This window comes from Enoplosus armatus, chromosome 16 (genome assembly GCF_043641665.1).
Source record: "Enoplosus armatus isolate fEnoArm2 chromosome 16, fEnoArm2.hap1, whole genome shotgun sequence".
NCBI classification, from domain to species: Eukaryota; Metazoa; Chordata; class Actinopteri; order Centrarchiformes; family Enoplosidae; genus Enoplosus; species Enoplosus armatus.
In genome coordinates, this window is record NC_092195.1 from 1,244,356 (window position 1) to 1,532,713 (window position 288,358).

General features: G+C 45.9%; 6 protein-coding genes and 3 non-coding genes across 9 annotated transcripts; 5 read left to right on the plus strand and 4 right to left on the minus strand.

The window, feature by feature from the left end:
* Positions 1-507: 507 nt before the first annotated feature.
* gatad2b (GATA zinc finger domain containing 2B) lies at positions 508-35,001 on the minus strand. Its single transcript, XM_070922090.1, has 11 exons — positions 34,920-35,001; positions 10,369-10,749; positions 7,878-8,007; positions 6,430-6,561; positions 5,482-5,610; positions 3,467-3,637; positions 2,288-2,651; positions 1,847-2,049; positions 1,352-1,462; positions 842-959; positions 508-644 (listed from the first exon to the last, which is right to left on the minus strand). The coding sequence occupies exons 2-11, from the start codon at positions 10,746-10,748 to the stop codon at positions 508-510; spliced, it is 1,875 nt and encodes a 624-aa protein (XP_070778191.1). The 5' UTR covers position 10,749; positions 34,920-35,001.
* A 13,344-nt stretch (positions 35,002-48,345) lies between these two features.
* trnap-agg (transfer RNA proline (anticodon AGG)) lies at positions 48,346-48,417 on the plus strand. The gene has a single exon. It is a non-coding gene; the product is annotated as a tRNA-Pro (tRNA).
* A 584-nt stretch (positions 48,418-49,001) lies between these two features.
* trnap-agg (transfer RNA proline (anticodon AGG)) lies at positions 49,002-49,073 on the plus strand. The gene has a single exon. It is a non-coding gene; the product is annotated as a tRNA-Pro (tRNA).
* Positions 49,074-49,900: 827 nt separating this feature from the next.
* On the plus strand, positions 49,901-49,972 carry trnap-agg (transfer RNA proline (anticodon AGG)). The gene has a single exon. It is a non-coding gene; the product is annotated as a tRNA-Pro (tRNA).
* A 13,036-nt stretch (positions 49,973-63,008) lies between these two features.
* Positions 63,009-67,541, minus strand: arl4ab (ADP-ribosylation factor-like 4ab). Its single transcript, XM_070921586.1, has 2 exons — positions 67,458-67,541; positions 63,009-66,180 (listed from the first exon to the last, which is right to left on the minus strand). Exon 2 carries the CDS (start codon positions 66,101-66,103, stop codon positions 65,498-65,500), a length of 606 nt encoding a protein of 201 aa, XP_070777687.1. The 5' UTR covers positions 66,104-66,180; positions 67,458-67,541; the 3' UTR covers positions 63,009-65,497.
* A 1,678-nt stretch (positions 67,542-69,219) lies between these two features.
* Positions 69,220-82,642, minus strand: scin (scinderin). The gene is made up of 16 exons (XM_070922109.1): positions 82,326-82,642; positions 76,587-76,741; positions 75,959-76,120; positions 75,678-75,827; positions 75,053-75,145; positions 74,730-74,862; positions 74,484-74,572; positions 74,120-74,335; positions 73,820-73,944; positions 72,943-73,033; positions 71,870-72,040; positions 71,580-71,757; positions 70,918-71,039; positions 70,447-70,524; positions 70,305-70,365; positions 69,220-69,383 (listed from the first exon to the last, which is right to left on the minus strand). The coding sequence occupies exons 1-16, from the start codon at positions 82,516-82,518 to the stop codon at positions 69,220-69,222; spliced, it is 2,181 nt and encodes a 726-aa protein (XP_070778210.1). The 5' UTR covers positions 82,519-82,642.
* A 4,678-nt stretch (positions 82,643-87,320) lies between these two features.
* tmem106bb (transmembrane protein 106Bb) lies at positions 87,321-94,386 on the minus strand. The gene is made up of 8 exons (XM_070921925.1): positions 94,348-94,386; positions 91,913-92,116; positions 91,734-91,797; positions 90,769-90,928; positions 89,898-90,038; positions 89,749-89,798; positions 88,441-88,494; positions 87,321-88,306 (listed from the first exon to the last, which is right to left on the minus strand). Exons 2-8 carry the CDS (start codon positions 92,106-92,108, stop codon positions 88,168-88,170), a joined length of 804 nt encoding a protein of 267 aa, XP_070778026.1. The 5' UTR covers positions 92,109-92,116; positions 94,348-94,386; the 3' UTR covers positions 87,321-88,167.
* Positions 94,387-123,297: 28,911 nt separating this feature from the next.
* thsd7aa (thrombospondin, type I, domain containing 7Aa) lies at positions 123,298-233,278 on the plus strand. Its single transcript, XM_070921638.1, has 29 exons — positions 123,298-123,451; positions 169,047-169,681; positions 170,042-170,265; positions 172,948-173,196; positions 175,612-175,793; positions 180,987-181,142; positions 183,753-183,956; positions 192,499-192,693; positions 196,599-196,839; positions 199,193-199,308; positions 200,986-201,118; positions 201,490-201,593; positions 203,997-204,191; positions 204,501-204,767; positions 206,704-206,882; positions 207,110-207,115; positions 207,391-207,524; positions 208,691-208,844; positions 210,117-210,258; positions 210,410-210,525; positions 210,610-210,727; positions 216,167-216,312; positions 217,614-217,788; positions 220,084-220,257; positions 220,378-220,473; positions 223,993-224,075; positions 227,096-227,309; positions 228,485-228,572; positions 233,191-233,278. The coding sequence occupies exons 1-29, from the start codon at positions 123,298-123,300 to the stop codon at positions 233,276-233,278; spliced, it is 4,968 nt and encodes a 1,655-aa protein (XP_070777739.1).
* Positions 233,279-252,190: 18,912 nt separating this feature from the next.
* Positions 252,191-287,429, plus strand: nxph1 (neurexophilin 1). The gene is made up of 2 exons (XM_070921982.1): positions 252,191-252,244; positions 286,674-287,429. Exons 1-2 carry the CDS (start codon positions 252,191-252,193, stop codon positions 287,427-287,429), a joined length of 810 nt encoding a protein of 269 aa, XP_070778083.1.
* Positions 287,430-288,358: the final 929 nt, after the last annotated feature.

Consider the following 288,358-nt stretch of genomic DNA (forward strand, 5'->3'; position numbering starts at 1 on the left):
TCGAGTGGAGAAAAGATAAAAAATAAAAAACAAAATCCTTATATGATTGTGGCCTAAAGTTGCCCTACAATGATTCACTGTCACTCCCCCAAAGTAAAAGGAGAGACAGCAGAGAAACGAAGGAAAAAAATGAAACACTTTTAAAAGAAAGAAAAGCATAATGAGTAATAGTAACTGAAGCAAAAATAGTAGTTGCAGGTATAATAATAGTGCTACCAACAGCGATAATAATGGGAATTATAATTGTTAAACAACGCTGACGAAGAAGATTTTTTCACTATAATAAGAACATTTGAGATGCACTGACAGTTTAGTGTCTTTGTCCGACTTGGTGGGTTTTCATGGGTTGGTTTAAGGTAGGCACACGGACAGGCACTGCATGCGATGGGGGTGGGGGTGGGGGTGGGGCGGGGATGTTGGTTGATCTGGGAGTGCTTCAGTATGGGGTTGGAGGGCAGGGTCGGCGGGGTTGGCTTCAGAGGGGCAGGAGGGGCTTGGGGGCGGTGCTCATTTCTGTCCGGTGATGGACTGCGATATGGATCGAGGCGGGATCATGTCCAACAGGTACTCTCTCTGCCGGTCCGCTAAGCTGGAGCTCTTGTGGGCTCCAACCGCCGCTGGGTTCAGATAGGCAATATTTAACCCTGCGGGGACAAGACAAGACACATGAAGAGCGTGCGGCTGACGGCTTTCTGCGTTTTTGGATCAGACCCAGGGTCAGCAGACACCCAACAAACACGCTAGGTACCTGGGATGTTGTAGATCTGGCGACGGCTGTCGTGCTGCAGTCTGTTGCTGCTACTGCTGCCGCCGCCTCCGCTGCTGCCACAGTGCTTGGCACTGGTCATTCCCATGAGGCTGCTGGCCACCGACAGCTGGGAGGCCTGGGCGAAGTTGGACAGGACACCTCGCGCCGAGTTGGACAGACCTCGCTGCAGGGAGGCCTGAGGCTGGGGAGCCTGAAGACAGTACAGACATCCCATTAACTTCACCACCTACTGCCACGCAGCGCACTTAGCGCTCAGTTAGGGTGCATTTCTTTGTTCCATTGTCATTATGAATTTGGTTTTTTTTTCGACGTTTAGTACAGAACTGAATAGTCAATAAAAAAAAGAAAGAAAGAATCAATATTCTCCAGTAAAAAGTGAATATAATTGTTAATGGCAGCCCTACTTTATACAGAACAGAGTTCACACGAGCGCTGCTCATCAAGAATTCATCATGAGCAGTTTTTTTCAAAGCCTGGTTTTGACCATCATTCCAAACCTACGGGCAGACAAACGTACTAATATTATAAACACCAATGGAGGCACGTGTGAGGCGCGCTGGCAGGTGGCATGCTGCGGCGTACCTGGCGGAGGGCATGATGTCGGATCATGGAGTCAGTCTTGGAGGCATTGGGGCCGGTGGGGGCTGAGCTGGGAGAGAGGGCCGCCTGCTGCTGCAGCCTCTGTTCGATCTCCTGACATGGAGGAACACGCACATTTAGGAACACAGTCACCATTCATACATTCACCCGCTCCTTGGGGCCGACGGCAGTTCGACCGCTGTACTGTACTGAAAAAAAAACACTAAAAACACTAGGGTGGCCACGTTCACCTGGCATCCCCAGGTCTAGATCAGCCCCTGTTTAGATGGCGACCGTAAAGGCCGGCAGTCCTCGTGGTCCTGACTGATGTTAGCCACTTGAAATGACTCATAACTCGCAATTCTTTGCCCTCATATCCTTAGATAATACAATAATAAAAACATCTTACTTCACGGGGTTGTGAAATGATGATGATATTGACGTGAGTGTGTTGAAGTTTACGTTGAATGTCAAGAGCAGAAAGGACGCGGCGCTGACCTGCTCCTGCTGCAGGGCCTTCACGAAGGCGTTCTTCAGCCTGTTGGTGTGCTCCGCCTTCAGAGCCTTCTTCTGATTGGACGTCATGCACTGCTCGCAGAGGATCCGCCCGCTCTTCTCTTGCTTCCAGTGGGGGGTGAAGTCGGTTCTGCACTGGGCGCAGAAGAAGGGCTCCATGCGGGCCAGCGTCCCTCTGAGTTTACCTGCAGAGGAGACAACGGTCAGTGTCATCTGAATGTGGAGAGCTTTCCACATTCTTCTCAGGCAGAGAGGGTAGAAGCACTGGAACGCCCCTTCAGGTTGTGCTTACACAATCAGTGAGGTTTAGTTTTACAATTTGGTTCATTGTCAAGAACAAGTAGCTTTTTATACTTTCATTTAGGTGCTAAGAGTATCCATAAGTTTTGATATATACAAGAGAACGATCTGAAAAGTGATTACCCTGACTGTCGAGCACGCTCTGCACCACCTCCTCCAGGCCCACCATGTAGATGAACTCGCTGTTGGCGGCAGAGGGCAGGAAGTGAAGGAGCGGGGCGGGGGGTTTGGGCGGAGGGATCTCCAGCAGGGTCTTCTCCAGCTGCTTCCTCAGGGCCAGCTTGGCCGCCGCCTGGCTGCTGGCCTGGTCGGCCATGGAGCTCACCCCGCCGCTGGCCGAGCTGGACATGGTGGACGGGCTGACGGCCGAGGTTCCGCCCAGGCCGCCCGCCACCCCGCCGGCGCCCGCCGCCGCCTGCATGTGGGCCAGGTTCATGTACATGGCACTGGAGCTTGAGCGCTGGGAAACTGCCACCTGCTGGCTGGCCTGGAGGGAGACACACATCCTCTATTGCTTAGCAAAGTATTAAAAAGACACTTTTTTTAAGGTTCGAGCACTGCCGTCACAAGCTGCCACTGAATTAAAAAAAACAAAACATTTGGGTGCCTGGTCCTGAGCTCCTGTAAGAGTCAGTTTAAGTGCTGCCTGTCCACTCTGGGAGCTTGCCATTTGACTGGCCTCAGTGTGTAGGGCTGGGGACATTTAACTTGTCATGGTCTTGTCCAAAACCTTGTTTTGCTGGAACATTTGCACGTGGGGAGGTGCATCAAAATGGTTAAGCGCCACATAAAATAATAAACGACGCATGTAGACAATGTGACGCAACTTTTACTGTTAAAAAAAGACAAACATGACTTGACCATCGGTGAGGTGAAGCCTACCTATACTTTAGTTCCGGACCCCGTTAAATCCGCGGACTTTGAAAACAGTAACTCGCTGTTAGCGGGAGGGGAGGAGAATGGAGACTTATTCCAGCAGCCTACATCCGGCGAGTCAGACCACGTCAGGCCAGAAGGATGTGTGCTGTGAAGCAAGTTCAACATAGCCGGACTTTCCTTGCGTTAGCCGGCTCGACAAAACCTGAAACCTCCCGCTTTACATATCCGACGCCTCCCCTCAGCTGAGAAAAGAATTAGCAGGGGGGGGGAGGGGCGGCGCTTTCTGTGGCCGATTGAAATCCCAAACTCTGAACATAACCTCCTCCAGAGCAGGTTAGGTGTTAAAGAAAGCCACCTTCGTCGACATCGAAAACTCTGGCTTTAGGCTCGGAGCAGTTAGCCGGGCTCGGCGTGAATCCGTACCTGCTGGTAGCTGACGGGATTCCCCATGCTGCCGGAGCCGGAGCGAGACATCCCAGGCTTGGAGGAGAGCCGCTGGCCCTGCAGCTGGGCAGGGTTGGGGGCTATCACTCGCTGGGACATCAGCATGGGCGGCAGGTTGGCGTTGGCTGCCGACCTGATGACCGTATGACCCTGTGGAGAGGAAACACAGAGTTTCAGAGTTTCACGGCCTTTCAGAAGAGACGGTTGATAACATCGAACGCGCACTCCGGAGGTGCTCCTCCATGATACAAACGAAGCCAAGTTCAACTTAATCTAAAGCATGTGTTCATGTTGACGGGCCCAGATACACCCCGTGTTCGTTTTAGCTGGGTGGACCTGATGAACTGGATACTGTCTAATCCAACCAGTCCTGCGTTGAGCGTTACCTTCATGCACGTGATAATGTCTTAGAGAGGTATTGCGTTACACTTGCGAGAGGTCTTTCTAATAATGCACTTTATTCAAACCTTAACGGAGGTCGGATTTACTGCAGGGTCACCGTATTAGCCGTTTTGCTAGGTGGGGCTAATAAACTGGCAACTGAGTGTTCGAGGCACTGACGTAGGCATGTTTTACCATGGGTTTAGTGAGCGTCCATATTGGAGCGGGAGTTTCTCCCTTCGTGGCCACAGACTCGAGCGTGTGGTGTTCAGACAGATGTTATATACAGTGTGGGCAGCAGAGGGCGGCAGCTGCATGGTGAGTAAACTGACGACCAACCAGGCTGAACCACCACCAGCCATACAAAACAAGCTGATAAGACAATCCAGCACGCGCACACACACACACACACACACACACACACACACAGAGAGAGCCATCCATAACCACAGAGATCTGCTGAATATTTAACACCATCTCAACATGTAATGGAGGAGCAGGGCTACGTCATGCAAGAACAAAGGCTTCCAGCAGGAGGCCGTCTAATAATCAGAGCGGGACCTTCTACTAACCCATTCCTTCCCTACACTAAAACCCAATTCTGATGTCAACGTCTTAATCCTCATTTCTACTCCTGGCCGCACACTAGCAGACTCCCCCACACGCACGAGACCCTTTTTTTTGTTTGTTTTTTTGTGCGAAAACGTCGCGAGAGTTGCTGTAGGAAGACGACGGTGGAAACGCGAGCTGGGATTCCTCTTACTCTTCAACAGAAAGGCCTCTATCTCTGTAGGGATCCCTTCCATAATGTAGTCACACACACACACACACACACACACACTTAGAATAACAAATCCGAGCCCGTCACTGGCAAAGACGAGCACTTCCACTGGACGTGCCTTTTCGAGGATTACGTTGCCGAGGCGATCTACTGGACCAATTCCAAAACTATTTGTCATTTAGACCCCAAAATATGTAAAGAGAAAAATACCGGAATTTCCCTTTAAGTCAAGTCCAAGACAAAGCCAAGCAAAGTCAAATTTAAATGAAATAGTCAGGACGCTGACAAAAACACTGTCCTCTCCCAAAACCAAGCTCGAACAGGGACGCTTTGTCCTTCGGTGATTTAGTGGTCTACATCTGTGCAGCAGAGGCTGAGATGTTCTGACCTTTAGTCCCTGGGTCAAGCTCCGAAGGCACTCTATCCTACAATTCCCACAATGCAACGGGATAGCATCTTTTCCTTAGAGCTTCTCTGCCTGGTAAACACCCATGTCTTTCAAACTCCACACCTCGAGAGGCTTTCTGTTCTAAATTTGTAGGTACTTTCTCGGACTTGACAAAGCCCCTCCAGAGACGCCGAGGCCTTTATATTATACAATTGTTTCTCAACTTAACTGAGTAGTACCAACCATGACCAGTGAGTGACCTAGTCTGAGTACAACTGGTGGAGTTTCACTTTGGAGCGAGCTAGATTTTCCCCACCAGATCAAGATCAAGCGGAAAAAACAAATACGTGAATTTTGAAGCTTTTACGTGTCTTTAAAAAAAAGTCTCTCCTTTATACACACACACACACACACACACACGTTGCCATCTCAAAACACACAGACCTGTGCAGTGCGGAGGTTCTGGGGCTCAGGGTTGTGCAGGCCCGGCCTCACGGGCAGCTTCCCCAGGCCAGGAGAGCTGTGGATGGGAGGAGGCTGCGCAGAGGAGGCGGCGTTCTGGACCACCGGGACCTGCACGCAGCCATCAACACAGCGTTAACAGCACAATATGACAAAATGGGCTTCACTTAACATGCAGATTCGTAACCCTGCAGCTTTTACAGATGAGGTTTTACTTTCACGTGACGCAGATCATATTACAGTACCCGTTTACAGCTTCGTCGTAATAATGGCGTTCTAAATTTTGTAATTTGCGCACACTTGCTTCGGTTACGCCAGGTCTACAGTCTACATGATATTTTTGTTTATAGAGTTGGTCACTGTGTCAGAGTAGGTAATCATAGAGTCATAAATTGTTGCCATGACTTTAATAAAAAAAATAAAATAAAAAAAGAACCCGACCAATCAGAGCTTGCCTTCTTTCTCGACATCACTCGCACAGCCGGACCTGTCTCTAAGCTTTGGAGAATGGTCTATGTATATATCGAAATGTAAATATCGCTGATATGTCACAAGAATCTAAGCTTGTTTATGTAAAAAAAAAAGAAAAAAAAAAAGTTTAAAAATCCAGAATCAGCCGGGCTATTCTTTATTTACTGCTGGGTAGCTTAACCTATGATAACACATCATAATCTAATAGTTGAATAATAATCTGTAATCTGCAAAGCGACCACTACCTGCACCTGTAGCAAGTCTAAAGTAGCAGAAAGTAGAAAGTGAAGTTGAAGCACTTTGTACCTATGTACAGTACTGAAGTAAAGTGATGAGTTAAAATTCCACCGCTGAATAGTCCGGGACCAGACAGGGACAGACCCGTTGCGGGCCTGTGTTGGTGAAGCAAAGTGCGGTATCATCATCATCATCATCAGCAGCAGCAGCAGCAGCACTGACCTTCTGCACCACGTTCTCCTTCTGCATCTGACTCTGTCGGAGCTTCTTGAGCAGCACCAGGCGAGCCTCCTCCAGACGCAGCTCCTCTCGCAGAGCTTTGATCATCTGCTGCCTCTCCTCACCCGTCTTCCCCTGGAACACACACACACACACACACACACAATCACACACACAATCACGGTGACACATGCTATCCAGATGGCACATTTAAAGGTAACTTATTACACACCTTTGAGCTCAATCGCCTGCCTAAATACACCTTCAAATAAAAAGGAGCTCTGCGTGAAATGTTTGGATTTGGATCGTGATGAGGTGCTGCTCGTTTTCCTCTACACGCCTGGCGCACTGTGCTCCTGTCAGTGTGTCCCAACAAGTAAATATATTACCATTATGTTTTTGTCATCATTTTATGATGACAAATGTGATGCCTCATAGATCAGTGCTTCCCAACCTGGGGGTCTGGACCCCCCCCCCCCCCCCCCCGCAAAGGGTCGCAAGATAAATCTGAGGGGGTTCACGAGATGATCAAGAATAGAAAGATAAATGTTTGCTTTATGAATTACTAGATCGTTTTACTTCTAATAATTATTCAGTAAAACCTGTCACTCTTTGGTTCAACGAGTGACAACCAGGACACAAATGCAACCTGTGAAGAGATATTGCATCGTTTGAAGGGTTCACAAGCTAAAAAGGTTGGGAACCACTGCCACAGATAGCCCTACGTAGGGAAGCATGCTCTAAAACTCTCATGTCTGAGTAAAGCACTGATTGGGCTGATTAATCCAGGACTGTAGACCCCTTTTCTGTTAACATTAAATATCAAGACGTTTCTTTGTGGGCGGAGCTCAGGTGGAAGCGGAATAAATTCCCTGAACACGTTAGGTAACGCTAGCTAGCGGGTTTTGTTGGCTTGTTTTTTAAGTTTCTCTGAATATGTACGGTCATGGGCTGACATTTAGCGCTACACCTACCTGATAGAGAAACCAAGCGCGTGCAGTAAAAAGAAACTGAGGGCGTGTAAATCTTAACATGCCTATAACTACGTCCTGAATGGTCATGTACAAGACTTGAAATGCAAAAGATTTAACAGATGACTTTTGTCTCTGGCCGCGCGCTGAAAGAGTTAGCGTAACGAGAGAAATCACCTATTCCTCTGATGAGGTGGGCGCGACAGACCTTTAGACACATAACGGTATCCAGACAAGACTTTATTTAACCTCACATGATGTGAAGTGTGAGCTCCACAGCAAAGAGGATGTTTTCGGGAGGTTACGTAGCCGACTACTCTGAGGTGATTCCTGTTTCGCCTCCAGCTAACGCCGTGACGGAGTCATGACGTCTGCACTAAAAGGGTCTATAGAGACGCTAATTTTTGACAGCCCTGACTCGTTACAATACATTCAGCGCCTTTCTCTCAGAGGCGGAGTGACTGCTGTCGACGGTTTTACCTTGAACATGTCCAAGTTGGCCTGGTGCAGGCGCTCCTCGGGGCGAGGCGTTGTTCTGGGACTGGACGCCTCGTTGTCTGACAGGATGATGACATCCGGAGATGGAGTTCGTCTGTCGTGGTCTGCATCACTTCGTGGGAAAACCAGGAAAAGCAGATTGTCATCTGAAGTGTATGTTCATCATCAAACATTCGATTTATTAATGAACTATTACTGAACTACTGAGTCAGGCGCAGGGTGTGTCACGTGGCAGCTTCCGGAAAGTCTGGCTCCCTGAACAACTGGGGCGCTGAACAATGCGGTTGAGGTGATTCCATTTCACCTCAACAGCATTTACGGTTATTTTCATCTGACATCTCTTCACCACCTGCACGCATATGTCGACTATATAAACGGCAGAAACACCTGCGTGCTTTATCCACGTGCCTAACAAATAGCAGGCGGTGAGCTCCGGTGTCCCCCGTGCCCCCGCCAGTCCGCCCATTAACAACTGCGGCAGCAGTCGGCCTCTCAGGCTTTGTTTTGTTTGGAACACCGCTGCCGCCCTCCACAAGAACTGCATGTATATAACTGCGTGCCACCTAACTTCCTGTCCCGCAATTCAGATTGAACTGAGATACTGGTCATTGGCTCATCGTAGACACGGTTTTTGATCAGGTAACGGTAGCTCTCGACAACTGTGTGATCCCTCAAAGTTTGACAGCCAAGAATGTTGGTGTTGCGCCCGGTCCTAGCCTCCCTTTTGATCAGCGCATTACAGAAATCATAGCTCTTTTGAATCGAGAGTCTGAGGGCAGAGGGTGTTGTGTGCTGCACAGATTGTAAAGCCCCTTGGGGCAAATTTGTGATAGTGGGATATATAAATCAAGTTGACTTGACCTCTTCAAGTCTAGGCCTATCTACCACAGAGGCCTGACTTGACTGCTGAGAGGTTTGTCCTACCAGCAGGTTCACCCATCTCCGGACGACTTGTGAGGCTCCCGTTACAGTGACCATTGGCTTATCGGTCACCTCCCTGACCGAGGCCCTTCTTGCCAGATCTGTGCCAGATCGTGATGGTGGAGCCCACTGTACTTCACACGTGGTTTTTCGACCCTCTCCCCGATCTATGCCTCCACACGAGTTTGATCGTGGAGGTCAACAGAGAGTCGCTTGGGCCTTCATGTTTGCCTTTTTGGTGTCACAAGCACTGTGAACTGTGGGGGCCTTTCTAGACCACCCAATCCAATACATTTTTCCAATCCATTCAAATCAAGTTCTCAAGCTGTAGAGACATCTCGGAGATAATCGAAGCTCACAGGATGCACCCTGAGCTCAATGTGAAACCAAGGGCTCGAAATGCTTCACCTATACATTTATAGGTTTCCGTTTTTGACGTTTAAGAACTTCAACCTTTATTTTGAAGTATTTAAAACCTAGATTGCGGGTCAGCCCCGTTACTTCAAATGCCATTATTATATTTATCGTTCAGGGAAGATCGCTGCCGACCCCTCCTACCCCGGACACCATCTGTTCGACCCCCTCCCCTCTGGCAGGAGGCTGCGGTCCATCAGGACCAAAACCTCCCGCCACAAAAACAGTTTCTTCCCCTCTGCAGTCAACCTGACAAACTCACACTGACCCCCCCCCCCCCCCCCCCCCCCCCCCCCCCCCCCCCCCCCCCCCAGAACACAAACACAAGTTATATGTTATATTAACGTACACCGCCCCTGTCCCCACTGCGTTACATTAACGCACCCACCCCCTACTGGACACTTTATCTGGACACTTTACTTTATTCTGGTCACTGCACTGTTTGTTATTTATCCATTTTTATTTTTATTCTTATTTTACCTTTTATATTCTACTTATTTGTTATCGAAACAATAGCACCATCAGACCACGGCAAATTCCTTGCAATGTATGTTACTTGGCAATAAACAGTTTCTGATTCTGATTCTGATTCATCAAACGAGCCAGCAGTTGAGCTGGTGGCATTTCAGCGGTGAATAGACCACGAGGCCATATGAGACTCTGGCCTGGGTTGATATTTGAAAATCTCAATATTTTAGATCTGTTCCCCAAATCGCTCAACAGCGGGCCAGAGTAACGTAGCGGCGGCACGGTGTTGATTGAAGGCGACGCAATCAAGACACTTCAAACGTTTATTTGCTCTCTTGGTATCCTAACATTAGTCTAGCATGTTATTTTATTCTACCGTAACAATGACATGGTTTGGTATATGGTTCAGAAATATACCAAACAGTGGTATCTTTAGTGTCTGTGATCTAAGCTTTCTAAAGATACACATCTGTACATTGTCCCAAAGACGAAATCTTAACCCCTATTGACTGCCATCCCAGATATAATCCATGGATTAGCAGCAGAAATGCTCTTTCCTCTTTGTACAGACCAGTGTTTCACATAGTAGTAGTTATTTCATTCCCTTGTTAGCCTTCTCTTAGACCCCCCAGTCCACTGTGCTTCTTATGTGTAAATACTTTATTCTCACCATCTTCTCCCAGCGCTCATATCCACCGGCTCATCCAGCATGTTCTCCTTCCCATTCTTACTGGGTCCAACATGGCCGCCGTGGCCTCCCAGCCTCAGACTCCCATTCAGCTTCTCCTCGTAAGCAGCGCCCATTAGGCTCTGGTGGTGAAGGGTGCTGGCTCCGGGGCCCTTCCCGTCTCCCAGGGGCCCTGTGACCTCCAGGGCTGCTAGGTCAGCTAGGTCCTTGCGCTTCAGTAGTGCCAGCATCTTGAGGCGCTCCATGGCCTCGTGGCCCTCCATCTTGAGGCGCTTGGCCAGCGCCTCCTCTCGCTCGCTGGGTGACTCCAGGCCTCGCTTCAGCAGGTTGAGCCTCAGCGCCTCCTCAGACATCCGCTCCATCCTGGTGGAGACAGGAGTGGGCAGAATGGTTAGCAGAGCCACATCAAACATCAACTACCAGGATCTCAAAGATCTGTTAGGAACAGCTATAAAACACATTTGATCAGCAGTGTCTTAAAAAAAGGTGGCTGCTAACAAGTGGCTAAATGAGACTACAGAGGTTGTCGGGGACGTTAAACGTCTTCATGCCGAAACACGGAAAGTCATCTACTCACTAGTTTATACTCTACATCTATCTGTCTATATATCTGTATCTATCTATAGTCTCTTAAAAGTGAAGCTTAGTGGTGGTGACACTGAGGACCGTGGTGTAGTTCCTTTACAGCCTTTTTACTTCTGGAGATTCCAAAATCATAAAAGTGGTGTTACGTTTAAGTATCATAAACTTTTGTTTTGCCATAGAGCTTATTTTCTGCAATGATCCAAAATCCCACGGAAAATAATCCCATAGGCCTTTAGACGAGGGAACCAGGGCGTTCGCCAACAAAAATACTTCATCCCTGCAAAACTTTATAACCCGGCCCTTAATGTTCCTCATCATTATCATTATTAAAAATGTTACAACTTCTTGCATCTGCTTCTTGCGCCTTCTTGAACATAATGATGGACGAAAAAATAAATACTAGTCATCGAACTGTATTTGTTTCCACCCGGTATTAACATCTGAGTCAACGCATCGGCCTCAAGTGTCGACTCTGAGTCCAACCGGAACATCCTGACACAGGTGCAGCCCTACCTGAGATGGTGCTAGACGGTCAGGGTGGTCACCACAACCCTTAGGACTCATCCTCTACCGACCATCTGCTAGCACAGCAAAAAGAAACCCAACGGTGTCGCAAAATGAGGCCGATACAGGGAGCGTTCCGTATCAAGCGCCGCCCGAGTCAAATTAAGGTTCTTAACAGACCGATACAACCCCCCGGTGACCTGAGAATCAGTGCAGCGAAATACCAGAATGCAACAGGGATAAATAAATAATCAGACAATATGAGCAACTGATGGTAAGCTCATTCAGATGGAAGTGGGTTAAACACAGCGGGCTAAGAATAGCCTGGATCTCTGTACTTGACAGTGACAAATACATTTGAGAAATATTTGATGCCTGCGTGTGTGTGTGTGTGTGTTACCGTGTGATTCATACCAGCAAGGAAGACTTTTGTTAAGACGACAACAAGCCAAGTCTTATGAGCACATTAGCTCAGTCATGTGACTTTGGCTTCAGTGCGCGGGGGAAGGGGGGGGGGGGGGCACTGACAGAGCAGTGAACCGACCGCGATGCTGCAGCAGAGCACCGAAGCTGGACCAGGAAATGACAAAGCAGAAAAGACGTACATTTTCCTGCAGGCCCCTCCCGCCCCCGTTTGAAATCCATTACCTTTTTTAAGGTAATGAAACAGGGGCCTTTCACTGCTCCCGGTTGGTTGGGCTCTGCGGTTATTGCTTCATGACTATATTTTTCAGCTAACAGCACCGTTTTGTGCAACATTACATCTCATCTAATTGTTTTCCCAAACTTGATGTACGCTACAAGGGCGGACATAATAACAGGAAACGCTGTACAATGCAGTGCAATCCAATAAAAACAACCCTGCAATAAATACTACCTTTAGCAATGTTACAGTTTAGAATCTTTCAGGAGCTGCGACCACAGGAATCTTTCCCACTGCTAGCGTGTGAACGTGCAGCACGTTGCTCTGGCATGAGTAAGACACATGAAGCCACAACAGCTTTGGCTCTAATGTAATCAACCCCCAACAAGTGACAATGTGAAGAAAACAGCAGCTAGCATTCCTGAGACAATAAATGACGAAGCACAATGACTTCTGCCACCTTAACGTCTGCAGCTGAGCTAACTGTAATTCGAACCTAATGTTAGCCACGACTGCTACATGCCACAGGACACACACACACACACACATTCAGCAGATTAAAAAGCAGACCAGAGTGAGCGCCACCTGAAAAAGGTCCACTAATCTATATGTCTCACTGGAAATGCTCGGCGCTTCACTTCCCCTTGGTATTTCCCAAAAAAATAAAAATAAAACACTTGATATCTATGGTAAGCAAAGAGGCCCGCATCAATAAATCAGGCGGCTGAAACCTTCGAAGTTCACACTTTATGCAATAGTTCAGGCAAGACGGAGGCTGCGCTGGCCTGGCGGTTGGATCGAACGCTCCAAAACGATGACTACAGCAGCGCAGCAGGCCCCCGGCGCACTCAATCAGCGGTGCGCTCGGCTGGCAGACGCACTTCCAAGACAAGCCATTGGAAAACTCCTCCGACCAGTGAAGTTGCAGTTTACATCCACGTCTGTCCAGACTCATATACCACATGTAGAAGGCTTGGAGGGAATTGAATAAAAAGGTAAAGCTTATAGGTATAAAGTGTATTTTTTGTGTATTATATTGAGGATTCCAGTGAAGATACATTGTTGAACTGATTACTGAAGGATTATCCTAGATCATAGGTCACCAACAGGTGGGCCGCGGTCCGAGTCCGGACCCAGACGCCCGTCCTATACGGACCCGGACCTATAAACAATAAATTATGAAGGGATTTTAAATTTTGACGGGGTGCTTCTGTTTTTCAACCGGCGCAGCTTTTTCTAGTCTTTGCGGCGCTGGTTCAGCGGCTCAGGAAACTCACAGACCAATTGCATACGAGTTAAGCCAAGCCCACGCGATGCTGCTCGGGCCAATCAAATCTGTGCACTCCAGGCGATAAACATTGCGACTCTGAATACAGACGAGAGAGGCGAGTGAACGATACAGGGAGAGAGACTGTGAAGTCAAGATGGGAAACGGTTAACAAAGAAAAAGGGAAACTCAAGCTGCAGCTACACTTTATTTTGTTTTTGTAAAATTAAACACTTGTGTGTGTGTGAAATCTGGAATTAAATGATGTCTTAAGACCTATTTTGAGGTCACCTATTCAGTGTCCTGCCCACTGTGAAATATGGTCACAACCTGCCCTTCTGTTCCTGAGTTATGGTGTTGAATAATGGACATTATGATGTGACCGTGAAGTTGACCTTTGACCTTTTGGGTTTAAAAAAAAACTAAACAAACATCATTTGGTCTATGTCTCTCATTAAACATGTGAGAAATGTTTTGTCAGAATTACCGTATCAATTCTAGAGTTATGGCCAAAAAAAAACAAAAACCTTCTGTGAGGTCACAGTGACCTTGACCTTTGACCTTTGACCACCAAATTCTAATCAGTTTCATCCTCGAGTCCAAGTGGACGTTTGGGCCAAGTTTGAAGACATTCCATGGAGATATCTCGTTCACGAGAACGGGACGGACTGACGGGACAACCTGAAAAACGTCACGCGCCTCCGGCCCAGGGGGGGGGTGGCCACGACGGTTTGGCAGCGCACCAGTTGTTGTCCATCAGCTGTAGCATGCCGGTCGGCGTAGCCCGGGTTATCCAGGTTATTCCAGATCAAGCATCGCTGCCTCCAAATGGCGCAAACACAGACGCCAGAGGCCAGATCTGGAGGGTCCCTCCCTGACATTTAGACCCCTGCGGCGTTCAGATTCAGACCAAAGTAATGCCACAGGAGCGCTCATCGCTGCAGATACGCGGACGTACTCGGCCGCAGAGAACCCGCTACGTCGTTATTTATTTGTTCTGATTGACAACACGCCGCTATTCGAGTGCTTTAACTACCATAGTAAGAATCACGGCCAATGAGTCACTGTTGAATGTCTCATTGAATGAAATGAGAAAAAATGTTATTTTCAACACGAGTACAGCAGAAAGTCGAGGGAGGTACGCGCTGGACTCCCTCAGCCTTTTTTGATTCAATTTTATTTATATAGCACAGGAGTCTTCACATGCAGGGCAGGTCTAGACCGTACTTACAGGATCATTTACCGTTACCGGACAGAGAGAGAGAGCACAAGTTTTCTGTCCGCCATGTTTGACTGTTTGGTACAAACGACCGGAACTAAGCGAGCTGTTTCTTCTGGTTGTGACCAAGTTAAGTCTGCAGGCTTCTCCCCCACGTCCTCTGTGTGTGTGTGTGTGTGTGTGTGTGTGTGTGTGTGTGTGTGTGTGTGTGTGTGTGTGTGTGGCCCCCCCGGGACCAACATGCAAATGGAGTGCTTTTTGGTTTTCCAGCACTTGCGCCACGTTTGCGCATTAACAGCACCTGGCGCCGCCGCAAACAAAAAAACACAGTCATGTACGCCGGAGCGTCAGAGATTTAATTGGCCCCCATTATCACTTAATCAGCGTCCTATTAGCAGATTATTCCTGCTGGTGTCGTTCTATCGTTTCCCCTCATCTATTGTGTCGTGGTGTACCCGTGGCCACCGCCGCCGCCGCCGCCGCTCTAATCTGTTCCTTCTCTCCCTCCTCTAACGCCTCGGTTATCCTCCTCACATCTACAGCAGCCTCTTTCATACGGGGAGGATCGCACAACGCGGGCCTCCCTGCCGCTTCTTCTTCTTCCTCTCCTCTAATTAATTTGTGACGCAGCTACAGAGCCCCGTCATCGCCTCCATTTGCTAAGAGAGGGGGGGAAAAAAAAAAACACACACACACACACAAGCAAGCAGCTCCTGCAACCTCTCGGCCCGAGCCTCCACCTTTAATGAGCCAGAGAGCGCCGCTGAGAATGGCGCTGATGAGCCAATCAGGGTCGGCCCTGTGCTCGCACGTCAGTAACTGGCACTGCGCGCCCCCCTCCCCCTCCCCCCTCCCCCTCCCTCTTCTCCTCCTCCTCCTTCTCCCCGGCCACTGCCGCCGCCGCCGCCGACTGCCTTTACATAATATAATGACTGTTTCAGTCAGCTGCTACACAAGCCACACACTCGTTCTCCCTCTTTCTCCTCAACCTAACCCCCCTCCCTCCCCCTCCCCTCTCACAATCCCTCCCACCACCCACCCCACCCCACCCCTCTAGCTTTGGGCACTCTGCCAGGCCAATGCAATAAAGGAAAAAGAAAAGAAAGAGACATGGCGAGAGAGAGAGAGAGAGAGGTAGAAAGAGACAGGGTGGAGGTGGATAACGGGTGAATGAGGCTCCACCTAGAGCAAAAAAGAAAATCACACTTTTCTTAACACGGGCACAGGCTTAAGTCAAAGTTGGACAGGTAGACCTCTTCTATTCAGGAATCGGGACCCTCGCACTGTGCTACCAAAGTCAGTCCCCCCCCCCCCCCCCCCCCCGTCATAAAACGGCAGATAGAGACGGCGCCCAGACATCCACGTACAGCACAGCATTCCAACAGAAGGCAGGATTTTTGTAACCCCCCGCTCCTGCTCTAGCTGTACAGTACCACAAAGAAACCCCTCCCTTGCTCCTCTACCCTCCCCCAATTCCTCAAACCCTCCGTCTCTAGCCCCCCCCCCCCCCCCCCTCCTCCTCCTCCTCCTCCTCCTCCTCTCTTTCACTGTAAAAATAAACACATGCTTACTTTCAGGGGGCCCCCTTAAATGTAGCCAGGGCTGAGGGCTTCATTTGTCTGTGTAGGCATGTGTGTGCACGAGAGCGTGCGTGTGTGTGTGTGTGTGTGTGTGTGTGTGTGTGGGGGGGGGTAATAAAGGAGTGACACAGCCAAGATACACTGAGAGAGAGCAGAGGGATTTTTTTTTTGTCTTCATCTTGCGCTATCCTCGCACAAGTCTTTGTGTGTAGGCCGTGTGTGTGTGTGTGTGTGTGTGTGTGTGTGTGTGTGTGTGTGTGTGTGTGTGTACAGGGCTAGAAAGGAGGCAGAGATGGCAGCTCTCTCCTGACATAATGCCAACTCTTAATTCCCTCCTCCTATCACCCCCCCCCCAACACACACACACACACCATGTTCTTTATGCACAGGGCTGTCGATCAGATGGCTGCTGCTAAAATGTCCTCCTTAGAATTAAAAACCAGCGGCCTGTCATCACACTCACACTACTCGCGGAAGTCCAGTCCTGTCCTGTCCTGTCCTGTCCCGGTCTGTCCCGGTCTGTCCCGTGCGGCTCGACACCAGCTTAACACCCGTTTGCCAAAACGGGGGCCCATTGTCAGCTAGCTGAGTCTAATGGTAATAAGGCCATTTGCAACTGCACGGTGGAATCTGCTGTTCATTTCACGCATGATCTGCATCATGACAATTCATTTGGCTGATGCAACTCCACTCCTCCCAGTCCGCCTTCTGTCTCTCCACCACCACCTCCACCTTCTCCTTTTCCTTTTCCTTTCCTCCACGCGGACCAGGGAGGCGTTGTGCGTTTTGATTCATCAGTGGATGTCAGGCTTATCGTTGAGGCGCAGGAGCCAGATGTGTCAGCCCCGACTTCCATTCTCTCTACCCAAAGACAAAAAAAAAAAAAAAAGAAAAAGAAAGTGCAGCTACTGATCCAGTGCTGCGAATCACCAACCGCCTCCATTTGTGCCATTAATCCTACCGTCAAAATGGTGGTGGTGGTGGTTGCGGTGGTGGCGATGGGTGCAAAATGGCGGCTGTGGCACAAAACTGAAACTGGCAGGACCCTGAACCCAAATCAATATCATGTCGGACTACACAGGCTCCCTGTGACTTGATTACTCTGATAAGGGCTTTTTGGCTTTAAATCATACTTCTTTTTTTTTTTCTCCTTCCAATTTTACACCAGATTTTTTTTTCTTTTTTTCTTTTCCTTGGAAAGCATTTCGTAACTATGTTAAGAAAAGTACGGTTGTCACAGCACAGGTGATACTGGTAAAAATGATTTTAGGTCTGCGGGTTCAATTACTGCTAAGCCTTATGGCTGTACCAGCTACAAAAGCAGCTGTGTTGATGGAGGTGGCGGGGGATAAGGGGGGGGGGGGGGGGGGGGGCGCCGGGGCATGTTGTTTAAGGTGCCAGTAAGACGAATGAAATACGATCCAGGAAGTCGAGTTGGAGTAACAGATTAATGAGTTTAAAGGCTTGTCAGACGCCAAAACGCTCTCCAGGCCAGTGACCAGCGTCATTCATCCATCATTCATCTTGAAAACCAGAAACATTCCAAGGCTGCGAAAAGAGGGTCTCATCTCATGGACTGGTAGTCTAGTCCTAATACGAGACACTTTGCTGAGGTACATCTGCACGGAGCAGAAGAAGTAGAGGTTTGCGAACCGGAAACAAAACACGCCGCCTTGGCCATCTGACCCATCTACGGGAGACAAAAAGTGGAGAGGAGGGGGGTCCTCAGGAATGCGTTTCTATCGAGTTAAGTGTTCAGCTAGCGTCGGCCAGGTTTCACGCTGTTCCGGGGGACGAAGGCTAATTAGCGCAGCTTCGTTAAAGTTAAAATATTCGCTGCGTCGGAGCTTATTCGGCAAAGGCGTTTCCACGTCCCGTTTATTGCATCAACTGTTTTTTTTGTTGTTGTTGATTATTGATTTACTACAAACCAACTGCTACACAGAGAACCTGGGGCTTTTGGAGGCCCCCTGGGAAAGTTACCCCCACTTTGCCTGGTCGGTGACGCTGCCGAAATTCTGTTCTGATCATCTTGGCACTCACGTCATCTTCAGACAATACCCAGTCTTACTGCCGTGGTGCATTTCATTATTAGTCCATGTGCTGTATACATTCCATCTACAAATTAACGGTTAAAAGAAAAAGAAAGACGAAAATATATACCTGGGGGGGGAAAAAAAAAAAAAAACTTGGGAAAACATAATTAGGAGGCTGTACCTTCCCCCGTCGAAACACGCTGCTCTGCCTCGCCTCAGTTCCATTTCACTGGTGCGATCACACGGCGCTACCATGCAACAGACAAGGGGGAGATTTAAAGTTTGAGTGTTCGATGGGAACAAAATGGCTGCCGTGGACAATCCCAGCAAGATCCCATAAGGTGCGCGGACGCCTGCGGTTCCACTAGAACCGGCAGCGTCGCACGGAGTGGCACGAGGGCGGGCCGTCCGCACTTCTAACTGCTGGTATATAGGTCATGTTAATTGCGGCGGTGCTGAGCTTTAGGCTGTGTGCGCGCGCGCGGGGTTGGGCTTTGGGCTGGGGGGGGGGGGGGGGGGTCGCGCAGGGTGAAGAGCAGGAAGCGCTGCACTCATGCCTCGCCTCGCCCAACGCACACACGGCGGCCGGCTGCACTCAGACGGCTCAGCTGGTAATGCTGTTCTTCTTCAGCCACATTTATCGTTTGGGCCAGTTCTAGTTGGGGAATAATCTTGACTTTAGTTCAGCGTGTCTGTTTTAGTAAAATGCTGCCTTCATCCTTGTCGTCTGCCGGACCAGCTGTTCTGTCTGGGTCACCTTCTCACCTTTTGCCCTCGCTGAGGAGGTGGGGTTTTTGTCCGTGAACGTTTTGTCAGAAACAAACAAAAAATGTGTCATTAAAAATGTATTTTAGCTCAGCTGCCAATAAATTCAGGCGTTTATATACAATCACAAGTGAATTTCACGCTAAAAGACAGAGTAGACGGTGGAGTGGATTGTCTACGGAAGCCGCGACATTGATATTGACGTTTGGGGCGGAGATGTCAGCCAAATCCTCGGTTACAAAAATGTGGCTACGTTGGACCGTTAACGGTCAGAATGGATTTGGACTGGGCCCCGCTGCCTAAGCTGTCTGGGCTGGACCCACGGCGGGACTACGTTGGTTTCCACTTACGCACGTTATGATTTCTTTTCTAATTTGCTACTGTATGAAGTTATGAATCTATCTATCGTTTTACCACCATATTATTATAGTCTATTCCATCCATCTCTCTCTCACTCAACCCAACCGGTCAAGGCAGGTGACCGCCCACCTAGAGTCCGGTTCTGCTTGAGGTTTCTGCCTCTTTAAAAAGGAAGTGCTTGCTGCTCTACTTCTGTTGTGATTGGGCGCTTTATAAATGAAACTGAATTGAATGAATTGGGTGTTGTCACTTGTGGAAAACTCACCGTCTCTAGAAGAACAATTCATGAGAAACTGATACCAGTGTTGTTAAGGACGGTCAAGGGAACTTTTTTTGGGACCCTGGAGTCGCCTGCGTCATTAACAACTGATCTCTGGTCCAATCGCAGGCTACACTCCTTCCTCGGAGTGACTGCCCATGCATGCTACAAATCAAAAGGATTCCTATTCAATTCAATTCAATTTTATTTATATAGCGCCAAATCACAACAAAGTCATCTCATGACACTTTACAAAACAGAGCAGGTCTAGACCGACTCTTTATAATGTTATTACAGAGACCCAACAGTTCCCACCATGCGCTCGAATCCTACCTCTGTGGACTGTAGGCGTTTTACAGGCAGACGTACTGGGGAGCGGATTGCTTCTACCTTTGAGGAGATCACAGAGGAATACGGTATCCGTCAGAAGATAAGTTATATCATCCCAGACAATGCTGCCAATATGAAATGCGCTTTTCACATGCCACAACAGCAGTGTGATGACAGTGAGGAGGAGAATCTAGATGATGAGCACCTGTGGGAGGACATGAATTCAGTGGAAGACACAGAATTACCGTGGTCATCCGGTGAACGTCTTTCCTGCTTTGCCCACTCTCTGCAGTCAGTTGTGAATGACGGCACGAAGGAGGTCCCGCACCATTGCCAAAACATCAGGGTTCACAACTCTGTTACATAGCAGCTCACAATCCAGAGACACTTTGAGGCTATGTTTGACACTAATAAGACTGTTCCAGCAGCAACGCCACTCGCTGGAACAGCACTTTTCAAACAAGTACAGGCCCTCACAGCTCTGGACCACAAAGCCCTGAACGAAATGTGCAGCAAGGACTAAGAGTTGGAGTTGATGCTCACGAATGGAACCAGCTGAAGAAATTGATTACCATTAGCATGGTGGTTCCGACACCTCCTTAAGATGTAGGAGACCCAAATGCAGCGCTGGCCATTAGTCAAGGCCCTCCGGCAGTCTCCGGTGAAAAGATTCCCCGGAAGATGTACGAAAACGTACATGGCCAAAAAACCACAATGTGTACTTTTCTGGCTACCATGCTGGATCCACGGTTTGGCCTAAGCTGGATCTGTAGGCTACCAATGGGGGAAAGCCTTAAAAGGCCTTAAATAGTCTTAAGGTTGAATTCATGGGGTCACCGTCTGTTTCTTTTTGGTCTACTGAACCAAACTCACTTTACACTTGCCTGTCATACTCACCTGTAGAGAGAAATCCAAGAAAATTCTTGGACTTGCCTGTCCCAAGTCCTTTAAAAAATCGCGGTCATTGGTCGTTCTTGGATATAATTCAATGTATTTCTCTGGGTTATCAGTTGAGGAGCATGAACTACACTGCAGACTGAAGAGTCTTTGCTAATGCTGACAATCAGAGAATAACCTGTGGCAGCTGCCCAAGGCACTGTAGGTAGAACCAGGTTGCGTAGACCCCCATCACACACACGCGTCTCCTACCCGAGAAGAGGTACAAAAGAGGCCTCCCGTGACCAGAACGTTGGCCCGGGACCATCAAGTGCGTATTAGATCTTTGAGTCACTTTATAAAAATAAAAAAAACACAGCGTACCTTGAGAGCCGTCAGCTTGGACAGGAAACGGTCTTTATCGAACGAGTTCCACAACGGTTGCCCGCTGCATAACGTCACCCCTGGATGATGTTATACAGCGGGCAACTTTGACATGGTACACAGAACTATGTCAAACTGTCCATCGGCATCTACATCAAAAGGCACAGTGATGGACGTCCGCTTTTATCACTAGAAGGAGAGCGCACGTCACGCCAGTTCTTAAATCGCTGCTCTGGCTACCTGCTAGTTTTATAATTGATTTTACGATTCTTTTATTGGTCTACTCACTAGATCCCTCAGGTCCTCTGATGGTTGTCTCTAGGTTGTTCCTAGGGCCGGTCTTAGAACAGCCAGCCGGAGGACCTGGGGGGGGGAGTGGGGGGGGGGGGGGGCAGAGTGTGTGGATATCTTTCAAAAGAAAGAAAACTTACCCCACCTTTTTAGCCCGGCTTTTATCTAGACTGTGTTTGTTTTGACTTGCACTTTTACGGTAACTTCTTATTTCTGATTTTATTATTGGTTGTATTACATAATCTTAAATACATGGGCCACATTTTGTACTCTATTCTGTGTGCTAGCTCATGAGAAGTGATGAAAAGGATGCATCCACATGTTGTAATGTTAGGACACTCTCGGTTCAGTATCTGAATCCAGATTCCCACCACAACTTTCACTTTCCAAGAACAAAAACCTCACTGGTGGAGCACCAACGCAGGTGAGGCGGTGACCCAGACAGAACAGCTGGTCCGGCAGACAACAGACGGAGGATGAAGACAGCATTTTACACTGAACTAAAGTCAAGATTATTCCCAACTAGTACTGGTCCAAAGACTACATGGAAACTAATGGTTGCTTTAATCGCCTGTCCGGTTATTCACTCAGGCCCGTGTGGTTATCAAAAATAATGCACTCCACTGAAGCGAAGCCTCAGCATCATGTATTATTTGTTGACATCCAGGCAGCTCGTCATGTAACCCCTTAAAGGATGACAAAAAAAAACGAGAGACGGCAGACTGACGGCATCAGCAACACATGACTCACTGAAGGAGCACGGACAGTTCCACCTGTGTTTCGGTTTCATTGATGCTGCTTACTGCACCTTTGTGACTCAAGAACAGCAGGAAATAAAAGTCCCGTCCGGCTCATGTCTTGTCACACAGCAGTGTTCTGCCCTGTCAGGTAGAGGCCGCTGGGTGTGTGTGTGTGTGTGTGTGGTGGAAACTCCTTGTTGCTAATCATACCAAACACTCCTCCAGGGAACCTACCAAAGGCAGCTACCATCTGGATTCTTTAGCCAGAGCTAGAAAAGACGGAGAGATGTCCGAGAACAACAAACCCCTCCCTGTGCCAGGAGGCAGTGGCTCAGCTCTCTGGTCCAGCTGACACACTGGAACAGCATCTCAACAACCCACACACACACACACACACACGCACACACAAAACAGACAGTGGCTGCCTGGCTGTAACGGATGTTGATGACAGGGCTGCTGGGAATATGACCAAGATTTGCATATGGCCAGTTTTTGACACTAATGAGGCCAATCAGAATGGAGCCCATAGCAACAGAGTTGTAATTGGTTGTGTGGGGCGGCTCGGGAGTTGATGGTTGTGGGATGCAGATTAGAGCCAATGAGAATTGAGAGAAGGATGCTGGTGGTGTTTTTGTCGTTGGCCGCATTGATCGGCGCTTACTACGCACAGAAGTCGCATCGCGCAGGGCCGCAGTGTGATAATCACACACACACACACACACACACACACACACAAACACAAACACACACACCTCCACCTGCTGACTGTGGATACGCGGCACGTAAGACACACACACCTAGCGCTCAGACACAACGCTGCTCTTTATTAAACTAGACAACAGCTCATTGTGGGCGTTGCTATGACAACCAGTTGTCTATTTTTAAGCCGTGCCACTAATCAATTCCTGTTCTGCTGTCGCCTGAGGGGTGGGGGTGTGCATGTGCGTGTGAGGGTGGAGGGTACTGATGGGGGGGGGGGGGGGGTGGTAGGGGGCAAAGGGGAGGAGGAGGAGGAGGAGGGGGTGAGAGTGCAGTTGGAGACAAAGAGCATAGCTAAAGAAGTGAAGAAAGAAGCAGTGTCGAGGACTCATCTCATACCAACACACTCCACACAGCAGAGTTCTCCATCCACATTACTGTGTGAACGCTTCCACGCCAACCCGAACTGCTGCTGAAGTCATCACTGGTGATACAGATCCAAAAAAACGTAAAATAATAATAATAATAATAAAAAAAAAATACTGGAATTACCCTTTAACACTTCCAGCTGATGTCTAATATAACTATTAGGGGCGTTTATTTAAACTCTCACATGCATGTGTTTCTAGGTGGTGGAGGAGGAGGAGGAGGAGGAGAGGGCTCCGTCTCATCTCTTCAGAAACTAGCGTTGTATTATTTTGCGCTCCGGACACTTCCTGTCCAGGTGAACTCGCACACCTGTGAGTGAAGGATAGAAACAACGATTTGGGAGATCCACCCAGACACAAAGATAGTGGGTAGAGTCCACATGCACCGCACTGTTTTCTTCGCCTTTGTGACGTGGGCCTCGATTCCCCCCGTCCACCTAACCCATAAGCGTGAATGTGCTCAGTAAACCTGGCGGCAATCTGCCCCCGTCAGCTGTTGATCCTTTGGAACAACAACCACAAACAACAACAACAAAAGGAAAAGGTCACGTAACTTATCTCATTTAAGACAATGTGGACCGTTGATACAGGCCTGGCATTTCATTTACAATTGAAATGGCAATTAGGCATTGGCCTTAAATCGTTCGGGCTAAGCTAGCCGTCGCGTTGGACCGCACTCGTTGCATGTGCGCAATTACATGTACAATGATGACTGATGTATAGTTTGACAACATGTGGAATCAATGGATGTTTGTGGTTTAATAAAAATAAAAAAAACAACAACACATGGTCTGTTGATCGTACAGCAGTCAGGTGGACCGCTGTGATCCTTTTGTGTTGAAGTGAGTCAGTAACAGAAAAACCTACCTTCTAAAAACGGCAATGGCGTTATTTTGCTCCCCCAGGTAAAACCAGAGAAACTGTTTAGGGAAGAATGTCACTAACTGTGCCTTATTGTCAGACAAGAGGGTGTGCGTTCCTGTGTTGCCATGGCGCTCCTGCTGCAAATTAGCCTCATGTTCCTTTAAAAAAAAAAAAAAAAAGGCACATACGTAATTTTCTCGTTTTTTTTATTTTTTTTATGTTTTTATTTATTTAATTTTTTTTTGCCCAGGGAACAGAGCACAGTCAAAAAAAACAAAAACAAAAAAACAAAACAAAATGCATTGAGCCAGTCTGAGCCGGTTTGTAACCTCAGGGTATGGAATTATCTCTTAATATGTAGCCGTTAGTGGTCAAGACGTCACACAGTAAGACAGAGGTGGGAGGGGAGGTGGTGAGGAGGAGGAGGAGGAGGAGCAGCCCCGGTGTTTTCAGAGCAGAAAAAGGGAGGAAAAAATCTCTTCCTTTAAGAGCTGGCACTTTGACAAGAAAAGGCTGAGTGCAGAACTTCAGACCACAGGGTGGGGCAGACACTGTTTTCACTAGCCAAACGAGAGAGAGAGACAGAGAGAGAGGGAGAAAAAAAAAGAAAAGAGAGGAAAGGAAAGAAGAAGGAAAAAAGGAAAAAAAAAGCAGCGGAAACATGAGACATTAAGTCAGAGCGAGGCACACACAGCGAGAGGTAGCGCAAGACATCTTAAAATGGGGCTCAATGTGGCAGCCAGGAGTATCGATACACAGCAGAGGCAGACAATCAAGTACAATTAGAGGATCTCACACACACACACACACACACAAATACACACACACACACACACACACACACACACACACACACACACACACACACACACACACACACACACACACACATCAGCGGAGTGATATTAGCTACACTAATCCCTGACAGTCAACGCCAATGAATTACACAAAGCCGAGAGCAGGGCTCAAATTCACCGTCAAATCACGCTGCATTCTGGGTATTTCAGTGTGTGTGTGTGTGTGTGTGTGTGTGTGTGTGTGTGTGTGTAGGGGAGGGAGGAGGGGGCGCTAAATGCATCATTGTTAGATGGTGCCGTTTGTTTACAAATGGAGCAAAATGTTACAGGTGCTACTTTTTTTTTCTTTCTTTTTTTTGGGGGGGTGAAAAGTTGAACAATGAAATGGAACTCTGTTACATGCATTTAACTCACTTTATTCAGGAAACTGTACTTTGTAGTTTTGCAGCACTTTTTACTCTTGAGTTGATTTTTAAAATCACTTTTACAACTTATTCACCCCCCCCCATTATGACTCTGTTCATTGGAGAATGATGGCTGAGGAGGCTGCAGCAGAAGATGCAGAAGAGACGGGTTTTTTCAAATAACGCTGGCGGCTAATATTAACAGAGCGGCAAGCTCCCAGCTGTGAACGCTGGTCTGAGGTCAGCTGCTAATATATATATATACACACACACACACACACACACACACACACAGTATATCATACTTCAAAACTACCACGGCTGCTTTCTGTCGTAAGGTAAATACTGGAGCTAATGATGTGTGACTTTACACTGTAAATTGACCATTTAACTAGTCGTGCTCATTCACGTGCCTGATGAAGAGGGACACGGCCGGTGGTCTTCTTCAGGTCCCAGTGAAGAAGTGAACCACACCTGCATTTAATGGGCATTTCGCGATGAGACGTCACATCGTTACCTCCTAATCTGTACGAGTCATTTCCTTACACCGTCGTTTGATATACCCCCCTAAGACGTTGGATTTGGATGAAGGAGTACATGTGCTCCTGAAAAATAAATAAATAAATAAAGAATACCAATGCCGCACTTAACAATAAGTTTCAGCAAAAGAGAACGAGGGGGAACGCGTTGCTCTTAGGAGGCTGGCTAGAAGGAGCACATATTGGCATCGTGGCTCTGGCTAAATCTACATCCGTTCCCCTGCAGACCCACTATCCACAACCTGGGTGAGTAACCAGTGTATTACTACACTATGACATTAAATGAAAGGTATAATGTTAATATAATAGTATAATGTTAGTGTATTCATTATAATTTCATTTAAAAGTCTTTGCCTATAGCCTGTCACTAGTTTAATATTAATTCCATATTAATAGTTAGTCTCCAGTTTGTTAATGCTAAGTGCTAACTGCTAACTTTCGCCATTCGCGCATAGCAATTCAACATTTGGAAAGTTTGCTGCAGCACGTCAACCCCCCCTTTTTAAAAAATGCCCCCCCCCCCCCCCCCATCCAGGCTGCGATTGGAGGACGGAGATGCCTCCTAACAATTTTGAAGATCAGTTTTTGGCTGCTCTTACCCACCTGTGAACAAACTGAAGGGTGTACGGGGGGGGTGGGGGGGGGGTGAAGTAGGAAGCAGTGGACAGCAGACAGGTGGGACGAAACACTAGAGATGGTTTACCCACATACAAAAAAAGGGAACGTTAGCCCACCTGAGCCATATCACCTCGAACTGTCAACTCGTTTCTCTCCGTTTCCAGATTGTTTTGACGACTGTTTCCAAGGTCAAGAGTGAACTTGTCAGCTAGAGCGAACTCGCCGCTTGAAGCCATTTATCAAGCGAAGCGGGTTTGCGGCTGCAGTTTCTGTGTCACCGTGAGGATTTGCTGCTCGTCTCCGTTTGATGTCGCACTGTTGTTTTGGACTCCTGGACGAACGAAACAAGACACCTGTGGACGCCACTTTGAGCGTTTAGGAGGACATTTTTCACTACTTTCTGACATACTAGTGAGAAAGTTGGTTCGCTAGTTGCAGCCCTGAAATCATCTATTAAGTTGTGGATTTATATCAGGAACTATCACGCTCGATGCCGACTTTCGGCACTTGGTGCTACAGACACATTGCGGTCGGGTATGAATAAAGTACTGATGTTCAACACCCGACCCTGGCCGTGACACACGCTGCTAAACAAGCACAATGTAGAACTTCCAACAATCCTACAAACAGGGTCGGCAGGTCACTGGACATTTCTGCCAGCCACTGCAGGTTGTTTTTTTTCGTCCGCCGCTGCTGAAATCTATGTAGAACGCTTTAGTCGTTGGTACCGGACTGTAGAAAAATGGAAAATATCATGCCACCTAAACCCCTGACTAGTCTTCATTAAAGAACTGCTTTTTAAAAATAAAAAAACATATTTATTAATAACTCTGTCATGGTAGGCAACATTTGAAGTATGACAGACCATTACAGCAAAATGTCACATGTACTGTGAAAGGCATGAGGTAGTTTTTACTGGTCAAAAAGGCAAGCATACATATATATGTATATATATACGTATATATATATATATTTATACATACATACACATATATATACGTACATATATATATATATACGTATATATATATATACATACACATATACACATACATACATACACACACACACACGTATATATGTACATATACACATACAGTATATGTGTATATGTATACATGTATATATGTATATATACACACATATACTGTATATATACACACACACACACGTGTATATATGTATATGTACACATACAGTATGTATATATATGTATATATGTATATATACACATATAAACATATACACACATATATATACACATACATAATGTAATTTACAGAGAAATAAACCTGAACAGACATGTGATCATATTCATTGCAGTATTTTTTCTGTGACTTGACTGACAAGATGGAAGCGCCTCAAACTGCATTTAGATTGTTTTTCATTTTTAAAATGATTAAAATTACATTCACTTTACTTTTCCTCAGCGTTTAGCATTCACACACTGCACTTTTGTGACAGCACAGCATAGCATAGCATCGTGACGTTTGTAAGGACATACAAGCATTTGCTGTAATCGTTTTAAAAGCATTTGAAGAAGAAATGTGATAACAGTGCGAACACTCCTCTCAATATGATCCATCTCAGTATCATGGTACTAATCGCAAACCCGCAGATCACAAGAGATCACCCAGGTGTTTGTAAAGATTCCAATGCAGAAACGCACTGTATTTCATTAAACCCCCGATCCCGGCTGTGCCCTTCAGTGTACAGTGAGCATTAGGTCGATTGCATTCAGACAAGTTGACTCGGGTGACCTTGTGCAGCACCTGGCTAAATGCAGCACAGCAATGCAGCAATGATCTGCACACTGCTTATTCACCGGCTGGATTAGTCACGGCTGCACTACCACCGACTGCTGGGCCATTTCTGTAACCGACTTTTGAGACAAATGAAGCGGCAATTTCCCCCACTCCCCTTTCATTTCCCTACAGTTGCCGCGCGCCACCCCCCTGCTTTTATTGCATTTTACACGCCTTCCATTAGAATGACACAAATCAATTAGCGCCACGTTACGGGTGTTGCCCGCGACCACTCCAAAATGAAGGGTTGATCGTGCGGATTTCTCTTCTCAAAACACAAAGCCATGCATGCAGGCTCTCCTGACCCTCTTTGCTGTAGAGAGTCCAACTCTACTGTGACACAGCAGGTCAGTTTCAGTTGCACATCAGAACACGGCCGATTTGATTTCTCTGCCTAAACTCACTGCCCACATTCAGGCTACAGGCCAGTTTAGACCAAAGGTTCGCGGCGAGATGGAAGTGCTGGGGGGGTAAAAGTTGCAGCGGCGTGAACTGGCCCGGGCCTCAGCTCGACTCAAGCTCGGCTGAAGCTTCGCTTGCGACTCTTAATGTTTTCACTGTTTCATCAATATGAGAAAACTCACAATCACTATCCTCTTTTCTTATTCTAACTTCTGGTGGAGACGCGAGCGGGAACAGTTCCCGAGTTTAGTTCCTGCGGCTCCTCAGCACCTGGAACTATTTGGTTGAAATGGGGGCAATACAAAAGACACAAAGACAACAACAATTACACCTACTGAGAAGAAGTTTCCAATTTATATACAAATATATCAAGCTACAAAAAAAAAAAAAAAGAAAGAAAGAAAAAAGCCTGAAAAGCCAGCAGTTAAGAATGGACACAGATAATTGTCGCTACGGAAACGATACACTCACGTTGCAGACCGGCGCGTTAGAAATCTTTGGTTGCCTGCTAATAACTGAACAGTTGTCAATTCATGATACGTCATCGTCTCTTAATTTTAATACTTGATGCGCAACGTTAAACTGCAACAATAGTTCAAATTAAATAAATAATGCTACACAATAAATTTAAGGCTTGAAATAGGGCCCCCGTGATCTGTGCCGGCCCAAAAATCCTGATCAGAGCACCCTTAGTAAGTGACACCCTTTTAAAAAGGTGCAACCAGCCTGATTGCGTGATTAAAGTCTGAAGCAAAGGTTTCAACGTCAAACACCTCCCATCTCTCTCACACACACACACACACACACACACACATATACATTGATGCTAAGGGTAGACAGTGAAACAAAGATTTCAGTCCCAAATGGTCCTTCTCCGCCTTCCTCTCCATAGATTAGATCAGTGGTCTCTCTCAGAGCTGGTTCATGTTAACATCACTAATGTTAAAGTAACTTTGCAGTTATAGTAGCTTCATATCAGTAGCGTTTCACTGACACTGCAGTGGTACAGTGCTGCTTCAAAACTGGTTTGTCCAGTCGCCCGCGGCAGTCCTGCCATTAGGGGATTAAAACACAGGTTCGATCCCCCCACCCCCGTTTGTTACAGCTCCCCCGTTCACATAAGTGCAAAAATCTTTCTTGTCAGGCATCTTTTTTTTTTGGGGGGGGGCCGACGCTTGACATCAAAGGGCAGAGAGCGGTGAAAGTGAGGAGCGCTCACTCTGCAGCTACTGCTGGGGACCGAAATGATGATGATGATGATGATGCTGATGCTGATTCGAATCCTGGACTTTCAGCCCTAGTTAAGACTACAGATTATTACTGAGGCGCTCCAGTTTTCAACAAAGAAATTACGTTTCGGAAATGATGGGAGTCGATAAGAGATGTAGGTTCCGCCCCAATATCCACTCAACGTGAATGAGTTGGAACGTGTCGCGGAGTTCACGACATGTTGAACTCAGCCTGAATACAAGCCACACTGCTCCACAAGTGAAGTGAAGTTGCTAGTGTTGGCAATCATACACAAAACCAGCCAACGAGATCTCGGCTCTATGACCCATCTTTTCTTAAGGTTCTGCTTTTGGGACACCTCAACGTTATTCTTTTGGGCCACAGCCCCGCCTCAACAACGTCTAATTTCATGGTCAACACTGGAGGCATTTTTAGAGCTTCTTTTGGAACGCTCGAATCGAACTAGGTCACATGTCTAAAAAAAACAAAAAAAAAAAAGTTTTCCGAATGTCCACACTGGAAAACGGGAGGGGGGGGGGGGGGGGTGCATCCCACAGCCTCCCTAATCTCTCAACTTTGTGTGCGTCTTTGTGGCCTCGACACCACTCTCTTGCCGTTTAAGTTTGTTTTTCCTTGGTTGCTAGGAATAACAAAACCGTACATGTTATATATCAGGAGAAAAAGATTCAGTTTTACAAACGTACCTCAAAGCGCTGCTGCAATACATAAAACGGACGCATGTTTGCTCCCGCCATTATTCATTCACACAAAAATCCGATGCGACAACATGCTTCGTGCCTGGGTTCGTGTGCCTCTGTACAGGATATGCGACTGGGTCCACGAGACTGATTCTCCGTCACGGGCGGGACGTCCTGGAAAGAACACACAAGCTTTATCCTTGGGCTGCTAGCTACACGGATAAACTGTGGAGTCGCGCGCGCCGTCGGTCGTTCAGCGCGTTCTGCAACTTTTCTCTGCGTCTGGTTGGGAGGTGAGCCTCGGGCCAGCTGCGCGACGCCTTAAGACCTAGTTTCACCTGAAGCCCGAGCGGTGACTGAGGGACTTGCAGACGTGGTCCACGGTTTTTAATCCAGCTTTGTGTCGTTGCAATGCGGGTAGTATATGGTATTATAAACGAATAATGTTGAACTTCCCTCCGTGTTGCCTGCACCCAGAGCTCTGCGTTGATTACTTTTGCTGGCTCTAGGGCTGTTGTTCGAACTGCAGATTGTACTTCCGCATTGCCTCCACGGACAGTCAAAACAACACTTGACTAGACTAGCTTAAATTTTGTCTGCATGCGGGGGCTGGGGGGCCAACCTGAGCTGCCTAGAGCAAGCGGCGACTGGTGGTTTGCTCAGCTTGCCCTCTGAATCATTCTGCCGTAGTGAATTTCGAGGGTGGGCAGTATTTGTTGGATGCTGTCGCTGGCGGCAGCGACAACGACGACCCCGAGAGCCCGTGTGCATGCATTACTATGCATGAACGTTTTACTCACTTGGACAGAGGTGTGCTGGAGACCTTCTTCAGGATCCCGGAAATAAACTGGAAAAAAAAAAAAGCCCCCCTGAGTGAGTATTTGTCACCTAACGCTGCGTTTTGGCAAACAAAGTCACCGCTACAGGCTGGCGTGGTACTCCCACAGGCTGGGGCGAGAGATTTGGACTGATGGACCGCCTCATTTGGAGCCAACTAAATACAGAGAGTAACAGGTTGGACGCCGGTAACTGTTTTTCACGTTGAATTTGTGGAACTACTGCAGCGTTAGCTTCGTTGTTGTACAGAAGCCCGTTCCTCGCCAGTATGCGTGTTGCTGCTGTATGCAAGTTTGCTTTATAGACGTGCTTTGAAGGCAACGATACAGTTATCAAGGGTCAAAATGGAGGAATTCTTTCGCTCTGCAACTTTGTGAAATTCTGATTCGCAGCACCCAGCCGCTAGCTTGCTCGGCCGCAATGCATCGTGGTACATGTAGGCACTGCTGGCACGGCTCCGCGAGCAGGAGCACTCCGCTTTCTTTGTCAATACGGCACACACTGAGGAATGTATTGCTTCAATTTAATATTTTACTATTATGTCAACAGACCAGGGTTGGGAATTCACTTTTTTTTGGTCCACCAGCCGCTTTGTTGTTTTAACCTGCAGTGTGTGCATGTGAAAGAATAATAAAACAAGAACTGCAAGATTTAAGCAATTTCATAAGGTAAATAGGGTATCAATAATGATACTTTATACAATATTAATAATCATAATTGGGGTTGAAATAACACATTTTGACGATTGCATGTCACTGACAACATTTAATTGAAGGGTTTCTTTGTATTTAGTTTAAAAAAAAAAAAAAAAACTGGACCCCGTCTGAATCAAACAACCAATCAGTTAGCTAGCACGTAACTAGCCAATCACAGCGACATCGGAGTCAGACGTGACTAGCCGAGCAGAACAGACTTTAGTTTTGACTCCCTTGACGTTCCAGCGAAAATGTGCGCGCGCATGTTTGGGGCGTCATCCGGTCGGAGCTGGGTAAATCCACCCGCTGCATTTTGGCGGGTGGCGCTAATGTCCAACCCCTCCTGTAAACTTCCATTTGAAGAAGCAGCTGTTACAAATGTTGTTTATCCTTGTTGTTTAATATACAGACGTAGAACTTTTGTACGACTCCATAGCTCAGCTGGAAACTGTTCCCCTAAAAATGCAGAGGTTCCGTAACCCGGCCAAACTGGGAAAACAGTGGTTAAATACAGCTTAACTACTGCTGCTTTGACAGGTAGGTAACAAAACAGCAGGATGGTTTGGGGCTCTAAGGGTGGAGTGGGGAAAAGGGGGGGGGCAGCCAGTGCTAAGGTAGATACACCGTATAAATTAAAAAGAGCCAAAACAGCTGGAAATCTCTCCACGAGCAATTCCAATGCCCTTCTACACCTAGTTATGAGTAAACCTGATCGTAAATCTGCATCATTTCAATGAGGACCAGCTACGCGTTGGCGTCCGAAACATCAAATCCTTAATTGCACGTTCGCGAAAAACTAAACCCCAACACTCTACAGATACCGCACAAATCTGTCATAAGAGCATGGTGTAGTCTTCATCTGTATGCCACTGGGGCTGCCGGGGGACTCTGGAGCTGGAAATAGGAAGAGGAAGGACTCCATCATTCAGAATACTACAGTTCATTCACACTCTTCAACAGCAGGGACCATTCATTCATACAAGACCCACTATCACTATGTGAGTGGAGGGGCTGAGTGTATCAAGTCTGCCAACTTCTTTCTTTTTTTTTTTTTTATTATCTCAGAACCCCCCCCCCCAAAAAAAAAAGGCTGTAGGGGGGCTACTTCACTTCCACGTTCAGATGAAGATTTGTGAGGTGAGCGGCGGCGGCGGTGGCGGTGGTGGTGGACACACAGCTGGGTTGAAAGTGATATACTGTGCTGAGGAAAAAGTGACAGGGGTGCAGGTTTCCACGGCGAGACGTGACAGCCAATGACAACCCGCCGTCTGTCAACTTTTCATGTCAACAGATTTTTTTTTTCTTTTTTTTTTATTGACAAAGCTTTCCTCATCCAAAGCTGGTTTGAATGACAAAAACCACACCATATATATATATATATATATATATATATATATATACACACATCTCAACTGCAGCTTTAAAACGACTAAATTCCTACACATTTTTTTTGAAATGGAAGGAGGGGTTTACATTATCATGCCACTATATACACACCACACACACACACACACCTTCCCTGTTCACCTCATGTAACCACTCTCCATTTTCAGAGGACTGGAACATATATTCGAATGTACTGCTTGACAACAACACAACGGCCCACGGCCACAAAGACAAAGTGATGGCAGCCTCTTACATGTGAATCCATCTGCTTTTGAGCAGCAGAGACCAATACTTGGTCAACAACACACGGAACGAGCCCACCACCACCACCACCACCACCCCCACCCTCCCTCCCTCCTGCCTGTATACTGCAGAATAATAGGCAGCACACATTAAATATTGATTCCCGTTTGGTCTCCAACGTCATCTAGACGTCTACCTCCGTTTAATCCGCCGCTCAGGACGCCGTCAGAGCCGCTCGGCCCTGAATAAAGCCCTTGCCCTTACAGTAAAAACGTTGGCTGTGCTGTCAGGCGCCAGGCAGCCATTTAGGTGCATATGGAGCCAGTTGAGCCTCTACGTAAATGGCTGATGCATTTCGAATTTTTCTTCCTAATTGCTGTGAGCCATCAGCACCCCCCCGGCCTCCCTCCTCCTCCTCCTCCTCCTCTTCCTCCTCCTCCTCCTCCTAACGCGTTTTTAATCCGCCACTTCGCGCAGCTTTGCTTCAATAGGGGGAGAAAAAAAAAGAAGAAAAAAAAATAAAAAGACGTCCCACCATCTCGTTTCATCCCGGTGCTCTTTAAAACGAGCATTAACACGTATTTGGGGGGGGTTGGTGGAGGAGGGGGGGGGGGACCCTGGCTCTTTCTCCGGTCGGAGTTAACCCCTAGAGACTCTGGATCAAACAATGAAACGGATTGGAGGCATTCCGCACAACGTTCCCATCACAATGAAATCACAACACCGCCGGTTAACAGCTCGGTTAATATCAAAACACAGTCCACCGGGGAGGATTTAGACGCCCGCTGATGTTCCTCGCTGCGACTCCAGACCTTTAAATGTAAATTAACAGTTGAAGGCGACGGCTGCTGGTCGCCAACATGTCAGCCCGCATCGATAAATAGCAAAGCAAAGCCGCTCTATTGTCTATCAGCGAATCAGCATATCAGCATATTCACCGGTGGAAAACGACACAACAACTAGCCGTCCGGCCGCGACGTGAATCCCGCCGCTGCCATTTCAAAACATCTCCCGCCGGAGCCAGGCCTCGCGTACATCCTCGGACTCACCTGTGTCTCCTTTCGCCTCGGTGTGTACCGTCTCCGGGTTCACGGTCCGGTCCTGACGCGCTGCAGCGGCTCCTCACCACCAGTCCCCGGCACCGGCAGGCAGCACTGAGCCGCTGATTGGGCCTTGGCAGACGCTCACCCCCTCGGTGCAGCCAGACAGACAGCTCATTGGCCAGGCAGTCACTCCGTGAAGCCCAGACAGACAGCCGAGTGGCTGCTCGTTTCACCCAGCAGACCCAGACAGACAGCTGATTGGTCCTCGGGCTCTTATAGCTGGAAGCACTCAGACCGCCGATTGGTCGGTCATTTCCGCGGTGGAGCCAGAGAGAGGCCTGATTGGCTGATAGTAGTGTTGTTGTCTGTGTCTGGATGGAGAGCCATGTTAACTCCAATGGGGCTAAAGAAACAATGTGTACGTTTACATTCACTAAAGGAACCGGGCCGTTGTAAGCGTTTTATATGAATTCCTTAACGCGGGCGCAAGCTAACTTGGCTGGAGTCTGGGATTAAGAGAAACACGGTTGCCGCGCATTTACTGCAGAAACCTAATTTCTTGTTACACCGGGTTGCTACGCACGCGTGTACACGACAAAGACCCAAGACAGGGCGAACACAGCAGTGACAGCAGTGCGGTTGGACGACAGGAAACGTCATTACTCTCATCGGAACGAATGCGCTCCGGCGCAGCCCTCAGCGGGCCGCTGTCCGCAGTCCGAACGTGTCCGACGGAAGGAAACTCTCCGCGCCTGCAGCGTCCAAAGTGCCACGGCTCACGCACATATTCGGGGCTCGTCGGCGGGGATTCGCTGTAACCCCGGGGCGCAAGTAAACGCGTTATCCTGCCGTTAACCCGGCTCCTTCCTGTCCCAGCACGCTCGTGCGGACAACGTATACAATCTGAAAAGATGTAAACAACTTAGCTTGCGGTGAATCAGGTCGACACTCTCAATATGGGGTCCGTACACCTCTATTGCCAATTAGCTTAGCTTTATTATTATTATTATTATTATTGTTATTATTATTATTATTTGCCCACTAAAAGACACCGAGAGGGATAACTTCGTCCGGACACGTTTAAATGATAATATATAAGATATGCTAACATAGCTGTTGCTACCTCTGAAGGGACAATAGGGCGCCATCACTACTAAGATGCTGGTGCCATATTTGCATATTGAAAAATTCAATTATTTATCATCTACCTAACATAGGATTTTTTTTTTTGGGGGGGGGGGGGTTACTTCCAACTTCCATTTTTTTTTTTGCTTTCCAATTTCACTCCCGGCGGCGCGTAGCAGAGATTGCTGTGTAGCTCAGCCTATTATAATATTTCCATAATATGTCGTGTCTCAGGCTCTGTCTACATGAGGCTCAAATTCATCCACATCTTATCTTTTTTCGGAATTGGAATGTTGAAAGCAGAGTGCACCCCCCCCCCCCCCACACACACACACACACACACTGTCTGGTAACCTGCAGGTCTGGAGGCACAGTCATAGCTCCACTCTATAATACACATTTTATTTAACACCACCTTGGTTACAGGCTGCAGACAATGAATGAAGTTAGATTTTGCTGGAAGCAGCAGCAGCTGTTCTTAGTGACTACCTTGGAGACGGAGCCCCCTAGTGGCTCCACTGGTCTTGACAGTTGGGAGAGCACGTATTTAGTTCGAATGTTCATTTTCTGCCGTGTTTAGCAATCTCTGGAGGGGGGGGTGGGGGGGTGAATCCTCAGTAATATCAATGGAACACATTCAGTTATATTAAACCGGTTTTGCTCCTGTGAGCCACGCTGGCATCGCTTTCTAACAAGGCACTGCATTTCATTTTAATTCGGTTTAATTCAAACTAATGAGACAGTTAATTAACAAGACAATTATAGCATAGGGTGGTCTGCAGTCTTTTTTGAGAAAGTGCGCTGGTGTCCGCGTACACTGGTGTAGTTCTCTATGACTAGTTCATAACGCATTAACTGATGCTGTATGGATCAGGTATGAGGCGTTAAGAAGAACGTCGGGGTTGCCAGGTTGTTGGAAAGGGGTTTATATCCCTCCAGCAGGACCCTTATTTTATCAGGTTAGACCGCTCGAGTGGAGTTGACCTCTGATCTCTGTGAGAAACCTTTTTAACAACCCCTACCCCTACCCCTAACTGTAACTGCACTTTGCCCTTTTGTGTAAACAACAGTGTACACTGTAGTAAAGCTCTTGATAATATTTTGCACATTGCTTTTACAGTTATTTATTATATACTTTTTAGCACTATCTTGGAATGACAAGACTATTTGTTGCGGTCCGTTCACCCATAACAGTGTGTCGCTCCACCTAGCGCAAATGTATGGAGGGCCATTGGGGCAAATAACATCTTATGCATTTTAATGTCGTCGAAACATCAAATCTCTGTTAATACGTAGACTTTGGTCATGTCAACGCACTTTATTTTTACGCGCCAACGCAACAAGAATGCATGGAACGCCATTTGCGCAAATAATGTCTTTATTTATTTATTAGGTTTATTAGATTTCTTGTTTAGACATTAAAAAAGCATGTAAACAAGTGGAGTTTGGTCATGTTGACACACTTTATTTTTAGGTGTTAACGCAACAAAAATGTATGGAAGGCCATTTGCGCAAAAAATGTCTATTTATTTATTAGGTTTATTAGATTCCTTGTTTAGACGACATTAAAACGCGTTAACAAGTGGAGTTTGGTCATGTCAACACACTTTATTTTTACGCGTTAATGCAACAAGAATGCATGGAAGGCTATTTGCGTAAATTACGTCTGTTTATTAGGTTTATTAGATTTCTTGTTTAGACATTAAAAAGCATGTAAACATGTAGAGTTTGGTCATGTTAACACACTTTATTTTTAGGTGTTAACGCAAAGAATCGTCGCTGTCACTCTTGTTGCCTCGTAGGTTGGTCTGCAGTAGACTCACCAATCTGATTGGCTAACTCAGATTGGTGATAAGGGTGCTCGGCTTAGCGTTGCATGCTGTCTGTGGGGCATGTGATTCACAATAGGGGGACCTGGTAACGAGTGGAGCAAAACCTGGGGGTACCCACCAGTGGTGTTTGGACCTCACCTTTAAAAAAAAAACCACCCTCTCCCAAAGCCCATAACTCCTCTGATTTAGCTGCTTGATCCATAGCGAATACAAACACACTGTTCTTGGCCATCCATTTCACTCATTCACCCGGTGGTATCAGTTTAACAACAACACAAACAGCTGGCGTAATTATAGAGTAATAATATAGTATTATTGTATAAATATAGTATTGTATAACGCACATTTTGTTTGTGTAGCCTACTGTCTGAGACACATCCCGAGGCGTTCCCAGGCCAAATGAGATATGTAATCCTGGGTCCACCCCTCTTACCAGTTGGACGTGCCTGAAAGAGCACCAAAGGAAGGCGCCCAGGAGGCATTCCTGATCAGACGCCCGAACCACCTCAACCGGCGTCTTTTTCAACGTCAACATTTCTGCCCTAAGAGCAGAGAGGAGATACATGTATACATTATTCATCATATCTGCAATCCTGAAAGTAAGTGCTGATATTTCTTGCGGGTGTATAATGTTTGGAAGAGATGTAACTTTGAAAATCTAGACTGATACTTGATTTGACTTGACCAAAGTTGAAATGTTACTGTTCATTGATACATTTAATTGAATTGGGAAATCAATTATGAATTGTTGATTAGTTCTATCAATATTCACCGTCCAGCGGGTGCAGCTCTGATCTTTCACCACTAGATGTCAGTCAAAGCTTTAAAGACAAAATGTGCTTGAGCTTGAGGGTGGATTCGTTTGCACATGGAATGCTCTTTATTAGATTACATTCTCAGCAAGGCTTTTGCGATTTATCGCAGCTGCCCGCATTTCACGCGCATTTTCAGCAGGACACGCATTTTCTGGTTGTATGATGTCCGTGTCTTAGAAGAAAAAAAAAAGGGTTTGCTGGTTCTAATCTAGACTCAGCTTGTAAGTCATTTGAAAGCCCTACATAGTCACACCATAAAGATGATACACTTGACTTTGTGTACATACAGTAGGTAGCCAGTAGCCCATGTGAAGGTTGAATACCTCATTTTCTGATGTTTGTCATATGCTTGTATTTTCACATAATGCTCTGGAAGTAAGGTGGATGCCGCTCACACCACATAGAGGCGAGGCTATCCTCAATGAAATATAAAACAAGATTATGATGTAAAAGACACTGCAGTGAATTCAGTGTACAGCAAAAAGTAGTCATTCACTCATTTGACAAATTAGACTCTACTTCTGACTGTTTAACCACCGTCTTGAAGAAATGTCATCATCAGCTACTGGGTTCTGACTTGCTCCGTCATTCCGAAGACGGCCGAGCTGCTCTCGTCAGCGTTGAAGCAGTGCAATATACAGGTTGTATAAGAGAGGCGAGAGGACACAGTCACGAGGGGAAGCTGTAGATGGCGACCAGCTGACCACAGGAAGTCCAAGGTCCAAGACAGTACATTCGAAGTTTCTCAAGCGTAAACATAACTTAGGGTAACTCTGCAAAGAGATGTCCCTCCTCCTGAAAGTACGGTAAAAGCAAAGGCGTCGCATTGAGGCGTCACATTCACACTACCGGGTCTACAGAAGGCCCTACGGTATATTTGCAAAGTCTCATCAGGCAACTCAAACTCAATTACTGTCGAATTTTTCGAACTTTAGAATTACTGTATCCATCTATACATTGTGTTGCTCCTTATACCCGGCCCCCGTGAAAGCTTCTTGTACTTCCTGTGGCCATTATTCACTCCATCTTTCTCTTCCGAACTGTCATAAAAGCTCACTGTTGTGAGAATTATTAGCCAAGCATTCACTCTGCTGGGTCAAACAGGGAGGTTTCAGCTATCAGCCATGAAGAAGCCTCAGCAGGTTTAGTTCACTCTGTCTGCTTCCACCACTTTCTTTCCTGTGTCCAAATGAAAAAGGGGGGGACATTATGTTGGGCTTTTTTTTTTTTTTTTTTTTTTTTCATTACCAGAAAATAAAAGGAACTTCCTAGAACAGAATGGAGGGATCATCCCGGACCTATCCTTGTTCATCCCTGCTGTCTGGTAATTTCACCTCAGGTGAGGACTCCGCAGAGCCAGCTTCAGAGGACAGGAAATGTCTGCAGAGGTCTGAGAGCTACGCACATGGCGACGGGCAAAGCTGCTCCCAGGACGCGACAAGAGCGACTGTTGTCTTTTGTTGCGTGCCTGCCCAAAATCCACTTCGTACACGCAACATACCGTATTCCCATAAGGCTTCAATTCCAAATTACACAAACTTGTGTGTTGGAGAGTATGAAATATAACATCTCAGCCTCCAATAAAAAGGTATCCAATCTGTGTAGATACTTGCTCTTCTTTACATGAGTGGCGACAGAAGATATGATTCCATTAACGCGGTTGCACAGCTGTAATAGACCCTTTTAGCGCAGACGTCATGACTCCGTCACGGCGTTCGCTGGAGGCGAAACACTGGAGGCGAAACAGGAATCACCTCAGAGTAGTCGGCTACGTAACCTCCCGAAAACATCATCTTGCTGTGTTGTTGGGTGCCAGAATGGAAGGAGTCATGGCTCCAAATTGAAATGTGATCACTTACGAGCTGCCGCTGACGGTCAAAAGAATCAAAGGTTAAATAAATTGTGTAAGGTTATATAGGTGTTATATAGTTATATAGGAACAGGTGATTTCTCTGGTTAAGCTAACTCTTTTAGCGCACTAGCTAAGTTTGTACGGCCAGAGACAAAAGTCATCTGTTAAAACTTTTGCGTTTCAAGTCTTGTACATGACCATTCAGGACGTAGTTATAGGCGTGTAAAGATTTACACGCCCTCAGTTTCTTTTTACTATATACGCTTGGTTTCTCTGTCAGGTAGGCGTAGCGCTAAATGTCAGCCCACTCCACCGGAGGTAATCCTGTCAGATCATCCATCCACTGAGTGTACTGGCTGGTTGGTTCATGTTAACTTTAACAGAGTGAAACAGAGAAACTCGTATTTTCTTCAGCCAGTGTTAAAAAACAAGCCGACAAAACTTGCTAGGTAGCGTTAGCTAACGCGTTCAGGGCATTACTCTGCCTCCGCCCACAAAAAAACTGCGTAATGTTTACTAACAGAAAAGGGCTCTATAAGATACATGCTTTATCTCTGCTGTGACCTTAGTACAAAAATGAACATGTACCACCTTCAGAAGTGGTGGCCTTTATATTTATTATTCATTTTCACCCCCCGCCTCTTACACACCGCCGCTGCTACCTTTGAACCTCATGACCTACTGACGGTGAGCTTTGTTTTTCCCCAGCAGACGTCAAAGCCCTCTTCACTGTAGGAGTGATTATCTGTTCTTTTGGTGTGCACCCCCCTCCCTTCCTAGAGTCTTCTTCTCTTAAACCCATTGCTACATGCGTTGGGAACACAAGCCCCAATCCGACTGATGGAGAACGTGTGTGAAATATCACAGCGGCATATAAGGTACAAGGTGGTGGGGGGCATAAGAGCTCAAATATTGGTAGCCTTCAAAGCCAACATAGGTTGATTCCTACTGACTTTGAAGGGAGGTTGTGTTTAGTGATGATTCACCATGAATCACAGGTAAAAAAGAAGTTTGGGCTTGGAGAGGGTTTGATTTGGCCAGGAAATGTCATGCTCTAAACCCCCTCTGCCATCTGAGTGCGAAGTCAGCTGGGGGAACTTTACTTTACTACTGCTTTACTGTACCCTTACCGTTTTCTAAATATGCACTGTGCATAAAATAATAATAGTATTTATTTGATTGATTTATTTGGACCCCCATTGGCCACTCCCAAGGTTGCAGCTACTCTTCCAGGGGTCCACACAAGTAAACATCACATCATAAACAAAAGAAAAATCTAAAACAGAAATCAACAGCCATAAAACTACCAGTGACGATAACAGTGACAGTAAATACCCACACTTCTATCTAAAGTCAGTAAAACATTTAATACAGTGCGATAATGATAGTGGTGAAAAAAACGTTTCTCATTAAGATTAATTTTCATACGGCCAGATGTTATGTAGCAAAACATTGTCCTATAAACCCGGAAGTTAGCGTCGCCCTGGTTCCCTCGACTAAAAGCCAATGGGATTATTTATTTGTTATTGCAGAAAATAAACTCTGTGGCAAAACAAAAGTTTATGACTCTTACACGTTTTGTTCAGCGAGATAATCTTCACTAGTGAACACCACTTTTGTGACTTTTGAAGCGTAAATGGAATCACCAGAAGTAAAAAGCTAACGTTAGGCTATAAAGGAACTACAGCACGGTCGCATTACTTCAACGTCGCCACCGCTGAGCTTCACTTTAAGAGAATATAGATAGATATAGATATCTACCTAAAAGGCGGACTAGTGAGTAGATGACTTTCCGCGTTTTCGGCATGAAGACGTTTAATGTCCGCGACAACCTCTGTAGTCTCATTTAGCCGCTTGTTAGCAACCACCCTTTTTTTAAGACACGTAAAAGCTTCGAAATTCATGAGTGGGGGGGGTATCTACTGACGCAATTTGTGTCGTAGAACAAAACGTTGAAATCTCTTCAGCTTGTGTGTAACCACAGACCTTATTTCAGGCATCCAACCCAAAATCCGGGTTTTAGGACTCATTCCTGCAGCACCCTATTTGATCGATGCATTACTTGTCTTCCAGGAGAGACCGTCTAAAAGTGCGTGCCATTATCTCCACGTGTATGATGGAGTCTACAAAGAAGGCCCAGGATTCTTCAGGGAGACAATGGGGCGCAGCCAGGAGGAGGCTGTGACTGCGTGTTCTGGTGTGATCATTCAGAACACTTTGTACAAACTGGTTTGCATGCTGAGACCTCTAGGGCCCGCCCCGCAATCCCTTGGGCCCCCGAGAGCCTGAGCCCAGCAGGCCCATGTGGCGATTCATCCATGACGGCCGTGTGACACTCAAGAGGGGAAAGAATCTTTCCCTGTGCTCCTCAAGTTTGTCAGGATTGTTATCACCGAGAGTTCAGGCGAAAGAGACCGAGTTTCGTAAGGTTGAAAGAAAAGGCTATGTGACTGGCATTACAAGTGGGTCTAAAAAAAGTTTTTAAAAAGGGAACGTAAGCATCAGGGATTTCCATACATTTATCATGCCCCTATTCTCCTCTGCGCAAACGCCACTTCTGTCTTTGATGCCAGCAATATCGAATTCTGCATGCGTGCCGCGAATCGATTCAGAGCACGTGGCTTATTATCAAAGGGTCGACGCGCTTCAGTCGAGACAGAGGTGCGTCGGGGAAGATGTGAGTTTGAGTGAGAAGGGGGGGGGGGGGGGGGGGGGGAGGCAACTGCTGGAAATGTAGGAGCCTCGGAGGAGGAGCCCGGGGATCCCTGCATGCAGCACGGCAAGCTCTGATCTGGGCTCCCTGATGTGGCGGCAGTAGGACTGAGGCTCCGACAGACAGCGGTTAACCCTTGATGATGTTCACTGGAATCTGCTCCACCCGCTGGGGCAGAGCACAGTAAACAGTAGCCTTATCGAGGGGGTTGGAAGAGGTTTTAGAAAGCATCTCTCCCTTATAAGACGATCCGATACGTATCCAGATTCAGGGACGATTCGTTCTCACACAGAACCATTCGGTGCGATTCGGTGCAATCCGATACCGTTCTTAACATCTGTTTAATGTAGGCGTTCATTTTCCATTCTAAATGAAAATAAGCCAATTCTATAAAAGCAGCATGGCTTACCTTCAAATAGATACTGTATATTTCATGAAAGACCAGGGAACCCCCGAGTGTTTCTGCTGCTCACACAGACTTGACAGCAAATGACGTAACAAGCAGCGTTCACAATGCGACTGAGCGTTAGCCGCCTGCGTGACACGTTTCCTCAAACGAGACTAATCAAAGAGGTGCGTCTTGATGAAAAACTAAACAAAGGCGTCTACAAGGACAGCTACGTGTTACCTTGCTGCTTTCAACAGCCGTCGTAACCACGACAACAACAGATGCATTTCGGCTGAGAGTCGCCAGTTAACGGGGTAAACCGAAACACCCGCGTAGGCGTCATACCTGCCGTGTCACCAGGTGAGTGTTGAGGTAACTAATCACTGTTCTACAGACCTTACAAATGGCCAGACTCTGGTGCAGTTGTCCTTACTCCTTATAAAATACAAATGTCTTCCACACTTTGCATCTGATGGTGCGCTGCAAACCGTGTCGGGCGCGTTTTTTGTTTTGACCTCGCAAGCGTCACTGCGCTAACGTCACTCTCGTGACGCGAGAGAGTCTCACGTTGACCTTTGACCTTTTCAGGAGAGCGGAGACGCCGTGCAGAATTAGCATCAAAGCCTCAGTCGACCGATTTGTAACTTAAGAGTCCGGCAATTAAAGTTCCAGTTCAGTCCATTTCAGTTGAGAGGGGAGCACTAGGATGCGTGTATGTGTGTGTTTTTTTGGTTTAGGGGCTTCTAACGTCCAAGGAGGGTAGAAAATGAGGCTTGCTTGCTTGCTTGCCCTGGACTGATCACGTGACTCTAAACAACCAATGCGAACGCAAACAGCCAAAATAACAGGGATAGGCTGCATTCTACTTAATGGCCTACAGGAGGTGCTAGAGGCACTAAAACAGAACTGATCTAGGCCTGACCCATATTGGTAAAAACCTTTCTCTTGCACTCTCTCTTTCTCTTTGCTCCGTCCAACCTTTTTTTTTTTTTTTTTTTACACTCCTCACTTCCACTGCAACCAGTGTGGGAAGTTACTCAGCGCTCACGTAACAGTTGTATTTTCAGAGGTTCCTTCCTTCTCTGTTACAGCGTTACATAGAGCGCTGTGGCAGGGCTGTTAAAAATAGGCTCGCGGAGATAGATAAAAATTGTGCCAAACACCCTTGAAAGCTAGTGTACAGAGCAGAAGGGAGGGATGAGCGGAGGGAGGAGGCTGTTTTCCCTCCTCCGATCTAATCTGATCTCGGCTTCCCTCTGCACTTTGGCGTTCCTTATCTGCTGCAAACACGCAAACCTCCTGGGTTTTCACGACTGCCACTCTCTTTCTGCCTTTTTGTCTCTTTCTCAGACTGTTGAGCATTTGTGTGACGCCAAGACATGCTGTGCAGAGAGGAAAATAACAACAACACAAAAACAAAAAAAATGCATGCAGTGGGCTTGTATAAATACTGTATATTCACCTATGCGTTTTGTCATACACTGTACAGGGCTTGGGGCAGGCAGTTACCGCTGGGATCCGAAGCCAGTGTTTCCTGTTTACAAGACAGACGAGAGCCGATTCTGATTTCACAAGACAAGCAAACAAGAAAAAAAAAACATGTTTGACTCACCGGTCAGAGAGAGATCGTGGGGTGGGTGAGGGGGGGGGGTGGCTGTCTGTGCCCAGAGGTAGCAGACACAAGGATCCATCGTGATTACTGTTTTTGCTTGTTGGACCACTACCACAAAGTGTGTGTGTGTGTGTGTGTGAGAGAGAGAGCTACAGTAGACAGATGCAAAGCTGACCATCATACACACACACCTCCCACGCTCCTGATGGTCACGTACACCCCTCGGTCAGTTACTTTGACATAGTTTAATTAAACACGGCCGAAGGAATACGCACAGTGTGAGCACGTTATAAACAAATAATTCGCGTCTTCAGTTTAGATTTTCACCCCTGTATGATAATACACACGCGACTAAATAGTAATGCAGAAGTTTAGTTAACAGACGATAACTTGATCTGGGGCTTCAATTCCCGCTATCCTATTCAGCTTGCTCCTAAGCTGGATTTAGGGTCTCTGGCTCGAGGATCTGTGCGCCCAAAAATGAATCAGTCTGCATTTTCCTGCGCCGCATGCCTACGATCTTTTGGTACAGTTTGTTTTCTCGCAGAAGCAAGAGTAGGGAGGGATTTCTTGGCCACAATTTCACATACTTCCAAGGTGCATGAGGAAGGGAAAGAAAAAGTCTGAGGAGGTCAAAACTCCTGCAACACTTGGAGTATATAGAACCACTTTCCAGAAGACCGCTCCGGTCGCCTCTCCATTTGGCTCGATGATAAGGTACAACTACGAATCACTGATGTAGATAGCGAAATGGTCAACTCACCACTTTGCAAACTCTCCTCCTGCACACTCAGGACTTTTACTTTTCAAAAGTAAACATCAAGGGTAAAGCGGAGGGGACGCCAGCTATGATCCTAACCACATGGGCAAGCAAGACCAGCAGCACCGGCTGTGACCCTGCCAGCCAATGAACGTACAGGCGTTGGACAATAAACTGGACGACCTTCCGTGCCACGCATCGGTTTTCCAACGGGATATCAGGACCTGTAATGTCCTTTGCTTCACCGAAACGTGGCTAAATCATGGAGTACAGGACAGCGCCATTCAACCAGGTGACTCTTTTCACCTGGTTTTCAAAAGGAGGAGGCGTGGGCTTTGTGGCGAACAAGGACTGAGAGTAAAGAGCCTAAAACTTGGCTACATTCAAGTTGTTCTCTCAGGCAACCATCTTCGACCGTGCCAGGGATCAAACCACACAGCCAATCAACGGTCGGGGTCAGTGTTCAAAGCGGCCGAGTCTCAAAAGTCAACCCCCGCGCCGGCGCAGAAGTGCCGTGTTCGTGAGGATGCTTTTTCCGTGCGCCATGTGTTCAGCGCAGTCAGGGTGGCCCTGAAAAACATATATGTGGAAGTGCTGCGAGGGAATGTCGAGTGGGTGGGTGGGTGGTGTTGGGCTGTGGCTTTGTGGGGAGGACAGAATGTGTTTATGCTCTCAGTAAGCGGGGGACGTTTTATGGCCCTATGCGATCAAATTGCACTGTGGTTTGACGGATTTAGGTCCGTTTCGTTGTGCACTCTGTGCCGCTGTTCAAAAGTAAGCATGAATGCGTATTGTTTAAGAAGAGATGCTTTTTTTGTGTGTGTGTGTGTGTGTGTGTGTGTGTGGAGACCTCTTGACTCGTGGTTTCTCTCGTCGACCGGCATCACCCGATCGACGCGCAGATCCGGAATCAGGCCGGTTTCCACTCGTCCGTGAAAGAATGCGACATGTCATTGCGATGCCTCGCTGTCTGTCCTCGGCCTCGGTTTCTTGGCTTCAGCCCACACGTATCTCCCTGTAGCTCTGCTCTCAGACATCTGAGCGCTGAACTTTGGCAGCCGAAAAGAGAGCACCACTTACTCTGAAGGAAAGAGGTGTTAGAATATGGTCCCCCAAAATGTCAAAAACTGGTTCCCACTCATTAACTTGAAGGGGCAAAGCACCCCTGAATGTGTGACCTGGGCCAACTGTTATGGGCCAACTTTATATGACACCTTCACCTGCTGGTAGAGATACGGTTTAATCACTTGTATCCATGAGCATTGTAATGAATGGGGACAGGCAAACAGAGAGACTTGCTTTTTATCGCTTTTACAATAAACCTCGCAAGGGACGTCTGGAAACAAAATGTAATTCTGGGGTGAGAAAACAAAAATGAAAGACCCCTGACAGTTTCGTTCGGTCCCTTCCTAAACATCACTCGCGCGGGAGGAAATGGTGCATTTGCGGGGGCTGTTTTCAGCGGCGGATCAATCCACATTTGGTGCCGTAGTGAGTACGGTGTATTAAGTCCAAATACACTACTGATGTGTTTTTAGTCGTTTTCGGACGACAGTGGAGGAATAAGATATAGGATGCGTTCATTGCCGGTTTGCCTCAGCATAAGGGATTTGTTGACTGCGTGAGGAGCTAACGCCTTGCAGGTAAACCCTCCTTGTGACCAAAACGTAAACTGTGGATCAGATTCTTGTTTATTTACTGAATATTTCTCACGTAACAGCAATGCCAAACGTCCTTCCACCAGAGACCCACAGCCGGCCCCTTGACCTGCCCGCAAGTCCCAGCAGGCCGCAGAAGCCAACTGTGATAAATGTCAGTTTTAGGGACGCAAACACAGCTGCCTTTGGCTCACATGGTTCGCGATTTCAACCGTGAATGTGTTTTGAGCGATACAAGATCCACTGATGGCCATTCAGACCATAATCACCCTGAGCTGTGAGTGAGGGGTGGAATTGAGATAACCCGCAAACCAGAGATGCTGCTTTCACTTGGCCTGTGGAGGTTTTAGGAAAACTTTGCGAAGATGTGCATGAAGCGACGTTGTGTCTCCAGGTTTCGTGATATCTGCCAACAACAGTGGAGTTGACCAGATTTCTCACAACCACACAAACAAACAAACAAACAAACAAAAACTACAGACACGGTGTCCCGTTTCTCCGGATAATCCACAGAATGTACTGTCAGGAGTTTTCACAAGGACTATTTTCTTTCACAGAAAGTAGTTCCAAATGGCAGCTGATAACCTTTTATTGCTTTTTACCTGCAAAGCTGTTCCTACTGTATTTCAGCAGTGATGGAATATGAGTCGTTCTTTGACACAGAAGAGGATTCTCGTGGCTCGTTGGTCTAGGGGTATGATTCTCGCTTAGGGTGCAAGAGGTCCCGGGTTCAATTCCCGGACGAGCCCTTAAAACAGCGTAATGTGAAGCAGTCCTTTAATTTAGGTCTCTCAATAAATAAAATCAATAATAGACAGTATCTAACAGAGTCTGGCTATACAAAGATATAAATCTCTCAGAGCACTTTTCTGCAAATGAGTCTCTTGTCGTGTCCACTCCCAGCATGGTTCTTGTGGCTCTTTGGTCGAGTCTAATCCCGGACAAGCCCTTGCCAAAAACAGGTTGCTGGGCATAACGCGACTCTTTAACTTTGGGCAAACTAACACAGTGTTCTTAAGAAAAGAGTTGCCACATTTCTCTGAAACTTGTATGTGGTGGATATGTCCAGGATCTGTTTAGTCTAGTTTAGCACAAAGACTTGAAGCGGGGGAAAACTGCTGGCATGGTTCCAGCAAAGTGCATCACCGTGGTAACTTGTGCTCCACACCTAACCTGCTCCGGAACAGGTTATGTTCGAGATGGTTAGCATTACTTAAGATAGATGCAACCTTCTTTTTACCTATGCCGAGTTTTATATTTGCAAAGCTGTTCCTTCTGTAATTCAAAAGTGATGGAATCTGAATTGTTCTTTGACAAACTAGGAGGTCTTCATGGCTCGTTGGTCTAGGGGTATGATTCTCGCTTAGGGTGCGAGAGGTCCCGGGTTCAAATCCCGGACGAGCCCTTACCCAGGACACCTTGTGGGGTATAATGCATTTCCTTAACTTAAGGTCATTGATGAGATCTTTGTTTGACAGTAACTCACACAATCTGGAGGAGCTACAAATCCTTCAGAGCACTGAAGAACTCTCTCCTTGTCCGCGAACATGTCGGCCTACAGTGAATCCATCTTGTTACCATTGCGGGTTTCCACCCCTCGTCTCTCAAAGAGAAGTGACCAGAGGCCTGTACTTTGAAGCGTGGTAACTTCAGCTGTAACCCTGGGTTTTCAGGGTTACGAAGGAGGTTCACTTCTAACTGGAGTACATCGCCATGGTAACTTGTGCTGCACGCCTAACCTGCTCAGCTACCAGCAGGTTATGTTCGAGACCGTTAAAAAAGACGAACATAACTTGATTATCGGTGTCGTAGTGGTGAAGCCTATCTATTCTTAAGCTCTGGAGGAGCTCACTGGAGCCCACAGATGATCCAAAACTTTATAACAGAGATAACAGATCATCATCACCAATCATAGAAGATCCCGTGGAGCTCAGTGCACGCTCTGCCGCCAGTAGAGGAGTCCATGTTTGCGATTGGTCAGATGCTGCAAAGGTTTGCGATTGGCCACACAACCTAATTTGGAGTAGAAGACCATAAAAGATGCACTACTCTTGTTTTCCAAGTTGGAGAAAGAGTTGCAACATTTCTCGGAACCTTTGTGTGAAAGGTATTGGATATGTCGAGGCGCTGTTTAGCCTAGTTTAGCACAAAGGAAAACTGCTAGCATGGCTCCAACAAAGTGATGGAACGATGGGATATGAATTAGTCTTTGACACGAGAGAGGCTTCTCGTGGCTCGTTGGTCTAGGGGTATGATTCTCGCTTAGGGTGCGAGAGGTCCGGGGTTCAAATCCCGGACGAGCCCTTAAAACAATACAATGTGAAGCAATTTTGTAACTTAGATCTCTCAATAAGACCCTTGTCAGACTATATCTAACAGAGTCTGGCTATACAAAGCTATAAATCCCTCAGAGCACTTTTCTGCAAATGAGTCTCTTGTGGGGTACAATGCACTTCTTTAACTTTAGGTTATTGATGAGATCTTTGTTTGACAGTAACTCACACAATCTGGAGGAGCTACAAATCCTTCAGAGCACTGAAGAACTCTGTCCTCGTCCGCAAACAAGTCGGCCTACAGTGAATCCATCTTGCTATCATTGCAGGTTACCATTGCAGGTTTCCACCCTTCATCTCTCAAAGATAAGTGACCAGAGGCCTGTACTTTGAAGCGTGGTAACTTCAGCTGTAACCCTGGGTTTTCAGGGTTACAAAGGAGGTTCACTTCTAGTGGTGAAGCCACAGAGATAACAGATCAACTCGAATAAAAGCACAGCCTACTGACCAATCAGTTCTCTTGGAAAATGGCATCACCAACCATAAAAGATGCGCTACTCTTGTTTTCCAAATTGGAGAAAGAGTTGCAACATTTCTTGGAACCTTTGTGTGAAAGGTATTGGATATGTCCAGGAGCTGTATAGCCTAGTTTAGCACAAAGGAAAACTGCTAGCATGGCTCCAACAAAGTGATGGAAAAATGAGCACTTCTGATTTTATTTGCAGTGATGCGATGTGAGTCATTCTTAGGCACTGAAATGGCTTCTTGTGGTTCGTAGGTCTAGGGATATGATTCTCGCTTAGGGTGCGAGAGGTCTGGGGTTCAAATTCCGGACGAGCCCTTGCCAGGAACCAGAACAACTTAACACAAGCTTAAGAGATGTCATCGTTTTGTTCTACAACATAAAATGCGTCAGCAGATGCCCCCACTCGTGAATTGTGAAGCTTTTACGTGTCTTAAAAAAGGCGGTTGCTAACAAGCGGCTAAATGAGAATACAGAGGTTGTCGCGGACATTAAACGTCTTCATGCCGAAACACGGAAAGTCGTCTACTCACTAGTCCGCCTTCACAGCCTCGTTGTGTTTATACTCTATATCTATCTGTCTATATATCTATATCTATCTATATTCTCTTCAAAGTGAAGCTTAGCGGTGGTGATGTTGAAGTCATGCGACCGTGGTGGAGTTCCTTTATAGCCTAACGTTAGCTTTTTACTTCTGGTGATTCCATTTACGCTTAAAAAATCATAAAAGTGGTGTTCATTAGTGAAGATTATCTTGCTGAACAAAACGTTTAAGTATCGTAAACTTTTGTTTTGCCACAGAGTTTATTTTCTGCTATCATCCAGAATACCGTGGAAAAATCCCATCAGCTTTTTGTCGAGGGAACCAGGGCGAAGCTGACTTCTGGGGTATGCCTACAAAAATACGTCATCCCTGCAGCACTGTATTGGTACCGTAGATTAACTGCAAAATGAACAAAGGCCACTTAGAAACAGCCCTGTCCAAAAAAACCCAAACAACAACAAATATTTTATTTTCTAATAGTCACATTATCCAGAGAAACGTTAAGAACTGTTCATTTACTGGTATTCTTCCATTGAGTTTCGACCTCACGTGCGTTAGACGCCTTGTGATTGGCTGAGCCTGAGCTCAAAGCACTTTGGGCTACCTAGGCCATGACTACCACGCACGATGCCCCCCCCCCCCACACACACACACGTACATGTCTTTCCTGTTTAACACAGACTATAGGCTGTTTTAGTTTTCGTAAATAAATAGTGAGTGTTTGAATTCTTACCGTTGAAAAGGATTTTTTTTCTCATCATTTTCCTTTTTTGTTTTCATAATAATAATAATAATAAAAAAAAAATCTCGGGGGTTGTGGGTGTGGGGAGACAGGGCTGCATCTGTTCGGCCTGGCTCCAGGCAGGGACAACTGATTTAGCCTGAATAGCACGCTAAACGTCTGGTGGCATCAATTCGATGTCGGCTAAAGGAGGAGCAAAAGTCGACGACGCGATAATGTCATCATTATCTTAAAATGTTGTATGACCAAGATAATGAAGAAAACGTTATCAGCAACTACACCTGCTCTTGGCCTCCATAGGCACCCCAACATACATATATATATATATATATATATATATATATATATATATATATATGTGCAGTAGCTGAAGGTTTACATTTGAGCCCGTTTTTCACACATCACAGAGAGGCCAATCTTGTCTCCCGCTGTGTTCCACTAACCACATGCTCTCCTGCAGGCTGCGGTTGGAGGCTCTGACCTGATTTACACTGTGGTGGTGGTGGTGGTGTCTTCTGCATGACCTTCACCAGGCAGCCAGCTGACACTGGCAGAGCGAGTGCCCCGCCATCATTGCAGACTGGGTGGGAACCTGTAAAAAAAAAGCACACGAGAACTGTTTGTTTTGATTTATTCCGCGTGAGTTCTACAGTGTTTCTCCTCGCCCTAGCCTCACCTTGTGCAATCTCCCGCTCTCATTCCCTCTCCAGCACACACACACACACACACACACACACACACACTCTCCAGTCAGCCCCCCCCCCCCCTCCCCAGGCAGTGGTAAGTTGGCTGTGGCTGTGCTTGAAACTAGATGGTTGTATAACAAAGCTCCCCCCCACCCCCACCCCGGAGGCTGTGTCTAGCTGTGTTGTGTCTAGACCTCATCCAGGCTGAACAGGAAGACGGCCGCTCATGCATAACTGAGACACGCTTGTGCGGTGCGCACATTACGGGGACGCAAAGGTCAGGCAGATTCATCACTTCGCTGCTGATTGAATAAGTGGCTTCGTTTTCTTTGAGTGACATGTCTCAGCGACTGCCGGCCACGTTGGTGTCCTCCTGACCTCTCCCGATGGTGGCACCATCGTGCCGAAAGCCTTGCTTATGTCAAATCAACATTAACATTATATACATACACACACACACACACACATATATATATATATATCCTTAAAGCAAGTAAACAAAAACAGGCGTCTCAGATCGCCGTAGGGCGTTCAACACCACATCACGTTATCCCCACGTCTCCGTGTGAAGAACAGGACTCACGCGTCGCGGTGCGTTTCCCTCTGGACTGATTTGGCTTCCTGTCTTCGCGGCGGCCTCTTTCCTTTCATTCAAAGCGCCTTTATTTTTGGTTGAAGCAGCCAGGCCATTATGTTTTGGAAACGTCCATCCGGTCAGCTCCTCTAAGGCCGCTTTGGAGGCTCGGAAGAAACACACACAAACACACACACACACACACAAACACTTGCCACAGAAGTTCAATTCAGCAGATTAATAACTAGTAAGAAACTGCAGCCGTGAAGAGTTCTTTGGAAAGGCTGTCTTAAACAGTGTATTTTATTTCAAGACATGCCCTTTGACGTTCACAGACGATATTATTGACAAGTGCGCTTGAAGCAGTATGAATATATATATATATATATATATATATATATCAGCTGTGGTATGACTGCAGAATAGCACACGGGTGAGGCACGACTCCTCAAATTAGCCTGCAAGTCTAACTCCCTGAATTAGGCCAAACGGGCAACAGTGGGTCAGAAGAAACTCCGGTAGTGTTATTTCTTGGTTTGAGTCTTTTCGTGGGATTCGTTGGCAATGAGAAAAATCTAGAACGAAACCAAACTTATCCTTTAATTCGCTTTTTTTTTGTTTTGCTTTTTGTTGCCATTACATTACGCGTGTTGGAATGTTTAGACAATACAGTTACAGGCGCCCCCATTCAAGAGTAGAAAGTAGCATACATTTAAATATGACAAGTATGTACAAAATTAAGAAATAAAGAATATACACATTTACAATATTTAAGTGAAAAATAAAAGTATTTATATATATATATATATTGCACTTGTGAATATAAATAGAGAATAAAGAATAAATAATGAGGTAGTAGTATATGAATAGTATATGAATATAATGATACAGTAATTGCGATACTGTATGACAATAGTCGTGAGGCAAACATATGATCCAAGCCCGTGTCTGAATTGAATACAGAGTGAATAAATGCGACTTATAATGTGACTTATAAAAAGGGGACGTCAGCGGTCAACAGGAACGCTGAGCTCACAGGTTTCATTCACCTAGTGTTTCTGTAGCGGTGACAAAACGCTACCAGACTCCCTTTAAGAAATAGAACATGAAAATTGACTTACGTGTCCGTAAAAAAACACATCACTCTAGAAACGCGTGATGAAGGGCGTCACACGTCGTCAGTCTTCTTGTCAATTCGGCATCAACACAATCCATAAAGGTAAATTGTATTTCCGTACGCACTTTATGTTTTGGATATTGTCGCCTCAACTCGCTCCTAGTCTAGGGCTGTTACCAAAGTAGCTAACCGGTTTGCCGCTTCCTGTTCGGTGTGCGGTCCTCTGCATGAACACACTAGAATTAAGAAGAAAAGGGGGAAAATAAATAAAACAGTACAGGCGCGGCAACGGAGGCCAGAACAGAATATAACAGCTGAATGAGCACTCTGCAGTCGCAAGGTGGGTTAACCATGAGCATGTTAGCATTTAGCCAGACCCAGTGTGCAACTATGGGCCATGCGGCGTCGTGGGTGCGTTCGATTCTTGTCACTTAGCGTGCTCCCTGGATGGTGCCTAGGAGCAATAATGCTAACCGTGACCGTACCCCATAATAACGTGAGCCTTGATTTTTTTTTTGGTACTGTTCACCGACTTTTAGTCTTGGCACGGGTGGTAGAGTTAGCATGTTCTACGTCAAATACGTGAACGCGTCATCAAGTATTGTAAACAGCACATGACTGAGATGTAGCACCACTAGCATTGTAGCATTGGCTCAGAAACCACACATTATAAGCCTGCTGTGAGCTTACAACGGAGGCAAATTCAAGTTAACATGCAGCTTCAAATGAATAAAATGACCAAAAACAAACCTTGGCCTTTGACTCCACAGGTTGTGTGTTAAAGAAGTTGTGTCGTAGTTTAACAAGAACTGAAAGCTAGCATCCTTGTGTCCTCCTCCCTCTTTCCAAAGGAAAACACATCCCTTCCGGCCATTGTTCTCCCCCACCACACTGAGGTCGTTAACCTCAGTGTGGTGGGGGTCCTGCAGCACTGGGAAGAAACAATGACACCAGGGGGAAACGGGCTTCCTATGGAGGCTGGGGATTCACAGTTGGCATTATTCAGCCTCTCAGCATTGACTTTAAAATGAGGTACATTGTAACTACCAGTGTGGGGGTTTCAAGGATTTATTGAAAACACAATATATGTGAATTGAAGGTAATATATTTATTTATGTAAATAGTACACTCTTAACAGCATTTAGATCATCATGTCTATTAGCACTAGTAATAATTAACATAATTAGAGTCTCTAATTCTAATTCTAAAAAGAGTCTCTATCCTGCTGCCCCAGATACTCACTAAAGTGGATTCCGTTCTGGCCATGGACCAGTGGACCAAGTCTTTACCTTTTGCAGGGTTACTGGAGGGGTCATGGGAATTTGCCCATCCAGTCTATGTGCGTTCTGTGGACTTGGAGAAGGCCTTCGACCGTGTCCGGGGTCCTGTCAGGGGCACTGCGGGAGTATGGGGTGTGGGGGCAATTGCTACCTCCGTCCTCAAGCGAAGGAGTTCAAGTAGCTTGGGGTCTTGTTCACGAGCTGGGGTAAAATGGAGATCTTACAGGCAGACTGGTGCGGCGTCATCAGTAATGCGGGAACCGAACCGTTGTGGTGAAGATGGAGCTGAGCTGGAAAGCAAAGCTCAATCTACCTTCCAACCCTCACCTATGGTCACGAGCTTTCAGTAGTGACCGAAAGAATGAGATCAGAAGTACAAGTCGGAAGGGGCCCGTTGAGATGGTTCGGGCATCTGGTCATGACGTTTCCTGGGTGCCTTCCTTTGGAGGGTTTCCGGGCACATCCAACGGGTAGGAGACTCCGGGATGGACCCAGAGCTCGCTGGAGGGCTCTCATTTGACCTGGGAATGCCTCGTGATCCCCCCAGGAGGAGCTGGAAAACATTGCTGGGGTGAGGGACGTCTGAACTACCTTGTTTTTATTGGCAACTGGCAACACTGGGTCTGAGAGCCACAGACAGGGTGGGGGAAGTTATGGGATTGGCTGGCAGTAAGAACATTTTAGACCGCTAGCCTGATCCTTTAAGTGGTCTCGACTACAGCCCTAGTTTGAACTCAATTACAGTCTATTGAACATGTGTATTACGTGAAGACGACTTCCTCCTTTACAGCCAAACATAAAGACAGGGAGGGGGGCACGACAGCTCAGTCTCAGGTGATAATGATCATGCGTGCATGTGTGTGTCCACAGCAGATATATAAATGGTTGAAGCGGCTCCAACAGGAGTCAGCTGTGTTGCAGTGAGATAGGCCTGCAGTCTATCCTAGTGTTCTTGGCACTGACGGACCAGATCACACATCCTGGAGAATAAGAACACGGCATCTGGGAAGAATAATATTTTGGCTGGATGAGGGCACCGTGTTGTGAGGAAAGGTGTTTCTGCTGGCAGCGACACAGAACCCTTTAACTTCAAAACAATTACCGCACACATCTGACTCTAATGGACGTGTTTAAAAGATATCAACTGTATGTTATTCCACAGTAAATTGGAGTAAAGTCAAACCACGAGGATTAAGCTTTCCAAGCTGATACTGAGGATAAGACTGAAATAGGGGTGAACCGAGATATTGGACCTGCATGGTGACTCTAGTACTCCAGTAATGAATTTGTATGTTGCACGAAGAAGAAGAGGCATCTTGTACCATATTAGAGGGGGATAGTTACAGCGTGGTTGCTATATTAAATTTTTTTGTTTTACGAGGAACTGCTAAAATGCGTAGTGGGTAGGTAGGTAGGTCACAAGCTCGACGCTTCAAATGCCTTTTCACGCTCTTGATTGATCAGGGGAAATCCTCGCGCCGAAGTGGTTACCATGATTACCAAATGACCCGGCATAAACATATCACTTCACACGGCGTCGCTTCTTCGAGTCGTTATCTTGCGAATTGGGGCTAAAAGTCAAAAAGGTATCCCAAAATCCTGCAGTTGCACCAAAGCGCGGTTAGAACAGAAACGCCTGAAAAGGTGGGTCTCGGTCTGGTTGTTTGGTCCGCGGCAGTTTGATTGACAACTTAGCCTTAACGAACCCCATCAACGGGCAAACACGCCAGAGTCAAAACAGGTCAATAGTGACAACACCCTAGAAATAAGTGTATTTCCCAGAATGTTTAACTATTGCTTTAAATGGGCACTTTTATCTCCCCATTCTGGAGTATGCCTACAGGTTGTTCCATAGACCCGAGCCATGTAAAACTCTGTGTACGATGTACTGCGAAATCAGCATTGTGTAAAGGCAACGGCTTGGCTGTAAAAAAAAAAAAGATGGCACTCCATTCAGTCCTACGAACGTTGCGAAAGCAGTACGCAGCCATTTTATCCTTAATACAGCATATGAATAATTTCCACTCTGCCCCCCGAGCTCCGGCATGACAAGCGGTGAGTGCAGGAGCGTGTCAGCCGCAGAGTGAAATAAAGAGCCCATCTGCCCCGATCGTGCCACGCTTCGCCGCTGCTCTGGTTTGGGGGCAGCGTCTACAATCGGGTGGCACCTGAGATGAACTGTTGGCTGGAGGAGGGGTAAGCGGAAGATTAAACAGCGCTTGAAGCCGAGAGCCTTCCTCCAACCTGCGATTCTCTGCTGAAATATTCAGGTGGAGGAACGGGGGATGGGGGGGGGGGGGGTGCAGCATTAAATAAAGATTATGTAAGGTTTGGTGGAAACGCAGGAGGAGGATCTGTGTGGCGGACAAAGACAGAGATGAGTTCCAGCATCTGTGCACCGGATGGGCCAAGTTATGTAACGGTTTGGAAGGAATACAGATGCATTTACAATTGACAGCTGGAATTTCTTTTTTTTTTGTTTTTTTTGTTTTTTTGGGCTGCTTCTAATTAGCCTCCGCCTCAGTGTGCTTTAGCACTGAGGGTTGGGGTGCAAGTATGTGTATGTACTGCACATACACAGTTACAGCCCATGTCTTTGTTGGAATAAGGGTTCTGTCTTCTATCCGTCTTTGTTTACGTCTTGTGTTGCTCAACAATAAATGTGGAATAAAAAAAATAGACTTTTCAAGTGCGCACGCTGTTTCATACCCACTCCATTTATAGTGTATGTTGGCGCAGTGCAGCCTACAGAGTCAGTGTGTTTTGTCTAAGGGGGGTTTGTTAAACCTTACGGAGCTGCAGGGACGCTCATACTGGTGCCAGTTGGTCGGTTACAAACTGTATCACTGTTACGATAAAGAAATATGTTGGAACTCAAAAACATTCTGCTCGTGACAGCCGCCCAGTTTGACTTCATCTCCACCAACAGGTTTTATGAGACACAGTCACATGCCTAAGTAGCTCATGACAGGTCTGCGGTAGATCAGTCCTGCCAGGGTAAAATCAGGAGCAGAGAAATTGAGAAATAGGTATGAATCGGAATACATTACATTTTATCTGGGTTTCTATATAGTGCCTTTGTGTCGCAGGTTCTGCTGTTGTGGCTAAGCCTGATTTTAAAAATGCCGGCAAGACTCAGTTTAAGTTCAGCAAATCAACGTACCCTAGAAGTACTCGGAGGTACCAGCGCATTCTAAATGACCTAACTTACTTTGTGTGCTCTTCTCTTGCTTTAAATGTCAGGAGGAGTTCAAAACTACATGTCCCCAGGCCAAGCCCCCCCCCCCCCCCCCCCCAGCGTGCCAAGCCCTCCATTCAATCAGATGACTCTCGATTAAGCATGTCAAAGCCCCCCGCAGGACCTTTTGTACTCCATTGCTTCCATTTCCGTGAGACTTGGTTTACCCATAGGCACGATTAAAGCTTATGATTCGGCTTGGTTCTTCCACTCTTTCGCCATCTTACAAATGCAAAGCATCAAAGCCACGCTAGCAGCACACAGGACCAAGGCGTAAGTGCTCCAGGGACCGACACGCTCAGGTGTGGTGACTATACAACCAGAAGTCTGATAGTCTCTTGCCAAGGCACTCAAGACTACGACTAACGGTAATTTTTGTTTTTCTCTACCATTATGATGTACCTCATTGATGGTTTCAAACCCTGGTTCTCCTCAAAGCCGGCACTCATGGGGAAACAGAAGATTCTCACATCAGTAGCGTCAGTCTCCGAATCCATGCAGTTTTTTGTGGGATTTAATGGTAACACATTTACAAACTGTGTGTGAACCTGCTGCATTGATTGCGTCATACGCTATGTTTTTCTCTTGCAGTTTTCTAAGCAAAATCTTGACGTCTGACTGAAGCCAAAACATTCCCTCCAAAGTGACAAAAATCCATTTAGAAGTGATCATTTCCTGTGAGATTGGGCTCAATGCCGATGTGTAAAATGTACAAGATACTGTATTTGTCAAATGAGAACAGATGCCGTACAAACACACGTCATGGCTAGTGATGAGAAGACCGGTTCTGGGGAGTAACCCGATTCTTTTCATTGACCCGACATCGGCGACACCACCCGTGGACGGTGAACTCAACCTGGCTCTTATGCGCAGAAGCAGGATTTTGGATTCACTCCCGCTTGCGGATTGCGGGTCAACTCGTTCCTCTTTAAGGGACGCAAAGATAACATGCGCCGGTGGTGTGGTACCCGGGCCTCCGGACACATTAGCGCATTAGGGGGACGCCTCGCTCTTCCTACTGACATCCTTAGTGGGAAACTGGCTTTGTTCAGACTTCGAGGCTCTCAGCAGCCCAAACCCCCCCCCCCCTCCACTGGGGTCAGAAACAGGTACAATAAACAAGCAGGGCGGTTCGAGGTTTCTGCGAAACTTCAAAGTACCTTTGATTCTTGTTAAATAGAGATGATGGCTGGTTCTGTTTAAACAGAGATAAAAAGGGAGCAACAGTGGAAGGGCTTACAAAGGTCAGGATTATGCAACAAGCCCCAGTACAGGCTGCTCCCTGCTCTCTGGGATGTTTGGATTGAGCAGCGTTACCTAATGACACAGCTGGGCAGCATTTGAAGTTGTAAACATACTTGGAATGAGTCATGTTGAAAGCATAGATATGGTTATCATAGATCATATATATATATATCTCTATAGATATATATATATATTCTTAAAATCATTTTTGTGGTCCTTTTTCTGTTGCTTTTCAGGGATGTAGCTAGCTAGCTAGCTAGCTAGATGTAGTATGACAGTTACACATTTAGCATTTCTGCAGAATTTTCATCCTAGCTACGTGAAGAAGGCTATAAAATGTAACTGTGGTAAAAATAATTTTTAAAAAAAATTCCCAAGAGATCTGGTACAATACGGGAGGAATAATTCGGAGACAGTTATTTTAATCAGCTTTCAAATCTTGCATACTTTCACACCTCCACACACCAGGCTAATCGCTGTGCAAGCCTCTAGCCAACTGCCATAAAACTCGACAGAAGAAGTACAAGATGGGGCGAGGCCTGGACGTACGTGACGGAAGGCGGCTCTTTTTTCAGGAACAAAGGCAGGCGAGGACCTATTTTCGTCCGGCGCCAGCGTTCTTGTAATGTATTTAATATTCAGCAAGTTTGCGAGACAAGTGATGTTTGTTTTTTGTTTTTTTTTGGTGATCTGCTTGAATCAGGAACACAAATTCGATGCATTCAAATATGCCGTCGGCGGAGCCTTGCGATTGGTTCGCTCACTCCACCCCTCCACGTTCTTGTCCCTGCAACGTCACTGCTTTCATTCACAACACGGCCGCACCGGCATTTTCCCTGAAAGGCTACTAGGTCTTGAGGTGGGGAAATTGGTGGTACAGATTCCCCTGAGTATTGATCACTGCCCCTATTCACACATGACCCCCACGCGGTAGGAGTTCCTGAACATTGTGACGTGTGAAAGGGGCTTTTGACTTCAATGACTGAGTCCTAGAACCCGGAAATGAGTTCGCATTTTTACACTTCCGGTTCCCTCGTCTGGAAGAATGAATGGGTTTTTGGTTAGATGCCTGAAATAAGGTCTGTGGTTAACACAAGCTTAAGAGATTTCAAAGTTTTGTTCTACGACATGAAACACCGTAGATACCCCCACTTGTGAATTTTGAAGCTTTTACGTGTCTTAAAAAAGGCAGTTGCTAACAGGTGGCTAAATGAGACTATATCTATCTATATTCTCTTAAAAGTGAAGCTCGGCGGTGGTGACATTGGAGTAATGCGACCGTGGTGTAGTTCCTTCGTAGCCTAACGTTAGCTTTTCACTTCTGGCGATTCCATTTACGCTTCAAAAACCATAAAAGTGGAGTTCACTAGTGAAGATTATCTCGCTGAACAAAAAGTTTAAGTATCATAAACTTTTAGCCACAGAGCTTATTTTCTGCAATGATCCAAAATCCCATAGGTTGATGGCAACTTCCGGGTTGGCCTACAAAAATACGCCGTCCCTGCAACGCTCTATGTCACTAATGTCATGCTCTCTACTCGGCGTTTAAGGGTTGGACTGGGTCGCGGGTTGCGGGTGGGGGTTGCGGTGGCAGACCGCCAGGCTCTTCTCAGGAAACCGAGGCAGGCAGGGAGTGGTTCCTCTTCCCTTATCACCATATCCTGTCCTCCACTCTGACGGCCGCACTGTTTACACCACCTTCACAGCCCCCGCTGAACGGGGATCAGATTAGCAGCTCACACAGTCATCAATCAGCTTGAACAAACCCCACAACACTCACACTCACACCACCCTCCTGCTGAATACACGCTCTTCAGACGGATGGTCGTGCTTTCAAAGTCCATTTCCTCAGTTGTTGAGAAAGCGAAGGATCAAAGACTGGACCACTGGATGTGACTGAAATACACAAAAGCGCATTAGTTGTCCAGCCTCTACGGGTTTCTTAAGGCTGATACCAGCACTGGATCCGCATTGCTTCATTTCTGATTCTATTTTTTTTTGTTCTTTCCTTCAATTTCTCTTTTATCCCCGCCGAATTGTAAACATTTGAATGCGCCACAGGGCCCAATGTCTCCATGGGAATTAATAAAACATCTACTTTGATACTGACTTTTTAAACCTCATTTTTGGCAGCATGTCAGATTTGCATATGTGGTTCTTGTACTCTAGGACTACCGGGCAACAAAAATCCGGGGCCCTGAACACGTGCAGCCTCAGTGGGACACCCTTCAATACATCCCTCGTCACACCTGGACAAATACCTGAATCAACAAGTAAACACACTGAACTGTTTCCAATAGAGGAATCAGCCCTCGTTTTTCAACATACTGTAATCACCGCGTGAAGCTTTCTCTATGAGGTTTTGTGACGTAACAGGACTATCTTTCTATCATGGTTCTTTAGGTCTTCATTGTACCCTGGACATAAGACAAAGGAGGGAAGCCAATTTACTCTGGGCCCTACACTGAGAAAGAACTATTGTAATTACCGATTGCTGCCATTTTAAGGCGTTGGATAGTTCACAAAAAAAACCCAAATGGGATCCTTGAAAGTTCCCGAGAAGCACTTGTGCCTCAGTTTGTACGCTTCTCATGAGCTTCGTCTGCTTAGCTAAAGCTGGGTAAGATGTGAGCTTACACGCTCAATTAACCTTTCGAGCACGGAAGTTCATTTCTTGACTTTTGGGAAACAGTGTGTGTGACAAAAGGGGCTTCCAACCACAACTTCTTATTTAGGTAAAAAAAAAAAATGTATCAGCTATCAATAAATACCAAGGGCACACTGCAGAACATTTGGATTTCAAGCAACGCCGTGTCCCTCTGGATTATCAGCTAATATAAATGCAAACAGGGTGTCTCCCCTCTTTATCTTTTATCATTTGAATATTCATGACGATGCAACAAGCTCAAGTTTAGAGCACCGAGAGGTTAAACTGGTACGCAGTCTAGAGAGAACATGACTGCACACATCGGCTCGGGTACCTGCAAAGGTCGCTGGTGTCTGTTCCACTTAACCAGGAAGGGCCTCTTTTTTACCCCCTCAGAAAGAGGCCTGACTCAGCCTTCTATCACCCTTTTTTCGCTGTGAACGGTTGGATGAAGAGAAACAAAACACCGGCTACGAGACGTTGTTGCTTTATTCCAAGTGAACAAAGTGGACCAAAACACATAAATATGAACACCCTGCCAAACAGAGTGACTTTCGCTTTTACTTTAAAATGTAATACTTCTTCTTTCGGTTTCAGAATGATACAAAATTCTGTCCTTTCCCAAAGTCAGGAAAAGGATCCATTAAAGTGCATTCCAACGCTGGCTTTGCTGAAAACATCCGAACGTGTCGTCAGATACAGGCGAGAGAGTCTCTGAGGACGGGACGCTCGACTGGGCAGCCGAGGAATATTAGTCCTGCGGAGCCAACTGGGCCTGTCGATCAACAGGACACAAGATCTACAGGGAGCTATGTTGGTGATGAAGTCACAGCCACCCCCCCCCCCCCCTTCCCGAGCCATGAAGTCTCAACTTTTACAGCCACACAGAGACAACTGATAGCTCTTGGACTGTTAAAAATCACATTTACTACTTTGGTTGTGTCCACTTTTCCCCTCCATTTGTTCCTATGCGATTATGCTAAGTAGCCAACTATGGAACCTTTTATCACAGTTAATAAAGCATTACATGTCCAAATCACAATATAACCATAATCATCATAATGACCAAAATCTGAGACTACAACTGAAGAAACATTTGACCAACTGAATCTGCGGTTGACAAATAAAATGACAATGGAATTAGCTTGACAAGCACGATAACCAAATCACCATCAGCGAGTTACGCCAATGTTAGCTGGTAAGGTAACTGCCGTTAGCTAAGGAATGTCGGCTTGCTATTAGGGCTAGCGAATCAATGTTAGCTCACTAAGCTAACGTTAGAAGTATAAAGTGTACTGTGGGTGAAATGTTTTAAAAATCAGTCCAAAAAACAGTCCGGCACTAGCATTTTTTTAGCTAGCAAGAATGAGCAACCGAACCTTGACGCTAATTTGGCCCTGAAGTTTTTCTAAAAACTTTGTTCGTTTTAGACATTTTATTTAAGCCTTGCATAGCCGCTTGTGTTTAGACGTTCAACATTTGAGCACTTCAGCATCTTTTTGTTTTTTTAGTGGAAAACCATGTCTCTATTAGTCAAATGAAGGTAGCGTAAAAGGTATCATTGAAACTCAGCTATCGTATCGGCACTAGAACCAAAAAATGTCAAGTGATACTCATCCCGGCTGGTAAGCTAACGTTCCTTAACTAGTGTTAGCTGGCTAGCTACCTCCCCAGGTAACAAGCAACGGAGAGTGGGTGACTTAATTGAATAAAACAGCTTTTACGGCTAGTATATATGGGAAAGAACATAGCAGAGCCGATACTGGAATTTTTGAGGGTGATAATGAGATTGACATTTGTGAGTTTTCAACACAAAAAAATCGATGATAGTCACCCTTTAACATAAACATGTTTTCTCTAAATTACCTGAATCATATCTTTGGCATATATGTACTGACATCACTCATTACTTACTGACACAGATATATCTGTTATTGGCTTATGTGGGACAATGTATATATAATCGGCCGGGACGATTTATTGGTCCAGTTGTAATTAATGATCTTAATTTTTACTGTTACTTTAAATTATTAACTGTTATAGTGGTACACATGTGGTAGAGGTAATGCATTAATTACTGCGACAAAAAAAAGGGTCCCAATCTGACATTGAGGAACAATCAATCATGCCCTGTACTCAAAACACAGTGCATTCTGGTCTTTGGAGGATACTGCCGGTGGGGAAATCGGAAACATCGCCCCCAGTTGTGCTGTTGACTTGCTGTTTGTGTAAAGTGACAGCTATAGAAAGAAGCCTTTCGCCCTCTTTCAAATCAGAGGAACGCCTGCTTTTCTGCCATCAGTGCGGCTGTGGATGCGGCTTGTCACGTGGCCCAACATCTGGCCCACGGGATGGGAAGGTACACCACCCTAACAATTAAAAGCATTCCCCCCCCCCCGTCATTAACAGCCATCGTGAACAGTGTTTACACGTCGCAGGGCCATTGTGCATCCTGTTCTTAGTGAATCATCGGCCTTCGTGTAAACGGCCGGACCACGGATACAAAACACTCATTGTACTGACGTACGCAACTTGGATTGAGTTGCTCTAACGCAGTCCTGTCTGCAATCTTGACACAAAGCTTTGGCACAATAAAAATAGAAAGACTTGATTGTTGTTTGAACAGGTAAGCAGCGCATATTTTTGACAAATGACATAAAACAGACAGGTCAGAGCTCATTGTCCACTTCCAAAGAGTTTGGCGTAAACTTCATAGCTTGCTGCGGTCGCATTAACTCTGGACTTCCTTTAGAATCACTTGTTGTCCACAGGATTGCTGGCGCCCCAAGTCCACGGGGAAAAAATCAATCCCACTGTCCTCTGTGGTCCGCCAAACTCTGGCTGGCCTGAACAAACATTTCCACTGGACCAGCAGATTGTATGCAACTCACAGTAGTTCTATACGCAGCTTTAGATCCAGCTCACATTTTTATAGTTCCTCCTCCCTCCCCGTTTGCACATCATCTCTTCTTCTTCTGTTGACGCAGCATCTTCCTCCTCTTGGCGATCATGGCGTGCAGCTTCTCCACCCCTTCCTGCAGTCCCTCGCCGATGATGGCGCAAGCGGGCTGGAGGTGCCAGGGCGTGGCGGCGCTGAGCTCGCCCAGAGCCAACATGCTTTCCATCTCGGCCAGGCTGAGCGAGTTCCTCAGGTCCTGTTTGTTAGCCACCACCAGGACCGGCACGCCCTGGTTCTCCGCCAGCCGCGTGATCTTGTGCAGCTCCGTCTTGGCCTCCTCGATGCGCTCGGCGTCCACAGAGTCCACCACGAACACGATGCCGTCGGCGCACCGCGTGTAGGAGCGCCACAGGGGCCGCAGTTTCTCCTGGCCGCCCACGTCCCAGAAGTGGAAGGACGCTGTCCGTTGGCCACCCCCGAGTGGCACTTTGATCTTTTCCGTGTTAAAACCCTTAGTTGGGACGGTGTTCACGAACTCATTGAAACGCAGGCGGTACAGCACGGTGGTCTTGCCCGCGCAGTCCAGCCCTAGAATGACAATGTGGAGCGCCTGGAAGGACGGCAGGCAGGGGAAGAGGGAGTGATGATCCGATAATCGGTTCCCCATGTTGGCATACAGAGCAGGAAGGGTTGTCACCAAATATTGACCAGGCTGCTTTTATTCCATGGGGCTGCAGCAGGAGCCTGGGAGGGGAGGGGAGGGATGGAGGGAGGGAGGATGGGGTGGTCAACACAGTATGCATAATGAGTCAAAGCACACAAACAACCAGCACCCCATTGCTTTACAAAAGACCAAACACCCAAGAAGTGAATATAACCCCCCCCCCCCCGCCCCGCCCCCCCTATATCTTTGGACTACACATCCTCACATTATCCTGGCGGTGGGAGATGAATGAGAAACAGAACAGCGGGGTGGATAGCAGCCGATTTGCACATGTAACGCCACGGCAGCCGGCGGGGATTTCATACGCTAATTTCTTTTCAGTGCGTGAATCTGAATTTGGACCGAAATCCCGGACTCAACCAGTCGCCCGGTGTTCGGTGACAGCGACAGATCACGGGAGGGAGGGGGGGGGGGCGGTTATTTTTAACGACAAAATCAGATTGACATCGAGGTATAGCTATTAAAAAAAAAACTTGACTTCTCTCTTACGCTGAAAGGACATGGCGAATTTCAATTGGAGAAGAAAAAAAAAAAAAAGGTAAATTAATAAAAACCTGGCTGCTTAGAAAACACGCACGAACCGCTAAAAAGAAAAACGGTGATTTAACACTTGGAACGCTCTGGTGAATTCGGCATACTTTGTGGGCCATTCCGGGGGCATTTAACGGCAATAAAATCGCGACTTTTTTTTAGAATTGGTTTGACAGCGACCGCTCCCGCCCTGCCCACCGCGTACTGGCGGAGGGAGACTGAGGACACCGTAAACAGGTGAATTGTCACCCAAAAAAAAAAGAAGTGGATCTTTAAATGAAATTCATTGCTACTTGGTGCATTGGATTCGACCCGAATTGAAGAGCGGGCCACTAAGGGCTCGGGGAATATCGATACTCACATAAAACACGACAAGGTAAAGCTAGCTTTACCCCGCGCTAATTTTGGGTTGGTTTTTTTTAATGGAGCCTGGCGTGTAATTCTCTTTCGCCCCTATGCTTACACCAGACCAGGGCTCGACCAGAGAGTCTATGACGCCAACAAGTGTTTTTAAAAAATTTAAATAAAAGTTAAATTGGCTTTTATTGTGGGCCCAGTGTGTCTGACAGCCAGGCCCCGCACGCTTTACACATAACGTTAAACGAAACGCAACAACACAGGAGGAACGGCTAAGTTAACTGTTGAATTGTGTTGGGGGGGAATTACATATCGGCCGCCTGTAACGTTGTGTCATTTCGTCAGCAGTTACCGCGGTTGTGTTGTGCGCCGAGAGGCGCCTTCCACAGCGCCGTCACAGGAAACTTACCTTCACTAAATGTAGTTATTCCATCACAGACTGGCAGTATGTCCGCGGGAGCCTGCGTCCTCGCCTCACGCCCCGGTCGTATCCTCAGACCCATTTGAGACAGCCAGTGGAGCGGACTCCCTCCCTATTCGTTGCTACAACGGCGCCAAGCCGGACAGAGTCAACCACGCGACTTCCGCTAATGTTTTTCCAAAATAAAGCCTCCCCTGCCAAAGCCACTGCGCGCCTCGTTCTCAAAACGTCTAAATCCTTCATTTAAGTTTGAACACAACAGGAAATCGTGCACTTTTACAACAGGTGATACAGTTTGACAGCTTTTTTTTTTTAATTTATTTTTTTTAAAGTCAGGAAATCCCATCACTGAAGAACTACACAGGAAAGTTCGGAAAGTGGATCCTGAGTTGATCTACTGTTTCCAAGGTAAAGAATAAACTTTAGCCCTCTATTCGTTCGGCGTTAAGCAAAATTAACAGACAAAGCACACAGGTAATACCGAAAAGCCATTCTAAACACACCCTTTGAGCGGCTGGATTTTCCCCCCAGGAACAAACCCCAAACCATGTAACACTCATTGGGAGTTTTCCTTAAATTATACCATTTTCCTTTGAGACACGGGACAACAACACATCAAACCACAAGGGTTTCAGGTAAGGGGGGCAGCTATCTTTTCCAATGCACTTAGTGACGACTGAAACTAAAAAAAAAGTGATGTAATGTAACATTTTTTTTCCACAAGGAGATCAAATGGGTGCAGTTCATAAATTTTTTTTTTTTTTTAAAAATCGTTTCCAAGCGCTTTTATTGCGAAGGACGAGGGTTGAGGTTTTCCGGTGTCATTCTGCCTACACATTGGTCGACTTGACGCACGCGCACGCCCGCCTGGTGGTCGGGAACAACGCCTGCGCGTGGATTTTGCACAGGAACGCTCATGCGCGTCACCTGTTTCTGCCACTCAACAACGGCGGCAACCTCCAAAGAAAGTACCGGGTTGAATTCAGGCCACAAGACAGTGGTTGTCTTATTACTCACAGAACAGCCGTCCTCCCATTTTAATTATGAATACTCTTCACTTGGCTCTAGATGCAAATACACACAAATACTACTTTAAAAAGGGTCAAGAACACATTTGAATGGTTTGTACACGGATGTAGATAATAAACGCTATAATAAACACACCATGATCATTTAGTTCCATCAGATATCATTACAGTAACAATCAGAAGAAGCTGTAACGGTTGACGAATAGTAATAATAATATCACATACATACGTCTTGCAGCTACATTACAGTGTTATCAAACACTTATTAAGGGCTTTTAAATGCTAAATAGGGGGGGGGGGGGGTGCAGGCACCTTTCTTTCCAGCAGCCAGGAGAAGATTAACATCAGTCTTTTTTTATTTTATTTGTATAAATTTTTTGTGTGTGGATACAAACAACTGATGAATAAAAGACATTTACAAGAATGATCCAGGAGGTGTTTCCCAAAGCTTTTCACAACATTTCCATAGATATAATATTTCAGGTACAAAACAAATAGAAAAGTGAAGGGGGGGGGGGGGGGGGGTATATTCTATGTTACTGTGAAAGTTGCCTACATGTGGGTTGGGCGCCACTGTGTGGTTAAAAAAAGAAAGAAAGAAGATATTAAGCACAATTTTCAATTAAAAAAAAAAAAAAATGTGTTAAGAACATGAAGTTGATGTCTTTCATCACATTGATTTTTATAAAAGAGAATATTTTATATCCGTATATAACCTGAATCTACAGATGCGTGGAATTTATGCCCCTGGCGTCCGAGTCCCAGTAGGAGGGGTCCCATCCCAGGAACCAGCCCGTGAAGGTGGGGGGTTCGTGGCCTTGTTTCACCACCATCACGGGGGTTTGCTTGTCGCGGCCGCTCGGGTCAGTCTCTATGTACTGCTTGGCTGCAGAGGGGACAAAAAGGTCACCAGTTACGACGCAGCAAGCAGCCCTAGCCCCGTTTTTGACAATCCCCGTCGCACACGTGTCCGCATTCATTCATCTTAAAACTACTACTACAAGCGACTTGAGGGGCGCGGTGGGACCAGAGAGCGCTAGGCTCTCTTAGTGCTATAATACGTGTATTTGCGGGCTGCGGCGAGTTTATACCGTTTATACAACTGTGCGTTGTCTGTCGTAGCAATGTTGTTCATTCTGGAAGAAGAGTTAAGATCAGTGATTCATGTATTTATGCTGGTTGCATTCACAAGCTTTTTATATAATGTCGGCAATTGCGTTCTACCGCCTAAATCTAGTAAGGCTACCGAGGAAGGCATTCGTATATGCAGTACCGCTTGTGGTCAGTCGTATGCATGAGCTGCGACGAGCCCGTTAAGAGGCTAGTGGTGCAAGTTTGCACCTGGGCCCGGTGTGATGTTATTCCACCTTCCACTTTTGGGAAAAAAAAAAAAAAGAAAAAGCCAACAACTTCCCATCAGATTGGCTTCTTCATATTCACTCTGATCTTTAGAAAACGGATATCTGCACATGAACACAGGATCTGTAGACAAGGGATCGGATTTTGGTACCAGAAGCGCCCTGGTTTCAGTCTGTAGTCCGTCTGTAGTCCGTTTGTTGGCCGAGGCAGGACGCGTTGTTCGAAATGCAAGTCAGTAATTGCAAGACAGTAATTGACGGGTTCCGCGATTGCTAATCGGACTGTAAACAATGACCAGACACGGAATATCCGGATATCCACTGGCTGCATCGGAAGCCCCAAAACATCGGCCGTTGCCCCCAGAAGCCGATGGGTTCCGAGATCAGCAACACTAAGAACCCTAAAGCACTTATGGTGCCGAGTCAAACCCCCCCCAAAAAAAGCTCACCAGACTTGACAGATTCAGTCCTCTCCACCTCATTGGCGTCCTTCCCAATCCAGACGAAAACCTGCAACAGAAGACGGTGCGCATTAGCGTGACTATTCAGTTCATCCTGGAGGGTGATCTGACATCTTCTACAGCGGCGTACCTGATCCCACACGTCCAGCAGCATCACATCGTCTTCGGCCAGGTCGTCCTGGGTGAACTCCCCCGGAACCTCCTCAACCTGCGCCGCGTGATAACCCTGATTATAACACTGCTCCACAATTCAGCGCACTGCGGCGTTTCTCATAGATTGGGTTGGGGTTTTGATCACACGAGGAACATAACGGGGTAACTGAAGTGTTGCGGGGAAACGTGTTTCAAAAGCTAATGGTTGCTGCCTGGGATTTAAAGCGGGCAATCAAATGAAAGGGTGCACGGCAGAGTGGAAGCTTTGAGGAAGCATCAGTTAGACGAGGGAGCGATTGATAGAAGGGCTGACTCACGAGTTAAGTTCTTCAATATAGTCAAATCAAATGTCCTGGTTCTACCAGGCCCTAGTAAGCATAAAGTAACGTGGCAGCACAACACAACCCAAATTCGACCAAAAAGAGGTTTTAACAATGCGAATACTTACTATGAACCTGCCAGTCTTGTTGGAACATCCAAACAGACGGGGAGGGTTAGTGATGGTCTGACTCTCCAGGCTCTCTGAGGTCTGGTACTCCTTCTTCCCTCCTAACGCGTCCCAGAAGTCGGCTGCAACACAAAGCGCACGCTGACATTTGGTGGAGAATATACGAGACTCGGGTCACATCAGTGCAGCAGGAAAGCTTGCGTCGGGGCAACTCTGAAGAGAAAGGCCTTATGCTTTAAGACTTAGTTTGAGACTTGAGATCAGTTTTTCTGCGGAGGCCTCCCGTGACCTTCAATCCCTCAGGCGGCACTGCATTGACATTGACTGCGTAAAGGGTATTACCACATGAGCTCGGGAGCACTTCGGAAAACCATTGTCAGTGTCGGCATCTACGGATGCAAGCTAGGACTTGACCATAACAACATCCATATGTGCCGCTAACTTCACTGGGCCCAAACTCATCTGAGGTGGACTAAACGCAAAGTGGAAAAAGGGTACCGTGGTCTGACGAATCCACGTCCCGTTTTTTTGGCCAAGATGGCCGTTGTGTCCTCCGGGCTAAAGAGGAAAAGGTTCACCCAGATTGACCTTGTCCTAGAATTTTGTGTCCCAACTCTTTTAGGGAATCAGGGTTGAACGTAAGTCAAACGTAGCTGATGCACCTGGCTCACTCCCCTCCATGATGCGTTTGCTTCCGCAGTTCAGCTCTTTACTCATGTACTCGGCTCCCTTTTCCTCTTCTTCGCTGGCCCCTTTGCCCATCCACAGGTAGCCCCGCCCGCCAGCCATCTTCAGCAGGAAGGCATCATTGGAGTTCAGGCTGGCTGCACTGGCATCGACCTGAAGCGCACACGACATTTGACATCTTCAGGTAAAAAAAAAAAAGATTCACTCCCCTGTGGTAAATGCACAGTCCATACAGCGGGGGGGGGGGGGGGGGGGTCATCCTCACCTCAGCTATTCTGGTGATGGTGCCCAGGTTCCGTCGCACCTGAAAGAGTTGGGTCTGCGTTGGGCGGGCCTGACCTCTGAGGCGGGACGTACCGCTCTTGTGTACAATGAGGGGGTTAGATTTGAAGAGGTTCAGCAGATGTGGGGGTTCTTTACCCTGGCACACTCTGACCTGTGTGACACACACAGACACACACACACACACACACACACACACACAAAAAATGAATTCAAAGAAAATTCATGATATAAATTTGTAGAATTAAAAAAATATCTTGCTCCATTTTTATCCACCGACCAGAACTTCCAATGCATGCTAATTAACACAATATAGCTTGTTTCTTTAAACGTGTGTGAACACATTTAGCTTCTTGCTAAACTGCTGAACTGAGTTTTTGCCATTCCTTTAAACAGCACATGGCCCACAGCTGTAATCCATCTTAAATGGACGCTCATGTCATCTGTATGTACTTGATTTGTGTGTACGTATGGTACAAAAACCTTGTTTGTTTTTTTCAGAAACCACAACAGTCCCATTGGACTGAAAGCCCATTTGTCCGACAGCCTGTTATCCTGAATTCAAACGCCCATCGTTCTGAAGGCACACTCTCGCCTCAGTTCAACTACTGCCGGCCCTGTCCATGGTGCTGAATTGGCGGGGGGGGGGGGGGGGGGGGTTGCCCCTTTGTAGGCCATCTTTCCGGCCTTACACCAAACAACATTTCAAGCCATTTTACTGCTGCAGACAAATTTCCAAGAGGGTTTTAATTCCTTTTGGTCAAAAGACATTGGACATTTTTCAGACTATTGGGGTTTCAAAATAATACGCCTTCAGAACCTGAGGTCAATTGAATGAACTTCAGGTCATATTCTTGCCATTTTATTTTGGAGGTCAAACATTAGGTCCAAGCTGTGTGATACACCGGAATTAGACTTAAGTCCCTCACCGCAAAGAAATCCACTCGACATAAGAGCGGCTTACTGTGGTCGCGTGGCGAAGCACCGCAAACCTCACCCAGCTTCATTAGGCAGGGGGACAGATTTTATGAGCCATTTCAGGCATCTTGGCTGTACCTGAACTGCAGTCCCCCCGAGTGAACGATCCAGTTCCACAGTCAGGAAGGCCGAGGCCGTTAACTCGTCCACGGAGCAGCTGGCTCCCTGCCTGCAGGCCAGAAAGGAGCCACGCAACAATGATTAGTCTCAAGATGACACTACTGCAAACCTTGAAGCTGAACTGATCAACATTTTTCTATGAACAATGGGTTAAGCGCTGCTGGATCTGCTGACATATTAGCAGGACATCAACTTCATGAGGAGATGATGTGCCACTGTCGTGTTTTGCTGCTTGTTCCACTGCCCCCAAGTGGCCAAACATAGGCAGGGCCTATATAAGCACTTGCTTTTGGCTTGTTGAGGGGTGGACGTCAGCGTGTAGCCATGTGCATGTGATGTTAAGATAAGATAAGATAAGATAATCCTTTATTAATCCCTCAGCGGGGAAATTTGCATTGTTCCAGCAGCATACAGGACAGTGCAATAGAGACAAGTAGAAAATCAAGATATAATAAGCCAACCTCTTCTCTTCACTTTCTACAATATGGGGCCTTTAACACTGCTTTAAGGCTGCGTCAATGTGCCGTTCAACCAAAACAAAGAGCTAAAAAGGGGGAATTGCACAGTTGGCGGGTTTATCACAGAGAGCCACACCTTCCGCATTGTCAGGAAAAAAAACAAGTATTGATTCGTAGAGCTTTAATGACTGATATTGGCATTAAAAAAAACAAACAAACCCCAATATATTAAATGAGTCATTTAAAACACACGACAGATGGCGATTTAAATGATATGAAACTGAACCACAGATATAAATCAGGAAGCTTGGTGAAGCGCGTTAGAGCGTATCGCGGAGGAAGCCGCAGCTCTCTTTGCATGCGAAACCAGCGCCTACCAGGTGTAGATGATCTGTCCCTTCCTGTAAGTGTACAGGATGATGTAGCAGTCCCCGCCGTAGAACTGGCCGTAGCACTTTGGGTCGACGGGAACTCTGCCGCCGCCGCTGTCCACCCTCCAGATCTGAAAGATGTGAGGTGGAGAGGCACTACTTTAAGGGCAGCATGTCAAGGCTGATGCCAAGGAGAGAATAAAGCCACAACGGGGTGTTCACAGAGCTCTGAAACTAAGCCAGAACCCCTTAACGGACAACTGTAAATCCACCATTTACATGTAGATTACTCGTTCAGTCCGTCACCTGTGTGTCTCCGCTCCCATCGTCCACCATGTTGTACTGGGCCGCCATGTGGCGCGACTCATGGAGCTTGGCGGCGTCAAACGCCACCTGCTGGATCTTCGCGATCCTCTCGGTGACGAACACCTTCCCGAAGCCCTCACTCTGGTGTCTGTCCTTCCAGCCCCGGAAGAACTGCTTGAACATGGGAGTCTCTCCTCCCTCTGGCAACACCTGGATCTGCAGGGGCCATCAGTGGGAAGACCATTACTACCGCCGGCGCCGCTTCCACGTTTACATGAGGAAACAACTCACTGACAGAATAAAACATAGAAAGTACATAGAAAAATCCGATTAATACAGTAGAAAAGTGAAAATGAGAGTAAACCTGTGTGTTTGCCGGGTAGCCCATCTGCTTGATGAAGCCCTCGGCTGTTTTCATGGCCTCCTTTCTTTCACTGGGGTTGGCGTTCTGCCCTGTTTGAGATAACAAAAATGAGATCGATGTTGATATGAAAAACAAAACAAAACAAAACAAAAAAACTCCCAGGCAGCCCGCTGCATGGCCACAGACAAGACAATAAACCATTCAAAGCAGACGCCGGAGCTCTCTGGGGCGCCACCGTCTGATCACCTTTCCATACGAATATCATCTTGTTTTTGCCGTGATCCAGGATGAAGCATTCGTCTGAGAGCAGGTCGCTCTGGAGGAACGGGTTTTCCTCCTTCGCGACCGTCACTTTCATGGATCCCGACGCATCGGATACCTGGCAACACACAAATCACAAAAACATTACGACATATTTCAAGAACATTTGGCATCAACATATATATTAAAGTACCAAAAGTACAAGTACTCGTTATGTGGAATGGTCTATCTCAGAATGCTATATTTTATATGACTGGATTGTAAGAGCATAGCACTCAGTTACATTTCACCCCTGGTGATTACTGTACCATGTATAGTTTAGCCATTTTCCTGTTGGACACGTCTGCCTGTGTATCATCATCATCATCTCCCTCTGAGAGCTCTGGCTTGACTCCAAGGACCTGTTAGTGTGAGAAAAAAAACAAAAGAGACGTTACAAGCCATTAATGTGTCCATTGAATTCAGGCTTTACGAGTTAAACCACAGTTATATACATATATACACACACACACACACATATATATGTATACATATATTCATTCAAGGATAGTTCCTTTTGATTTTGGCAACACCTGAATCTCAGCTGAAGGTGCAACCTTCTTCAAGAGCTTTCTTCAAACGCATCTTATGGTCTTCCTCAGTGGACGGAATTTGCAAAAGCTAGTAAGTGGGCCTTCATTCAAGACTAGTTTGTCAGACTGCTCTATATCTGCTGAGGACGACTGTGAGATGCAATTGAAAGGGTGAAAAAAAAGTTGACCGTTTATTTTTGTCAAACTGCTGTTTCGAGGGTCTATTACATCATTCATGGGTTGGGGTTATGGCTGCAATTTATTGATCATTACTTGTTGTTGTTTTTCTGTATTTTCAGTCTGAGTCAGACATATCATGATCTGTGATAAAGAACTGAATATGCAAAAATAACCAACTCACATCAGTCAACTTGGACGGTTCACTTCCCTCTTCCACAACCACCAGTTCGGCACGGGCGTGTCTCTCGTTGTCACGGACGCCTATGGCCACTTGTGCTGCCTTCAGTCGCTCATACTTGTTGCACTTGGATCCACACCACTGATAGATTTTCTAAAAGAGCGGCGAGCACACAGGGAGACAGGAAATTACTGTCAACATATAAACCCGTCTATTAATATATTCAGCTTGACCAACCCTCCCTCTGCAAACGTAGCAAAAAAAAATAAATACAGTGTCCTTACATCTCCAAGGTCGACGATGAAGCAGTCTCCGCTGTTGAAGCTGGCCCAGCTGAGAGGGACCTGGGTGGCCCTGACGACCCGCCGCCCCTTGATGTGGAGGAGTCTCTGTGCTGAAAGGTCATTGGTGACCACATGTTGGAGACCTGAGGCCACACCTCCGGTCTGCGGGGAAGAGAACACTGTCAACCTTCTTCCACCTCTCGGCTTTCTTTAGACTCTAACTTCTTCCTCTGTCCCGTGAGTCACCGTTCCCTTTGGCCAAGTATAATGCTGCAACTGGGTTTATGGAAAAACACAGCTGTGACTAAGTTATGATTCAAACTCCAGTTCTAAAGACCTTTTTCAAAACCCTTTTTTCCCCCCCAATTGAGGTGCAGCTAATATTTAGTGCTTATCAATACGTATACACTTAATTCTTTCCTAAAATAATTGTAATTATCACATCAAAAGATAAACGGTTGTGATTGGCCCGACTCGGGCCAGGTCGACTGGAAATCTGTCTGATCGAGAGGGGGACCCGACACATCTGCCCACAGATTTGTTCGGTTTCCAGGCTGTAACCGGACATGACGTCCAGCACAAGTCAGTTGACTTCGTTTGCTGACTAGTAAATGAATTTGATCCATACTCTGTAAGTGATCCCTCCCTTGAAGTAGCTGGTGAAGGCTGTTGACTCGACCCCCTGCACTTCTCTGTACTGGACCGGCCTTCCACCCAGGTAGTCATCCAGCTGCACAGTAAAGATGGCCGCAGCGGCACTCTCATCCTGGCTGCAGTCCTTTCCTTTAAAGAGCAACCAACAAAGAAAGAAAGAAAGAAAGAAAGAAAGAAAGCGTCCTTGTTAAGGATAGGGATCAATGGAAACAACTAGATCTCTGTCAGAGTGGCCGTCAAGTTTTACTGGGCTATATAAATCTGAACCATCACTGGAACTATGTCTTGACAAACAATTTATCCACCCGCCCAGCACTTCAGTGCAGTGTACGTTGAACAGGTTTCTTGCTTTCAAAGTCGGCTGGAGGCCGGCCTTCAGCGCAGCTCGGGTTTGTGGCTGAGATTCAGGCATCTTCTGGGCCTGCTCTCATAGTTCTGTGGTCAGCCACGAAAGACGGAACCAGGAGCAGATCTCCGGCCAGCAGCCCACGAGGCAGATAAGGGTTTGTCAGTTCAGAATCAGCATGAGTCTTAAGAGTTCAGAGAATGATCTTTTGGGTGTCCTCTTGTTTTGTAGTCTTCTGTAAAAGGTGATGATGTCCGATGTCAATAGCGCGAACCCACCTTAGATCTATTCTGTCTTAATTATTTTCTTTGTTCCAATTGCATTTCCAAAGAATTGACCTAGGTAATGAAATTTAGGGCATATCTAAGGCTTCCATGTTTGAAAGGCAAAGTCAGGTCCTTTATTCTTCAGGGAAGGTTCAGGGAAGGTTCCTTCCTTTCCTTTCTCAATGAAAGAGGTCAACTTGATGTCAGTTCTTTTGTTAAAGATGTCATTTTTTCTTGAATCTGGAGTTCCTTGCAGCTGTATACCTTGTTGAATTAACAAAATGAATTATAATTTGTGCTGTAATCTTGCAATCTGAAAGCAGAAACACCAAATTGAGTGTTGATCTGGTAAATAAATCCAGAACAGTAACGAATAAAGTTAAAGGCTCAGATGCCATGCCATTTAACTGTCAGCAATCAGGAACCAGGAACTTGCCCTCAAGCTACACGCTAATGATGGCAACATTTTCACGAAACACTTGGTTCTGCATAAGGCACTCCCGTGGTCCACCTGCTGCCCCCTCCCTTGGGTCGGTTTAAGGATTGATGGATGGCTGCGTTAGCCTCCAGTCCCAATGGACAGCGTTAGCCTAAAAGGTCTTGAAATCTGGCTGAGTGAAGTCAACTCTACTTAACAACTCTTGTGGATAAAATCATTTGCTTTAAGGAATGACTCATGTGATTCAGTATGTTCCAGGTGGGGTATAGAATCACTGCTGAAAGTATTCCTGCACAAATTTTAATTACATGTAAACAAAATATTTCCACAGCTACTGGAATGATCTGTGAACATCATTTCACAAGCTCAAAATATGGATGACCCTTATTTGATTCCATACCGGGCTAAATGCGAACATTTGTGAACCAATTCTTTCGTTTTAAGATAAAAACACGAATCTATCGTTTCATTTTAGCTTGAAGGACACTTGCCGTTTCACTGAATCAGTGAATCTGTTACTTGTGTGCAATTCATGTCATTTATTTGACGTTTCGTGACCCCAAAATAGTCCCAAACAGCGAGGTGGCAATGCTGGGAAAAAAACAAAAACAAAACACCAGTATTTGATGTCGAAATGCTTGACAGCAGTGTCAGCAGACACCTCAGCTGTTTCTTACTCTGCATTCACACAAACTGCGTGAAAAGTGTGGGTTTTTTTTTTTTTTTTTTTTTTAAAGGGTTATCTTCTTGTGGTCCAGTGTGACAGGAAGGAAGTGTATGAGACGTGTATTTGATGGTTAATGATTAATGCTGATGGGGTTCTCCAAAATAAAGCGCCTTTTCGCCGTATTGACTTTCTAATCTCACAGGAAATGTGAGAGAGTTTCAGTACAGCTAGAAGGAAGTGCACTCAGTTTTGCATTTGACAGCGTTGCGTGCATAATGTGCGCACTCCGTTGTTGAGAGGAGTTGATAATATTGATCTGCTCATGTAGGTGGCTTTGGAGTATTACCATGTATTCATGGTGGTTAGCTTTGCAAGCAGCAGCGAGTGATATGCAGACTGCTTTTGCCCTGGGTCTTACCTCTCGGGCTACGTGGAGGCTACTAACCCTGCGCTCTGATTCGAGGAAGAGAAGAAGAGGAGGAAGACCACAGGCGCTACTCAGGGCAGTAAAAATACTGCAAACTCCTCATCAATTTGCCATTCACTAGAATAATTTCATTTGCAAATATGCAAGCCTATGAAATAGCTTTTTCATTCTTTTTCATCTTCCCAACTCCACATCCCCAGCTCCCTGAGCTCGAACTGTATAAGTCAAGCATTGATTAAACAAAAATATGAACCTTTTTTTGACCTGCCGTTTTCATACACTCTGGGATGGTTCCTTGGCTAACTCTTCGCACCATGCTAATTTGAGATGTTTTACGGGAGCAAGCTGAGAAGAAAGGACGAGCTGGAATATTACCTTCCTGGCCACTGGTGGTTGACTGCATCTAATGGCATGATACTTGTTGTCAGTTAGACTTGGGGAGTAAAGGCCGCTCCTATTGTAACAACTTTTTTAATTAGAGACAGAGAACAGCAGCGACAACACGCAACGTAGAAAACAACAGCATTCCCCGTGTCACCTTACACATTGACGCTCAGGTTCCGGACTACCTAAGAACTGTCCGTAAGGAATGTGCTTTAAGGTCTTCTAAGGAACTAGTAGATCTTGATTCAGCATTTCTGATAGAGCTAGATAAGGAATCAGTGAATCAGGAATCAGGAATCGGTAAATGATCACTAGTGTATTTTTATAGGAGCTCACTGATGCGCATGCCACACCACACCCAGGCCTGTCTTGACTGGAAGGCTATCAAACTGGCTCATTATAATCATAGTAATTGTATTTTTTTTTTTTTTATATAGCATCTTTCAAAACACCATAAAAAGCCATAAAAACTGAACACATTATAAAACACACAGACTAGTTAAATGAACTAGAATGGTGTGTAGGTGGTACAACATAAGTAAAATCACTGAAAGGCAATTTTTAGAAAAGTGCATTTTTAAAAGTGTTTTTAAAAGACGAGACGAGAGTTCGGGCGCCCTGATTTCCACCGGCAGGCCATTCCAAAGTCTGGGAGCCCTGAACGCAAAGCCTCTATCACCTTTGTGAATTCATCTGGACCTTTGAACAACAAGGAGCGGGAAGGGACACAAGGCAATAAAAGATCTGATAAATAACTTGGGGCGAGGCCTCTCAGGGCATTGTAAGTGGTCTGTAATATCTTAAAGGAGAGGGATTTTTTTTTTGCAGTAGTCTAATCAACCGGTTATAAAAGGCGTTCCAGATTGTTGGCAGAGAGAAATGGTCTAATCCTAGAAATGTTTCAGAGGTGATGAAAGCAGGACTGAACCACTGATTTCACATGTTTGTCTCGACTGAGGTTTTTGATCCAAAATGACACCCAAGATTTCTGCAATGTTGAGTCATTGAATGCGACCCTGAACCAAGGCTGTTTGATATTACGGCGTTAGCACTATATCTTGACCTATGATCAGTGTCTCAGTCTTACCAGCCAGCGTTTAGCCGGAGGAAACTTCGCAGAGGCAGTCTAGCAGGTTGACAGTGTTCTGGTAGTTGTTTTTTGGGGGTCACAGCTGAGATAGAGCTGAGTATCGTCTGCGTAAAAATGGAAACTGATATTATGACTGCGTATAAGGTGGCCAAGCGGGAGCACGTAAATAGAGAAGAGGAGTGGACCCAGCACCGAGCCTTGGGGTCCCCCCACAGTGAACATCTGTTGCAGCTGACCTTACATCAGTATTACCAACGCTGGTAGTTGTTTGCGGGGGTCACGGCTCAGATAGATCTGACACAATGGGTAGTGTTACAAATGTGACAAACGTTTCGGGGACTTTTAAAATAGCACACATTCATTTTTAACGTGATTATAACCGTTCATTCTGATACGGATAATTTTTGACCCACTTATGGAAGGGTTTTTTGAGTACTTTTCCACCATTGACAGTAGCACAGTACACACATACAGAGGTCTGGTCAGTCGCTGTGTTCATTTTTTCCCCCCGTGTGCTACCCACTGTAAAAGCAGCAGGCAGGATCACTGTCAGTCTGTTGTTGTGTCACTGACTTGACTTGCATGCCAAGGATCACTCAGCTGAGCTGAGTAGTCAAACTGGAAAAGTCGACACCAGAGCCTCTCGAGTTGACTGGACGCCTCACTTCAAGGTAGAAACGCTGTTGGTATTTAAATCTAAAACACCAGTTGTGAACTTATTAATAATTACTGGAGTTGAGTCTCGTGCACGACAGCGTGAAGTTGATCTCTTAGCTACACTATCTCTATCAATCTTTACTGCTTTCAGGAAGTGTTTCTTCAGAATCTGCCGAGATATATTTCTCACTCATGGGGGACTTTTTCTACACCACTTTCCTCTCATGGCTACCCAATGACTGAATGTTATGATATCATTTATTTTCTTTGTTTTGAGCGAGTGGGGGGGGGGGGGGGGGGGGGGGGGGTTTACTTGCTTACCCAGCCAGTAGTGCAGGTGGTAGCACATCTGTTCGGTCGTGTAGAGAATCACATAAGCATCTCCGCTGTAAAAATTCCCATGTAAGATCTCCGGCACGGGGGCCAGCTCCAGGTTCTCGACCCTCCAGATCTGCAGGCCAGCTGTCTTGCCTGCATTGGTGAACTCTTGGTGGTGGAGCACCATGTCTGCTGCTGCTGCTGCTTGCCGCCGCTGAGGACGAGCGAGGACCCCAGCCAGCCGAGGTGGGACTACGCTGCTGCTCTGTTTTCTGAGCACTGACGGACTGGACTGTGTAGCGGCAGCGTTTCACACTTTCTCTGGCCCTTGGACACACACACACACACACACACAGTGGTGGGTGTGTCCACATGCTACACACTAGTGAACTAGTAGAATTTGAGTCAGCATTTCTGACAAACCAAAACCCTGAAACATGCAGCGCATGTACAGATATTTCTCCGGGAATATGTGGCAGCAACCGGACTTTTAAGTCAAAAGGCTGTTTCACCCAAATAGCAATGTCTCCCGAATACCATGGAAGGGAGCTGAGCTTTGTTTGCAGTGCTCACAGTGTTGAAAAATTCGATACAGAACCAAAGTAGCTCTGATAAAAAAAAAAATATAATTTTAAAATGCGGCCAAATAGAAACCAAAACTAAGCGATCCAAAATCGCCAGACAGAACGTTGCTTTTGGATAACTGTGTAAAGTCCCAGATTACAGATTTAGTGCTAACATTCCTTAAAAAAAAAAAAAAAAAAAAAGAAAAGGTTTCCTTTGCATAATGTCTGCTAATGGCACTGTGGTTTGGTTGAGGTTCGGGAAAGATGACAGATTTTGGAAAATAAATGATTAGGGTTAAGGGTTAAGCGTCTAGAACGTGATTACCTCGACTTTCCAGTGGGTCAAAAAAAAATGACCTGTATGCATTTTGAAGGAAACCTATAGGTGCCGTTCATCCTTCACTATACAGTGTGTTTGCTGCATGTCAACCGTAGACCTAGCATCACTACTCAGCTACGAGTTAACACAGGAAGACAATTTTATATGTATTTATTTATTTATTTTTATTTTTCTAGTGATTGAGGGGAAAACTAAATGGCTTCACTCACTTACCCAGCCAGTAGTGCAGGTGGTAGAAGAAGTTGTCCTTCTGTTTGACCGTGTAGAGAATCACATAAGTATCTCCGCTGTAAAAGTTCCCATGTAAGCTGTCCGGCACGGGGGCCAGCTCCAGGTTCTCGACCCTCCAGATCTGCAGGCCAGCTGTCTTGCCTGCGCTGGTGAACTCTTGGTGGTGGAGCACCATGTCTGCTGCTGCTGCTGCTGCTGTTTGCTGCTGCTGAGGATGAGTGAAAACCCCAGCCAGCCGAGGTGGGATGAGGGAGGGACGGCCGAGAGTAGGACTACACTGCTGCTCTGTTCCTGAGCACTGACTGACTGGCTGGCTGCGTGAGTGTGTCGCGGCAGTGTTTCCACTTCTGCTTTCTCTAGCCCTTGGGCGCACAGTGGGCGTGTCCGCGAGCTACACACACACACACACACACACACACACACACACACACACACACACACACACACACACACACACACACACACACACACACACACACACACACACACACACACCAGCATCCTCAAGTACACATGCATGAATCGAGCTTTTCAGCACAAGTGCACACGCGTTTTATGTTTGTTTTTGTTTTTTTTTGGTGACGGATGAAAAAAAAGCAAACAAAGCACTTTTTCAATAAATATAAACAGAATTTAAAAGAACTATTAAATGAATGAATTAATATATTGTGCCTTATTTTATAATATCTTTCAATAAAAAAAAATCACATTACACACACAAAAAAGTGACATGATATGCATTAGCATTGCATTAGCATTCATTTGGAGCGGTGTTTGTCGCCATGGTGACTCAGAAAATTGGGCAGGAGGAAAACCAACCCAGTGTGACGAACTGGCGGCAAAGCGATTCATAATTTCATACAGCAGCCTATTGGAAAAGAAATTCTACTTTTAAACACATCACAAAGAAATGTGCGTAGTTTTAATTTTTTTTGTATCTTGTAAAGTGATCCCCAAAACGCTTCAAATAATTTAAAAATCACAATAAATGGAACTAGAAAACATTTCGTGTCCTTGTAAATCTCACCTATCACGGCGTCATACCAAATTCTCACTGCAATTCTGTCTGGCACCCCTGGGGGTGCGATCTCCCGGGAAAGTGAAGGCTCCTTTTTTTACGGCGCACTGGTTTGACTAGTTGGGTTGGAGAGGGAGACAGGCAGACAGACAGGCAGACAGACAGGCAGAGATGTATAGAAGCACCAGCAGTAGCCATAGCAACTATAATTATAATAATGGAAATATGACTGATAATAGTAGTTACAGCTATAATAATAACTGAGATATGAGTAATAACAGCAATAACAGCTTTAATAGTAACAAAACTAAGACTAATAATAACTGTAGGAATAAGAGTCAGGCAGGCCCATGCCGGCGGCAGCAGCAGCCAGGCGTACCAGGACCACAATCCACAGGAACCTGCGAGACGAGAAAGCACAAAGAAACTCCGGGGAAGATATAAAGTTAGTAACATGCATTGGAGGGAGATGAATGTGTAAAGACCAGAGTCAGGCCTAACTATAAGCGTCATCAAAAAGTTTTAAGCCTACTCTTAAAAGTAGAGAGTGTGTCAGTAGAAGTAGTAGTAAAGTCTGTAGTAGTAGCTGTAGCAGTAGAAGTTGTAGTAAAGTAGTAGTAGTTGTAGTTGTAGCAGTAGAAGTAGTAGTAAAGTCTGTAGTAGTAGCTGTAGCAGTAGAAGTTGTAGTAAAGTAGTAGTAGTTGTAGTTGTAGCAGTAGAAGTAGTAGTAAAGGCTATAGTAGTAGTAGTAGTAGTAGTAGTAGTAAAGGCTATAGTAGTAGAAGTAGAAGTAGTAGTACAGGCTATAGTAGTAGAAGTAGAAGTAGTAGTACAGGCTGTAGTAGTAGTTGTAGAAGTAGTAGTAAAGTCTATAGTAGTAGTTGTAGCAGTAGAAGTAGTAGTAAAGTAGTAGTAGTAGCTGTAGCAGTAGAAGTAGTAGCAGTAGAAGTAGTAGTACAGGCTATAGTAGTAGAAGTAGTAGTACAGGCTGTAGTAGTAGTTGTAGCAGTAGAAGTAGTAGTAAATGCTATAGTAGTAGTTGTAGCAGTAGAAGTAGTAGTAAAGTAGTAGTAGTTGTAGCAGTAGAAGTAGTAGTAAAGGCTGCAGTAGTAGTAGTTGTAGCAGTAGAAGTAGTAGTAAAGGCTGTAGTAGTCGTAGTTGTAGAAGTAGTAGTAGTTGTAGCAGTAGTAGTAAAGGCTGTAGTAGTAGTAGTTGTAGAAGTAGTAGTAAAGTAGTAGTAGTTGTAGCAGTAGTAGTAAAGGCTGTTAGTAGTAGTTGTAGAAGTAGTAGTAGTTGTAGCAGTAGAAGTAGTAGTAAAGTAGTAGTAGTAGTTGTAGCAGTGGAAGTAGTAGTAGTAGTTGTAGCAGTAGAAATAGTAGTAAAGGCTGCAGTAGTAGTAGCTGTAGCAGTAGAAGTAGTAGTAAAGGCTATAGTAGTAGTAGTAGTTGTAGCAGTAGAAGTAGTAGTAAAGGCTATAGTAGTAGTAGTAGTTGTTGTAGCAGTAGTAGTAAAGGCTGTAGTAGTAGTAGTAGTTGTAGCAGTAGAAGTAGTAGTAAAGTAGTAGTAGTAGTTGTAGCAGTGGAAGTAGTAGTAGTAATAGTAGTAGTAGTAGTTGTAGCAGTGGAAGTAGTAGTAGTAATAGTAGTAGTAGTAGTAAAGGCTGCAGTGTAGTAGTTGTAGCAGTAGAAGTAGTAGTAAAGGCTGCAGTAGTAGTAGTTGTAGCAGTAGAAGTAGTAGTAAAGGCTATAGTAGTAGTAGTAGTAGCAGTAGTAGAAGTAGCAGTAAAGGTTGTAGTAGTAGAAGTTGTAGCAGTACAAGTAGCAGTAAAGGCTGCAGTAGTAGAAGTTGTAGCAGTACAAGTAGTAGTAAAGGCTATAGTAGTAGTAGTAGTAGCAGCAGCAGAAGTAGGAGTAAAGGCTATAGTAGTAGAAGTAGAAGTAGTAGTACAGGCTGTAGTAGTAGTAGTAGTTGTAGCAGTAGAAGTAGTAGTAAAGTCTATAGTAGTAGTTGTAGCAGTAGAAGTAGTAATAAAGTAGTAGTAGTAGTTGTAGCAGTAGAAGTTGTTGTAGTAAAAGCTATAGTAGTAGTAGTAGTAGCAGTAGAAGTAGTAGTAAAGGCTGTAGTAGTAATAGTAGCAGTAGAAGTAGTAGTAAAGGCTGTAGTAGTAATAGTAGCAGTAAAGGCTGTAGTAGTAGTAGCTGTAGCAGTAGAAGTAGCAGTAAAGGCTATAGTAGCAGTAGTAGTAGTAGCTGTAGCAGTAGAAGTAGCAGTAAAGGCTATAGTAGCAGTAGTAGTAGCAAAAGTAGAAGTAGCAGTAAAGGCTGTCGTAGTAGTAGCAGCTGTAGCAGTAGTAGTAGTAGTAGCAGTAGAAGTAGCAGTAAAGGCTGTTGTAGTAGTAGTAGTTGCAGTAGTAGTAGCAGTAAAGGCTGTAGTAGTAGTAGTAGTAGCTGTAGCAGTAGAAGTAGTAGTAAAGGCTGTAGTAGTAATAGTAGCAGTAGAAGTAGCAGTAAAGGCTGTAGTAGTAGTAGTAGTAGCTGTAGCAGTAGAAGTAGCAGTAAAGGCTGTAGTAGTAGTAGTAGCAGCAGCAGTAGAAGTAGCAGTAAAGGCTGTCGTAGTAGTAGCAGCTGTAGCAGTAGTAGTAGTAGTAGCAGTAGAAGTAGCAGTAAAGGCTGTTGTAGTAGTAGTAGTTGCAGTAGTAGTAGCAGTAAAGGCTGTAGTAGTAGTAGTAGTAGTAGTAGTAGCTGTAGCAGTAGAAGTAGTACTGCTACTCACCACCTGGTGGTCTGCCCATCAAGAGGTCAAGGATCCACACGCACAGCGAGCCGTTTGAACGCAGGTCCTTGAGCTTCGTGACAAGTCTGGAGTCCTTTTGCTCTTTTGTCAATACAACAGCATAACCCAATGTATAAAATCACTCCACAGAAGGTCATGTTTTAAAACTTTATTCATGCTCCGAAAATAAACAGTCACTATGAATAAATGATCCACAAAACGTTTGAAATGACATTAGAGGTAGGAGTCTAACAGAGCTTTTTAAATGTTAAATGTATAGGGACTACTGTGGGTGCACGTTAGGGTTAAAACAAAACAAATCAAGCTACGAACAATTTGTGTGCTTTTTCTGTAACTCCCAACCGATCACAGTGTGTCATGAAGACGTTCTACACAAAAGTATTTACACGACGTTGACATAAATCATACAAAATTCTAGCTATACAAAATGTTTTTCCAAATTCAAAAAAACACACGTTTGACTGGGGTGATTTTTTTCGGTCAAAGATAGAAGATGAAGGAATGTCATCAACAAAATAAATTACGTTAAAGTTGGAAGAAATAGTACTCATTATATATTTTCACGAAAGGTCAAAAAATGAGAGAAAAAAAACAACAAAAACAAAACATTTCTAGGAGGAGACCCCCAAAATGTAAGACAAACACTTATCAGCAGGTTAGGTAGGGCAACTACATGATGACAAAAATAGTAATACTACTAATATTCATTTTAAAAAAATAGCCCTTCACGATTTATCGAACCTAAAGGCTTCAGTGGTCTGCATTATTTCTAAATTTGAGTTCGAATTTTGTATAACTTTAAAAAGACTTTATGGTGACTTTACAGTGGTTAATGCAGTGTGTGTGTGTGTGTGTGTGGGGGGGGGGGGGGGGGGGTTCAAGGAATTGTTTAAATTCCTTGGCAAAAATGTAAAGAAATAATCAAAAAAAAAAAAAAACTCGCTGGTGAGGTTTTTCTTCTTTTTTTTTTTTTCCTAAAAAATTTAAATATATCTATATATTTGTCTCTTTTTCTTTCTATCTTTGGGTTTTGGGCAGACTGATTCATCGATAATTAAAGTATACACATATATCATACATTGCCGGGGGGGGGGGGGGGGTCGCGGGTCGCTTTGTTTTTTTAAAAGCTGTTGTGACAGTGAGTGCCGTCAAGTTGAGAGGAAACAACGACGGCAATGACAGTGAGCACCAAACAACCAAATGCTTCAGTAGGTAAGTCAGCAGACTGTACAAATTCAAAGCGGACAGTCAAAAAGACACGCCATGAACAACGGCATACTCCCCCCTTCGTAGAGACTAACACACGGGGGCTTTAGAGGAGTTCGGGACCGCTAATTAAGAGTGGATTTCAAATACTTATAAAGTGCATTGCGGTTTGGTAGGTAGTCAAATACACTGGTTTGTTCCCTCCTGTCGCCGAGGAGCCGCTGTGGTTTATGACACAGAAAGTGGAATCTAGAAATGACAGTGATCACAGGGACTGAAATTATGATGCCACTTCAACACTGTTGGAACTAAATCCAATCCAATATTAAAACTAGAGACCGTCATTTGTCCCTTCCCTACTTCCTCAGATCACACCCATCATCATCATCATCATCTCAACTTCACACCTGTAAAGTTTCGAGCCGCATCAAAATCTATCCTCAGGCAGACGCATGAACACCTGGCAAAGTACTCAAAACCTCTTCTGTGGTAGTTCCTGCTACAGTAGTAGTAGTAGTAGTAGTAGTAGTAGTAGGTGTCTCCAGGACCATAGTTTGCCATGATGACACACACACACACACACACACACACACACAGACAGACAGACACACAAGGTGAAAACATCACCAGCCACACGCTGTCGCGGCCAATCATATAAATAATGCTTTCATCAAAACAGAGAGCAGCGTGGATTTCTTCTAGTATTTATATTGAAGTAAACACCGAAGTATTGTGACAACAGCAGACGGAGGAGAAGGGAAAACACCCCAACCCGAGTCAGATCCGGTGAGGAGGACAGTGGTGGGGTTACTCGGCGGGATGTGGGATGCTGAACGGCTTGGTCGTCCCTCTGACGGAGGTGGTGTTCCCTCCGCAGTCCACATACTGGTACATTTCCTGAGACACCTGCTCCGCGTGGCCGAAGTACGTCGTGGTGACGGTTACTCTGCGGAGGGGGGGGGGGGGGGGCAGAGGAGAGGATGACGGCGTGAGGCCACAAACTCGCAGAACACTGCGCAGACTCGAACGTTTTGTAAATGAAGATTAGAAGAAAAGGCAGAGAGGATCGACGCGACTTACTGCATCATTACAACGATGTTGTGGACCTTGATGGTTTGCAGAGTGCAGTAGTCACTGGAAAAATGAAACAAGTGCTAGTAAATGTTTATTATAGACACATTAAAACATGGAGGCATGAAGAAATCCCTTCTTAACCTGTTAACTCTGCTCATCTGGGCTTGGTGAAAGTAAAGATTGTAAAAGTTAAAAGAGCTCTCAAATACACTGTCGGGGTTGCTCCATATCAGAGTGATGAATCTGACGAACTATACAACAACATGTTGGCGACGCAGACAAAAGCAACGTAGTTGCCAGCTCTGCTGTGGAGGGATTACTTCCAAAATAAGGAAGCGACTTTGGTCGTGGTTCTCCAGAAAAGGTCAGATCTGTAACAAACCGTGGTGATATGTAAGCAGTGTAAGCAGCGTGGAGAGGTAACAGCTGACGTGAAGTCTAACCAACCAAACAGACCAACTGAAATAGTGAAGCCTTCCACAGCCAGATGACCATTCAGTTGTTAAGCTAAGCTAAGCTACGCTAAGCTACGCTAAGCTCTGTGAGGCTGCAGTGCTTTGAGCTCAATGCTAACATGCTCACAATGACAATTTTTATTTGATTTATTTGACATATCAAAAAAAAGTATATATATTATATATAATTAATAAATAAGAATATTTATATATAAATACATATTCATGTGTGAAAATCTCTCTCTTATGTATATATATATATATATATATATACACATATGCAATAATGACATTCCCATTATTTTTTTTCAGTCAAACTAAAGTATGGGACAACATTTGGACCTGATGGTGGCGCTAGATAGTCAGGAGGAGCCTCTTGGAACCATGTCCGTGCCTAATTTTGTGCCAATCCATGTGGTGCATGTTGAGATATTTCACAGGATAAGATGAAACCAACAACACATTTGTCCAGAAGACTCATTTCCAAAAACAGCTTGATACTATAGTTTTTAAAAAGACTTTACTCAAACAGGAGGAAATAGTGCATTAGTTGGGGACTACTTTCAGCGGTGGATTGATCCACATTTGGTGCTGTAGTGAGTATTTATGTGCTTTTAAAAGGTTAAAATGGAGCTGTATGGCACAGAGGAAAGAGACATATCACGTTTTGGATACATAATACTTGGATATATTTATTGTCGGGTCTTTTCGTAGGATTTGTTGACAAAAAGAAAAATACAGAAAATCACCAGCCTTGATCGATAACAGCTAGTTCACTACCTGACCTACATACACCTAGAGGTGCACAGCTGAGATCAAATGTTGTGCTCCACACTACACAAGAATACACAGTACTTACTACATGTAGCTCATCTCCTCTGCAATGACGGTGGGGACCATGTAATCGATCTGAAAACAGAAAGGGAGACAGATGCAATAAAGAGTCAGGCGGGGGCTGGCACGCACGCAGAGGAACATTTAAAATGGGGAGCAGACACCGGGCCGTACCTGTTTCATGTCCAGAGGACTGATGGCGGTGATGTTACTGATGCGAGATTTACCGATCACCGTCTTGGCAAACTGCACCTGAGCCGTGATGTTGGCCACCTCGACCGAATAGTAGTTGTTGTTGGTGATATTGAGAGTGTTCTGGGGGAGACACGGCATTCATTCAGTGTAAGTTGTACACCACGCGGTCCCTTAACTTCTAAATACCAGAGTTTTAACATGTTATTACGGGTGGGTGCTTGAGGTTGAGGTGGGGGGCCCCCCGCTTAAGGCTTAAGCATGGATGTGAACGCTGCTGAGGATGTAAGCACCGACCGGCAGTGATTGTTGTTGTTACTTTGGTTTAGATGTGATTTGTCGTTCGAATTTCAGGTGCATTGTGGGAACTTTCAGTTGATTGCCTGGCCCTATTGAGCCCTTGAAGCCAATCACTGTCCTTTTAATGACCATCAGCGAACCGTCTAGGCTCAAAAGAACACAGTCCATCTGGTGACATGCCAAACTATCAGCACCTATAGACAAGCAACGAAGCACTTTTCTCTCTTCCTGGCTGAGGGTTGCCATTTGTCCACAAGGGGGCAGCAAAGAGCGGTAACATAATTCAGTAATGGACACTAAAGAGGGGGCTTTGGGAGAAAGCTGAAAAGATGGTTTATTTATCTGAAGCAGTAAAAAAAATATTGATGTGGAATACTTTTATACCATCCTGTGTGGTTATTGTATTTGCTGTATTTGCATTTATCTCCACCACACATGAATTACACACGTTTCATGACAAATTCAAGCGACCCTTTTTCCTGAACAATGAGGTGCATCCCCCTTTTCGTGTGTTGGTGCGTCCCTCTTTTGTCCTTGCCCCGGAAAAGCTCACCGTGATGTTGAGATAGACGCTGCGCTTGTCTTGGTCGTAGCTGACGAAAACGGACTTCACCCCGACGTAGGACACGTCAATGGAGCGGGGGAAGAGGAAGAAGACGGCCAGGCTGGACAGCAACAGGCAGACCACCACGGACGCCGATACGTACAGCTTGCTGGGGAGGAACACCAGACAACCACCAATGACTCCCTTGCTAAACACACCACTGCAAAATGTTACACAAAGTGGCACTCGGGTGTGTTTGATTGGCCGACGAGACAAATTCAACTTATTTGCCGGACAGCCCTGCGTATCGACAGGAGCTCCAAAATATGAATAGACAATGACATTTGAATCTTTGACCGGTGGTATACGGTAAGTGGATTCATTTTGAGTCGACAATTGGGGGCACTGTCCCAACATTTTGTGAAACACGCCTGTTCTCAAGAGTGAGATGAGAAGATTTTTTTTTGTGACTTGCGCTGTAGCCAGAGACGCTACACAAAAATACTAGGCAGATGGATAAACAGTTACTGTTCCAGCGCGTGACTGTCTGTAACGCCTACAGTCTATTCATATATTGGGAAAGAACCCACTTATATCAAAATGAAATGCCTTTCGCTGTGTTTTCTTGAATCACTTCCCATCCATCCTTTCTTCCACTCCTAATCCTAATATGTTTGTTAAAATCCATGCATAGTTACAATTGCGTTTTACTTTAGACTAGCAGTACTCCAGAGCTGGGTGGTTATCTAAGAATAATGCACACACACTCCAGCCAATTAGTACAAAGTTTTAAAAAAAATGTCCTAAACATGAACAAATTATTTTTGAGCGCGTTAGCTAAACTTGTGTCTTCAACTTCCCACGTCCACGCAAATACTGAGGGAAGTTAAGACCTTACACAGTCTCGGTGGCTTGTGTTTAACAGTCCTTCAACAGGACACACACACACAAAAAAAACAAAACACATGACTTACGTCCTCCTGGGCCGCAGCCTTTGGTCACTGTATGGAATCAATGCAACAAGTTGATTTTCTTGTCCTGAAACACAGCCAACCATTAATGATGAGTCACTGTCAACTGTCAGTGGTGCAACTAAAGTCCACTTTACATCACTAACCCCCCACTGCCCTGACTGTGCACACAGTGGAGTTACCTCTGGGGATCCTCCCGGTGCCCTGACATGTGGGACACGTCACACTGTCCCGTCCTGTGAACTCCACGTACGGAAACTGGGAGACGTCCCCACCCTTGCCGTCCTCGGCCTCGGTGTCCTCCAGAGGAGAGGTAAGGCTGTCCTGGCCCTCATCGTGGCCTGTCTGCTTCGTGAAATGGGAAAAGGACTTCCCCATAGTCACACCTGGAGGACACAGGGCAAAACAGCCTGTGAGTCACACTGGGTCACCTGGGTATCCGTCCACACCTGAGTTCAAAGGTTGGCTGATGGCCATCAGCTGATACGATCAGCTGATGAGCTGATTGATCCAAGATGGCGCCACGGATGGCTGCCTCGGTCTGTTGGAGCGCATTGTTTTGCCTTGTTTTGTCTACTTATTTGTTATCAAAACAATAGCACCTTCAGACCACAGCAAATTCCTTGTAATGTATGTTACTTGGCAATAAACAGTTTCTGATTCTGATTCTGATTCTGATAGAAAAATCAATCTGCAACAATTCCGATAACCCATTAACCGCGATTTTTAAGAAACAATGCTGATATTCCAGCTTCCAGCTTTTCAAATGTGAATTTTGTAGGTTTAATAATTAATGAAAATAATCATCATTTGCAAGCCCTTAGAGGTATTTTACCCATACACAGGTACACTGCACAGTAAATTGTGCAATAATCTGACTGTTTAAAGACAGATATATATGTATGGTATCATTCTAATTTTCCATCACCCAGGAATTCCCACTCAGCATTGAAAATCTAATGTTTCAACTCGTGTTTCCCTTCCAAGCAAATGCAAACTCACGCAGTTGCAATCGCCGTGTTTGCATAAAACACACCAAATATGACCTTTACTTTACCCCATCTTCACCGGTGGAAAAATCTCAGCTTGGCCTCTTTTTCTTTTCTTTAAACCCCTAACCCTTCCCTATATGGCTGGCTATTTAGGACATGTAGTCCTTCGTATAGGGATTAATTCAATCTAAAACAAGACTGCAATACAAACAGGTGTGGTAGGTGGCACGTCACAGCTCCTGATAAAGGCCGGCGGGACTGAAATATACTCCTCAGCAAGTCACAACAAAAGGTAAACAGTACAGTCAGCTCACACTGCACAACTTTGTGATTCTTGGAACTATCTCAAAAATAATAATAATAATAATAATAATAATAATAATAATAATAATAACGCAGACCCAGCAACGCCACTACTCTTATAGTTGAGCAACTTTCGCCATGTTATTGTTTATCATTGACGACGCTGAAGTTAGCTTCCGTGTAGCTTCCTTTTCCCAGCTTGGGAAGCTGATAGCACGCTGGGAAACGGAAGCTAGCTTCAGCGTCGTCTTCCATTGGTTGTAAAATAAGAATAATAAAAATAATAACGCAGACCCAGCAGTGCCTCTACTCTTATAGTTGAGCAACTTTCGCCATGTTATTGTTTATCATTGATGACGCTGAAGTTAGCTTCCGTTTAGCTTCCGTTTCCCAGCTTGGGAAACTGATAGCACGCTGGGAAACGGAAGCTTGCTTCAGCGTCGTCTTTCATTGGTTGTAAAATAAGAATAATAAAAATAATAACGCAGTGCCTCTACTCTTATAGTTGAGCAACTTTCACCATGTTATTGTTTATCATTGACGACGCTGACGCTAGCTCCCGTTTAGCTTCCGTTTCCCAGCGTGCTACCGGCTTCCCAAGCTGGGAAACGCAAGCTAGCCTCAGCGTCGTCTGTCATTGGCTGTAAAAGAAAAACAACAGTTTTCAGTCAGTCGGTCAGTTTGGATGGAAACATTTGATGTGTGAGTGTTAAGTCAATTATTAAGGACATGAAACGGTACCACAGTCTGGTGTTTTAGTAAATTCGCATCTTACTGTCAAGAGAACAATAATAACAACATAACAGACATAATGCAGGCAGCCGACAACTGTCAGCCCTAACTCCCCGCTGACAGCCTCTGGCCACCGAGTAAAGTTGCATATAATGCGTAGCATTACACGAGAATCCCTCGTGCCTCGCAGCCGGTCCACGAAGTGTAACGCATTTAGCAAGTTAACGCTAACGTTAATACCGCTAACAGCTTAGTCCAGGCCCGAGAAGTTTAAATTCGAGCTAATGGCCTGACAAACCAAGAAGGCAGTCGACGTTAGCAACATGTCGGCAGGGGAGAAGTCGCTGCCGTTGTCGACACAGCTAATAAACCAACGCGAACAGGCAAAACAACGGGCTGTCAAAACGCCTCCGTTAGCCTACCAGCTAAGCTAGCCCAGAGCTAACAAACTGTCCAAAAACAAACATTAGCCGTGGCCAACGTTGCGGTAGCTAACTCACCGGGCCAGTTCAATACCAACACCAGTCAATCAACCAGAAGCTGCTGTGTGAAATGCTGCAACAAGGTGAAACAGGGTCAGAGAGAATTACCTGAATGTGACTCTTAATATTCACCAGATTGCTGCTGCTTGCAGTTTGGTTGATACACTGGAAAAAAAACACAAAACAGACATGCGCGGACATGATGCGTTCACAACCTTCCTTCATCTTCTTCTTCGTCCTTTTCGGAGTTTATCGGCGGTTGGCAAACCGGCTTAAAGGCGCATTACCGCCACCAACTGGACTGGAGTGTGGAGCGAGCGAGTGTGCAGAAAACAAACAAACAAAAGATTCCAGATTCGAGATTCTTTTAACTAGACCGGTTTCATTTAAAATTTAATATTGCCATTGTGAATCTGGCCTGCTGTTTTCCTACATTCACAATCACAGGAAATACCTGTTTTAGACATAAGATTCCCTTCTGTTTCATATGAAAGCCACTGGGAATAGTAGAGAATACTCGGAAATGAATAATAAGTTCGCTTACCTTTTATTGGTGAGATTGTTTTCTAATAATATATAGAGATCTTTGGCACATTTGGATTTCATTGATTTCAGGGACTCAGTATAACGTGAAGATGGGTGGGCAAACGGGTGGCAACAACAAATCGCACAAGATCCAAATAAAAATTGGAATTACACATATCTATATAATAGATAATAGAAACAAGAGTTAAAATGAGGATTCAAAATAAGTATGAATAAAATGAAGGCTAACATTTAAAAAAAAAAAAAAGCCCAAAAATGTATGGATTTCTAAAAACAAAAAACAAAAAACAAACTACAAAAACTTTGATTCCATGTTTGTGAACACACCTGTCATCACAACAGACACTCGTTACTTACTGCATGCTGCATTATCCCTTTAAATAACAAGAGTGTAATCAGTGTACATTGTCTTTTAAAATAGATAAATGCAGTGTCGGGACACATCCACTGGGTGGCAGTGTTTCTCCAAGTGACCCCATCATGCGGGTGGGGGCATCAGTACTGATCCATTTACACATCTGGCAGCGTTGACCTTGTTATCTGTCAAACGTTTAACGTCAAGTCATGTTGTGCCAGGCACCTAATTCAGCATTTTACCTCATCATTTACATGAACGCGCCTCGTGTGCAAACAAAGCCTTACAGAATGCACCCAAAATGCAGCCAATTAGGCAGATTCTTTTTGTTTCATAGAAAGTAAGTCATCAAGAGTAAATGTGATACATAGCATAAATAAATGTGACAAGGAGCATCAGTAACAGACAGCAGGGGGCAGCGATACGCCATTGTTGCGTCTAGTCCAGTGGTTCCCAACTTTTTTTTTTTCCTTAAAGGACACCTTTTCAGTCATTGAGTAAACTGACAACCCCCCCCCCCCCTCGACTAAGAGACATATTTTATAGATATTTCACATTATACTCAATGCAGAACAACTGACAAACTATACAGCTGACCAAAACAGTGAAACGAGCGATTTAGATGAATCCACTTCCTGGTTAATGTTGCGTCACAGATCACGGATGATTGGACAGGTGGTGTGCAGTTTGGGTGGTGGGTGTCTGGTAGGTGGGTGCGCAGTTTGGGTGCGGCATTGGATGAAATGGCTCTCCATACTTGAGTACGTTACACGCCTCTTCATTTTGAGAGGGCAGTGGCCAGTGGGGGAACTCCAACACTCCGACCGACCAATTGTGTAACAATCCATTTTCCTGCTTTGCTGCGGTCCAGCCCAAAGAAAACCCCGGAACAAACAAGTGGTTCAACAACAAGTGCAGATGCTTCCATACAGGTCGTAGGGTTCTCTGAATGGTTTGAGGGAAAAAAGAGTTGTACACGCTTGGCGTAACCTATGACAAGGAGCTCTAAGAGGCAACATCTTACTGATACACTTTGTGTTGGGTTTCCCTTTCACCCCCCCCCCCCCCCCCCCATCTGTACTTCTGCCACATTTTTTTTTAAGTGGTTTCCTACATTTGCCAGAATGCCTCTCAGCAGCAACTCCCACAGAGGGGAATATAATCTTGTTGCGTTCAGTCAAAAGTGACGGTTGCCATTTTGCTGCGAGGTTGGATTTTGATGGATTTTGATGCGCCGCACGGGATATTTTGTGTTGACTTCCACTCACCTCTTAAACTGCGACTGAACCCACACACTCCACACACCCCCACATACCCCCTCAGAGCTCGGCGCCTCCGTGGTCTGCTGAGCCGTTAAAAAAAATCATCAAAAATTCAGCGGACGTTAAAAATGTAAAAACCGAGCCATGTTTTGTTGTTCTTTAGTCGGTCCGTTCCGTTTGAATGACAGATGTGATTATTTTGCATGCAAGACAGTGTTTTTTTTTTTCTTTCTTCTACTCAATTCCATTCTCTACGATGTCAAATTCAATTAAGCGTATTTAATCGAAGTTAATCAAATCTCACCGAAGTTGTGCACAGGATGAAAAAGAGAGCCCGTAGAAAGTGTATATAAACTGATCCACAAGCCATGTTATTGTATATGCCATGTGATGTCTTCATTTGATGGAACGGTGCAGCCACAGCAAACACAGGGACCCCCGCGTTTGAATATTTCCCTCAGGCGAAACGTTAGCTTCATTGAAGAGCTGGAACAAGATGATACACAATGCATGTATGGCAACGTAAGGCGCTGTGACACGAGAGCATTTTAACATCCTTAAAGGGATACGGTTTATCATAATTTGGGGTTTCATTTTTTTGTAGCTCTCTGTAGCCACCCGTCCCGTCTGTCACAATAACACAGTGCTCACCAATAAAAGATGAAGATAATAGGCTAATAATATATATATATATATATATATATATATATATATAAAAAACAGTTTTCTTTAAAGTTGCGTCAGTTGATTTGTTGGCCACTTGAGGGCAGCAGAACGAGCTGTAAACACACCATGTCAACATATCGCTACGTTGACGTGGCTACCGTGTTCTATCCTATTTAAGCAGCAGTATTCACTAGCATTCATTTGGAGTCGTGTGTGTGTCCACCCGACGAATGTAAGTCCATTGACTGAAGACGTCGTAATATACATCGCACATCATATTTGCCATATGTCAACATTTTCACCGCATGTTTTGGTGTCAAGTGTCGGCCGCAGCACTTGTTTAAATACTAGCGTTTGAATACTTTCAACTAACTTTTGGTATTTGGCGCGACTGTAAATACATACTTTAAACACTTTAGTTCATTGATCTTTGGGGTCGGGCTGTCTAACGCAAAGGAATATTTCATTGCCTGCTTTTGACCGAATGCAGCAAAAAAGGTTGACATCCATTTATAAACCAGTCAGAGAGTAGAGAGTTCATAGAGTCAAAAAGAAAGTGTTCATGAAAACCTCCATAAATCAAAAATGCCTAACAGAAAGTGTCACAATTGACCTCGTTGGCAGTTCGAGGCGTCCTATCAACAGTTTTACAGATGACTAAACTGTCTATGAAGAAAATGGGACGTTTTCTCGCTGCAACACCACAAGCGGCCACTGGGCAAAATCGGAAGCAAGGCTGGGCCGCGGCGCCGTGTCCAGGTCTTATTATCCTTATCATGGATTTGGGCAGCAGGACTGGTTACCATGTTCTCGCGTGACGCGAGAGCGGCAGCTGGCGGCGGTTATGCACCTCGACGAAAACATGGAGGAGGAGAGTGAAATTGTAAATACAGAGCATGAAGTACGGTATGGTGATTGCAAACCACTTCTTAATTGAATTCATAGAACAATTACTCCATGGTGATATGTACCGTTACTATGATATAGATTACATACGCCACGGTAGAACCCTGGTTGTTTCTGCCTCACTGTGCTTACTGTTTTCCAGCGTCTGTCTAGTCAAGGCACAAGTTGCTGAAGTTGAGGTATTATGTTCTTTTTATTCTCTGCAGCAGGAGGCTGTCATCTGTCATCCGGGCGCACGTGACAGGACACTCGCCCCTTCATCGAAGCGAGCCGGAGGTTGCGGCCTTTTGTGCACGCACTTGACAGCAGCTGAAGAGTCAGCTGTCGCCCGTCCGAGTCACATGTCGCTGCTTTTGCCGCCGCTTGATCGCTACGCTCTGCGCGACCAAGATTAATTCGCTGTGGTGCCGCTGCTGTCGTGCTGCGCCTCCGGTTCAACAGCAGGACACAAGTCATTTTGTAGCAACGTGTGACCGCAGTCATTTGTTGGTTCTGAAGCGTGCACTGATGATGATTTAGTTTTTTATTTCCTGTAAGTTTTTTGTAAGACCATTGACTGTATTTAAAGATGGATGGCATGACAGCTCCCCAGAAGTGAAGCCCAAACGTCGCCCCCCCCCCCCCCCCCCCGTGGCTGGCTGCAGTGTAGGTCATAAGCCCCGCCCCCTCCTTGTTAGCACATGGGACATGGGCCAAACTGAAAATGGCAAGTTTTGACAAGATCGCCGGTGGTTTGTAACGGGTCCGGTGAGCTCCTCCAGAGCTAAAGAACGCCAGGGCTCGCCTCCCCATGTGCAAATGTTCCACCAAAACAAGTTACCCCCCCCCGAGACACTATTTTGCAAGGGCACCGTCGCTGCATCCTGGGCTCAGCGCCGTTTGTGATTGGTTTACAGAAAAACAAGCAATTCAAGAGCGTGAATGGTATGAAATGGTATACACTTCCTGTCTCCTAAGCGGGGCGCGGCCGACCTTGTTTTGCCGCTCTACGGGACGAAAGAATGGGTCATAATGTGTGCTCACGTTCACTTGAAACAGACGCAGGACCCGCCGCTGGTCTCCTAAAGGGGCCGATACGGGAAATGACTCTTGAGTCGAGCCGACTCCTTTCCTGAAACCGCCTCTGGAACGACCCCTGGGGAAGGCCGCCTGTGAAAATGCCACAGCGGCTGCTGTTAGTGATGTCGGCTGCCTGGCCCCGCCGGGAAGAAAGGACCTCCCGCAAAATCCACCAAAGAAGCCTCGTTCGGAGCTGGGTTACGAGCAGGGCCCCCGGCTGGAATGTCCTGTCCCTAAAGATGCGTTTGTTGCAAGCATGTGCCACACGTCCCGCGCCTCGCCTTGTTTATTCATGTATTTGCTACACATTCCGCAGCCCCCACCCCCCCCATAACGGTCCATAACCCGAAGATGTTCATGTTTACGATGATATATAACAGAAAAAACATGACACAATGACAAAACACGTCGGCTGAGCAAAACCCGCAACACGTGAGAGCGCATACGCGGCATGTATCCACAGAACCACACGTTCTGTTTGACCTCCTCGCCGCGGGCCGAGCGGCTGTTTCTGTATGCCGAGTGCCTCTGATGAGCTCGAATCAGCGGCTGCTGTGATTAGCCTCTGATTGGGCCTAATGTTAAAATTGCGGCCCTCGCCATTTCCTTCGACCACACAAGTGGGCAGTGATTGTGTCAGAGGGAGTGTCCGAGTAAATCAGCGGCTTTTTTTTTTCTTTCTTTTTTTGTCCCTCCACTCCACACTGAGTGGAAGTATAAAGCCGATGACAGCACGTATTTCTTCCACCTTCGCCAACGGGGGCAGGGACGCGGTGCCCTCCTCCTCCACCAGAGCGAAAGAGAATACGACTCTGAGCGGATGTGTGGGTGTGTGCTCACGAGTTTATAATGCACATGTTTGGGTTGGGGGGTAGGTGTTACCCATGTATTTGCATGGATTATGCGAGTCGGGGGGAATTAATACCAACCACCAACCAAAGTGCCAGTAAATTTCTTGCTGACTTTGCCTACTGCACCGCCCGCACCGGCAGGTAATCTGAGGCACAGGCTCCCAGGATGCATTGGGTGAAAATGCACCCCTATCAATTATTCTGCTCACACGGGTACGGCATATGTGAAACATTGAGTCTCCAGTCCACCTCACCTGTGGATACACGTCTTTGGCTGTATTTTGAAACGCACACTTGCCAGTTACATCTCACACAGAACTCATATTGTGTGACCGACCATTTTCCATTGAAATCCATTGTTTCCAAAGATACAGGGCCAGATTAACCTTCTTGGAGCCCCCCCCCCCCCCCACCCTGTAAGTACAGTTTTACCCCATACTGTAAGTAGGCCTACTTTACAGCATGTTCCTGACAATGCTGTCTGTTCTGTCCAATTCTGGGTTGTCTGCCGTAATCCAAAGCTCCCACCCATGCTTGAATATGTCATTCCTGCGTGAGCGCTGTTCGGCTTCAATGACCTGTCGCAACCCCCACAGGTGGTGTGTTTCAGCCCCCCCCCCCCCCCCCCCCCCCAGCCTACCAATCAGTCCCGATGTTGTGATTCAGGAGCTGGGGAGACCAAGAAACTCAACCAATACCAAGAAACTCGACAGGTTTATTAGACATAAAGGATTTGTGATTGTGACTTAATGTTGGAATGCGGCCTCTTGTCTGTTTCCAGAGAAAAACCCGCAGGGCCCCTTTAAACGTGAGCGCGTTTCATTAAAGGACGTGAAATGGGAAATCAAGGCACGCTGATTCAAGAGCCAACCCAGTCACGCTGAAGGGTGAGAGGAGTTCGAGTACGGATGTAGTCGCCGTGACGCTTGAGTACATCCAGTCTAATGTTTGCTTTGATTGGACAGTTTGACATTGACATTGGAAACGAGGAGTGCAGTGTCTCTTACACTTACTGGCTCGATCACGAATGCCCCTTGATTCTCGCGGCCCTTTTTCTGGTCATTCATTTCCATCTCTGATGCCATCCTGTTGTTTGGGATAGCCTAGATAGATAGTGCGGAATGGCCATTTATGGTTATCCCTTCACTTATATCGCTGACATGCAATGTCTTTATGGGTTATTATTACCACGCTGTAAAAAAATATCCACTTTAAAAGCCTATTTTTAACCATCATTTCATCATTAATCGCAGTCCCAAGGAGTAGGAGAGGTAAAGGACGCCATTACAGGCTTGGCAAAACATATGATGCGATGTTAAACACTGCTGTCTGTCCTCCCACGGGGCTGGAATGCCTGAGGAAGGAACCGAGGCACTTTACTGTCTGCTACACGTCACACACTGAAGGTAGAATATATATATGTATATATACAGGAGTGGGAAAACGTGTATGTCAGTATCTTTTCACTTGGACTATTTTGATTCCAAAGTATTAAATCATCACCTTTTTTTTTTTTCCCACAATTTTATTGTTGTCGGGATACTGAAGCACATCTATAAAAAAAGAAATTCCCGTGCCAAGTTCTCGAAAGCAATCTGACTGGAAACATTACACATTGTCATGGGGTGCCCAGGGACAGGAGGGGTCTGCAGCAAGAAAAGACTGAAAGACTGATGGTTCGTACTGTCATGCACAGCGTCTGTGTTCGGGGGGGGGGGGGGGGGGGTCGATGGGCAAACCGCTGGTGTGCGTGCGCTGCCGGCAAAAGCATCCGTGATTGCCTGAATCCGATGAATAGAAACCAAAAGTAGCCGGCATCTGCGCGGTGCGGTCAGTCTCAATCTCTTTGCTCTGAACAAAGGTCAAATAAACGAACCAGCCTGCGTTCTGCATCTGGTCTGTTTTTGTCCTGCCTGCCAAGGGCTGGTGAACTCACTAAGAACTTCTGCCAGGAAATAGTTGGAAGAGAATGAACACACAATAGATTTTCCATCGAAATATATCACCCACTTGTTCTCAGCCCTGTCCTTATTCAGAGTCCGAATGCCGAGAGAAGCACTTTCTTTTTAGAGAGTGAGATGTTCAGAGCTGGAGTCAGGACGTAGTTAGCCTAGCTTAGCATAAAGACAGGAAGCAGGGGGGGGGGGCAGCTACCCTTATACGCACAAACAGAAATGTAAGAAGTTGGGGTTCCTGGTGAACAGTAGCATGTTGCAGTGACGGTGTCTAGCTCATCTCCAGTGTGATGTTCAGAGCCGGAGTCAGGACGTAGTTAGCCTAGCTTAGCATAAGGACAGGAAGCAGGGGGGGGAACAGCTGCCCTTATACGCACAAACAGAAATGTAAGAAGTTGGGGTTCCTGGTGAACAGTAGCATGTTGCAGTGACGGTGTCTAGCTCATCTCCAGTGTGATGTTCAGAGCCGGAGTCAGGACGTAGTTAGCCTAGCTTAGCATAAGGACAGGAAGCAGGGGGGAAACAGCTACCCTATATGCACAAACAGAAATGTAAGAAGTTGGGGTTCCTGGTGAACAGCAGCATATTGCAGTGACTGTGTCCAGCTCATCTCCAGTGAAATGTTCAGAGCTGGGGTCAGGACGTAGTTAGCCTAGCTTAGCATAAGGACAGGAAGCAGGGGGGAAACAGCTACCCTTATACGCACAAACAGAAATGTAAGAAGTTGGGGTTCCTGGTGAACAGCAGCATGTTGCAGTGACTGTGTCCAGCTCATCTCCAGTGAAATGTTCAGAGCCGGAGTCAGGACGTAGTTAGCCTAGCTTAGCATAAGGACAGGAAGCAGGGGGGAAACAGCTACCCCTATATGCACAAAGAGAAATGTAAGAAGTTGGGGTTCCTGGTGAACAGTAGCATGTTGAAGTGACGGTGTCCAGCTCATCTCCAGTGTGATGTTCAGAGCTGGAGTCAGGACGTAGTTAGCCTAGCTTAGCATAAGGACAGGAAGCGGGGGGGGGGGGGGGGCAGCTACCCTATATGCACAAACAGATATGTAAGAAGTTGGGGTTCCTGGTGAACAGTAGCATGTTGCAGTGACAGTGTCCAGCTCATCTCCAGTGTGATGTTCAGAGCTGGAGTCAGGACGTAGTTAGCCTAGCTTAGCATAAGGACAGGAAGCAGGGGGGAAACAGCTACCCTTATACGCACAAACAGAAATGTAAGAAGTTGGCGTTCCTGGTGAACAGCAGCATGTTGCAGTGACTGTGTCCAGCTCATCTCCAGTGAAATGTTCAGAGCTGGGGTCAGGACGTAGTTAGCCTAGCTTAGCATAAGGACAGGAAGCAGGGGGGAAACAGCTACCCTTATACGCACAAACAGAAATGTAAGAAGTTGGCGTTCCTGGTGAACAGCATCATGTTGCAGTGACTGTGTCCAGCTCATCTCCAGTGAAATGTTCAGAGCTGGGGTCAGGACGTAGTTAGCCTAGCTTAGCATAAGGACAGGAAGCAGGGGGGAAACAGCTACCCTTATACGCACAAACAGAAATGTAAGAAGTTGGGGTTCCTGGTGAACAGCAGCATGTTGCAGTGACGGTGTCCAGCTCATCTCCAGTGAAATGTTCAGAGCCGGAGTCAGGACGTAGTTAGCATAACTATCTTAGCATAAAGACAGGAATGACAGCATGTTGCAGTGACTGTGTCCAGCTTCCTGAAGTCTTGGTATTATCGTGTCTGTAGAGGGACTAAAACCAAAACCTGAGCTCGCTGACCAGGGCCGGACTGGGATAATAATTCAGGCCAGAAGACTGCTCACCCAGAGCCTGGTTCTGCTCAAGGTTTCTGCCTGTTTTTTTCCCCTCGCCACTGTCTAAATGTAAATGATATTATAAAGAGTGTGGTCTAGACCTGCTCTAGCCTTGGCCCAGGCCACATAACAGACCATGTACACTGTATGTACATTGTTGAAATACTTTCTCTGTTCACCGTTTATGCCTGTAACATATTTTTTTTGTTTTATTATTAAAAACAAAAACTGCTTCATGATATGTCCAAATGCATTTGCTCTGTTGCACTTCCATAATGAAGAGTGTTTGTCTTGGACTCGTGTTCATCATTAAGAAGCTCTGGTAGCTCTGAGTAACCGGAACACTTCCACATGACAGAGCAGAGTATACAGGTCTTTATTTTCCTGCGTTCCTAATAGAGCATGGTTGAAGCTGCCGTTATTCGTTTTTTGAAACACAGAATCAACTCGGGGAAGGGTAGTTATGATATTATAATGTGCGGAGGGCGGCCCTGCTAGCAATGTTGTCTTTTTTTGCAAGCACTAACCATGTCCCTTGCTTGTGAACACATCTGTCATTTTGCAGCATTTAGCTGCACTTTCCTCCAGGGCTTTTCTTCTTCAAATGCTAAGCTAGGCTAACAACTCCCCCTTTTTCGTTTTTAACCCTACTGTTCATGTAGGAATTAAACGTCAATGAACGTGAAAGTGAACGTGAACATGTTAATAAGTGAGCTTTTGAGTTTCTGGTAGGTGCATTTCTAACTTTGGATAGAGCCGAGGCTAGCCGTTTCCCCCTGCTTCCAGTCTTTATGCTAAGCTAGGCTAACGACTCCCCGATTCCAACTCTGTACTTAACACATAGACTCGAGATTTCTGTCAATCTTCTTATGTCACTCCCGGAAAGAAAACAAAATAAACATTGCTCAAACGTTTTGGGTTTTTTGGTGGCCTTTATATGCCACTTGCAAATATGCAAAAAGTTCACAGTGCAACTTTTCCATATTGTAACACAGACTTACATCAGGCAAAGAACGTTACTGTAATATACAGTGCATCTTCATCTTTATAGGTTCAGAAGTATGAGAATAGAAAAAAATGGCAATGGAGAGCATACACTGTTATAGCATATCTGCGTTTTACTCCGGGAGCTTTGTTTAAAAAAATCAATATTTCTTCCTGCTAAAGCAGCCTTATACGCAAGCATACTTGAATTACTGTTAATGCTGTTCCAGTACGCATACATCAATTCAATTGGGTGTCAGTAGCACAAGGACAGAAATGAGTAAAGATACACAGAGAAACTTAAAAGAAAAAGTGACACACTGGTGTGATCAGAAGCAGCAAAGCCAGCACAGTATAATATATGTAAGAGTAATTTGATACAGTTAGCTACATCATAATGTATGATACAGCAATATAGCTCAGACTAAGATATATAATAAAGTCTAGGATGAGCATTGTATCATATATAATCGATAATAATGGTATTGTTATATAATATTATATAAGTATATTATATATAATAACATAAAATGGATGCTGAATGTATTTGTGTGCAGTATTTGCAAATCAAGTCCAACGGAGACAACGGAGAGGGAGAGTACTGTGTCTCAGGTGCCCCCGACACTTTGTGGGAATTGCAACTCGCGGGGGGGTGGGGGGGGGGGGGTCCGAGTGATGATCCGGTGGCTCGGCACGGAGAGGCTGAGAGGGGTCATCCGGGACGACTTTGAACCTCCATCCCCCGAGGGCTGTCCGGTTCCAGCCCGACCACAGAGCTGGCCTTCCCCTTTTCAACTTGTTGAGTCCGCCGGCCGCTGCCAAAACCTTACAGAAACGTATTCATATCTTTTCTTTTTCATATTATGACAAAATTAAGAGCTTCCTCCTTGATATTCTCAAAATCTCTTGTTCCCCCAACATGATCAGTCTTGCATTGCGTGCAGTTAAGACTGCAGCATCAAGGTTTTTGGCGGTAATCCCGTGATTGCACGCGCTGCTGTGCGGTTGCTGCCTGGGTTTTCCTCCAGTCAGTGGCAGAGTTTTGTAGAGGTGGGAGTGGTCTGCGGGCTCCCCTGCCTCAGTTGTGCGAAGCAAAAACATTGGCTGACCCACATTCTAGGAATATCACCCCTCAGTGCAGAGCCTGAATAATGCATACTTTGTCATAAACACACATGGGACGTTGTGTGCATCCCATGCAGAACTAGATCACGAGCCCTGCACCTGTGGAAGTAGCTTTTCAGAAGCCACTGGCGGCAGTTCAAAGATGAAATTGAAATTCATGTCAACTTGTTTCTTTTCAGCATCTTCCTCGCCGAAATTGAGAGGCGGTACCGGACAAGAGTCGTGCGCATCGCAGGAAATAGCGGATCCCTCTTGTCTTTCGGCGCGCCGTTTTATCGGCTTCACCTAATCGCATCCCTCGTATCCCGGAGACGCAAGCGTGCATTACTTGCCACAAAAGTCCGGCTCACCTATAGGTGGAGGTTTTGGCGTAAGGCTATCCAAGTCAAAGAGAAAAGGCTCGAATTCCAGTGTTGAGGACATCGTCTCTCTACATTCTGAGACATACTTCCCAGAGTCAAACCTATTCGGTCCCGTGTGTAACAAAACAATCTCAAGCCTGAGGGTTCCAGAGCTTTCAGCCGCATCTCACAGGTGTCCCTGATCAAAGAAGGTCTCGGGTGTCGGATGTTAATGTCCTCCCTGATCCACCCTTCCCTTCCCTTCCCTTCCCTTCCCAGTGGATGATTGCTTTGTCACGCATACTGTTCCCAAAGGTCAAACGAGCGAACTTCCGTGCTCAAATATTTGCGTACTTTTAAGACACGGGAGGCAAATCTGATCAAGTTCCCACCAGCCGCAATGCACATTCTTGTATTTGCGGAAAAATGGGACACATACTCGCGCAATACGATATATATGAGGAAAATATTAAAAGGAATCGTTACATCTGACAGAAAAGGCCGTTTTCCGACGGGATTTTAGCTTGTTTCTTGTAATGTAGAAGCTAGCAACTTTGGGTTGCACGTCGCAGCCGCTAATTTGAAAGTCCCTGTCACGTTCGACTTCATTACCGCTGCGGCAGTATTAGTCTCAGAAGTACTCGCGTGATCATTTGTCAGTTTTCATTTCCATTTCAATTCCGGCAGTAATTGTACGCTTTCGAAACTGGATTTCAAAACGATCATCCGGATTTTGTCCAGACCAGCAAGCGACCACTACTGTTGCACATAAATGGTGTTAATCACAGTCGACTGGGGAACTGGATATCTTATCCGTCTCGCCATCTGCTGTCGAAGTATTATCAATTTCAAACATGTCTCGTGTTCTCTTTAAGAAGAAAAAGTAAGGTAATTAAAATGGGAAATATACATGTGTATATACATATATATATATATATGTATATATACTGTATATACACAAAATTACAACCCACATTAGGTAATGTTTCCGTCTTAGTCCTGCATCTGACTACTAAGCAGCAAGTTGGGGGGGGGGGTGTCAATTGTAATTAGTCAGTGTAGCGTTGCATCATATGCTATAACCCCCACACCGCCCATCTTGGGCCACATCTTCCTTTTTCATGACCTGGATTTTTCGTCTTACTGTAAGGTCCAATGGGTATTGAGAACCCACATAAAACCCCACAGAATCGGCTGACCCATTTCTTCATAGACAAAGTCCTTACATTATTGTTCAGGTAGTAATAGGTCATGAAAGAACAGCTATGTTTCCTATACAGATCTCATGTCACTATTGCACGGAAGTGTATTTATAGCGTAAAGCCCCCGGAATTTTTTTTTTTCCTTCTTCTTCCCATCGGCAGATTTGCTTTGGGCTTACACAAACATCATTTGGAGAAATTGGACTGAATGAAGCTATAAATATAACGTAATCTCAGCTCCCCCAGCTGACATATTGTGACACTAATATTGACAGCCTCTCTGCGATGCACAAGAACGCTTTCAACGGCGCGGACTGGAAATGTGAGGCGAGTCAGTGTTGACCACGGGGCCCAGCGTCCTTGGTTTGACTCTGACTTGGAGTCAGTGTCTGAAGATGCAGGATTTGAAATGTCAACGCTGTAGAAGGAGAAATAAACACTGTGTGGTGTTTTCTTTGTGCATGGCTTTCACCAGGCAGGCAGTTGTCATGCCCAGGGGTAAGTAACCATGAAAACCCACATATTGTGCACTTTACCAATTCGGTAACTCTGTGATGCGGAATCATTCAACGGCGAGCATGTGATTGGTGTTAAGCAGCATGACAGGCAGAGGGAAGGACTGCGCCAGGCCTTGAGGTTCTCTGTCTCTGGGAAGGAATGCCGCTGTAGAGCTCTCATTGGTAGAGCCCTAAAGATCCTGGGGGGTCGCGGGGAGTGCAGTGGGGGGTTCGGGTGTTGGGGGATGGGGAAAGGAGGGGTTAGGGAAAGGCATGCCGGAAAGATGAAAAACAAGCCGGCGCGCTTCCTCCAAACCCTCGTTACAGCTAATATCCCGTCAACTGTAATTAACGCTGCCACTTTGTAGCGTTTCTTTAAAGTTCTGTCACTGGGGTCTCCACAGACTCGCTCTCTCATTACCGCGCCGCTGCAAAGTGCGTTAAATCCTCGTCTCAGCTGCAAACACGCATTTTATAAATATTCCCACAGCCAGGAAAAATATTCATGACTGCAGCTTCATTTCTCGATTTCACTGTTGAAAATGCTAATGCATGCCCGCCACTGTGAAGGGCTGGTCTGACGCGGAGTTTTGAGGACTGGAAAGCATACATGCCAAAGGGGCCCCCCGACCGACCCTGAGACAGATCAGTGCGCTCATCACCCAATCAGGGGGTAGCACAAGTGCCGAGCCGGTCACAGGGGTAGCTGTCAGATCTAGGAAATGCCAGCGCCTGTTGTATCTGAATGCATCATAATAGGTTTTGTCAACAGGATACAGAACACAAATCACAAACAGGCAAACAAATTTACTATAGACCTTCCCAAAGAGTGCAGATTTGATGTGGCCTCTCACTAAATACCTGTGCAAAGCAAAGCTTTATTGCGTTCTTGCCTGACTCACTTACTGTACTGTGCGTGTCCCAGAGAGCCGACAGCTGGTGAGTCACAGACATAACCACCCAGCCTCGCCTTTACAATCCTGTGAGCGGGTCGAGACCGCACTCACAACGTTACAACATCAGCATCTCTCGAAATCCCACTGGGGAATCGGAGGTCGGACGCCGGCACTGCGTGTTTGGTTGCAAACCGCCTTGCTAGTGGTATTAACTCGCTTGGAAAGAATTGAATTGCAGTCGAGGGGACGCGCAGCGGGGCCACGACGAAAGGCCTCATCACCCGCGCCGCTGCGACGGGGGGCTGTTTGTGCAATTACAAGTCAATCACTCGACCCCCAGCATGTGGAAGATGAGATAAGAAAAACCGGTTGGCGTACGCTGCCTCGCGTGCTTCCAACGACGCGGGAATGAGCATTGGCTTAGTGTTATTAGAGGTTATTTTGGGGGGGGGGACACATGTGTCATCAGAGAATGAAATGTCGCCGTGAACCTTTTAGGAGTTTAACAGAGAAGCATAGGTGTCAGCGCTCATCCTCCCAACCCGAGGCTATAATCCTAACCCTAATTAAGGTATAGAAAAAGCTTACGAAAACAAGACAGAATCACCCTGTCAAGCCCACATTCTATCCGACATACTCTCCACCCAAGGGAAGCCCCCATTCCGGATCAGGGTGGCGCTTGGTGACAGGTGCCCCTTCCTGGGATCGAGGATAATGTACATGGCCCGGGCATACCTGCTGTACGGAAGTCCCGGATTGGGGATAAGGGGATAGATTCTTCATCTGGTGTATTTAATGATATACCGGTATATGTGGTCCGTGCTAGCCCTACGTGTCGTGAAGGAACTTTGACGTGAACTGACACCTCCTCGTGCTCAGGGTGCTGACGGACCTTTCCCCGTCTGCCAAAGAACAACATGTTATCGTCTGTGCCACCAGGCCCAGGCCACGGCACATCTGTCGGGGGGGAGATGACAGGGACAAGGCTCACCTGAGCGAACTGAAACTGAATCTTCCCTGCTCTGTGTGGGATAAAGAGGCAGGCATTTATTCCGTGTACCCAGTCAGTTGACCTCAGGTTACTGAGTCAGTTCAGACCTCCGCCTCCGGAGTTTGCTATTCACCCACCCTCACTACATCATGTAAACAAGGTCACTTGCAGGAGGAATCGATTGAGCACACAGTCCGACACAAGATGCCAGTTGCTTGAGGGGGCCGCACTGCCACAAACTGTAGCACGGGTGATGTCACCTGTTGGGTTTTTACAATTAGTAGTTTAGTTCTGAGGCTTTGATTTGAGCGAGAGGACAGCAGACGCCTTTGTCAACTACTGGAGAAAAAAAAAAGAAGAAGCAATTGCTGACCTTGTCATTCAAGGTTACAAGGTTTTCGACGAACTCCAGTGAGTTCTCTTGAGGTCATTTCGGACTTTCACCCATTGGCTTCACCACCACAGAGTTAAAGGCATACTCCACCACATCTCAGATGGTCGGTGCCAATACCAATCGTCATCAATACCAATAAAATGATAGAATAAAATAAAGATTTCATCATTTCTCAATGAGAGAGGGCTTCCCAACAACATTTAGACTTGAGCCTGACTTATAATTAGCTTATTGCAGAGATATCTTATTTTTACACTTTAAAATGTCCCTAATACCACATATGCAGAACAACTTTAAATGACCCTTATATAACAATATTTGCTTATGTATTTATGTATAAAATGAATATTGGCAGATACGCAGTGTGGCGTTATCGGACTTCTCAAACTCTCAAATATTGATGTTCTATATCTGCTTCGCGAATCCAGTAACTGCCGAGGAACAAGAGTCTGCAGGGGTGGGGGGGTGGGGGGGTTATGGCCCTTTGTTGATTTATTTGATGTGCGTCTTGAGTGTCAGTTTCAGTAACCCCCTGATTGTTCTTCACCAGTGGCGGGACAGATTTCTCGGGAGGGGGGTAACATTGAGTTTTTGGCATGTAAATAGCAGCTTGCAAATAAACTGAATCACTCCTTTAAAATCCACATCATCGTGTGTCATGAGTCCAGAGGGCTGCACTCAGTGGAGGGGGGGGGGGGGGGGGGGGGGCTGGGTGAGTAATGACAGGAAAACAGGTTTGTTTGCGTGAGTCCCCAGAGGTTGCTCTTATGTTATTGATAGTAACCCTGTTAAATCCTCTTTTTGGGGTGTACTCGCAGACAGGCTGAAGTGGGTCTTTTCCGGGGCTAAAAGCAAAGAACCCCCCCCCCACCACCACACACACACACACACACACACACACACTTCTTTGTTTCCCCTCAATCTGGTTACCGGCTCTGAGCCAATGAAGCAGAAGACAATGGAGCGCCGGGGATGAGGCTAAAAAGGCCGAGTCGCGGGTTGTGACCTCCGCCCGGCTCCGCTCATTTCAGGGATGATTTGGTTTGACTGATATGAGCTGCGTGGATTACTGTTGGGTCCCTTTGTTCCTGATCGGGGGAAGGGGTTAAAACAAGCTCCTGAGAGCTTAGCAGTTCCGCACAACATGCCCCCTGACAGATTTAAATTTGAACGCCGACGCCGTTGCTCGTATCTGTGCCCTGCACGCTAGTTTTCATGGATCCGCTCGACTTCGGAGGGGGAGCAGAGGTAGATCTGCTTTCCTCACTTTCAGTCCAAACAGGAAAAATCCCTTGTTGTAAATGCACATCTCGTCCCAGCAAACGAACCACGCGAGCTGCTTCGCACGAGGCGTGCTGCTTGTGTTTGTGCTTCCCAGGACTGATTCTTTTCTATATTACTTTGTCTTATTTGACACCAATAAATTAACCATTTCATGGCACGTGTGTCAATCTCACCGCCGACCTAATCTCCGCCCCCCCCCCCCCCCCCCCCCCCGGAGGCTCGACGGTGTGCCCCCTTTTCCCACAACTTCCGAACACGGTAATTGATTTCTCGATTGTGCAAGCCAACAATAGTAAACATTTAATTACATTACGGCGTGTTTTGTTCTCTGTTCTCCCTCATTGCCGCCTTGTTTCTCCACCCTGCTCCCTGTAATAACATTTGCATATTTAAATTGGATGTGCTTGGCTTGGCCTTGCAGTAACCCAACCCCCCCCCCCCCACCACCACCCCACCCCCTGCTCTAACGGTAACCCCCTCCACCACTACCGCACACTCCTCACCCCTACCCTCCTTTATAGCCACTGGAAATGTGTTGCCAATTTTTTTCCCCCAATTACATTACATGCATCCTGTTGGTGCAGTGTACAGTGCACCCCTCAATACACAGGTGTCAGATGGAAAAAAAACCCCCCACACATCGCCATTCTCAGAGCCCTGTGGACCAGATACAGTCCAAAATTGGGGATTCTGTTTGCACCACATCGGCTGTCTGCACGCAGTCTGCACATTAGCGTTCGATATCCCGCGTTGACCCGACGGCGGCGCGAGAGGAAAGACCAGGGGTTCACCGAAAACTGTAAAGAATTCATCCTACAGAGGTGGAGGTCCACATAGGTCCAATTTGTCCAAGACCTGACCTATGACCCAACTCAGGCAGGGTCCAAATCGCATTCAGTATGATCTAATTATATAACTACGGGGTGCTGTTGTGTTGAGACCTTAAGGCCTTCAGGTCTTAAGGTCTTAAGGTTGCGAGCAGGTGTCACGTGAGCTTTGAGATTGCAACCGAGCCGTTTACGCTTAACGGGCGATCCGTTGCAGTATTCTCCAAAACACCGGGGGGCGGGGAATCATGCGGCCGTCCCTGTGGTCTCTCGCGGAAGGGGTCGTTAGAGGTGCTTGAAATGACGTATCTGCTCGGCGTGGCGCGATGACGCCATTTTTTGGGCGCACAGACCCTCGCGCCGGAGACGCCACGGCGAACATCTAGTCTGACCTTTACTTTACGGTTACTCAGATCCTTTCAGGTCGGGTCATGTGCATTGGGTTTAGGTTAGATCCCATCATGGCTTTGTTCTGGATCGGATCCAAAATATCACAAATGAAGAGAGCGAGAGAGAAAACTATTAAGATTGTACAGTGAGTAGAAAACCCCATCCTCTTATCATTTGTGCCCTCATGTGACGGCGGCAGCCCTGAGTTATGATGATGCTCCGCTAATGGAGACGGTAATAACTCTTATGTGCGCCGCCGTCAGCCTCTGAGTGCCTGGAGGGGTTCTTATGACACGGCTCACTGTGGTGTGTTCGGCTACGAGCGGCGCGGTGCCGCGCGGCTGGTAGGGCGAGGAGGGTCTGAAACGATGGGATTAATGCGTTGCGCGCTAGATCTGCATTAGCCGTGATGTGGCTGTTTATCAGAAACCATCAGAGAGGAGGCCGTTTGCCGTGTGTGTGTGTGTGTGTGTGTGTGTGTGTGTGAGAGCATGTACTGGTGTCTTCATTATTCTGCCTCTGCTTGGATCTGCTCTACTTATGCAGCCCTATTATTCAAATACACAACACCCCACTCCACCCCCCCCCCCCCCACTCCCCCACCCGCCCCTCCCTCGCTTTTCAACACATATATCTCTGCCCTGAATGGCCTCCACATCTCTCTCTCTCTCTCTCCCTCACCTGATACGTCTCTATGGAGACCTGTGATATGTCTCCTACACACACACACACACACACACACACACACACACATTCTATTCCCTTCCATGCCAACACTCTCATAATGCAATGATGTACTCATGCGCTCCCGCGCCTTCAATACCCACCGTGCTCATTCGGGGGGCCGCCGCGGTGACTCTTGAGAGTCCGGCTCAGAAGCAGGGAATGATGACACGTTTGATGGATCGTTTTCTCACGCATGCGCCTCGGGGACTGTTTTGGAAATCCTCGCTCAGTCAAAACGATATTAGGCTTTTTAAATTCTTTATATGTGAAGTTACTGAATACATCTAAGTGCACATCATGTTTTGCTGGAGCTCACGCCGTGTCAACGATAAACTGCAGCATATTATCGTCTATACCATATTTATGCATACTGTAGTTTGCTACACTGTAGTACGCAGACTTTTCCACCAGGTGGGGCAACTGAATCTCGGAGGGTTATCCGCCGTACTGTAATAAAAAGCTATGCTGAGAGTCTCTACTGCGTTTTTGGTTGGTCATTTATGGGCGCACTGCTTCTGTCCTGTCCTGACACACACACACACACACACACACACACTGTTTGCAACCACAATCTGTCTGTCTGTCAATCGATCTCCTCCTTGCTACTCGGGCAGCGTTGCCAGGTCGGTTCAAAAACGGAATTATTAGCCAGAGAATAATATGAATGTTGAAGAAAAAAAACCAAAAACCCCCCAAAGAAAAACGTCTGCACCAAGACAAACCAGGTCAAAGTTAATGGCCAACCCTCCGAAAGCAAATTTTTGCCGACATAAAACCATCCTGGCCGGGCCACACAGCCCACCGCTACCTTGCTGAGCTGCTGCCAGTCCCGTGCGTGTACATTGACTTATTTTCATTGTCTATTTTTGACGCGGGGCAAGAGGTTTGACCCAGGATGTGCGGCCTGGCCGTAACACAGCAGCCCAAACCTCACTGATTAAAAATGTCTACATCGGTGGAGCTGGAGGTGGAGCAAGCGAACTGTTTAAGGTTTCCTGGGAACCAGCACCACGGAGAACCTGTCATAGACCACCACACACATCTCCACGCCGGTAAAGACTGCATTTCTTGAGGAAACTTGAGGAAGTTCTTAATAAATAGAAGGCATCCTGGCTGAGAACATTGCAAACTGGTATGGGGATGTGCCCGGCCCAGGACAGGAGGGCTCGGCAGCGGGTGATTAAAACCGCCCAGAACATCGTGGGTACCCACATTTGAGGTGCCTGCGCAGGGCCCAAAGGATACTAAAAAAACAGACAACCCCCACCCCCAGCCACAGCCTGTTCACCCTGCTGCCGCCTGCCAAGCGATCCAGAACCATCAGCTGCCGTGCCACCAGGCTACTACAGAGCGGCTTCTTCTCCTCAGGCTCCGAGACTTGTTGCGCTCCGCCTTCCTGATGTTCACGAGCTCATCTCTGGTGAAAGAGCTCCGGGTGCCGCGGCAGAAAACTGAATTAACAGACTGAAACACGCGTGACTCATCTTCGCTTTGGATAAAAGCGCCACGGATGTAATGTTTTCTTTCTTTCTTTATTAGGACTCCCATTAGCACCAGCGGAAGCATCGGCTGGGGTCCCGGGGTCCTACGCGCTATATCCACATGAACACATGACAAAACAGCCCGTCTCATTGACTGAACAGTCAACGAGGAACAAGCTGTCATCCTTTCAACAGATATCAAGCTGAACGCACACATTATAAAGCAATTCACGATCCCTCAAGAATTCATGGAAAACTTCGTCTTCTTACACAGAAATGGCAATTCTTAATAAATAATGATAAATCCTTGTCACGATGACCTTCTTACATTACATGGTTATTCATCCTGTGCTTTCACACATTGGGTGTTAAAATACATACAGTTACATGAATTACATTTGGTTTCTTCCACCATTTTCACTAGTTCAATTATGGTCCCTGTAATACTTGGAGACACTGTTTTAACACCTTTTTGAATTGATCTTTAGTCATATATATATACTGTATATATTTTTTTTTTTGAACTGGCGCTGGCACTGGCAATGACTTCCAAGTGACCATGGCTCTGCACACAGCTGTTTTTCTGTGTCGTTTCGTCGCATGAACCCTCTTCCTGGTAATGTCGTTGTCTTAAGGGCTGGCCGAACCATTAATGCGGCATCTTTTTTTCGGGAATATATCTGGCCTTGACTGCACGAAGTGTGTTTATGCAATACGACACTTTGTGATTGTGATTCACGTGATTCGTTACCCACGTGAGGCCATTCAAACTTTGTGACGGCATCTACCCAGAATGCCATAGGCCCGGTGGACAACCTGCAGCTTTACATATAGAAGATTGAGGGTTAAGATACCTGCCCAGCGTCAATATCAACTTTATTACCTTGGTCTTACCAGGCTTTTATTCTAGATGTGTACTAAATCGGATAATTGAAAGAACCCAACAAAGTCATTTCGAGGTATTTCTCTCTAAATACCAACACTCCTGGCCAGTATTATTACAGCCAATGCTAGTTTTGCTATGGCCTGACACGTGACCAGCAAACTTTGCAATGTCGTGATGTGAACACCCTCCCCCCCAGTTCTCCACTGGTCCTCCTCACGCCAGAACGCTTATTTCTCGCAGGTGGCCGTTATTCCTTCCTGGTCTAGCCTAATTAGACGCCTAGCGGGCTCATGACTATAAGGCACACGAATGTACATTTACAACCTCAGTGTCAAAACTAGCATTGGGATCCATATTTATTCATATTAAACTTGACCCGGCTTGGCTGCCTCTCCTTATCCAATTCGTCTTTTTTTTTCTTAGGTGGATTTAAAACTCCCTTTCCAAAAAAAAAAGAAAAACTCACTGCAACACATCGTTTCACCGGGGGTCACCAACCTGCAAGATGCTCTACAACAATATATATATATATATATATATATATATATATAGCAGTGGAAAACAATTGGAGACAGAAAATGAAGCGGTGTTGGAAGATTTCTATCTCCTTCTCATTACCAGTATCTATCTGCTGCCTTCAACCGTAATCCCGCCCAGCACATTCCCGCTAACCAGGGTCAGATTCAAGCCCCTTAGAGCCACTGATAAGCCCTCCTCCAGCCTCGCTCTCACTCCAAACTCGCTTTCCCCCGCCTCCCGTCTCCTTCCTCCTTGAGATGCCCCAGTGAACCCATTTGACCACTTGTCCACGCCGCGTAGGCCCAACTATCGAATGCGCGCCTGGTCCTGAAAGGCAGGAGGAAATTGTGGCAAGTGGTGCCACACAAGAGTCACGCGGGGACGAGGATTTCAGTTGGGTGGTCTCATTATCTGGGAAATGAGCGTGGGACTCATGTCTTGTCGCTACTGATCAGAAAAGCGATTCATTTCAGCAATTTTCAATTACAGATAAATTCAATTAATCCATTTTTTTTTTAGCTATTATGTTTACTTGTGATTTTAGAACGTGTGTGTGTGTATTTTATTCTGGCTAGCACGGGTGTCTTAACCAAAGCATCACGCCAGCTGGGTAGTCCGGGGGCAGAGGGGGCCCAGCATGGCCGGCGCTGGGCTAATTTGTCGCGGGGGTCCACATCGAGCGACGGGTGAGATGTCCCTTTATCAAGCTAATAGCTGTGAAATGACTGAAGGGGCCTGGGGGGGATTGGGGAGGCTGTGCAGAGCGCCGGGGCGGGTTAGGGGGTTCCAGTAGGGTGACGAGGAGCCACCAACAGTTTGCATGTATATACAGCTGTCACTTTGGGAAGAAAATCCTTTATTTATGTAACTTTAAATTCAGTTTTTATAAAAAAAAATTACAGTGAAATGTGGAAAAATTGGATAAAAGCAGATGAATGCCTTATAAGATCTATATTATGTCTATAGGGGCCTTCGTCAGTTCTTCCTGGTCTTCTGTTTTTTTTCTTTTGGCGGACATTTTCTGCGCTGTTTTCTCAGCGGTAAGCTATCTATGTGTTTACACAGAGACGCGGTTACATCTCACTCCTTACGCCTAAAAACCTAACCAACCAAACCAACGAATGCTAGCCGGTGGGGGGAAAAAAAAAATCTAGTGTTGCGCGAGTGCTAAGCTGCGTGCATAGACTGACCAGGAGGTGGCGATACGCAATAAGAAGTAAGGGTACTCATGTGGGCAAAAATCAGAAGTACTCGGCACCGGTGAGTACCGTACCCATTTCGGGCACTGTTGTGGGCACCTTTCCGACAAAGATAATTGAGTCCGCTGGGATTCACATCTTCAGGTGACGGGAGTACATGAGGACTTTTGCTGAACACCTTTGATATTTTTGCGTTACCAGAATTTTGCGAGGGTAAAGAAACAACAGTAAGTGTCAAATCGGACTGGCCTTTTGGAACACGCATTTACTGATAGATCGGGCAAGAGTCAAAGGGAGGAAAACTGAAAGAAATGGAGATCCTAATGAGTTTTCAGATCAGTCTGAGTTGAGTCTGAAGTCACCGGATGTCGGCTGTTGGTATAACTCTGCCACTGGCCGACTATTTCAGTTGGAATTCTCCTCCCCTTCCGCTATCTGGGTGGTACCGTTTTGCTTTGTGATTGGTTTAAAGAAATACAAACAAGCCATAGCTTGTTCGAACAGAATGGCGAGTCTTGGGCTTGAATATCATGCAAGGTCAAACTGAGCCACGCATTTTTGTATTTTTGGACACGCAAAAGATTAAGCAACTGAGCAATAATTTTAGTTGTTTTATGTAATGTACTCTTTTCTACGGACAAGTACATAACATGGACCAACACCACAGCATTTATAACCAACGCTAGTTTAAAACAGCCATCCCTAGATTGGCCTATATACAGAACAAAACAAAACATTCATTCATTCTTACATGACCGATCCCTCACCATGAGTTTGACACGATCCCACTCATGATCCACCGTGTGTTCTGTGGGTAAGGACTTCCATGCATTGACCGTCTGTCCAAAGGAAGTTTTCCTAAAGGGAACCTTACAAAATGGGGGTTTCGCATTTGGTAGTCGCATTCCGAGTTACTGAGCCGTGTACCTTAAGAGGTTTCACAGCGTCGCTGAGCATGGAAAACTGGTTATGTAGGCATTTATGTACAATCTAATGTTAGCTCATTTAAAGAAGTCATTTACGTAGTTTCTTGAGAACATGGCGTAGTGCGTGACTATAATAACCTAAATTTAAAACAGAACAAAACAAAAACAGCATGGAATTTTTGCAACCTTGATTCTAATTTTTATACACACCCAAATTTTGATTGGAATGTAACATTGTACATCTCAAATCTGGTCGGTGCACTGTCCATCATCTTTGACATTAGATTATTGACTTCTGGCAAGGGCTGACCCTTACATGAAAAGCATAATGCCGCGGTTTTCTTAACGTTAAAGAGCTTTAACTTGGATATTGAATCTCCTGGAAGTGATCATTTGGAAAGTTAAAGCAGGATTTAATTAAGTTTTACAGGACGTAAGGGAAGAAATTCAGAGGGAAAAGTTGGATTCGGTGACTCTGCCTCAGCTCAGTGCACAGCAGTAGGTGGTAGTGAGTCTGAGCTGTTGTAATTTTATCTTATAATATTGCATTTCACCATTTTTCATCATGGTGGTGGTCTCAGATGCGCCAGAGATTCAGTTCAGTCGTGTTTTTTTTTTTTTTAATGTGTGCTAACTTCTGAATTAGTCAGCATAATGATTTCAATAATCCACTAACTCATCTCAATCAACAGGGAATTTTAAAAAAGTGCTTGCGTAATTATATTATTAAAACAGTTTGAACAAAAAAAACAATATAACCTATTGCAGGGCTTTGTAGTAGACTACATTATTTTTAACTTAATAAACTGGGAAGTATTCATTGTATTTGAATAGTCCTTCCTGTCAATTGGTAATGGCACTTTTTCAGCCACAGGGTGGCAGCATTGCCTCAACACTACACAAAACAAGAAAAAAAAAAAACTTTCTATATGTTGCCTCCACTTCAGGGTTTACTCACATTGTACAACTTGTGCACCGCATAATTAGCTTTTCTCTACAGGCTTTTCTCTTCGCAGCCCTGCATTTCAACCATAATAGCGCGTACATTTTTGGTATGTTATTCGGTTCTCTACCCAAGGTTTTGCAAAGGTGGCTGGGAGTCCCGGTTTTTAGGTGGAGATTATTATAAACCAAGACAGTCAGATCAGCTCTACAATTCGTATTCATGTAAAAGAGAGATTACACATTCAGTGAGATATCTTTGGGAGATATCTCAAAACCTGGTTAGAGATTTTGATGAAATCTAGTAAACAACTGGGCCATGGGCCAGGGATCAAGTGAGTAGTTTTTTGTTGTTTTGTTGTTGTTGTTCTCCATTTTCACAATCTACTCATTGTACTCAGATGAAAAAACATCTGGCATATATCTCATGGTCGTCTACTATATGTGTGTATTTCGATGTAAAGCCAGATTAAAACTTTAATAAAATAACTGCTCGAGGATTACATGGCTATGGTTGGAAGTATGCACTCTTTTTAAATGGGTCAATTGGTATTTTTTCTATTGACCATATGCATTTGGTACATCGACATACATAATTTAGGTTCCAATCTTGTGTTTCAAACTATCGTCACTCGCCGGTCACTCACCAAGACACCTGCCCAGTTCTCCACTTGTTCTCACACCACAACTTATTGCCTCTAAACCTTGTCTGTTTATGGTCTCCTGGATGCCTAGCAGGCTCATAATTGTGTTCATAATCGTATTAAACCTGCCCCTGGCTCAGTCTGTCATACCCACACGCTTCCACCATCATTCCCGTGCCCAAGAAAACAAGACCAGCCTACCTGAATGAATGCTAGGTGATGGTACTCACCTCTGTAGTGATGAAATGCTTGAAGGGCTGGTCAAGGATTACACCTGCTTCTCACCACCCCACTAGCACACTGGACTCACTACAGTTTGCCTACCGTCCCAACCGATCAACGCCATAGCACACATCCTCCACACCACCCTATCTCACCTAGGCAAGAAAGGTGGCTATGTGAGATTGCTGTTCATTGACTACAATTCATCGTTTAACACCATTGTTCCCTCCAGACTCATCATAAAGCTCAAGGACCTGGGATTAAACACTCCACTGTGCATGTGGAGTCTTGACTTCTTGATGGGCAGACCCCAGGTAGCGAGGGTGAGCGGATACACCTCTTCCACCCTCATCTGGAGCACCCCAGGGCTGCGTTATTAGCCCCCTGCTGTACTCCCTTGTGCACACACGACTGTGTAGCCGCTCTCAGCTCCGACACCATCATCATGTTTGCTGACGACACAGCTATGGTGGGCCTGATCACAGATAACAATGAAAAGGCCTACCTGAAAGGAAGTAGAGGACCTGACCCGCTGGCGTCAGGACAACAACCTACTCCTGAATGTCAGCAAGACTAACGAGCTGATAGTGGACTTTCGAAAGGTCCACATCACAGAGGGCCTGACCTGGGGTGCTGCATACTGACTCAGTGGCAAGAAATGCAAGATTGAGACTGTTTCACCTCAGACGCTTCAGGAAATTCCGGGTATCTAATGGATATTTACACCAGGCAAGAATCAGGTGCCTAACCCAGCACTGAGAGGCTCAGAAAGAACTTCCACCCTCAGGCCACTAGGATCCTAAATTAAGTCACTGCCTAAGACGCCCCCCCCCCTCAATCACACACATGTATTTATTACACTTTATTATTTTACTTATTCTTTTGAACTCTTTTTAATACACAAATTGAAGAAACTGGCAGGATTACATTTCACCGTGCCTTACATGATTACATGTGACAAATAAACTTGATTGAATGATACTGTGATGTATATAAATATGTATATATCTTTTTTGAAGATCGAGCTAATCATTTTCGTAGACATTGATCATCACTGGGGTCTCCAACCTGGAAGTTGCTCGAGTGCGAGTTTCAAACTGCGCTTCTACAAGTAGTGCAACAACTGGGGCGAAACTTGGGGAAATAGTTCCTTCCAGATACATATAACAATATTTTCTGCATACATGAATATCTGCCCCATGACATGATTCTGGTAAATACTTTATATACAATTTAAACTGAAGAGCAGTGGGCCAAGGACAGAACCCTGCGGAATCCCTATTTTACTTCCCAAGAAAATAGATATTTCTTATTGTTATATACAGTTATTAACAGTTTACCTTTATAAGAATTGAACCACTGTAGAGTTTTGTCACAGAAGTTAAATTATTATATTATCATAATATTCTGGTTCAACATGTAAAATCCCTTTTAAAGATGCAGAAAAACTTACACATTATTATTTTACTTATTCTTTTGAACTCTTTTTAATACACAAATTGAAGAAACTGGCAGGATTACATTTCACCGTGCCTTACATGATTACATGTGAGAAATAAACTTGATTGATTGATACTGTGATGTATATAAATATGTATATATCTTTTTTGATGATCGAGCTAATCATTTTCGTAGACATTGATCATCACTGGGGTCTCCAACCTGGAAGTTGCTCTTTAAGTCTCGAGTGCGAGTTTCAAACTGCGCTTCTACAAGTACTGCAACAACTGGGGCGAAACTTGGGGAAATAGTTCCTTCCAGATACATATAGCAATATTTTCTGCATACATGAAAATCTGCCCCATGACATGATTCTGGTAAATACTTTATATACAATTTAAACTGAAGAGCAGTGGGCCAAGGACAGAACCCTGTGGAATCCCTATTTTACTTCCCAAGAAAATAGATATTTCTTATTGTTAATTACAGTTAAGTTTACCTTTATAAGAATTGAACCACTGTAGAGTTTTGTCACAGAAGTTAAATTATTATATTATCATAATATTCTGGTTCAACATGTAAAATCCCTTTTAAAGATGCAGAAAAACTTACACATTATTATTTTACTTATTCTTTTGAACTCTTTTTAATACACAAATTGAAGAAACTGGCAGGATTACATTTCACCGTGCCTTACATGATTACATGTGACAAATAAACTTGATTGATTGATACTGTGACGTATATAAATATGTATATATCTTTTTTGATGATCGAGCTAATCATTTTCGTAGACATTGATCATCACTGGGGTCTCCAACCTGGAAGTCTCGAGTGCGAGTTTCAAACTGCGCTTCTACAAGTAGTGCAACAACTGGGGCGAAACTTGGGGAAATAGTTCCTTCCAGATACATATAACAATATTTTCTGCATACATGAATATCTGCCCCATGACATGATTCTGGTAAATACTTTATATACAATTTAAACTGACGAGCAGTGGGCCAAGGACAGAACCCTGCGGAATCCCTAATTTACTAATTTAATGCTCTGGTTCAACATGTAAAATGCCTTTTAAAGATGCAGAAAAACTGCCCCCACAACATCATCTTCATCAATTGAGGAAGTTTTTTTTTATTTTTTTTTTTTAAAGTATTTTCTTTTGGTATATTTTATTGTTCATTTTATCAACAAACAGACCTCCACCTTCCCGATCCAGCTGCCTACTTCGATCAGAGTGCAGAACAGCTTCACTGAAGGGGGGGGGGGGGGGGGAGGTGAGACAGTGAGGGAGGGTGGAGGAGGGTGGGCGTGTGTGCATGTGTCTGTGTGTGTGTAAGAGAGAGAGAGAGAGAGAGAGAGAGAGAGGGAGAGAGAGAGCGAGAGCGAGGCACTGCATCAACCCGGCATACAGCAGCAGGCTGGGTTTAGGGATCTATTGTTCCCTGTTTTATTACTGCCAGACCTTGCTCTCTCTCTCATTAAGGATCCAAGAGAGCAAGCGGAACAGAGGAGGACGAGGAGAGCGAGAGGAGGACCTCAGCCCCGTTCGCTCCCGGGATTACTTCTTCTTGGATGCGCTGGTGTGGACAAAGCAGAGGCAGAAAACACACACACACACACATACACACACACTTGAGTCCAGCTCTCTACCTCGTGGCCCGGCTTGCTTGGCCCCCCCCCTCCCCTCCACCTCCTTCCGTCTTTACTGCATTGGGAACTACAGTACTTGCTGTGCCATGGGGCTGCCTGGCAGAGCCGCGGGGATGCTGGGGATCTCGAGAGGGGCACCGCTCCCCTCTCTCTGGAGGATAACGTTGCTCTGTCTCTTCATCTGGGAGCTGGATGCGCAAACCGCAGTGGAATCTAAACCTCTATACATCTGGCAAACAGGTACGGTACACCCTCTCTACTCTTTCCCCACCTCCAACCCTGGGGTTCGGAGGGGTGGGGGGGGTTCCTGAAGATGCTGAGTGGCTGTATGGATGTCCCATCCACTACTACTCTTGCAGCCTTGATGAAATATTAATATGTAAAATGTTTGTGTACATAGACGGATGCAGGAGAGCTGGTGAGCCTGCTCGGTGTTCTTCTTTGTGGTTTGCGATTGATTTATTGAATTTATTGTGTTGCCTGCTTCTTCGCGGTTTCATCAAATCTTCCCCCAAAATGAGGAGAACCTTCATATTTAAAGCAAAAGTTTCTTCCCCGAGCCTCCGTCCTCGCAGGCATGCATGTGGCAGAGGTTGGTGCATATGGAGCCATCTTGCTACTGTATAGTGTGGTAACATATTTACTGCTGTCCCTGAGGTGAATGTGTGTTTTGGCCCCTAGACGGGGGGGGGGGGTTAGAGGAAGGGGCTGTGCTGGCTGTCTTCTGGCTGCGCTTCCCCATTCTGGGTTGGGGCAGCTGGGACTCCTCGGCTGCCCTGCGCCGCTATTGGGCTCGTTCATCACAGTTTGACGTGTGTGCAATTGATGAGAAATTGTGTGTGCACTGTAGCTGCATGTGGCTCTTTTCTGAGCGGGGGGGGGGGGGGGGCTGATACAAACATGCTACAAAGGAGACAACAAAAGCCCTCCGTAGTATTTTAGTGCTGATGCAGGTGTGTGATTTGTGGACAAAGTAACCCAGCGGTGGATGTTGATGAGTTAAAACCGGAGTGTTGTGAGTACAGTAGCTTTACAGTGCAGTACAACACAAGGCTTCCCGCTTGCTGCCGTTTTGGGTGGTGCCTCTACACCACCACCTCGACACTCATTCACTGTGTGAGAGAGAGCAGCACATGGTCAGGAGGACACAATACTGATGCATGGTCCAGCGAGCAGGGAGTGAAGGAGTGGGAGGATGGGTAGAGGAGGAGTGATGGGAGCAAGAGTAGGGGGGTGCCCCCCCCCCCCCCCCATCCACCCATCGGGAGTGCCCTTTGGATGCAGCTGGAAATCAATGTTCTCTTTCACCACTGCCTAATCTCACTCTGTTTCACTGGATCAATGCACTGGTTTCACTGGGATTCTATAACCCCCCCCCACCAGGGCAATGCAGCTGTATGGGATCAATGCTGTCTTTGGGTGGAGTCTAAAATGTAATCTATATCTGTTCATAATCTGTGTTTGTAATATCCAGAATGCAATTACCTTAATGCTTTTCTATATATATATATATATATGTATATATATATATATATACATATATATTTGATATTGAGTGTCAAGGAGCTGCCAATGACTCAGTAGGTGTTGACATAGCAATAACATAGCATGAAAGTAATGTCTAGTACAGATCAGTGCTACGATGAGCAAACTGGGCTGACTCCTAGCTCCTAGCTCCTAGCTCCCACTTTTCCGGCAGAAAGCTTAAATTGCCAAAAGACCGGAACGGACATGCGGACTTGACCTGTTTCAGCCTCCGTAAACCACACCGCAAAGTGTACCACTTTCCAGCGGGGCACCGCGGAAGTTGACCGCTGCCACGGAAAAACACCCACCCAGAGGAGGGCTGAGGCCTCCAATGCCGCGACGATTGTAGCAGAAAGTGAGGAGAATTAGAAGACCCCAAAGCTTAAGAATGAACTTAACTGATTTTACGTTTCTGTGTAATTGTCCAGCGAATGGTTGACTAAATTATTTGTATTATTTTATTTGCTTTGTTTTTTTGAAAAACGGCCAAAAAATATGGGAGGGACAGTTTCGGGAGGGAAACCACGAGCGTTTTTAGCTTTGGAAGTATCGAGTGCCAAAGCATACATCTATAATTCATTTAAAATGTTGGCACAAAACACCCAGGCCCCTAAATCCAAAATCCAAAATCCAAATAGGTCAAACTCTATTTACATTCTCTGTTGTTGTACCTTAAAATAATGGGGGGGGGGGGGGGGGGTTCCTTCTCCTCGCATTTATTATTGTTTACCAGCTTCATTGTTCACACCCTGTGCAAAGGAATGGAAATCCTATGGTATTATGTGCTGTACCTCCCACCGTGTTAAGGCAGGGAGGGAGATTAAGGGTAGAGAAACCAGAGCAGATTGGCCAGACAAAGTTAACCTAGATACGGTATAGACATGTTTGTGTGTGTGTTGTGTGTGTCTCCTTGGGTTAAGCGCGTTGGCCCTTGACTCCCTGATGCTGGTTTGGCCCGCTGTCAGGAACGCGGCACCAATGCCGACACGAATGGCGGCGAACCACTTTTTTTTTTGCCAGTTGGTGCGTTCTTGTCTTTCACATCACGTTTGATATGCCTTTTTTTGTGTGTGTGAGATCCTTGCCTTGCTCTCGGAGCTCCGATCCTTCCCCACATGCTCAACACAACAATGCAGGCAAGAGCACCTCTTGCCTGGGAGGGAAGTATATGGTATCTGCTACATTTGTTGTAGTGACAATTTGCCCTAAATCCATACCTCTGGTGCAGATGGGCGGCTGAAATTAGCCCACAGGAGTAATGTGGGGGGGGGGGTCCTTGAGAGACTGCTGTGTTCCCAGCAATATGTGCGGAAGTGCCGAGGGAAAGAGTACGATTTCACTAAATGCACTATGGAAATATTAGTATTTAATCCATTTAATCATCCCCGGTGGACTACTACCAAGGCTGATGCGTAACCAGGCCAAAACATGACTCCCTTACACCCACCTGCATATGTATAGAATGTTGTCGCAATGTGTAATCTGGCACTGTGTGTAATGCCTTCTTGGCAGACGACTCGCTTGTATTGTCTCAGCGTTTGGAGCGCAGAAGCCACAGACAGAAGGTTGGGGATTAGGATCCCGTTCCCCTCCGAGTGGAGTTTTGCATGCGGTTCTCTGGGGTTTCTTCTCAAAGTCAGCTGGACTGGCAACTCCAGTTGAATTGAGCATCTATGTTTATTCAATTTCGCGGTTCATGGATAAATACGGTTTATTAGGTCTCAGGTCTTGTGTAGGCTTGACCACAAAAGTTTCGTTTGATTCTTGCTTGACCAAAGGGATCTCCGAGTTAATTTCAGGAGCCTTCGTGGGAGTGAACATGCTTACCTGCTGGCCTCAAGAAGCCCGACAGGTTAGCGTCTATCTTGGCCAATCAAGGGTGAGGCTTTGGTGTAACCTATTTGCGCTGGATGTACTTTCGGCACCTTTTTGACGAGTGGGTTAGGGTTAAATACATGAAATAAGTTAAAACTCATTTAATTCTACTTCAAAAGTAAGGCTCCTCTTTTTAGCGACATCGCCAAAGAGGAGTCCTGACTAGGTCTAGAAACACAATCAGTTAGGCGATCTGGTTTCAAACAAACCCCCCAAATACGTTGATCCCACCAACGTATTTGAAAGAGAAAATGAAGGTGAACGAAGGTGACCAACGCCATGCCTCAACTTTGACCTACTGTACTTACCGTAATTGTAAGGGCATAGAGATTTCCTGTACAAGCTGATCCCCTGACTGCTCAGGGGGCTTTCTTGCCCCGTTGGACTTCATGGCAGCAATATCACTGTGTTTCCTGATTTCCACAGTTACTTTGCCGAATACAGTGTTATCATAACCAAAAGGGACAATGGCCAAACCAACAAAAATAAAGCCCCAAGATGTAATAAACTGGAATTACCCTTTAAAAATCTACTTTTAAACCGTTCAGGGACTGAATCACCCAAGACAGCTTCAGCTCCTTTGAGCCTTGCTGATTTAGCTGTGCAGTTGCGTGCCTGAGGTAGAAGTCGTTGAGTAAAGAATCAGTTGAACCGGCTTTGAGAGAACGCAGCTAGGGTAGAGTTGTAGATGTGAACCACAAAGTGTCTTGTCTTTCACACTGATGTCTTGTAAAAATAGACACAGGTAGGCGTCATGTTAGTTCCTCGTCATGGACCGGTCTCCTCTTGCCGCGCTGTTGATAGCCAAGATTTCTAAGGTTTTGGATGAATGACATTCAGACTATATACACACAAATAAAAACCTGATGAATCACGGTGGCTGTTCAGGCTTTCCGGCTGTCCTGAAAAACAAGTCTTTGGTGCTGTATACTTCCAGGGTGCACTTGTTGGCCTTTTCAACGCAATCCCCTACCCATCACCGCCACCACCAGCGCACACCATGGGGCTGGACACTTCCTGGTACACTGCGGGGAAAACAAAGGTCTCTGCAGAGCCGAACAAACCGGAGCAATGACTGATGGTAATTAGTGGGGCAGTTCCCCTGTCCAGACTCAGTCAGTTTCAGTGGGACCCAATGAATGGGGGCTATTTAGGCCTGTATATACGGCACACACACACACACACACACACAGAAAACAACACAGTGTCTTTGTATTGTCCTCATGCAGCTCCGTTCAGGCCCTCTGCCGCAGATGCTCGCGTCCATATGGTGCACAAAAGAAAAAAAAGAGGCTTCACCTCCAGTCACATGGCCCGCTCTTTGTTCTTCCTCTGATTGTCCCGATAGAATTATAACCCCCCCCCCCCCCCCCCCCGCCCAACACACACGCCACCACCACCCTCTCAAGGTGACCTTTAACCTCAGAGCTGAGAGAGGGGTCTCGTGAGGGTACCAACAGAGTGACAAAGGGGGGGGGGGGTGGATGGGGGAAATACAGCGGCTTCTCCAGATGAAGTGTCAAGTGCTTAATTCAGCCTTTTACACCAGAAAATGTAATAAGCTCCGGGTTGACTTGGAGGCCGATACTCATATCTTTTGATTAAAGACGGCAGTAATTCGCACATTTTCGAGCCGCCCGGATCGATATTGACTGTGTAATGTGAAAGGGGCCGCTCGTAGTGGCAAAAGCCGAAAGAGAATCATCGCCAGCTCTATGGAGGCCCTTTAGCCTCCAATGGCTAATTGTTTTGGGTTTTCTGGACCGCAACCTCCCTCGTCAACCTTGCTTTCCGGCAAATATCTTTGCCGCGGAGACGGCGGAGAGCGAAACAGAGCTAAAAAAACCGCTGGACTGGTACAGAAGTATGACCTCAGACGTATGCTAACGTCGCTCTGTGTTGGAAATTGCTTGCTAATGTTGGCAACTTTGCCAGGCTATAACGTGTCAAACGTTTTTTTTTGGGGTTTCTGACGTTGTTGTGGAGTTGAAGTTGCAGATGAAAACAAATAACACCCAGGACCTTTGTAGCGTAGCTTAGCACGTGACTCCCTCTCAGGTGAAAGAAGTACATTTCCTGGAGCTGCTGCACTTCGTTACGGTGTTTCCATTTTTGGGAGACTTCCTCGTTTCCATCCACTACATTCTAGATGGAAAATATTGACCAATATCACCCAACTCCTTTTGCAGTTTACGGATTTCACAGTGAACGGTGGGATAAATGTACTGCAGCGGCTGTCGAGGTAAAAATTGAAGGGCGAGACCTTCATCACCAGAAAACAGCATTTGATGTGCCCCCTTTAAGCTTTTCTTTGTTGTTGTTTTTTTTTTTTTCAAAAGCTTAAACGGTCTCCCAATTGTATGGCAGTGCAACGCTTAATTGCTGGAGAACCTCTTTAAAATGTCCAATGTGTACATTTTCTTGACAACGAGTACCTCTTGTTGTCGCGGTGTGCGCTTGTTATTGCGCCACGAAACCTCCCACAAAAAACAATAAAAAAATAAAAAATGGCGGCGGTTGAGTTGGATGCTTTGCCACCAGAGTACACATCCCATCTCCTACAAACAGTCCCGCATGCGGCGGCGACTTTGGCTTCAGTTTACAATTCAATTTTTCTTTATTTTTTGCCAGTGCAGTACGACTTCTCTATTCCAGCACAGCTTGCGGCATCTCAAAATAGAACGCGGATCAAAACCCGTGACTCTTGGATGTATCAGTGACTAGCTCGTGAGAAAGACGGCGTCTTCGGACACTTTTTGACTCTCTGTCCCATCGGACCCCTCCCCTTACATGGCCCGTTCCCTAAAATCCAAAATGTCCGACTGTATTGAAGGAACTCTCTTCTGTTTTCTCCTTTTGTTTTCCTTTTTTTTTTTTTTCTTTTTGAGAGTTGCTGATGTCGAGCACCCCTTTCAACGAAAACATACGGACGCTCACGAGTGATTAAAAGGCATTTTGTTGTTCCGAACAGACACTTGAGCGTCAGATTGGTACCGCGCAGACGGAGCCGGAGGAGTGCTATCAAGGCATAATGGAGGCAGATGAAATTATTTCTGTTTTCCCTGGGATTCATCAAGTGCCAAATTGCAGCCATTATTCTGCGCGGGGTTTTGAAGAAGCTGCATCCAGCTGTTCAATTCTGCCTGGCAGGACGCCCCAGGTGGAGGAGGGATGTGTGTGTGTATAAACACTCACACCACCGAGAACTCAGTAGGCCTACTGTGTCTTTGTCTCTCTTAGCCGTCTACTGTCTCTAATTGTCCCCGTAATCCCCATTAACATTAATACGCTTGTGTCCCCCCCCCCCCCCCCCCCCTCCTTTCTTGACAAATGGAGAAAAAAAAAAAGAAGAGAATTTATAATCAGGTAGTTCAGAATCTCAACACCCTCACAAAAGCGAGAGTGACAGTGCAATTTGTCTCGCACCCACCCTCCTTGCTATTTTATGCTATTTCTTTTATTTCACAAACAGTTACAGCAACACCCATTCACTTACACACACACACACACACACACACACACACAGGGCTGGGCTTTGTGCTGATTGTACGCATGTGTGTGTGTGTGTGTGTGTGTGTGGCGTGGCTCATTACTCCCCCGGCGAGAGGGGTTGACAGTGGGGGGAGGAGTGTTACTGTCAGTATCCCACCTACGGGCAGTGGACACGGGGAGGCTGAGCGAATTGCATGCGACTCCACTGCATGGCCGCCACCTTGTCCCCAAAGCTGACACGAGGCCAGCGCGGACCGAAACACATCGGCTTACGGATGGACAGGGCAGACATCGGACAACTACTGACGAGAGTGCATATCTAAAGATGGCGGACTGCTCGACCCCGACAGACCGCATGAACGGTTCTTTAACTTCGCCTTTTTGTTTTGGATGAGCTTGAAGTTTAAACCTGTGCCAAAAAGGTGACGAGGGAAACCCCCCCAGTGGGACACACCGACTGATGAGCTGCTTCTGCGAGCAGGAACAACCGTCTCCACTGCAGGAACTCATTCCTGTAACTGGGTCAAGTCAAGCAACTGACCACTGGCTGCGGCAAGTGGTCCGCGGCGATACCAGTCCAACTAACCACATTACAGTGATTAGCGATGTCATCCTGCTCTGAGATAAACCCTTGCCCCCCCCCCCCCCCCCCCCCCCCCCCCCAGTTTACTCAGTGCTCCCCATGTGGCTTGATTAGCCCTGGGAAACGTGCCGGAGGATTGGCCTAAGCAGCATAAAGAGCTTTTCATCAACCGGCTTCCTCCTTCTCCATGCCACCCTCTATTAGCACTCACCTCCAGCTAACCCTCACCTAACGAGTGAGCTAAAAAGCCGGCTGCTGGGCTCAATGTCGGGTGTCTTCAGGTAGTAAACAGACTGGCACGGCTATCTACAAAAGCAGCTTATTCTGTTGTACATTCACGTTTGGTCACGTCGGTTCACAAAAAACCCCCCAAAAACCTAATCCCAGCTACAACACTGGCCTAAAAAACCAGTACCATATCTACCATTGAGGAGGTCACGTCCTCAAACTCCCATTTTACTCTTATATATGGCTGCGTTGGAGGGACGTGGACTCCTGACCTCAGTATTTCTAAAATCCCGGCTACGGTTCTGGTTCAGGCCGAATGCGGAATTTAGAGGCCAGCCGACTGGATGCAAAGTCAAGTGATCGGTGGTGACCAGCGCATGTGTTGCTAGAATTCCACGCAGTTGGTACACTGAATGTTTGCAGGGAATGAGCAGTATTGACAGTATCTGCGCGGCTTTCACGGCCCGTAGAAGAAGAAGAAGAACATCTTACACATGCTGGTTCCTCCTTGTATAAACGCAGAAATGATAACGTGTCTGGCCGGAACGTTGGTTATAACAAGATTCATCGGCTTCACTGCAGGTATGTGAAGCTAAAGGCGCTATAATGGACGATTCAGGCGTGCTCAACCTTTTTGTTTCATTTTCACGAGGTCACAAGCCCGCGACCAGCAAGTCCTTGCGCTGTCTGTCGGCGCCAAAAAAACCCCGATTCATATGAACCTTTTCTCACCTGCCACCACAACAGCTTGGGGTTGGGGGGGTTTGCTTAAAGTTGAACGCAATTAAACCCTCTGGGTTAAAGTTAGAGGAAGACTGTGGTCGCGGTTGAAGGAAAACTGATGTTGGACACTTTCTCTACATCCAACCGTACACCCAAGTTGGGAGTTGGGAGAAGACGTACCGGGCCAACTTCCTCTGTTAGGCAGCTTGGAGGTTTCTTGTGTGCAGAGCAGCGTCCGATAGTTAGCGGGAATGGTGCTGAGCCACATGATATAATGGCTTTAATGGTGGAGTCATGCAGCCATGCAGGCCATCAGGAGTTAGACAAGCGAGCGTGTCTCTAAATAGCATCTCCACGCTGTGAGGCTGTGCTGGCAGAACCTCAATGACACACACACACACACACACACACACACACACACACACACACACAGATATGGTGGATGGTACTATTTTAGTTCCGTGTGATGTGCTATAAATAGTCAAGGTGCTGACACAAGCGGAGAGATTCACCTCTGGCAGGCAACACCGTGCAGCTAGATAAATAAGATGGAGTGCGCACACACACACACACACACACGCGTGGACACACACACACACACACACACAAAGAGAGTTAGAGGGAAATAAAGCGAAACATGTTTTAACACCTCAGATACAGTTTCTTGTAGTTAGTTTATGACTATGCCTATGCATAAGATATCTTACAACACCAATAAAGACTTTGTCCGGTTTGCAGCAGTTCTGATGGGTGGCCGTGTCCTCCGCCCCCCCCCCCCCCCCCCTTTGTTAGTCTGCCTGACTCTTCAAAGACAAAGATGTCATCAAAACTAATAAAATAATAAAAATGTCAACAACGTTTGGTATGGACGTGCACCTTTTGATGACACTGAGCTCATTTCGTGGACAAACACCGCGGTACATGACCAACTATTTGCTGAATGTCCATTCAGATTGTCTGATAATCTTGATTGACCCCCATCGGCCAAGAGTTCCACTACAGTACTCAATAGATATTAAAGTGTAACGCTCGCACTGCAATTCATTCTTGCGAGCTGTTGTGCACCTTTGCCATTCCGCTCTTTATCGCCACGTACAAAAAAAAGTACAATTTAAGATATAGTACAATCCAAGACTGTCGATTGACACGTTTTGGTGGGAATACTCGTGCTCCCAAGGGCATGAACCCTTTTGACTCCTTGACCTTTACTATAATGCCATAGTCGGGGAAAAATGTTCTTCAGAGCGACACTTTGATAATGATGAGGCCTTTTGGAAACTCACGCTTTCATTCTGTTTAATTTTGCCGTGGACGTTCATGGTCCACAGCGGATGAGTCCCACTGTTTTTAGAGATCCCCCTGACCACCTACACAGGAGCACCACAGGGCCACAATTTCTACTGGTAAACGAGAAAATATAAAAATCTAATGGGCAGACTGGCGTAACGTTTTCTGAGCGGATTCACGCTCCCAGAGGACGAACCCCTTTTTCCATCTTGGTCACAACTTTCTGCACAATGACGTCTACTAATGTGATGGCCCCATGACCTTTCCCCCAGCGCCACCACCAGCGCGAACTGTACATGTCTGTGCTGTATATTCTCAGAGAAGAGCGAAACTCTCAGTACATTAATATTACTCGTACTATCCATCATTTAGGTGTACCATGAATACTGCATTGCAACCACTAAGAGGTTTTGAATTGAATCGAATTAAATTGAATTCAGTTCAGGGGCAGATGGAAAGATATGAGACGTGAAATATGTCGCCTTTCTACCAGCAAACGCCATAGAAATGCTCTTAAATAGCAGCGCTTTTAACTGCAGCCGCCGCCGCCGCCGTGTCATCCACCGGGTCCTGGAGGCAGCGGCCCCCTGGAAGACACAAACACCAGTTACACCAGTCATCCTCGGCCTAATGAGGCCCCGAGGAGGCCACCGCAGTCAAAACACCCAACCAGAGCCCAGCAAGTGAGTATTAAATAAATGATTTTCCAGCTGGAAAAAAAGGGAAGAGACACACACTCTTCTGGATGAGAGGTTAAATTCAGGTCCCGAGTCAGCCAGTAAAATATTCGCGGGCACTGCATCACAGCAGTGCCACTCAATAGCTTTCTCGCTCAATCTCGCTGAGAGCCCAGCAAATCAGCCGACTGAGACGAGAGGAATCCCTGACAGAGGGAGGCGGATGGATCGATTGATGACGAGAGGATGACGTTCACGGGAATCTTGGTAGAGCCAGGCCCGCATTTATGGCAACTGTATTGTTAACGTTAACGATTTGAAAACGTCATCACTGTAACTGCAAAGCTTTTCATTTGGTCAAGGAACCTTTCTCTGATCGAGATGGACTGGAAGAGGACTTTTTAACTCGTCTCGGTTACATATTTGTCCAGCTTCGCACTTGAACAGACGCTAACACTTCTGGCTTGATTTATCCGTTTCACTTTAAGTCCTTTCGGTGCTTGACCTTCAACTCCTGTCAGCGTTTACTACAAGTGGTACTTGAACTTCTCTCAGTGCTTACATTATTAAAGTACCCATGTTTACGCTAATTTCCAGCTCTATATTTCTATTCTGGGACTCCGCTAGAGTATCTACTCCTGGCCCTTTTTGCAGCCCCCCCCCCCCCGCCCCCTTGTTTGCAGCCCCCCCCAGAAACAAGCCTGAATGGGTGGATGAGCTCGTCCCTGTACTCGATGGGCGTGCTGTGTCAGAATCAGATCACCTGCTGGGGGCGTGGCTGTATAGTTGTGACATCACAACCTTACGGAAGTCCTGACGGCTCGTTTAAAGGCACAGTGTCTGAATACGGGGCTGTGTTTCATTTCTCCGTGGACTGAGCCTTTTGATGCTTTCACAGTATTTATACAGCACCCGGAGCTGCTTTATAATCAGACAAGACACGGAGATCTCACTTTCTACAACACGGGACCTTTAAACTGATACTTGAATTTTATTCAGCCCAAAACGTCAGTCCTTCTCAGCATTTCCATTTTAACCGCCATTTCAGTCGAAACTACAATTCCAGCTTTTTTTTCATTAACTGTGTTCGAAATGCCACTTCAACTCCTTTCAGTATTTCAACGTCAGGTGCGACTTCATTGCCTTCGTCTTCAACTTCAGTTCTCAACGCCATACGAAGACATTTCAAAACCTTAAAAGAGTCACTCGTCGCGATCATGACCAAATGGCTCGGCTCTGGTGCGCACAAGATGAAAGGCATTGGTTGCGACAGCTTATTAGTTCTGTGTCTGCCGCACTACAATCTGTCAAGTCCCACATGAGTCAGTATATGAGTGCGAGAAAGGCCCCATTTCACTGCATTTCAGATAAACAGCGGCAAGATTATTTGTATGCGAACAATCTGCGGTTCTGGTCTTTGGTGCGGTGCAGCTTCAAGAAACATTCTGCCAGTCCTAGTGAAATGTGAGATTTAAACACGCGCGGCGAGACTGAACCGGATCCATATCTGCATCAGACGGTGCGGCTCAGAGGTTTTAATGCAGCCGGGCTGTCGGGGGAATGGATTGGCTGCGCCTTACTTCTCCACTTTGCTCTGGCAAGTTGAATGCTAATGCTTGAATGCATTAAAAACTCTCCCGGCTGAATTATCAGCGTAAAATCACAGTGTGACTGGCTTCCACTTGTGTCCGAGGTGAATTGGGGTAAAAAAAACAACAACAACAAAACAAACAAAAAACACGACGCTTCCAATTATTTTGCCATGTTAGGCATGATAGGCTAAAGTCAGAAGTTGAGTTACATTATGCAGCTTAAATCTTCTTTCATGGCCCTGGCCGGCCAGTGTTAGGGGAGGTGGCCCACCTCCACCATAAAGCACCGTAGGAAAACCCTGCCGTAGCATTTATTTGCGCTCCCCTGGAGACCTCTGTGTTTCCGCGCTGACGGACATCAACGCCACCCCTGAAATTAAGCCAATCAGGAGCTCTGCGGGGGAGCCTCAGCGCGCTGCGTGTCTGATTTGGCCGACTGCAGCCCTGACCTCGATTTGCGGACAGAGCCGTTTCCTGACCACGGTGATTTCATTACCGAGAGATCAGTCCAGCCACCATCCGACAGCTGCGCTGGCGAGAATCTAGCAGGGACTTTGCAAACACCAGTTCCTCTCCGATGATACACACTCCTGGGTGAACTGGATGTCGAACGCGTGCCGCGGGAGGCGATGAAGCTATCATAACTTCATCCATAAGTGAGTGTCAACGGGAACAACATGTGCAGGAGTGTTAATTTCAGTGGGAACAAAGCCAAAAATCTGCCTTGGGTGCTCCTTGTCATAGATTCTCCAAGTCTGCGAAACTCTACGGGACGGATGAACAGCAATTTCCTCAAATGACCCATTTGGGGGTTTGATGATGGCCAGCAGAGAGCTCCGAAATCTCGCCTTGGTGTTGATGTCGGTGGTCTTTATATCATGTCTTTGCACAGTCTTTCTCCATGACCTAAATTAAGCATCGTGACCTAGAAATCGCTGTCTTGGCCCCCCCGCTGAGGACAACACTATATTTCTTCAACAGTGGATGAGATAACTGAGCTATTCACTGCTGTATCACTTCTTCTATGTCCATTCTACACCTATAGCGCCACCGAGACTGAGCGAGTTCCTTCAGAGCACACGGAAAGAGATGTCAGTAGGGGGAAAAAAAAAAGAAAGAAAAAAAGACAAACTTGTGTGAATAAAGAGGTTGGTTTCATTCGTGTCGTGTCTCATCTGGTGTCCAGAGGGCCTGGAGTTAAGTGAGTTACAGGCGCCGGTCGATTCATCTTCTGGCAGTCACTGAGCTCCCCGAAGGGATGCTCCTTGAAATCGTCCCCCTCTTTCTTCCCCACAGTGCAACGTGGGATTCATGGGCTGATGGCTCTATGTGGACCTGTTGGCCTCATTCCTGTGTAGACAGAAAATACAAAACAATAAAGAACTGTTGACGGATTTCTGCTTTCTGTTGTTCAGTACGCAACATATTTCTACTGTTTCAGCTGCTGGCCCATCATATGATATAGATAGTAAACAGTAGGAAAGAAGGGGGGCAAAAGGTCCCTGTTGACCATGGAAATCTCAATTCAAGGTCCAGTCATGGCGACTGGAGCCCATATCAGCAGACATCGGAGGATGTTTGAGTGCTGAGATATCTTGTGGACAAAAGTGACGTTTTGGCCTAACGGAAGAAAGCTTGTGGATAGTTCATGGGAAGGGTTCATCCTCCGGGGATACATGAAAGCGCTCAATCCGTTTCACCATTTCCGCTCATTATATTTTGATATTTCCTTGTGCACAAGTGAAATTTTGGCTTCGGAGGAAGAGTTTGAGATATTTTTGCAATCCACTTGCTCACCACTAATAAGCCTAGAAGGTTACTGCTACAACATGGCGTTTTGTGCGCATGGTCCATCCTCAGGGGGAGCACATTTCATAGCAATATGTGTGTGTGACCTTTTGATATTTCTTGAGTGCAAGTGAAAAAAAACAAAAAATTGGCCCGATGATGACATAGGGGGCCAGGGGGTCACAAAAGAGCTCAGGATTAGATCTCAGGGGAGCATGAATATGAAAAGGAACGGCAATTTGGCAAACAGGCCCCTAGCAGTGGTCACTCTAATCAAATCACCCACTAACAGCTTGTGGTGAAACAAAGGATTAAATGTGTGCTGAATCTCGTTGAAACTACACTGTATGGACAGAAGTATGTGGCACAATACACCCATATGTGGGTATGTGTCCACTCCCAAAAACCATGGGCACTAACATTCTGCTGTTACAGCCTCCGCTATTCGGGGGAAAACACTTTGGAACCTGGCCTCCCCGTTCAGCCCACAAGAGCATTAGTGAGGTAGGGCGCCGGTATTGGACGGCATTGCCTGGCTCATAGTTGGTGCCCACGAAGGCGCAAAGGGAAAAACAGCGTCAAGTGTCGTACATGCTTTTGGCCGCACTGTACAAATAGCAGCCCGCTTAGCCAGGAAAGCGGGGAATGACTCCTTTGCAGGGAAGCCAGTTGCATCTAAACTGCAGAGAATTGTGAAATGGAAAAAAAAAATAATAATGTTGCAGTGCAGCGGCAGCATCAGCAAGAGCGACCTTTCGTTTTTCGGCCAGTCCAGCGCGGACCTGATGACCCCCTGCTCAGCTCAGCTGCCTTATCTGATTCAGCATTTGTTGCCGCCGCACTGGCAACGGCTCTGGTGCGATGGCTTCACATACACCGCCTCCGCCAATACGCCGAGTACACTAAGACAGAGCGACATCCGTCTGTTTGTTGATCTAATGACCGTGCTTACCCTAATCCCCATAGAGTGCTTATATTAACATGCATGGGCGGATTACAGATTGTTAAATGTTGCTTACACAAACTTGTTCAAGGGGCTTTCAAGACAAGGTAATGTGCATTTCTGCCCCTTTTTTTTTACAAGCTTTTCTGGTCTATTTAGAGCTTCTGAATTACTCACAAACTGACAGCCCTTTTACAAATAGTCCGCAGTCCTTGCCAGAGAAGATACTTCTCGGACGGCTCTCATTTTGTCCCGTTGAACTGTTTCTCTCGCGCCGACTCTGTACGCCCGTCCTGATTACAGCGTGACAGGTTTTGCCCTGTTTGGCCTTCCATAGCACGTCCCCCTGGCCTCCACATTGCCCGTTACACTGTGCGCCGTCAGATAGCGCAAGTTTCAGCACGTCACGCGGCATGCAAGCCGATTGGGCGGCCCAGCTCTTTGCCGCTGCTGCTCTTTTCGCGCGTCCAAAACCAGGTTTTCGTTCATTCACCCTCGCGGTCCTCGTGTGGCGAGCGTTGCTGCCCCCCCCACTTCCTCAGCTTTGCCGCCCGTCGTGTCAGAGGAGCCAGCATTGTGTCTGCACTCTGCCAAGCCCTCGCGCCTATTTAACTTTAACACCACACTGTGCTGGATGTCTAAAGCGAGCGTGCCTGGAGTGACATTCCCTGGCGCGTCTGTTTCGCGCCACTGGCCAGCAAAATAAGATGGTCCGCATGCTGCGCAGACACAAGTACAAATGTATCACACCCTACACACACACACACACACACACACACATCGGCAAACTCGCTGCCTGCTCCTCGCTCTGTAGCGCACGTTCGCATCATTAAGGCTCCGCCTCCGTGGACTGCTTGATTCAGCCTGGCCCTTCATAACCTCACACATCACATCATTTTTTTTTGTTGTTGCTGCCAGCGAGTGAGACAAAAGTGTCACAGGCCGACAAGCGCTCCGCCTCCTCCTCCTCCTCCTGGATGGCTGTAATTTGCTCGCCTCTTGAGGGGCTAATGGCAAGCGAACACGACGGTTGGAATTGGTAAGTGTTGGCGTCGGGGCTGGTGCTAAAACAACAGGGCAACAGGGCGAAGCGTTTTTGTTTTTTTGTTTTTTCCTGAACGTGAGGTCATCAGATAATGCCCAAGAGGAAGTCACAGTTCAGCGTTCACATAGTTAGCACAGCAAAGGCCAGCTGGACATTTACAATTACAACTGGGGCGTTTCACCTGCTGCTTTTTCATTTCAGGTGGTGTCTATACCCTTAAACGGTGTTAAATATGTAACTGTTTTGAGACGTTAATGTAATGCAGCTGTGTAACGCTAGCAAATGTGATTATTTCAAATGTTTCTTCGGACCAAGAAAGACATCTTTTATTTTGGAAAGCTAAATTAAAAAAAAAAAAAAAAAACGAAAAAAACATTACAGGTTTTGCCCTGTTTGGCCTTCCATACAACGACCCCACGCGGGTTGAAAAAGCCTTTCATGGGGAAAGTTCAGAAAACGTTGTCAGTCAAGACATCGAGTAATGATCTACCCCCCCCCCCGCCCCCATCAATCTAACACTGGTGGCGTGAAACATTCTCAAATAATGATGTCTTTGGGAACCTCTAAGGTTGAAATTAGCTATACAACCATATACTATTTTACCCTGTGCAAAGTACCCCATTTCTTGATGAACAAAAGGCCGTGAGCAGTGGCTGTGCTCAGCTTCCTGCAGGCTTTACGCCCTCCCTTTCAGCTGTAAGTGTTCTCACTGTAGGAAGGGCTGGCTGATGATCAAGGCGCTCGAGGTCCGGCAAACGAGGCAATTAGCTGGCTGCAGTGCGCCGTCAGCTCAGGCTCCTCCCCTTCCGTGCCACGCGGCTCGGTCTCATTAAAGGGCGGGGGGGGGGGCAAGCATCAGCAGAAAGCTGGGTGGGTTGGGAGCGGTCAGGGTTAGGCCTCCCCCCCAGGACACTCGCATACCTGAATATTCTGCTGTGTTTATTTTATTTTATTTCATTTTTTTAAGCAGGGTGGAGGGAGAGGTTGTGCGGCATTTATTCAAAAAACTCGCAGTGACCGCCGAGAGAGCGGGAGATAAGGGGGTCAGTGGTTACTTTTGATCCCCCCCCCCCCCCCCCCGCTGATAAAGACCGGGCTTTAAATGCAGAGTCCCGCTGATTGTTCAGAACTGGCAGGGAGTGCTCGGTTTCACAGCAAGTGTGTGTGTGTGTGTGTGTGTGTGTGTGTGTGTGTGTGTGTGGGGGGGGGGGGGGGGGGGGCTCTTACTGCCAAAAGTACTCTTTTTGCTTTTCTGCTAATACTAATGGTCAGCTGGAAACAATAAAAAAAAAAAAAATGTAAGTCAACATGATTTAAAAAAATGTTGAGGTGCACATATTCACCATTAACTAGCTGCTTGTTTGCACGCATGTTAGTAGCGTATTTGCTCTTTATTAGTCATGATAAAGCACTTATTAACTACTCGGCCATTAACTTAATTAACAGTTTTCCCTCACTAACGTCCTAACTAACTGCTTCTTGATAGCAAGTAAGGACGTTGTTTGTACACGGATTAATATCTTCAATATGAAAAGTGACACACTGCTAGTGAATTAGACCTCACTTTAGAATGGGGAGACCATTATTCTGAGTTCGAAATTCTTCATTTGGAGTGACTTGGACGCTATTGACACGTGTTGCGTTTTGTTCCGTAAGAATGTGGGTATTATATTTATTAAGATCGTAAATTCATGCGCAAACAACGTCCTTACTTGCTGTCAATGAGCAGTAATTTGGACGTTAGTGAGGGGAAAAGTCTTCGTTAATGGCCGGGTAGTTGCAGAATATGGTCATGCAGCATAAGGCATTCATTAGTGCTTTATAACGACTAATAAAGAGCCAACACGCTACTAATATGCATGTGACTAAATGACTAATTCATGGTGAATATGTGTACCTGGATATAAAGTGTTTCCGATATGACAGTATCACAGTTAGTATAGCATAATGCTAAGCAGTTAACGGTATTGACATATTGTTGAGCACAACCAGACTCTTGGTGGTGGTGGTGGTGGTGGGGGGGGGTCATAGAGCCAGGTGGAGTGCAACTGTGATTGTTCATTAAGCAGCGTGAGCATGTGCCTGAATCTGGAAAAGCCCGCACTTTGATACGAGTCTCCCTGCGGGTGTGAAGGCGCCCACCCACCACCAGGGTCGCACCGTTTGACTCCCATCTCCCTGGACTCACCCCTTGCACATGAGTTTTAGGTCATTATTATTCGAGGAGTTTTAGTTGTTTTAGAGAGGAGCCGTAAAAAGGTCAGCACAGCTGCAGGGCCGCATGGGGTCGGAGAGAGGGCACCGAGGAGACACGTGAAGCTGGAAATAGCAGCACGGGGGGGGGGGGGGGGGGGGGGTTAAGTTCACAACACCAAGCGAATGCTGGTGCTGATTTGTGAAACTGAGATAAACTAAACACTTCAAAGTAAACCTTCTCTGTCGTCTAACACCGGATCGAGCCTTTGTGTTCCAGATCTTGCGGGTTTATCACGAGATCGTAACACAAGCGGGTCGCAGTAACCCCGCAATACCGCTTTAATGGGTTTAGCATTTCCGTTATATATGTATAGACGTATATTAACATTACCGTTTGTTGCTTTTTAAACATTGCCTTGTGGCCTAGTTAGCGCACTACCAAAGCCAAAAAAATCTGGTTCTGTTCTGTTTTTTTTTTTTTTTTCTTCCTTTCTCATATTTAGCCATGGTTAGCAAACGGCTAGCAACCCCAGTGCAAGAGAAAGCATTGATATTGGACGAGAACCCTGGAATATGTTTCAACATTACTTTATTTCATTGTATTACTCCTGCAATAAGGTACTGTTAAGGCTGTGGCGAATACGCCGCGGTTAAAGGTGCACTCATCTGTATTTTTAGTCGAACAACTGATCACGTGACCGCTGAAAGGAGATGAGTCCGAAGGGAGGTACCCCCAACTCCTCCGGTCCCCTCAGCATTTTAGCCTCTTTCAGCGCATCGTTTCGGTTTTATGACCTACAAATGTGCTGTTTTTGGTTGGTTCTCGCAGTATAGCTGTGACATCACAACCCTACTGAAGTCCTGGCGGCTCGTTTTAAAAGGCACCGTTTCTGAACACGGGCCGTGTTTCCTTTCTCCGTGGGCCGAGCGTTTCGATCCTTTCCCAGTATTTGTACAGCACCCGGACCTGCGTTATAATCACACGAGGTACGGACATCTCACTTTCTGCAACATGGGACCTTTAAACACCTCTTGCTGTAACAGCGTCGTAAGGCCCATTGTGCAGTTCTGCGCCCTAAGGGTCAAACCGCGAAACAATCAAACGAAAGATGGATGTAACTTTAAGATGTGGAGATAAGGTCAGATAAGGTTAACCCTCCACGCTCGCGCTTCCTGCCTCTCTCGCAGTGTGCCCCCCCCCCCCCCCCCCCACCCCCGGCCCCTCCAGGCTGCATCATTGTTTGCTCTGGATCACAAGATTAAACCCCAGCCCAACAACATTAAACACGGTTTCCCCACCGCAGCTTTAGTGGCAATGAAATCATTATATTGTAATAGCGGTCAGACGCACTCACCAGTCCTATTGCTCTCGATATGATGTTATACAGGAAACAATGTGTTGTGAAGGGGAGCTTGTGCAAACACCTTGTATGAGCAGCATTAATCCAGGTAGACCGCGCGTTGCCCCCGGGGCTCAATGAATATTCCATCAGGGAAAGTCGATCGACAAACAGCGGCAGCAGCGTTTGGTTCCACACAAGCCGCTTACAGCGCGACGGCTTGCTTTAAACGGTGACTATAGTGCGCATTCACGACCGGGCGGGGGCCATGCACAGTGACGATGACGGTATCACCCGAAGAGCTGCTCTGCTTTAGGGAGGTGTCAGGCGTTTCAAATATTCCCTTCACATTCTCAGGTTTTCTCCGGTCCCTCGAAACGCGAAGTCACACAAATAAAAGCGCATTCATGAAACGGGGGCCAGAAAAAGCTGCATGCAGGGTTTTGTTTCCAAAAGGAACTAACTCACAAAATATCTGTGATGAAATATTCCAAAATCGAGGTTCCCTTCGCTCGCTTTCTCCCGCAGCCTTTCCTCAGAAGTGTATGGCCACTTGTCATCGTGTGACCAAGGGTTCCGGACTGAGGCCACAGGTTCCTGTTCCTCTGAAGATTTAGAATGTTTGATTGCAGATATTTATCCTCTATTTCAGCGCCTTCTTAACTTGATAAGAACTCACCTCTGACATAAGCTGTTTCCCTGGACGCCCACTTCAATGATATCACCTGCGCAGGATGTGGAAATGGAGATTCAAGGTATTTCCTAGAAACCACAGGGAAACCGCGAGACCAAAGATACCGAAGAAGATGGCGCATTACAAGCGGTAACCAGTGGTATGAAATCATACACACTTCCTGTCTCCCCCTATACTCCAAAAACAGTTAAATAACAGCGATAATAGTGTCATTCAGCAAAGAGTGACACGCGTTTCATTTCGGTTTTAGCTTTAAATTCACCGTCGGTTCGGCACCAGCGGCGAGAAGTGACGCCTGTGTCGCCAGATCTTGCGAGACAGAGATCTCGGAACAAAGTTGATTTTACTCCTAATTTGTCCATCTGACAAATGCCACTCTGGTGTCGGAGATATGTGTCTTGTGAGAAACTGGTCCAGTATTTACTTTGGTGACTAAGGGACGAAAGACCGGGGCTTCTCCCATTGGAGCGAACAGACTCAGGCAGGGCCCGCCGCTAGTCTCCTAGAGGGGATACAGGAAGTGGCTCCGAGTTGGGCCGTCTCCGGTTTGGGGAACTGTAAACAGTACTGCAGTACTTTGTGTACCTTGTGTGCGTCTTTTGGCTTATTTATCCGCATTCCCTGCAGGACATTCGCCGGTCAGGCGATTTTGCCGAGACGCCTGTTAAGTCTTGAGAAAGTATGTATATTTAACCAGCACCGAGACACAGGATTGAAAACTGTAAATTTTTTAAAATTTTATTTCACTCGGCCTTTAAAATCTTACGCGCTAATGCCAAACACACACATGCTTGTACCACCACACGACCTGCTAAGCTAAGCCACAGTTTATTTTATTTATTTTTTTTTACACTGTGTCTCTTTGCCTCTGCCTCTGGCCCGCCCACTCAAAGGCTTGAAGACTGAATGAAAGACTTCTACCACTTTTGGCCCTTTTTTTTTTTGTTTGTTTGTTTTGTTTTTAGCAATAAGAAATACTAACTATGCATTAGAGAATCACCTTTTTAAGACTAAAGTGATTTTGTCTTAAAAAGGTGATAGTGTTGTGTGCTGTAGATTTTAAAGGGGACCTATTATGCTCATTTCCAGCTCTATAGTTTCATATTGTGATTCCACTGGAGTAGCTTTGCACGATTCGCAGTTCAAGAAAAGTCCTGATTTATCTCTGATTTATAATACTTTTGAGCTCCTGTCTCTTTAAGACCCCCCCTCCCACCGAAAAGCCCACTTTCTTCTAATTGGCCGGCCAAGTTCTGGAAGTCTTTGGAAGAATTTCCAAAGGCAAACTGTAAACCTAACGTCACTAAGCAACGTTGACATAAACATAAACATCTGGTCTGTGCCTGGAGCAGAGATACCATATAAGGACATCCGGGCCTATCTGACATCAGATAGACACGGCGGTCGGAAAAAAACGGAAACGGAGCGTTTACTTTGACGTACGTTCACCTCATTATTTGGCAACTTTGGCGACGTTTAGTGTGAATATCCGACATTGTGACGTTCTATATATGACAGACAATAAGGAAAAGCGGAATAGGTCCTCTTTAACATGAGCAGTTAATGCTGTTAACGGGTTTGATAGGCTGCTCTCATGCTGTGCACATAAAACAGTGTACAGCTGTAACAAGTGGTCCAATAATATACCATTAAAATCCGACGTTTAGCTTTCTGCTGAAGCCAAACTAAACTAAAGGGCTACTGGCTTAGCGGGGTGTCGGTGGGATTGCGGCTGAATGAGTCATTTTGCGGCCATTGTCTTTGTGTTAACCAGTGATCAGCACGTTGCGGCGCGTGCCGTTGTTAGAGCAGCAGGTTCAGAGTGGATTAAGATGCAGAGGTGCACTCTTCTTGGCTTTTTTTTTTTTCCGCGCCGCGTCCCGCGGGAGTCCTCAGCTTCCCATTACGCCCAGCCAGGTGAATATCACTGCAGGGCAAGGCAATCATTCTCCCGCCGCCGCATGAAATGATACTTTATCATTAAATATTAATGCCAGCTATTGTCTGACAATGGGCCCCCCCCCCCTCCACAAGACTAATGGAGGCCAGATTTGTCATTTTACATTCTGGGTGTCAGCAGCATCCACAGAATGAAAACAGTGTTCAGGGAGGCCAATTATTTTAAACAGCCTGGTACTACAGAGGTGAGGACATGTAACAATATATTAGAACCTTGCTGATTTGTACTATTTCCTCGCCATCTTTGGTGCTAAGTGCCCATTATTATTCCTTTAAATGCTACATGGAATATCACATTTGTTTCGCTCCTTTTCACATTTTAAGCCCTTATAGAGCGCTGCAGGAACGGGCCCTGAAACCCGAACGCTAGCTCGCATCTTTACACTTCCGGTTCCCTTTAGCACTGGTGTGAAAGTCTGGTAAAACGTCAGCAACTCCCTGTACGCCAGATGATTGCCCCCATGCTTAAAAAGTCTTCTTTGGCTGCGTTTTGTTGATTAAAGCATGTATTTGTGTATAAAAAAAAACTGCGAGGTATCTCCCCGGTGTTAGGGCCCTCCGCTATCCGCAGGATGTCTTTATTAGGGGGAGGGGTGCTCGTCATCCCGTCGCCCAGAGGCAAACTGCAGCGGGGGTCGGTCGGCGGTTCGTCCTCGCGCTCGCTGCGGTGAGGGGGTGGCAAAGAAACTTTAAAGGAAAGTAGGCCGTCCGTGCAATGAGTAGGAGATCCAGCTGGAAAATCTGAAAGTCAGTCTGTCCTGGCTTGCTTTTGCATGCACTTTTGAGATGTGTCCCTAGCTTCCGCTCGTCAGTTTCCCCGTCTTGAGATGCGTTCGTATTAATTTACATCTCCAGTACACGCTGTATAGGAGCACAGCAGATCTGACTGCAGTACAGACCGCAGCAGGGCCCCTGACTGTGGAAACCAGTCCACGTGATGACTATGAGGTGCTGGGAGCATCACCTGCTCCCCACTCCCCTCCCCCACCTTCATTAGCCTGCGCGCACATTAATATTTCAATGAAGCCATATGCTAATTTGAATATATTAATACACAACGGTCAGCGTTGGCTTATTTGAAGACGTTCACAAGCTGTGCAGGCGATGGAGGAGTGGATATGAGAGAGTCAAAATCAATTAGGGAATGCATTTGATTGTACTGCGCAGAAGTCATCTGTTCATCTACACCGCCCCCTCCCCCACCCCCCACCCCCCCCCACACACACACTTATGGAGAGGTATATATCTCATATCTGTCTGGTTTCGAAGCATTGAACATTATCTCATCTGCAGATCCCATTCAAACACGCATTCACAATGAGCGCTTTCATCTAACACGCGGCGCCTGAAGAGTTCAAGACTGCAGGCTACGGCTGAAAACACAGTTTAATTGAAATCCCTTCTCTTTTTTTGCTTTCTCCGTGACTTCAGCAAAGAAAAAAATGTGTCTTCGATTTCCGGCTACTAGTACGTTTCCTAGAAAAGGGGCGAGGAACGGGCCGAGCGTCAAACCTGTGCCGAGGGGCGCGGCGGCGGGTTTGCGCCGGGTGAGCGCGCGCAACCACACTGAGGCTAGAAATCACCACCAACCACGCTTCTACATGTGAGAAACGCTCCTGACTGGGAGTGAGGAAGCTAAATATATCATTGGCACCCGAGATCTCGGTGAGTCTGCGGTGGGCTAATCAACACCTCTTGCATCCACCCATCCATCCATCCATCCATCCAACAACCCCCCCCTCCTCCCCCTCTTCCACCCTCTTGCACCCCATCTGCTCTGTTTACTGCAATTAGCCTGAGCAGGAGGAGACGGTGCATAAGCGAAAGGGGGTGTCACTCAGTTATTATTATTATTTTTTTCCCAGAGTGCCATTCTCTTTCATATACCTCATGAATCCTAAATGCCACGGCCACGTACGCGTGGAGTAGCTCGCCAGCTGCCCCTGACCCTGTTTCGTTTTCGTTGTGGCAACCCCCCCCCCCGGCCCGTCTCCGGCTTAGCTTAACAGTCGCGTGGCAACCAGATATGTGTAGTTCGCGGTAAATGGCAGGAAGGCTAAAATTAGGCTATTGTTGATGTATGATTCATGCACGAGGGTGATACATCACTAATTCGCTTTAATAAAGCTACCGGCGCGCATGCTACTCGTGCCATCTCCATCGAAAGCACTTTTCACTTTAGCTCAAAGATCATCTTCGTATTGTCCCACTCAGTGGATTATAAAGCAGGTCCGGGTGCTGTGTAAATACTGGGAAAGCATCAAAACGCTCGGCCCACGGAGAAATGAAACACAGCCCGTATTCAGACACTGTGCTTTTAAACGAGCCTCCAGGACTTCCGTAAGGTTGTGATGTCACAACTGTACAGTAACCACACTCAGCCACGCCCCCCCCCCCCCCCCCCCCCAGCAGGTCATCTGCTCCAATCACAGCACGCCCATGAAGTACGGGGACCCGCTCATCCACCCGCTCAGTCGCTCTGTCTGAGTTATCGGAGCGCTCTGCTCAGGAACTACTCTTCAAGTGTTTGGAGGCTGTTCAGTTTGTCTCAAACGGCTAAATTCAGACAGAGGGGGGGGGGCTGCAGAGAGGGCCAGGAGAAGACACACAAGGACTTTTTATGAACTGTGAATCATGCAAAGCTGCTCTAGTGGAGTCCCAGAATAAAGATATAGAGCTGGAAATGAGCATAACACGGGGGGGGGGGCTTTAAATCGGGTCATCGCCCGTCCACATCACGGGCTTCTGGACGAACGGCAAAGGCAGCTGATCCCAGGCCTCTGTGGTCGCTTCTGTTTTAAGGGCTATTCCCAATAAACTGTATTATTATTGCACTGTTAACACAACACTGTGTCGTATGTGACGGGTGTTGATGAGGACTGGACCACCCCCCCCCCCCCCCCCTCCACCCACGTCACTGACTGAAAATGAACCAGTAAATAGACAGGGTCTGTCTTTTTTTTTCCATACACACACACACACACACTAGCATAAAATAACACTTTGGTGATATCACACAAAACACACATGCTGGGGCTTAACCATTGCAGAGGATAAATCTATTTGGTACGGTTATGGTTATTAATTCTTGAGACTGTACTCAGATCAGATTCCTTCTGAGCTGCCGGCCAACACACACAGAGAGTAAATGCTTTTTCTTAATTTATTTATTTATTTATTTTTATTATTTGTGTGTAAAGAGTCTATGTGTGAAGATTTAAGCTGTTCCCTGTGTTGCCATGGAGCTTTTTTTGTTTGTTGCTCTTGCTCGTTATTGTTTACTGTACGTGTCCACCGTTTGTCTAAGCGGGAGGCCTTTCCAAATGCCAACGGGTGATTAGATTCCGCGATTATGTCCGAAGTGTTGTTTGAAATTTTTGAAAGAAATTCGTTTTAAACTCTGATTCCGACAAAAAAGAACAAGCCCCCCCCCCCCCACCAGCCCTGCGCACTCAGCTGGCTTTCACGGTCTGCGGTTGTTTACAGTTTCTACAAGGCACATTGTGGACTGTGTGTGTGTGTGTGTGTGTGTGTGTGTGTTCATACTGAGCGAGCGAGTGCGAATGTGTGTGTGTGCATGGACTCCCATCCCCCACCCGCCCCCCCCCCCCATGTGCCTGTGTGTAGCTGCTATTGAAGAACATGCCCCACAGGCTGTGCTGGCAGACACAGACAGGAGATGACAGCTCTTACTGTAGATGGTGACACATAGTGACCAATAATGTTTGTTTAGGTCTTTCGTCACACACTGTATTGTGTATATACTGTATATATATATATATATAGTATATACACAATACATATATATATATATATGCATTTAATTCATTTCTGTGAAGAAGAAAATTCAAATATAAGGGTTATTTTAGAAGTTTATGTCTTTATTTCTTTATTCATTCATTATGAAGCCCGGCTGCTTGGACTATTACAACCTATGTATGATTGTGAAATCAAAAGAAAATCATAACATGGACATGGAATGGTGGAAGGAAACATATACGTGATACGCATCCACAGGAAATTCAGAATTTCATACAAATTGCTGGTTTTAACACAAACGTTCCCTGCAGGTATTAAGTTCCCTGTTTCCTGGTTAATTACAGTACAGTTAATTGTTCTGTGCTGTTATTGTTTTTTTACGCAACGAATATAATGACATATACGTAAAGATATTTCAAAAGTAGGCTTTTTTTTTTTTTTTTTCTAATTGAATGTTGGTGGGGGTCGTCAGTGTACATACAACGGGAAAATAGGGGTCCCTTAAGAAAAAAGGATGGGAACCACTGCATCAGTCAACGTCACCTTCAAGAAGTTCATCTGTTCATCTAGTTGGTGACGACGTTATTCTCAAAAAAAAAAGAATTACGTTTCAATGGGGGGGGGGGGATTTTCCGGCCATTTAGGTGGATGCAGGGCGCTTTTATGTCGGTAAAGATTAGCTTGGGTGGACTGACAAAAAACACTTTGGCCTGGCTTGGTCATAGCGTCATAGTTTTTCCCTAATAATTACGTTTTTCAAACCAACCTGGCAACACTGCCCAAGTAGGTAGAAGAAGCGGGAAAAATCACGCCACGCTACTGGCTGTAGAACGGGGGCGCTAGAAAATGCCATTCAAAGTCAACTACCTCATTCAACGACCCCAATGACGTCTTTTTTTTTTTTATCCCTGAAAAAGACACAATCCACTCCATTTATTTCCATTTAATTCTTTTTTTCTCGTTACATATCATATAATAATATAGGTTTGCTTTAATGGGGGGGGGGGGCATTCATCCCTCATGAGTGCAGGATTAGAGACTGCATTAGTTATATGTTTGTGGTTCATACACGCAGAGAAAGGCGGACAAAGGCGCTGCATTGGGATGAATTAAGTGCAGCTTCTGCACTTCTTTAGAAAATGAATGCATTTATTGACGGTAATTCAAGCACTATCCCCAGGGCCATACAGTATCATGCGGTGTGTGTGTGTGGTGGTGGTGGTGGGTCATCACTAAGCCAAGTCAACATAGCCTAAGCTTGCATTTCTTTGCATGCATATCACCATGCGTATGCATATGCATGCTGTGTTGCGCTTCAACACGCCACACATAATCCCGCTTTCGTTTTCCACACAGCGCACGGTGGTTTTAAATGACTGCCGGGCTCTTTCAGCCGATAACTGACACATCAAGCGTCACATTGCGTTTCATTTGTGTTTGTGTGCCCCGCCATCCAGGAACAACACAGCCCCGATCCCCGCTTTGAATAATTCATCAGTTACAGTATGCTGCCAGACATCGACTGGAACGGGAGGGCTGCGTCATCGGCAGTGAGGTTTCGTTTCTGTCACGGTATACTTCCAAGGCGCCTTCAAGGTGGCCGCTCTCCTACTGCGGTGCCTATCAGTGGCTTTGAATCCCAGCGCAAACCGCTGCCGCAGCTTTTTGTCTACAGTCATTTTGTACATTGCACCTGTACAATCTGCGTCGACTGCAAAATGCACGACACTGTAACTCTCACTGGCAGAGTTCTGGTGGACGTCCCTGGCCTTAGCGCCACCCAAGACGATTGCGATTGGTTTAGAGTAGGGGTGTATCGGTCCGATACCGGCCAAAATGACTGGATCGGATATCGGAGGGCCAAAAAAAACCCCCGTATAATCAGACACGACCCATCAGCCTAAGCTGTCGCGTAAATGCTTCACTAAACTTTGGACGACGTGCCGTAAAGACAGACGTGTCTTGAACTTTTACACACAGTTCAACCTTCGGCTGCGAGCGCCTTAAGATGCCATGTGTACCGAAATGCCCATAACCGAGTCATGTTGTGGGCCCCCGTCCTTTAGGGGAGTGAAGTCACCTTGATCGCCCCCCCCCCCTCCCCCCCCGGTCATAAGCCGCGTGCCCCCCCTCTCCATGCTAGCGGATGGGAGTTTGTTCAAGTGTTAATTTTTCCTGTAAGTTGGGTTTTAGTTAGTTATGCGATGCTACGAAAAGGGGGTGAAGCGTCACGATTGACAGCCGGGATTGGCTGCCGTGTGCTCGCGGGTTCGGCTGGAGTTTGGAGACGCCGTGGAGACGCGTCGTCCATCTTCACATACAGTCTACGGGTAATACATTCAACTCAAAGCGAGAAAGCAAACACTGAAGACAATATCTACAAATACTTGACTCATATACTACGTCATTCTCTGCAATTCACGAGAGGAAAGAACCATTTTTTCAATCAAATGATTCACCCATACAGCAAAAAAAACAAAAACAAAACAGCCTGAGGGAGAGCACTCCACTTAAACAGAGTGGAACCCCCCCCCCCCCCACACACACACACACACACAAAAATGATTGCCTCCTCTCTTGTTAGGCAATAACTGAGAGCTTGTCAAACATAAACAATGAAATATTCATCCTCCAGGCCCTCTCAGCGCTCGCCTTCTCACATTTCCACTAATCGCTACGGTTCAAAGGGACTTAAAGGTTCCACCCGAAGAACGTCAGGAGAGGAGCGTTCCAAATCCTCTCGTGTTTTTTTTTTTTTTGCTTTTTTGAAGCTCATTGAGGAACTCTGATTTCAGCCTTTCTGCATTTTAAATTCACGCCCAAGCAGATTTCCACTAAGAGACACTCGCGCACTGAAGAAATGGCTGTTCTGCGTGTCACGTCCGAGGCCCCCCCCCCCCCCCGGGTCTGCACCTGTGCGGGGGAATCCCCCCCTCGTATCGCTGTCCCCCCGCCCCCCCCCCCGCTGTGCTCGCTCCACCTCGCAGGCAGACCCTGGTGAACATTCATAGCTTTTTTGGGGAGGGGTTAACGTTGAGTCCGAGCAACCGAGGCGCAGCATGCACACTTTGTGACCTTGCCCCGATCGTTGGTATTCCGAGCACAAAGGATGGCCAGCTCCGTCTGCCTCGTTGTCGTCAGTTATCATTCTTTTATAAACCTTGTCAACCAAACCTGCAATACCTTCCTGATCGCTCCTTTCTCAATTCAGACTAAATATTATTACTTCTCATTACTTGCTCCGCAAATGCATGATTTCCTCTCTTGCCTTCTAACATCAGGGGCGATGAGAGGAGCCAAACAATGTGAAATGAATTCAGATATTTCCACCAATAGAGGGAGGTGACCCTTCTAACCTTGCTCATGACAGAAGTGGGAATAATTCAGACCCACAGAGACGTGACTCCTCGGCTAGTTCTCGTTAATCAAGTGGAAATGAATTCCGTCCAGACGAGAGCTCCCGTTCATAGCCAAAGCGGTGGCAGTTCTTCCACCCATTCAAAGACGTCTTCGTCATCTGTTCGGAGTTCAGGGTATCAAATTGAAACGGGTCTTTGGCTACATATTGGCAGAATGGAGAGAACCAGGCCAGGCTTATATTAGAGACCGGCCTTTATTGTGCCATGAGTACATTATTTTCTCAAAGCGGGGACCTATCATGCTTTTCATATATCATATATATATATATATATATATATATATATAATGTCACAATGTCAGATGTTTATATATGTAAAAGTAATCCCTGTGAGCAGTAAGCTCAGGATTCCGAATCCTCTGAACGCTACGTTTCCGACGTTTGTGCTTGATTAGTATCATAGGCTTTTAATGTACTACGCTTACCGACGGTGCCACAGAGATACTACAACGTCGATCTGCGACGTCAGATTAACATTTTACCAGCTACTTTGTTTACCACTTCAGTCGGCACTTTAGCGCATCTCCCACAAGGACACCGGTTAACAGGTGCACATACGGAATACGTTATATATATATATGGCTCGCGATTGAAAGACCAACTAAAACCTTCACACCTTTGCTTAAAAGACACTCCTTCCAATCGCGCTGGACGTCGGCCACGAGGTCCTTGTCAGGAACAAAGCAAAAACAGGTCAATTCAAGCTCACTGCGGTGAGGATAGTTTGCAACCCAACTATGAGGACGGTCCAAACGTTGACCCGCATCAACTTTTCAAGCAAGCAGCAACTTTATTACATCCACACCCCTTCGTCGGTGCATCCCGGGTTTCCGCACCTCGGCCATTTCTGCCTGTATCGCAAAGTCTGGGAGCCAAGCGCACGTACGTTACATTATGGAACTGTGGATTAGAGTTCAGTTGGACCGTTGAGTCAATCCCAATGCCCACCTTCCTCTGCACGGCATCTTCAGGGTTATCTTAAAATGATTAAAGAGTCTCAGCTTCGGCAGACAGAAGCTCCTGCAATACTTTTTTTTGTTGTTGTTGTCAAAAAGGCACTGTATGCCCTCTTGATGTAAAATTCCCATCTTGTTGACTTAATCTCCGTTCTTAAGTTTAATCCTCATTCACATCCGATGTAGAGACACGTAATCTGCTGCCGCTGATCCTGCCGTCCGAAACGTCGAGTCTTGCCATCGCTATGAATCTGCATTTTTTTTTTTTTAATCTAAATATCCTCTGTGTCAACTTGTTCTTGGGTTGTAATCAAGTCTAAAAAGATTTTCATCCCACTTGAAAAGGACGGCGGTAAGGTCGGCTAATTGTCACCGGCGGATTAGGCAGCTCCCTGGTCTGATTTAAAGCGTGGGCCCGGATCATCCCCGGCTTCCGTATCCAGACAGACTTTCCTAGATTTCATCTCATCAGCTTGCGCTGTCCCTGGAGTCGGGAGTTTATTATCCTCGCTGTTGGCTGGTTGTTATCTTCATGCATCCTGACAGGGAGCAGGAGCTATTTCCTGAGCGATGTACCCCGCGAGGAGGGAGTTTAAAACCCGACGCACACGAATAAAGACAGAAGAGAGAGTCTGATTTTCAGCAAAATGTTGAACTGTTCCTTTTAAATGGATTCTTGAAAACGGCGATGTTGAGTTTGGTTGGACGCGTAACATGATGCCTCTGTGATGTAATTCCATTACTATGGAAGGAATTAATAATTGTGGATGTGGCCCCCCACTTTTTCTTTTTGTATCACATATCGCATTTTCATATCACAAGGCGTGAAAGTAGTCAGACGTGTGCATTTTCGACATTCTGATTGGACGAGAGGGAGCTCCTGTTTCCCATGTGAGGCCTTACGTTATCTGTTGTCTCTTAGTAAGCAGACCCCCCCCCCCCTGCCCCATCCACCCTCCTTCTATCCTTTGTCTCATCTTACCTCACTCCCAGTGACATTTAAGCAACCTACCCACCCCTCTCACCCACCCCCCACCGCCATCATCCCTGCCTGCCTTTGTTCCCCACCAGTCTTCAGAAGGTCTCTCTTTTTATATATTGCACACGTCTGTCTCTACCCTGCACCGCCCCCCCCCCCACCCCCCCCCCCCCACATCCAGCTTTAAATTCCCTCTTCATCATTTCACCAGCTTTAACATCAAAAACTGGATTTAATGATCTACTGATAATATGCAAAGGCACTGACCTCTATTCACTGGACCCTGATATTAATATATGAATAACCCGGCCGCCGCTGCTGCTGACTCCATGGTGATCATCATATGAGAATGGCTAAAGAAATGGAAAAAGTAAAAAAAAAAATGTTTCTGTCTTTTTTTGCTTGGGCAAACTAGGCGAACAGTAAAATTATTACCTATGAGTTTACGGACCCATTTCCCGGTTCAACTCCGTGACCATCCGTGCTTCTGTTGAAGCATTATCGCCAAAATTTCAGCTGTGCTTACTTTCAGTTTTGCCTCCAGAGGTAAAAGGTACACGGAGTGGTTGAGGTAAAACCGGGTAAACCGATTGTTGACATCCTATTTCTGCCTTTCTTCCCACTTTATATCCACGGAAGTGCGTGATGCAAGTAGTCTGACTCATTTCGCAGGTATTTTGCGTTGTAAAACAAATACCGAATGTAGGGTTAGGGTTGGTACCCGAGGTAGAGTACTTGCTCTGGATGAAGGGACGGCTGAGGCGCGTATGGACTTTGCGGGGCGAGGAAACATCTCAGTTGGTCTTTGCGGCGTTTGTCCCGCCCCTCCTCCACTGTGATTGGACGGCTGGGTAGAGAGAACGCCAAAACGTTCAGCTTCTCAGCGCCTGGAAAAAAAGTGCTTTGGTGGACACAGGCCCTAATGGTCCTTGGGTCTGCGTTTGCATAACCGGCTCTAACCCCGACTAATCGTATGAGCATGATCTTACTGTAACTGAAATGTGCACATATTGCAAAAAGATGGTGGTATTGAACATAATCTGGGACTTTTTCAAACCGGAATCATCAAAGTTCAGACGGATACCCCTTGCTGGGGTTTTTTTTTTTTTTTTTTTTGATCACGTCATGTTTGACCTCGATTTTATATTCTCTGCGTGCAAATTTTGCATGATTATGGTAGAATGGCGAGCGTGAGGGAGCAGGTAGAGCAGGGCATGGACCCGAAGCCGCCACCGGCACTTCCGACGTTGCCAGGCAAGGGTTTCATAATCAGATCAGGACAAGTGGATTAGTGCCAGTCCTGACTACAAAGCTGGTGACTACAGCCTCAGCCGCCACCAAGCTTCTCCTGCATAAACACCCCCTGGCACAAACTGTCTTCTTCTCTCCATCACACCCCCCCCCACCCCCCCAACCCAACCACACACCCCATCCTTTCTCCGTCATCCTCAGGGAGAGTGTACTTCCCAATGTTTCCCAGCCAAATCCAATCATGTTAGCCTCTCCGCTCTCTGGCCCTGGCTGGCTAATGCCCTTTCATCTTAAAGAGCAGATTCGCCCAGCTATCTCCTCTCGGATGCCATTCGTCCTCTCCCTCTCCACCCACTTGCTATATGTCTTCTACTCCTCCTCCCCCTCCTCCCCCTCCTCCTCCTCCTCCTTTTCCTCTTCCTCCCTTCGGCCTGCTGCTGTTTCTTTTCAGATCAACCTCAGCAGCAGCCGGGGCCCTCAGGTGTCTCGATAACGTCGGTACCCACTCAAAGTATGATGGTTCTTTCATATCTCCTCGCTGCTCGGAGATCATCCGTCAGCGCTGCAAAAACCAAACGCTACTGGACTCCTGAATATACCTTTACTTTACGTTGGGGAGGGGAGACCAGCCTGCGTTCACCTTGAGGACATTTTTTTATTTTATTTTTTATCAGCAGCTATTATTCATTTTTAGATTCCTACATCAGGCAGACTAATTAATATTTCACAGTTCCTCAGTGTTGCTTCACATCCTTATTATGTTATATTCACTTTATTATTATATTCTTATTCCTGCGCAGTGGCAGGTGAAAAAAAAAAAGGAAGAAAAAATGTAGGTTCATTTCATTTCAAAAGAAGAACACTCTGAAATCCCAAACCTTAATGGGTGCTTTGTATTCATGCTAGATCTCTTGGTTACAGCGTTTTTTTCTGTTCACATTGCGATGAGGACAGACAGTCCCTGCCTGCCTCAGTTGCACAGCTGATGATCGCCGAAGAACAAAGGGGACATTTCTAACATCTTGGGGGCTGCTGTCATAGCAGGCATGGTCAATGGGTGTGTTCACGGCGGGAAGGCCTGCGGGGTAGGGTTAAGAGCGATAGTCGGAGCCTGTGATGGGCTCGATCTGACCGGAAACCACTTGACACTTCATCTTGTGGGGGTATGATCAGCCGCACTTACCTGAAAATTGACCTTTTATAGCAAATGGTTATACACTTGTTGACTCAACTATACCCAAAAGCTTGACGAACAACACGGAGGTTGGGGCGGGCAAGGGCGCTGTTGCAGCAAACGGTGTCGCCGTGGCATCCGTGGAGTAATGATGAGTGAGTGTCAGTCACAGGGTAATGGCCGCGACGTACCACTAGTCAGCCGGTAGCCAAGCTGCCGACGAAAAGAGCCGGCGATCGTAAAGCCGTTTCGGCTATCTCTGTCCGTCGCATGACCCTCTCCTCGCGCATTGTGGCGGCACCTCCAGAGTAGCCCGGATTTCGTCTCTAAACACGAGGCCGTGATTGTGGTCACGCCCGCCACCAGAGTCCGGCCCTTACTGAAGACCCTGCACACCCTTGCTGGGTGTGCTTTCACTTATTGTGCCTAATTCGACCACTGAGGACTGCCAGAAGATGTCGACTGCTTGTTCGACATCTTCCTTACACCCTCTATTAGTTTGCCGCATCATTCTTCATGATCATTCTTATTCTCGTGGAGTTGGGTGACCTTGCGTAATTCCTGCCAAGCTCCTGCCACAGCTTCAACCTGAGCAGAGGTGCGGCCGGGCAGGATAACAGGAAACACCTGTGTGGTGTAGCTTGTTGTAGCGTGTTTCATGAATGGTAATGTAGCAGCAGCAGCTGCGTAGGGAGCCCCCCCCCCCCCCACACCGGCTCTGTAAAAACCCAGTCTGTAAAACAAACCAGTCTTTTGCCCTCATGTAGTCGCACATTTGGTTGCTTTGCTGCATGAATATCAATGAGTGATCACGACAGTTGTATGTGTGTATATTTTCTTGCGTGGCTGGGGCTGCTGTGAGCGACTGGCAGCGTGTAATTAATCCTTTTGAAAACACTCGAGAGAAATGCGCTCTTATCCATCCCCTGTCACTCTGGCATATTTGGTCCGACAACTAGCATCTGTTTTTCCGCCCGAGTAGTGCAGTCGCATGACGTAGACTTCTGCATGTATGTGTTCTTTTGTTTTGTTTTTTGGCGGCTGTATAGGGTGACATGCCGATGAGTCACAGTGAGCTGGCACTCTGCTTTTCCTCTAAGCTCATCCGGGATTCACATCAGCAGACAAGGGCACCGGCACAGTGAACTGAAACCTCCAAGTCTGAGATAAAAGCTTATCTATAAGCAGCTTCGTCTTCAAGGGTCATTATGGGGTCATGACATGCATGTAAGACGACGGCCAGGACGGCCTGTTTCTCACCTCAAATTGATTCAGGAGCTCATTTGGGTGATTTGTCCAGTTTGTCAAAATTGGAATCCCACTGACCCCCCCCCCCCCCCCCCCCCCCGGGTTTTCTCATCAGTGTGTAGGAGTGCTGTACATGCCCGCGTGATGGAGGGAAATGTCATTAATCAAGATGAGATGGTTGCAGAAAGGAATAACCACTTGTACAACACCATTCATGTTGCACTTTACACACTTAAGGGAACGCAATTTCTTTTAGCGTCCGGGGAAAATTGTAATGTATTTCAGTAAATAGATTCATTTTACCTCAGGTATCCAGCCTGACCTGTGTATGTGTTTGTTAGCGGCAGAATTACTTGCTTGCCCCTTGCGCACATTTTGCAGAAACCTCACAGAAATGTTTTGCTCATCCGCGTGAGGACCCATGCAAACTGTCTATCCAATTACAGCATTGTTCCAGTACTGTGGAACACTGTAGCAGCAATTACTCGAGGGTCTTCCTGTCTTGATTGCATAAATGTCGTCTTCGTGCGGGTATTTCTTCAGATTCAAACTGTGAACTTCTGTGTGGGTGTTCCTGATACCTGCTTCCTGCTTTTGAGTGTTTGGGAACGTAATTGCTCCCACGGTTGAGCTTCACTCTCTCTCCTTCTCCCTTCTTCTTCTTCTTCTTCTTCTTCTTCTTCATCATCATTCTTTTACACCAAGGGCATTTTTAAAAGGTCAGAGTTTGCCAAAGACACATTCGAATCTCGGCAAGGAAAATGTGACAGTGAGCGTAGTAGCGAGGGCAGGATTACTTTCAAGACAATGACTTCGTAATAGGTGGAGGGAGACCGCGAGAGCTTTAACATTTTCACAGGAAGAATCCGGCAGCCGTGTGTTTGTCCAGATCTGTTTGCACACAAAAGCTTTGTACAAAAAGTAGCCATAGTACTTTTTGATGATCTAGCAGCTGTAAGGATGTATTGTCCCATAGTTGCTCTAGTGGACTTGGTTACCCATTTAATGTAAGGCCTTCAATGCAACACGCTAGCTACGCTGATGAAGTAAGCGTTGGCCCGAGGGACGAAAGTAACTCTGCAGGCTCTTGCCCGAGCTGGGCGTCTATCCGTTTGCAATCAGACATCAACACAGTAAATCACATCTTACATGAGTCGAAGCCGAGTCATTTCATTTTCATATTCAGCTAAAAGCAAGACTAAACGCTTTCATGCTCGTTGTTAAGAAAACCAAAGATGGATAAAAATCCACATGCAAAGTTTGTCTTTTTGATCTCTGGCGGTCAGGTTGAAACACATGTAAAAAAAAAAAAAATGGCAACCATTAGTGGCTGGTGTTTGGTAGTGGTTGCCTTGCTAACACGCTCAAAATGCAAATGTTGACATGCTGACGTTTAGCATGTTTAGCCTCTCATTTGAGTTAAAGCTGCTGGGTTGAAATAACTCATTTTGGCCATTGCATGCCACTACAACAATATCTTATTGATGGGCTCCTTTAAAAAAAATGTTAGCATGGACCTTAAAAGGCTGTTGGTTGTCGGCCATACAAACATTTCTACACGTTAAGATCTTGGTAGACGTTGCATTACATTCTTGGGAAAATGCAGGCCATATACTAAAAAAAAAACATGAAAGCAGCAACTGTGTGCATGAATGCTGGATGTAAGTCAGAACCATCTGCTCGTGTTTTGCTTCAGGTCTGTGTTACAATATCCAGAGCCAGACAAGCGTTTAACAAGCAGCGCTGTCTGCTCCGTGCCGCTGCAGCGAGGCTGTTTTTCCACGTAGCTGCGCGGCCCAAATGAGCCGTGTAATGTCCCTTCCTGAAAGGGACGGCTTCGCTACTCTGACAAGCCTTATGAAAGATGCATGAACGCTGGTTTGTTAGAGCCTCTGGTGCTTCTACGTACCTTTATCTAATTAACCCGGCAAATTGTAGCTGTGTTATTATTCTCACCCTGCTCTTGTGACTTCTGGGGTGGGGGGGGGGGGGGGGGGGGCCTGCGGTTCGCAGTGTTTAAACCAGATGCTAACATACCTTTGTGTGTTTTATGGAATGCACAAACACCCAGACATAGGAAGGGGAGGAAAAGGGCATCAATTGGAGGGATGTGAAACAGATTGAAGAGAAGAGGTAGCAGGCTGTTAACACTTTCCGATGTGCGATCCTTGCGTTAAAAAAAGATGAGTGAATTATCAGCACTAATAAAAAGGCCCCTTCTGCAGCCTCTCAGTTCCCCCCCCCCCCCCCTGTCTGAAACAAGCCGTTTTAGACAAACTGAACAACCTCCAAAGACTTGAAGAGTAGTTCCTGAGCAGAGCGCTCCAATAACTTAAGACTGGGCGTTTCGATACTTTCACAGTATTTATACAGCACCTAGACCTGCTTTATAATGAAACAAGGCATGGAAATATAACTTTCTACAATATGGGACCTTTAAGACAATTGCAGCCATCCCTTAAAGCACCACTTTCAGTTACTGCCCTCCGTAAAATATCTTAATCAGTAGGCACGGCCACTTTTTGAAGCCAGCCTGCTGCCGCTTCACTTTTCCGTCTAAACCCTGATTCAGTCGTCACCATCGAGTACTTGGTGTTCCTTCAATTTAGCTTCTGTTGTGTTTATTATGTAAATGTGTTTTATTGTGGCCTGTCTGGGTGTGACACGTTGGGCTTTAATGTACCCTTTTCTAACAGCACAGCTCTGCACATGCAGAGGTAGACAAAGTATTTTCTCTTCTATTCTCAACTAAACATTTTTTTAAACACCACATACTGTATATATATATATATATATATATATTGTGATAACTGTTGGTTCGCAGAGCAAATCCAGTCACATTGTGCAGCCGTGTCCTTTGGAAGGCTGATACCGTGCAATCAAGGAGAGGCAGATCTGTTTTCGTGCCATACCTTCCATCAAGCCGGGCAGGGGGTCTTTGTTGACCCCGGGACAAACACAGACCACCGTTCCGTCATTCCACACCAGCCCTCCTTTTGATCACGCTGTCTGCAGATCAAAGACCAGAAGGCAGTCGAAATGCGGCTAACTCGAAAGCAGTTCGCCCCGAAACAAACAGGGGAAGGCGGCCAAGATCAGGGCAGGCAGATAGCGGGCTGCTGTGAAATGTGATGATATGAAACGCCGCTCCCACGAGCGAAGCAACGTCTACAGTGAAGTGGATGGAGCTGAAACGGGGCTCGGAAAATCGGATGGTTTGTTTTTTCGTCCTCAGTGACGAACTGAAAACGCAGAAAAGGGTTGAATATCCTCCTCCTCTATTCTTTGGCTACAATTTCTCCTGGCTGATGAGCAGCAAAATCACGATGTGGTAGAGTAGAGCAGATACCTTTTAACCGAGGCTAACTTTAATCTATGGGCTGCTCACACTATGCTACCTTTAGCCGGGTGTCCTCATGCCTGGAAGTAGCGCAAGGACCTCGGCAGAGACCCTCCCCACGTCCTTAACCATCCTTATCTGGACATATGAAGTGAACCACACAACATACTGTTGAGCAAGGTCATGTTCCAAAGCTGGATTTGTAGTAATTTCCATTAATTACTATTTCACTGTGATTTTGAGTCGTTTTCGTCTTGACTTTTAACTGTAAGTTACAGTTTTCATTTTGACTTTCTATACTTCTTCTTCTTCTTAACCCGGTGAGGTCCATTTCCTCCAGGTTTTGTGCTGTTTGGTGGTGATCAATCAATGGACTAAACTATATCATTTAGCACCTCCTATGGCTAGTCAAAGTAACCCCGATAGACGCTGGGACGCGTCGTCTCCAAGGCGAAGTGCATGGCGGAATGAAAGAGTGCAATAAAAGGTGCAGCTGCTGTCCTACTGACTGCACGAGAGTGGCAGAAAGAACGGTGAAGAATAACACAGAGACGGAGAGGCTGGAGAGAGACGATAAGTGAGTTAGCGTGCTGGTAAGTCTGCAGTGATATCAGTAACATATTGCCCTCCCTTGAGCCTGCAGGGCTCGGCAATTCTAATGTTGTGAAAGCTGCCCGGAAGAACTCCGTAATGCACATAGGCTGGCTGAGAAGATTTAGGGCCATTAGGTTGGTAAAGTCTGTATTACGTGTCCGCTACAGCAGTCGCTCCCAACCTGGGGGTCCCGACCCCAATCCAGGGGCCGCCAAAGCGCCACAGGGGGTCGTGGAGCCCCCTTGACACACTGCAATATCCACAGGAAATGGTCTGTTCAGAATGTTATACAGATTAGTTTTACACAAACTTCCTGCAGGTATTACGCTCACTATTTAGGTTCACTGTACAGTTAATTGTTATCTGTGCTGTTAATTTTTTTTATGCAATGAACATAATGAAATATACCTTAAGATATTTCAAAAGAAGAAGGCTACTTTTTCCCCTTTTTTTTATGCGGGTGGGGGTCATCAATGGTAAAATAGGGCTCCCTTAAGAAAAAGGTTGGGAACCACTGCGCTACAGAATATGAGGCCTTGAGATGGTATAATAATACCCCAGTGTAGCGTGGTAACAGAGTACACAGTAAAACAAACCTGTGCTAATCTGTCAGAGAGTGATTGGCATTCTATGTGCAGAACACAACAGACATCCACCAGCCCCAAAAAGGTGGAGGGAATTTGGTTGGAAGGATCGGATCCGTTTCTTTATCACACCCCACTGCAAGATCCCTAAGGACCCACAGATTGTGTACCTCGGACTGATACCTGTGGATTTAATTCAAAAGGAGGACACCTATCTCTTCAAAGAGAAAGGCTAGATGTGTCCAAATGCTACACAGTTGTTATACTTTTTTTTTTATTTTTTATCTCTTGGCGTAATAAATCATCCCACAAAAGAATAAGCTCTGCCCCCCCCCCGTCATGTCGAAGTGTCCTTGAGCAAGACACTGAACCCTAAGTTGCTCCCGATGGAGGCCGGCACCTTGCATGGCAGCTCGGTCGCCATCGGTGTGATTTGGGAACCGTTAAAGAGAACAGATTTGGAGTTGTGAATGTGAACCATGGATCTGTGAGACAAAAAACAGGCGCAGTATTGTTGCTGGTGTTACTGGATTTCCAGCAGGAACAAGAATTCTTTATTTCACAGCGATATGGAAATATTGGCTCTGCATGAGGGCATCCAGTAGTTAATGGTAAATCCCTGACCTTTTCACAGTCTCTTTATCACAGACATGTGTTCAACATATGAATACAGATTGACTGCCGGCTGTTGCCCCTCTTTTCTCTCGCCTTTCCATCAAAAAGCCACTGGTGGGATGCACATCTCGCACTGGTTTCCATTATCCGTGTAAATGCCAATGCCAATCTTGTGTTTGGCACCATGGGAAATGACGGGAGGAGACCAGGTGGGAGGTCTGGGGGTGGCAGGGTAGGCTGCGTCCAAAAAGAGCAATCCCATTATGGGGGGGGGTGGGGGGGTGAAATCGTTTCACACAGATCTCAAATGTTCGTCTGCGGGCAAGCGACAAAGGAGATAAGCCTGTTGAGAAATAACAGGAGAAAAAGCTTCTTTTTTTTTGTCCTCCCATGTGGCCTGACGGCTATTAAGTAGACTTGGATAGTGGATATTAAGTGGATATTAAAGAAGTGTGCAGCGGCTGTAAAAAACATAATTTACTTCCTTCAAAGATCAAACTTTTACGCTCTATTAGATTTCCTTTTTTTTGTTGTTGCTCCAGCTGCTAGTAAGTAACTGAAATAAAATCAAAACCTAGAAAGAAGAAAATTGATTTTTTTTTTGTGTGTGTGAAAGTTGGGGTGGAAGTCAGTTGAATTTTGTGTGACGTTATCCTGTACTATGTACAAGCTGAAGCCTGACGCCCAAACCGTAATTGTATTCGAAAAAATCCTGATATCTCTACAGGCACGACAATCGGTGTAGGCTTACCGGGGAGGGTAGCAAGTCGAAACACAAGTGGCTGAGAATCCACGCACAAACCTGACTGAGGCTGGGGAAAGGGTCAAGGCGGTCAGGCAGGCAGGCAGGCAGGTAGGCGCAGTTTCCAGGTTAGAGGTTACAGGATTCAGGGTAACGGGTAACAGAGGTCCGAGATCAAGGCACGATCGGCCACTTCGAGAATCCGGCAAGGCGCGATTAGAAATGGGTGCTGACCATTTACTGTCCACTAATGAGGGACCGGGCTGGGGCTTGGAGGGAAAGCGGCTACTGCAACTAGACACTCCTCGTGACAATGATGGAGCTAGACATGGTGACTTGATTGGTTCTGTGATCGTAAAAAACCTGCCATTAAAAAAAAAAAATCTACTCCTTTATTTGGACTGAATAGAGACCTAGCTCCTCCCCATTGTTTTTGTCCCTTGCCAGTATAATAGCAGCATTGCTGACGGGTGTTTTTAGTGTAAGGGTGGAAGCAGGGTATGACTAGTCGAGTGACATCCCTCCCGGAGTTTCAGCCTTGTTGGCACAGTGCCCCCTCCCTCCCTCCCTCCACCATGCCCCCTGGCTCCTCTCGGTGGGTGACAAGCGATGTAGGCCAGCGTGAGTGCAACCACCCTTCCTCAGTTTCTAAGCTCACCATCGGCCTGGAGATGACCGCGTCATTCGGTGGCATGTTCGTAAATCACGGCGAACACCTGCGTAGAGCCGAGACAATGCTGCCTGCCAGGCAGCTAATGCTTTACGGCTGTAAACATGCTGGCCTCTTAAAAGAGAGCTGGAGAGGGATGAAAATCCCAGACCAGATGGCTACTTACCCTTTCAGCGTGCAGCCTTTCATCTATATTTTTTCTTAATTGCAAAATCAATTCACGGCTGTTTCTCATCGCCGACCCCTCCATCTCGCGGTATGTGCCACATGAAATGGTACGTTGAATGAGCGGTGTGCCTCCGAACTCTTATTCTTGCTGTGGTGTTTTTTTTTTTTTTCTCCCTCATTTCCATCCAAAGAGGATAATGGCAGCTATAGAGATGCCAGCTCTGTGACTGCAGCTGTCCCGTGCGTCTGGGGCAGTTTCTTGCTACCTGCTATTGATTTGTATTGATCCAGACCCTCTGCCTGCAGCTGCAAGCTAATTCAGCCTGCCGGTTCTTCCGTTGGCATTTTCATTGCTGTAGCTCAACTTTATTGAGTGCAACCATAAAGCACTGTTTAATACAGCCCCTGACTTTATACTCGTAAATATACTCATACTGGCAAATGACTGTATTGTCTAGTGATAGACAGTTATGGCTCAGATTCACACATAGCGGCAGTCTGTTGGTTTGGTTGATCCACCGCTTGCAATGGATTCGCTCAGTGGGTTGCCATGACGTTTTTTTTTTTTTCAGACATTCACACAGAGAATGAGGCCTCCTGACTTTTGGTTTCGACTGAGACACCTCGACAACCACGACTATATTGGACGGATTGACGCAGAATTTGGTGCCGATCCAAGGATGAATCCTAATGAGACTGGTCATCCCCCAAATTGTTATCTAGCACCACCCGTACGTCAGAGTTTTGCACTCGTCCATGGAAATATCTCAACATCCACTTTCATGGATTGCCGCACATTTTTGTGTGGACGTTCATGGTTCACAGAGGTTGTATCCTATCGACCTTAATAATCCTGTGACTTTCTCTATGGCACCACAGGCAGATTGACATTTTTGGTTCAGAGAGTAATGCCCCCGATAACTATTTGATGAATTGCACCTATATAGCGTTTAATAATACGGAAGTACCTGAAAAGAGGTATGGACCAAAGTTTAAGGTAATCCAACTCGAGATTAACGATTTAAGAGATTAAATGCTTTGATGGACATTTAAGTTTGTACATATACACTATATTGCCAAAAGTATTGGCTCACCTGCCTTGACTCGCATATGAACTTAAGTGACATCCCATTCTTAATCTATAGGGTTTAATATGACGTCGGTCCACCCTTTGCAGCTATAAAAGCTTCAGCTCTTCTGGGAAGGCTTTCCACAAGGTTTAGGAGTGTGTTTATGGGAATTTTTGACCATTCTTCCAGAAGCTCATTTGTGAGGTCACACACTGATGTTGGACGAGAAGGCCTGGCTCTCAGTCTCCGCTCTAATTCATCCCAAAGGTGTTCTATCGGGTTGAGGTCAGGACTCTGTGCAGGCCAGTCAAGTTCATCCACACCAAACTCTCTCATCCATGTCTTTATGGACCTTGCTTTGTGCACTGGTGCACAGTCATGTTGGAACAGGAAGGGGCCGTCCCCAAACTGTTCCCACAAAGTTGGGAGCATGGAATTGTCCAAAATCTCTTGGTATGCTGAAGCATTCAGAGTTCCTTTCACTGGAACTAAGGGGCCAAGCCCAGCTCCTGAAAAACAACCCCACACCATAATCCCCCCTCCACCAAACTTTACACTTGGCACAATGCAGTCAGACAAGTACCGTTCTCCTGGCAACCGCCAAACCCAGACTCGTCCATCAGATCGCCAGATGGTGAAGCGCGATTCGTCACTCCAGAGAACGCGTCTCCACTGCTCTAGAGTCCAGTGGCTGCGTGCTTTACACCACTGCATCCGACGCTTTGCATTGCACTTGGTGATGTATGGCTTGGATGCAGCTCTCTACGCACTGTTCTTGAGCTAATCTGAAGGCCACATGAAGTTTGGAGGTCTGTAGCGATTGACTCTGCAGAAAGTTGGCGACCTCTGCGCACTATGCGCCTCAGCATCTGCTCCGTCATTTTACGTGGCCTACCACTTCGTGGCTGAGTTGCTGTCGTTCCCAATCGCTTCCACTTTGTTATAATACCACTGACAGTTGACTGTGGAATATTTAGGAGCGAGGAAATTTCACGACTGGACTTGTTGCACAGGTGGCATCCTATCACAGTACCACGCTGGAATTCACTGAGCTCCTGAGAGCGACCCATTCTTTCACAAATGTTTGTAGAAACAGTCTGCATGCCTTGGTGCATGATTTTTTACACCTGTGGCCATGGAAGTGATTGGAACACCTGATTTCAATCATTTGGATGGGTGAGTGAATACTTTTGGCAATATAGTGTATATACTGTACTGTATATTTATGTTTATAAAAGTCCAGTTCAGATATTGAATTCGTGTCAGTTTTTGCAGTTTTTTGGCAATAAAAAAAGTCAAATGCAAATATATAGCCAATGCAGGCACTAACTAAGCCTTCACTTCTTGGGTCGTCTGCACTGCGTGATGGTAAACCCTGGAGTCAGTCCACCATAGCCCATGGTGATGTCACTGCAGGGCCTGGTTGCTGCTGATGGGAAGAAATGACCCACTTCTGCTCTGTGATTAAGATGCCTTCAATCAGCCAGGGTTTCGCTGGCATACAACAGGCACCACGAATGGAAAGTGAATGGTGCCAAAAAGGTTTTCTTTTCTTTTTTTATTTATGGCGACTGTGGAATAATTATTTCTCGATCTCGCTACAACAGCCTTGTTGCCTCAATTACATAACAGTTGTCTTGTCTTTGCTTTCCTGTAACAACATAAAATAGCTATTTTGGGATCATAGGAAAGCAAAGCTCGTCATCCTGATATTACAATATATCTACTCTGCTATCACAAAGATACAAAGGTTTGAAAATAATAAATACATAAATAATTACATTCTCTGTCTGTTCACCTCACCAGCTTTTACAAGTATTCTAAAGAGCCACAAGACCAAGCAGACACTGGGTCTGTCATTTAGAGCCTCAATTGGGGCTATAAGAAAAAATATAAAATAAAAATGATTAACCAGATCAGATCAGACGTTACATTTGTTTATCTGCCACGGAAATTAATTTATTATATAATCCACATGTATATGTTGTGTGTGTGTGTGTGTGAGATGCTTTGCCGAGTCCGGACCCGCAAAGGCTCCCAGCATCGTAACACCAGACCAGGCTCATGATACGCAAGGCTGCGTCGTTCCGCGTGTCAGCTGATTTTCACGTCGCCGCTGTATTGACTGAGTCCTCGGCTGCTCTGGCTCTGCATCTGCCGCGCTCCTAACAGGGGTTTTGTGCCGAAAGTCACTGTTTACTTAGACCTATGATCACATTCTCATAAATCCAGTGGAAGTGTAATCACAGTATTGAAAGAGAGTGATTCAACAGTGTTTAGTGTGTATTTGTCAGGGCATCATTATTGCATGCGGAAGCAATTACGGTTTCAGCTAGACCATGTGGAAAGGCAGTGGAGGGAGCACTTCATAACTACAAATAATATCCTTTTTCTTGTTTTGACAAGCTTTTTTGTCATCAGCTGGTAATGACTGGGAATCGAATGGTGTCCAGTTGAAGCGAAAAGGCTGGCCATGAGAAATCAGCGACCTTTGTTTTCACATTTGTCCACTCTTGACAGCCCTTTTTGATGCAAAGCTGGAAATGTGCATTTTGAAAATTAACCAGTTTATTTTGCAGGCCATGGTTGTCCATGTATACATTCCATGCGGTCCTTTCAATTCACAATGGGAGCGATGCGTTTGCTACTTTACGACCCAGAGCAGCTCTGCCCGTGTCAGCAGCAGCTGTTAAGGGAATGATTCCGGTTTATTACGACTTAGGTCTTACTATTGTAGGTTATTGTTTATGATAACACTGCCCTCACCAAAATAATTGCTGAGATCTGGGAACATGGGGACATAAGTCCGATAAGGCAAGGAGCACCAGCTGTCAGATGATCAGGTGGATTGTACTCAAGCCCAAAGGTTCATCCAGATGATCTAAATCACATTATTAAGTGTTACCTAAAATTTGATAGACACTGGTATTTGCTGTAGGTCGAGGTTGAACGATGCAGTCAGTCTGAAGTTCTGATGAATGTAATAATGAATGTAATAAAAATAGTAATACACTTACTATTCACCTTTATTTTTTTTTCTTCCGAATACGTTGGGTTAATCTGGAGCTTTGTTGTCTGATTGTTTGACTGCTCATTTTTCTTTCGTTTCTTTCGTTCGTGATGTTGCTATGTTCTCAGATTTCGGCTATTTCAGAATTATTATAACTGATACAAAAGTAAGAATGTTGTAATACACTGGAGTCAAACCCTTCGAGACAAGTGGATGAGCACTACCTCTCTAAACAGGAACCATAATTCTCTTCTTTTCTGTCTCACTTTGACCTTTCCCTGAACTCTCTGTTGTCTTACTCTTTGCAGGTCCATGGGGTCGTTGTATGGGCAGCGAGTGTGGACCCGGCGGCAGCCAGAGCAGGGCCGTGTGGTGTGCCCACTCTGAAGGCTGGACCACCCTGCACACCAACTGCGACCAGAAAGAACGGCCGGACAATCAGCAGAGCTGCTTCAGAGTGTGCGATTGGCACAAAGATCTGTACGACTGGCAGCTGGGTGCCTGGAACCAGTGTGTCCCAGTGTCGATGCGCAGTGCCGGGGTGCAGCGCCCTGCTTTGTGTACCCGGGGAGAGGAGGGCATACAGACCCGTGACGTGGGCTGCGTCCAGAAAGCGGATGGCGAGCCTGCAAAGGATGAAATCTGTGAATACTTTGAGCCTAAACCACGCCTAGAGCAGGCCTGTCTTATCCCCTGTCCCCTGGACTGTGTGGTGTCTGAGTTCAGCCTGTGGACTTCCTGTTCTAAAACCTGCGGGATGGGCTTACAGAACCGGATCCGCTTCGTTCTGGCTCCACCACTGTTTGGCGGGGCCGTCTGCCCAAACCTGACTGAGTTTCAGACGTGCCAGCCAGGGCCCTGTGAGGGCGAGCAGAGCCTCTACAGCCTCAGGGTGGGACCCTGGGGGCCCTGCTCTGTCCCGATGCCAAGACAAGCAAGACAAGCTGACAAGCCATCCAAGGAAAGTGATACACTTTCCAAAGAGGGTGACAGACAGTCCAGAGAGGGTGAAAAACAGTCTAGAGAGGGTGACAAACAGTCCAGAGAGGGCGAAGGACGGTCCAAAGGGGGTGACAAACAATACAAAGAGGGTTTCATGCTGTCTGGTGAGGGCGACAAACAGTCAAAAGGCGGTGAAAAACAGACTAGAGAGGGTGACAAACAGCTAAAAGAAGGAGACAAAAGGTCCAAAAAGGGTGATAAACTGTCCAGAGATGGTGACAAACCATCCAGACCCAACAGAAAACTGGGCAGGGCAAACAGGAAACCAGACCGGCCATCTCGACAGGCGGACAGGCCCAAGCGACAGAAAAAGACTAAAAATAAAGAGAAAATGAGAGAGAAAGTCCGGGAGAGGTTAAGGGAGAGGGGTAAGGTGAAGGATCCGGAGACCAGAGAACTCATCAAGAAGAAGAGGAACAGGAACCGTCAGAACCGCCCCGGGGGAAAGTTCTGGGACCTGCAGATCGGCTACCAGACCAGAGAAGTGACCTGTGTGCACAAAAGTGGGAATGTTGAAGCTCTCAGGTGAGAATGACTCAAATAAGCCTCGCCGTGTGTGTCGCCTCGCAGCTTCGACGAATGTCCATGGTTTCATTTACAATGACGTGTCTCTATCCAGTGCCTCCGTGTGATTGTATGCTTTTCAGGGTATACACTACTTGCGTGAGAGCATTTCGGCTAACTTTCTTTCGGTTGGTTTCAGAATTAAGACTATAATAAAGGTTTCGCAGCATTGGTACAATGGTACATTTTAAGGTTAGGGTTGGTGGCCTGTTAATTTCGGGGGGGTGGGGGGGGGGTGTAAGGGTTTGGGGTTGGCATCCCAGTTATGTAGTTCGTCGTGCCCATGTTGACATATTTTCAGTTTTGCACGTTCCATCTCAGTGCACTGTACGTGGCACTCAGCGGCTTCAAGTGTCGGGGCTGGTAACACTCCGTCTCACTGTATGCGTTGTGAAAGCCCTCAGGTTTACCTCAGTTTTCTGTCTTGGATCTGATATTCAGTCAGAGCTGATTGAGATTATTCAAAAGCCCTACTTGAAGGCTTGAGTTTAGCTCGCAGACTTGTTCATTCGACATCATTTTGTCTGTTCCACCTCGTCAGTTTCCTAAAGCTCAATAACACTGGACACGATCGTCAAAGCCCCACCGTGAGATCCACCCTAAGACGTACAGTCTCTATACATGTTTTTTTTTTCTCTCCAGCAAGGTCAGTGTCCATGCGGTGTCTGAGAGCCATGCTCTTTGTTAGGAGGTGAATGGCCTCATTCTGTCTCGCCGTGCTCGCCCTGGCTCTAATAGAGGCCAGCTTCCATTACGTCCCGGGAAAACCAAGGCTCTTGCGACGCATTTGCTTTTAACGCCTGTGAGAAGGTCAGAATCCATAAATCATTTAAAGTTCAAGTGATTCCAGCATTCAAGCGGAATATCATATCTGGGTGATACACATTAGGATTGATATCTACTTTGGAATAATTATCCAATAGAGAACCACATATCCATACAAATGTGTCAGCCGCTTACGGAATGCGCAGATGGCTGAACGCTTCAAAGAGGCTTAGCTGATGGGCGTATTAATGTTGGCCGGAGTCGAGGATCAAGTTTATTTACAGTTGGAGCCACCGGTATGGGAATTTCATATATTATCTGATGGCTAAAACTGCTAATCATCTATAAGTGTCCAGGCTTTAAAATGATGATGACCTGCAACCTCCAAACACTCGTATTGCATGTGCTTGCGCTAGAAAAAGGGTTTTATTGCTTTGACTCTTTTAAGATCGCCATGCGTATGTGCATATGTACCAAACTGATTTTGGTGGTCCCAAAAAACAAGTAGTTCGACACGCTGCCAAGTGACGAGTACAAAAGCAAAACGCGTGACTCAAGATTATATGGAGGAATAATCTGATTTGGAATTTTTGATTTTGAAACGTGAATTTTTTTGTCTAGTAGACAGACAACAGACGGTGGTCCCATCAGGTTTAAACATCAAGCGTAAACAGTGGGTATAAACGGTGACGGCCTCATTGATAACACGAGCGGCCCACCTCAAAGTAAGACACGCTTCAGTGACGAAATGGATCTAATATCCACAGGTAAATGATTCCAATCTGCTGGGGCTCTCAAAATAAAAGCTCTTTGGTCAGTTGTTTTCACGGCATGAGGGGTAGAGAAATAGAGCTGAGCTTTGCCACCTCTTTGATTAAGGTTTTGTTAAGTTTAGGCAACCAAAACCACTTGGTTAAAGTTAGGGAAGTAGGGTTGGAGAGAGGATGCTTTCGCAAGGGGAGTTGAGGAAAAACTGTTGAGACTGAAAGGGAAGAGAAGCAGAAGAGAGACGTGTTGTGTCATTATCCCAAAATGGCTACATCAGCCTCGACAAAACACAAGCGTCTTTCAACTCCGCCTTTTTAATGGGATGTACGGCAGTATTTCCCCACACGGTGTAATCCCTACGCCTCGGTGCCTTTGCTTGGTTCTCGATGATCCGGTCTGCAAATGTAGAATGTGGAGACTGTACTCCACCTGTCCACCGGCTGGTCTTGACGTGACGGACTGTGACACAACGGCGAGTGTTTCCGTTCTGATCCTGCGTCACAGCAATATTTCAGAAGGCCCCCCCCCCCCCCCCCCCCGTTGAAACTTTCATTTTCATGTCGTATCAATAATTTAAGCTTAGAAACGCAATATGTTTGTGAAACAGGACCTCCATTATTTTGGATCAAGCAGCTCGTGAACAATACGGTGTGTCAGATTTTGCGGGCTACATGTGTGTCAGATACATATTTAATCAGCATTTAGGCAAATACAAACGTCGGATCAGACTCGTATCAGCAGATACCCAACGTTGAAGGACTCAGATTGGGATCAGGGTCGAAAAACTTGGTTGGGGCATCCCTAATTGTTGACTGTCCTCTTCTGTAAAACAGTGTGACGAAATAAATCCTTCCATCCAACAGCTCAACTGCCCCCAGTAGTCGATACATATGTAATTTCCTTAACCTGGCGCCAGAAAGGAACATTGATTTTGGATAGCTCTGCAAAACCCCACATTACAAGTTAGGTTGTGGTGTAGCAAGTAAACTGTGGTTAAGATGTGGTTAAGGTAAGGCAACTAAAATACGTAGAGTTAGGCATACCTTTTTAAAACTCTTGAAGTATTAAAGTTTCATCCTGGGTCATGGTATCTTGTTTCCTCGTCTCCAGCCTGTGCTCTCAGGAGACGCTGCCGGTGACCTTCCAGGCCTGCGTCATGACCAAAGACTGCGATGCGACCGAATGGTCCGAATGGTCGGCTTGCTCCAAGGAGTGCTACGACCCCAACGGGCCCAAGGGGGAGCGCGCTCGCACCCGAAAAGTGAGCCAGTTCCCGATCGGTGGGGGAGCAGATTGTCCAGAGCTGGAGGAGAAGGAGCCCTGCAGCCCCCAGAGAGACAGAGTGCCCTCCTGCATTGTGTAAGTACTTGACAAAGGTAGAAAGAGTTATCTGCCAGTTGGCTTAAAGCCGACTTGAGCAGATCTGGAGCGCCTGCGCCAGTCACCAGATACACCGTGATCATTTTTGCACAACCGTTATCCACAATCAAGGGAGTTTTAAGCCAATGCAAGAAATGAACTAACAGAACGTGAATTAGGTGTTCCAGAGGACAGAAGCCCTTCACTTCCTCAGAATGCTTTTTATCGCGAAAGCGTGTCGCGAAACACTCTTGGGTTCCATGCGGTACTTCAAATGCAGCTATTGCCATCTTGTGGCACTTGTAGGTTACTACAAAACACATTTGGGCTGGGACGTGAACCCACATACAGCCACAGTCACTGAAGTCGGACAATAACGCTTTAGATGAGTAATCCAGAACAACGACGCTCTGGAAATAGCATGGATCTAATGTTGAATTTATTCAACTGAAGCGACAGAAGTGTACATCATACGCTCCACCCTTGTATTTGGGACAGGCCTTTATTTGAGAATACATGGTATTAGGCTTATGCTGTAATAGTGGCATAAAATGAACAGAAAGAGACAATTCATCGCATTTATTTGTACGACAGTTCATCGTTTTGTGGCTGGTGACGGCTTGGGCCTCTTGCGCGAAAATGGTGCTGGTTTAAGGCTCAGGCCGCCAAAAAAAAAAAAAAAAAATTGTAAACCACTAAAATTTTAAAAAATGCACCATCCCTGTCAAACGGAGTGAACCGCGTGAGTAAGAACATGTGTAAAAGCTGGATTTTTAGTATATAAACCTGAAAGTTCATCTCCTCCGCAGCCCAGACATTTAATGCAAGATGTCATCTGCTCATTTCATTGGCTTAAAGTGTCCGCTGACTCCGGCCGCCTTCTCGGAGGGACGGAGGCAGCAGCTCTGTCTGCGGTGCTTAAAGAACCGCTCTGATTGAGTGTCCCCATCTGGGCGACTTAAAGCCCCAAGATGCAATGCTTTCCCATGGGGTCTCATTGTCCCGCAGCAGTGCAGAGGCAACTGAGAGAGAAAGACTTTGCTCATGAATATGGAGCCTCTCACTGGCGACCTCAAATGAATTCCATTATCAGCAGAGATGGAGGCAGGGTTTACATTTTCTGACCTCAAGGTGAAAACCCACAATGCATTATTGCCGAAGCAGACTGCTGCTGCCAAATTCACTAACCAGACACAAACCCGTCTATGAATAGCCGCCGTAATTAACAACCTCCTTTCGAAAAAACAAACAAAACAAAACACGTCTTAGTAGAGCTCTAAGTGGACAAGTGTGGTTCCACTGCAAAATCCTGAGGCACGTTGCGAACAAAGATCTGGAGGTCAGTAACGCAGAAATGCTGAGGAGATGCCCGCTCAGGCGCGAGCCGATGCCGTTCTGTGCCTGCCGAAAAGACACTGTGAGTGTATGACAAAACACAAACGCTGGGCTGTCGTTAACGTTGTTATATATTCATAGACAGTGAACGGAGAAAACACTTTTAGTTTCTTATATTCACGTTGAAAGTTCAAAACAATGTCACGTACGAAGAGTTAAACTGTCCGCCAGGATCTGGATGAGGGACTGGTGGAATGACAAGGCGCCAAAATGACTCAGGAGAGACAGAAGTTATGAAACAGAAGCTGGAGGTGCGGGGGGGGGGGGGGGGGGGGTGGACAGCTGGTATATGAATGTGTCGATGCGATAAATAAACCATCACAAAGCACTCGATATCATGCTCGGAGCCCAGGCATCGAATCTGGTAACGCAAAATGAAATAAAGGCACAAGCCGAGAATCTGTGTCTGAGCCACTTCAGTGTCTGATGTTTAAACTACAATATTTCTCCTGCAAATAGTAGTTTTACAATCTTGATTCATCTCAATTTTTGTAATATAAACGCATGCAGGATGTAGGAATGACGGACACGATCAGTGGACACAACAACGGGCCCTGTGGTTTTCGGGCGTTTGATGATATTGTGTGACCATAATATCAGTTTGGAATAAAGCTGCACAGCTCGTTGTTTTTGTGGCGTATAAGGCTAAAATTCGCCATTGATATTTAAATGTGCGCGTGTTTTTTTTTTTTTTGCCCTCAGAAATGTATAACATTTGTCAAAGGAAACCATTGATTTGGCCTGTGACAGCAAATGAAACTTCATATCCAGTGACCTTTGATCGGACGGCTGTGCGCCTGATCAATACAATTGACCAGACCGATACGATACCTGTACGGCAGCAGCTCGACGACACACACCGATCGAGCTCCGTTCCCCTGCATGTTTTTCCCGAAGGCTGAATACTTCTATTGATCAGTTCCATTCTGTTAATCCAATTGCTTAGTTTGAAAAAAGACAACACGGGGCCGGTGGACTGTAGACTCTTTAACGCTCCCGTGTACTCACCTCTGTCCTCAGTTACAGCTGGAAGACGACGGAGTGGACAGAGTGCAGGGTGGACGTGCTGCTGAGCCAACAGGACCGTCGGCGTGGAAACCAAACGGGGTTGTGCGGGGGCGGGATTCAGACCCGGGAGGCCTACTGTGTCCAAACCGCCGCTGACGCGCCGCCCAACCTCGGCTCGCTCCGGAGCAAAGAAGGTGACTTTCCCAGCATGCCTTTCCTGCTCTCGTTTCATCGCACGGCACGTTCGTTACAGATGCATTCAACTTGTTAGATTCTATATCTTGAACCCAGAGTTGACCAATAATGTTGAAAACCACATGCAAGAGAATCACACTAATGTGTCTTTCCTCATAGAAATATTGTAAATATTATGTAAATTTGTCACTATTCTGTATATAAACTGTAACAAACACAGGCTTAGTATTAGATTTGTATGGGAATATTATAGGACCGTCGGTTGCAGGTCCAGTTATTGGCTGTAATGAACAATGGTGTTGCTGATTTGAATGTGAGTGGCATCATAACGGATGGCAGAATCATCCCCAACCTTAAGGGTTCTAGTGGCCTAACCCCTGTCCGCACGCAGGCATTCCGTTTCCCAGTGTTCTAGTGTGTTCTAGTGTGACATCATTATATCAGACGGGATTCATATCGCCTATCGAGGGCTGTTTTGTGGGGTAAATTGCAGCATTTGCAGTGGCACATGTTTTGACACAGGCTGCTTCCAATCACATCTGTTAGAGCCGAGTGGCAGACCAAAAGCAGGAAAAAGTTGTTTATGAGCTTTTGAATCATCTGCTCAGGCTTGCGTTTCACACACACACACACACACACACACACACACACCAAAAAACACCAGAGAGGAGAATTAAAGCAATCCCCCCCCCCCCACACACACACACACACTCATCAAATCTGGGACTCAGCTATATGAATATGCTAATGTACGTGCAAAAGCCACACGGAGAGGGGGGGGGGGGCAGGCGAAACACAAGCTTTTACGGAAATTGGTGGCATTACTGAGTGCGCGCAAGCAGGAAGCGGTGGCGTGCCCGTGCTTATCCAGGACTGATACAATAAGTCTCAGTCCATCTGGCTGGCGGGGGCAGGGGTCTGCTGCTCGAAATTATACCGATCAGATGCTTTGCTTACAGCTGTGTCTCGTACTTTGTCCGCTGTCCCATTTTACATACACTGTCCGGGGGCGAGGTAGGACGGAGCGCCCCCCCCCCCCCCCCGCCCTACCCTACTTTGCCTTGCCTTGCCTTGCCTTGCCTTGCACGGTAATTCTTATGGCATTAATGGAGGTATTATGACAGGTGAAAAGTGACGTGGAGGTGTCACGAACAAAGGGCGGTGGTGGTGGTGGTGGTGGTGGCGGCGGAGGGAGAAAAGTGAGAAGAAAGAAAGACGTGATAAATGAGGGGAAGCTCTGCCAGCTCAGCTGCGGTGCCACGTCCTCCTCCCTCTCATTTTTGTTTTTTGTCACCCTGCACCTGTCCTCGGTCCCTCAGACAGGGTCTGTGCTGTCATGTCTTTAATTGCATCTCTGTCAACGAAGGTCTTCCGTGGAACCTGACTGGTTGTGTTTACTGGTTGACTCCCTCCCAGTTCGGAAGAGAGTTAGCGTGACATGGGTGGCAAGAAAAAGAAAAAAAAAAAACACATAATACATCCATCCATCCATCCATTTTCTATAGCCGCTTATCCTGTTGCAGGGTCACCGCGGGCCGGAGCCAATCCCAGCTGACATTGGGTGACATGTTAAATAAAAGATAATAAAATAATCAAAACTAAGACTCCGCCACAGTATTTTGAGAAAAAAAAAAAATATATATATTGGGGCTAGTGACCGTCATTGTCTGGATTTGTGTTCACCGCTCGCAGCCGCCACTGACAGTTACAGAAGCCAGAAAATCCAAATCCTGAGGCTTATGGGCTGAGACACCTGTCAGTCACAAAACAAACATGCCCCCCAAAAGGAACAGTTCTTGATGGAAACTCCAAGATAGGTAAGCCGAAGAAGAGAATTGACTTTGCATTGACTTTGTGTTCCGTGAGAGCAGTTCCCATCGCTTCAGTAGAGTCAGTAAATAGCGGCTACGTCTTAAACCCCCTCAAGCGTTGACTCGGAACCCCCTGGCGTGCAATGTGCCCTGCATGCGCGACTGCTCTTATCAAGGCCACACATCGGCAAGTCCCGGAGTGGCCGAGATGGGATAGTCTGGCAGTGCTGTCCGTGAACGCGCGCCATTTCCGGGCCCGGTTGCCCGGGGGAGCTGCAGCAATCACGGACCACTGCGCGTTCTTGATTCAACGAACGCTCACAATTCTGCCGCACTCACAATGCTTTATTCCAATGCTACTTGTGTTTTGTTCACCATAACTCGCTTTTCACTCTCCCTGGTGACACGTATTTCATAGCCATAGTCTCCAGGTATAACCAGGTATTTGAACGCGCTGTTACTGCGGCTGCTTTTCCTGTTGACTGCTTCCAGTCAATGCGAAACCCTTTGTCGTGGGAGCAAACTGTGACATGCTGTATAACAGCTGTGCCACTGTGATGCCACGAGTCCTCGGCTGGAAAAGGACTGGGAGTCAGGTTATTGATGGCAGTTGGCGTGTAGCTGTGCAGGGCGGCGGCCTCTTAGCTTCCCTAATTTGGCGCAGCACAGGGAAGACTAGACCATCTGGCACCTGAGATACCTGGGCAAGGTCAGTCTGTGTGGAGATTTTCCATTAATCAGCCTTTGTTATGGTTGTGGCGTAGCTGCTCAGACTGGACCAGGAGGGAGGAGAACAAAGACGCTGTTGTCCTCCGAATGTTCTTAATGAGCCGTGTGGATTCGTAAGCAATGGGACTTCTGTCTGTTTAGCGGTTAGCGTGACAAAACATGGACAAGTCATCAGCAGATTATTTGAATCTCAATCAGCGGCTGTCAACGTAGTGCCATCAGCTCTCGAGAATGAAATTGCATTTTCACAGCCGGTACTGACAATTTGGTATTTGGTGCTCACGACAGCCCCAACTCGAAAACTGCGTCACGGAATTTTGCACATCGATGGTCCCAAGATTATTACAGGTGTAATACCTAGCATTTAACGACTAGACCTATGTTCCATATTTTGTTGAGTTTACGTTATCCCAAGTGTCTCCAATGTTCTAACCATAGACTGTGTAAAAGATGGACGGCATGACAGCTCCCAAAAAGTGAAGCCTAAGCGCTTCGATCGCCCCCCCCTCCGTGTTATCGGATAGGATGCGGAAGTGGAGTCTTTATATACAGTCTATGGTTCAAACCCCGAGCAATCCGTGATTTTATTCAAGGTAATGGTGCATTTCATTTGGTCGTCTGCCAACGGCGTCATATCCCTTCTAGTTGCTATAACTAACAAGGGGGAAATGCATACAATGTCACATTTTTCAGTTTGCGACACTGTAATCCGGTAGAGACCTGATTTATTGGCATGGTACTTCAATATCGGCCTAGCGATGTGCCACTGTGAAAAAGTGGCTCATGCCAGCCACCAAGCTAATGTGTTACGGTAAGGTTATAACGTTACAACAACGTTCAACGCGCTCAAAGTTATTTTTAGTGTGATTGCATTGACCATGGATAACGGCGCTGGGCTACCCCACGCATCAGCTGTATGCTCATATAATGGTAAGTTAGCAAACTAACGTTGCTTGCGGCTATTTCACCAGAATGGAATGACATAACGTGAGTCACATCAGATAGCTTTATGGGTAGATGGCGGTGAAGACAACAACTCCCATGATCCCGCGCTAATGTGCGGTGTTGTCAAACTACGTCCTCCGTTGTTGTTTTGATTGGGAGACCCCTAGTGGCAGAAATGACATGCCGTGCCTTTAAATGAACCCGTGATGGCTTTGGTGGTCTCAAACACACCGTTCACATAGAAGCAGAGCGGGTAGGGAAATAGTGCGGTTACCAAATTACATTCCTTATGCTTTTTACACAGCTGTGGGGCGTGACAGAACTGATTCATGGCGTGGAGGGCCGGGTGCAGAAAGTAGAAAAGGTAATTGTGTTGTTGTGAAGGTTCAGAGCGGCACCACAGGTCTGCAGCCGGAGGTACATCTAATTTCTTAATTTGTTTGAGAATTTTGCAAATTTTATTGCCAATCCCGACCCGCCACAATCTCCTCACTTTGACTCCCGAACCCATTTCAACGCCAAGCATTTAGTTCCCATGTGACCTCCATAACCTGCAGTATTCTGTAGCGGGCTCTTATTTATATATATAAGTCAGTTGATTTATAGCTGCTCTGGCGAACAGTCTTGCGCGTAACATGACCACGTGACGCAATAGTGACGTGTAATGGAATTCATTCCCCCGGCCACAGGAATCACACAGGTTCCCCGGGTGCCATTGCCCGATCCAACCGCCCGATTGGATGGCTTGATCCGATAAAAGTACATACATGTGTTTAGCAACTGTGACGAAAAATACGCATCAAACTGTTTAAGCGAAGGATATTTGACATCGGATGTCAATGAAATAGCACCCAATCACGTCGCACCATTTGACGTATCGCCCGTTGTTTGTGTTACGTGGGCACTCAAGGGCATGCCACATGTGTGCACGCTTAAGCGACACCATTAAAGGATGCACCTTTGGCCAAGTGGAGGCAATTTGCATGCGAATGAGGCTCAGCCCTGTTGCGGCACAGCGAGGATGATTCATCAGCCTTGACGACCTTGCAGAGAGTCACCTACAGCTGTTTGGAGCTAAGGTCCACCGAGAATCAGGCCAAATGGAAGACTGGCCTGCTGTGCTGGGAAAATAAAAGAAAATGATGATAATAATAATAAAAAAAAAAGAATAAAAAAGCTTTGTTGTTTCAAAGCTGTCTGGGTTTTGGAAGATTTGGGGTTTTGGGGGTTGCTGTGAATGAAAGAGTGAGAGTGTTTGCATTTTTTGGCTTTGATTTTGAGCTGAAAGGATTTGTTCCTGGGGGGGGGGGGGGGGTTGGGGGTATGGGATTCTAAAGGCAGCAGTATTGGAGATCTAAAAGCCCAACTCTTTTCTTTTTTTACATGTTTTCATGTCTGTGTGGTTTGTTCTGTTAAACCATACCGATTTCACTTAACTTTGAAGACTGGAGTTGAATCACTGTACCACATCCTATACATCCTGATGTATAAGAGGGAAACACTCTTCATCTTAGCAACCTGGGTTCATTCCCTAAGTGGGATTCCTCTGTCCTCATGTTCTGGACATCTTCAAATTGTGGATGTCATCATATGTTTCACATATCCCTATTTTTTTTTCTGTTCTGTCACCTTTTGCTGTCATGAAAAAGTTTTCCACCCCACAACACAAGTCCTAGTGTTTCATAGATCCTGTCTGTGTCCCCACAGCGTTGCGACCAATGGACAGTGATCTGTGTCTGGGTGTCACCCCAAACACCACCCAGCTCTGCCACATCAGCTGTCCCGTTGAGTGTGAGGTGTCTGCATGGAGCGCCTGGGGACCCTGCACCTACGAAAACTGCCAGGACCAGGCGGCCAAAAAAGGTAAGACCTCTGTGTGCAATAAAGCAGTTCATGGAGTTCCATTGGCCTGTCAGACTTAGGGTCTTAATGCTTCCCTGAAACTAGGCACAAGCACAACCTCGGCTTCATCATTCCACCTTTTGGTGAAAGCAGATTCACTTGGATCCAGAAAATAACAAATGAACAAGCAAATTGACTATTGCCCTAAAGACTATGACTGCGTTCGCGCTACCCCTGGTAAATAGGGCCCTCGATACTGGAGGCTCCTCGTATGTTAAATCTGATCGATCTCATCTCTGTTTGTCGAGGTCGAGTACTTGTCTGGCCACATTGAATCTCCAGTGAGAGGTAGGGCTGTGCGATATTCGGACCGCCTTTAAAGTAAAGTATCCCTTTTACATTGTTTCTCCACAACAATTCCTTACATTTAAGGTTGTGGCTCTTTGAGCTACCGCTTCCTGTGTAGACACCTGAAGGGAACGCCCGCCTCTCCCGTGTATCTGACTTTTGGTGCCAAAATAGCATGCGGTGTGTTTAGCTAATGCGACCGATCCTCCTGATTCCTTCGGGGAGTGGGCTGCCAGTTGCTGAACACACTGCATATGCTGTATATTGTTTGTGTCGCCAAGCCCTGCATATACTCTGGATGTATCTTCTTTGGTATCATATTCGTAATACTGATTAAATATTAAACTTAGCATTGCCATCAAAGTCACAGTCCTTTGCCTATTTGTCGGTCGTAGTGGCAGGTTGTGCTAGTCCATCAGCGGGGTTGACGTGGTCTCTGCTTCAGCCCTTAATTATCTCTGGAACAGCAGCGTCCGCCATGACTAATGCATGTTGACTCTGCCTTAATGAAGCGCCTCAAATGAAAGGGACGGCTGGAGATTCTCCCCCATGCATCTTAATGACGAATCAGCTCCCACTCGCTCTCTTTTGCTTTTTTCACCGCGCTACTTCTGCTTTTGCCGTCGTCTACTGTACATAGCGGGAAAGTGAACATGAACACACACACACACACACACACGCACTCTCAAGTGTGTGTACCCAGGCCCTCATTATCCAGAAATATGTGGACTCGAAATGGGTCCTCCTGCCTTCAAATCTTTTAATCCTCCAGACACAGAACATGAGAATCAGTTGGCTGTGATCACAATGCGTTGGTTTGCTGAATGTTAGTTTATGATCTACTGTATGCAGAGGAATGCACTTATTCTAGCACTTGGCCAACAGTTGGGGCTCAATTTCTCAGACCCTGATATTGCGCTTGAGATTTACATTGCATTCACTTCTTGTAATTTCAACTCTGGACAGGTTACGGTCTACCGTTCTGTTTACTGATAAGGAGTCCCCTTCCGTTTTGATGACTGACGATCCCGAATGAGACACTGGACAGTTCTGTGCTGCAGCTGGTCGAGCTAACGTTTAGCTTTAAATTAGCTCAAGATAATGTGATATCCTCAAAAAGTGCACAAACCCGCAGGGAGCTAACGCGCAACTCTGCCGCGTCCATATAACTCCTCCAGCTTATTGTTTTTGTACAACTTGCCTTGTTTCCCGCCATTGCAAAGAGCTGTTTTCGAAAAAAAAAAAAAAAAAGCTCTGAAAAAAATGATGATGCTGACGCTAGATTGTTCATCAAGAGAAGGACCAGCACCGTGTTTTGGAACAGCAAAAGGACAGACCGCTGTTTCTCTTTTGATACACGAAAATGATAACAGAATGGTGGTTCTTACTTAAGGAAACCACCTTTGACTGGGCATAAATGGTACGGACACCAATATTCAGAGGAACAATTTATCCAGACGGCTAGAAAGATATATACGAATACAAAAAAAGAAGAAGAAAGAAATCAGCAACCGTTGTGTCCACGCATGTGTGTCTTCAGTCAAAATGAAGTCTCTAGCCCTGACAGCAGCTGCCCGCGCTGCGCTGCTATCTTGCAGCCGTGCCATTCATAATACACCCTGCAGATAAGCAAGTGAGTGATGCCTGATAGAATTGAATTCCCTGCGCCCCAAGTCTCATCTCTCTCCATACAACCCCATGCCTGATACAAATAAAGGTTTTTGGAGGGGAAAAGAGAGACAAAAATTAAATAGAAAAGGGGAGATTCGGCCGCCTCCACCTGGCACTCCAGGGCCTCTGCTGCCTTATCGGGCAGGAGCAGGAGTGTGGATTATGGAGTGGGTGACCTTGGCTGGGCTGGAGTTAACACCCCCCCCGTCCCTTCCCCAAGACCAGGGTCATGGAATCCCATGCCCTTGAGCAGAGGAAATGAGACACGCAAGGGAACAAACCCCACCTGAATTAATGGATTCCCTGTATGCATTAGTCACTTTGGATAAAAGCGACTGTAATGAGAGGAGAATAAAAACAGTCATTATGTGACGTTCGTCTTGGAAATTTTGTCAACTTCAGGGTTAATGGACTGTCACGTTACATGCTATATTACGGTTCATCATCAAAGGCACACTGCGACCACAAAGTGAAGTTAATGTGCTTACAGTTGCACATTAGATTCTGTCTAAATTGCAGCAAGATCACAGAAGGAGGTTGTGGTTGATTAGCGTGGGGGGGGGGCTGTTTTGTGTTCATTTACTTAATTCGATTCCTTTTGTTCCCCGACAGGCTTCAAACTGAGGAAGAGGAAGATTGTGAATGAGCCGACGGGCGGGACGGGGAACTGCCCCCACCTGGTGGAGGCAATACCGTGTGAGGAGCCCAGCTGCTACGACTGGCTGGTGGCTAAACTGGAGGAGTGCATCCCTGATAACGAGAGAGAGTGTGGACCGGGAACCCAGATCCCGCAAGTGCAGTGTGTCAACAGCGATGGCAAGTAGACACATGAAACATTACGCCATGTTAAGCGGCTTAAGGTCTAGGAGTAACTGGTACCGAGACCTGATTACTGTTGTGTTTTGGCACTCCACTTCCCAGAGATCCACCTGTCAATCTTGTGCATGGGGCGACACTATTGGCCCCAGTCAGACAAACAGATATTGTGCGGTCAGCTCATTGATGATGACACCTTAGTTTCTCTAGGTCGCTCTCGTTCCGAGGATCTCTTCAACGGTTCAATGATGGCCAACTTATCCGTTCATTCCAAGCAAACTCCAACGCCTACCAGATATGACTGTAGCGCGATCAACACGCTTTATGAACATTTAGTATCTTTTCTTGATAAAATAATAAACCTTCCCTGAAGTTGTTGACACCTCTGGGTCATGAAACAGGCTCTGTGTGGACTCAAGGATGAACTTCCCTCATACATCCTGTCTTAACGTGACCTCGGGGTCATAGAAAAAAACACCCCACCGGGCCTCGGTGAGGATGCTAATGGTGGTTAAGTGACAATTGGCCAATTTACGACCCTCACTAACTTGATAAACTGAACACTCCACATTGCCAGGATATGGGCAGATTCAGACTTGGCACTCAGGAACAAAGATCCAACCCACGTACTTGGACTCTTTGCAAAGATAAGAATTAGACAAAAGTAAATATCCCTATACAGATCGATCCTAATTTGCAACAGGGCAAAGTGTAGGTTGAATTTTTCAGTTTTCACCCAGTCTAGCATAGCCAGACTAATCTCCACAGGTCGGAGAAAGGTCTGGCCCAACCCTTCGTCGTTTCGGCTATGGGGTAACTTGATCATCGGCGTCCTAGAGGCGAAGCCTGCCTATACTTTAGCTCTGGGGGAGCTCACTGGACCCGATAAAACCACAGACGGTCCACATCTTCAAAACATTTTCAGCGTGTAGGCTGCTAGCATTGGAGGTTGTTGATGTTGGCGATTCACGTAGCGACGGGGGACTCTGAAAACAGTAACGTGCAGATAGCCGGAAAGGGCAGGAGAATGCCGACTGAAATAGTCGCCCAATGGCAGAAGTTTTCGGCAGACGCAGGTGTTTGAAAAAGTAAACGTGTGTCTCCTCTGAGCCCGTGAGCTGCAGGTAATTACCAGATAATTGGAGCCGCTTCTGGCTTTGTTCGGAGGTTGTGTTCAATGTAACGTCAGTTAACTCGGCTCTGATTGCTGCAGAGGCGCTTGGCCTCCCTTTGAACCACCACACTGTGGGCCCTATAGCCTTGGCTCACTGCCCAACATTGTAATTGCTGTATTTGTTGTCGGGCGATATTCCTCTATTGTTTGTGCTATTCTAAGCAATTTCAGTGTCTTGCTGTATGTGTGTGGATAGCTGCTTTCCCCTGGGTTCCAGCACAGGCGACTGGCCAAAACTGTGCTGGAAGAGAATGTGAGGCACCAGGAGAGCAGCGCTGGCACTGCCTGAGGCTCTCACACACACACACACACACACACACACACACTCTGACCTAAGGACTAAGCACCTGCTTTCTTGTACCTCACCATACCAGGGAACCAGCAGGCGGACCAATCCATTATTTCTTTTCTTTCTAGAAAAATAGCACATGAAACGCTGTTAAGCATTAAAAAAATAAAATAAAATAAAAAAAATATATATATATGTATAAGTGCAAGCGCGGGGGCTGACCGTGTTCCTGCAGACCAAGCTGTCGGACTCTCGCTCTTCATTTGAGAGTTTCTGCGAGATGTCACATCGCATCACTCCTTTTAAAAAGTAATTTAAAAAGGGGCTTTAAAAGCAACATGTAAACAACTGTTTTTTTTTTTTGTTTTGTTTTTTACAGCATAACATGTAAAATAGTAAAAGTAAAAGAGCTGCTGCTCACTTTCTAGCTATGTTTTCAAGCCAGGCCAGTACTTTACTACAAAAAACAGACAGAGGGTCCTTCTCTCTCTCTTTTTTTTTTTTTTTTTGTGTTCAATGTACGTAAAAACCAAGTTTTAACTCTGACGCTGGAAACAATACTTGCAGCTGGGGAGCACAAGAGTATCTTGAGCCCTTGTCTGTCTCCAGATCGACCCTCCTTATAAAAGGACATCCAAATCCGCGCTCCCCGACTCACTTGCGGCGACTTAAACGCACGATTACACGTTGTTAACTCAACATTCACGATGGTGGATGCCGATGGAGGTTTACTCAACGTGAGTTCCAAGCTGGAACGTGGCACGCATTTCCCCAAACTTGCCACGCGCAAGCCGCAATTTGCAACCTGAGCTCGTTCCCCACGTTTCACTGATCAAAACCTACTCTGTACTTGTGATTGCAAATCGGTTCTTTTCTTTTTCTTTTTTTTTTTTTTATGTGCAACAAGGAGTCTTCTCCCCCGTCGTCGGGGATTGTGGTTGTCGGCTTGTAAAGGCGAGATGTGAGGCAAAGAACAGGGACAGGCGCGCCACGGGAAGTTAGTTATCGTGGTTTGGCCCACTGATCTGGCCCCGCTTGTCAACAGGGCCAACAGTTGTTGTTGTTAAGGTACTTTAAAGTCCTCGATCAAAGTATTTTCTCTTGAGTCACAACTCAAGCCTTTGTTGTCTCAGTTGTTTCCGGGGAGGGGGGTGGGGGTCAGACTTTGGAAAACCCCTGCGCTACTGGAACAAACTTGGCTCCACTTGGATTCTGGCGAGCAACAATCGAGGCGAAGGGATACGTCAGAGATATCTCAAATCTGCTGGACTTCTGTGCTTCTAGCTCAAACTTTCTGCTTGTAGCCGTGGAAGGAGCAACAATTGGGGGATATGGGGAAATATTTTTCTCGTCATTCTTGTGAGTCAGAATCGGATTAAAGAGGCGCTTAACCGCCGGCGTCCATCGATCTCACGTATTCTCTGGCGGTCTGAGCAAAAAGCAAACATTTAGTTAGAATAAAGTGCATGAGCCCAGAACGCCTTGAGAGAACTGTTCTGATACATTTGTCACTTGATTTTTTTTTTTTTTTACCAGGGGTATGATGTAACGATTTAGATGTAGGCCGCTGGGGAGACGTTCAATTCACAGACAGATCATGAAGGGACAGGGAAGAAAAAAAAAAGCTAGGACAGAATGGCCTGAAAAGTCAACGGTAAAGATGATACAAACTGGTACAGATGATACAAGCTGGTGAAGATGATACAAGCTGGTGAAGATGATACAAACTGGTGAAGATGATACAAGCTGGTAAAGATGATATAAACTGGTACGGATGATACAAACTGGTGAAGATGATACAAACTGGTAAAGATTATATAAACTGGTGAAGATGATACAAACTGGTGAAGATGATACAAGCTGGTAAAGATGATATAAACTGGTACGGATGATACAAACTGGTGAAGATGATACAAACTGGTAAAGATTATATAAACTGGTGAAGATGATACAAGCTGGTGAAGATGATATAAACTGGTACGGATGATACAAACTGGTACGGATGATACAAACTGGTAAAGATGATACAGGCTGGTAAAGACGATGATGATGATGAAACCGAGAGAACTGAACTATGTAGGAACTCACTTTTCATTAATGAATCAATTATGATCTGAATATTGTAATTTCACCCAGTGTTTTTATCCCCCCCCCCACCAAATTAGTGTGTGTGTGTGTGTGTATGTATGTGTATTTGTGTGGGAATATAGCAGTTATGGGTAGATTCCTGAACCATAACACAGTAGCTGCTAATGAGGGCTCTGGGGAGAGCGAGAGACAGAGAGAGAGAGAGAGAGAGAGAGATGGCGTTTTCCACATCACCCTCGCAATCAAGGTCCCCGTTCACGGGCCCACAGTGCTCCGCGCTGTTGCCGCGGCAGCAATTACCGTCTTCCTCATCCCAAAACTGACTCGTTCTCCACGACTAATTACCTTAGCTCTCTTTCCCTTCCGAAAACTGAAAAAAAAAAAAACCTAAAAGAAAGCCGTCCTTGAAAGACAATTTATCACGAAGCAGTAGGACACGTCGGCACTGCTGAGAGCTTTATTGCAGTTTTTTTTTTTCAGTTTTCCAACGTTCAGATCTGCAGCAGGTCTACGGCGGACACGGCGGGGTTTATATCCCCCCCCCCAGTGTTCCTACCGGTTACGAGTAGCAAAGGCGAAAATTGCTGAACGTTGAAGCTGCAGACGATGACATCGTTCGATTTGACACGATTTCAGTGCGTATTTGTCCCAAGACGCACACTTTGACACATGCTGCAAACGCTACATTACATCAGACACCACTACAGAAGTCATTTAACCGCTCCCCTTTCACATTCAGAGCCGAGTCCTCACAGAAACACCGAGGCCTACTTAAAACCCAAACTCTGATTTAACAGCCTTCTGCTTGATGGAAGATTTAGATTTTCCCACAGGCTTTACTGAGCAGACTTTTAATTATGGCAGGGGAGGGGGTGGGGGTGGGGTGGGGGGGATTGGTGCTGTTCACATTCATGAGAAGTAAAAAATAAGTTACCAGCCAATTTGCAACTTTTAATACTTTACTTTACCTTTTTTTTTTTCAAACTACAGAGTTTCTTAGCAATGCGTTTTGCATGGCAACGCTTCATTTCCGCGTTTCCAATTGGCCAAAAAAAAGGGCGCCCCGTTAAAAGGTGGCGCTAGGAACACCGCGGTCCGTCGACTGCTCAACAGAATCGCCACTTCTCGCGTGACAAAGGACTCAATGCACAAACCCATCTATCTTGTTTTTTTGTTTTTTTTCCCTTGCTGCCTGCAGCTCGGAAAAAACGTATCCTTTAACCAACCGTCACATATTCATCGCTCCGTCCTTTCTATTCCTCCATGCCTCGGGGCACTCGTTATTATCTGGTGCCATTTAAAATGGCTGGTGAATACATCCAGGTAAGTAGTTTCAGTCCCAGCCGTAAAAAAAAAAAGAGAAAAAACTCCTCAAGGTGACCTCATCTCTTGATCTTTCTTTCTTCCACTCCGTCGTTCTTCTGAGAGGCACTCAGCCAAAGAGGCGAGGGCTTCCTTTTATGGCACCCTGTTGAATCAGACTTATTGGTAAATTAGATTAAAACAGCCTGCTCCGCACAGTCAGCTTGGATTTAGTCTGCCTTTCTTCCCCCATTACCTCTGACTGCGTGAGAGGCAATCTTCCCTGGATGTGGCGGGAATTGAATAGAGGCGATGTCAGCCTCCGTCTGGTACGTTTCCATCAACAGAGGTTCAGACAGCGGTTTGACTTGTCTGATGTGTGCAATGTTAAAAAAAAAAAGAAGAGAATTTCTCCTTTGATCGCTTCAATTGCTTGCTGAGCTCAGGGCAAAGTGATATCACTTCAGCTTCTCCGATCTGTGAGTTTTGCAGAATGATTTTGAACACCGTGTGGAACGGGGAGACTGGGAGAAAAAAAAAAAATCTTATTTCCTGCTATGCTACGAGACCCTTTTTTGAGTGATGACATTCATTTACACTGAAAATCATTCATTTCCCCCAAAAGTGATGCATTTGCATTTTATGAGTACTCTGAGGCAGTGATCCGGCCTGTTTCAGGAATGCACCTTACCTGATTATGTCACACTGTAGCTATTATGGTAGCTCTTTGGAAATTGGACCTCCAACCCAATAGAGTTGTTGCAGGGATGACGTATTTTTTGGTAGGAAAACCCGGAAGTTAGCGTCGCCATAGTTCCCTCGACTAAAAGCCAATGGGATTTTTCCATGGGATTTTGGAGTATTGCAGAAAATAAGCTCTGTGGCAAAAAGAAAGTTGAGATAATCTCCACTTTTATGATTTTTGAGGCGTAAATGGAATCTCCAGGAGTAACTAATGCCATGGTAACATTACGTCAGCATCACCACCACTATAGATATAGATGACGAGGCTGTGAAGACGGACTAGTGAGTAGGTGACTTTCCGTGTTTCGGCGTGAAGGCGTTTAATTTCCGCGACAACCTCTGTAGTCTCATTTAGCCGCTTGTTAGCAACCGCCTTTTTTTAAGACACGTAAAAGCTTCAGAATTCATGAGTGGGGGCGTCTGCTGACGCATTTTATGTCGTAGAACAAAATGTTGAAACCTCTTAAGCTTGTGTTGACCTTATTTCAGGCATCTAACCAAAAACCCATTCAAAACACCCACTGACTTCCAGAACCAGAAGTGTAAAAATGCCAACTAATTTCCGGGTTTTAGGACTCATTGCTGCAGCACTCTATTGAAAAATAGATAATTTGTCATTGCTTTCCACAAAAAAAAAAAAAAAAACCCCAATATGGGCCTTTTCTGATCTGGCAACCCCATTGTCAGGGAAACGTCTTTTGTCAGTGCCTTCCAATACAATGCATATGATCCTTACAAAAAAAGAGTCATAATGAGTGTTTTCTGAGCTCATGTTTGGTTAAAGTAGGTAGGTTAGAGAAAGACTGTGGTCATGGTTTAAAGAATCGATGAACACTGACTCTGAACACTGATCACAAATTATTTGAGTAGACAAAATTTTGATTCCAGTCGGATCTTTGATCAGTGGAACATTTCGTCAAAACCGGTTACCATTTGGACCTAACAAAGAGCCAACTCGGATAAAAAAAAAAATGTATTTATAGGTCGATTTTAATGAATGTGTGGTTTGGAGTCTCTTTAGTCAATGCTGTTTTCAAGTAGCCTTACATCTATGATGTGCCTATACACAACATGTACAGTATGTGTAGCTAGCGGTCCCTCTTTTCTCCTTGACTGTCCTTATTGTTTTTTGCTAACCAGTGTAGACTACAGGGTGTGTTTAATTATCAAGGCCTAGAGGCGACTCGAGCAGCGCTCCACTAACAAAAGACATCATGGAAGCCATCAGTGTCATACAGACACTTTTCACCCAGTATCTATCACATGGAAGTCTTCTATTACCCCTGTTAAGACTCCTTATGTCCCCCATCACCAACATCACCCCACCCCCACAGCCATGTGGCATCCCAGATTGACTTGACTGGCCTCTTATTGATCTCTTGTTGTCTCCATCTAATGAAAATGGATCTGTCCCCCCCCGCCCCCGCCCGGGGTCCCAGACGTATCACTCAACTCGCTGGTTGCCATTCTCCCAGCCTTTCACAATGAGATTTTCACAGATATGGTCCTTCAGTGACAAGATGGGCTGGAATGGGATGGGATGGGATGAGGGGAGTAAGGAGAGTGAGGACAGCCTGCAGATCTAGATCAATAGTGGCCATGTCAGCATCTCAGCACCCCCAGCCCTCCAAAAACAAATCCTTTAAGACACCTTAAATAAAACCAGTATGGATTCTCAGATGTCCATTTCCCTTAAGTCATCTAGGACTATACAATGTATTTCAGGGCACACCAGGATACTAGAATAGACACAATTTTATTACCAGATTACATTAAAAACAAGAAAGGAGCGAACTATGCGTTTCGCATGCTGCTAAATCAGATCCGCTCTTTCATTTAGGACTATCTTTATTGAAGAACGTAATGGTCCTGCTGATCTGAGCCTCTGTAAGAAATTAAAAGCTTTGACATTTCATTCAGAGCCTCCAAACCTTACTAATTAACAAGTTGTATCCTGTTTGTTTCCGGGCACAGCGATACAGATGGGGTCTGTTCGCACATACGGGCCCCATTCCTCACACAGACCTCGACAAACCAATCATTTGTACTTGAAACCACAAGCCTTATGATTCAGTATAAACCATTTGTAAATCCCAATATGACAAGAACAACATTTCTTTTATTTTATAGCAGGAGTGAAGTACAAAACAGTAACTCCTTACCTTTTTTTCCAATGAACAAAATGCTTCTAAGCTTTTGGTCCCTAACTTTTAAATCGCAGCAGCGATCCTTACTTCTGCCTGTTTTGTGGTGTGCATAGGTTTTGTTTTTATGGGAACAACAGCTCCTCTTGCATTCAGTACGCTTTCCGAAACCAACCCGCAGCGACTGCTGTTGGCCAGTCAATAAAGTTAAGCGACTGCTCCAGTATAAGCAACAACTCGATACAGACGAAGTTCTCCGCTGTGAGAAGTCCACCAGTCACAGGCTTCGGTAGGGATGACTTGCAGATGGCCTTAGCCAATGACATTATGAGTTAGACAATATATGGCAGGGTGTCATTGAAAAAGTGTTCCTTTGCACAAGCATAGAATAGTCCCATTCATTATTAGACCTTACATGCGCAGACATTCGCAAGTACTTAAACAAATTAACTATAGTGATTTTGAGCTGTTTTGTTGACTTTTACTGAAATGTATAGTATTGTACACCTCTGATCAGTAAAGGGTGTCCTTTTGGAATCTCCAAATGGCCACCTGGAAGAAAACTTAATTGCTTAATTGGAGTGCTTTTGGACAATACAACATTTTGGAAAAAATATACCTCTGTGCATTTGGTTCAGTGTCACTTGGAACGAAGCTAGAACTCCAAAGAGTTAATTTTCAGAAGAGATCAGGATCCTGTCTGTCATTCAAAAGGTTTTAACACACACCGACTATTTGAATTTGAATTGAAACCTTATGAAACACATTTTTAATACCCTAAATCTGCTTGCGTCCATCCAGGTGAATATGTGGAGAGGCAGCTCTGCCGTGATGCCATCCTGCCCATGCCGGCTATCTGTGAGGTGCCTTGCCCAAAGGATTGTGCCCTGAGCCCCTGGACCCCGTGGTCGCTGTGCTCCCACACCTGCTCCGGAAAAAACACGGAGGGCAAGCAGACCAGAGCTCGCTCCATCCTCGCCTATAATGCAGGAGAAGGTAATAACTCCTACTGCAAGGGCCTGCACCAGGAGAGCAAAGCAGCACCGGACACACTGGCAGAGTCAGACAGATATCAGGTTTGGCTTATATATATGGGACTCACATGGGACCTTTCAATCAATTGGGGATAAGTCAGTGTCATCTGATATGAACAAGCACATGAGGTAACCCTAACCCTAATCATATTCTCCAACCACCATAGCTGACCCAGCTATCCACAAAGGTCTACCTTCTTTACGTGTCTAATACCACAGTGATGCCAGTGGTGCGAGTCTCGAAACCCTGGTTTTTGCTGCATATCCAATTTGCCTCTAGAAGTAAAGTGGAAGTACAATTAATTATTCTGTGTGTTCCTCTACAGCGACTGCGAAGGTTGTGGCATGGGTTACTGTAATGCAGGGTAAGAAGTGATGAAGGGTAATGAGCCTGCTGAACTGTTATGCTGAAGCACAGCGTTTATACTCACATTATCCAACTTTATTGTATAATATGTGTATGCCTTTTAAAAATTCACAAGGACAATTTTGCCTTCACTTCTGTTCAAGGTCCCTCCCTGCTGTCGTTGGTCCATCCAATTTTCGGTACATTCACATTTGATGTTCTTAGACGACAACAAGTCATTTTTTGCTGATGTAGTACGTAGTCTCCATATGTTTAACTAGAGGGAGATAGAAATGTGGCTACCTTGATGTTATCTCTTCCTGTGGATCTGCTGGCCCAGCAAAATCCCTGTGCTTTTAGAATAGAAGGAAAAAAGCCCTTACACATTAGCGTCGAGTATTCCTTAGTATTAAGTGTTCCCAACCCCAAGGTGAGAAGTGGGTATCTAAATGGTGCTGGAATGATACTGAAGTGAGGCCCTCTGGGTGAAAGCCCAACCCTCCAAGCTGCCAATCACACTGTGAGAACTGAGCCATTCTCACCAAACCTCGTTATGAGAAGAAAAAAAAAACAAAAAAAAAACGGGAGGCTGCACAGATGGTTAGAGTCTGGCTTGGCAGCAGATCAGAATTTTATCTTTTACATCCCTGCTATCACTTTAACAGCTCTTGCAGTCGGACTTCTGGACCACATTGCGTGACATGCTGTCTTTGGCATATTCACAACAACGCCGTTTCCACGCCGGAGTACAGAGACGTCTCATACATAATGGATTTCTGTGTGAATGGGTACTCCTACTCCATTTTGCCCATGCTGGGAGGATGTCCACGCCAGAACACAATGCAGGCTGCATGCTGCATGCTGCAAATTGTTAATTAGCGTTCCTAGCTAAAGGGAGCCAGACACTGCTGCTGTATACAGGTTGATGCGGCGTTTTGCTGAATGAAGCGTCAAGTCGCATAGACCTCTCCTGGCCATCAGCTATGGCAAAATGAGACAGGCTGGGAAGGACTTCCGCATTCAGCATGGGTTACAAGATAGAGAGTAGTAGAGTAGGGAGGACTAAATCTGTCCATTGGAGCCTTTTTGTATGCATACAGATGCTGTGAAGTTAGTTCCTGGCAATAGAGTTGTTGCAGGGATGACTTATTTTTGTAGGCAAACCCGGAAGTTAGCATCTCCCTGGTTCCCTCGACTAAAAGCCAAAATGCACAAGTTGGTTGTCTGCTGACGTATTTTATGTCGTAGAACAAAACGTTGAAATCTCTTAAGCTTGTGTTAACCACAGACCTTATTTCAGGCGTCTAACAAAAAAACCCATTCAAAAAAACATATATATATATATATACATATATATATATGTATATATATATATGTATATAAATTACAAAAAATGAATGTAAAACATATAATTACAATACACTATACACGTACCGTATCTCCTCAATTAACCATTAGCTGCATAATCACATTGACACAGTCACACTGAACAATAATCTAAGTACCAAGGCAACATGTACTGGTGTTGATATGACCTAATTATTCAGGTCACGACAAACACCGGGAATGACAGCCTTTAGTGCCTGACAAGGTAGTGTTGAGTAGATAACTTCATCATCCGCACAGTAAATGATATGTGAAGACAATGTTGACGATACACAGTAGACTGTTAAAGTACTCTTTTTTTTTTTTTTTTCAAGTACATGCTTAAATATTTATCAATTAACTATTTAATTAGCCAGACACAATAATGGTGTGTCCTTCTGTGTGCTAATGAGCTCCAGGCCTGATAAATGACTGCCCTGATGAAATCCAATAACATCTTTTATAAATGATCCTGTGAAGGACATTACCCCTGTGTTGCTACATAGAGGTCGGCCATATCGTCTTTCCGAGGCGCTTCCTAATGTCCAATTCAGACGCTCCGTCTCTGACTGAAAGGTGTCGTTCGGTGCCTTCTGAGGCCCTAATGGCTGACCTTCTCCTCGGGGGGTTCTCTTTTCCCCAAGGCGATGGCAGCTGCTAATGACAAGGTTTTCACGGTGAAGAGGGTCACATGGTGTTCACACCCCACCTGGGTCCATATCCAGGCCTCTGGCTGTATTGACATTCCTGCCCCCCCCCCCCCCCCCCCGGGTCATCTCTCATCTCTGTCGATCTTCGCGGCCAGTCGTCCCCCCCAGAGACCCTCTAGTTTATCTCTCAAGCTGCTTCCGCCTGGTTTGTTTTCCAACAAGTCACGGGAAAATAAAAGCTATAAGCTAATATATAGGACATACAGCACGGGATAGCCAACGCCTTACTGCTAGCCAACATGTGTTCCCGTCATTGCTTTGGGGCTTTGACAGAGAAAATGTTCCCATCGTTTACGACTGCTTTCTCTGCAGATTCATCCGGTTTCCCAAGCACGCTGTACTTTGATGTCCTTGGTGCGTTTATATGCTTCTTCTCTCACACAAAGAGAGAACCTGGGCCACGTGCAAAGTGTTCTGAAAGGAACAAATAGCTACCTCTTAAACTAAACGCAGTAATGCTGAATGCTCACTTTTCATTTCCATCTTCGGTCGACTACACTGCAGGCATCACTTTTAAGTCATACTCAGTACTAGGTATTATTATTTCCTCAAATGTTCTGTTAATGGCGGCTGATTTTCTGAAGGTGGTTCTCTTTTCTTTGTCTAAGCAGAGCCAGCTATTTCTTTCCACTAGCTGCCCAGCCACTCTTCTCCCACAACACAGCAGGTGCTTGTGTGTGTGCCACTGCTCAGTTTGCGGTTCGTAAAGTGGACATCCAAATTGCGTTATCTGCCTTTGTGCTCCAACCAGACTATGACCGCCTCAGTGCCTTTCATATTGCGCCACAATGACTCACAGTACAAACTGGCTCGAGTCTGGGTCAAGATCAAACGGAGGATCCCGATAGATGCGAGTTTGAAGTTCAGTTTGAAGTTCTTTATTTGTCACAAATGCGCAGCAATTACAGCGAAAGCAGTTGTTGTAAATGAAATCCTTGTTCTCAGGCTCCCTCCAACAAAGTGTAGAAAAGAAAATCACACAGGTAAAAGGAGACAAGACAAGACCTAAATATTGCAAAAGTGAAATAAAAATAATCTGAAATACAATACTGAGGTAGACAGAGGTAGCAATGTAGTAAAGCAGTAAATATATGCGCTTAGTGAGATCCGGTACAGGTAAGAACAGAACACATAGTAGTATACAGGTAAGGTGTAGCGGTGCGGTGCAAGTAAAATGTTTCGAGAGCTCAAGAGTTCAACAGTCTTATGTCTTGAGGGATGAAGCTGTCCCTGAGCCTGGTGGTGTGGGACCAGATACTGCAGTACCGTCTGCCGGACAGACGGGGTCTTTAATGGTCCAGACCTTTTGGGTGCCTTCTTGGTCTTTATATGATTCTAGACCACCCTTTTATACCCTAAAGCTTCCAGCAAGTTTTCTATCTTGTGTTTGTGTCTGTATTACAAGTTAGACACTGAAGCTGGTTTGTGTTTCCCGTCGTTTCCCAGGTGGAATCCAGTGTCCCAACATCAGTGCCCTGCAGGAGGTGAGGAACTGCAATGACCACCCTTGCACTGTGTACCACTGGCAGACCGGCTCATGGGGCCAGTGCATAGAGGACTCCTCCATCCCGGCCACCAACACATCTGCGGGCCGAGCGCGCGGCGACGATGCCTCCTGCTCAGTGGGGATGCAGACCCGCAAGGTCATCTGTGTCCGGGTCAATGTGGGCCAGGTTCCTCCGAAAAAGTAAGACTCCACATAATTCCTTATACAGAGAGTTCAGGTGTGTTTAAAGGCTGTACACGAATGTCATCCCATCTCTGTTACATACACTGTAAGACAGGACTATTCCACTGGTGTCAAATGATTAACATATTATTAGTAATTAGGCCTTGATGCATAGGACAGAACAGGCCGGCTTGTGGGCCAGATTCCCAAGACTACCAAGAATGAGACAGTATATGTAAATCGAATTGTCATTGGATCCTTACTTTGATTACACTTAGACATGAGTTACATGAGTGCGAGGAGTTATTTTGGGGTCCAAGGGCGCATTAAGTCAAAATATTGTTCATTTTCTACAAACACAGTGAGGATGGCAGTTGGTGCACTTTCAAGGCTTGGACTGAAGCTTCCCCAAAGATATCCTCAGTAGAAAAGATTAGCAGCTCGCCTTAGAGATGGCAATTTCAGGCTAGGCTTTAAGCAGTTTTGTATACCCTTACGCAGACGATAGAATTGTCCTTGCGACTCAGTCAAATCTGCACAGCATGACTGCATAGTTTTCCTGCTCCCTTACCGACAACTCCTCAGGTAGAGACGTAATCAACAGTGCGTCACTTCCCAGTGCTTTCATATTGTATAAGTGAACGGCAGCCTTTGTTTTTGGTTGCAGACTCTGTTTGCACGTGGTGTTTAGTCTCCTGGTTAGTCTGTTGTTGCTGGTGTCTGACAGAGGTGTTAGCTGATGAGCTGCTGGCCAACCCCCCCCCCCCCCCAAGGCATCTGCGGGGAACAAGTATTATCTATTTATTTATTCAACAGAACGGGAGCATTATTCTGGCAGCACTACGCAGGCAAACCCCCTCCAGCCCCCATGCAGTGTATGGAAATTAATCTTGCTTTTATTCCTGCGCTTACTCCTAAACCTACTGTTACATGCTGAGCGGTGAGTCTGGTGCCTTGGGACACACTTTCACATCAGTGGGAGAGAGAGAGAGAGAGGGGCAACCGCTTTCACCAGCAGCACCAGCTGTGGCTAAGGGACGTGAGGACCGCCATCAGCACACACAAAGTGGCATTAGAGCGTTCTAATGCGTTAGCATGATAGCAAAAGTTAAAGATGAGTTAGGATATTGATATTAATGGGTATAAGTGTGCGGTTCATGTGTGGCGAAAAACTGAAATATTTGCTGTTGTGCTTATATCATGTCGTATTCTAGTTGGTGATCGGCAATTGCAATACTGGTCGGCTCTACAAAAAGACGACGTTCCTACTTTCAACAGGAAAGGGACTTCCTGATTTGGGAATGGGTTAAGTTTCAGTGCAGCCGGGCGAATCAATACTGATGAAAGGAAGTGGAGACTCATTTTACATTTTCAGTCCTTTGCAGCGTCACCCATCCAAAACAATTCTGACAGTTTGGGCCCATGGCGAAAATGGAAAAGCGCTAGGCAAGCGTATTACAAATATCTAGCATCTAAGATCTTTACACCGGTATTTCCATTTTCTACATATACTGCATCTGAAATTGTACACATCCAAATTCATGAAGGACCAGGGCAATGCAACTTTTCAAGAAGCACATAAGAAAAAAATCAGACGGATCTGGACGCACCTCTTCCATACAGTGCGTGGTGCAATGGCAGTTTTCGACGTCAGTTTTATCGTTGTGACTGTGACTATGACGTGCGTGACAAGCATCTTTAACTTCTTCAGGTTGTGTTTTCGTCAGCCCTCCTCATCCTCCACTAACTCCGCCACTGGAGAATGTTGACAGCTTTAGCTACGCTTGCACTGGGAAGAACTGCGCTGCCTTCCATGATGCAATGTCAAATCAAATCCAAACAATGTAAAACACTAACCCATCGTATATGGCGCCTACACTGACTCTTATACCTCGAAATTAAGTATTGATTCATTGAAGTCAACAAGACACATAAAGTGCAGTCCGTTCTGTATGTATTGGGACTTTTTTGGGGGGCTTCTGAGGTACAGCACGTTGGACCATGAGGTTAAAATACGGATGTTCGATGCTTTGATTTGAAGGCGTACACATTTGATCAATCAGCAGAGCGATATCAAAGTAGTAGGTGTGTCTCTGGGTGTCAGTTGGAATAAATTCTGTTTACGTCTCATAAATAAGTCTGCTAAATGAGTCCCTCTGAGACATTGGCAGTACACTTCAACCTTCAACCACTGCGGCAGTACACACACACACACACACACACACAATCAGAGGGATCCAGGCACATTGGGAGCCTCCAAATGAACTCCCAGCATGGTCCCTTTGGCTCTGATCCAGCACATCTCTATTTTTCAAGGGTACTCTGTATGTGTGTGTGTGTGTGTCTGAGCATGTCAATAATGTACTTGCAGATGTCCGGAGAGTCTGCGCCCCGACACCGTCAGGCCCTGCTTACTGCCCTGCAAGAGAGACTGCATTGTCACCCCGTACAGCGACTGGAGCCCCTGCCGATCAACATGTCAAGCGGGTAGGTTTTCCGGGTCTTTGTTGGCTTCAGTGCGCACAATGAGGCTTTGCGGGCGGTGTCATGCGGGCCGAGTGCAGCGGCGTTCGGAGAGAGGGAATCCATAAAAGCTTTTGTGTGACCGTGTTTCTCAATTAATGGAGCATACCAAATACGCTCATCCTTATTTCAACATGAACGGACAATAAAATCATCATGCACACTGAGACAGAATACCAAAAACCCCAATTCGGTTTGGGGTGTGACATGTTTAATCAAATGTCATGGAAATGCAGTTCTTCAAATCAGTCTCTTCTAAAAGGAAAATAGAACATTTGAGTGAAAGGAAATATGCCGTGTTAAGTGGGAGAGCTCTCAGCCTCGGTGTTAGACTTGCGTGGCTGTCATTCCCTGGAGTTTTTCTTTGTGTATTGGCATAGTTACTCCCCAGAGGCATCTGCTGAACAAATCCTCTGATCACTCCATTATCTTGTGTTTACACACAGTATCCATGTGTCGGCCTTTTTGCTTCGTAGCTCCGATAGGAGAGTGGATCATCTATTAGCAGCGTTGCTGGTGGTTCCGTCCCCAACTCCTTCTTTCATGTGGACGTGTCCTTTAGGCTTGTGATATACTGGCTCGTGCAAAGACGGCGCAATCACGATTGACTGTCATGGCGTGTGCTAGCGGAGCAACAGGGACGGGACCTAGATGCAGAAATGGAAGTACAAAAGCTTATGGGATAGTGAGGCAGGCAAGGGTCAAAACCAGAAAGGCAGTCCAAACAGGCAAACAAATCCAGAGGGGCAGGCAGGAAGTCCAAAATCCAGCAAGATCCTTGCAGAGGTTCAAAACTGGCAAGTTTCAGGTATCAGGATACAGGGTTGAAAACGGAAGATGGAAAGCAAAGGCATGTACGTGCACATGGAATGTTTCCTTGAGAACTGAGAACCAACTTTGTACAACATGAACGTAACCCAACATGATTACGCCCAGGTGGGTTATGCTATTGTTAAATGCTAGGATTACGGAAGAAAAGGGAGCAGCAACAAGTGGGCTATATTAGGATTGGTATCCACAATATAACCTGTGACACGGCCATCTGCATTTCCAGCCCTTTGCCATCTGAACGCTCTATAGTTATTTATGATGTGATGAAGCTGTGCTACCTTCTGTCAATCATCACTATCCTCAATAAATGATCCTCCAACGGGACTTTGGCATTGTGAGAACTGCAATCTGATATGATAGTCCTGATATAGGGGCCTTCCTGCAAAGTCAATAACCTCTACTACCCGTGGAGTTGTTCTGGACGCCACATTGCAGATAATGGGGGTGGCACTCAATATTCCACTTGATTGTGTTAGCCTTCCCTTGAAGTGCTCACTATCAGCGGAGGGGTGGGCAAATAGATACATTACACGAAAATGAGGACCAGCTGGGCTTCGACACATTCCGTTCTGCGTTGACAGATTTAATGAAATGCAGCCAAGAGCACCCGAAAGACATCCTTTTTTTTTGAAGTACCCTTTTTCAAATAAGAGACATGCTGAAACTCGAGGTGAGACCACTGCAACGTTTACTCTGCTGCGTTCTGTATTGGTTGCCAGATTATGAGATACGCTTAGCTAAAAGTTGGTACTAAATTTCAGTATATATACACTATGTGTGTGTGTGTGTGTTTTCTATGTCTTCGCTTAGGTGGTAACACCAAGAAGAAGCAGTTCAGGAAACGCATCATCATACAGTCACCAGCCAATGGGGGACAAGACTGTCCTGACGTGCTAAACCAGGAGAGAGAGTGTGAGGCTCCGTCTGTCTGTCAAGGATACAGGTGACTGGTCATATTCAACACAAACACCTGCACACAATACTCACTGACAAGCCCCTAGTTGTAATTACGAGTAGGAGTTGCAGGGGATTGTTGGTGGCTATGACATCCCTCAGTTGGCTAAAAAGTGGTTAGAAGTGTGCACAAGCACCAAATCACCATCATCTTCAGTTCCTCTTGATCAAATCCAATAACACTTAATACTACAATACAACTGATGCAGTCATTTAAGTATTGAACGGCGCATCTTCAAGGATTTCGTAGCAAGGCATTTCATTTTCTTGTTTTCCATCTGGTCCAGGGATTTTAAACTAGCAAACATTCTGCGTCCAAGTTCAAGACACCTCTGGTTCTCATACCACTTCCCCTTTTAGGTGGAAAATCCACAAGTGGCGGCGATGTCAGCTGGTCCCATGGTCGGTTCGCCAGGACAGTCCCGGAGCTCAGGAGACCTGTGGGCCAGGCCTGCAGGTTCGGGGTGAGGACAGCCACACACACACACACACTCACTACAAACACATTGAACAGATCCTTCTATCTCCAGATCATAGGACCAACACTGGCAACAAACTACCCAGACTGCTTCTCAAATTGTCTCAAATCATCAAATGTTGCTCTGAAATCAGCAGCGATGATCTAAGGTATAGCTTTCTTCGTTCTTTGGTAGAACTACTAACAACTCATAGACATCTGAAACATGACAAAGGGACTTGACTTGTCAAAAGTCAAAAGGTTTGGGTACCACTGCTTTCTTTTTTTCAGTGGAAAAAGCTCTTTTCGTGGTACATTATGAAAATCAATTAGCAGAATCCTGAAACTTCTGCGTTGTCCATCGTCAACTTCCCGACGTCCCAAGGGCATGATTTTTCATATATTACCGTCAAAAATACAGACGCTCCTCTTTCTATCAAACTGACGCTGTAGATGTTGTATTGAGGCGGTGCAGCGTCGGCAGCTGAGCTGAGAAAGATGGCGACATGCGAGTGGTTGGGGACAGCGTTACGCGCCTGGTGAAATGTCATGGAAGGTTATGGAAAAATAGATACCGCTCAAGCCTAATTTAAACCGCGTTACCGAGCAATAATAATGTGACATTTACCAGTGGATGCCTGGAACTTCCAGAACTACGTCAATAAAACTGATTGTTAGTGTGTTATAAAACATACTAACGATCATTTATCATGACGATGATTAAAGCGCCTACTTAACAGCGGCGGGACAATCTCGGGAGCGAAGCGCGCTATCCCTTTAAGATGCCTGCGGCCCGAGTGAGTTGACTTGTTATCAGTGAACACACTCAGACTCCTATTAAAGTCTCAGAGACAGAGGCCGTTATCCGATTCCAATGATGAGCATCCTGCTCCTCCATCTTGGCCCGGCTCTTGTCATTACGTACCATTACCTGTAATCGTATCCTCCGGAGCTGGAGAGACTCAATTCGATACAATACCTCTTACTATTCACCCACTCATTCAATACAACGCGCAGAAGGCCATAACCATTTTACAGCCCGTACTTCCAGTATTTCCCAAGAATGTGTGTGTATATGTGTGTGTGTGTGTGTGTGTGTGTGTGTGTGTTTGTCCGGGTGTGCAGTATAAATGTTGAATGTTGTGGGTATGAGACTGTTTCAGTATTGGTGTTGTCACTGGCGTGTTTTCTTTACTAATGGGACAGTCCAACTGTTAGCCATCTATGTTTATCACGCCCATAAGAGACTCAAGCCAAGCCAATGCAAAGATCACAACCCCCCCCCCCCCCCCCCCCCCCCCCAGGCTGGATTTGGTCGGACGCGTGGACCACCACTTAACTGCAGCGATGGAATGTAACAAAAGTACATTTACTGTTTTACTTAAGTACTATCCTGAGCTACAGATTTTAGGTACTTGTACTTTGCTCGGGTATTTCAATCTCACTTTACTACTACTTTATACTTCTACTCCGGTACAATTTATAAGGGAAATACACTTTTTTACTCCTTTTAACCCCACCATGTCAACTACAACAATATATTGCTACTTACACAGGAATACAATAGCAATCCAATAATATAATATTAAATATATAATAAATATTTGTCTGCATTATAAGTACTTTTACATTTAGAGATTTGATTTGATACTTTAAAAACATTAAGTACATTTTCTTATTTATATTTACATACTTTTACTCTGGTAACATTTTAAAAGCAGGACTTTTACCACTAATTAAGTATACTATTAAATATTAAGTATAGTTTTACTCAAGTAAAGGATCTGAATACCTCTTCCACGACTACCATAGTGCACTGTGAAGTGTTGCATTGCATTGTATTCATTGGTGGACAGAGCACCCAGATGGCAGCGCAAGCAGGGTCTATTGGTCTCACTCTTTCAGTGACGAGGACGTAGACGGCAACATCATCCAGTCTGTCTCGGCTCCGTCTGTCCGTCGAGTGATGGCAGACATCCACAACAACTGGACAGATGATGGTGATGAAGTTGCTTTCTTTGGGACTTCGTCAGCAAAAGCGTCATCGGAATACGTTTTCTAAAAAACAGCAGAAGGAGGAAGAAGAAGAAGTAGGGGAAGCAGGAGCAGACGCACACATCTGCAAATGATGCCTGATCATACATAAAAGGAAATGATGTTTTATTTAGGAAACTGCTGAATTTTAAGGCCTTATTCACAACTTTTGATGGTAGAGAAGTGAAGTTTGTATAGCACATCATGAGGCTTACTGTCTCAAGGTGTATGTTGGAGCGGTAGATGGAGTGTCAGACTCATCCGTCTACCATGGACACATGGACGACTGTCATGTTCTCATCAAAAGTGTAACCCATAAAATGAGAACACTCCATCCTCATGAAACTCCCATTTGCCCCCCCCCCCCTTCCCGTAGCTGTTTCGTGCCGGAAGCAGGATGGCGGGCAGGCAGACGTTGAAGCGTGTCTTAAGTTTGCCAACTCCATGCCGCCTCTCACACAGCCCTGCCAGTTGCCCTGCCAGGAAGACTGTCAGCTCAGCAGCTGGTCCAAGTTCTCCCCCTGCACAGCCGATTGCGTGGGCGTCAGGACCCGCAAGAGGATGCTAGTCGGTGAGTGACAGATTACATCAACCTTTAGAGCAATATCAGTGGATGTGGAAAAAACTGATTTTGAATTTGAACGTTTTGTATGTGTAAATGTGACTGAGAGGGCCCCGAACCTCCCTGTGCTTTTCTATATTTAATTTCCCTACAGTTCCACAGGGAACGTCCCAATCTAAGCAGGCTTCTACTTAAAGCCCCCAAGCAGCCGCAGTGTAACAGCTGGGGATCCATGTCTTGCTTAAGGACGGATAATCGTGACACGGCAAAATCTTAAGGAGTTAATAGTTAATATGTTTTTTGGGTGTTTTTTTGCAGGGAGAAGCAAAAAGCGGGACCAGTGTAAAAACCACCAGATGTATCCCGTGAGCGAGACCCAGTACTGCCCATGTAACAAATACAATGCCCAGCCTGTGGGCAACTGGTCGGACTGTGTCCTGCCTGAGGGCGGCCGCGTGGAGGGCCAACTGGGCATGAAGGTCCAAGGTGACATCAAGGAGTGTGGCCAAGGATATCGTTACCAGGCCATGGTGTGCTACGACCAGGACAACCGCATAGTGGAGACCTCTCGCTGTAACAGCCATGGTGAGTTTTCCGCGCTGAAATAACCCGGTAACCTTAACCCGTAACCCTTGTAAGAGTAATGGTTATTCTTTAAGGAAAGGTGGGAATAGCTTGGCATTGTTATTTTATGGGGCGAATGGGTTGGGTGGTTGGGTTTACAAAGCTTAAGGCTTTGACATCAGAGACCTTGGCTCCCTCCAACAGTCGACTGTGATGTCTTTAACCATGATCAGAATCTTGGCCCAACCTTAACCACAAAGATTTAGTGTCCTAATCTTAACCTACCTTAACCATAGAGGTGACAGATCAGAACATTGTCATACCAAGACTTGTCGGATGTAACCATGCACATCTTCTGAAACCTCACCTGTTCAGACTACACCTTGTCCCGTAAAGCAGAAGCAGTTGCAATGCATATCAGGATGAAGTTGATGGACTTGCGTTATTCTTGCAATTTTCGGATTGCAGCCGCATTATTGTACGTAAGTCGCTTTGGATAAAAGTGTCAGCTAAATAAATGTAATGTAAAGCAGTTTAACCCATCGTCACTTGTGAACTTGAAAGGAGACAGACCCTGAATTGGGACACAGCTGGAGACTACCAATTGTCTCCATCGTGATCTTACTTTTAGTCGCGCTGGTGAACGACTTTTAAGGTATTAATTCGCTAAAATTGGGTATATTAGCCGACTTTTATTTCCTCAAAAAGCAATCCTTTTCAAATATTTGGGTTCGAACCACCTCTCAGACTGATCACATTTGACTTATCAGTGCGTCCTTTTTTACCAAACCTCCAGTGTAAATTCGACAATCATCAGGGGGAACTCGGGGATGTATTTTGCTGCCAGCAGCCCAAATCTGTCAGGCCGTGTTGCGGTGAGCTGTATTAACATTCCACAGTATATTCCAGCAAAGGGAGAAAAGGGAATTAAGAATCACAGTTCTGCCGTATCCTGCATCTTAGCCCTGGGAAAATACCGAACACATCAAAGCACTCGGGGGGAATGAGCGTGTCTGTGTTTGTTCATTGCAAAACCCGTCTCGTTATGAGTCAAAGCTTTGCTCCCAGTATGGGGTTGCTTGATGGTAACTGGCTGTAACTGTAAAAAGATACTGGACTCAGAGTCGGTGCTGCTGCTTGCTTTCTCTCTGATTTGGGAGCCTTTGATTGGCTCTCTTATGCCAGAGAATATTATATACGGGAGTGACATGGTAATTGCTCGCTCCTTCCTGCTGATATTTGTCTTCTGGCACTGCGATGTTAGTTCCCGCAGTTACTTATTATTTCACTTTTCTGGTGTGTAGAGTTTATATATACTTCACTTCCCTTGACCTTTCCCTGATTTCCTTTGGTCAACCTTTCGAGAACCGCTGCACATTTTTGCTTTCAATCAGAATCTGGGTTTATGGACACACATATGAAGCTAGATTGTGCGTCGGTTGTGATAATCATTGATACATCCTCATTTTGAAAGTGTAATTTTTTTTAAATCTTGTCATGTTACATCCATTTCCTGAGTTTCTCGTGTGCATTTGATTCTATCATTGCCTCTCAGCTGTGGCCCAGGAGATAGAGCGGTTTGTCCACTGATCACAGGCTTGGTGGTTTCGATCTCCCCCTCCTCCTGTCCACATGTTGAAGTGTTCTTGGTCAAGACACTGAAAGCTTGCTGCCATCGGCCATAAAGACTTCAAAATCAATTCTAACATACGCAGGTAGCCAGTGCTGGTAGCCAAGGTTTTTTGGGTAGCCTGGTAAATAGAGAGTTTGATTGGTGCATTTCTGCACAGACGAAAGAAAACCAGACAAAAGGCGATGTGAACTGAAAATATCAAATCACTTTCCTTCCAGCGGAAATATATACAAACAGTATTTCCTTTGACAGTTTTGGTCTGACCTTGGGATCGTGGATCTGTACCGAAGTACTTTTTATCTGTTATCATGTGATTGGCCACAGGGTACATTGAGGAGGCTTGCATCATCCCCTGTCCGTCCGACTGCAAGCTGAGCGAGTGGTCCAACTGGTCGCGCTGCAGCAAGTCCTGCGGCAGCGGGGTCAAGGTCCGCTCCAAGTGGCTCAGAGAAAAGCCCTACAATGGCGGGAGACCGTGTCCTAAACTGGACCATGTCAACCAGGTACAAAGAGGTCTCCCTTTATGCCGTGTGATTAATGTTTCAAAGAAAGATTACGATTTAATGTTTGTCTTTGTGAGGTTAGATGTGTTTCATTTTTTATGATGCAGGATGGGAGGAAGGTTACTTTTACTGTATATTTCTGTTTAATTCCCGACTACAATAATCAGAATTACCTTTTTTTTCCTGTTACTCCTCGCTCATCGTTGATGAATGGATTCCATCCACAGGCTCAGGTAAGGACTTCTTTCTCCTTTCTGCAGTAATTATTTCGGAACTCGGAACTTGCTTTAAGTCAAATTGTTGAAGGAAAAGTGGAATAAATAATATTCATATTAAGATTGGATTTTAATCTAATGAATCATTGTTCATCTCAATAAATATTCTTGCAGATCAGGTCCAGAGCTCAAGGACACAAACAAAATTCAGTGCACTATATTTTTGTTGTTGCTGAACTGCACATTTTCTGTACAAGATCAGACGGGTAACTGTGGCGTCTGCTTCGTTGCAGGTGTATGAGGTGGTTCCGTGCCTCAGTGACTGCGGGCAACATGTCTGGGTGGCAGAGCGCTGGAGTGTGTGGAAGGTCAGCAATGTGGACCTGAAGGATAATTGCGGTGAAGGGGTTCAGACCAGGAAAGTTAGGTAAGATGAGCCAATCTGCGTCCTTGCCTGCACTCCTTGTGGACTTTTGCAAAGTCATCGGTCACAGGCCCAAGTTCCAATTCAAAGTCCCAAAGTCCCAAGTGTTCTTGGCCCACCAGGACCACCTTTTTTTTTAATCAAGGATGAACTGACTTGCGTGAAGCAGGACGGAGGACAGCCAGACTCAAAAGATTTTGTCCTACAACTTTTACTGGGTCATCAAAGCTTGTTATTCATTTTATGTGGTCGATTTACCAAAACCTTAAGATTTCCTCTGGTGCCAGGCAAGACTGGCTGGTCGTCTCAGGAGCTGGCCAGCCAGTCTAGCCTCCATGGTCACCCTTTGACAGAGCAGTCTGATCTCAGTAGACCTTTGGTAGTTTACTGGTGCCTCTGATGTCACCACGGCACGTTGAACAAGATGTATCACTGTTTTTGGTCTCAGTATTTGTAATTGATTTGGAAGTCCACTGGTGTTTCAGCAACCTTTGGAACATATATTAACCCCTTTGAGGCTGAGACCGCTCTGACTGTTTTACAATATGAGACAGTGCTCGAGCATTGCATGAGATGTTTAATTCCTGTCTGCTCACATGATGCATGTAAAGCATTTTTGCTAAATTATCATTTATTTATCCACACTGGAAATATAGCGAGTGCTGGTGGGATTATTACTGTTGCTTTTTATTATTATTGTCTGTGTGCATTATTGCAATGAAGGCTGGGCAATTAATCTCTCTCTCTCTCTGCGTGTTTTTAACGTTGTGCTGCAGCTTTTACGTTAATCTGACAGCATTCAATTCAGACTTGTGTCATAATGAAAGTGACACCGAATTGTTAGCAGGATTGCCGTTGTGACTGTAACATAAAAATGGGACCGGGGGCGCTTATTCAGACGTGAGGCCGACTTGTTAAATTGCCGTCAGATTAAGGGGTGCATGTGTGAAAAGCTTTAAGACATATTTAACATAGTAGTGACTTACCCCTTCACCAAGATCTAGGTTGGTTACATCCAGAAATGTAACTTTGCAGAGCTGGATTATCAGTGTTTTTACTATTCCCACTGATCGACAGTCGAAATGATTGAAGATGCCGTAAATGCCTGTCACAGATTATGGGATGCTGTAGAAATGGACTAACCCTGACTTGAACCCCTTTGTGTCCAGATGCATGCTGAACACCATCGACGGGCCCTCCGAGCAGGTGGAGGACTACCTGTGTGACCCAGAGGAGATGCCTCTGGGGGCCCGCAACAGCCGGCTGCCCTGCCCCGAGGACTGCGTGTTATCGGACTGGGGAGCCTGGAGCCCATGTCCGCTGGTAGGAATTTCATATTACCCTCTCTGTCATTGTACTTGTAATTCTTCTGCACAGCGCTTCACAGAAGAGGTAAGTCGTCTTCAAACTTGAAGATATTGATCTTATTGACTGGCAAAGTTGAGCGATGACAGGAAAACCATGCAACAAAAGTACCCAGCCAGGATCGACACGTCTTAATCACTAGGTCATTCATCTGTCGCTTGTTTCCTTCTCCTCCGTCTTCTCCGAAACATCCAGTTCTCTAGATAGCTAGGAAACACTGGCCGTCGGTGATGGCAAGATTAAAATCCCTTGCAATGTTGCTTGTTTGGCGATCAGAACTCACATGGCGCTCATTACGCTACAGGCAGAGAGACTGAATTTTAACGGTAATAAACTGGACGCAGTTGAGTGAATCTACGCAGGAAGGGAATTCTGAGGTCCTGATAATGATATTTTACTTTACACTTTCACAACTCCTCCCAGTCTTACCAACACATGTAATCTTCGATAAAAAAGGATACCAAATATCAGGAGGCGAAGGAGGAGGCTACACTTCCACTTAGTAGGGAAAAAGGTAATAAAGTTGGTACTAATGTAGGGTTGGATATCTATCTTGATGTTTCAAGTGCTTCTTAGATTTTTTTTTATTTCAATAAGAGGAATTTTAAGCAGCAACCATTCCCCAGTTATAAAAGTAGAACACCAAGAAGAATAAAAATCAACTACAGCCAAAAACAATTAACCTAGATGTTTTTCAAGCTTGACATTTTCTTTTTTTTTTGTCACATGAATGCAAAAAGACTAAAACTATCTATATTTTCTAAGCCTACGTGTGCAAAACAGTTGAGCAAGAATAACATAACACCTGCACCAGTTGCAAGGTCTCAGTCTTGATGCATATTTAAACAATACAGGCTATCCCATAGAGCTATGGACTGTCAGTACCAGATGGAACTACGCACCGTGCATTAGGCAGAAACTCAAAGTCCGCTTACCGGTTCATCTGCTCCCGGTGTTTGTGCGGAAACCAGCTCACATCTGTGGCAGGCATGGGGCAGACCAATTAAAGCATCATCCGCTCACTCTTCACCCGACTCCAGTTGCTTCATCTCTTGAGACCGACTGTTTTGATCACCGTCAGATCTTCATCAGGGTTTTGCTTTTTGCAGTCAGTGCGCAGACGTTACGCTTTTTTAATGCAACGCTTCAAACGCCACTTCAAACAAAGTGTGCACTCGGTGGCGACAGTATGGGGGAAGTAAGTCACGATCCGTTCCTCTGCTTCCCCAGCCGTGCAGCGGGAACGGCACTCGTGAGAGGAGCGCTTACCCGCTCCGTCAGCCTGGAGAGGAGAAGGAGTGCCCTCTGACTAAAGAGGCCGAGCCCTGCAAACTCAACGGCAACTGCTTCCACTACTCCTACAACATCACCGGTGAGTGTCTCGCTCAAAACACGCAGTGCATGCAGTAAAACACAAAGACGTGCCCTTGAGCTCATTTCCATTAAATGCATCTTGATGTTGGTGGCACATGAGGCTGTATGACTCGGCGAGTTGCCGTTGCTGATGAAAGGTCTCCCTGCAGATTGGAGCACTTGTCAGCTCAGTGACCGAGCAGTGTGTGGGAACGGCATCAAAACCCGCATGCTGGACTGCGTGCGTAGCGACGGCAAATCCGTTGACCTCAAGCTCTGCAAAGAGGTGGGTTGTGTAGCATTTCCTGTTAAAGACACTTTTTTTTTTCTTTTTGCGAAAGTAAATAAACCCTGTTTTCTCTGGGCGCAGCTGGGCCTGGAGAGGAAGTGGCAGATGAACGCTTCCTGTGTTGTGGAATGTCCCGTCAACTGCCAGCTGTCTGACTGGTCACCGTGGTCTGAGTGCACCCACACCTGTGGGCTGGCAGGTATGTGTGTGCGTGTGCAGTGTGTCCACGGCAAGGTAACCTAGAGCTTGTTCATGTTGAGGTTGAGGTGTCCCAGAACAAATTACCAGAGCATCTTATCCCCTGAAAATGTGGGTTTCAATTTGTGTCCAACTCCGGTGCCATTTCATTTAGGGAGCAACCGTCATTCTCTGATCATAACGACCCTTTCCCCCATCATGTTGTAACACAGAACACAACATCTCCCTCCACTTTCTTGCAGCCTGTCCTTCTTATTCAGGACGTGATGAAGTCCAGTTATGGTGCAGTCTTGACTAAGTCACTCAACTCAGCCTCTCATGCTACATGACCATCAGACTAAACTTGGTTTTCTCTGGTGCAGGTCCATGATACGGGATGACATGATTCCAAACTACTGAATGAATTACTTTATTTGTCAGTTTATGTGACTTCATGTTTACAGCTCTTGTGTTTTGTGGGAATCCTTAACACATGTGGAAGAACTGATCCTTGTCTGGTTTGGTCTCGACCAAGGTGACCAAACTACGGGTGTGACCACAACGAGAGACTCCCAAAAATCGGGCAGAATATCCCCCATCGCACCCTTGTACTCAACCTCGAACACTGTGATCCCATTAATATCAATACATAGTGCTTGTTGCCGTGTTTGTTGACCAGGAAAAAAAAGGTACCCTTGTTTTAGCCATAATAGTTTCCAATGAGACTCAATAGTTGAGAATGAAAGTTCATTCTTGACTTCAAGCCAACATGGATGCAAAGTCATTAATGGGCTCAGAAATGTGGAAATTTGAACATGTACAACTCCTCAAGTTCCATCTGCTGAGGATGAAAATGGTGTGGTGTGATCAAAAGCTCCAGAACAGCTGCCAAATTGAGCTGGTGGTGGGATTGTGTTGTCAACTGCTGTTTCTAAGGTCAAGAATAAACTTGAACTTGAACATCAAACGTACGTGAAAAGGTCCTCAGTAGCTGTTCTGGAGCGTTCAGTCGAATCACATGATCTCTGTCAGCAGATGGAGTTTGCCCACATTTCTTGTCTTAAAAGCTGAACAGTACAGCATCGCTTTGAAATGTCCAGCCATGACTTAGCGCTGTCGCTAGCAAGAAGGTTCTGGGCTTGAACCTGCCGGACAATGTGGCATTTGCATGTACTCCTAGTGCCTTCATGGGCTTTCGTCCTGCCACGGTCCAAAGATAGCCCATAGGTGTGAATTTGAGCATAAATAGTTGTGGGATCTACTCCAGGCCACCCTCAACCCTTCAAAAGGATCAGCTGTAGTATAGCTAATGGATGGACTCCCTACCACTCTCTTTTTAAATTGCTTTCTTGTAGAGCTCTTGAATCTCTGAATTCATTGTCCTTTTTTTTTTTTTTTTAGCTTCCTAGCATTAGCTGTGTCCATTAAAAACAGGCAATAAGATTGTATACACTGCAGTAAATTGTTTGATATGGGAGTAAGGCAGGAGCCTCAACCAGGTCTCCTATATGTCCAAGCTTTCTCAGTCATACTATGTGTCAATCCAAATACATTTTACTTGAGAAACCAGGTTAATAACATCTTTTTTTTTTTAACATAGCTTAATGTGGCCATCGATATAACTATTTGATTACATTCCGGTGAAATTCAAACATGGCAGCCTCTTCACACAGCTTTGATAGCAAAATACTTTCATAGCTGTGGGTGATCCATCACTGCTGCAGCTCTGCAGTGCTCAGCTCTCAGTTGTGTGCTTAAAAAAAAAAAGTCAGCCTCCCCTTTGGTAATGGTGGAAACCAGAAACGCTCTATTATCCCTCTCACAGTTGGTTTAGGGCTATAACGCCATCGTTCCTCACATCATAACGTGGTGCCACAGGATCGGGCCATTGATTGGCGGTCCATTACGAGTGTGTGCTCTGGGACTCAGGGAGCACTCTGCTCTCCACGAGTCCTTGAGAAGAGCCGCAGCCAGAAGCAACAAGAGCAAATAGTAGATATGAAACCAATACAGGCTTTAGTTAGTGTGGAAACCTTAATCTGTCCCCAGGCGAGTATTTTTTTTTCCTCGCGAGGAGAAACAGCAGGTAGGCCACAGGAAGATAGGGCCTCCTCGCTTTCCTTCCTGTGTTTCTTTTTTATCTCCCGGCTGGCTGCGAGGACATACTTCCCTGGAGGAGCTAATTTCTGTTCCTGGGCCAGGAATAGCAATAAGCTGGATTTGTTATTTCAAGCAAATGAACATACCTGGAAGCAGCAAGGTGTCGTTATCAATCAGTCGGTGTAACAACACAGCTATTTTTCCTGGATGTGCCCAACCTGTGTGCATAGATAATCACGACATTGTGTGTTCTCCAGCCAAACACTGACAGTGACAGCTGGCACGAGCCTTCTTTTGCCCGGCAATCCTCAGTGCCACCCGCCGCTCAACCCAAAACGCTGCCATGGCCCCCCGCAGGGAGACCGCCGAAGCATGAGAATCGCAATGGAGGGTGATGACTGGTTTCTGTGGGCATAAGGCGCTAGCATCTTCTGCAAAGCAACCATTGAACAAACCAACTTGGCATTTCATTTTCATTTGTATTTCTTTTGAAGTCCAACCCCTCCCTTATTAATGTGTTCGCTTCACCATGCTAAGCTCCGGTTTAAAAATCATTTTAGATGAACATCAAATGATCAAATGGCAATGTGTAATGCGGGAGGGGTCATTTGTCGTGACGAAAGCCCAGAGAATCGCCACCAACCCTGCAGTTCCCCTCGGTGTCTTTACAGTATGGTTCAGTCTCACCACTCGCATGAACCTTCTATCCAGATCTAGCAGGTGGCTGATTTAAAAACTGTACGCTACCTGCCCAGCACCAAGATAAAACGGCAACCTTGACTCCAGGAAGTCACTGCGCCTGGCCACTGGCTAGAAACTGTCGCAACATGAAACTCCTTACTTTTCTGTTTGTGTTCAGATTAAACACACTGGTTATAATGGGTTGGTTGCTGAGCTTTAGAGGTGTTGAACTTGAACAGAGCCAGGCTAGCTGTTTCCCCCTGCTTCCAGACATTATGCTAAGCTAAGCTACTTGACTCCCTGCTCTAGCTCCATACTTAGCTTGAGGTTGATATCAATTTTTCTCTTTCAACTTTCGGCAAGAAGGTGAATAAGTGTATTTCCCCAAGTGCTGAACTATTTCCCCCACGACTAGTGCGACAGGCCTGGACCACTATTGAATATTGTTTGTCCGTAATACAATACAATTAGCGAATACGACAAGGTCAAGGTAAATTACTGGTATGTGCCGCTTAAGATCGAATCTGTTCTTGCGAGTGCATGGGGCCCATTGTTTCATAGTCACAGAGGATTGTGGAAGCGCCCTGTGCGGGTTTATGCACATTGGTTGGTTTGCTGGCAGCTGGTGAGAGCTGCTGCCGGGGGAAACATCACCCAGGGACTTGTTCCAGTATTCAACATTAAGTAGAGTGTTACAGGGCTTGGCAATAACAACACTGGAGATTATATCAATTAATCCTACATGTATGTGAAGAATGGGAATTAATGATCTCTCTGCAAAGGCCCGGCGCTCTGAGAATGACCTTTTTGAAGTAGATCAAGAACAGTTTCACTAATTATTGTCTGCATTCAAAGGCATACCATAAAATACACTTTTTGTATCAGAATGAATGCTGAAAGGCTTCACGAAATATACTTTTAAATGTACAAAGTTCTGTGGTTTTTGAGGCCTACTTTCCTATTTCGTATCACTTGTGAAGGATTATTGCTGAATGTAGTATTGGTTTTAGGTAGTACGGTGGGCAAAAAACCACATGCATTTCCTTTGAGACAGCAGCTAATTGAGAGTTTTCTCACATCCCTCCCCCGGGGCTCTTTGTTAAAATGCAGAGTGGATTTGGTAAAGGGCACTTCTACCCTCCTCCCCACTCATATCCTCCAACCTAAGACAGTCACTTGTTTAATTTTAACACAAAAAAAGAGAACTATGAATATTCAAAATGGCTACAGGGAGTACGATGAAGCCCCACAATTGTACCATAGATCAAGTCAGCTGAAAGAGAAGAGAATGTGTTAAATTATTGCTCTGAGACAGAATTCAGACTCTTGAGAAATGCAGTAGAAATGGTACAAAATCAGGAGCCATTTCAGTGGAAACCAATATTATGATGCAGTCTAATTTAGCATAACCTGTCCGCAACGTTTGTCAGGTGTCAAACGCACAACTTCACACAAGTTCAAGTTCATTTGTCACACATAATCATACAGGGTACAATCTTAGTGAAATGCATGTCCGCAAACTCGTACAATTGTGCAATAAAAGAGAGTGTAACGTACAATAAGTCAGTAAACTTTGAATAATAAGTAAGCAACTTTGAGTAATAAGTAAGTAAAAACGTTCTTGAGTAGTAGTGGGGGCAAGTGTCCTCATTTAGGATCCTAGTGGCCTGAGAGTAGAAGGTCTTCCTGAGCCTCTCAGTGCTGGCCTAGTTTATCTGGTCCCTTATTCTCGACTGTAGCAGGGGGACAAAGCCTTTAGAGAACAATTCGCCTTCGCCTTAGTCTTTAGGTAGGGGAGAGCACCGTCTATGATACAAATGAACCACGTTTTGCAGGGCCTAGCAGTGTCTGTATGGTGCTGTTCCAGTACCTGGCAGTGATGTTCCCCCGTCAGGATGCTCTCGATGGTGCAGGAGTAGAAATTCCTCAGTGTCTGATGGGATACCCGGAATTTCCTCAAGCATCCGAGGTGAAACAGTCTCTGCCTTGCCGTTCTCGTTGTCAGTCAGTGTGCAGCACTCAGGTCAGACCCTCGGTGATGTGGACACCTAGGTATTTGAAGCTGTCCACTCTCTCCGCCGAGGACCCGTTGGTGTCAAGGGGGGCGTAGTTTCTCCCCCGCTTCTTCTCAAAGTCCACTATCAGCTCCTTAGTCCGTCTGACATTCTGGTGGAGGTTACTGTCCTGACGCCAGCGGGTCCGACCCTCCACCTCCTCCAGGTAGGCCCCGTCATTGTTGTCAATGATCGGGCCCTCCTGCCGTCGTGCTCAGACAGGGTGATAGGTGTTGAATGTGCACCCTTCCATCCAGCAACCTTCAGATACAGAACAAGCATAAAAGTTCTTTAGCTCCCAGAATTGTTGTTCCACTCCCTTCCCATAGTCCCCTTCGTCCTCCCTTACTGCTATCCTTACATTGTAGGCTGCTATAACTGCCCATGCTTCAAAGTCAAAATCCCATCTAAAACATGTAAAAAAAACATAAAGAGCATCAATTTAGCGGAGCTCATGGAGACCAGAAGTCCTTCATTCCAGGCTATGAACCAAGTTGTTTTCCAGCAACATTATTGTTCATTCTGGTGGTGTATGGGGAGTTGAAATTTCAGCATTCCAGTCAACGTCCTCATGAATGAATAATGTTTTTCTTTTTTCTTCTTTCTTCTTATCTGCTGTTCTGCAGGCAAGCTGTGGAGAAGGCGGACAGTGATCCAGGCTCCCCAGGGCGACGGGAGGCCGTGTCCGTCCCAGATGGAGCAGTGGAAGCCCTGCCTGGTGAAGCCCTGCTACAGCTGGAGATACAGTGCCTGGTCTGAGTGCAAGTCTGAGGTCAGTCAGCCTCCATCCTGCCTGACACTGTCTGTCAGGAGACTGCATTGACTTTGGCCAATATTGTCTGAGCAGCTTCAGTACAATATTGGGACAGTTATATATTTTTTTGCCTCTATCAGCATCGGTATTCTCAGAATTGTTGAAGAGATTCGGCATGCAAGAATAAAACTGAAGGCCACTATTTGTGGAGTTTTTATGTGACTATAGAAACCCTTGAATTATTCTGTTGTCACTCTGTTTTGCTAAAAAAAAAAAAAAAAAGAGACAACCCTGGTCAGAACGGGTGCAGTGGATGTCTTTTTTAAAGTCCTTTCATCCCAGTGTCGGATCTGTGTCTGAGAGGGATGTATTGGATTGCATTGCTGTGTGCAATTTGTTTTGGTACTACCTCCTAGGGGGACACCTCAATCAATATTCGTATTCAACTTAAAAATCTCATGTCTATGGACCCAGCTACACGTTTACAACGACAGCATATACCCTACAATAGAACTGAATGAATAGAATATGAATAATGTAACATGTGCGTGATGATGTGATACTGGAGCATACAAAACACAGGACAATAGCGTCCTTACATTCCCATCACATCATTATACAAACTGACATTCATTACTGAACAAGAGCTTTTTAACTGCAGTGTCATACTAATGGCTAATACTGTTTGAATTAAGAGAGACTTAATTGAAAAGAGGCTTAAAGAGTCATTAAGTTAATTTATTTGACATAGCACACAATAGGAAGAATTATGAGGAGGAGTCCTTGGCAATTAGACCCCATAGTAACGTCTTATTTTAAATGGTGGTGATGCTATGAGCTGTTCAGGAATACCCCCCCCGCCCCCAAAAGAAAATATTGTTCCTTACACTAGAAGACAAGGCCAGAAAATGAAATGAGGCCAGCAATGACCGTGGCACTGAATGAATCAGGTCAGAAATGACCGGGAATTAAATGAATAAGCTACGCAATTACTGGAATGCAAAATATACAGCTGATTGAGTTGAAAGCGGGAAAAGGAAGAGAGAGAGAGAATGTAAGTGGAGTAAGCGTGAAGATAGTCTCCCTGATTGAACTTCTGTGAAGCTTCTTAATCACAAGAGCAATGAAAGCAAAAGCGTCATTGCTTGCTGTTGTAACAACACTAACAGTCCCAGAGGCTGCGGATCATTGACCAAAAATCAATTACAAAGAGCTTAGAAAAAAATCCTTAAAATCCCCACAACCACGAGTTGAACATACCCTAAATACAAAGATGTGCTTGACCCATACGTACTTTTATTTGTTTTCCGTTCCATCAGGGGGCGAGGTGCGGAGAGGGCCTGCGCTTCCGGAACGTGTCGTGCTTTGTGTCCGATGGTTCGGGTCAGCAGGACAGCAGCCTGGTGGATGACGAGCTGTGCGGAGATCTGGAGCCCTCGGTGGACGGAGACACGCACATCATTCTGCAGGAACCCTGCACCGTACCCTGTCCAGGTAAGAAGACATCACAGGCTCCAGCAGTTGAGAGAGGGTGGTCCCAGGACAGTCAAATGAGGTTTGTAGGTATGATACCCGCAACAATCCCCGCCCCAAACAAACAAAACCAGACCTGCTTATTTGAAAAGGATCGTTTAAAATCATTACAGCTTAGCTCTTGAGCCGTTTTGGCCGTCGTTCCCATGAGTAACAAAAGTTCCAGGAACGCATCGGTCAGTGAAAGGTTACACCTTAAGAGCATAACCAGTTTGCGAGTCCATCTTCACCGGCCACAGGTCGTTGTACATTTTTATTATTCTTGCACATTTGTGTCATCTCCATTACATGTTTTCATCAGGACAACTATGTTCACGCTGTATGGGTCAACTGGCAAATGTAAACGTGGAACCCCTGTAGATTGTGTCCAGTTCCAGTAAGGTTTATTCAAAGAAGACAACACCCGTCCTCAACAGTGTTGACAAAGAGAGAAAGGCCGTATTACTTGGTGCAATACAAACTGCACCCCCTCCAACGACAACCTATCTGGCAGACATTTTCTAGGACTCTAGTTGGGGAGGGGGCAAAATTCAGGGTTGAACCCGTACAGTGTCTGCCCGGCTTAGTCCAGGTTTTCACAATAACAACAAAAGACGGTTGAAGTGCTCGCTGCCGCACTTATGGAGTGTGTTTGATTGTAGGAGCTTCAAGAGCTCCAGAGTGTGCCGCGCAGCGCAAAACCAGTGTTAACAGGTGGGACGAGGACAATGCAAGGAACTTTCACAGAGCTGATAATGGATGTTTGTGGCAGTCAGGTTTTATTGTACCTCAGTGAAAGCCTTTCAGTGTGCTTGCCAATTCGCTTGGGAAAAAAAAAAAGAAAAGAAAACCGTGGCTGTGATTCCGGCAGCTGTGCAGCAGTGTGTGCATGCGTATACTTAACACCGGCTACTCCAGCTTGGGTTGTGCGTGGGCGCAATCAGCCCATAATCCAGTTAATTGGCTTTAGCGTGGGGGACCACAAGGACTCTCAGATCTGGCTCCTGGCTTGTGTCCATTCTGACTTCTGAAAAACCCAAAACCATTCACCTTGATGGAAACCTTTTTTTTTTTTTTTTTTTTGTGGTTTTGCTTCACGATTAATTGAAGGTGTAGCGGTATCACGACGGCCTTGACATTACAAAGGGAGCAGTGTGGCCTGTGTTGCTGAGAGAATAGAATCATCTCTGTGCAGATGGCTGTGATGAAAAATGGAATCAGTGATTTTAGTGGAAAAATATCTGAGAGGAGGTCTTCTCGACACCTGTGTACACATCAGATATCCTTCTACGACAGCTTAAAGATCGAATATTATACCATTTTCCTGTTTTGCCTCAGTTTTCAAGTGTTCCATGGCTCAGGATAAAAAAAAAAATGCAGTTTGTAATGATGTTGCCAATCATTCTACTTGTCCATAGTACAGTACTTGACCTTGTTTGGCTGATTGGACGCTTTCCAGTTCAAATGCTGAAAATTGGCATCATTTGGTGCATTTAATACCGCAGGAAGGATCGGCCTTTTTTTTCTAATTTCCTTATTTTATAAGCATGGTCCTTGCTATTTTTTTTTTTTTTTTGGCACGCTTCCCTGTTTCCTGATCTGCCCCTGCTTTAATTTGTTCCTAATGTTAAACTCAACACATCCGTCACCTTTACCTGTTGCTGCTCACCGCTCCAATTATCTCCAATCACATCCATTTTGATCGCCGTTAAGCCACTGCTGCCGTCACTGTTTTTTTTTTTATGTTAAAAATCTAGCAACTAACTCAAGGTCCACTTACTAGTTTTTCTATCTTTCCCCTTTTCAACCACACCTCATGGTCTTCGTCAGTGGATGCGCTTTGCTCAGCAGTGAGATGCAATTGAAAGTCCTGAAAGATGTCAAACTAATGTTTACAATGTCAAGAATGAACTTCCATGCTCAAATGTAAACACAGACTGTGTTGTGTTCTATTAAAGGTATAGCTTCAGAGTGAGTTAAAAGTGGGCAAGGTAGAAGCTAGTGGAATCCTCTCAATGTTTTTTTTTTTTTTTTTTTTAAACCTGGCCTTTACTAGCTACCAGCTGTTATTTGTTCATGCAGGTCACAACTCAACCGTAACTTGAATGCGTCTTTAGATTTGAGACTTTTATGAGACACGTCATTGTCAGCTTTTGTCAATTCAAAAAGAATGGTGGCACGGATGCTCAGTTTATTCCTACTACTGTGTTCCTTTAAACGCAGCACATTGATTGATTTGGAATTTCAGTTGCTGAACCTTTCCTGTATGTTCTGCAGGAGAATGCTACCTGACCGACTGGACTGTTTGGAGCCCGTGTCAGCTGAGCTGCGTGAGCGGGGATGACTTGGGTTTCGGCTCGGTCCAGGTCCGATCCCGAGCCGTGGTGGCTCAGGATCCAGAGAACCTGCTGCAGTGTCCCGAGCAGGAGCTGGAGGCTCGGCCGTGCACAGGTCAGTCTGGAACTCAAAATGACACTGAAGTGATTCACAGAGGCACATTGTGGGAGCGCAGTTGTTACATTGTCGTGAAAGCTTTTAGCGGCTAAAGTCTCGGCCATGCTCTTCCTGCAGAGGGCCAGTGTTTTGAATACAAGTGGAGGACCGGACCATGGAGGGGTTCATCTCGCCTGGTCTGGTGTCAGCGCTCAGATGGACTAAATGTCACAGGTAAGCATAATATACCCACCTCTTGGCGAAACTGTTGATAGCTATCGAGTGCGAACTGGAATCAGGACGAGGTTGCGCAAACTAGACCGCTACGTAGTGTTAGCCGGTCTTGGTTTTGCACTTAAGACCAGTCAAAAGTGAGTTAGTTAGTGAGCCTGAAAAGATAGCCACCCTACTTCCAAGTGTCTTCGGTATCTTACACTGAAATGAAAGCTGACAGCAACAGAGAAAGGAACGGTTTTCAAACGTTGAGTGCAAGGAGATGATTGGCTCACAGAGGTGGTGAAATCAGATTGGTTTAACTGAAAGAACTGAACTGAGTTGGACGCCCTCACAGACAGAGTCAGCAATAAATGGAGCAAGCATGAAGATAGTCAGTCTCGGTGAAATGCCATTTAAAATGTTGGTCATATCCATTCTTTTGGCTTTAAAGACCTCTCAATGAATCCAGTTAGTTCAACACAAGACAAAGTCAAAGTCAAATCTATTCACGTGAAATCAGACCCCCAGAAGTTGTGAATACTTAAACAGCCTTTGTGAATCCCGTCTGTGGTCTCGACTCGGGTCAAATAACATGGATGTGACCTAAATGAGTAAAGCTGCCGCGGCATCGCTCTGACTACATGAGATAATGTGGATAAAGTTACTTAAAACTGTCTCCCTCCAGAGTGTCAGAATCCCCGGTGGCTTGCCAGGCATGTCTTGACAGCGAGTACCAGGAAACTCTTAAGAAGATGAGGCTTAGGTTCAGCAGCAGTGCCGCAGTCAAAGTTTAATCCCTTTGTCCATCACATGTCATTTAAATTAAGCTCAGCAACCGATAGCATTGTTCCGCAAATCGTCATTTCTCAGCTGGTATGCCATTTGAGGAAGGGGCTATCTGGAAGAATGAGTTCTTTTATTTACAGCTCCCGCATCATACAGGCCCGGAGCCACGTCATAGTCCTGGGTTAGATGAGAACACGGCACCCAGCTCTGAGTCTAAGCGGAACGCGGAATGCCAGTGCCCATGTGCGGCTACCGCGACCGGCGCACTGCGTCTTTCTTGTAAACGTTGCACCCACCCCCTACCCCCACCATGAATATTCATACTGAGCCCTCTCCCCGAGTGTGCCACCTAATAAATATTCAAGAAGCTGTGATAGATGTGCCATGTTTTTGCAGACAGTTGCTGGTTGGATCAGCGTCGGCGGTGGCGTCGGTCTGCATCATCCATCGTGTTTTATCCACAGTTTGAATGCACACTCCTTGCCCGACATAATCTACGACTCAGCGAAACCCCAGATTAAGCCTGATTACCAAGTCATTCAGTGGCTGAATGAAAACCCTGCGACTGACGGTATTGTGAATTCGTAGTCAGGAGTGGAATGAGATCAAAGAAATATAGATCCCCCCCCTCTACTGTGAATGGTATCTTCCCCGTTGATCAATGTATTGATGTACTCCAGAGTGGGGGAAATTAACGCTCTTGCCTTTGCCTCCAGGTCATGATAGTCATGATACAGCAGGACAGAATTGTCACAAAGGATATATCTTGAAGTTCGTTCAGGTAGTAAGTTGCACACTGGAAAGCCAGTATTCCCCAGTTCCGAGTTGGTGTAAGGGCCTTTTAAAGCTAACCTATCCCGTGCGCTGGTGTTAAATATCTCAGCAACTTTATACTTGATACCGAGTTTATAAATCAGGTGCGCTGGTGCCTTCTAGATGTCAGCGATGACCATTCGACCCTTTCATTTAACTCACATTGATGAGCGCAGCGGCTGTCTGTAGTAATGAATCAACTGTAGCAAACGGTTTGCTGTGGTTTAAGGGTAGTGGCAGCTACCAATGTAGATAGTATAGCAGATTCTGTAAAGGCTTTTTTTTTTTTCTTCCTGTTTTTAGAAGAGAAACTGTTCTGGAATTAGAATCCAGTTTGGGTTAGGGCGATTAACATGAGCTTTGTTAGACAATCGGCCCCTTTTGGGACTGTCTCATCCGCTGCATGGGAAACAGGAGGTGGCTGTGTGCAGTTTTTAATCTGAGGCGGGGGAAGTGAACCAGGCATGCATTACCGAACCAACCAGTTAGTCCAAAACCTTGCACTTTTTGATTTTGGGACACCAGAAAGTGCTGTTTGAAAACATTTCCAGTAAAGCATACATACATACATATGTGTTTGGAGTGGGGCGTCTTCTTCACCGCCTCATTCCAATGCGCCAAGCAGCAATGGGCTCATTATTCTCTCGGCTGCCAGAGGGCTAGGTGTAGGTACCTCTACGGTAGACAGTTGTCGTCCATTAATCCCAGGATTGGCGGTCTGATCCCCGGCTCCTCCTGTCCTTGTGTCGAAGTGTCCTTGAGCGAGACACGCTATGTGAATGCAGTCCAAATGCAGTCCACCATGGTTGGTGAGAATTGCGGTCGTAGTGGGACAGCAATGAGCCCATGCCACCCCCGAAAAAAACAATCTTGGACTAGCCAGACAAAGTTGAGAAGTGTTTTCAAACAGTTTGCTTTGGTTTCAAGAATGACAAGGGGTTGGTCTGGCAAATCTATGTCCGGTTAGATTTGAGATGCAGCGCCCGGCCTCTTCTCTAAGCTTTTCAATGAAAAGATTCGGGACTGTCTGATCAACTGCGTCACAATAGGACAATATGCTATCTAAACACGTTCTTAACTATTTATGACGCAGTATTGATTCGATTTCCCACTGAGGGAATGGATAAAGAGTAGGTACTTCAAATATATGTATGTTATGGACTTTTAAATCAAGTTTAAGGAACAAGAATAACAGAGGTCTAACAAGACGGTGTTGTCAGCGTAAAAATCTACATTGCAGTGCTGCGTTGGACAGTGAATAATGTTTATGTACAAAGGAGGTTGGACACCTTCATCAGACATTTGGGAACTTGATTTGAAGCCATCGGCAAACAACAGTTTGAGCTCGGCCAGACAGACATGATTGAAATAAGCTGAAAGCGGAACCATCAAACCAATGTTGCTTTTCATTGAGCAAGTTAACAGTGTCATCTACAACAGCAGTTTAGTTTTTTTGGTACCTCGGAGAGGGCTATTGTGTAGATGTAAGAATTGCAGACGTTTTAGTCTTAATGCAGTGAGTCGCCACATAAAGGGGGGAAAATAAATCACCTTTCATGGCTATTGAATCAATTCTGGATGCCTGTGTGCTCTCAGCCTTCATGCAATGTGTTTGGCAAAGGATGAATTAAAAAAAATGTGCCTGAATCAGCCCGGGGATTTGAGTGGAGTTTTTAGTGCATTTCAAACTGAGCTAATTATCCAATTATTCCAGCATCACTACCCATGGTCTCATTGTAATGAGCTGAGTCTAAGTGAGTGTTGTTTTCAGAGAGACAGGGACGGAGGTGCAGCTGCTTCTGTCAACGCTGTAATACTGTTATTGCTTGACTACAAGCGAGGGTCCGACGCTGTTTCGTCGTTTTCTCGCGGTGACAGAAACACCAGCTGTCAACCTCTGACACCTCTGAGTTTGACCTTTAGGCCTTTGCTCCGCAGGTGGATGCCCAGCGACAGCCAAGCCGATGGCTGACCGATCCTGTGACCCGCCCTGCACCAAGCCGCGGTCCCTGTGCACAGAGGTGAGTTTTGGATGGAGTGACGACAAATATTGCAATGTTGCATCTGTGGTCGGAGCCAGTCTTCAGCATCTGGAGGGCCGCTGCTCTGCTGTCCTGGATGGTATTTTCTGTGGAACTGTTTGATCAGGGTAGTACAAGCCCTTGTTGCAGGTTCCAGACAATCCTTAAGGGTGGGACCTTACGCCCACACTGGGAACCCAGCGCCCTAGACCATCAGCACCAGATTCGGGACCACTGGTATAGAGATTTTGCAGTTGCAGCCCAAAAAGTCCCAACGTTTCCCTTGTGACTGCGTTTTTTTGTTTCCCCCAACCTGAGGCGGGGAAACAGGTTCTGCTCACCCATAGCCACAGGACCATTCAAACGCCCAACAGGTGGTGGTAGCCAGCCATTCTCGCTACTAGGCCTGGTCTGGCTTCGCCCAGCCCGCTCTTCTTCGATGCCGGCACATTTAGGTCAGATTCCCTTTCATGCTAACCTACATTTACCAAACTAAAACACATATCATAACCTTAGTAGATCAGCTCAATATCATACACAATGAAGTAGATTTCTTTATTAACTTAATGTGACGCCATAAAGGTTTTGTCTTTGGTCCAAGTATCTGCACTAAAACACAGAAGAGTCAGTTCATCTGAACAAACATGTTTTGCCTTTGGTTAGGACCAATGTTAATTCTACCATACAACAACTTCAACTTCAATCATTGTGTAGTTAATAAGAATGTGTTAATCATTATATACTGCAGTAATTGCAGTGAGGCAAATATCCGGCAAGACGTCACAGGTTTGCTAACTTGTTCGGTTGAAAATATTGATCCATATCATTTTGTGGATATTTCGATATAGTTGTGGTGGTTGCTGCTGTCGGCATTCATCAGAGGCTCAAAGAAAAAGATGAACTATTTCTCGTGACTGCACTTTTTTAATGCCCTTTTGGTGACAGAACTTGAAACAACGTTTGAAACCGGTGATGCCATCTGTGGGAAAATGGAATAAGGAATATGACTGGGAACTCGGGATCGTCAAAGTGGCTACGTATTCTGTTTCGGAGGGGCTATTTCAATTGAATACGATACAGCTCATTTGATATTAGAAAGTGAATTATTTAAGGTTATCCTTAAATAATGATTTTTTTGTCAAATTAAATGAACCTTCTGAGACGAGAGACAGTTCAATTAAATATTTCTCTTTAAGCTTTGTTTCTACAATATGTCTTATTAATTAACCATGCAGTCTCCAGCTGGATTTGACGCAAAAAAAGGAATATTTTATTCTTTTTGCGTGTGGAGGATATTTTCTTCTACCAGATGTCCATGACACTGGGTTTGAAGATTTTTTTTTATTTTTTTTTATCCTTAGCTTTTGATGTCAGGCAATTTCTTTTGGGACTAAATTTGCTGCGAATACCAAGGGGCTCAAATGTCAGGCTGAACTGAGACCTGCCGACGCTCCCCGCTCTTCACTCTGCAGTGAGGAATCTGCTGCTGACTTGTGGGACGTGAACAATGCAACAGCGCTAACATGCCTGTTTTACGTGTGTTTGCCGAAAAAGGGAAACCGCTGCCACGCACAAAGTCAACACTGATCCAACACAGAGTTTCGTTCTCATCGAAAAAGTCTTTAGACCTTCATTTAGACCATAAAGCAAGTGAAAATGAATGCCACTCAGCCTATGAAAGCTGTCGTATAATGTGTCAGGAGGTCACTGAAATCATGAGCATTGATCCTATAAATATCCATACAACATTTTATGATATTTGTTTCGTACCAAGGTGTTGCATGGATGGACAGACCAATCAATGAACACCACCAATATCGACTTTTACAAACTGATATATTTGGCAAGGTGCGGCAAGAACTACTCTCTTGTTATGTTTTTGAACATTGAGCTTTTTTTTTTGGCGCTAATGTGTAGCATCAAGTATCGCAAAGAGCCAAGTATCAAAAACGGACCGAGGTTGCTTGATCAGAGTCTTAACCTTGTCATAACCCGACCCATGGGCCCTGACAAAAACAGGAATGGACTCAAAATGCTAACAAACATGGATGTCTGGAGGATGAGAGAAGTGTGGGCAAGTTGATGCTATTTATGTGTGAACCATAGGCCGTATAGAAGAAGTGGACGTAGCCACTGTGACGTGGTTTATGAGCCACCGTTTTGTTTTTTTGGAGCCAGACTGAGAGAATAAACTCATTAGGAAAATGTTTACTGAGGTAATAAATCAAGTGGGAAGTGGGCTTATTTTCTCATGGACTTCTATACAAGCGGACCTCTTTTTGCAGCCAGTGGAGTCGCCCCCCTGCTGGCCATTAGAAAGAATGCAGGTTTAAGGCAGGCTTCACTTTTCAGACCCAGAGGGTGGTTCTTGGTATGAACATTACAGCAGCACCCTAAAGATATATATATCTTATATATATATATATATATATATGTATAATGGTCGTGCGGAGCTACTGTTTGCACGGCGGGGATTTCTGAAGCAGATTATCCTCCAGAGATTGTCGGGGAGCTGGGGACCCCCTGCAGGGTGATGAGTCAGGGATGAGAGAGAGAGAGAGAGATATGTGGAGGAGGGATGGCTTCCCTGCACACACACCCACACACACACACACACACACACACACCACACCAGACAATCAAACACTCGGCCTGTCTGACAAAACAAACGGACTTTGAATATTGCGATCGTTTGCTCAAGTTGCAGATCTCGCCAGCTGGAATAACCTTGTAATCAGTGCGCCTTGTATGAGACCAGTTGTGTGGTAAGTGCACCTGCAGCGGCAGCATCCTGCACAGTAGGGGAAAGAAGGGAAAATTATGGGGAAAAAATAAATAATTAAGAAAGGGGAATAGAAGGTACGGTTGAAATTAGTGTTAAACCAACCAGTGCCAGTAAAAGCTGAAGTAGAATGGCTTTCAAGTAGTGGTTTCAGTTTGTGGTGGCTGCAGAGAGTGTAAGAAGTATCGGGCCGATTTGTCCACATCATCGCGTTGAACCTTCCTCCTTCCTGTGCCAGGCGGGGGTGTGTGGCTGCGAGGAGAGCTACACTGAAGTGATGACGTCCGACGGCCTGCTGGACCAGTGCACGGTCATCCCGGTGCTGGAGATCCCCACCGCAGGTGACAACAAGGCCGATGTCAAGACCATCCGTGCCTTCAACCCCACCCAGCCTGCAGCCAGCACGCCAGGGAGGGTGGGACGCACCTGGTTCCTGCAGCCCTTCGGCCCAGGTGAGACACAGCTCAGCACAGCCTAGGGACACCTGACCACCGGGAAGCTTTCTCTGTCTTTATGATGCTGAATGAATTTTTTTTAAGACAAACTGTAAAATATGTAAATGTCTTTCTGATTCAGAAACAGTAGCAGAACATACTGAGACAAAGAAACACACTTGAAGTCTGTGCAAAATGACGATGTATTCAAACTAGAAAGTGCATTTTCTGGAGGAAATGTGTGATTGCTGAGAGCACAAAATTATTGCTTACCAAGCTATGTAAGGAGGAGTGGAAGGAGGGGTATTAACAGGCAGAGAAAAAGGGGAGGGGGGGGTCCTATGACCCTATGACAGAAATGAAGGAGGGAATGGGTGAAAGAATGCAAGGATGAAGGAAGGAAGGAAGGGAGGAAATAATGGATAGCTAAGGAATAAAGGGAGGGAGGGACAAAACTAGAATAAAGGGGTAAAGGAAAGGAAAAAGGGGATCGTGGAATTGAGATGCAAAGGAAGAAAAACAGGATGAAAGGGAAAAAAAAGAACAGAGGATGACGAAAGGAGAGGGGAAAAAAAGTAAGAAAGTAGGCTGAATGAATGAAGGGGGGGGGGGGGGGGGGGGGGGCAGGAAAAGGATAAAAAGGAAAGACAGAAAGGGGAAATGAATTAATGAGTAATGAGGGGGAAAAGGAAGAAAACCAAGAGGAAAATGAGAAGAACAAATACAGGAAAAGGAGGAAAGGGGGGGGGGCAGAACAGACAAGGGGAAGAAAGAAAGCAGGAAAAAGAGAATTGGAATAAAAATAGAATAAAGACTGTTATGTACGTTTACAGCTTCAACAGTTCATACGCTTATCTTGATAGTTCCTAATCAGACATCCGTGTCGCCAAATTGAAATAGTCATCCGCTTCTAGGATTAAAACGTCCACGCGTGCCAGCGTGTCATGAGCACGTGTACATTTTTACCTGTCCTCCATTGACACTGACTTATTCACAGATGGGGGCGTTGTATTCGACACTTGAAGCAGATGAACGGTGGCCGGAATCCCGCACAGCGCTATGCGTGGAACTCTGCCGCCCCCTTCAGCTTAGACAAGGAAATTAAATGTCACACAGTGTGCATCCCTGCAGTGTATTAATAGCAAGTGTGTGTGTGTGTGTGTGTGTGTGTGTGTGTGTCATTCTCTGTGCAGATGGGAAGCTGAAGACCTGGGTGTATGGAGTGGCAGCGGGAGCGTTCGTTCTGCTGGTCTTCATAATCTCCATGACGTACTTAGCATGGTAATGTACACTTGCATGATACCGCCGCGTGTCTGTATCCGCGTGTTTTGTCTCCATCGTCACATTCGCGCCGCCATTCGCCCACATTCAGCGAAGTAATGGAGGTCATACTGACGCAAAAAGGGTTAAGGGTCATCGAAAAACGTCCGTTTCGGCTTTTGCTGACGAGGTGCAGGGATCGTCTAAGGGCGTTTCCCGTGGATGCCTCCCCTTTAGTTTGATGAATATGGGTAAAGTGAGGAGCTTTCAAAAGTTGATGAAAGTACAATTGAATTAATTTAATGTTTTCCAAGATGTAATGACAGATTTGATTTGATTTGATTGGCCTTTTGTAGGGTGGAAGGGGGACCTTGTTTTGTGGAGTTCCATTCAATGATCCCTCTGGGGTAAAAGCTGTTTTTGAGCCTGGAAGCCGGGGTCTTTAAGGCCTAGGTCGTGCCTCCCAGGTGGCAGCAGAGGGTGAGAGATGGTGATATGAATGAGCTGCATCCTTCAGGAAGCCACTGGATCTGCCGAAGCAGCGTGATCTGAAGGGGTCCTCCTTCCAGCGAGGGCATGGGAAGCCCAATTCTTTTCTGGGCTGTTCTGCTGCTGAACCGTCGGCATAGCAGACTGTAATACAGTATGCCAGCACACTCTCTGTAGAGCGGTGGTAGAAGGACATGAGCGGCTTCAGGACAGGTTGGTTTGCCTAAGTGTCCTTAGAAAGTAGAGCCGCCGTTGAGCCTTTTGGACCAGAGCAGTGGCGACGGTTGTCCGTGTGAGGTCCTCTGTGACGTGGGTTCCCAGGAAACCCTCTCCACTTCTACCCCTACCCCTCTTAAAAGTCCACGATGAGTACTTTGGTTTGATCTTCAGTGACAGATTGTTTTCTGTACGCCATCCTACCAGTTTGCAGGCCTCATATCAGTTGTAACAACCTGGTATTTATTATTTAAAGGACGATTTCACCAGTTTTCACACGTGAAGGTCAGTTTGCTCATCTTGAGGAGTACTACACAGGTCCGGAAGAGCTTTGTCAAGTCTGAGAAAATAACCCTGAGGATGTCATAGTGATGTTATCTCTTCATTAACTCAGGCTTGAAGCTTTAAGTACCCCTTAAAAGGTGCCCCGGGGAGTTCAGTCAGTGTTTACATCCTTATACCCTTGCTAACTGTATTCATCTTCACAGCATTTCCTGGTGCATTGCCACCAGCAAACGTAGATCAGTGGGATACCGCGACACCGTCACCTAACTCTGATCGCCTGCCCCGGAAGCCAAAAACTCTTGAGGCTCCCTGAAAGTTCAGGGTTAGAGTCGTAGTTCGTTAAACCCGCTTTCTGGAACAGGCCGCCCGTCATAAACGGGCTAATGCTGCTATGCCCGCTGAATCATTCAGCGTCTAATCGTTAATGTCTTTACTGAAGAAGTCAGCATTTCAGAGCACATCAATCCCTTCAATTTGCCTTCTATCAGCTCTGCTTCAATGATTTAATATTTGCGAGTTCGAAGCTAGACTTAATTATAGGACTCTATAAGCTTTAGACCTAGACGTCCTTAGTCCTAGGCTTAACCCATGCCTGGAGTACAGCATCGATCTGGTACTGGGATCTAGGGCTCGTTTAGGCCCAGGGACTACAAACTATTCCTGCTCATCAAGGTGGGTTAAGAGATTTTACCTGGGTGTAACCTCCATTACATCACTGCTTGTGTTCATTCATTTGTTCAGTTCACTCCCTTTTTTTTATTTCACTTTAAGTTCCCTCATCATTTGTCACCTTCATGTCTTGTTTTTCTGTCTCCACCCTCCGCCCTCCGCCCTCATACTCTCTGCTCAGTTATTGTTGCCTTTGCTGCAAGTCCAGCTCCGAGTCCCCCTCAGACGGGGCTTACTGGATGGACCCAAACAGCTACACTGTGCCTTACACGTGTCCCGCCTGCCAGAAACTCGAGCAAGACGAGTTACAGCGGCACAGCCACCTCCAACAGCAACCGCAACAGCAGCACCAATACGAGACACTGCTCCAACAGCCTCCACCATCACAACAACAACCGCAGCAGCAGCAGCAGCAGTCACTGCCGCCCCCACCACCTCACTTTGAAACTCTCATCACTTAGTCAGGGCCTCACCTCACCCTCCTGTAACTCACTACGCCTGACATTCATTTGTGCCCGAACACCTCCAGTGCCTGTTCACTCATTTCAGTGGATCACTTCCTGGAGGTGAGCAGCACAGATTCCATCAAACACACCACAAAACCGCAGGGCTCACGGTAAATGCAAACTGCAGACTGCACTTCATAGGTTTGCTACTTTTTTTTGTACTTTGGGTAGTTTATAGATATGACCTAATTATGTCTGGAGATTGAGCTGAGAAGATCAATATCAATCGCATGTCTTTGTGTTACAGTACAGAGCTGTGTGAGTGTGCTAAGTCAAGCTTAGCATAAAGACTCAGAGCAAAAATACTCACTGATTAAGTTTTTGCTCAGACTGAAATGTAAAAGCTAACATTTGTGGCGTAAGGACGAGTTGTGTGCCGGAACTGTTTCTTGGCGGACAACAGTGTATCCATCCGCCCGCCGTGGCATCTCTGCTGGCTATATCCCAGGTTGCCAGACATAGTCAGTGAGCACAGGTTTTCGCTTTTGGTCTCTGTGCAGGCGCGATGCTTCATGCTAAGCTAGGCTAACCACGTCCTGACTCCAGATTAAACATGAGATTGATATTGTCAAATAAGCTCATTTCCATGGGCATTGGACTATTCTTTTAAAACGCTAATAGGGCTGAAGCTACCAATATCTGATATTTAGTCACAGAAGTATATATATTTTTTTTCTAAATGTGAAGTAAGTTTATAATTTGCATTAACAATTAAGGAAAATACTTTACTACCCATTGTTGCTGCTACTACATAGTACTTCTACCGGTACTGCTGATCCTACCAATGTACTGCAAGTACCACATGACAGGTTTCCCACCAATCAACCTGCAGGCCAGTTGTAATATCTTTATCTTTCCTCTGCTGCCATCTTGTGGTCATCCATACACATTTCATGTAGACACAGTCCTCTTCCATCCAAGTGTCCAAGTGGATAAAACCCTGCTCGAGATCCCTGTGTCTACAGTGTAACTTACTTGCTTACAAGTCTGTTGTAGATTCCTTTAAATATAACATGTCACCATTGTTTTGCCCGTCCACTGACTACTAACATTGCATTTTAGCCCATTTGCTGTAAATCTCATAAAAGGTTTCATTAGCGCAAAGCATTCCAAATTGTTCTAGATTCGGAATTTGTTTGTTGACCTTCCTGACAACCATTCCTAATTATTTCCCTACGGTATGAATATAAACACTTTTTCTAACACAATTACTTCAGTCAGTTAATCCATCAGGGTGTCCTGTCAGCTGTTGTTATTTGATAATTGAAAGTTTATCCCGTGCGGACAGAATGGATCTACACTTACGGATGTAGCACGGTGATTAGCACAGGTTGTCTGCCAGCCAAGAGGGTCCTGGGTTTGAACCCCAGTTCTCCCCATGTCATGTCAAGTCCAAAGACTCTAAATTGTCTGCAGGAGGTGTGAAGGTTATTATGTGTCCGCTCTACTGCACCTGTACACCTGTATCAAAGGTGTGCCCTGGTGCTACTGCTACTCGCCCCATGTATGCTGGTATTAGAGGTGTTTAGTTCATGAAAGAAGGAACCACTGGCTCAGAATCAGTAGCTGTTAGAACTGGTGACTGAGAGCGCCCTTGTCAGCTTAGCAGTACTGGTTAAAAGCTTGCTGAAAGACACATAGGTGGCTGCTGAGCCATTAAGCTCACAGGCAGATGTTGGCGGGGTTGTTGTTTCCACCTCGAGCTGGAAAAGGCCCCCGCCCCCCACAATCCGGAACAGAATGAGTGACTGACAGCAATGAAAGCAGACATTATGTCAACTAGGATGGGAGCTTCAAGTTTCAAATCGAAATCAAGAGGAATGACATCTTTATTGTCATTTGTCGTAATGCCTAAAACATGCTATATTTACATTTACCTGATCTGATACCCGGACCTCTAGTGGCAGTAAAAATGATGGCCGTTTTCTGTCAGAAACAAAGGCTGAAGTGGTGCAAAATTGTTATAGCACCAAAAAAAAACTGGTGTAGACGGAGAAACAAAGCAAATGACAAAATGACACAGGGGACTGCTATTTATTTCCCCTTTTCTTTTCACCATGAAAGCGATAGTTCCCTAACCCTATCCAAGCCTGAACTTGACCGAACCTTAACCATAGCAGACCACAAAACGCTCTTTTGAATGATTTCACTATCATACCTTAGCGAAATGAATGAAATTCAATGGCTGCCTGGACGGTAAATAACACGTTAAAGAGCAGTTATTGGCAATGTATGAATGAAATATAAAATGTGGTTTGGAGTAAATGGAAAGCCAGTGGTACGGTCCAAAAAAAACACGGGATCAAACTGGCCAGAGACGAGTTAGGAATGTGGAAACATCCTATTTAGTTTCAACGGCACTATGCCTCTCACAGTGAAGGCCACTCTTGCCGGGAAAGGTCAAAGCAAAGGTTTGGTTGAACAGTTGTGACCAGATTCTCTAAACGTTCTTTCCCTGATTGTTTGTTCTGCAGCAAAAAGCCAAAGAGGCCGCAGCGACGGCAGATGAACAACAGACTGAAGCCGCTGACTCTGGCCTACGACGGAGACGCCGACATGTAGAAGTTTTCCTGCTGACCACACTGACCTACAGACTTTCGTCCTAATGCAGGACACACCGGGTTTCTATGGAGACCCCCTGATGTCAGGGCTGCCGCTGGGCGTTGTTTCACCTACAGGTGGACGCCCTGGGAAGATGATTCTGATAGAAAAAAGAAACCTCAAAGATCAAGACACCGAATCCATGTCCATTAGCAGCCTTGATGTCCCTGTCCTCTTTTTTTTTTTTTATTTCCATTTTTATACTTTGTTTCACAAGAGCCTTCATGAATCGTTAATCTTCTTCTGGAAGTCTGCCTTTGCTTTCTCTGCCATCTAACATCCAAACCACGGTCGTTGGAGAGGGTCAGCCCAAAACAAAGATTTGGCTCGAAAAACGCAAATCTTCATTGGTCTTTTTGTTCATTTTGTCACAGCTGAGCGGGATCATCTCTTTGGCGTACTTGTCATTCTCTGTCCCATTAAGGACACTCGCGCCTGGGTCCATCTTGCGAGAAAAGATAAAACCAGAGAACAAAAGCGCAATGATTCCCAGAGCCGTCACCTCTGCCTGCCTCTCCCTTCTCCGTTTTTCAGGCATAATTTTGCACTATATTAGTGCAGCATGATATGTACTTATGTCTAGCTTTGCCATAGGAAACTGCCTCTCTCAATACAAGATGGTGTACAGTCTTGTGCTAGAAATGTAAAAAAGTAGACTTTTTTTGCAAACGGAACTCACCAATGTTTGTTAATACTTTTCTTCTATTACCTCTTCTGTGTGATACGACGGGACTCAATGTAAATAGGATTTTTTTCAGTGTTCTCAACTTTACCTTTCTAGTATGTACAGATACGCGTCCCGAACTCTCCGAGTTAATTTATTCTCTGACGATTTTTTTCGACTGTGGCTTTAAGATCATGATCTTTTACTTTTGTAAATGATTACACATATATACATGCACATTACTGTCATCAACTCAGACTGCAGGAGATACACAGGAACCCCTTCCGTTATGAAAGCCTTTAGCTGTGATATGGGTGGAAGATAAGAGGAAACAAAACTCAATGGTGGAGGGAAATTTAACATTGAATCTTGGCGTCAAGTATTCAGATGCGTAAAGGCCTGTGACGTTTGAGTTTTGAGAAAGCGTCAGAAGTCGGAGATGAAAGGATACTGACTTCTATTATTCTCAAAATCTCGAAAATTCTTTCATTCTTAGCCAAAAGAATTTTGTGTTCCTTGATTTCGTAAAGGTCTCCATGTGCTTCGAACGAACGGGTTCATACGACGGTCCAAGCGTCTGAAGGCGAAAGTGTTTAAAACCTGAAAAGTTTCTGAATGGCCACACTCGGAGAGAGGGTGAAAAGCCTCCTGGCTGCGTCCCACTGCCTCCTCGACCTATCTCCAAGAACCCTCGGCCACTTGTGTGCGTTTTTGTAGTCCAGACACAATGAATGGGGATAACGGCACGTACTCTCTTAACAGGCATGGTGTTGCGCTTGGTTGTACGCACGGAAAGCGACAGAAGTAGTTCAAACATCACAGTGGGTTTTTTCAGATACTGTTAGAATACTTCAAGCTAAGTGCTTGTCATATTGTCTGAGAACTTAAAGGCGCCAGTGTACTCTATCAGAACTGCTTGTCAGATGGTCGAAGACCTTCGCAAACCCCCTCACTCTTCACCTTTCCAACATCGGGTTCACATGAGTACAACGCTATGAATGCCTTCCAGGGGAGACCGCCTGCAAGCTGTGCTGTTATCCCCATATTTCGCATGACAGTCGAGCTTTTCACTCACTTTTGATTTCCGACGTGGTTGGACAACAAGTCATACAGACTAGTATTTTTTAGCATAACAAAGCCCGAAGAGTGTAGTGAGTCTGATGGACTCAATGAGACTGTGCTGTTCCAAAACCGATTGTGTTGGATGGCCCTTGGTATCCCAGCGTTTCTTTAATGTAGCAATTTGCTGATCCTTGTCAACTTGTAATGTTAGGGAATAAAACACAGTCCCATTATGTTCATCAGGTATTTGCCTTCAGGTTGCTTGAAGGGGCTCAACGAAAATAATGGAAGTCAGAAACAAATGCCACTGTTTCTGTCTAGGCTGCTAACAAGACCGTTGTTCATCACGGGGTATTCGGGTTTGACTTCGTTGAAATGTCCCGCTTGACACTTTGTTGGCCATTTCAATGCACCTTCGGGTTGGTAAACTTACGCAAGGAGGGCACAAAGGAACCTTCAGTTTTGGTCTCTGGGACATCCTTCCACCCCTCCCTCTTCCTTCCCAGTGGGGGAAAGCTAGACCATCTCATTTGATGAGGAGGTGGATGTTCAGCCTGGCCCTCAGGTTCTCTAAAGGACCCACCTTCAGAAGAATCAGACCCCAATTCTGATTTCCTTCCCACTTTCTATTACAACTAATGGCTGCATTAATCAATATTCATTTTATATTGTACTAGTGCTCACTGGATCCCTTTTGGTGATTTGTATCCCTAATAAGCCACCGGGGTTTTGGTTACGAATGAGTAATTAATTGGGTTTTATTAAGTTATTTTACAATCCATCAAGTCTGTACATTTAAGTTATTAATGTGTTATTAATCACCCAAAAGGTGTTTTTGATTCTTGACTCTTCGAATTCACGCAGGCCTTTGTGAGATGTCCTGAAGGATTGCGTTCTGCCTTACAGGCTTCATTCACCCATTCACGCGTTTAAGAACGTTCATTTAGAGAGCTTACCGATGAAGAGTTGTTGTGGTCTCCCAGTCTCAAAGCGCTTTCGGCCCCAAAACAAGTGTTTCACTCTGGGTGACTCTTAGTGTCCAAGGATGGCGTAAAGTCCTTTGCAGTAGTTTTTCTACTGACCAAAATTCGGTTCAGGAGGAATCATTGTATGGGAATATTTTGAAACCATCCAATGCTGCCAGATGTAAGCTAAATCCAGTCCGGTCACCCCGAATGAACAGTGTATTATTCATCAGTATGAGACATCATATCATTGCCAGAGAATGGCAATTTTAATATTCTGTGGAGTGTGTTGCTAGTAAGTTAACGGAATGTTTAATTTATATTTCTTGGAATATGAGTTGTAAATAAACTGCTGAATATTTCTCTTTTTTTTTATTTATATATTTATTTATTGTTCATGTTTCATAATGTGTTTCCTTTTTTTACTGCACAATATGTTACGCAAAAAGAAAAGCAAAAAAAAAAAAGAACGGGAAAAAAAAGACTGGAGGCGTGAATGTGGGTGTGCTAAAAGCGATGTTGATAACAAAAAACAAAGTCGCTGATGAACTCTGTCCTTTTCCTACTGTTTGTTTATATGTATTTGACTAATTGCTGATAATAAACGAGGGAAATATTTGACAGTGTTGTGTATTGTGATCATTTCCTCCCTTACATACGCAGTTCATACACGCAAAAGGATTTCATCCTTGTTTGTTTTGTTATGTTTCATATATGTCTCGTGTCCAGTTCTACAGCCGTGCCCAAAAGTTTTGAGAATGACACAAATATTAATTTTCACAAAGTCTGCTGCCTCAGTTTTTGATGATGGCAATTTGCATATACTCCCGAATGTTATGAAGAGCGATCAGGTGAATTGCAATGAATTGCAAAGTCCCTCTTTGCCATGAAAATGAACTTAATCCCACAAAAAAAAACATTTCCACTGCATTTCAGCCCTGCCACAAAAGTACCAGCTGACATCATGTTAGTGATTCTCTCGTTAACACAGGTGAGAGTGTTGACGAGGACGAGGCTGGAGATCACTCTGTCATGCTGACTGAGTTAGGATAACAGACTGGAAGCTTTAAAAAGGAGGGTGGTGCTTGAAATCATTGTTCTTCCTCTGTTAACCACGGTTGCCTGCAAGGAAACACGTTCAGTAGTCATTGCTTTGCACAAAAAGGGGCTTCACAGGTAAGGATATTGCTGCTCGTAAGATTGCTCCTGAATCAACCATTTATCGGATCATCAAGAACTTCAAGGAGAGAGGTTCAATTGTTGTGAAGAAGGCTTCAGGGCGCCCAAGAAAGTCCAGCAAGCGCCAGGACCGTCTCCTAAAGTTGATTCAGCTGTGGGATCGGGGCACCACCACCAGTGCAGAGCTTGCTCAGGAATGGCAGCAGGCAGGTGTGAGTGCATCTGCACGCACAGTGAGGCGAAGGAGGAGGAGGATGGCCTGGTGTCAAGAAGGGCAGCAAAGAAGCCACTTCTCTCCAGGAAAAACATCAGGGACAGACTGATATTCTGCAAAAGGTACAGGGATTGGACCGCTGAGGACTGGGGTAATGTCATTTTCTCTGATGAATCCCCTTTCCGATTGTATGGGGGCATCCATAAAAAAGCTTGTCCGGAGAAGAAAAGGTGAGCGCTACCATCAGTCCTGTGTCATGCCAACAGTAAAGCATCCTGAGACCATTCATGTGTGGGGTTGCTTCTCAGCCAAGCGAGTGGCCTCACTCACAATTTTGCCTGAGAACACAGCCATGAATAAAGAACGGTGCCAAAACATCCTCCAAGAGCAACGTCTCCCAACCATCCAAGAACAGTTTGACGATCAATGCCTTTTCCAGCATGATTGAGCACCTTGCCATAAGGCAAAAGTGATAACTAAGTGGCTCAGGGAACAAAACATCAAAATTTTGGGTCCATGGCCAGGAAACTCCCCAGACCTTAATCCCATTGAGAACTTGTGGTCAATCCTCTAGAGGCGGGTGGACAAACAAAAACCCACGAATTCTGACAATCTCCAAGCATTGATTATGCAAGAATGGGCTGCCATCAGTCAGGATGTGGCCCAGAAGTTGATTGACAGCATGCCAGGGCGAATTGCAGAGGTCTTGAAAAAGAAGGGTGAACACTGCAAATATTGACTCTTTGCATAAACTCAATGTAATTGTCAATAAAAGTCTTTGACCCTTATGAAATGCTTGCAATTATACTTCAGTATACCATAGTAACATCTGACAAAAAGATCTAAAAACACTGAAGCAGCAAACTTTGTGAATACCAATACTTTTGTCAATTTACAAAATGCAAAGTGAGCGAACAAAAGAAAAATCTAAATCAAATCAATATTTGGTGTTACTACCCTTTGCCTTCAAACCAGCATCAATTCTTATAGGTATACTTGCACAAAGTCAGGGATTTTGTAGGATTATACCAAACAGGTGCTCATGATCATCAATTTCACGTGTAGGTTGAAACACAGTCATTAACTGAAACAGAAACAGCTGTGTAGGAGGCTTAAAACTGGGTGAGGAACAGCCAAACTCTGCTACCAAGGTGAGGTTGTGGAAGACAGTTTCATGTCACAGGTCGTACACCACGGCAAGACTGAGCACAGCAACAAGACACGAGGTAGTTATACTGCATCAGCAAGGTCTCTCTCCCAGACAAAGATGTCAAAGCAGACTGGGGTTTCAATATGTGCCGTTCAAGCTCTTTTGAAGAAGCACAAAGAAACGGGCAACGTTGAGGATCGTGGACGCAGTGGTCGGCCACGGAAACTTAGTGCAGCAGATGAAAAACACATCAAGCTTATTTCCCTTCGAAATCGGAAGGTGTCCAGCAGTGCCATCGGCTCAGAACTGGCAGAAACCAGTGGGACCCACGTACACCCATCAACTGTCCGGAGGAAGTCTGGCCAGAAGTGGTCTTCATGGAAAAAGCCATACCTCCGACATGGAAACAAGGCCAAGCGACTCAACTATGCACAAAAACATAGGAACTGGGGTGCAGAAAAATGGCGGCAGGTGCTCTGGACTGATGAGTCGAAATTTGAAATATTTGGCCTGTAGCAGAAGGCAGTTTGTTCGCCGAAGGGCTGGAGAGCGGTACAATAATGAGTGTCTGCAGGCAACAGTGAAGCATGGTGGAGGTTCCTTGCAAGTTTGGGGCTGCATTTCTGCAAATGGAGTTGGAGATTTGGTCAGGATTAATGGTGTCCTCAATGCTGAGAAATACAGGCAGATACTTATCCATCATGCAATACCATCAGGGAGGCACGTGATTGGCCCCAAATTTATTCTGCAGCCCTGATCTCAACATCATCGAGTCTGTCTGGGATTACATGAAGAGACAGAAGGATCTGAGGAAGCCTACATCCACAGAAGATCTGTGGTCAGTTCTCCCAAGATGTTTGGAACGACCTACCAGCCGAGTTCCTTCAAAAACTGTGTGCGAGTGTACCTAGAAGAATGGATGCTGTTTTGAAGGCAAAGGGTACTCACCCCAAATATTGATTTGATTTAGATTTCTCTTCTGTTCATTCACTGCATTTTGTTAATTGATGAAAATAAACTATTAACACTTCCATTTTAGAAAGCATTCTTAGTTTACAGCATTTTTTCACACCTGCCTAAAACATTTGCACAGTACTCATATATATATATATGTGTGTATGTATATATATATATATATATATATATGTGTGTATATATATATATGTGTGTATATATATATATATATATACAGTCATGGAAAAAATTATTAGACCACCCTTGTTTTCTTCAATTTCTTGTTCATTTTAATGCCTGGTACCACTAAAGGTATATTACCTGAAGAATACAATGAACACGACAAAAAATGCAGCTGATTACATAATACTTTATGTCCTATTTGACATGCTTAAGCTTAATTGTATTCCCAGGGTATATAAGAGGCCATTTCATGTCATAAGCAGTACTGCACATGCAAAGGCCTGGAGTGGTTTCCTGCTTACATTCAAGCCGTAGCACAACTCAGAAGTTGTCAGCTCTCACATAATGCCTAAAACAAAAGAATTATGTGAAGCCACAAAGGCAGCCATCTTGGCACTGCTGGAAATTGGCATGAGTGAGAGACAGGTAGCCAAAAAACTGAAGATCTCCAAGACAGCCGTTCATTACACCAAGAAAAAACAAGCCGAACATGGTACGACCAAATTGCTAGCTGGTCGAGGCAGGAAACGTCTTTCTACCCCACGAGATGACCGTGCACTCATCCGCTCCTGTGTCAGGAATCGTCGTCAGACCTCCAAGGAGCTTAAAAATGAGTGGGCACTGTCGAGAAATGTGACTTGTTCGGCAAGGACAGTTCGAAACCGACTTCTTGAGGCTGGTCTGAAGTCACACAGGGCACGGAAGAAGCCCTTCATCAACAAAAGGCAGAGGAAGGCCCGGTTACTCTTTGCTAGGGATCACAAGGATTGGACTGTTGATGATTGGGCTAAGGTTCTCTTCTCTTCTCCAGCCAACTTACTGGTTAGGAGGAAGCCTGGAGAAGCCTACAAACCAGACTGTCTTGCCCCTACAGTAAAACATGGGGGTGGATCAGTGATGATCTGGGGTTGTTTCAGTATGGGTGGAACAGGGCAAATGCAATTGTGTGAAGGGCGAATGAACCAGGTCATGTACAGGGCTACTCTTGAAAACAGTCTTCTTCCATCAGCTGGAAAACTCTTTCCTGCCTCGAATGACTGGATTTTCCAACAAGACAATGCCCCTTGCCACACGGCAAGGTCAGTTAAAGCCTGGATGGAGAACCAGAACATTCGAACCATGCCTTGGCCTGCTCAATCACCAGATCTAAATCCAATGGAAAACCTGTGGAAAATCATCAAACTCAAAATGGAGAACCACAAGCCCAAAAACAAAGCAAATTTGTTTGAATTTGTGCAACAGGAATGGGCTGCTGTGACAGCAGAACAATGTCAGAAGCTGGTGGAGAGCATGCCAAGACGCATGGCTGCAGTCATCAAAAACAATGGTTATGCAATCAAGTACTAACTCCTGTGTGTATCATGTGACTAAAACAGACAGAAAAGAAAACATGGAATGCCTAAAAGCACTGTTTTTGGCAGTACAATGCCATAGCTATTGATGTAAGAACTTAAGTGATTTTGGTTATTATCAAGAAAACCATGGAAAATGGCTAGATATCAGCTCTTAAATTAAACTCTTATGAGCTATTTTTGTTGTTATCATTATATTTGTCCAAACAAATGTACCTTTAGTGGTACCAGGCATTAAAATGAACAAGAAATTGAAGAAAACAAGGGTGGTCTAATAATTTTTTCCATGACTGTATATATATATATATGTGTGTATATATATATGTGTATATATATGTAAACTGCACCTTCCAGAACTCACACATATACACACGTGGACAAAATTGTTGGTACCCTTCCGCTAAAGAAAGAAAAACCCACAATGGTCACTGAAATAACTTGAAACTGACAAAAGTAATAATAAATAAAAAAATTAGTGAAAATTGCTTTTGAATTGTGGTTCAACAGAATCATTTTAAAAAAACAAACTAATGAAGCTGGCCTGGACAAAAATGATGGTACCCCTAGAAAAGATTGAAAATAATTTGACCATAGGGACAACATGTTAAACTAAGGTGTGTCCTGTTAATTAGCGTCACAGGTGTAATCAGGTTGTAATCAGTCAGTCGGCCTATTTAAAGGGTGAAAAGTAGCCACTGTGCTGTTTGGTATCATGGTGTGTACCACACTGAACATGGACCACAGAAAGCTAAGGAGAGAGTTGCCTCAGGAGATTAGAAAGAAAATTATAGACAAGCATGTTAAAGGTAAAGGCTATAAGACCGTCTCCAAGCAGCTTGATGTTCCTGTGACTACAGTCGCACATATTATTCAGTTTAAGGTCCACGGCCGCAAGAGGAAAACTGATGACAAATTGAAGAGACGGATGATACGAATGGTAACCAAAGAGCCCGGAACAACTTCCAAAGAGATTAGAGGTGAACTCTAAGGTCAAGGTACGTCAGTGTCAGATCGCACCATCTGTCGCTGTTTGAGCGACGGATGGTGGACTTAAGTGGACTTAATGGAAGACGGCCGAGGAGGACACCACAAACGCAAAATTGAAGCATACAAAGAAAAGAACACTGTGCCTACTGTGAAACATGGAGGAGGCTCGGTTATGTTCTGGGGCTGCTTTGCTGCATCTGGCACAGGGTGTCTTGAATCTGTGCAGGGGTACAATGAGATCTCAAGGCATTCTGGAGCGAAATGTGCTGCCCAGTGTCAGAAAGCTTGGTCTCAGTCGCAGGTCGTGGGTCCTCCAACAGGATAATATATATATATATATATATATATATATATATACACAGTGCTTAACAAATTTATTAGACCAGCTGTCAAAAACTTGTTTCAAACTAAAAATTGTATTGTTATTTATTAGGCAAATAACCAACTGGAACAACTAAATAGTCCTTATTCACATATATTAACCAAACATCTTAATATTCTGTATGACCTCCTTTGGCCCTGATAACAGCTTGCATTCTTTGCAGCCACTAAAACAAATGTCTGTTCAGGAATGCAAGTAAATAACTGTAATTTGGCATCTCAATCAAAAAAATAATAATGTGCTTTACTACTTTTTTCTGCTTTTTTGTAAAACAGTAAATTTGAGAATTCATGGATAACAACAATAATTATATTTCAGCATTAAAGAGATCATTTGGATTAAAGAGCTTGGCTTGCACATACTGGTGGATTAACCATTACAGAGACATCAGCAATACTGTTCATTTAGGGCAGCGGTGGCAAACACCTTACACTGGGTGGTGGTCTAATACATTTGTTAAGCACTTTATATACTACAGGTCAAAAGTTTTAGAACACCCCAATTTTTCCATTTTTTTTTTATTGAAATTCAAGCAGTTCAAGTCCAATGAATAGCTTGACATTGTACAAAGGTAAGTGGTGAACTGCCAGAGGTTTAAAAAAAAAAGAGGTAAGGTTACCCAAAACTGAAAAATAATGTACACTTCAGAATTATACAAAAAGGCCTTTTTCAGGGAACAAGAAACAGGTTAACAACTTAAAGCTGTTCTGCAGCAATGGAGGTTGATCAAGCCATGAAAGCTGGTGCTACCAATTCCTACAGGTGTCCCAACTTTCCTTGATTACTTACAACCCCCTCTGTCTGCATAAAAGTAGTGTTGGAACACACAGTAGTACCATACCCTCGTGAGCATTATTTGAACAGTATTGTACTGCTATAAAAATGGCGAGGAAAAGGCAATTAACAATGGAAGAGAGACAGACCATCATAACACTTAAAAATGTAGGTCTTTCCTTCAGAGAAATTGCGAAGAAAGTCGAGGTCCTCAGTGAGTACAGTTTCCCTCACCATCAAAAAGCACTCAGAAACTGGGGGAAAGTCTGACGGGAGTGTGTGTATATATATATATATATATATATAACTGCACCTTCCAGAACTCACACACACACACACACACACACACACATATATATATATATATATATATATATATATATACAGCTTGCTGGGCACCATATATGTTATGAAAATATATATGTGTATATTTGGCATTCGGTCATATTTAATCACTTAAAAATTCTGGTTTTGGTCAAACCGATGGGCACAAGACTCCACAACCCAACAAAGCTAATAAAGCACTCAATATAGGTACTGAGTAGGTTACAGCATGGCTATTCAAAGACATGTGCTTGGATGCATTTGGGCCACGTTTCCTAGGGAGGTCCTGGAACGTCTCCCTCTCTGCACAGTATTCCTATGCTGGAATATTACATGACCCCATGGTTTTATGTGTGTGGTAATGTGTTAAGATGCGTATACATTTAGGAATTTGCATCATGTGAGCACAATATTAGCTGAAACAATGAAGTTAGGGGGCTCTTTTTCAAGACAGGGCCTCAAGATCAAGTAGCAGTAAAGTGAAGGCCACGTGAAGGCCTTTATGTCAGTTGATATTTTGCTTTAGTAATGCATATTCCCACTTGCAATTAATGAAATTATCACACACCTATTGCCACACAGTTAACTTGGGGCTTTTAGGGCCTCTGGGGCGTCGGGCCTCATGTGGTCTCTGGGTTGTTTGTGATTGACAGTACAGTGCGGTGTAGCATAGTAGCATGGAAATAAACATTTTGTTTGATAAAGTTTTGGAGAAAAAAAAACAACAGCAACAAAAAAAAAAAACTGGAGCTCACCATGACCACTGACCAATAGGACAATCCCAGTGTACTGATGTAAGTGCACTGCTGACGATTGCTGCTTTTGGCAGGAAACCGAGGCACGCTGTAATACCGCCACCAGATGTCAGTGAAAGACAGCTGAAGGCGTGCAGAGTGCTCAGCTCGATGCAGGCCGGATTTTGCTTCGGCGATGACCGTGATGCCTTAACCCTGCTACTGTGGATTTTCTGGGCAAAACTGGCCGATTACAACTTTCCTCTGGAATAAATTGGGCATATTTCATCTGGGTGATGACTTCATTCATTGATTTTTAATGGAGTTATTCCAACTTAAAGCGTCTGCGGTGCTCCTGGTTGAAAACGAAATGATAGGAAATGAAGGTGGTGAGACTATAGTATGTTCAACCAGCAGATGGGAAACTTCCCCATACACCTCCACACCAAACCACCAAAGCCACCAAATGGGTACAAATAAATGTTGCTTTATATGGTTATATATAATATATATATATATGTATATATATATATATATACAGCTTGCTGGGTGGATGGATAGCTAATTAATATAAAGAACAATGTTTTATGGTTTGCAAATACATAACTCAATATACCATATATGTTATGAAAATATACATGTGTATATTTGGCATTCGGTCATATGTGAAAATGGCCATTTTTATATACATGTATGTGGTATGTACATGCATGCGACTTATATGTGGTGGACATTGGTGACAGCCACACATTGACATTTAAGTTATGTATGAACGAAGACGACTGCCAGGATAGCATTTTGGCAGCTTATACCATATATATATATATATATATAACTTAATCACTTAAAAATTATGGTTTTGGTCAAACTGACGGGCACAAGACTCCACAACCCAACAAAGCTAATAAAGCAGTCAATATGCATTATTTTTATACCCAAATGGGTACAAATAAATGTTTCTTTATATGGTTACAAAACTTTATCCTGGCCCTGGTCCTCAACAGATGGTGTTATTTCAGGTGTTATGCCGTCATCCGGTGATAACGTGTGCTTTGTGTTCGCTTTATGAACAGTTCAAACAGACCGACCAATTCTAACCCGGGGGGGGGGGGGGGGGGGGGGGGCGCCAGAAGAAACAAGGAACAAAACACAGTGCAAGGGTTAACACATCCAATCTCACTTCTGTCACTTTTCTGAGAGGGGACGTGGGACAATGTCCTCCATTTTGTTCAATAGGTTGTGGAATGGATGCAGAAACGTGGCCGAAAAGACACACACACACACACACACACACACACACACACACACACACACACACACACACACACAGAAACCGAAGACACACACACTGACGTCAAGCATTCTTTGCCAGCTTAGAGGGTTGTAGACAGCTATTTGCCTTATTCTGCAATTTTGTTTGTTATTTATTTTTTTTTACCACACTTGAGTTTTTGGCTACTGATGAACCCCCGAAGGCACTGACTCCATCCTAATGCAGCCATGTAGATAGACAATTAGGTCTGATTATTCCATTCCTCCATTGGTTAAATTGTTGTCCTCTGCTTGTTGAAGTAATGTAATTGCCTTTATCATCAGAGCCCCCCCCCCCCCCCCGATTATGATCGGATGTTAGGAAGTAAAACAGAGACAGGCTACATGGTTTTTGGCCCTCTCATTTAATCAGCACTTCACATAATCATGTCTCTGTCTTCCAATTTAATTCCCTCTGCCAAGAAAAGGAAGTCCTAAAGGCTGCCCTAATCAATTAAGTCACGTTGCGAAACCACACTTCAAACGGGTGACTTTGCTACGACCTCGGAGACATCAAGATCGGGCCCAAAAATTTGATTAAGGATACTAGGTCAGACGCTGGAGATCATCTACGCAGCATTCTTTGTTTCTAAATTCAGTTCCCCGGAGCACAAAGATAAAAGATGTCTCCTTTAACTGATAATCTCCTCCTGATAAAAATAAAGCACTGCCTCAATCAAGGAAAGTGGTGGTCTGTCTTAAAAAAGAAAAGAAAAAAAAAGGCTGCAAATACTGTAGCGTGTGAGCGAAGAAAACCATGGGAAAAGGTTCCTCGTCTTTTTATTGATTAAATATGATTGACGTTTTCTGCCAGCCAGAGCCCATGACAATAATAGCCTTTTTTTTTCACAGCCCCGGATGGTGATAGTGAACCAGGGTCCTCAGAAATCCCGTGATTTGACGTAAGTCAGCAAAATACACCCAAGGTGAAGCTGTTCAGTCCAGGTTTTTAATTTTGAAAAAAAAAACATCCACACCTGAAAGAAGACGAAGACTTTCATGGGGAGCTGGTGTTTTTCTACGAAGAACTGCAGCTGTCTGGGGTGTCGTGGTGGCCTGGTGGTTAACATGTAAACCATATGCTGATACTGACCGGAACCACCTTTGTTGCGTGTTGCATTCACTGTTCCCCCTTTAAACAATGCACAAACGTCCCAGAAATGCTTCAAAAACTTACTTTAGCACAGCTTTAATTTGGTTTACCTCTAATTCTATCGCCATCTGGTTTGTTCCAACCTGGGTTTTATTTGTGTAGTTTCGTCCGTCATTGCGGTGAAAGTGTTGTACTCAACAAGTAAGTCGCTGGGATCTTCGAACTCTCCTCGACATCCCTGAAAGGTCAGGAAGGGCAAGAAACGCCGACGGTCAGAAGAGAAACCCCCGTAATTGTCAAGTTATCTGGAAGAGAAAACAAAGTTAAACGGGTGAAACATTTCCCCCATTGCAAGCATCCATCACATCGCCATTACCGGAAGCACAGTTACTAGCAACACATTCGGTTGTACCTCCGAAGAAAGTGGTTTAGTTATGTATCTTATGTAGCTCATGTATCTTGCCCGTGAGGCCCAACCCTCCCGCCAACAAAGAACACCGACAGAACGATTGGGTGGGAAAAAAAAAGGATTCCGATCAATGGCAACGTCATTTAACTTTCAGTGCCAACGTTCGCGTAACTCTTCTAGAATACTTGTGCAAGGCGCATGCAGTGCGGTTAAGGTTCGGTAACTCCAGTCTCCCACATGAAAGTTGGGGCGCGTTGCACACCCCCGGCCACCGCCCTGAAACGCGACACGAAGGACGCGCTACTTCCTGCACTGGTACTGAACATGGGCATTCCACGTAAATCGTCAGGTGCAAAATCATCCAGCGTGAATTCAGTTCCTTGGGATATCGGGCAGCAATGTCAGCAAACTAATAGAAACAATGGCCAGACCCAAGTTGAAATAAACCTGATTTATCCTTTCAGTCTATTCCCCTTTTGTTCAAGAATTCCGAGGACTCTCTAATGATTTCTAGCAGCATAAAGTTCTGAAAGTTTTCGTCAAAGGCTTGAAGACTTGTATTCACATCCGTCAATACGCCCCAAATGGAAACTTGAGTTTCCGCCCCTGCTCCTTGACGCTGAAGCCGGCAGTCATTCTAATTGTGGTGAGGAAGCGATTGATGTGCAGCAGCTGCATCCTGTGACTGACGCTCGGCTCAGCCATTTGTCTCTGTCAGCTCCCCCTCAGCCCGCCCACCCTCCACAATCCTCCTGAAAAGCACTGGCAGCCTCGAGCGTGACTGCAGACCGCCGGGCCTTTTGTCGCCACAAATGGTTGTGAAGCGCGCCCTCGTCCCTTCTGGTCAAGCCCAGTTTGACTCCGCATCCCTTGCCGTGGATGTGGAGTGGCACTTCAGATGGCAGCTGCTTGGGCAGCCGCCACGGCAAACCTGCTGCCACCGCCTCGCGGCCACGCCTGGGGGCCAGCAGCAACATCTGCCCTCACAATCGGCGATGGAGCCGAGCCAGCCGAACATATTCATGCCACCGGACGCCAGTGTCACTCAGCTGGGCAATCATCCTCTTCCTCTCTCTTGTCTTTATCTCTTGCCACTCCTCTCTGCAGCCCAATGGTAAGCTATTAGGAAGAGGCTACCCTGTAATTTTCTCCCCCCCCCCCCGGTACTGAATGGGCACCAAAAGGTGTGCTTGGAAAATTAGCAACTTGACCTTCTGATTATACTCTGTCAATGAGAGACGATGGTGGTGCTGAAAAGAGGAAGGAGAGCAGGTGTTTGATTGAAAAGTAAGAAACGTTCTCTTCCTCCCTTCATTGTAACGGGTCGGCAGGCCGGCTGTGCTCACGTCGCTCTTGTGAATGGTTCTCATCCCGTGGCTCTGCTATACGACTCTCGGCGGCTCAGTTCGGACTCTTCTGTGCTTCACTAATGCTCTGCAGCGCCCCTCGAAACGCAATGAGGCTCACACCTCCCCCACGCTGGCTGTGTCTATGTCGGTGACTGGGAGCGCATTCCAAAGCGCTAGTCAAAGGCACGAACGCACTTAAGAGCGTTGAAAAAGCTCGATCCGAGGTTCTGCAGAATCGCCCCGGTGTCAGGGTTTATAGGCTTCTGCAGACTGTGCGGATATACTCAATATGTGAGCACAGGGATGACCAATCCCCCCCCCCCGCGCCCCCCAACGCTTTCTTAAGCAATTTAAAGTTTGAGATTTGTTGTGTCTTTTCTAACACCAGTGTGGAGAAATTGCACACGCAACATATGAGCCCGTTTCTGCTTAATGCCCACATCTCTGATTTCTTCAGTGATTCAAGTAGGTCCGGAATAACCAATTGGGGGGGGGGGGGTTAAGATGTCATCTTCCTACATAGCTAGCTATACCCAGCTGCATCCATGAAAAATAGCGTCAGAAATGGTGGCAAGATTGATGACGCCGCTGCACGGGTTGTTGCAAGTCAATTTACAGAAGTAGCAACTCTTAAATGAACATTAGCGGGTTGGGCATGCCACTTGCTGCTGATTTGTTAGGGGAAAACTAAGACTAAATAACCCCCCCCCCCCCCACCCCCCCGCCCTCCCAAACCTGAAATCTGCTAACACGAACGTGATGTCAAGCTGACTTAATGAAGTGAATTCGAAATGGCACGTCTCATTATGCAAATTCAACTTATCAGCGCATTAGGCGGAGGTTTTCGAATCAAACGCGTGAACCCTCCGCAGGCCTCTTCCTCTCGCGTCAGCCCCACGTTGACCCCCCCCGAGTCAGGGACGACGTAGCTTGCGTCGCTGTAAGTGTGCAAGTCCCACATTATTATGTCTCGTCCATCTCAAATCAGCTCCGGAAAAGAAAAGCAGCCCGTATCAAACTTATTTAATACGAATGCTGTGTTTCTGCATTCCGGCCGACCATCTCGTGAAGGATGGGAATCTCAATATTTAGTGAGGTTTTCCATTTTGCATTTTTTTACTAAGGAATGGAAATCCACTTTTTGAATCAATCTGCACTGGCAAATGCACCACTGCACAATTGTAACATGCATTTATCAAGGTCTCATTACCTAAAAAAAAAAAAAGAAGCACTTGTAATGAAGCGCTGAACACACACTTTGCTGTTTGTTGGAAAGGAACGCAATATTGGATGGCGTCCAGCTGCTGGGCCTGTGGAGGTTAAATGCATTAATTGGTAGGTTCCTTAGGGGTTATGGGGTTAGAACAGTGGCATCTTCCAAATGAAGGGAATGCAGTGGGCCGATGTTCACTTGATGCGCCGTCCAATTCAAATTGGAAAAACTGATTTCAGGTCTGTGACAAAACACAAACTGAACTGGTCGGACGCGCATCCGCACCCTTACTTTGTGCCTCTCTAATACGGGACACGCCACTTCCTGCATTGGCACTGGACATCAATCGCGAGACGCAGAATTGTCCCTCGGAATACTGGGCTGGGTCCCTCCGGGGGTCCCGACCCCTCTGCCTGAGCGACCCGTGGCATTTGAAGCGGACCTGCAGCGCCGTTACTCCCAGTTCAAATCCCTGCAAACTGGCCGAACTGGAATCTGGAGGGGAAAAAAAAAAGTCATTTTGAACGTCTTTGATAAGCAAGGAGGGAATGTTGAGTTATTCCTTAATTGCGGGCGGGGGGGGGGGGGCTTTATCTTACCAAGTGGTGCTTCATTGCAGCCACAATGGAAGTCAGCCGTGCCCCTGGTGATTTATCTCCGCCGGCTCTACCACTGCGCGCCATGCTGGGCCCGTTTGAAGGCTATCGGGGCCATTCAGAGCAGGATCCCATCAGCCCCGCTGGCTGAGTTATGGCGACAGCGCTTGACCACTGCAACGTTGTAGCAATGAGACCGCCGGGGATTTATGAAAGCGCAGCCCCTCCTGTCTTCATTCTTTTCTTCTCACCTCCCCACCCCTTCTGTTCCTTGACAAAAAAAAAAAAAAAAAAGGATGCTATCTATTTACCCCCCCACCCCACCCCTCAACCCAGAAACACAGACTCAGCATCTGAGCAGGCTTCAGTCACCTTGTCCTGCAGCCACGCACGCTGGCCCCCCACTCCCATATGTCAACACACAAACCCTTACGGCTCCCTTATATGAGTCTCAACTCAAAGGTCCACTTGCGGGGCAGTTTCGGAGGGCTTTCAACCGCATGTCATGGTCTCCATCAGTGACTAGAACTGGCTCGGGTGTCGTCACATAAACCAATAAATGACATCTCCTACGCTGCAAGAAATGCAATCCGGTGTAGACTGGTATACTGGTTGGCTTTTTGCCCTGGGGGGTGGGGGGGTCTAGAAGGTAGCTCTGTATTCATAATCTTTTGGTATAGTCTTTCGTCTATAATTTCATTCCATTACATCTTCTTCTCTCAATACAAACGCACGGCGGTAATGCTAAAATGAACTACTGGCGGACCCCGCCACCGGCTGCGGCTTGCGGCTTTAAGGCTTTCACCCTGTTTCTAGCGCAGCGTCGACACTCTCACTCACACACTGACGCTCGTTCCTTTGGAAAGAGTTGGAAATATCCTTTTACATTCGTGGGATGTGCGTGACAAATTGCGCACCCCGCACATCGGCGGGTGCTGAGCGGATGTCCGGGATGTTATTAGCGGCATCGCTATTAGCAATAATACAGTGGGGTCCTGGCAGCCGTGATCAGTATTAATATGTTGTAATTGCATCACCAACAACAGCTGTTGTGCTCGTATTTGTTCAGGTTTGACGCTTTCTTGTTTGGGGCTGGATGGAGGAGGGGTTCAAGGGGGGTGGGGGTGGGGGGGGGGGGCTGCCTGGAGTTATTGGCAGCGGAGTTCTGAATGTCAGCTCATTCATCTACATCAAGCTTACAAACCAGCAGCCAAGGTGAAATGCGCCCCCCCCCCACTACGAGCGTCTGTTTAAGGAAAGAGAGAGAGAGAGAGAAAACTTCGCTTTCTTCATCCTCGCTGCGTCTTGGACCAATCTCCTCTCGTTTTATTCGTTTCTTTTTCTTTTTTTTTTCTCTCCCTTCCTGCCCACCACCCCACCCACACCCCCTCCCCTCCCCTCCCCACCCCCCCCGGATCGAGAGTCTCCCTGGCAGTGTTGTAGGCGCGCGTTATAAAGCGGAAAGCCCCGCCGTTTGCCTTCAGATTCGGAGCGCTCCGACCGCCGCGCGCACCGGCTCCCCGACGATCAGGACCCGAACGCGCTCACGGCGATGACCCCGCTGCGCTCTCCTGGATTAACTCTCGAGTAGCCGCCGTTTGTCGCCACCACCCACCCACCCACCCACCCATCCTTCTATCACCACCCGCAGCAGCAGCAGCAGCGGCGGCGGCGGCGGCGGCGGCGGCAGCAGCCTCCTCACCGGCTCCTCCGTCCTGTCCTCTCCTCTCTATACCCCCACCCCTCCCCACCCCCCCTCCCCTCCCCATCCCCTCCACCTCCACCCCCCCCCCCCCTCCACCCCCAAAAGCGTTCAACTCTCAGCTTTGTTCTGCGGTTATGGGGTGCGCGGTGTCCTTTCCGAGCGGGCTGCTGAGGGGATTGACGGTGCTGTGAGGCGGACACCAGGTGGATTTATGGTCTGCGAAGCCGCGACTACCAGCCGAGGGAAATTAGTGGAACTTTGAGCTCCGGGAGGATGCAGGTGACGCGTTGGTGCGCCGTGTTCCTCCTGACGCCTGCACTTTGCCTGGTGAGTTCGATGCCCCCCCCAACACACACACACACACACTTGCTCAAGCCTGTATACTTGTAGCGCAACTTTCTCCACTTCACTTCTGACAGAAAGTCTCAACAGCCCGCTTCCTGTTGGGGTTTCTCGTTGTGAGCGGTTTCCTGTCTTGGTTCAAAACCGTGCGCATCATTCCCACCGGCTGTTCGGCTGGTCGGTTGTTTCGCAGCGCGCCACGGCGCATAGGATGTCGAACAAAAAAAAAAAAGAAAAGGGTAAAAAAAAACAAAAGGACGGATTCAAACTTTATCTACGCACCTTTTTTTGTTGTTGTTGTATAATTGTTTGACAGCGAAACCGAGGTGGGATTTTCCTGTGCGCAATACCGCCGTGCGTAAAAAGAAAATCAGGCTTTCCCGAAAGGACATGGAAAATGTCCCCCCCCCCCCCCTAAACTATCTCTAAGTTGTTTTGTTTGAATGCCAAAAAAGAAATTAGGGAATGTCGAGCACTTGAGCGGCCGTGGACTCGCCTCACGGGGGCGCCATAACAAACAACACTCCATGTCGACAGTCAGGCTGCCTGGACACAGCGGGTTAGACTGGGACCCCAATGACAGACAGCCAGTTGGAGTTATTTTATTTCTTTATTTCTTTATTTTATTTTACCAAACAAGCGTAAAAGAAATCATTGTTGTGGCAAAGGTGCGGTTTTTTTTTTTCTGGTTCAGCTCCCCGCAATGTTGCCATTAAAAACCTGAATTCCGGCCTTTATTGCACATGAAAATATATCCCGATACACAGCTCAGCGTATGTGTCGTTTTTTTTTTTTTTAAACTGACACACACAAGTGAGGCTTTTTAAAAAATTATTTTACAACCAATTCTAATTATTTTGAGACAACAAAAAAAAAAGGGCCCTCTTTCCAACAGAAACAGATAGAAGAAAGGGGGGAAAAAAAGAAAGAGAGAGAGAGAAAAAATAGATCCTTTGCACATTTTGAATTCCCATTCTTCTTCTTCTTCTTCTTCTTCTTCTTCTTCTTCTTCTTTCTTTTTTTTGTTTTTTTTTTTAGATCGCCAAATGATTTGGAATGTCAGGCCTGAGAACAGAAGGAGAAGAATTCTCTTTTCCCTCTCATGCACAACACAGATTTACACGTTCTCATATCCGATTTGCAATTTGATGAAAATAATAATAACTAAACTAAAAGAAGCTAAAGAAAATTCCGCCCACTGCCAACAGGTTTGAACCCAAAAAATAAAATAAAATCGAAATGGATCTTTTAAAATGAACGCGAATGTAGTTATAACACACACACACACACGCGGACCTCTCAGTAACTTTCCTGTACTCTCATGTTTTAAATGTGCATACCACCCCCCCCACTCCTTTTTTTTTATGTGGCAAATTTTTATTTATTTATGTGTAAATGTAAAAAAAAAACCAAAAAAAAAAACAAACCCCCCCCCCCACAAACTTTCACACAAAGTCAAACTGAACGCGCTCACAGCTGGTTGGAGGTGGAGCTCTCCGAGGTGCTGAAATGTGGCGAAAGTCGACGCTTCGTGGATAATTGAATAATTTGCTCGAAATAAAACACATATTTAGTTGGTTTTTGAAGCCGAACTTGTGTGGCTTGACCTCTTTTTGACACCCAAAAAAAAAACAAAAAACCCCAAAACAAAACAACAGCTTTTAAAGAAAAAAAATAATAATTTGCCTTGCAGAGTCCAAATTTGGGCCACTCGCTTCTTAATAGAATCTGAAATAGTCCCCCCCCCCCCATGTAAAAAGAAAAGAAAAAAAATTCCTCCCTATACTGTCGAGTGAAAGGTGTGTGTGTGTGTGTGTGTGTGTGTGTGTGTGTGTTTAAACACAAGCGTTACTGGTGATGACAATCCACTCGGCTTCTCCCCCAATAAACCCTGTTCGCCGTGTTGTTTGAGTTGAATTGTGTAGCACACACACACACACACACACACACACACACAGCCATCCCACCTAGAGTAAACCGAGCTTATTGCGCAGCCCCCGTTAACAGTCGGCCTTATCCACGGTGGCGGGGGATTAGAGCTGAACTTTGATGGTTTTATGGTGTTAAAGGCTCTTGTCTCTTGCTTAAGCCTCTTGTCTGAGAGCCGCGCCTTGACCTCGCACCCCCCCCCCCGCCCCCCCGCCCTCCCCCATAACAGCGCGGCCCAGGTAGACAGACAGGCAATACAGCATAAAAGCACGGACGATCAACCTTTGGGGTCCACGATTTTAATTAACGCGCCCGCTATTATTCCTTCTCCGACAGCAGAACTCCATCTGGGATTGTGCTGATATTAGTTCGTACTGTATTCTAATGGTAACTTCACAGAGCAGCTCACGCCGATGAAAGGTGGAGGGCGCTGGGTCCAGTTCGGCTCATTGTTTTTTTTTTTTTTTTGTTATTTTATTTTATACTTTACACAAATCGTTTTAAATTCAATGGAATTTCAATGCAATATCCTTGTTTTCCCCCCACGATTTTCCTCTCTCAAAAGAAGTTACATACATATTCATCAGAAACAGGGCATAGTATCTGTTGTGTGCTCGGGTTTGGACGACCCATCTGCCAGTTTGTGCAGGGGAATGGGGGGGGGGGGCATTTTTGAACGCAGAGGTTTCAATTCGGGCATTCAAAAGTGCCTGAAAATCCACCTATTTTCACTCCAATAAATACGGCTGTCGTTTCAATAAACGAATCAAATAAATTCATCGTTGTTTGAATCTCTTCAGTCCCTCGGATCTCCGTTGGTGTTTGCATTTTTCACACATATCTACAGGACAGTGTACAACTGGTGAAATTTGCCACTTTTGGGCATCGGGTTGCTCCTCCTTAGTTGCTGTAATATTAAATATATGGCTTGGTATTGTTGTTGTTTTCTGCCAGACCATTAGATTTCATCTGACAGCGTTTAACAGAATCTCGTCTGGGCCTCGGTTAGCAGCATTGTGACTTGAAGGTCTCCGCCACCACCTCTCCTACCTCTCTCCTTCCTTACCCCCCCCCCCCCCCGGGAGTAACAGATGCAGGGGCCCCACCGGCAACACTCATAGCAGTCACATTATAGTGTTACTATCAAACAGCACAAATGGGGCCTGCAGTGTCAAGGCAGTCTGCACGGTGGGGAGGGTAAGAAAGCCCCACTGAGATCACTACAGCACAGCTCACGCAGTGTGACCCTCCCCTCAACCCCCCCCCTTCAGTCTGCAGACCTCTAAATGAGGCTCATAATAATAATAATAAAAATGTAAAAAAAAAAAAGCATTATAGGTTTTCATTGAGCTGTTTGAATGTGAAATCAAGAGCAGGCCAGTAATAATTCAATTAAACAGCAAAGGCATTCGCGCAAACGCTCACATGCTGCGCGACTGGACACACACACACACACACACACACACACACACACACACACAGGCTGAACAAGTGCATTGTGTGGCCATCAAGTGGGAGCCGTGGAGAGTGTTTTTTAATTTTATTTTATACATTTTTTTATTTCCAGCCCAGATGTCGACTAAGTGAGCACTCCTCTCACTTCCTCGCTCAACCTTTGTGCTGCTTAGCTTTTAAAGCAGCATGGAGGCGTCACTTTGGAGCCACATTCGAGCCGAGAAAGCCGAGCACACACACACACACACACACACACACACACACACACACACACACACACAAAAAAAAGGGAGAGTTCTGCCTCTCGGAGAACCACACTGCAATTCCCCCGCCGCCGCCGCCGCTCAGCCCAGTTATCCAGCTCTGTTACATTCGGCGACTCCGCTGCCTCTCAAAGGCAAGCGCCTTCGTACATGGGGGTCAAGACCACGGTGAGGGGGACGCACGAGGTGCTGGAGAGGGGACTGTCTTGTTCTTAAGGAGGGTCCAGAGGTCATTAGCAGGTTTCAGACGATGTTCGGAGCGTTTGAGGTGGTTCTAGAAGTCCTCCAAGGGGTCCTAGGGATCATTTGAGAGTGAGTCCTCGGGTTCGCTTTCACGGGTCACGGAGGACGACGCAGGTCATTGGGTCAGTTTGTTTCTACTACAAATGATCCCACTCAGATGGATGACGATTCTTAATCCAGGTATTCACTTCCCCCTGCCAGTGTTTTCCCATCCAAGTCATTACCGAATCAATACGAATGCAGATATTCCCGCTGAAGGATCACAGACTAAATTCATTCGTAGACGCAAACCCACCCACCCACCCACCCCACTCCAAACCCCCAGATCCCTCCTTCCTCCGTGCAGCCACCCTGACGACCAGCAGGAGTGCGCTGTAGTGCAGTGAAAATGGCCACGATCCCTCACTGGCTTCCCACCCACCCACCAACCAACCAACCAACCAACAAACAAACAAAAAACAGTCAAGTTGTGCTTTTGGAATGTAATACGACCAAGCCAGAGGTGCCGGTGACCCCCCCCCCCCCCCCCCCCGGCCCAAAGAAACATGATTTAATATAGCAGAATTACATCCATTGTTTTTGGTGACTAAATAGTAAATAGTAAAGCTAAACATTTAAACATTTTGGTGTATATGGATATGAGTAAGTATATGGTAAGTGGAAATGTCCATCAGAGAGTAGATTTTTTTACACTAATAACCAAATGAAATCCTTCTTTATTTAAAAAAAAAAAAGACCGAAATAGGCCTAAAATATAAACAACGTAACTCTCAAATATTGACTCCATGTCGGGCTGTAAATCTTTGAGTTTTTGTCTCGGTTATGGCCGAAACTAATGTAATAAAACCAGAGAACGTTGAATATCTTTGGGCTTTGGACTGCTTGCCAGACAAAACATCACGTTGAGTGCACGATAATGTAAGAAAAATGAAAATCATCACATTTGCGAAGCCGGACGCAGAGAAATGTTTTCTTCTTCTTCTTCTTTTTTTTTTTTTGCTTGAAAAACGACTGAAAAGACTTTTCAATTCACTAAATACGTCATTCATTAATTCATTGATCCGGTTCTGGTCTTAGTCTTAGTACGTGCCCCAGTTAAGGAATGTTTCGGTTGTGTCGCCCCCCCCCCCCGTTTTTTAACCTGGGTTATGTCACGTTTCACAAAGGAATTGTGGAAAAAAAAAAAAAAAACAGATAAGAAAGGAAGAAAACGCACTTTCAGGTTGAATTCATGCGGCCCGCGCAGCCAGAATTTGAACTAAACCGAAATTAGAGTTGAATACAATGACTATGAATGTGGAACCGCGTCGAAAATCAAAGCAGGGTTGAAAGTCAGGGCTGGCTGTGTGAGGCTGACCTTTGACCTCCAATCAGAGTGCAGCTGTGCGCCGAGGCGGCGAAGATCGATGGGGCCCAACTCTGGAACTGACGCGCCAAGGTGACTCTGCCTTGTTGTGGTAGTGCCCTTATGCTGCGTGAACTGTGACCCCCCCCCACCCCGTGATCCCGGCCTGCCCAGGGGGAGGCTGATAGGAGCTCAGCCTCCCCCCGGGCAGGCCGGGCGCGCCCCCCCCCCCCCACAAACAGCCAAAAACAACACTTGACCTTGGTGTTGTGGCCATAAAGTCAATGATAATAGCACCTACTGCGGTGTTTGGAATCTGGGCTTTGGTTGTTTTTTTTTTTTCTCTGCACACATCATTGCAGGGGATAACTGTTCCTGATCTGATTCTGATCCGGGGGGGGGGGGGGGTGAATGAGGGAAATGTGCCTTGGATTTGGATCTTGGATTGTGTTAAAATATGGGGAGGGTGGAATCGCCCTCAAATATCCCCAGAACAACCGCCCAGTCTGCAGCCTGAATGTCGTCAGTGTGTGTGTGTGTGTGTGTGTGTGTGTGTGTGTGTGGATGCTACGTTTGAGGTGCTGTGATTAATGACCACAGCCTCTATTCTCTCCGCCACGCCGCTGCTCCACTTTTTCAATCGCGTTCACAGTTCAGAGGTCGAAGCTGGAGCTGATCGTCGGGAGGGCGTCGTTCTCAGAAAAAAAATCCAGACTCCTGTTTGATCCTGGGGGGGGGGGGGGGGGGGGGGGGTTTGCTCTCCCCCTCTCTTGGCAATAGAGCAGCACTTTGAAGCAGCCCCCGGGAGGGGGGGGTGTGTCTCTGAAGGCGGGAAGAGTTTTTAGATAACCTCGTCCACACCAGATGACTCAAAACACTGGCTTTGGTGGCAATCGCTGGGATCACTGCTTCATGCTCGTTTAACGTTGTTGTTGTTGTTGTTGTTGTTGTTAATGCTGCTCTGTGCTGCTGGACGCGTTAACGGGCGACGCCTTGCCAGCCAACACGCGGCGGCTTTAATTGGTAGCATGTCAGTGTTGTTGGTTATCGGCTCGGCTCTGCTGCCCCCAGGTGGCCAAAACGGTGTTAACGCTGCTAAAAATGTGGCCTAAAATGACTAAATAATTAAATAATAATTTATTTTTTGGTGTCAGAAGCCAAACGTGCCACCAAATCCAATATGAGAGAGAGTCCCCCCCCCCCCCCCTCCCCCGGACTTCCAATGGTGCTCCATAAATGCAAGCAAGCAAGCATGATCATTGTCTCAAACCCCACCACGACCGAACAGAAAGCCCCTCATATTTATGATCCATTCATCAGTCAGTCAGTTGGTTCATGTCGGTATAATTTACATACCGATTAACAGCTTTGTAATTTAGCTAGTCTACTTACTTCGTCATACCTCCCTCAGCGGGGGGTGGGAAAGTGTGTGTACTCGCACCTGTTATACTAGAAGAGTACTAGAAGAAAGGTTATTCAACTAAAAGTGAAAAGTACTTGTTAGAATGTACTGAGATAAAAAAAAGAAAAGAAAAAGAAAAAGTAATGAACACCTCTGGACTACAAAATAAACGGCAGAACATGTCAACATTCTCAGTATGTCCGAGCCAACAACTAGTGCAGTTCCCTCAGTCTCGCTAGAATTAACCAGAGAAGAGGACAAAACTCTTGGTTCTCTCTCAATGCGTGAAGCATTTGAGAGTTTGCTTTTAACCAAAGATTAATCACGGTAGATGTTTTAACCATGCCATGGTACAACAATGCTAACCTTTAACCCATGATGACGTGATCCTTAAATTGAATGCGTCATTGGACGGATTGGACCAGAACTGCAGCACAAGTGCACAGAGCTTGAGATAAATAACGCTTAAGTAAAAAGTCATTTTTTTAAAAAATATATATATTTTCACTCCACCACACAGCAAAGAACGTTTTGATTTTAGGTTCCCATTATCTTGGTTTGTGAGATTGGTTTGAAGGTACTAGAAAAATCCCTGACATCACAGGGAAACTCTGGTGTTCTGGAATTCTCCTGTTGAGGGTAGAAAATTGAGACTAATGACTTTCGTCTTTTTTTCTTGCTTTTTTTTTTTTTTTTCAGTACATGAACAAGTCTCGGTGTTTCAGTTCCAGGTTGGGCTCAGGCTAAATTTAGCCGTGAACTGTGGTGAAAAGATACTGTAGGAATAACTCTGTCTGTGCTCTGGTACTGACTGGATACAATGCAGGCGTTGCGTTTGGAGTTGTATAGTGATGGATTGCCTCGCTCTCTAACCTGATGATGGGCTTGACTGACCAGTGAAACAGAGCGGGCCGAGACACTGCCGGTGGAAATAGTGGAAATGGAGAGGAGGAAGAGGTCGGGGTAGGGGAGTGGGGGGGGGGGGGGTGCGTAGCGACGCCTCCCTCCGCTGCTTCGGCAGTGATGGATCTGCCATCGGAGCTCACGTCTGCTGCACAGTCCGACAGTCACGGCACCCGCTGATGGGAATTACCAGCCATGTCCGTTATCTTACACTTTAGATCTTTCCATCCTGTTAGGTTACAGTGACTGGCCATGCGGGCGCTCTCGCGTCGCTCCAGAGTCATGTATGGATGATAAAAAAAATCAATGAGTGATGAACACTCATGTGAGCACTCCAAACCCAGGTTTAGACCCATATATTGGTCGACAATATTGGCCTGTTTCTGCAGCAGGGGAGGATTTAACTCAGCAGCGTAAAAACCTGCAATGAACCCAGCTATGCCCACGTCTAAAGAGCTTTTCAATCATGAGCCTGGGCGCTTGTAACATTCTGAGCAGAAAAACACTGACTTTGTCTGAAACTGTCCAGGCGCTTGCAATCCAGTGATCACAAATAAACGAGTACGAATTCAGCTCACCGTCACCGTGCCTGTGAGACCGTACAGTTTTGTCCAATCCTCCCTCTGCTTCCTCAGAAAATAGGCAAATTGCATGAAACCTTTTTAAAATCTTTCACCAATCATCGATCGCCGATCAACGGTTAGCACATACGGACGACAGGAAACTAGTTGGGGGCAGTGCTGTTGGATTTTACCGCAGCTTTTGGCGTCATTGACCGCAGTATTCTCACTGCCAAAAGTTATGGTTTTTTTCGCCTTTAGCTCTTGCTTGGATGACGAGTTGCCACGGCAATGGCAGTTCTTCTGACGGCAACAAAATATCTCACGCCGTTCCACGAGGGAGTTGCTTTTATCAATGATTGACCATATGCTGTGAGAAATTGCCGACGTTGTTATGTATGCCGATGACTCAACTTTGTTCTGTTGCTCCACCGGCGTCGATGGAGCTGAGAGAGAATCTGCATGTTGAGTTGCAACAAATACTACTGTAGTTAGTAGTACTGAACACTGGCGAAACTAAATACATTGTATTTGGCGGTAGGAGCGTTCGTCTGTAGATGGGATGTCAATCGAGCAGGTCGCTAGAACCAAATTACCGGGTGCTAGATTCGATCTAAATTTTGAATTTATTCTAAATGTGTTGTGTTGGCCAGATGAGGCTGAAAGGGCATGTTCTGCATATATATATCCCAACTTGTTGTGACTGACGCTCGGTTGCGTGCAACTGCAGTCGTGCCCAGTCATTTGGTCAAGACGAATTGCGGCTAACGGTTTCATTCTGGAGCTTTGCATGATTCACAGACGAACTGAACAACCTCCAAAAACCCTAGGAGCAGTTCCTGAGCAGAGCGCTCGTCCCTGTACTTGGCGGGTGGTGCTGTGATTGGAGCAGATGACCTGCTTGGGGCGGGGGGGGGGCATGGCTGAGTGCGGTGACATCACAACCTTACGGAAGATGTTTTCCTAAACGGCAAGTCCCACACTAGGTCCTGGAGAATTCAGTCGCTTTGGGCTGCTGTTATCACAACAATTCTAAAACGGAGAGGGGCTGGCGTACGGTGGGGCTGTTTGTTAAATACCGCTGTTATCCAAGCACAGTAGAACTGGCGGAACTTCTCTTCCGCCAGTCCTTCCTATCAGAGCACGGCGAAACCCCTCAAAAGCGGCAACTCTCTCCCGACACCCGCTGTTCAACTTCCTGCCTTTTGTGGTGCAAAAGCCAAGAGGAAGCGGGAGAAATGTGGTGGGGTGTGGAACAGAAAGAGGAAAGAGGAGGGAGACGAGGGGCGAGTGACTCTTCACGCCCCCGGCACGCTTTCACGAGCACAGCACTCCCAATTTGTCGTCGACACCCACATGTCCGCCGGGCCCGGGCTGCCTGTGCTGTCGCTGTCGCTCACGGGACAGAAAGCAGACTGAAAATTGTCAACGCAGATGGTCTTTTGAAGGGGAGCAAGTGATAAAGTCAGTTAGGTTTAACCGCAAACTGACAACCTCGGTGTTATCCCCCCCCCCCCCCCCCCCACCTCCTCGGAGATGGCGAGAGAGAGAGAGAGAGCGAGAGAGGGAAAGCTGAGGATTTGTGCAACCAGTTGCAATTTCAAAATGGTTTCACAGCGGGGGCCGGCTCGATTTATTGGACAGTCTTGCGTTTCCAAACCTCGCCCCGGGAACGGTTGTTACCTGCAGATGGCAAATACTCACGTGCACGTCCAACAAAACCTCAGCGGTAAACCCCCACCCCCCACCCCCCATCTCCTAGTTTGTATGCGCCTCATTTGCAACAGAAAATACGTTTTCATAGCATAGCATAGCGGTGTGCCTGCGGGTAGGGGCACCAGATCACACAATGCTCACATTTTGTCACTTCATTGGACAGCAATGACAAACAACCTGTTACATCACTTGGTTTGGAAGAACTGTCGCCCTCTTGCACTAAAACTTTCCATGAGAATCAAAAAGAATCAAACTTTTGCTTGCGGACCGTTCACTGAACCACAGTTTGCTCATATAATATTATAATATAGCGTCCAGATAACCCATAGCACTTGTGTGTGTATTTGTAATTTGAATTATAATCGTATGTTTATTAAAGAGGCAACATATTAATGACATTAAAGCTCCAGTAGGCAATGTTACTGAATTGAATTGTAATTTCGGTTGAAATGGCTAAATTTGACCATCGCATGTCGCTAACGATATCTATTTGAAGAGCACCTTTAAAAAAAAAAAAAATGTGTGTGTCTGTGAGCACCCGCCTGGACCCGGTCTGAATCAAACAACCAATCAGGGTTAATCAGGGGGTTCTGTGTCTTCATTCCTCCCTTGCAACCGTTCCGATTCACGCTCCAGTCCAGAAGGTGGAGCCCTTTGTTCGCACAGAGTCGTCGTGATTGGCCAGTTACGGGGCTAGCTAACCCCCGATTGGTGGTTTGATTCAGACCTGGTCCGGTTTTTATGAAGACTAAATACAAAGGGGGCGGGTGCTCACTGACATCATTTTTTATTTATTTTTTTTAAAGGAGCCCTTCAGTTAGATATTGTTATATCATACAATGCATGCAATGGTTAAAAATGAGTTACAAACTTCTTTGTTTTGTTTCTTTCTTTTTTTTTAAGTCCACTTCGGAGCAGCAGAATAACCTAAAACCACAACGTCGATATACAAACACTCGCATATGCCTGCATTAAGTCGGCGTGGCTAATGTGTTCGCCGTAAAGTTGCCTACTTAGGGGCAACTTTTGCTGACACACAGCTCTGCTTTTGGTCTCCACCATCTCCTGAGAAAAACACAGTTAAGAGTATAGTGTGCAGGCTTCGTATTTATTAGCGCAGCTTTAAGTGTGTAAGGTACATGCATCACCTCCAGTGCATAACAAAAAGAAAACAGCCTTTTTCTTTTTTTTGTTGTATATCCTGACCACCGTTCATTTTGAAATCATTGTTGTTGTCGTTTTGTTTTTTTTTTCGACCCAAAAATACAATCAGAGTAATCAGAGTTATGAGGTTACAAGGTTTTTTTTTTTTTTATCACTGCTTTAGACAGTCAAGCTGGTGGAGTAAATGGTTAAAGTTCGTGCTTAAAATGACGGACAAAAGAAGCAGAAATTATAGTTAAAAAAAAAAAAAAAAAAAAGAACGGAAAAAGAAAAAGCAGGAAAGCGCTGCAGAGAGCGGAGCGGCTGTGTAGTCCGAACCAGTCATTTTCCTCCTCCCGTAAAATGTGGTTTTTGGTCTGCAATAATTGCTATGATTGGTTAGACGTGAGTCGCCGCGTGTCGATCAGCTCCAACCAACACTGGCTTAAATGGGCTGCAGCTGTTTGAAATTACTGTTATGGGTTTATTTCTTTATTTATTTCTTTATTTATTTTGGTGTTGGGCGAAATTATGGAGGGTAACTTAAATGATGACAAAATGTCATTTCACTGCAAACACACTTACATGTAGCTTTGCGCTCTGCTCACTCGGCCGATGCGTTTGTGGAGCGGGCCTCTGTGACGATGGACAGCGGGCCAATCACGGCCACGATCAGCCCCCCCCCCCCCCCCCCCCCGCCCCGGCGCTGGCCAATGACAGGGCATTGGGTTTTTTTTGTTTTGTTTTGTTTTTTCTGAATTCCATTTTATAGCCTGTGGATGGTTTTTCCTGTCGCAGCAGAGGGCAGAGGAAACTACCACATGGAGAGAGAGTGTGTGTGTGTGTGTGTGTGTGTGTGTGTGTGGCTGACAGCTGTCAATCACGTGTCAGCCGGAAGACGAGAGTCATCCTTTAGAGAGCCGGGTGGGGGTTTTGGTGGCAGCGAAAGGCGAGGAGGAAGACGAGGAGAAGGCCCTCTGTTCCTCCCTTATCTCTCTTTCTCATTTACCCCCCCCCCCACCCCTTGTCTCGGTTATCTCTCTCTCTCTCTGACTTTCTATTCTCCGCACTCCATCCTCAGACTCACACCAACGACTCCTCTTATCAAGCTGACCCCTCGACTTCAAGAGGGAGGGGGGGGGGGGGGGGATCAAGACGCGCTCCTCATTGTTTGCCATTTTTCTAGATTTCTCCTCCCATCAATCTCCGCCTCAGGCAGAGAAAATGAATCCCGTGCGAGGGTGCTGTTCAAATATGCAGTGTAAACACGCTCACATGCGTCTCCGTTGTTTACCGTCGGCACTCTCCGGCTGAATTCAGATCCGCCGCTGCAGAGGGCTGATTAAAGCTGCGACACCGCCGGCGCACAGCGGCCCTCCCCATCGGCCCCCAGGCTGGTGTTCCGTCAGCATCGCCCGTGAAGCAGCGCAGGCCACGCCGCTGCCTGGTGTCTGTTTGCCTGCGCGTCAGAGCCAGTTTGGTTTATTTATCAGTGTTTTGTCAGTGAAGCCGCTTTTCCGCTGCAGCACAGGACAAAAACATAATGCAGCTCGTGTGCAGGCATGAAATTCCAATAAAGCCTGCTGCTGCTGCTGCTGCTGCTGCTGCTGCGTGGAATTTATATGACCAATTAGTATGTTGCTCTGGTTGTTGTCATACTTCCTGGCCTTCCCGTGACGCAAACGTGAACTCAAACGAGTCCACGGGCAAAAATGAAAAAATGCAAGCCTCCTGCAGGCTGGGTTGCACGCCTTAGGAGTGGGAGCGATGTGGATGAAATATTCTGTCGCGGTAAATGCCGATTTCAGTGTGGATATATATCGCGACATCCAAGGTATCCAGGGAGTGCTGCTCACTGGCGACATGACCCAAAATGGCCTGATGCAAGAGATAATAACAAATGAATAATACAAATCTGTCATGGTAGACATGGCTCTATCATCTTACAGTGTGTTATATATATATGTATATATATATATATATATATATATATACATATATATATCGCCCAATCCTAGCGTACTATACTAATTCTGACTCCACTTTTAAGTCTGTAGTAGCATTCAAACTGGGAAATAATGAATTAAAGCACGTTTTAAAATATTTTTAAAAATGCATACCGACTATAATATACAATAAATAGGATTATATATATATATATATATATATATATATATATATATAAAATGGTGCACAATTTGGATGCAAAATATTGGTATATAGTTTGAAATTGGGATGGCTTTGGAACAGAACAGGGCCTGGTAACAGGATTTTAGAAACACTGAAGTCAGGTGGTCCAAATTTCTCTAGTGCAACCCCCCCCCCCAAAAAAAAACCAAACCCAAACACATATTTAAAGGTATATATTACCCGTAACTGCAAAACATACACACTCCCCTCCTCAGGTTGTCTCAGGAACAACATTGAAGACATGACCAAGGCGTCGCAGCTCTTTGTGGAAACTTGGGTTTTGTTTTGACTCAACACGCCTCAACTGTTAATTTTCCTTTCCTTTCCTCACGTTTTACTGAAACGGAGCGGTTCTTTGGAGGAAGTTCTCCTGGAAAACAACAAATTGCTTCTAAACCGAACCACGCTTCATCAAATCAGCTAACTGATGAAACTCTGATGTCCATGAAACAGTCACTTACAGGGAAACGTCCTGGGATATTGAGAGGAAATCTAAATCGGAGATCTAAATTTGTTGTTGAACTTAGTCAAATTGAAATAAAAGTACTGGAATCAGCCGTTTCCCCGGCTATGATCGCGGAAAGCCTCGACAGTCGCGACTGTGCGACTGACGTGGCGTCATTTTGGATCTTTTGATATTCGCTCCACTAAACAAGGAAGACATTTCTTTCCGAGGTGTGTGCCTCGGTGAATCAGTCCCTGCTCACAAATCAAATTTCAGTGTGGGCCCAAGGTGGCGAAGGTGAATCAAAAGTCCGATTTTAACAAACCTCACGGCATCGAGCGTTTCTCTGTTCCCCCCCTCGTCTCTCACTCTGTGTATGCCCGGGCATTTATCAAATCAATTACCGCTGATGGGAGTTCCTCCTAACAGGTAGTGAGGTGTCCCGGACCTAATTCATCCTGTCGCTTTGATGGATTCGCCCCGGCTCACCCGCAAGCTCGGGGGTGGGGGGGGGGGGGGGGGGGGGGGGCGAGGCCGATCTGTCAGGCCTCACAAGCCATTACTTGAAACATCGGCTGCTCGGGACGCAGAGGAGCCGCTCCGAAGTGAGGGAAGGTGGACGGATCGGGGTCCCCCAGATCAGGGGCCCTCGGGTCCCCCGTGGACACTGTAACCGCTCCCAAGTGCAGAGGGGGGGGAAACGCTCGGCAGGGGCGGCATTAAGTTTCTAATCTCACAGCTGTTGGAACAACCTCCCCAGAGGATCCGAGGGGAGGCGGCAAATATGTCACATACTGGATTTAAACATCAGTTCAAAACTCGACTTCTTCACCTGGATATCGCTTCCGTTGCTACTGTTCATTGTCTCATTGTATGACTTCCTCCTTTCACAAAGTAAAAATAAATATTATCCGGTGGAGCAAACGGGGGGGGGGTGACAAAACAGTAGCCTAGACCCGGCCCGCTCAGGAGGATCCGTAACGTCTTTTTAAAATCTAGCCGCGAGTATCAACTTGCAAGTGTCAACTTGCACCATCTACTGGCGGGCATAGGAAATGAATTAACGTGAGATAACGCGACTCCCCCACCGGGGATAAAAAAAAAAAATGAATGACCTAATGACCGGAGAAGCAGTACTTACCTCTACATGGCAGGTATATTTATGTACTTCTATACATACTTGTATATTACATATATACCTGTATGGTATGGTATACTTACGTATAAAGACTTTTTTTTTAATGATACAGTTCTTTGTCAAGCACAGGGCTTCTACTAGATTTGGGTGTGCTCTTGTGTGAAACATAGAGTCAATATTTGCAGGAGAAGTGAAGGGGGGCTCATACAAACGTGGAGACAAAGGCCAAAGTTGGGTAAAGGGAGGATGGTGGACAGCGTTTGGGGGCCGGCGGTCAGGGCTGCGACATGTTAAGACTGCTCCGTCGCGTCTTAATGAGCCATGAATTGCTGCTCCCAGGCGGTAATAAGTGGTAAAAAAAAAAAAGAAAAGTACTTTCCGAGCAATGAGCCCAGCGTTGAATTGCGGTATTGCTTTTTTGCCGAACGCCTCCCGTAGCGGGGGACATTCCCCCAATAAAACCCCAGTTTTATATCTTTTGACTCAGCTAAAAATGTAAAAAAAAAAAAGTATTTGGCTCTAAGTCTCGAGTTAATGGCTCAGGCAGTAAAGCCATTCCAAGAAAAAAAAGGAAAGACAGAAAGAAAGAAAGAAAGAAAGAAACCCAGTGGAGTTAATTGAAAGTGTTTGCTCTTGCAGATTTCTTACAGTCAGCATAAATGCAGAGTTTAGGCTGCGGCAGAGCAGGGGGATAGGACAGGACTGACGTGGGGGGGTGGGGGGCAGGGAACGCTGTGCTGACAGCGTGCGTCCCAACGCTCCCGTGGCCCCCAGATACCGAGTTGGTCCGTGTCCGTCCCCCCGGCGCCGTCACGGGAGCCCCTCGTGCTCGTCTTTGCCTGCTGTTACTCACCGACTTAAAAAAGCCCCGCCCCCCCCCCCCCCCTGTCAATCATAAATCATGTCCTATCATTAGCGAGACACATTAGCAAGAGTTCCTTTACTAATGTCTTCCTTCACCCTGGGGGGGGGGGGGGGATTTTTTTTTCGAATGAATGATGCATTTGAATTCTGCTCCGTTATAACACTGTAAGACACCCCCACCCCCACCCCATCCCTTCAGTGTTTATTTAGCTTGTTACGACCAAGAGCAGGCCAACCGAACACATACACACACACACTTGCCAGCTGCACTGGCCTGTAGTAGGGAATGCAGGGATGGAATTGGCTCTCTAATCCCACACTCCCCCCCCCCCCCCCCCCCCCCCCCCTCTCCCCCCACCTTCCCCTTTTTAAAAAGTTGGACTAAATCCTCAATTGCTATGAGCAGCTCTCAATCACCAGGAGAAATACCCCGTACAGCTAATGCTGCAGCTTATGACGGAAATACTGTGGAAAATCTAGCAGTTTAACTCTGCGGCATCACATCAGACAGTTTTGTGCCAGATTCAAATGGAGTTGTGTGTGTGTGTGTGTGTGTGTGTGTGTGTGTGTGTGTGTGTGTGTGTGTGTGTGAGACGGCAGGCAGGATGAGTTGTGGATCAAGCTTGCGATGTGACGCGACGCGACGCAGCTTAGTTCAACCCGGGGAAATTACAGATGTTGCCCAATAAAAGAGCTGCGCTTCCGTATGGATTAGCAATACGCCTCACTCGGAAAATCACCCACTTATTGATCGAGAGCGCAGCTTTGTATCGCAGAAACAAGCATAATAATATGTGAGGCTTTGTCCTCACCCCCCCAATCCAACCCCCCCCCCCCCACCACCAGGTTGAGAGTTGGCAGATTCGACTGCGCGACCACTGCGATTCAAATGGTGAAAAAAAAAATAAAAAAATACATCATTTATTATTATCTCTTTACTTATTCCGGCAAAGGCATAGTTCCTCCCCATCCTGGTAAGCTTTCCATGTGGAACGCAAGTAGTGCTGAGTGGCCCTGACTGTGGCCAACAGTGATGGGGGGGGGGGAATATATAGTATAGTAAAAACAACAAACAAACAAAAAGGCTAATTTGAGAGAATTGATTATGATACGTGTTAGAACCTTCCCCGAACTATGGGAGGAAGCACTGGGGCTAGCTTCAGCAGCATTGGGAGGGTTTTACGTTTAGATCAATACCAGTGCAATGGTTCCAGCGCCCCCCCCCCCCTCCCCCCCCACACCCCCTCGACTGACAGGTAACTCCCTGAAAACGTTGTGCTCGCTGCAGTCCAGAGGTTTGACTCCCCACCTTGCTGCGGTGACGCGCTGCAGGGTGTGTCGGTGCGCCGTGACGTCACCGCAGGGTGTGGTTACTGGTTTCCGTAGTGACTATTTCTTTGATAGAAAGTAGTTCCGGTGAAACAGTTCGACAGCAAGTTCAGTTAACGTTAACAGTTAACAGACGTTTCCCCACAATTTTCCCCCGTACCAGCCACATTGCCAAGGCCTGAGAGAAGAATCTTGTGGCCTGCTACAGTCCAGTTCAAGCGGTTCCCCCGACGCGACCTGGTCCCGAGACGCCGTGACAGTTTTCAGACAGGTCAGTGCAGACAAGACGCGATCAGGTGAAAAGCAACCCTTTGCAGAAGTGGAGAATCGTCACCGTCAGTCAGTACTAGTTCAGATCAGATTTTTGCAGAGAAGCAGCGTTGACCCCCCCCCCCCCCCCCCATGAGCAGTTGTGTGGAGTAATAACAGAGAGCGAGGCGAGTGCCATTTCAGGTTAAATCTAGCATTTTAAATCCAGTTTCATTTGAAAGCCTGCTGCTTTTTCCTGCCCTGTGAGTCATTTCCGGCTAATCTGCATTCCTCTCTCACAAGTTTTACATCAGACATTGTGCAAGTGTAAGCTTAGTGTCAGCTGACTGCTGTCCTCTGTGATTAATGGTACACAGCGTCAGCCTGAAAGGCACACTGCGAGCACAATCAGCATTTTAAATGGACATTATTCCCACAAAAGCCCCATCGCGCTGCCGGACAATAGGCAAGGTCTCGACACAGCCAAAGTCAACCTGCGCACCTTTTGTTCAAATATCAGTGCGTGCTTTCCGAGCGAGGGCCCTACAAATGGGGGGCTCAGAAACATGGCCGGCGTTGCAAATGGGTTTTATCCCGATCCTCTTTGTGCGTGCGAGGTTGAGAAGTGGTGACCTACAATGTGAAGGGAAGGCGGTTTCAAATACACGAGGGTTACAGGGGAGGTAACACACTCCTGCACTCACGTAGAGCTGACAGCAGGGGTGTAAGTTAAAGCAGTATATATATATATATATATATATATATATACTTCCTTCACTTTGTTGCTCTGCTGGTGGCAGAGCGTAGGGATGGTAAAGTCTGTCCGAACTTCGGTTCGAACCAGTCTGTTGGTTGGTTCCCAGAAGACGGATCTTCCTAACATTCTTGGGACCCCCTGACCATTTCTTTAGCACTACAAACTTTGGCCCATTACAAAGTGTCTAGAAAACCAACGCCGACATGACATTGTAACTTGAATCAATATTCATGGCCACAGGGGATGAATCCCAGGTTTGAGTTTGGTGAACGCTTGAGCCCTCCTCAGGTAAAAGAAACCAAATTCGACTTGTCCGCAAGAAATATCAAAACCCAATGGGTAGAATAGCATGGAATTTGCTGAGCACAAGGTCCACCTTTTGCACACGGATAATCTGGTGATGTAATTGGGGGTTTGCCATGGAATTTGCTCAGCGCGTTCATTCACCCGAGAGGACTAAGCCTCTTGATGACCAGGACAAACCTTGCTTTAGTAAGGCCCAGTGTTGGTGAGGCTCTAAGAATAGTAAAATCATCAGTTGTTAGTCCGGTGTTTGATCCGTCCCATACTTTTGTGGGGTGTAATAAGCACTGTCTCAAGGGGGCGGGCACTAAAACCGCCTTTACATCAATTATACAAGTGTTACATGGTTATGTTCAATGGGGATTGCGGCCGTTCTCTCCGGAGCACCTGGATTCGCGACCAAAGCTCTGCGAATTTGACCCTTGAGCCCCAAATATTTTGACTCGCCAAGTGCGTCCAATGGCATTAAGGCATTGACAGGAAGAGAGAAGTCTCCCAATTATCTCTGAGGGCATACTCGTTTATACCTGTCCCAAGTAGCCACACTTTGAAAGCAGGGGTGTAAAGCTTGCTGTCACACTGGCACGCTATTGCGTGTGTTTCGGAAAGTTTGGGGGTTTGAAATGCTGTCAGACGATAAACATAAATTAATGCTACTGACTTGTGGTAATATTGAAATTTTTGAAATATAGCAGTACTCATAAGGCATTTGCCCTCCTATTCATTCAACACCTCACTGGACAGCGTACTGAATTTTCTCCCTTCCCTCACATCCGTGGTTTGCCTTATTTGTAGGTCATTTTGGCGCTTCGTCTGTGGCATCTCGTCACAGTGACAAGTCTGTCTGCGACGGTTTGACCGGCGCACACCCCAGTGCCCCCAGACATACTGTACCTGCTGGGAGCCCAAAGCCCATCTGAAAAGGATGGGTGACTTTCTAACGGGTCTGCTATGTGCCATACCTCGACGGAGTCCTTTGATGCAACGCTGCTGCGTGGCCACTCAGTCAGTTCAGAGCCGCTGAAGTGAGCACAGATCTGATATGGAATTAAAGGGCCAATTAGTCCTCAGGTAACGGATAACAGCTCACGTTCTCTCTGCCGCTCTGCTTTGATGAGGCGGAGAGAGAAAGACAGTCATGGCATGAAATCCGGAGCGTGGCTTTCACTTAGCAGCCTCCACCCTCTGGCTTCAGACACAGGCCTTTGATTTTCCCATTAGCAGCCGGAATGGAGGAACCACTGCCTAAACCTACCTGGCTTTTGATGTTCAAAAATGAGCAGGCTAGATAGCGTGAGCCCCTCCTCCCCCTCCCCTCACACGGGGGCTTCAGTCAGCCTGATAATGGCAAATCTCTGGCTAGCTGCTGTTCATGTACAGCTGAGCTCACCCCGAGTCCACATTAATGTTGTGTGGCGGGGGCCACATATCCACTTGTCGTGGTCTCTCAGAGGCTGCTGCAGCAGCACTGAGATGCAGGTGAGCACTTGGTGGGAATGAAAATGAACTCCCCCCAGCAGTAGTGTGTTTAAGAAGTGCAGCTGGGCAACATGCTTTGAATAGGAAGCAGCCGGTGTAAATTTAATTGAAATAGAATGATGAAGCTAAAAGCCACCGACTGGTCGTCACGTTGATAGTATAAGAAAAAAAAAAAGAAAGCCGTGGGAATACTTTTAATGTATGACTTCTTAGAAGTGATTTGAGAATGTTTAGCTCCAGAGTTTTCATTATTATTAATTCACTTCATTTGTTGTACCTGGTTTCGCGACCAATGCCAACATTGCTGATGTTTCACAGCTTCTTATTGTAGCTCGTTAGCATGCTAACACTGAACGCAAAGTACGGCTAAGGGCTGCTGGGGAATGTGTTGGACAAAAATGGTTTTAGAACCCATCCTGGGGGGGAAACATGAATGCCTGCACCAAATTTCATGGCAATCCGTCAACCTTAGGGTGGTACCCTGAGGGAAAGCAGAGGATCCCCAAAACCGGTAGGATTCATCCATGAATATCTGTACCAAATTTCATGGCAATCCATTGAACAGTTGTTTGCGATATTTCAGTCTGGACTCACCAAGCGGTGGGCCGACCGGCCTATAGCAACAGATCGACATTGCGATCCCTACAGCCTAACCAAATCCCTACACTAGCATAGCCAAAAACACTACTACTCATTGAATGTTTCGGAGTCCCTTAAGGGAAATACCGACAAATTTCTGCTGTGCACGATAAACTTACCTGGTATGCACCAAATATTTCCTGGTGTACACCCGATAGTTTCCTGTCTACACCAAAAACTTGCGGAACACCTGGTCTCGTTCGTAGAATGCTATATGCTTTAATCAGTTTTGACAATACAATATCATTTTCAATAGTAAAGTATAATGTTTTTGACTTGATTATTAAAAGTTAACAAAGTGATAGTGCTGAGGTAAAGCTTTATATATATATATATATATATATATATGTACTATATATATATATATATATATATATATATATCGTCAAGAGAAAGTTATCGTTTTTTTTGCATATCTTGTAAAGCCATTTGTTCTTATTTAGCCCTGTGCCCACGTTGAATGAGTTGAAAAAGTCTGTGACACTTGTAGGTTCTCCACTTATTCCTGCCTAGATTAGGATCAAGATACGAATCTAAATGCATTGATCAGTCGGATATTGAAAGGGGCAGAACAGAGTTCCGACATGTCTGCACATCTTGTTGATCCCTAAATGTCTTCCAGAGTAGTGTCCATTGTGTGGAGGTGCACTCTAAGCCTCAATGTGTGTTGATCACCTTTCTACGGACGAGACCCCATTTGATTTTGGAACTTCTGAAACTCCTTTGGACCTGCTCTTTAAATACAGCTTTAGTTCCTGTTTTGATCCGAATTGCCGCTCTGCTTTATGTCGCAGCTGTCCTTTTTGGGACTGAAAGAGAACTAAAGTAACTCGAGACATAAATAACATTAATTGTCGCCATGCCTGTGAGCGGGCTTACGCAACATTGGGTCCTGGAACTGGAGCGCCTAAATGAAATGGATGATGGTACTTGCTACGACAAGTCAAAACTTCTGTTGTGTATTCTCTAATAATCACTGCTGCATCAAGGTGAAAACTGGGGGGGAAAGTGAGTGTAGAAAAGCAGAGACGTTTAAGCAGCATTAATTGATATTTTTGGCCACTTGGGGGCAGCAGAACAAGCGCTAAGCGCAACAGCTGACGCATTATCACATTCTAAAGTTGTCGTGACACATCCGGCAGACACAGAACAGCACTAGCGTTCGCTTTGAGTCACGTTCGCGTCCACCTGATGGATTTAAATCTGATATTCACACTCCTTTCGGCCGCTTTGTTCTGTCCCCAGCAATTTGAAGAAAAAACATGCGACCATGTTGTTGGGGGTTTTTTTTGTCCTGGGGTCCTCTAACAGGTTAATCTAACCATGCTCAAGTAATCATAGTACTCACATATAAAATAATAATTCAGAGTATCACTTGATGAAAACAATCAATATTTGTATCCCTCATTTACTCATTTCACCCCCCCCTCCTCTTTAATGTAACCTCATGACCTGAAAATCAATGACGGTGGCAAACTAAAACGCATTTCTGAAACGCAATTACAGGCAGCCAATACAAAGAGCTGCAGTGACCCTGTAACTTCATCTTTTCTTCTTTTTTTTGTCTCAGCCGAGCTGTTTTACGCCTTCAGCTCTGAAATCATATTGATCACAGCTTGTCATAGGTCCTCCTGGTATCAGTGGAAGCAAAAAAAAAAAGGTGGTTTATTGTATTATGGGTTTAATTTGATTTCAAGCAACAACTCTGCATGGCAGTGAGACGAGGCCTCTTTTCTTTTACCTGGCTGCTGTCACTCGCCAACCACATGGACCCCAGGTCAGCCCCAGAACACCCTCCCAATTCAGCTCTCATCATCTCGGCGAGGAGCAAACTTCATTATGTCTGTCAGAGCAGCAAATCAAATAAAGCGACCAGACGCTGGTCTCCATCGCATTGCCGAATATATATATATATTTTTGCATGGCGGCTCAGGGCCCGATAAGTCTGGGGTTTGCCCGAAGAAGGTCATTCCAATCCATTCCCTGCCGGCGTTCTGACAATGACCATCAGACATCGTCACACCCTAAATACTTAAATATGTCACTGATATCATTTCAAAACTTCCCCCCTGTTCAGTTTTTTTAAAAAGCGTTACACAATCGCATACAAATCACTGGATGTCACGGAAGTTATCCGCTTCTTCAAGTTAGTAACTTTCCCCTCAGCTGCAGCGTTGTAAATCACAGCTAAATGTACCCAATACCATGAAGTCTCAAGCGCGATCCAGTATTTAAGTAACGGCAGAGTTGTCCATAAAGGCCGGGTCCAAAATAATGTTCGATGAAACTCGACGCTTCCTGCAGATCTTTCACATTAAAACCAGGGGAAAAGGACTAATCTGGCTGAACTTCTTATTCATATTATACTTTTAAAGCTGTAAAAAGCCCTCTGCGCGCAAAACCATGAGTCACGCAGACTTCTAAACCTTTGAATGTGTCCCTGCTGTTGGGGGGTGTGCAGAGATTTTGTATTTGAATAATCTCAAAATGTGTGTGGGGTTTGGACCAAAAGTTATCTGTGGGCTAAATGTCTTATTTAGAATCATGTGTTGGTGGGTGAAAGAGAAAACACAATATCCCTACTGCACTGAACCGGCGCGTGAATCATACTAATATTTTTTGTTTTGTTTTTTTACTGTCAAAACCTCAAACGTGCTCAATGAAGCATTTTAAAGGTTGCAAATCTAAAAATCTAAATACAGGTTGCAAACATAACACGTGAAAGGTAAAATTGTGAAAACTGAGATCATATCAAGCAACAAACAACTACTTAGGACAAAAAGCAAGGTGCAGACGTCCAATCGTGCGTACCGGGTAAGCATGATTCTTACCACACTGCTGACCATACTGCTCGACATGTTCACCATCTTAGTTTAGCTCGTTAGCATGCTAACACTTGCTAATTAGCACTGAACGCAAAGTACGGCTGAGGGCTGCTGGGGAATGTGTTTGACCAAACGGTTTTAGAACCCATCCTGAAGGGAAACATGAAGGCCTGTGTACCAAATTTCATGGCAATCCGTCAAATAGTTATGAAGACGTCACAGTCAAAAACCACAAATGTCAACCTTAGGGTGGTACCCTGAGGGAAAGCAGAGGATCCCCAAAACTGGTAGGATTCATCCATGAATATCTGTACCAAATTTCATGGTGAGCCATCGAACAGTTGAGATATTTATACCAAATGTATATCGTCCTATCTCCGGTTTTTTACTTGGTCTATCAACATCAAACAGGAGCTAGCACGGAGTTCGAAGCCAGCGTTTTCGACAGAAGTCGACCGCAGCGCTCAACGTGACGCTGCAACGTTTTCAACCCGTCATGTGATTGCGTGATTGGCGACCGTCCTAGGTCCAAGACCACTAGTCTCGAGACAAAGTCCAACCAAACACAAACAAATCAAAAAAATCGAGCCCTGTCTCCAAGACCAATCCTTTTCAACAGTCTCCCTCGGGATAAATAAAGTAATCTGTCTCATCTTCTATTCGTCTTCTTTGAGAGTTAGCGCTATTCCCACTGAGAATCATTTGGGACAGTCCTTAGGACGCAATGACGAACATGTGATGGAAAGCAGGCAACACCAGTGTTTGGCACTTTATTCTGAAGTGGCAGGTAGACCGTGCGTTTGGAAAAGACAATTTATATAGATATTGTGTTTGAACAGCAGTTTTGAGCAACACTGCAGACTACCCTTTGCCAATATCCACGTCTCGGTTAGCTTCCATCATTGGGACCGACTCTCGTCTAATAAGAGGGTTACAGGAGGAGGAGTATGTTCTTTGATTCGTTCACTGAACTCCCCTCAATGAATTGAAAAATGGAAAAAGAGAAAACAACGGGAGGAAGAAACGAATGCCGAACATCCTCATGGTGACTTTATTTCGAATCAGTTCGCCTTCCGTTTCTTTAAGACTCAAGTTCAATCGGATATTGATTCCAGAAGCAAATGACGTCCTAGCTTCCATACGTGTTCTGGTGTTGTTCTAAGTTCATTTCTGGGAATTGATGACAAAAAAAAAAATGAACAAATATAGAAGGTGCGGTCATTGGGCGGCAGGGTAGAGCGGAGTTGGGGGTTCGATCCCTGCCTCCCCCTTGTCTGTAGAGTGCTTTGAGCACTGTGAAGGTTGAAGAAGACCATTTATGACTGATGTTATGAGCTGTTAGATTAAACTACGCCTCTGAATGACAATTCTTTATACGTACATACAAGATCATTTAAGAAAATGTGAAATAAGCTTGATTTGCACGTGATTGCCTGTTGATCTGCCATGTTGGAGTGTCTTTGTCACGAAAGGAGGATGCTTGGCCAACATGCTTGGTTCCCTAGCCGGGAGTTTTGTGTCTTCTCTGGTCGTCTGTCGTTGCTTTTGGGTGTCTTGCTTTCTCCTGGTGACCCTGACTGGACCCAGTCCGGACATTAAAGGTCCCATATTGCAGAAAGTGAGATTCCATGTTTCGTTTTGTTTTTGATTATAAAGCAGGTCCTAGGTGCTAAACTGTGAATCATGCAAAGATACTCTAGTGGAGTCCCAGAATAAAAATATAGAGCTGGAAATGAGCATAACATGGGGCCTTTATACTGTAAACGCGTAAGACGGAAACAAGGCTCGACAACAAGTCTGAGACGACGGGAAAAGAAGTGTCCGGGGTGAACAATCAGTCAGAAAGACAATTTCATGACAGCAAGAGGGGCGCAACAGGACCTAGTAAAATTAGACACCTCTATTAGATCCTCTCAGTAGCGCGTAGAGTGATGTTCAAGATCCAACGTCACCCTAATCCAAACAATAATTACATGAAATAAAAGAGACAGAGCGAGCAGTTATTTTCTATTTAATTCGACTAACGTTGATATGCATATTCATCTCATTTCCGTGATGTTTAATGACTCATTGTTTGTTTATTCTCCCGCACTGGAGGAGCTGCGGAAACCGTCTCATTATGGGGAGAAAAGAAGCAAACAAGAGCCGCACATTTATTAACGCATACCGTGTTTCAGCGGCGCGATCTGTACTGTGAATAATTCAATGCGATTCAATGCGAGTAATAATCCCCTCATAATGCGTCCTTTACTGGGAGGAGGGATAGACGGGAGGCGCAGAAGTGGCTTCCTTAAAAGCATTTGAGGCGATGGTGGGAAATGGCGGCGGCGGTGGCGGCGGCGGCGGGTGCTCGGGGAGTTACTGCTCCACTTACTTTACAAACTGGAAATCTCATTAAGTGTGACACTGAAGATTAGTTGAGAGGGGACCAAAGTGGAAAGAGAATGAACTCACAAAGGGGGCTTGTGAGGAGGCTTTGGCTTTGTTTGCCATCATTAATACAGCACTGAAGCAGCTCGGGGGCAGGGGCCTGTGGGGTGGGGTTGGGGGGGGGGGGGGGGGGGGGGGACTCCGAGCCGCTGATCAGAAGAGCTGTGGATATGACAGGCAAACAGGTGCCCCTATTCCCCCCCCCCTCCAAAACACTTTTCCCTTTTAGCTCCCCCCTCCTCAGGTCTTAATTGAGGTGAGCTGTGCATGCGGGCCATCTGCGCGCTGACAAACTAAAGCCGGCTTTGATTTATGGTACCTGGAGGCATATTAGCTGCTGAATTCCACCAGCAACAAATCTCAACTCTGCTCGCAAAACTCCAAGACAACTTTCATACAGTTAGAATTTATTGTGATTGTGTTTTTTTATTTTTTATTTTTTAAAGAAAACATGGTTCTCTCGCTTGCATGTAAGTTGAGTGTGTGTGTGTGTGTATGTAGGTGTGTTTAGCGTCAAATTAAAAGTCAAGCCTCAAGCCGAGAGATTCAATCCATGCTCAGTACATGAACTGGAGCATTTTTCTTTTTGAAAAGACCAAAAATCCAAAAAAGTGAAGCCGTCTTGGGTTTAAGAGGGTGTAAGAACATGCATTTAATGAATTTCTGTGAAGAAGACAACTGTATTTAAGGGTTATTGTATAAGTTTATGTCTATATTTATTCAACTGTAAAGCCGCGGCTGCTTGGACTGCTTATTAAAACGTATGTACGATAGTGACATTGAAAGAAAATCATAATACGGGACATAGTCGCGCGTCTGGCTGCCGTCTTACGTGACCGCTACGCAGGTCTAGTGGTGTGCGGCCGGTACGCTAACGCATGTGTACAGTCATTTGATCGTGACGATGCTAGCTTCCGGGTCGGCCCACAAAAATACGTCATCCCCCTGCATCACTCCAGTCCCCCAGTGTGGTTATCGCATGATCTTGCACATAAGTACATATAAACGCAAACGCACCACACTTTGCTTGAGCTACACCTAAAAGGTCAGGTGCGAAAGCGTCATTAAACTCTCCATGCTTGAGTCAGACTTACAGTACAGTACATTCCTCACATGGTTTAGGCCTTTTTTTTTGTGCATTTTTGAACTCAGGCCCACTTGTTATAATCAACTTGCTGTGTATATGTGCACTGTACAAGCTATGGGGACCTGAGAGTATAATACCAAGCCAAACCCCTTGTATTCTTCTTCGAGAACATACTTGGACAAATGAATTGAAAGGGCTTTGTTGTCTTTGACGTCAGCTGAAATGTTCGACGACAAAAAAGCTGTCAATGATTATTGCGTAATTGCGCAGGACATTGTGATACCTATAGAAAACATGTTAGCAGGCCTTTGTGGTATGTTCACTTATCAGCGTACAAGCCCGCGAGGGCTCGGTTTTCCCTTATACTCTGCTGACCTGAAGGTTAATTGTCCGTATGTTCGGGGTCAGTCCTCCTCAGTCCTCCTCCTTCCTCTAGTATAAAGCTAACACCCTCGAATGCTCTTTCCTCGTTCTCTCTTACTGCCTTTCTGTTTTCATTCTCTGGAGCTTTCATGAGGCTTCTTTCATACGCCGCATTGTGCTCAGGCCCTTCATTCCGCGCCCAGCAATTTATTTCGGCCCTGCTTTGCGGCTCCCTCGGCGTCAGCACGATGATTGGAAATTTTCAAAAGAGCGGGAGGATCTGGAGCTCATCTCATCTCAAATCTTTTGTCTTCTGTCGTATTTGACAGTAAAAAAATAAAATAATAATAATAAAAGAGCAAATGAGATGGTGCCGGCCCCGCTCATTCTCTAGAAACCCGTGCCTGGGATGTGACTCTGTTGGACTCTAGGATTGACAATATATGGTTACTGGTTGTACGTTCCTGGGTATCTGTTGTTGCTAACAACTACAGTGTGTGCAGTATGAATGAATACAACCTGCACTCTCGGGCCATTTCCCTCTGCAATCACTGAGGTGTAAATTACCATAGAGCTCGCAATACAACATGGATCGCGAATGCAAGCGTTGCGATTTGATTTATTGCCCCACTCCTCAGCTGTTGGCAATAACACAGCCACATCAATAACACCTGTGTGTTCAGCAAAAAGCGACAAGTTAATTACAAGAACAAATGAACAAAGAACTTCCGGGATTTCGTCTAAACACGGCAGCAGTTCAGGGCACCACGGGGTAAATCTGTGTGGATGATTTTTATTATCGGGGGGGGGTTCCTGGATCCACATGAGGCGCAACAAGTTCTTGGAGAAGGGTCTTGAGCCGGATTTAACAGTGCGTTTGAGTTGTCGTTGGTTCCAGTGTGGTGCTGTATCCCAAACAGTGCTTTATACTTGGCAGCCTGATTTTGGTGGGTGGGAAGCCAGTGAGGGATCATATCTTGCTTTTCTCCAGAGGGAGCTGTGTGAAGTCTGATAAATGTCCTCAAGTGAACCAGCGTCTGGGCTGAAGGCTGCAAGTTCGAAAATAGATTAAATCTGGGGGTTACCAGACCTCTGACAGAGGGCCCCTGTTATCGCCCAGTCACATAGGGCCCTTAGGTGCATAGGTTGAGTTTTACTTCCTAGCACATTTCATTTTATCTCCATTTTGTCATTAATTGATGTTCACAGTAGAAACGCACAACAGCGTATTGGGGCCATTGTAAAAAGCCTTGACGGCTACGTTCCCGTGTTAACGCAGGTCCTGCGAAAATATGACAGCTACAGTAGTTACCCCCCTCCCCACACTTTATTTATCATTAGTGATGTGTCAACGGTCTTGTTCTAGTCTCTGTCCTGTTGGTTCCCTGCATCCTGATGTGATGCATTGACATACCTACATACTACATGTGTGGTAACGGTTCTAAACCAACCCACCTGGATTCAAGGGGGAGCTTAAACCTATAAGTAAGGACTTTCATACCAGTATAAACATTTCCCTTTTGTCTCTTCGGGTCATGTCATCTCTGTGTGCTCATTTCTCATGGGACAGTTTTAACATGAATTTCTGAAAAGGACCTCTGTTCATAGAAATTCAATTCAAATCACAACAACAGTCATCTCATGACAATACAGCAGGTCTAGACCGACTCTTTATAATGTTATTACAGAGACCCAACAGTTCCCACCATGAGCAAGCACTTCGGCAACAGTGGAAAGGAAGAACTTCCTTTTAAGAGGCAGAAACCTCGAGCAGAACCAGGACTGTGTGTTATGAATGCTGAAATTTGGGTTCATAAAACCCTTAAATTGTACCTGTGCCTGACTTGCTTGGACCCCTCTAGAATCAGAATCAGATCAGAATCAGAATCAGAAACTGTTTATTGCCAAGTAACATACATTACAAGGAATTTGCCGAGAGGGGGCCTCAGGATTATATTATTAATAATGCAGATGTTAAGATGTTAAGTCCACTGTCATTTCAGTTTACACTGCGCCTTAGTGGTGCACACAGCATTGCCCGTACTACCCCAAACTGTTCGCCACACCTAGAGCCTTTGAGATCCATGAGGGCGTGGGGCCTCGCTGTTCTGGTTGGTAATCCAAATCATAAAAGGATCATAAAGAGCACTTTAAAGCCTTAGACTCGCCTTACCTGCTGCTGATTATGCCTCAGGATAGCAGACCGTCGAGTAATCAGTTATATTTGGTTTCCATCTTTTCAGGTGTATAAATTCAGTCTTTCTTAAATTATATGCTGCGTACTACAGTGGCGTCAGCCTTAAATGTAAAAACAAGAATTGCACGAGGGGCACAAACCAACCCAAAACATCGTATGAAACCTTTGAGAGCAGTCGAGAAACTTTAATGAAGAATTCCGGTTTGGACTGAACAGGACGGAGCGAGACTGCACCGCTTTCCCCCGCCCAGCATCCCATCTTCCTTGCCTGAGGGCAACCAACTGGCTGTCTGGCCGGTAGTCAGTTATCTGCGAGGCCTGTGCTGGCCGCGGCGCCGGCCATGTTTACCAGATGCACCGTTCCCTCAGGTGAGCGCGCTACAGCTGGCAGCGGCGGGATCCAGCAAACCTAGCTGGCCCTCGGCCCGAAACATGCTGGATGATGCCTGAGCCTGAAAGCTGCACAGATAAACATGTCTGTATGCGCCGCACAGAGTCCACCCACTGGACAAGACAAACAATGAGTAGAGATAAACATCCACAGGCTGCGCGCTTGTACTCTGTGGCCGTCGCGTGGCGTTACCGATCAATATCAATATCAGTGTGTGGTGCGAATTCCCAGCACAACATCTTTGACCTAATTCAAGTAGACAATCATGCACGAAACGACAATAGATATTCAAAATAAATTGAGAGAATCTTTCATGGACTGTAAAAAGATGTAGGGTAAGGATATAATAATGAACGTTTTTCTTTCTGTCCCATGCTGTAGCCTACTGACATTTTCCTCCGTGACCCTGAACAGGGTCAAAGTAGTTCGGTTCTAGTCAATCCGTCATGCTCCTGGCGTCGCTCCGGACTTCGGAACCACCACCACAGCTTGTTCAGTTCAAACAGGCCCGTTGTTGCGCTTATCCGTTCTATTTCCGATGCGTTGGAGAAATGATTAACCAGTCAGAGTTTTGTGGGTGGGATTATGGATGGGGGCAACAATTCCTACATCGGCTAGCCACAATTGCTACATAGCTAGCCCGCTACATCCATGGGAAAAAGTGTGGATGAGCTTGACGCAGCTCTACAGTTCTGTTGTAGGTCGACTTAGAGCTAGAACAACTTTTAAATGGGTGCGTTTCGTAGATCTTTTTTGAAAAAAAAAAAAAAAAAATTAAGGGAACTCCCAGCGACTGCTACTGCAGCCTCGTTGGCTGGTTTGACACGTCACTCACACAACAGAAATCGGCTAGCGTGAGCGTGAATGTCAGGCTGAACGAGTGCAGCGAAAAACAAAATGGCAATTCAGGGCATTGTCCTGCCACTTTAAATACTCACCAGAGCACCACACATCCATTAATGTGCACTACTATTTACTTCTGTTTGAGGAAGCGATCAAGCGCCCGAAGAACCGAGACCCCCGAGGGGGCCCCCAGAGGCCCACGGTTGTCTGTGTGCCAATTACTTTGTGTTAATCTGATTAATTGCACATTTGTTTGGTAATATGCGCCACTAAAGCCCAATTAAAAACTGAAATGGTATTCAGGTGGCTCCTGCATTCTCACCCAGTATATATATTGCACTCCGGGGGACCTGGGGTGGCATTTGTACTCAATAGGGACGCAGAGTTCACTTTTTGCCCCTGGCCCTACCTTGCACTGTGTTTCAATGTTACGCCTGCTCCGCTTCATTTCAGAGGCAAACACTCCGTTACTTTTTTATTCCTCTACATCTGTCTTGACAGCTGCACTCACTAGTTACTTTGCAGAGTAAGATTTTGAAAATACACGATGTGCAAATGAAATACCACGCATTCCTATAAAGTGAATTAAAAGGAGGCGGCAGCACGTAACGTCGATAGAATTAGCCCCCAACTCCACCAGCTACAACATAAAAATGATAGAATGAAGATATTTACTTGCAGTGTTTTACTTTGACAATTTAGTATTGCTCCTTTAACTTAAAGGATCTGGAAATATCTTCCACTGCTGGTTAAGATCAAATGAAACAAGGTCTGATGCTGCTGTACTGCTGGCTTGTATTATTGTTTTGGTTTTTTGGGGGGTTTTTTTTACAACTGACTACCTGTGCAAGGACTGAATTTCTAAGAGGATTAAAAGAAAGAAAGGGAAAAAAAGAAAGAAAAAAACCCCTGATCCCCCTCAAAGAAACTGCAGCACAAGCACTCCGTCTTCTGTTTTTATGTTCATCTTTTAATAAATTCCATTGAATGCACTGTGAGAAAAGGGACTTCTCCCAGATCCTCTTCATAAGCAGGCACATTATCATAAATCCATTCCAATCTAATCCTCGCCCTCCGTCAGCCCGGGATATTCTTCAGTGCGAGAAGGCCACCTCACCTGTTTGAATAGGAGATGATTGCTGAGTGTGTCTGCCTCGCGCAGCCAAAGTGCTCTCTGAGTTTAACCCTCCAGGCTAAAGATAGACCCCCCCCCCCCCCCCCACAAGACCCTCTTCAGCTCCGCTGAGCTCGCGCTTAATGTGTGTCGAACACATTCTCCAGGGAGTGACTGCTTTATCATTTAACAAACTGTTAGTTAGTGTACAATTAGGTCTGAATATAAGACATTTCCCTTTGAGTGTTACAGTCCTTTAGCTGAACTCCTCATTCACCTGTACCTGTGAAAGTCAAAGCTTGGTGGCTGATGATGAGGGGTAACTTTGGCACTTGATTGCGCTCTGGTTTCAGTGTTTTTAAGAAAATGTAGTGACAATTGTTCGTTTTAGTCGACTCAATCTAAAGAGGCTTATCTCTATATATCAGATTGTTACTGCATAGCAGCACGATCACCCAGCCGCATGTGGGCAACGCCGCAACATTTGGTTTGGATCCGGCACTTTTTAACTATAAAGCGGCTAATGTACTTTACAGGAAAGAGCCTCGGGACGTGATTTATGGTGGGAATGCGTCATTAACAGCCTACGTCTGAATAAATTTGCACAATATTGATTGAATTGAATGACGCATTGTTTTGTTGCCACTTCTCATTCATTTTTTTAAGTGGACTTTTGTTCTTCTAAGAACTGTTGATGTTAGTTAAAGGTCCTATATTGTAGAAAGTGAGATCCTTAAGTCTTGTTTGATTATAAAGCAGGTTTAGGTGCTGTATAAATCCTGCCAAAGTATCAAAATTCGGAGTCCACGGAGAAATGAAACACGGCCCGTATTCAGATACTGCGCCTTTAAACGAGCCGTCAGGACTTCCGTAAGGTTGTGATGTCACAACTATACAGTCACCGCACTCAGCCACGCCCCCCCAGTAGGTCATCTGCTCCAGGCACAGCACCACCCACCAAGTACAGGGACTCGCTCATCCACCCGCTCAGTCTGTCTAAGTTATTGGAGCGCTCTGCTCAGGACTACTCTTTTTGTTTTTGGAGGTTGCTCAGTTTGTCTAAAACGGCTTGTTTCAGACAGAGGGGGGAACTGGGGGGCTGTAGAAAGGGCTTTTTTTGAACTGTGGATCATGCAAAGCTGCTCTAGTCGAGTCCCAGAATAAAAATATAGAGCTGGAAATGAGCATAATATGGGACCTTTATTAATTACTAGCAGAACATTGCTGAAAGATAAGATGCTGCTACTGAAAACTTTTTATTCGTAGTAGTTTTAATTGACCAGTTACCACTGTTGCTGATGATGCCACTTAATTGTTCATTGACAGGCTTGTGTATGGAAGTAGGTTTCATTGAGACACAAGACACTTGCTATAACAAAACTTTATAACAAGTGTACAGCCATGCTAGCGGTGTGAGGCTCCATGCATGATGAATCTCAAAATTGTAGCAATAGCTACACAAATGTCAACTCTGTGGTGGCATTAGAGTAAAAGTCAGGGGATCACCGAAGTCAGTAGGATTTGCCCTGAGGGGAACATCCGCTCCGCTTGCACCAAATATCACCGGCAATCCACATATTAGTTGTTGAGGTATTCCACTCTGAACCACAAATGTCAACCTCATGGTGGCGCTAAAAGACAAGTCAGAGGATCACCAGGGTCAACAGGATTCATCCTCCGGGAACCATAAATGCCTGCACAAAATTTCATAGCAATCCATGCCATAGTTTTATAGATATTCCAGTTTGGACTGGTGGTGGACCAACCGACAGACCACCATCCCCGGAGCCACTGGCTTAAATTTGTACATCAATTTCTCAATTGTAGGCACACAATTGACTTAAGGAATGTGTGACAAGGAGGGAGTCCAAGGGTCCAGATGAGTTCAATCAGCTGATGACCCCCCCCCCAAAAAAATAAACTCACTTACAGTACGGGTATATTCACCTTGCAACAGTGTGTTTAAAGCTTTCTGTTATGTCCCCATGGTGTTGAGAGACATGCTGTGAGGTAATTCAATTCCAAGGGCCAACTGATTGGTAACGAAACCTTATTTTCCAAGTATCGATCCTTGGGAGGGGGGGGGGGGGGCAACCTGCAAAATGCAAAAACCTCAGCAAGACGGATCTGCTGTCAAGTCTTACAGTAGAAATCAGGCAATCAATGTCACATACCTCCAGTGGGAGCCTGCATGGCCTAATTCCACTCGCCAGCGCTAAATAGTGAAAACCCTTGGGTTCATCAATCATCAATTCAAGGAGCACTCTTTAGTTAATAGTCCGGTCTTTACCCACTGAATGGCCACGGCATTTATCTGTTTGAGCCGGCAGATACTCCCTCTTTGTGACACAGGGAGGAGATGGCAGCAACGTGTTTGCCTTTGATTGCTGTATTCTCGCTCAGCTTGCTGCACTATAATTCCCAATTTGGAGCTGTCTGCTACCGTGATTTGAAATTGAAGCCTGCAGCAGATTGATTATCTCCAACCCCCACGGGATACATTTGATTGATCAATTTTTAGCGAAAACGGCATGCCTGAATGTGAACGTCAATGATATAGATGAGTAACATCTCATGACGCATCATTTCACCCAATACAGAGGTTCGCTCTTGTATTGGCAAGTCCGGCTCGAGCCTTTCTAGGGCCTTAAACACAGGATTCTCCGTTATTATATATACAAGAGGTACTGTGAGGTTAATCTAGTGGCAATGGTAATATGAATTGCTGAACAGGAACACAGCAAAACCAGTATGCAAGCTCATTTTTGTTACACACAAGCTGACAAATGTTGTTTTTTTCTCCTTTCCCCAGGTTACAAGTGCCCACGCCTCAAAATCGGACATTGTCAAGTCGGGAAGCCCAAAATCCACACTAAAGCATATATGGACAGAAAGCAGTAAGGATATGTCCATCAGTAGGCTGCTGTCACAGACTCTACACGGCAAAGAAAACAGCACAGCCTTGGACCTTCGCTATGACACTCCAGAGCCCTACTCTGAGCAGGACCTGTGGGACTGGCTGAGGAACTCCACAGACTTGCAGGACTCACGGCCGCGGGCTAAACGGCGGCCAATGGTCAAGACGGGGAAGTTCAAGAAGATGTTCGGCTGGGGGGACTTCCACTCTAACATCAAGACGGTCAAACTCAACCTGCTGATCACCGGTAAGATCGTGGATCACGGCAATGGCACCTTCAGTGTCTACTTCCGCCACAACTCCACAGGCCAGGGCAACGTGTCCGTCAGCTTGGTCCCTCCAACCAAGATCGTGGAGTTCGACGTGGCGGCACAGCAGTCCGTCATCGACGCCAAGGACTCAAAGTCCTTCAACTGCCGCATCGAGTACGAGAAGGTGGAGAAGGGCGCCAAGAACACGCTCTGCAACTTTGACCCATCCAAGACCTGCTACCAGGAGCAGACCCAGAGTCACGTGTCCTGGCTCTGCTCCAAACCTTTCAAAGTCATCTGCATCTTCATTTCCTTCTACAGTACCGACTACAAACTGGTGCAGAAAGTGTGCCCGGACTACAACTACCACAGTGACACTCCCTACTTCCCCTCCGGCTGACGTTCCCATGCACTCTCAGACAGATAAGTGGACGAGTAGAGCACAGACTGGGGCTTCTACCTATCCCAGAGAAATGTGTATGTTAGCCGTACTGTCCCTAAACATGTCCATGCCAGAGTGTCAGCCATCCCAACTGATTTCCCAATTTAATGTACTGAATCTTGCAGAGAGAACAGTTACTTCTAACTGTTAGAAAAGGTGGTATGTAGAACTGTACTATGCTCAATATGACCTGGAAAATTCTGTGATTATTATGATTGTCAGTTAGAATTTAGTTCCTGAATTATGTTTTGTCCCTGTTGGACCACGTGTAGATAGCAGGGGTTTATGGGTCCTTCTAAACCCGGACCTTGTTTGCTTTTCGTTTAGTTCACACCTCTTGTCAAACTAGATGTCAACAACTTTATTTCCCATTAGCGTATTTCATATACAGTTGCATTAACTCTCTGGACAACAATGTATGGACTGTTTGCCCCTGCTGTGCTATTTACGCTCTGCAGTTTATCCTGCATAACTGGAAAACAAAATTAACTCCTCACTGAAAAAGAATTAAAAAAAAAAAAAACAAACAAACAAAAAAAAAAAAAAATGAAATCCTCAAGAGTTTTTACAAAAACCTGCAAGGCGGCTGAAGAGGATGGCGAAGATCCACATGTGAATTTGATGCTTTTGGAAACGTGAGGTGGTCTTACCCACAGTATGTAGCGGCAAGCCGGGACCGGGCCGGGAGTTCTCCCTCCCTCGGGCGAGTTTCAGTCGGGAGAGAGAAAAAAAAAACGCGCCAACGCGCTCGGATACCGCAACGCTGTCGATCTTCAGCCGTCGCCAAGAGTGTTCCTGCTTGCGCGGCTTGATGTTAGAGTTTGTGGGGTTGATTTGGCTCATTCTCGGCTGATTGAATGTCTGATTCACCTGACCGATTGATCAGT

Bases quoted from the DNA above. Each gene is read 5' to 3' on its own strand.
- gatad2b (XM_070922090.1), bottom strand. From the start codon at position 10,748: ATGGAGCGGATGTCTGAGGAGGCGCTGAGGCTCAACCTGCTGAAGCGA. The intron at 3,638-5,481 runs GTCTGTGTGTTT...TCCTCTCCACAG, and splicing joins AGAACCTCCGCACTGCACAG to GGTCATACGGTCATCAGGTC. The intron at 2,652-3,466 runs GTACGGATTCAC...GTCTCCCTCCAG, and splicing joins ATCCCGTCAGCTACCAGCAG to GCCAGCCAGCAGGTGGCAGT.
- arl4ab (XM_070921586.1), bottom strand. From the start codon at position 66,103: ATGGGGAACCGATTATCGGATCATCACTCCCTCTTCCCCTGCCTGCCG.
- scin (XM_070922109.1), bottom strand. From the start codon at position 82,518: ATGGTGCTCCACCACCAAGAGTTCACCAGCGCAGGCAAGACAGCTGGC. The intron at 76,742-82,325 runs GTAAGTGAGTGA...TGCTCTTTAAAG, and splicing joins CCACCTGCACTACTGGCTGG to GAAAGGACTGCAGCCAGGAT. The intron at 70,525-70,917 runs GTAAGTATTCGC...CACGCGGCGCAG, and splicing joins ACAAGACTGGCAGGTTCATA to GTTGAGGAGGTTCCGGGGGA.
- tmem106bb (XM_070921925.1), bottom strand. From the start codon at position 92,108: ATGGGGAAGTCCTTTTCCCATTTCACGAAGCAGACAGGCCACGATGAG. The intron at 90,929-91,733 runs GTAAGTCATGTG...GTTCCTCCCCAG, and splicing joins AGGCTGCGGCCCAGGAGGAC to CAAGCTGTACGTATCGGCGT. The intron at 88,307-88,440 runs GTAAGTCGCGTC...CCCCCTCCGCAG, and splicing joins AACATCGTTGTAATGATGCA to AGTAACCGTCACCACGACGT.
- thsd7aa (XM_070921638.1), top strand. From the start codon at position 123,298: ATGGGGCTGCCTGGCAGAGCCGCGGGGATGCTGGGGATCTCGAGAGGG. The intron at 192,694-196,598 runs GTAATAACTCCT...GTCGTTTCCCAG, and splicing joins CGCCTATAATGCAGGAGAAG to GTGGAATCCAGTGTCCCAAC. The intron at 220,474-223,992 runs GTAAGCATAATA...TTTGCTCCGCAG, and splicing joins AGATGGACTAAATGTCACAG to GTGGATGCCCAGCGACAGCC.
- nxph1 (XM_070921982.1), top strand. From the start codon at position 252,191: ATGCAGGTGACGCGTTGGTGCGCCGTGTTCCTCCTGACGCCTGCACTT. The intron at 252,245-286,673 runs GTGAGTTCGATG...TCCTTTCCCCAG, and splicing joins TGACGCCTGCACTTTGCCTG to GTTACAAGTGCCCACGCCTC.